This window comes from Lonchura striata, chromosome 24 (assembly GCF_050655825.1).
Source record: "Lonchura striata isolate lonStrDom1 chromosome 24, ASM5065582v1, whole genome shotgun sequence".
NCBI classification, from domain to species: Eukaryota; Metazoa; Chordata; class Aves; order Passeriformes; family Estrildidae; genus Lonchura; species Lonchura striata.
The window spans coordinates 7,424,119-7,708,560 of NC_140726.1; the positions used below are offsets into that span (position 1 = coordinate 7,424,119).

General features: G+C 48.1%; 6 protein-coding genes and 1 long non-coding RNA gene across 15 annotated transcripts; 2 read left to right on the forward strand and 5 right to left on the reverse strand.

Moving 5' to 3' along the window:
* Positions 1–284: 284 nt before the first annotated feature.
* On the reverse strand, positions 285–81,957 carry ARHGEF12 (Rho guanine nucleotide exchange factor 12; the record flags this gene model as incomplete). Its single annotated transcript, XM_085560214.1, has 41 exons — positions 285–1,116; positions 2,271–2,343; positions 3,411–3,724; positions 6,709–7,164; positions 9,210–9,437; positions 9,784–9,860; positions 10,007–10,096; positions 10,827–10,914; positions 11,401–11,568; positions 11,962–12,037; positions 13,235–13,312; positions 13,417–13,517; positions 14,876–14,990; positions 15,988–16,113; positions 16,905–16,990; positions 17,661–17,807; positions 18,365–18,519; positions 19,108–19,143; positions 19,453–19,582; positions 21,074–21,286; positions 21,925–22,030; positions 22,728–22,842; positions 23,648–23,680; positions 24,148–24,285; positions 25,465–25,570; positions 25,681–25,723; positions 26,366–26,464; positions 26,920–27,030; positions 27,397–27,489; positions 28,583–28,654; positions 29,963–30,097; positions 31,076–31,195; positions 31,349–31,426; positions 31,848–32,026; positions 32,595–32,652; positions 33,418–33,467; positions 34,376–34,474; positions 43,448–43,504; positions 44,924–45,012; positions 45,706–45,729; positions 81,929–81,957. Coding segments are annotated over 41 exons (4,602 nt in total), but the record flags the coding sequence as incomplete, so codon positions are not given.
* Positions 81,958–85,279: 3,322 nt separating this feature from the next.
* On the reverse strand, positions 85,280–95,175 carry TLCD5 (TLC domain containing 5). Of its 3 annotated transcripts, none has more exons than XM_085560215.1 (3): positions 95,034–95,175; positions 88,918–89,122; positions 85,280–88,567 (listed from the first exon to the last, which is right to left on the reverse strand). In XM_085560215.1, the coding sequence occupies exons 1-3, from the start codon at positions 95,043–95,045 to the stop codon at positions 88,029–88,031; spliced, it is 756 nt and encodes a 251-aa protein (XP_085416341.1). In that variant the 5' UTR covers positions 95,046–95,175; the 3' UTR covers positions 85,280–88,028. The 3 variants fall into 3 exon arrangements, with proteins under 3 accessions (XP_085416341.1, XP_085416342.1, XP_077644136.1); XM_085560216.1 differs by lacking the exon at positions 95,034–95,175 and adding an exon at positions 92,065–94,018; XM_077788010.2 differs by lacking the exon at positions 95,034–95,175 and adding an exon at positions 90,521–90,652.
* On the reverse strand, positions 94,161–97,262 carry LOC110477540 (TLC domain-containing protein 5). Of its 2 annotated transcripts, none has more exons than XM_021543385.3 (3): positions 97,192–97,262; positions 96,694–96,893; positions 94,161–96,110 (listed from the first exon to the last, which is right to left on the reverse strand). In XM_021543385.3, exons 2-3 carry the CDS (start codon positions 96,887–96,889, stop codon positions 95,608–95,610), a joined length of 699 nt encoding a protein of 232 aa, XP_021399060.2. In that variant the 5' UTR covers positions 96,890–96,893; positions 97,192–97,262; the 3' UTR covers positions 94,161–95,607. The 2 variants fall into 2 exon arrangements, with proteins under 2 accessions (XP_021399060.2, XP_085416343.1); XM_085560217.1 differs by having other exon boundaries at positions 96,694–96,890; positions 97,192–97,242.
* A 540-nt stretch (positions 97,263–97,802) lies between these two features.
* POU2F3 (POU class 2 homeobox 3) lies at positions 97,803–145,079 on the reverse strand. Of its 3 annotated transcripts, none has more exons than XM_077788064.2 (14): positions 144,659–145,079; positions 140,647–140,700; positions 139,990–140,058; positions 126,633–126,667; positions 113,297–113,401; positions 112,045–112,147; positions 109,009–109,091; positions 108,728–108,910; positions 107,813–107,954; positions 106,601–106,737; positions 104,397–104,558; positions 102,690–102,756; positions 101,547–101,679; positions 97,803–101,178 (listed from the first exon to the last, which is right to left on the reverse strand). In XM_077788064.2, exons 1-14 carry the CDS (start codon positions 144,942–144,944, stop codon positions 101,139–101,141), a joined length of 1,599 nt encoding a protein of 532 aa, XP_077644190.1. In that variant the 5' UTR covers positions 144,945–145,079; the 3' UTR covers positions 97,803–101,138. The 3 variants fall into 3 exon arrangements, with proteins under 3 accessions (XP_077644190.1, XP_085416344.1, XP_085416345.1); XM_085560218.1 differs by having other exon boundaries at positions 104,397–104,561; XM_085560219.1 differs by lacking the exons at positions 97,803–101,178; positions 101,547–101,679; positions 102,690–102,756; positions 104,397–104,558 and adding an exon at positions 104,582–105,458.
* A 194-nt stretch (positions 145,080–145,273) lies between these two features.
* LOC146765468 (uncharacterized) lies at positions 145,274–148,877 on the forward strand. The gene is made up of 2 exons (XR_014949990.1): positions 145,274–146,479; positions 147,629–148,877. It is a non-coding gene; the product is annotated as an uncharacterized LOC146765468 (long non-coding RNA).
* On the reverse strand, positions 148,664–159,976 carry OAF (out at first homolog). Its single transcript, XM_031506845.3, has 4 exons — positions 159,726–159,976; positions 153,030–153,164; positions 152,373–152,553; positions 148,664–150,139 (listed from the first exon to the last, which is right to left on the reverse strand). The coding sequence occupies exons 1-4, from the start codon at positions 159,951–159,953 to the stop codon at positions 149,859–149,861; spliced, it is 825 nt and encodes a 274-aa protein (XP_031362705.1). The 5' UTR covers positions 159,954–159,976; the 3' UTR covers positions 148,664–149,858.
* Positions 159,977–199,164: 39,188 nt separating this feature from the next.
* TRIM29 (tripartite motif containing 29) lies at positions 199,165–224,029 on the forward strand. 4 transcript variants are annotated; one of them, XM_031506832.3, is made up of 9 exons: positions 199,165–200,251; positions 208,384–208,479; positions 209,639–209,872; positions 210,674–210,872; positions 213,993–214,076; positions 217,230–217,289; positions 218,847–218,948; positions 220,023–220,102; positions 222,170–224,029. In XM_031506832.3, exons 1-9 carry the CDS (start codon positions 199,397–199,399, stop codon positions 222,230–222,232), a joined length of 1,773 nt encoding a protein of 590 aa, XP_031362692.1. In that variant the 5' UTR covers positions 199,165–199,396; the 3' UTR covers positions 222,233–224,029. The 4 variants fall into 4 exon arrangements, with proteins under 4 accessions (XP_031362692.1, XP_085416346.1, XP_085416348.1 ...); XM_085560220.1 differs by having other exon boundaries at positions 199,247–200,251; positions 218,850–218,948; XM_085560222.1 differs by lacking the exon at positions 218,847–218,948 and having other exon boundaries at positions 199,247–200,251.
* The last annotated feature ends 60,413 nt before the right edge of the window (positions 224,030–284,442 follow it).

Here is a 284,442-nt window from a genome sequence, read left to right on the forward strand (position 1 = left end):
CGGCAAAATTCAACAAAAAACCAAGCCCACCCCAAAAAAACAACCCCAAAGCCCACCCCAAGCCCTCAGCAAGACATACTTCAGGTACTAAAACTTACTGGCCCTATAATCAGCAGTACCTGTGGCTAACTCCATGGCAGCCCTTTTTCATTCAGTAGTGAATCGGGGGCAGAGCTGCCCCACATCTTTGAAACACTTCTGGGTTTGCATTTTTTCCTCTTTTTTTTTCTTTTTTTTTTCTTTTTTTTTTTTTTTTTTGATCCAGAGAAGAGTTACAAAAGTGCTGCAGGTCCAAGTAAATTTTTTTATCACTTTACAAAGGAGACAATGATCAAAGCCAACAAAGTCAAGGAAAAAAAAAACCAAAATGAAACCTCTTTCTCCTCTCCCAGCAGAGGAATGGGAAAGGGGAGAAGGAAAATTTGCCCATCTCAAGTGCCTGGCTGTTTAGTGCATGGAAAATTCCTGCTCCACACGTGGTGACATGAGCAATTCCCATGCAGTTGGTTGGATACAGACAAATTCCAGCCATAAATTCCATCCTAACACCTTCATGAGTAGCTCCTGGTAGTCTGAGTGCCAGCAGGGAGTGCAGAGTCCAGTCCAGTGAGGAAACACCTGCACACAGGTCCCCCCCTGTCCCCTCACCAGGCAGGGTGGGCCACATGCAGGGGGCCAGAACTGTCACTACCCAAAAATAGAACAACAAAAAAAGGCAGATTAAAAAAATTAAAATGTGCTTTTGATACACGGAATGAAGTCAAATAAATACATTGATTTTTTTTTTTTCTTTTAAATGTCTAAATACAATTTTTTTATATCCTACACCCAAAGCTCTGTACATTTGGTTTGGCTTTTTTTTTTTTCTGTTCTGAAAAAAAAAAAATTGAATTTCTGGTAGGAAGGAGAGGAGCAGAATAGAATAGACTCCCTCACTGACAAGATAGTGCAGATGCCCCACAGGAAAAGCACCCCATGCCCACTTTGCTAGAGAATGGTTCCTGTTTGGATGCTCCAAACCCTCATCCCAGAGTCCACAGGGGAGACAGCGGGTGCTGTGTCCTGATTCTCTTCATCCAGTCCTCAGCCACTCCTGGAAACACGACTAGCTTTTGTCTGAAAAGGGGGAAAAAAAAAAGGGAAAAAGGTGGTGAGGGACAGGGATGTGCTGGGAGATTGGCGCCCTGTTCTTTCAAAAGTTGTAAAGTTCTAAAAGTTTTCGGTGCCTTCTGATGTTTACATGTTTCTAGTGGAGTTCTCACCAGTGTTCATGTAAATAATTAATTATTGTTTTGCATTCTTCTTTGTGGGAGGAGAGAATTGATGGGCTGTTGGTTTGACCAGTGTGGTTGGAGAGGTGGAAATTCCATCCTCCAATCCACTGTCACTTTTAGAAATCTATATATTGTGAGGTCAGAAATAAAGCTTCCTCTTTCCCCTCTTTTGTATCTTAAGGGAATGTGTGAGTTATTTTGTGGCAGGAGGTGAGTGTGTGGCACCTCTGACAGTCCCAGGGGCAGAGTTGTGCTCAGTGGCAGCCTCACACCCATCTCACCCTCAAACCTGGCTCAGGAGCTCAGCAATTCCTCCTGGAGGGCCCCAGGGAATTTCAGGAAGCTCCCACCACTCTGGCCTGCCTGGAGGAGAAGCTGCAGCCTGGGATGGAGGCGTGGGGCAGCTGGAACAGAACTTGCCAGAGCAGGAGGAACGAGCTCAGCTGAGCCTCCAGGATGAGCTGACCTTTCCTGCAGGCAGCACTGCCAGAGCTGCTCAGGGAGGTGAAACCTTTCTGGGCATGTGAGAAAGGCCAGTTGGAGCTCTGGTACCTCAGGATTTTATATTTTTCATCTATTTGTAACAATTCTTTAGTGTGTAACTCCAAACTCCACACACAGTGTGAGCTGCTGCTTCCCCATTTGGGCAGACACAACAATTCCTCTCCAGGCCTGGCAATCGAGGACACCTCACTGCCTCAGCCCTGAGAGATGGAAACAAAAGTGAGTCGGGGGAGCAAATTTGGGACAAATGACTTCATTAGCTGAAGCTCTAATTGGCAGATTAACCCCCAAAATGCAAATGGAACAAACTTATAAAAGTGTGAAACCCATGACCCAATCTTCATTTTGGGTGGGTTTTGTCTGCTCTAAATGTACCTGAAGGCCCTTCAATGAATATAAGTGCTTTTTATTCTCTTAATTCTGTCTGGCCTCTGTTTTCAGGTGTCCCAAACACTCGACTTTGTGCTCTGGGTTTGATTCTGGGGCTCCTACCTGAGTGCTCTCCTGTGGAGGCTGAGCCAGCCAGCCCCTGGCGCCGCAGAACGCTGTAATCCTCCTCAACCTCCTGCAAAACAACAACAGCCCCAAAACTCAACTGCCTCTCCATTTACCAAGCATTTACCATCAGGAAAAAGGGAAGTTTCACTGCTGCAAACAGCCAGGTTGGAGTGAACCCCCTCAACTCCTTCATCAGCAGCTTCATTTGCATGCAAAATTCTGATTTCAGGGAAATTAAAGGCTGGCTACTGGATGTTTCACACATCAAACCTTCTGTAGTTACTCTATAAAGAGAATCCCCATCCCATGCAAAAATTATATGGAAAATACAGACCCTGAAAACCTCAATATTGGTGCAACTCAGAGTCTTCATCTGACACCACGAGCAGCAGCACAGGAGAGATTTCACAGAATTACCACGGCTGGAAAAGACCTTTGAGATCTTTGAGTCCAACCTCTGCCCTAAGACCACCCTGTCACCAAGTGCCACATCCAGTGTGTCCTTGAATACCTGCAGGGATGGGGATTCAACACTCCCACCTCTCTGTGGAGAACTTCTCCCTAATCTTCATGCCAGGAATCCCACCTCTCTGTGGAGAACTTTTCCCTAATTTTCATGCCAGCAATCCCACCTGTCTGTGGAGAACTTCTCCCTAATTTTCATGCCATGAATCCCACCTCATTTTGGAGAACTTCTCCCTAATCTTCACGCCATGAATCCCACCTCTCTGTGGAGAACTTTTCCCTAATTTTCATGCCAGGAATCCACATTGCTCAGGCCAAGTGTCCTGTTGAAAACTCCACTTCTGCAGGCTTCCCACCCCTCAGAAATTTCTCCAGATCAAAATCAAAGCAATGAAGAGCCCTCTAGCTCCAGCATAACTACTGGCCTGTCGTGATCCACAACTCAATGCACACAAAACAGCAAAAAAAGCCAAAGATTCTGCTGTAAAGTCTTCCAGGAGTTAGAACCAGAGATGGAGAGAAATGTGGCTGTGCTTTTGCCCATCAGAATTATTTTAAAGCTTTTTTCCAACCCAAAAAAACCTGAACGGGCGTGGAAATGCTCACACACTCAGGCGACCATCCAACTAATATACCACCACCAATAAAAAGAACAAAAAAGCAACGCACCTTCAGCTTCTCCAGGGCATCCTCGATGTTGTGGATGTACTGCATGAGCTGCACTCGGATCTGCAGCGGGAGCTGGGGGCTGCCCAGGAAGGGGCAGGGCTCCTCCAGCCCTGGCCAGCGCAGCTCCTCGGGGAAGGGCGAGCTGCCCCCGTCTGAGCGCGCGTCCCGGGGGGACAGGGGCTGCTGCTGCTGCTGCTGGGGACAGCCCAGGGCGGGCTGCTGGTGGGAGGTGCACTGCAGGACCAGGGCGGACACCTCCTCGTCCGTGGAGCTCTCCTGCACGGCTCCGTAGCCATCGAGGATCAAGTAATTTCCTGCGGAGACAACGGCGTTTGAAGCTTCGGGGCTCAGAGGGGGTGAGAAGATTCTGAGAGGCAGAAGTGGGGGTGTCCCACAGCCCATCTCCTGGGAAAAATGTCCCACAGCCCATCTCCTGGGAAAAATGTCCCACAGCCCATCTCCTGAGAGAAGATGTCTCACAGCCCATCTCCTGAGAGAAGATGTCTCACAGCCCATCTCCTGGGAAAAGATGTCCCACAGCCCATCTCCTGGGAAAAATGTCCCACAGCCCATCTCCTGAAAGAAGAAGTCCCACAGCTCATCTCCTGAGAGAAGAAGTCCCACAGCCCATCTCCTGAGAAAAATAAAATTATTTCCTGCGGAGAAAATGGGGTTTGACTCAAACTATCCCCAAAAAGCTTCAGGACTCAAGAGGGTTTGAGAAGAATCTAAGAGACAGAAGTAGGGGTGTCCCACAGACCATCTCCTGAGAGAAGAAGTCCCACAGCCCATCTCCTGAGAAAAGATGTCCCACAGCTCGTCTCCTGAGAAAAATTAAATTATTTCCTGCACAGACAATTGAGTTTGATTCAACCATACTCAAAAAGCTTCAGGGCTCAGGGGAGTTTGAGCAGATTCTAAGAGACAGAAGTGGGGGTGTCCCACAGCCCATCTCCTGACAAAAATGAAATAGTTTCCTGCAGAGACAATGGGGTTTGACTCAAACGATCCCCAAAAAGCTTCAAGACTCAAGAGGGTTTGAGAAGAATCTAAGAGACAGAAGTAGGGGTGTCCCACAGCCCATCTCCTGAGAAAAGAAGTCCCACAGCCCATCTCCTGAGAAAAATCAAATAATTTCCTGCACAGACAATGAAGCTTGACTTGACCACCCCCAAGAAGCTTCAATACTCAAGAGGGTTTGATCAGATTCTATGAGACAGAAGTGGGGCTGTCCCACAGCCTGAGAAAAGTAAAATGATTTCCTGCAGAGACAATGGGATTTGACTCAACCATCCCCAAAAAGCTTCAGGGCTCAAGGGGATTTGAGAAGATTTTAAGAGACTGAAGTGGGGGTGTCTCACAGCCCATCTTGTGAGAATAATCAAATAATTTCTTGCAGAGACAATGGGGTTTGACTTGACCACTCTGAAGAAGCTTCAGGGCTCAGGGGGGTTTGAGAAGATTCTAAGAGGCAGAAGTGGGGGTGTCCCACAGCCCATCTCCTGAGAGAAGTCCCACGGCCCATCTCCTGACAAAAATCAAATAGTTTCCTGCAGAGACAATGGGGTTTGACTCAAACTATCCCCAAAAGGCTTCAGGACTCAAAGAGGGTTTGAGCAGATTCTAGGAGACAGAAGTGGGGGTGTCCCACAGCCCATCTCCTGAGAAAAGAAGTCCCACAGCCCATCTCCTGAGAAAAATAATTTGTGAACACTCCAAAGATTAGTGGTGCTGTCAGACTCAGCTGGTTCTGAACAGGTTCAGAGATCAGGGATGGTTTTTACACTGTGCATTAAAAAAAGCCCATAATTAAATGGACAGCACTTGGACTCAATGATCCTTCTGGCTCCTCTCCAGCTCAGGATATTCTGTGAGCTCACCACCTCCCTTCCTGCTTGCCCAAAATCTCTGTTTCTATGATAATATCTCAAAATCCTGCTCTTGCACTAATGGCACCTGACAAATGCAGCTGCTGGATTCCCAAACTCCACTCCCCAGCCCTGGCACTTAGGATGCTTTTAGATGGGTGAGGTTTAAAGCAGAGCTTGCTGATATGCTAGAAGATAAAGTAATTACACACAGAAAATGCTTTCACACCCTGCACCCAGAAACAGGAGTCTATTTAATGAATATCTCTAAAACACCACAAGCAAAGCCAGCAGAGGGGACTCAGAATTGACTAAAAACAGATCAGTCTCATTTTGATGTCCCCAGTTAAAAAAGTAAACAGTGGAAGAGGTGACAAATAAATTAGATGCTTCGAGTTGTTGGCTCAGTTTGAATAATTTAAAATGTCTCAGTGAGAAAAATTATTTGCACTATGCAGTTGGAAAGCAGCATTGGGGCAGTCATAAATTGGCTTATCCACGTGGATATAATCCAATTTTTAAATAAGAGCATATTTATGGATAAGAGACTTCTGTGGGGCTGTTAGTGTTGAATCCACCTGGTAGCAGCTGCTTCTACTACAAAATGCACATGAAATAAACCTCAGGTTCTGTGCTAAGTTTGGTGTGCTCAGGTAGCTGTCAAATAGCCCATGTGCAGCAATAACAATAATAAAATAATAAACTTTTCAGGGGTTTGGAGTGTGGCAAGGTTACAGGAGACTATTACAGTGTCAAATTGAAGCCTTGAGTTTCTTTCCCGAAGCTTGATCAGGAAAAGGGCTTTAAAAAGTGCTTTGCCTGCAGGGAAAACCTTTTCCCTACAGATCCCTGAGGCAACAGAGAGATGAAGTGATCCAGGCCAGCCACAGCTGAGCTGTGCTTGGTGCCTGTGCAATTCCTGTCACAGGCTTGTCCTGAGTCCCCAGGCTTCTCCATACAACTTCAGCTTCTCCTCCAGCACATGAAGAATGAGCCAGGAGGCTCAGCTCCATTAAATATCCTGGTGACATCTGGGGGCCGACTGTCCTACCCCAGATAAACAAAATGTGAAATGTTAAATGCCCCTGGCCATGCCATCACCCCATTCAGCTTCTCCAGCACATAAAGAATGAGCCAGGTCCATGAAATGCCTTGGTGAGAGCTGGGGGCTGACTGTCCTACCCCAGATAAACAAAAGATGAAATGTTAAATGCCCCTGGCCATGCCATCACCCCATTCAGCTTCTCCTCCAGCACATGAAGAATGAGCCAGGAGGCTCAACTCCATTAAATGTCTTGGTGACATCTGGGGGCCGACTGTCCTACCCCAGATAAACAAAAGATGAAGTGTTAAATGCCCCTGGCCATGCCATCACCCCCTGAAGCAGGACCTGGCCATCATCACCCCCTGCAGGAGTGCCCCAGGCTCACCTGAGATCCGAATTTGCACCTCCTCCTCCTCCTCCTCCTCATCCTCCTCCTCGTCCTTCCTGCCCAGCAGCTCGCTCTCGCCGGGGTTCTCGTCGCTGTGAGCTTCCCGGGCATCGAAGAAACGCTCCCCGCTCTCCTCAGCCCCCAGCCCCTCCAGCTCGGAGCTGGAGCCCTCCAGGTTCGTGCTGTCCATGGGCAAAGCGCCCCTGGCAGCGGGCTCCGGGCACTCGGCGGCAGCCCGGGCGCCGTGCCCGCCCGCGGCCGCTCCAGTTCTGCCGAGGCTCCCGTCCTCTCCAGGCTGCTGGGATTTGCTCTCTGGAGGCTGCAGCTCGTTGCCACTCTCTGTCTGGGCTTCCTGGGACACGGTCCTGAACCTGGGCAAGCGCTGTCTGTCCTCCAGGGGTCCCTTCTCGGCCAGGCCCAGCTGCTGCACCAGGAGCTGCCTCAGCAGCCCCACTGCAAGGACAGGCAAGGCTCAGGTGAGATGGGCAGGTGACAAAATGACAAAACTACTTCAACTTTCACCCTGCCAAGGAGCTGTGGGATTCCCACCTCAAGGAAACTGGGAATATTCCGCTCAGGTTTGAAATGACAGCAAAAAAATTTTAAGAAGCATTTTCCAAAAAATTCCTTCTGGCTCCTCTCCAGCTCAGGGTATTCTGTGAGCTCATCACCTCCCTTCCTGCTTGCCCAGAAGCATTTTCCCTAAAATTCCTTCTGGCTCCTCTCCAGCTCAGGGTATTCTGTGAGCTCATCACCTCCCTTCCTGCTTGCCCAAAATCTCTGTTTCTATGATAATATCTCAAAATCCTGCTCTTGCACTAATGGCACCTGACAAATGCAGGCAATGCTCACAGAGCACAGAAGGGATTAAAGCAGACACAAAGGTCACCCTCTGACAGAGGTGTGACTCCTTGCTCTTGGTTGGAAAAACAGGGATAAAAATAAATGTATGAAAGGCTCCAGCCTCACTCCCCTGTTTTACCTTATAATATGTCAGGACAAGCTGCATCTCCTTGGAGAAAAGCAAAGAAATTGTCTCCAGAGATTATCCTGAGTGCCTAGGTTTTACCCTTCACAGGAGCTCACAGCTGTGGTTAGAGCAGGGGATTCCCACCTCAAGGAAATTGGGAATATTCTGCTCAGGTTTGAAATGACAGTAAAAAAAAAAGAAAAAAAAATCTAAGAAACATTTTCTCTAAAATTCAATGCAAATTTATGCCTGGTTGAACTTCAACCCACATTCCTTTAGTTCCCAAATTATCCCAACCAAACACTTCATAATAGGGACATATTGTTCCAAACAAAAACGTGCTGCTGTCAAGAGCCTCAGATTGTTCCTCCTCACCACAAAATGCTCTTGCAACACCCAAAAAAAGCTGGGATGTCACACAGCAGAACTGTCACTCAGCTCAGGCTCTTGTCACAATGTTGGAGAGCTGCTCTTTTAACTCTCAACACTCAGGAGATGCTGTAGGGTCACTAAAATTCTCCTTACACACCCCCAGACTAAGATTATTTTAGCTGTGGTCTCTAAAAACAAGTACCAAGAATATCTGTCCAATATTCAAAACTAGAAAAGAACTTTAAATCCTCTGAGAAGGAGAATAAATGGAATTAAAGGTCTGAGATAACTCTGAGACTGCAGAGAACTGTCATTGCTTGGACAGAGAGATGGAAAAGGCAACTGGGGCCAGGGATGTAAAAGTTCTGCATTTTGGTAAAAGCAAATATTCCACAGACTCTTCCCTCCAAGTACAGCTGAGGGACTTTGTGTCCCTTCCAGAGTTGCCAAGGAGAGATCTGTGGATTAATGAATTCATTCAAATTTTAGGGAGTTATATTTAAGAGCTGCACCGCCAGAGCTGACCCAGCATAGCCCTTCATCCCTCCTGTGAAAGGAGAGCAGAGGAAGTGATAAAAAACCTTAAAAGTAATTTCAAACAGTGATTTGTTCATCAGGAAAACTTCTTAAAAACAATTTCAAACAGTGATTTCACCTTCAGGAAAACTTCTCTACACACAAGTGTTGATCTAATTAGACCCAACCACCTCCCAGGTACTCAGGAAAATCTGAGCCTGGGCTTTGGATGTAAGTGAGCTTAAGAGTTTGTAGGATTTTACAGAAAAAAAAAAAATAAAATTGTATTCTGCAACACAAGCAACATCTCCAGTTCTGCTCCAGTGCTAGGGAAATAAGGCCAGGGCTGACTGCCTTGTCTTTAAAAACTGCTGAGCAGCAATGGCACTGGGCACTACGTTCTGCAATGTAATTCTGCCATCAAAGCACTCATGGATGCTAGAATTTCGTTATCACCCTCATTTGATACATAAAACCCCAGAAATGCCTAAAGCCCAGGGAAGGGGCAGTGCACAGATCCAGAACTCTTTGCTGTCACACCCTTCCCATGTGAAAGCCAGCCCAGGGGGATGGATAATGAATGGAAATGGGCTGTTGGACCAAATTGCCCCTGCAAAGCCCAGGCCAGGGTGGTACTCACAGTTCCTCAGGGCATCCCGTGCCCACTGCCCCTCGGGCACCGAGGCTGAGCTGCTGGCTGGGTGCTCATAGCAGGCAGAGGAGTCCTTCAGTGCCAGCTCTGCCTGCTGCACCTTCTCAAACTGTGCCTCAGCCCCCAGCAGCCCTTCCACCTTGGCCTTTTCGGACATGATGGGTGAAGAGGACTGAGGGTTCAGTATCAAGGGAGACTCCAGGCCCAAATCTTTATCTAGAGGACAAAAAACAAAAATTCAGGTGAAACAACAAGGATAAAACTGCAGGAAATTGCACTCTGGAAAACACTAATGTTCTTGAGCGTGGCTTTGCTACAAGGCCAGCTCTTTCCAGGGTTAAAAATAACTCTCTAGCAGTTTATAAATCAGATGGGAAGAGGACAAGGTGCATTTCCAAGAGGTTCAGCATCACTTCTCTGAATTACTTGTAAAGAAATCACCCCTTTCCAGAAAAATCTCAAAGCTGCCTTAGGATCCTCAATCCCCCAGGATTATGGCTGGGCACACCTGTACTCTGTGGAGCAAATCTCCTGCTCCCACTTCCCTGAATCCCTGCTTTACCTGGACTCTGCAGGCTGCTGGCAGGAATGTCATGCTGCTCTTTGAGCTTCTGCTGCTCCTCTTCCTCACGCTCCTCTCTGCAGGGAGGAAAGAACAAACACATCCTTTCAGTCAGCTTCATCTGCAGGGGAATCCATGCTTTGGAGGACAATTTGTAAGCAGGAAAAGGGGTGCTGGAGAAAGAAAAATCAGCTTTTTTTTAATTCCTGCAGGTTTGACTTACTCGCCAGGGCCTGACTGAGGCAGTGGGATCACTCTTCTGCTGCTCCCCATTTTTACAGTTCCTGCCATCTGAGCTATAAGGTCCTGCCAGCTGCAGCAGAAACAGCAAATAAAACCATGCAGCAAGTGAAGCAAAATAAGCATTTCTCTATTTAATCCTCTTAAACACAGTTGATAGAATTACTGCTTCTTTTAACAAAAATAAATGTCTTTTTTTATTAAGTTCTGTTACATTCAGTCCCCCCAGGAACACCCTGAAATCACCACAGCATAAAGCTCAGCTCACCTGGATGCTCTTCAGCAGATAGAAATGACAGACAGGACCTTATCACTTGTCAGACCAACCAGTTAATTGATATATATAAATACATAAAAAAGCATTATTTCACACATCACTGAAGTGTAATACATGCAACATGTATCCCATAAACACATTTATCTCTGTGTAGTCTTTAGGAGAAAAGAGTTTCTCCCAGTAAAGCTTTTAGCCATGGAATCCAATTCCTGCAGTGGGGTGTTTATGATGCCAGAATGCAAATCTGCAAACATCTCTGGTGCTGCATGAAGATGCAGGATTATTTCTGTGTCTGATCAGGCAGTCAGGCCCAAAACATTCAGAATTTTAAGAGTAAATAAAAGCATTTTGGAGGTCAGGAAAGAGTTTGGAGTGAGCCAGCTGGGAGGGATTTTCCATAGATGCTTCCTACAGAGACCACCAGGTTTCCAGCTCAGTTTGGAGAAGGAATCAGGGAATTCATGGGGTAAAAGGTCTCTCAGGTCCAGCAAAGCCAGCAGCAGGGGGAATTGACCCCAGCACTTACACATTCTTCTCTGAGACAGTCTGTGCCACCAGCTCGTAGATGTGAGCCCCCGTCGCCGACATGGAGATGACGAAGAAAGCTTTGTTATCTGCACCAACACAGGGAAGGGGACTGAAACAGCTGCCAGCCCCCACACAGCTTCCCAAAAATTCCTACATAACCCAGCCCAAAGCAAGGGAAAAGTCCATGAGATAACTCTCCAACACTCATACAGAAACACTGACCTTGTCTTAGCAAAGAAATGTGCCCTCAAAGGAAAAAACCCATTTCAACCCATTTTGAAAAAGCTCCATTTCTCCTCTTTTCCCTTCTAATAATTTCCAGAGTGCTTTTCCTCTAACACAATCAAAGTACTTTCATTTAAAGGTCTATTTAAAACTCAAGCAAATGCCTATTACTGATGCAAAGAAGTTAAACAGCTCATCCATACTAAGCACGATGTTGGACAACCAAGAATTAAGCCTACGCAGTTTTCCATGTTCTACTCTGAAAATCTACACAAAATCATCTTCCTCAACTGAGCTAATCTTTATTTTTGGCTTCTCTTCTTGCTTTCTCAGTGGGTTGCACTGACCTGTGGCCACCTGGCGAACCAGCACAGTGTTGAGTTTGATGATGGGGCTGAAGGTGTGTTTGCTGTCAGCTGTGGATGCCAGGATCTTGCTGTGGCACTTCAGCACCAGTTTGTCATCTTGTTTCTGCAGCAGCACCAGGATGTCCTCCAGCAGCAGAGTGTACAGATCTGCCCAGAATGCAAAAAAAGCCCCAGGATGAGTTAAAAGATTCCCATCAGAAAGCAGAAAGCTGCATTTCTGATTACTCATGCAGAGGCAGCAATCAGTGCTGTGCCATTCCAGGCAAAGCTTGCAAATCTTCCTGGTGAAAACTCCAGCAGAAAGCTACAGATGGAACTGGATCAGCTCATGAGTGACTGCTGTGTCCCTGCGTGGCCCTAATGATGCTCCAGCACATCTCAGAATTGACAAGAATAATTTAATCAGCTCAGAGAAGCACACAGGCATTATTAGAGGTGGCAGTAAGAAGCATAATTGGGAGCTGCAGCAGAGCTTTTCCCACCTCTCCTTCCCAGCAAACCCACCTAGAGCCAGGGGATGAGGGGATGGCCCAGACTCACCGATGGTTTTGTCACGATTCACCTTCCAGGTCAGGGGCCCTTCATGGAGCATCTTTCTCTTTGTTAGATCCAGGTTCTGTCACCAGGGAAAAAAAAAAAGTGAAATTTCCATGGAAGCAAGTCATGAGAAAACACAGGAATGCCAGAGGGACTCCAGTTTGGAGCCAAGCAGCTAAACCCAGGCTGGGAAAAGAAAACATGGAGCAGGGAACCCAAAATCGTGTCAGAGATGCTGTTTATCACTTTCCCTCTTCCACTGCTGTTTTCCACATGCCAAGTGCCACAGAGTGAGGAATTCTCCCACCAAGTCAAGCTCCTGGGGCATTAGGATGTCACCCTGTTTCCTAGGAGGGGTTTTTCCAATACCCCATATTCAGCTCCAGCATTGCAACTGATGAATGCTGCAGCACTTGATTTGCAAGTCAAGTGTGCCTACAAATTATTTACAAATCATCCCAATGATCTGACAGGTTTTGTAATGTCAATGGATTCTTCAGGCACTTCAGTGCTTTTGACATTTAGATCTGCAGGCAAGCAGAAGTGACAGTTTTCACAATTCATCCCTTCCAAGTCTCAGAGTCTACAATCAGTGACAGCGAGATTTCGTAGCTGCCAGAAGTTCTTCCTTCCCTTGCTAAATGCTTGCAAGTTTATTTGGGGAAGGATACATGATACAGTTTTATAGAAAAGTTGGGTTTTTTTTTTGATTCACACTGACTTTGGGGGAGATGGGGAAGAAACCAGCAGGTAACCAGCTTCCAACAAAACTGCAGGGATTTATAGGAGCCATGAAACAGAATATTTTGAACACTGGACTTCAGGTTTTATTTAGCTGTGTGGATCTGCCAGGTTTCTGTACAAGCTCTCTTTTTAAAGCCAATTCCACTGTTACACCTCAGGGCTCTCCAAGGCCTCCCCATTTCCAACAGCATCACTAAGACATGCACTCACATGAGATAAATATCCACAAAAATCTAATTATCTGCCAGATATCTCTTCTGGGATACAGTGCTTGAGCTTGCAGGCCATAAAGGCTTGTTGCACAGAGCTGACAAGCTTCATCAGCACCATGATGTGCAGAACTGGGCTGTTAGAGCCACAGAAATCTTCAGGAAGGTGGCAAAACTCACATTTCTGAGACTAACTGTTTTCATTTTCATTCAGAAATATTTATCTCCAAAGACCACTTGACTGTGCATCAGAAGAAGCACAAAGTGAACGACAGGGCTGCAAACTCCATTCACCCAGGGCTGGTTTTGATGCTCTCACTCACCCTGAACTCATCCATCATGGGATCCTCTGACTGCTTCAAGTAGGAGAGGTCGAGTCTCCGCTGATAATCCTCCAAATGCTGCAGGAAATGTAAGGAATTGGTCACTTGGAGCAGCAAAACTGCCCCGAGTGCAGCTTTATTGCTGTCCCAAAAGCCCTGGGTGTTCACTCTGGCCCTCCCACCTGCTTGTTCTCCGACTCTTTGACAGCCTGGTTCACGTGGTTGAGGATCTGGCGACAGTGATCTGCTGCTTTCTTGACTTTCTCCTTCTCCTCAGGCAGCTCTGCAAGAATAAAACTGAGTGGGGCAGTGCTTCCCAGCAAAGGTTTCACCAGCCAGCCCTGCGCTGCAGTTTGCCAGCCTCAAATTGGACAAAGAGGGGTTAAACTCACAGAGAAGTCTATCAACAGAAGCACTGCAGTAGGGATAAAAATGAGATTTGTGATGGGAGAGAACTGATTGAAGAAAAAAATCTGACAGTTAACTATGCTAGGTGTCTATACATATGAAAATATCCTGACCATGAGGCAGCTGCAGGCCCTAGAATATATATTATAATGTTAAAGTATGTCACCTGATTGCTGTTACAGGAGGAAGTTAGGGCTTTGAATGGTATAGTGATGTTTTCAGAAGGAGATTTTGCTTTTTTTTTTCCCCAAAAACCCCATTACTCTCTGTCCATAATATCTAAACCTGAAGCTTCTAAAGGAAAAATGAAGGAGACTAGGAACACTTGTAAATAGAATAAACCATTGGGATTTGAAGAGAAAGGAAAGGTGAGACATTGCCTATTGGAAGGAATTTCCTAATAAGTACTGCAGACATTATTTTTGCCACTTCATAACAGAATTTTAAGATAGTCTTGATAAAAATATTATCCTCATTGAAATATTCATATTCATTGAAAATCTGAAGCTACATTCATCCTCACAAACTACTGGACCATAGCTAAGATTCTGATGGGTTCTGATGCACATCATCAACACATAATGCAATTGTTACTCCCCCTTTTTTTAGGGCCTTGTGACAGTTCTTGACAATAATGTGGGAAACCTAAAATCCTTATTAAAGTCCTAAAATCCTTACTAAGAGTACATGCACAGGTGAACCCATCAATTCTCACCAGCAGCCACACTGAGAATTCACTTAACAGGAACATCAACCAGTACATCAAAGATAATGGAGTATCACATGCTTTCCTAATTAGGATTAGAGGGAACTTGTAGCTGCAGTCTATTTTTATGAGTAATGAAATTACCCAGCAGCAGGTATCAGATAGTAAAGCTGGGAAGGCATTTTGTGCTATTATTTATCACATTTCTACCTGTTGTGCTGGAAGTATCTTTCAGTGTAACAAATCCTAATTAAACCCCACCCTCTGCAAGAGCATGAGGACAGTCTGTGCTGCTTCAGAGGTTTGATAGATTCACTTATTTCACACTGAATTTCCTTTTTATTTTCCTAAGGAGGAACTAACACTGGATTTTTCTCTTTATGATTCTTTTTTACACCTCCTGTGCAGGAGGCAGCAGTGAGGTCGCAATGAAAACAGAGAGACACATAAAATTGAAGTGTTATTTAAAACATTTACCTAAAAAACCTGCTGAGATGGGTGCCCAAAATCCAGTGGAAAGGCTTTACCTGTGTATTTAGCAATGTTATCCAGCAGAAGGGGGTATTTAGTCAACCTCTGCATCTCCGTGGGGATGATATCCTTCAGCTGCAGCCGCCGGCACAGGGGATTGCTCTCAGCATCCTAAATTTCAACAGCACAATATCTGCATTTGTCATTTTTATTAAGGCCATAATTACCTGAATGCACAACATCTATTCATCACTTAAACATCTATTACTTCACTTTCCAGTAATTAAATACAAGACAAGAGATGCCAAGATCTATCACCCAGACAACACATCCCCTCTCCAGCTGCAATTAGGCAGAGGAAAAGCTCATCACAGCAGCAGTGCCTTCCTCCCCTCATTACTCCCCATGGGCACGGGCCCATCCCCAATCCATCTCAGTCAGCAGCACCCAGGGAACACATCAGTTTGGGCTTTCACAGCCAAACACAGGATATTTGTCAAGATAATCTCCCCTTGTACTCCCAGAGCTCCTCCCAGCCCGTGCTAATGGAGATAATGCTCTCCTGCAAATGCCACGTGGAGGCAAAGCCCACTCCTGGCAGGCACAGCAGCTGTGCAGCATCTGTCTCCTGCTCCTGGCACTCTGCCCCACAGAACCTGGCATCCCTGGGCAGCAGCCACCTCCAGGGAGATGGCATCTCCTGCCTGGGACACTGTGCTGGCCTGCATTCCATCAGGACACTCTGTGCTCCCCAGAACTCAGGGCTCCTCCCTCCAGAAACCACCAGGAGAGATAAATACAGGGCTGGAAATGGTCCCCAGCTGAAGGCAGCCTTAGCCATGATGTCACTGATAATTGCCATTAATTATCAGAGCTTTATCTAGGAGGATTCATTGGGCTGTGCTGAAGCAACGCAGAGCTTAGGGGGTTAAACTCAGAGCTTAGGGGAAAGAACTCAAAAGTCTGGTGGAGAAAACTCAAAGCATGGAGGAGAAAACTCAAAGGCTGGTGGAGAAAACTCAAAGCATGGAGGAGAAAACTGAAAGCCTGGTGGAGAAAACTCAAAGCATGGAGGAGAAAACTCAAAGCATGGAGGAGAAAACTCAAAGCATGGAGGAGAAAACTCAAAGCATGGAGGAGAAAACCCAAAGCCCTGTGGCAAGCTCACCTGCACGAAGGTCTGGAAGCGCGAGTCCTTCTTCTGGCGGGACTTGATGACCTCGAGAGCGAAGGGCTGGTTGCTGCAGAAGGTGGCAGTGGCAAGTTTCAGCTTCTCCTCTGCTGCTCCACTAAACTGTGCCAGAAAGCCAAAAAAGTCAAGTTTAGACAGGCTGGAGCTCAGCACGAGCCACCCTCAGCAGGCAGAGGCACACAGGACTGGGATCACGAGGAACAAAGGAATTATTGACAAAAATGAGGAGGTATTTCTGCCCTGGTTTAAGGCTTTGTCTTCCCAGAGGAGACCTTTACATCTCAATTCAGTTCCCCTCAAACCAGCCCTCCAACATCACAGAAACCCAGACTGGTTTGGGTTGAAAGGGATTTTAAAGCTCATCCCCCCATCATGAGCAGGGACACTTTCCACTACCCCAAAACACCCTTGAACCATTCCAGGGATGGGGCAGCCAAATCTCTCCATAAAGATCTCAAAAGTGAAGCCTGCAACAGCACTATAAACTCCAAATTTATACACTCTAAGATTAGAAAACAGTATTTTTAATCATCTTTTCACTGCACCGCAGGCAACACCAGGCTCACATTTCAGTGTTACTAAAATAAATCGTGCCACTGCATTTTTCAAAATCCCACTCTCACCTTTATGTACCCAAAAGTACCTGTCTATTCTACCCACACATCCTAAGGATATTATTCTTGTACCTTAAATGACTCTCATCTCCAGTCAGATGAAAATCCTCTGAGCTCTTCCTCCTTTCCTTCCCCCCTCATCCTCCAGCTCTGTTCTGGCTCCAGAACTCGCAGCCCTTCAGTTCCCATTGCTGGGAATTACCTCCTCCAACCTCTGGCTCTATTGGTCATTCCATGAGACATTATTTTCAAATATAAGAAATATTAAAAGAATTTTACCCAGGAGAGCAAATCTTCCCCAATTTGGCCAATGACAGAAGTCTCGTTCCTTTTTCGGACAGATTTCATCTGATCGTTCAGTGCAACTTAAAAACAATGAAAAAAAGTAAATTTTATTAATAATGATCAAAATGCTGGCTTCATTTTCAGCATTTAACATAAAAGCTATTCTAGGAGAAGATCAGATTCGAAATAATTTTAATTAGCTAACAAACAATATCCTGCAACTTAATAAATTTAGAATATCTAATAAGTATCCTTAGCACTTGTGTCTCACCTGGCTTCAAATGACCCCTAAGAACCATTCCAAACTTATGTTTACTGAGGCTCAGTATCATTTTTCTATAAACAGGAATAATGCAGAAACCAAAAAGCCACACAACTGATTATTCAGTGGCTGAAATTCCTGCTGTGAGCAGTCCTTTCCCTAAACCACCCTTCAGAAACAAAAAGATCAATCTCCATAAATCTCTTTTCTGCTCTCTTCAGGAAGAATCTCAAATCCTGGCTCATAAAGCTCTCTGCTCCTTTCATCAAGCATGAATCAACACAGATAAGGGAAAGGAACACTGGACACACGATTCCTCATCAAAATATCTTTGGGAATCAGAAATGGAACAAGTGTGAGCAAAAGCAAGCCCAGGGCAGTGTCCTGAAGAATTCTGCTCTACATCAAGAATTGGGTGAAACTGTCTCGTGTTTGCTTCAATTTTTCAGCCACTGGATGCCAAAATTGCAGCATGCAGCTGCTCCTACCGTGCAGCCCAAGGATGTCCTCCAGGTTGGAGAAGATTTTCCGCTTGTCACTGGAGCTGAGGATGCCCTCCCTGGTGACCCTCTGGTAGAAGACGTTGTGCAGGACCTTCAGCGTGCGCACGTGGGCTCGCTCGGTGTAGAACAGCTCTGGGGAGACAGCGAGAGCAGCACAGGTCAGCTCAGAGCAGCTCCCTCAGCAGCATTTCCCTCCCTGGTCCCCATTCCAGGCCCTGCTGTAATTCCATGTTTGAATTGTTTGTAAAATTCCATCGTTTACCCCAAACCAACTGATCTGAGCTTGCAAATCCACGCAGAGGTTTCTGCAGGAGCTGCAGCTCAAACCTGCTGAGGGTTTGGGAGGAGCGTTTCCATCACCTGCTTCCCAGAAAAATGAGCTTTTCTTGTTTTTATTTCATAGAACATATTAAAAAACTGGCCTTTCAGCGCCTTAATATTTAATAACCACTTGATATTGTTTATTTCTCCTCTAAGGACTGGATCAATCTCGCCTCAGGTTATTTCCCAGTAACAAGCATGAGTTTCACAGCTAAGAACTCTTCAAAGCAAAAGTTCTACAATTCTCCAGCCACTACTTCACAAAATCACTGAGGAGAAACCTAATTGTAAATTTTTAACAACTTCAAAGCTGCAGGGGAAGGTTTCAACTCCGAGCTTGGCCAGGCAGGACAGAACCTCCATCTCACCATTTATCACTTCCTGACGTTTGATTTCGTAGGGTTTGAGCCCCATCAGCACCTCCCTGCTCACAAGCTGCTGCCAGTTGGGAGGGTCCATGTCCATGTCGAAGTCATAGAGCTCATCCTCACTCTGCACATCAGCAAAGCCAACACTGTCCATCCTGATGGGAGGAGGAAAAAAAGTGAGTTAATTCCCATTTCAGCGAAAAGCTGAGTACATCAATCAGCTTTATGAACACACTGTCCCTGCCAGCTGGAGGCTGTTTGGTGCCTGAACCTCTGGGCACATTCTCTAATTTTGCCCTTTCCAGATTGACTGTTCTGACAGTGTTTTCATAACCCTCCTTTTAATGGCACAGATGAAATCATTTGCAGTCAGATATCGAGGCAGTGAAAAGGGCAGGTTACAGTTTCTTGCCTCTATCTGCAGGTACAGAACCAACAGCAACACAGGTTGAAAAGGAAAATGGGGATCTCTCTACTCCTTAACCCAGCTCCCATCCACTCAAATCAGTGGACACAGCAATCATTCCACCTCACTCTCAGATCAAAGGGGTATTTTTGTATATGACTCGCTCCACCTGCCCTACAAATGGCTGCCAGTGTCTGATTTCATGTGTTCTTAAAGAAAAGGGATCATGCAGACAACTCTGCTGGCTCAGAACAATGAGCACTGCTGCATTCTGCTTCATAACTGCTTGAAATCCAAACAAATTCAGTCGAGTTCAAGCATTTCTAAGCACACTCACTTGCGAAAAGGTTTCGGCGTTCCCATGTCAACCATCCTGCAAGGAAGAAAAGGAATCGTTAGGGAAGCTTGTGCCTGAATTTCTCCTTGCTCACAACGACTTCAGAATGGTGGGCTGAGCTCCAAAGCAGAGTATTTTGTCCCCTCTCCTGACACTTTTCTATCACAGCAGAGACACAAGCCAAAGTTTCCTAATTCTACCAACAACATTTAACACAAACAACATCACTGTCACTTTATGTACTGAATTTCAGCAGCCAGTCACGCTGACAAAGGAATCTCTACCATGATCTTTTCCAACCCGTTCCAACATCTCCTGACCCTCTCTCAAGGCTCCCAGAGTTACCTCTCAGACTCTCCCTCCTCCTCCTGCAGGTTTTCCAGAGGAGATGGGAACTCAAAGGTGTTGTTGGGTGTGCGGGGGGTGCCATCCATGGAGTCACTGGCAGGTGGGGCTTCCCCAGGCTGCTTCACACCTGGGCACAGGATAAATGTGACAGGTGAGGAACCAAGATAGAGCACATCAGAGAACCTCCCAGCCTCTCCAGAGCCTCTTGATTCCAGCTTCAGAGCTGGAGGAACTCGATTCCCAGGCTGCTACCAACAAATCTCAGTGACAAAAGCTTCAGGTGGCACCTGGTGGGTTTTTCCTGTTGGATGATCCAACGGCGCCAGAACCCACTAACAACCACTGCTGCTCGTGGCAAGATTCCCTAATTGAGGACAGCTGATTAAGCTGAGGAAGAGCAGCTCGAATGACATCAAAGCATTGCCTCATTGGCCCAGCTTGTTGCATCAGTGCTCTGCATGCCAGCGTTCAGGAGCACACAGAACCACAGGATATGATTATCTGCAGGTGCTTTTATTGAGAGCTCTGGGAATCAGGAGTACAGACCCAAATCTGACTCTCAAATCTGACAGGGCTCTCGAGCTGAACGTATTTTATATTCTATCGTTATATAACTTACATATTAATTATTAAACTTATATTGTTCTATTGTATACATTGACTTCATTCAAACATGAGTTTCTCGTGATCCTTCTTAGGCCCCTGACCACAGTTTCAACAGTAATTATATTTAATTACTAGACAATCATCACATCTAACAATTATATCATTTATCATGTACCAGCTACACAGGTGCAGTTCTAGCAAGGTACAAGGCCTTCATGTACCCGGGGTATTTTTTTTTCCAGGGCCTACTAAGCTGAATTTTCCTTATAACCCTAAATCCCCATGATTTGAAAACCTTTTTACTATCATGCACATCCTGTCCACAGCACAGTGAAACGTAAATTTTAAGGGATTTAGAGATTTTAGAGGAGCTAAGAATTTAGTTAGAAATAAGCCTTACTAGAGTTAATTAAAATAAATGAGTAGGCCTTGATGAAGTTAAGAGTTAGTAGTTAACTAATAACTGATTGCTTGTCAGCACAACGTTGAGTTAGCTGGGTTTATAATGAAGAATATAAACTGATAAATTGCTTTTAGGAACATCAGACAATTGTGGGGCTCCTCTGTTCTGAAACCAACTGAAGACAAGGAATGGGAGTTCTACCAAGAGTTCATTTGTCATGTTGGCATTGAAAAGGTGGAAAGGTCAGAAGGAGGAAGACTTCATTGACTTCCTCATTTTGGGACCCCTCCCCATGGAAGGGACACCGACCCATTCCAAGGAACAAACCACGCATGCCGAATGGCTTTTGGAGTGATCAGCATGGGAAGTGAGGAATGGGATGTACCAAAATGATGAATATGGATTTGTATTTTGGTTATTCAATAATTGTATGGATAAAAGGGCTCTGTAATCACCTGGAAGCTGCGGTGTGGACTTGGGAGTGATCCCACACACAATAAACACTCACTTTCTAACTTTAAACTGTTGGAGAGTTTCTGTCCGTCACAGCTGGATATCGGTACTAGATCAATATGCATATTTTTAATAAATCACAGCCTTCAACCCTACCTGTGTCACTGTCCTTGCTGCCCTCTGGAGAGGCGAAGGGCCCCGTGGCCAGGGGGGACATGGGGTTGGCAGGGGGGTAAGGGGCATCTGTGCCATCGCTGGAGGAGCCGCTCTGGCGCATCTTGCTGGACTCGGGGGGCTCTGGGCTCACAGAAGAGGCTGTGGGCGAGTGCTTGGGGTGCCTGGGCTTCTGCATCTCCATGGCCCTGCCAACTGGACAGAGAGAATCATCACCCTGCTGCAACGCTGAGAGGAGCGGCACTGCAGGACCAAACCAGGTCCGTGCGCCTCCAAAGCTGGGTGCTCACAACAGGAGGTTTCAAATCACTCAGCTCTACTGACAATCACTCCATCCGGCCCCAAAATGCCTCAGTCACAGCCCAAAATCCCATTCCACACCCCTAAATTCCATTCCACAGCCCAAAATTCCATTCCACAGCCAAAAATCCCATTCCACAGTCCAAAAATCTGATTCCACAGCCCAAAATCCCATTCCACAGCCCAAAATCCCATTCCACACCCCCAAATTCCATTCCACAGCCCAAAATTCCATTCCACAGCCCAAAATTCCATTCCACAGCCAAAAATCCCATTCCACAGCCAAAAATCCCATTCCACAGCCCAAAATCCCATTCCACAGCCCCTCAGGGTGAGAAAGGCTAGGAAGGGAATTGGCAGCAGAGGGATCTAAATTGTGAGGACTGGGATTGGGTGAAGCAGGATGGGTGGGATGAGGTTCAGGAGCAGGGGGGTGGGGGAAATAGGGTTCCTGGCATGCATTTTTGGAGGCAGCAGGGATTTCCTGTGGCCCCCAGGCCAGCAGGGCACAGGGCTTTCCTGGGCTGACATACTTGCACTGCTGTCATGTCGGCTTGGTCTCCTTGGGGGGCCCAGGATGTTGGGGAAGCCTCTCCTCTTCCCTTTCTCCTCTCCTTCTTTCTCTTTCTTGATGCTTTGCTGCAGGTAAAGAAAGGCAAACTCATCGCTCACTGCTTCAAATCCAGCTGTTTACTGAGATTTTAATTAGTTCTTTAAAGCTGCAGAAGGGAGAGGACACAAAGCTCAAAAAGGTTTTGCACTGTTTCACCTTTTTGGTTAGTGCAGAACTGCTGGAAACTCTCTTAATATTTCAAAGGAGGATGAAATGTTGATGAAAATAAGCAGCTACTGTGACCAGATACACCCCCATGCTGTGGGAGACAAGGGATGACACCCACAGGGATGAAGTTTTGGTGGAAATATTCATTATATAAGTGGAAAGGTGGGGGAGTGGAAAGTGGCAGGGAGAAGAGCTCTTCTGCATCACAAACCAAGAGGGTTTGGGTTAAGTTTCTCCAGAAAAAAACTGAAGTAAACAAGGCAACAGCTTTAATGAGACCCTCCTGTGGTTCAAGGTTGTGTCCTCTGAAATATTCCTCACCCAAAGTTTTAATAACTGCCAAAAACAAGATGAAATCTCTGAATTTATTCAGAGAAAAGGAAATAATTCCAATTATTTCCAACAGATGCAGAACCCAAGTTCAGCTCTTAGGTTTGCTGTGCGGCTCAGCAACCCTAGATCCTCTTGAAACATAAAAATCACAGCGATTTTTAATTTTTTTTCCTGCACAAATGGGGTTTGCACACAAATCCTCTGTGGCCACGGCAGCACTACCTTGATTTTTGGCAGGAAACCAATCCGGCCCCGCTTCTGCTCCAGGTTCCGAGGCTCTTTGACTTTCACTCCCAGGTGTTTCATGTAGGTGAGGATCACATATTGCATCGTGGAGCTGCCAAACACAGAAAAAACACTGAGGTTTAAGGGAAAGATATTGGGGAAGATACACTGAGTCAATAAAATTCAGGTCGAGGTTCTGTTGAGAAGTTCATGTTTAAATAAAGGTGATTAAATGAAAGGAAATAAATTCCCACAGATAATGGGAAGGCTCAGCCAACATCAGAATTGATTGATTTGTAAATTATGGAGTAAATAAAGGTGGAATATATGGATGGGGAGGCTCTGGCACATGGTGCCCAGAGAAGCTGTGGCTGCCCCTGGAGCCCTGGAAGTGCCCAAGGCCAGGCTGGAGCACCTGGGACAGTGGAAGGGGTTGGAATTAAATCATCTTTAAGGTCCTTTCCAACCCAAATAATTCCATGATAAAACACCCAGAAGCCCAGGAGGTGAAAATACAATTCTGAGAATTACACAGAAGGTCCTAAAATTCAACACTAAAACCATATTTGATGTCACATTATGGCTTTGAGTTATGGCAAAAATAAGCAGCAGTAAAACGTTACTGCAAAAAGGAGGAAAAGCTGCTCGGATAAAAACTGAACAGGACAGGGCACACAGAGAAAATAAATGTTAGAGCAGATTGAAGCAGTTACAACACAAAACAAAAATAAATACAAACTCGCAGTGACAGTAATTTTTAAGATGTGCAACACAGGCAAAAAACATCAGCAAAGAAGAGGCTGATGCTGTGAATTGCAATGATTTATGCCAGGGGATTCAGGAGTTTGGAGAACAGCCGGGAGAGGGCTGTCTTGTTCCATCAGCACAACGCAGCCCGAGCTCCCAGCTCCCATTACCTCTTGTCTTCTTCCAGAGGCTGAGATGTCATCCTAAAAACAAGAAAGCGTTTCAAAATGAAACTCAAAACTCAATTAACACCCGGTCCCATGCACCCAGAGCATCAGTAGCTGTGTTGAAGTGTCCTTTAGAATGTTTAGCAGTCCCAGCAGGGGGGGGAAAAAAATAAAATCAAGAATCCAAAGTGAAGGTTCAGCTGTGGCAATTGGATTCAGCCCACATTAAAAAGGAGAAAATGGGTTGTGAAGCCGTTGTTTCTACAGGAAAAGGGCTCTGATCTAATAAAGCACAAGTTGACAAAGGCAGCATTCCCTGCACTATTTCACAGCAGTCTCCTGGACAAAACAGCCTTCGCTTCCCTGGCTGAGGGCAGGGCACTCAGGGCAGAAATCTAAACACAGCCATGCCAAATTCCACCCATCCCGCTTTTTCCACATCTGAGGCAGCACCTCCAACGCTTTTTTATTTTCTCCCCCACCTCCCTGTTGGTGTCACTTACAGGACCTCCTCGATTTTGGCCAGGATCTGCTCCGCACAGCTCCTCTCCTTCTCCACGGCGTTGCGGTCGCGGAGCCGCTCCGCGTCCAGCCTGCTCAGCTCCCCCTCGGCCAGGGTCAGCCCCATGCTCCTCTTCTGCCTGCAGAAGGGCACAGGGAGCATCACCTGCACCCTGGGGCACTCAGGGTGTCATCACACAGGAGTTTTTGGGGTGTTGAAAGTGAGGATTTTAAATATGAAATAGTTCGTTGCTTGTGGCAGGTACATTCTTTTCTCTTTTAGGATTTTTTCACAGAGTATAGAAAAAAGAAAGACAAAACAATTTCTGTTCCTGTTCCTTGTTTTTCCCATCTAGAATGTGTTTAGGAAATTGTTTACCTAAGGGAATTGCTTAATTAAATTCTAGTGAGGATTGTTTGAGCCTCATGGCCAATCAGATCCACCCATGTCTAAACACTCCAGAGAGGGTCACGAGTTGTTAGGGAGTTAAATATAATAGTAAGAAAAGTAAGTATGTAGTTTTGGTATCTGCTTTAAATAGTATATTAATGTATTATAGTATAGTTATAATAAAGAAATCATTCAGCCTTCTGAACTGGAGTCAGACATCAGCATTTCTTCCCACCGAGTTCAGCTGCATTTAAAATAATTGCTGAGCTTGGCAAGGAGCTCTTAGTACTCCACAGGAAAAAGCAAATTAATTATCAACTTGTACTGCATGCCTGTGACAGCTCACAGAATTCACAGATTCACCAGGCTGGAAGAGACCTCCAGGATCATCGAGTCCAACCCAGCCCCAACACCTCAACCAAACCCTGGCACCCAGTGTCACATCCAGGCTTGTTTTAAACACACCCAGGGGTGGTGACTGCACCACCTCCCCGGGCAGAACATTCCAGAATTTTATCTCCCTTTCTGTAAAACTTTTTCCTGATATCCAGCCTAAATTTCCCTCGGTGTAGCTTGAGACTGAGCTCTGTAAAGGGGATTATTCCCTGCCCAAAGGGGAGAAGGAAGGAAAATAGGGACAGGAAAAAAAATATATAATCTGATTATAAACACAATCAGTAGGAGAGATTTATACAACAAAACCTAAAAAAATACTGTGGCATTTCCTCACACAGCTTCCAGGAATGAAGAATCCAAGCCCTAGGATTGCAATTGATGATTTGATTTAAGGATTGGCCAGAGGGTATATTCTTGGTATATTCCTATCCAATCCAAGAGGAATTATGTCTCCCTCAGGTTTCCCTGTGCTGGAATGTTGACTGAAATAAAATATGAATTGAAAGGAAGCTCCACAGAGAGCTTTTGGTACCTGAAATCTTCCAGGTTCCTCTGAACCTCTGGACAGACTTTATCCTGCATGGTTTGGATGAACTGGCGGTGCAGCTCTTCAGGGAGGAGCTCTGGCCTTCTCCTGTCTGGGAGGCAGAAAATTCACCAATTATTCCTCTGGGAACAGTCCTCACCTTCAATAAATGACTTAAACAAAATAATTTCCCTGAATTAACCCACCCTTCACCCATCCTACCTAATTCCAAGGAGATTTCCTCTGGAACTGGGACTTTCAGGTTCTGCAAAAGGAAAGAAAGGCTGGGAGAACCCACAGAGAAACAGCACCCCAATAAAACACACAAATCACCCCAGGAAATTCCCTCAAAAGCCAAAATCATCCAATCTGAGCATCCACTGGTTTGAAAAGGGGAGACTCCCATGTATATATTCTATATAAGATGAAAATGTGGTATATAAGCTCTGCTGCAGTTTCTGGGAGTTTAATTCATGACAGCAAAGAATTTTCTCAGCTTTCCAACAGAGACATAAAACTTCCATAAAACTTCCCAATCCTTGGAACAGCCACATCAATACCCACAGCAATTATTAAGTAAAAAAGCAATGTGGAAGAGCCAGAACTTGCTTTCTTACCACAGAATTATTTCTCCTATCAACAACAAATCCCCTGGGATTTACTTTGTTACCAGGCATCTGAGGCCATTCATTCCTTGGTAACATTTCAACAAAAAAAACTTAAACTTTTATTAGATTTTTACATTTTAGGAAGTTATTTATCGAACATTATTCTGATTTTGATTTTTTTAAAACTATTTTTTTTGGAGGGCTTTAACCCTCTCAGTTTTTCTTGGTTCAGGTGAGTGGAGAAAGGTCAAAGTCAGCTTGCTGGATGTGTAAAAATGAGGAAGACAAGAGGAACCTACTGCAGCTCTGTCCAGGAAAAACTGGTAAAACTCCAGGAAAACACGCCGGGTCTCTTTGGAGTTGGTCTGTTTGTACAGGTCTGTGTAAAGGTAGCACAGCTGTGGGCAACAGGAGGGCAAGAAATGAGGTGAAAACCATGAAAACTCCAAGTTTTCTTTCCAGTATTTCAAGGAATTCAGCAGTGCTGGGTGGAAAGCTTTCCCTGCTCCTCGGGGAGGTGCCCTGGCAACAGGGGGTGAGGGAAGGGGCTGGAAGAGGAGCACAGAGAGGTCAAACCTTCTCTGCAGACAACTAATCCCACACCTTGGGGTGGAATGAGAGACTTTCAGGTGATAAATAATTATTTATAAGCAGCCAAACGTAAAGGGAACAGTTCTTTTTGTGTTTCTCCCTTTATCTGAATAAATAACTGAGGATTTATCACCCTCAGGCCTGCATAGAGTCTGCATTTCCCTCCTTGCCAGGTCATGGCAGTGAGTGCTACACAAGGTCAGGTAAATTCTGGTGAACATTCCCAAATGTGAGCCAGGGAAAAAATTCCAGAGCTTCTCACCAGTGCTGCAGGATCAAACTGGGACACCACGTGGTGCAGGAGGACAGCCAGGTGAGCAGGACGGGATTTCAGGAGCTCGATGTTCTGGAAGCAGCTGCACTGCCCATTAATCTGCAAGGACACAGGGAATTACATCTGAATTATTCAGGAATAAAAGAAAGGACAGCTGAAATAATTCAGAGTAAATATGTGGTAGCTGTGCTGCTGTGACAAGAATTCGGGATTTAACAAAAAACTACAGAAAAGGAAATAAATTCATTCCTAGAAAGCTTGAAGTTTGGGGAAAAAGGAAAAATAACAGACTCAAAGATGGATATTGGCATAAATTCCCCAAATATTTCTATTTGGAAAGATCAGCAACAACAGGAATGCCACTCCTAAATTCTTATTTCACCATACAAGAAGTACTCAGCAGTTTAGGAAGAGGGGAAGAGAATTCTGGTGAGTGGGGAAAAAAGGTGAAAAAGTCATTCCCACCTGCTCCTGCTCCGTGTCAAAATCATCATCCTCTGCCCCAATGATCTGAGTCCCCACTCGGGACAGGGGACTGCCAACACTGGACTGGGAGTCCTGGGAAGAGAAGGAAGAAAAGCACAAATCTGGGATTGTCCCTCACAGTAAAACCTGGAGATGTTCTGATCATTTCAACTCTTCAAAACCTCCACCTTGGATCCCCCATCCCGGGATCCAAACATTCCCAAACAGCAAAGCAGGGGGATGGAGGGCAGCTGCATCACCTGCAGCCAGGAGCACACCAAGCACCCCTGCACTTGTCCTCCTGCATCACTTGCAGCCAGGCTTTGGCTTGGCCAGAGGGTTTTGAATTTTATTTTCCCTCTCCATGCCACTTCACATCTGTCTTGCCCTCAGCGTTCTCTCTTCCTCCTTGATTTTCCCCCTGGTTTTGCAGCATCTCTGAGCTTCCTTTTGGCATCTTTTGCCCCTTCCCACTGCAACTCATTTGCTCCCGGACCATTTTCTTGTGCTCACTGCATTTCCAAATTTCCCTTTTTTTTTTTTTCTTCTCAATGGCATTTCACTTGATCATATCACCTTCCCAGAGTCTTTGGGAGCCTTTCTTTTCTGCTTTGCAAGATTTAATTTCTTTTCCCAAAAGGAAACGAAATCCTGAGATTTCAATGGGGACCAAAGTGGGAAAATGGGGCTTTGGGAGGACAAGCAGGGATGCTTTTGGGCACGTGGCTATGGACCAAAACTCCTTGGGAAATGGGGCTTTGGGAGGAGAAGCAGAGGAGGGGGAGGAGAATCCAGGAGTCACCCCAAGGATGATGATGTGCTCACACAGCTCTGCACTTCCTGCTGAGCTCCACTTGTAGCCCTGCTGGAAATGGCAGCTCCCAAATGAGTGAACATCCTAAAAAAAGGGCTGGACTCAAGGAATAAAACATGTGCAACTGCTCTCCTTATTCCAGGCCCAGCTGTTTTACTGCTGATCAGGTATTTCTTGCCTCTAAATGGCCCTGCTCTTAAGCTCCATAAACATTTACTCTGCTAATTAACTTTCCCTGCACCACTTTAATTGCATTTTATTTTCTAAAGCAAAGTTCAGGCATGCTCCATTTAGAAAGTGGGGGAAAGCAGCAAGATTTTAATGGGCCTGTTAGAGGAGGTGCTGTTGTGACACTCGATGTTGTGTACTCACAGTGTCTTGAAGCTCAGCCTTTTCTGGGCTCTCATCTGGATAAATCCTCTCCTTCAGGCCACTGCGAGGGCTCTGGGAAAGAGGGAAGTTCAGTTCTGGTAAGTACCAGCAAATCCAGGGAAGGGAGAACTGCACAGTGCAGTTTGTCAGCCACAACAGCCAAAAAACTTCTCCTTTCTCACAGGAAAAGGAGGTGTGAAAAACCAGAGTAAAATCTGTGTCCTACATGCGCAGTTAAACAAAAAAAAACCCCAAAACTCAAGCGAATGCAGAAGTTTTGGTGAGAAATCTGGTGGCAGTGAGCAACGGCAGAGCTGTAAAATCCCCAGCCCTTGGCTTTTTCCTTGTTCTCTCCACCTTTTCTCACAGTTCAGCTCTCTCCTCCCATCTGCCAGCAATCCCCTTGCTCAGGAAACCCAGCAGAGCCTTATTTGCAAAACCCACGTGCTGCTGGCTCATCTTCAGTGTGTCCAAAGGTTTTCCCAGCCAGGCCACTGCTCAGGCTGCTGCTTTCCAGCCTGGCTTTTTCCCAGCTGCAGAACTCTTTCCACTTCCAAGGGTTTCTTTCACCCCTGCTCCATAAATTCCTCAGAGCTGGATTGAAAAGCTGAAATGCCAATCACCTGCAGTGATAAAATACCATCCCCAGCAGTGACAGCATGATGATTATTAGGAAGATAATGATGAATTTTGTTGTGCATTTATTAAACACAAACGCTGAGTGGGATCTGGTCAGATTTGGAGTTGGAATGTTTCAAAACAGAGTCGTGGATGCTTCCATCTCACCCACCTCCCTTTCACTTCCAACTGCTGGGACAAATTTAGCTCCTTAAGTTAATCAACAAACTTAGGCTAAATCCAAGCAGAGAGTCTCAGCTCCCCTGCACTAATCAGACAGTGGCTTAATTAAGGATTAGGCACCAAAGGAGAGCACAGGAGACACAGATTGATAACTAATGAGTGAACACACCAAGAGCCTTTGCTGGTGGCAGGAACTGAAGCTGATTTGGTGGAGGGAAAGATCTTTCCCACTTTTAGGGCAAGCTGCCTGGATCTGAGTCACGGTGCTGCAGTTGGAATATTCCCCTCAAAGATGCTCTAATTGGCAAAGTGAGTTTTAAGAAACGTGCTGGCATCCATCTTTGCCTGGGTACAGGGATTAATGCCAGGACAATCTAATCCTGGATAAAACCCCCAGAATTTATTCTCTCCCAGTCTCTAACACCAGTCCAGTAGAAGAGGTTTTCACAGGGGAAAGGTTTTGGTGGGCACTGAGGTGCCTGGTGCAGTAATGCACAGGACAACACCCAGACAGAATCTGCCAAGGAAACCCAAAGCAAGAGGGAGAGAAGCAAAGCCCTGGGGCTGCCCCAGACTCACATCAGCAATGTCACTGTTGGGTCTGGAGGGGCTGTCACCACTGAAATCCAGTTTGCTGCCGCTGTCCCCACTCTCTGCCTCCCCCTCGCTGATCTGCAGTGACTCTGACACAGACCTGGAGGACAGGACTCCATCCTGCAAAGATGAAAGCAGAATATTTCAAGAGACCATCCTTAAAAATCAACTCTTTGAAGAGCCAGGCAGCTGACATTACTCATAAAACCTTAATTTATCTAGAAAAGGCTGCAGTGCTTTTCTAAGAGAAAACAACCACACCAAATTTTCAGCACTTTTAACACAAGGGAAAAGGGAAAAATGACACAGCCTAAATTAGTTGTTTTTTTTTTTTCAAAAGTGAAAACAAGATTGTTTAAAGCTTCCAAGAATGACTTCATGGGTGTATTTTAAGTTGTACTGACAGATAATAAACACATCACTGCTTACACTTGTTCTAAAAAGCAGGTTTTAGGAGATGAGAGCCCACTGCTAAATGAATTAAGATTAAGAAGACAGTGCCAAATTCAAATCTCAGCTGCAGAGGGTGCAGCCTGCCAGTGCAAGCAACTGCAGCTTGCTCATGATGCCTTGTGCAGGCTGAGCTAGAGCAGAGCTGGACAGAGTTACAGAATAAAGCAGGGATTTATTAAAGGATCTCCTCAATGGATCCACCTTGGGCAGCACCAGAGCTCAGCCAGGACTGCACCAAAGATGAACCAAAATGGTCCCAAAGTGGTCCCAAAATGGTCCCAAAATGCACGAGCGCTCCCGGGGCTCTCCCTGGGATCAGTTCTGCTCCATTGGCACCTTGGAGTTCATTGTCCCATTCCAGCTCCAGCCCATCAGTCCCATCCTGCTTGTTTTTCTCTCTCCAGCCCACGGTGTTTGTGCTCCTGGGCTGAGGTTTGGATCATTTGTCCTTGGTGCCCAGCTGGAGCAGGAATTGTTTTGTGTCCCTGCTCTGTGCAGAGGGCTCAGCATCCCCTCACGTGAAGCTCAGAATTACACACTGAATCAGCACAGAATGTCAAAAATAGAAAATCTAAACCTGAGGCATCACCCAGCCCCTGGACTGAGCCTGGGAGCACTCCCCAGAGCAGGATGAGCCCGTGTCACCTGAGTGCAGCCCGTGGCCTTGGACAGCTGCTCCTGCAGCTGAGGAATGTGTTTCTTTGCCTCCTGGATCTCCTTGAGCAGGCGGGTGGAGGGGGCTCGGCTGTACTCCTCCTGCAGGACCTGCAAAGGAATTGTGCCTTTTAAATTAACACCTGCACACCCAAGGAGCTGCTACACGAAGTCTGTTTTACACAGCTCTGCTACTAAATTAAATTAACAACCCCTCTTTGCATTGCTTCCCCCAGCTCTCTCCAACCTGCACAACTCCAGTACCTGCAGCCTCTCCTGCTCCTTCTGGAGCATCTTCCTCAGAATCTCCACCTTCTGGTTGTGGACAATGTTATTCTCCTCCTAGGAAGCACAGAGAGATTAGGGTTGGGTTTGTTGGGCAAATAAGGGAAATGGACATGCACATTTTTCACCTACTTCCTCAAAACAGGCTCTGAAAAGCCCTGTCAGAAGCAATTCAAATTTCCAACCCTATCCTGTGTATTCTTTCTTAATTTTGAACAGCTGTAACAGTACAAACAGCTATTATAACAGCTGTAACAGTATAAAAGCAATATTTCTATTGTCTCAGATAGGACTGCATATTTTTACTTGCAAAATGCTCTTTCATAAGTTAATAAATACCCGCAATAATTAAATATAATAAATATTTATTATATAAATACCCCAATGCCCATCTGAAAAATTCAAAAAGTCAAGGAAAATTCAGGCCAAAACCACCCGAGTCCATTTCTCCTTTTGGGAAGAGAGCTCCAAACCTTACCCCCATGAGCACTGGGCTGGTGATCCTTTCTGCATTCCCTGACGTGCCAGGCGAGTGGGGGGATGCCATGATGGGAGACATATGCCCAAAAGCTGCCAGATCCACGTCGGAATCCGCCAAGGGAATCTGGGGCGAGCCTGGAGGGCGCCCCTGGACAGTGAGAGCTACATAGGAACCCGCTGTGGGGACACAAGGACAGGCTCAGGTCACACGCACGGGGACACTGCTGTGCTTCTCTGACTTCACTGCCTGGTGTAAAACCCTGCTGAAATGTCACATATTCCCAAAATTTCCATGAGAACCAGCCTGGATAAAAGCAAGCAGTCCCAACTTCCAGCCCAGCAGGTTGCATTGGCAGTGCACACACACCACACACACAAAATAAACCATCGCCACCTCCTTCCTCACACAAGAAAATCCACCAGGAACGTGTTTCCTGTAGTGCTGTGCAGGCATCACACAGAAATGCACATTAAGTGCCTGCCCAGCTGTGGTATTTAAGGTGGAAATAAAAGATGGGGAAGCACCCAGGCAAGTCTTGGTGGTAATTCAAACATTAAGTTAAGGAGAAGCTACAGGAGAATGTATCAGCTTAAATTCAGGACGTCAAAATAATTTTAATTTCACTTCCCTGTTTCACACACTCTATCTCTCAGCAATGACCTCCCCCTTCTCACTTGGCAGGGCCCTGGAAATGATGCCTGTGACACTTTCAAGGTGACAGAAGAGCCACCTGCCTTTACTTACACTTGATCAGCTTGACCACCTCCAAATGGTTCGAGTGTGTTACCAGAGTCCCGTTCACCTGGCAGGGAGGAGAGAAAATTCTGTGTCTGGCTCCTGATTTCCAAGCAATTCCACACATTCCAGAAGAACAGCAGCATTTTCCTCTCCCCCACCTCCATTACTGCCTCTTTCAAGACATTACCAGATAAATTATTTATCCTTCTAACAGTTTATCTCAGTGAGCAGAGCTCTGTAATAAGAAAACTGTGCACACACCAAAAGAACTCAAGCAGGCAGACAAACAAACAAAAAAAAAAGGCAATCCATCTCTGCCTGGACAGAAAAACAACAGGGTAGCTAATTTAATTCATTAATTTCAATGCCTGGTTGAAATCCAGCTCCATCTGTGTCAGGAGCTGCTGTAGCATTTTGCAGCAATAGTTTACAGAGTCTTTTAAGTTACTGACTTGATTTCTTACTTGCTTGGGACTAAAAAAGAACATGAATGTGGGAGCAGTTAGGGGGAGAACAGTAATTCAGGCAGGCTGTTTATTTACAGATCATTATTAACAACTCTGCTTCCCTTCTCTTCCCTGCCATTTCTGGTTTTATTGTATTTGTGACACTTGAACCTGGCAGGATGCTGAACTTGTCCATAAAATTCTGAAATGAGGATCTGGAGGAGAGTCAGCCCCAGAACACTGAAGCTTAGACCATTCCTAATGCAAACACCACAGCAGACACATCAGTGCCTTTTTTTTTTTTCAGAGAAAGAGCTCATTTAAGACAAAAGAGCTCATTTAAGACAAAGGACCCATTCCTCTCCCAGTTTCAACACCCTTACCTTGATAATTCTATCACCTGTCTGCACTCCAGCCCGCATGGCTGCTCCATCTGGGGAGGCAAGAAATCACTCAGTTCCCATTTCAATACAATCATTTATAGCAAAAGTGGTTTTAAGACTTCTGTAAAATGTGCAAAATACTCCTGCACTCAGCCAAGCTTCCTCTATCAGTACAACTCCTAGGTATCGAGTCTAGAGCAGTTTTGCTTTCACCTGGCACTGGATGCACCAGGACATGATCCACCCACATCCTAAGGAATCATTTCCTCCCCCTGGGATGCAAGAGGTCAGCTCCAAACCCACCAGATCACAGAAAGAACCAGGCTGGAAAAGACCTTTGAGATCACCAAGTCCAACCTGTGACCTGACACCTCCTCATCACCTAAACCACGGCGCTGAGTGCCACATCCAGACTTGTTTTAAACACCTCCAGGGATGGTGACTCCATCCCCTCCCAGGGCAGGGGATTCCAGTGCCCAATCCCTCTTCCAGTGAAGAATTTTTCCCTGATGTCCAACCTAAACTTCCCCTGGCACAGCTTGAGGCTGTGTCCTCATTCTGCCTGGGAGTAGGTACAGAGCAAAAAATTCACTGCTCAACCCTCACCTTGCACATCCCTTCCCAAGCTGCAGCCACCCCACCTGGCATGATTTGGGAGTCTTCTGCTCCAGCTCCCAGATATTTCCAGAATCACAGAATCACAGAATAATGAGGCTGGAAGAAACCTCTGAGATCATCAAGTCCAACCCATGCCCTGACACTTCACTAGACTACAGCACCAAGTGCCAAGTCCAGCCTTTTTTTAAACACATCCAGAGATGGTGATTCTACCACCTCCCTGGGAAGACAATCCCAGTGCTTTATGATTCTTTTGGTGAAAAGCTGATTTCCTAATATCCAACCTGTACCTTCCCTGATGCTGCCCATGGAAAGCTGGCAGTTTGGGGGGTGCTCTCACCTTCCTTGACAGACTGCACGAAGACGGGGTTGTCCCCGCTGACCGTCAGCCCGAAGCCGTTCTCATCCCGCTGGATCACCACACACCTCTGCACCAGGCCTGGGGACACAGGGGCAGCACAGGGAGGGCAACACAAAGAGACACGAGCCAGGCATCAGTCCAAAATCTTATCCTCCCAGATAATCACACAGTACTCAAAGGAACGGGGACAACACGGCACAGGGAAAATATAGAGGAGAGACAGGAACAGGGCAGCAGTCCAGAAATGGAGAGGGATGTCAAGACAGGTCAAGCTTATTGCTCCAGCTACACAAAACAGAGATGCAGACAGCTCTGGCACATCAGACACAACCTGAGGGAAAAGCAGCTTTTAAAGAAGAGCAGCAGTACCCACACCAATGAGCAGGATTTCTTTTGTCTGTATTAATAGTTCAGAGGGCTGTCAGGTGCTGCTGCACCACCAGAAACACCTCACAGCTTCTACAAGCTGCTCTAAAACAGAAGTACAAATCCCTCAGAGTAATATGAGGGGGTTGGGCTAAACCAGATTTATTGATCAGGAAAAGTTCTCCCAATTCTCAGCCAAAATCTCCTCCTGGGGCACCTTCTGCTCCAGGTGAAATACTGCACAGAACCAGAACAGCAGAGGTGAAGAAGTACAAGCCACATTTAACTGTCCTGAACTTTCTGAAATAAAGGCCAGTCTAGGGCCAAAATCCCAGGAGAGGAGTTTGAATGTGGCCCTCCTTTAATTTGCTGTGAGACATCAAAGACAACTTGTTTTGTTTCCTGGTATACTCAGAATAATGTGAACACAAATGCTGCTGCTGAGATAAATTCATTTAGTAGGTGCAGCATTTGGACCAGGTGGAATGCTGGGGATGTCTTTTGTTCACCTGGAAATGGGACAAGAGAAAGAAAAAGCACAAGCAAGCAGCAGCCCTGGCATATTCCTTGCCAAGAACTTTCCTAGGAGCAGCTGCAGAAATCCTCCCACAGCAGAGCCCTCATTCTGAAAAGTGACTTCAGGAACTCTGGAAATGCTTTCCAGGGTGATTTCCATCACCCTTATTTCTAACAGCTTGCTTTGCTTTTCCATTTCCATTTCTAAAGGCACAGCAGGTAAAATTTCTACATTGGCACCTTGAGAAAGATATGAGAGCTGTCCCAAATCGGATTCCAGAACTGCAGCAGATTTGTTTGGTATGGAGGGAACACAGGGAATTGGGAAGATGCTGTCCCAGCCAGACTGGCTTTTCTGGAATGGCCTTTAAGGTACCAGAGCAGGGAGTCTCACACTGCTCCCAAACCACCACGGCTCTGCAGCAACTCCCCATGGAAATGAGCAGCCCCGAGAGCCAACACTGCCTGCCCAGCCAGCCCTGCTCCCCCCAGCGTGGCACAGAGCTGGAAAAAGGCTGGGAGCAGTGGAAAAAGGATTCCAGGACTTCTGCAGCATTTTCACATTGTCAGAATCTGAGCTATTGATGATCCTGAGATTGTAGAAAGTCTCTGTCAGCCCCCTGCCAAAGCAGAAGCCATAATTGTTCTGTGCTGGTTTCCAGGTTGTTTATTCTGTTTATCTCTCACATGTTCTGCTGCCCTGCCCAGCTCTGTCCTGCAGGGCAGCGTGTGGGGCTCTGCCCTCAGTGGGATGTGACAAACATTCAATACCAGAAACTCCCTGGGCTGCATTTACAAGAACGTGCCAATATCTGTCACCCACGTTGGACAGTGTGTCCCCAGCCTGAACCAACAGAAAAATGCCAACACCACAGTGAGACATGGAGGGCATGAAGAAGGAGAAAAAGGACAAGGCACACCCAATTTCCTCCATCTTGTCCCCTTTGGACCCCTCATCTAGAATCCTAAAATTTACTTTTGCACCCGTGCCACACTTAATTATTACTGATATCAAACCCTCAGAGCTGGTAATTGATCCTGTAAGATTGAAAACTCTTTTCCACGGGCAGAGATCACAGCCAGTGTCTCTGGGGGCTCTGTCCAGGGGGGTTCCTGACCCCTGCCAGGGCAGCCAGAGGGAAGCTCTGGACTCCCACATCACATCCCAGGAATTCCCCTCCTGCCAACGAAGCAGGAGCAAAGCACGGGGATTCCTGGCAGCTGCAGGGCTGGGGAGTGGATGGGAAGGAAAATCCCCCCACCTTTCACCCCCTGTGCACAGGGAGAAGTGAGGAAGGTGCCTCTCCCTCCTGCACCTCCCCTGCTTTTCTGTGAGCTTCTGGGAGTCTCACTTCCCAAGAATGCTGCCCGGGGCTGGGGTGTGGGAATTGGGGCTGTTTCAGAGGAACAGCTCCTCTGCAGCTCCCTGCCAGCCCCTCTGCTCCCTGAGTCAGGCACCAAACTCAGCTTTTGACTCACAAGGACTGGCCTGGCTTAAAGACACACGAGAGCCCCGAGTCTGCTCTGCCACTGGGTTTTCCTCCAGAGGTAAATCCTTGGATTCACTGAGAAGCTTCCTCCTGGTGCCAAAGCAGTGCCCACGCAACATAAACTGGCCTGGCAGAGTATAACTGAATTTAATTCAAATTAAATTCTTTCAGTCCACACGCTTCAATATCACCCAAGACCACCTTATAAATTTAGAATGGAGAAACAATTGGAAGCAGGACAACTCGACCTGAAATTAATCCGTTATTGCTTTTTTCCTGTTTTGTTTTCTTCAGATAAGGGACAAGCACTTAACCCCTCACCAAATCCAATATAAAAGGCTATAATGAGGTAGAGGAGATAGTACACCTGACAGGGATACACTTTATAGTGATTTTAATGAAGTTATCTGGAAGTTTTCTGGAGATAACACTGTGACCTGCAGAACTAGATCAGCTCTGATAGCACTCCCTGCCTGAAGCAACTTTCAAGTGCTTTTACTCTGTTCATTTTGAAACATCCCACCATGATATTTCATTTTTTTCCAGCTGAAACTCAGTAAGTATTACAAAGTCAACAGATTTTGTCATTGATAGTACTCAAAATAAAATTATTCATTATCTAATTCCCCTTTTTGCTTTCCTTAAGATTATCTTTACATTATGAAGTGAAGAGACACCACTTAACTATGCTTTAAAATCAGTCTCTGTTTGTGTCTGGAGTGGATTCCTAAAATTCTGGAGGAAAAAAATAATCCATTTTAATGTTTTTTTGTCCTCATGGAGATGAAAATCCCCCCCCCCCCCAAAATTCCTCAAGCCAGGAGGGCAACAAAGCAGCCAAACCCGTGCTGGAGTTAAAGAGGTTAAAATTAAAAGTGAAAGCAGAGAGAGAAACTGCAAGGAAAGCTGAGAGGAGCCTCAGTAGGTGGCACTCGTCCCTCTCCCTTCTCCAGCCCTGCTCCAAGAGCGTCTTTGGGATGGTGGAAGGACAAAGTCTGGACTTCTCAAGGTCACTGACACCCCAGGGCCAAAACAATTTTCTCAAACAGCCTGGCCAGACTCATCTGGGCTGCCCAACAGCTGCTCTGGGAGCTCATTTTTCTTTTTCTCTTCTCTACATCCTATCTGGAAGTTATTTAACAATATAGGAATTTTTTTGGCAACAAACAGAGCAGGGGTTCGCCCTAAAAACCTGACTGAGAGAATGCAGAGATGAGGATGGAGGAGGCTGGAAACGTGTCCCTGCCCATGGAATGGTTGGAACAAAATAATTTTTAAGGATTCTCCCACCCCAAACCAGCCTGGGATTCCATGGGGATGTGAATTCCATCTCCCAAGCCTAGGAGCTGAGATTTGGGAATGAAAACCTCCCCTGGGAGCATGAGGCCACGATAGGAAAATGCAGTTTAATAGAGGGACTTGAAATGAATCATTCCATAAACAAAAAAACCAAAGCCCTTGGGCTTTTGAGAGTGGCCAAACGTTTCACTTCATTTGGGAAGCTTTCTGTCTATAAAATATTGTCAGAAATGCTGCTCCACAAATACAAACAGAACTTTTATACAGGCAAATTTCCATGGAAAAATGGTAGAAAAATAAAGACATCAAGCTGATAAGGACTGCAAAAAAAAAGAATAGTAAGTTTCAATTTCAAAACATCTCAAATGTGGGGTTTCAAAACAAAACCCAAAAACTTATCACAAAGTTGGAGAAAATATGTGAAAGAGTTTGTGTCAAGTCCAGGCTAATATTGAGGCTAGAAATTGATGATTGCTGAATATAAAGGAAGATATTTTTGAAGAGCAACCAAGTTGTGAGGAAAAGGAAAGAGAAACTGATACCTCACCTACCACCCTGAAAGGTAATTTCAGCTTTAAGTTCATTTAAGAGATGAAAATGCTACTTTGAGAAAAAGATATTTAACATCATGGGAGGCCACGGCACTAATTGGCACATTACAGCATAACAAACTACACTCATTCTCTCTCCTGATAATCTGAATTTTGTTGAATATACAAAGGTGAGATGGTTTGGTTTATGAATGAAAATGTGTCACTGAGAGGTATTTCTGTACATTTTATTTTAAATTAATGTTTTGGTTTAGGGTAAATTTGGGAGAGAACCTTTAAAGGGGTTTTTCTAGAAAGTAGATTTAATTGGCCTCTCTTTTTTAACTGGTTTGGGAAAAATACTTTTTTTGGAGAAAAGTAGAAAAAAAACTATCTATTAAACAAGAAAACTCAAACAATATTAAACATTTTGTCATTTTCAAAGCGAGACGAACTTAGAAAATGACATTTTTTACATTTGAAATTGATGCCTGTACATCAGAACAATTTGCCCCCCCGACCACTCTGCCTCTCCACAAGCCACTCACACACTTGATGAAATTCTGGCTCCTGAATGAAAAATTTCAAGAGGTGAGAGCAAACACCCACCAAAGCCACTCCTCCTCTTCCTGCTGTCACTGCAGCCCTCCCTGCAATTCCCTTGGCAGTGGCCAGCCCCCATCCAGTCAGCAGAGAGGAAAATATCAGTACAGCATTTCTACTTGGAGCTTTTGGAATAGTTTGGTCCCTTCCAAAGCAAACAGCCGAGCTCTGCACACATTCCAGAGAAACCTGGGAAAAGCAGAGCAAAGGCAGGGCAAGGCCACTGGGAAGGAAGGATGAGTGGGAGCTGCTCCCAGGGATCCTGGACACGGGCACAGCATCTGCAGGAAGCCTGGGGGGAGTCAGAGCTCACGTTAGGAAATTCTGTTTGTGTCTGGAACACCAGGAAAGCCAGGCTGGGGCACAGACACGGAGATGTCCCAGCAAATGTTTCCTGTCATTAACCCACAGCACCTCCGTGGGGAAGCAGCAGCAGGCAAAAAAAATGAGCACAGGGGTTTGGTTATCCTGACTAACCTGGCTTCAAATTTGTCAGAATCTGTGGTATTGATGATTCTGAGATTGTAGAAAGTCTCTGTCTGTCAGCCCCCTGCCAAAGCAGAAGCCATAATTGGTCTGTGCTGGTTTCCAGGTTGTTTATTCTGTTTATCTCTCACATGTTCTGCTGCCCTGCCCAGCTCTGTCCTGCAGGGCAGCGTGTGGGGCTCTGCCCTCAGTGGGATGTGACAAACATTAAATACCAGAAACTCCCTGGGCTGCATTTACAAGAACGTGCCAATATCTGTCACCTACGTTGGACAGTGTGTCCCCAGCCTGAACCAACAGAAAAATGCCAACACCACAGTGAGACATGGAGGGCATGAAGAAGGAGAAAAAGGACAAGGCACACCCAATTTCCTCCATCTTGTGCCCTTTGGACCCCTCATCTAGAATCCTAAAATTTTACTTTTGCACCCGTGCCACGCTTAATTATTACTGATATCAAACACTCAGAGCTGGTAATTGATCCTGTAAGATTGAAAACTCTTTTCCATGGGCAGAGATCACAGCCAGTGTCTCTGGGGGCTCTGTCCAGGGGGTTCCTGACCCCTGCCAGGGCAGCCAGAGGGAAGCTCTGGATTCCCACACAAACTGAAATGGGAAAAAGGGGGAATGAAACAGAGTAAAAATTTAAGAGAGTAAAAATCCATTTGGATTTAGGTAAAATGTACCACTTTAAGCTTACTAAATATACTATTTAGTCTAGTAACTACAAGCCTAGCAAAACTACCCCAGCTAAAAAAAAAAAAAAAAATTCCACAACTAAAAAAAAAAAAAAAAAACTCCTCAATCCTCAAAACAAACAGGGTTGAGTGACCCAAGAATCCTTTCTATACTTTCTAACAAAAACTAAATACAAGTATAACTAGCTGTAAGTGTAATGTAAAATCAGCAGAATAAATATGCATTAACCTATTGCAAAATTCTATGCATATAGAAATTAATAAGAGTAATAAAAAAACCAAAAGTTCTCAAAAATACGCATCAAAAAGCAGTAAGTCCCACCATGCGCCCACAGCACTATAAATAAACATACCCATTCCCTACAGATCTTTATTCAAATTATAAAGTTGAATTTTTCCTCCACGGTTCAAAGCCCACCAGATCAGCCCCAAACCCCTGCTGCTGTTCCAGCCCTCGCCCTGCTGCTCCCTGGGAGGGTGGCAGGAGCAGTGACAAGCTGCAGCAAGCCAGCTCTCCCCGAGACAGGTTCCCATCAAGGCACCCTCCAAAGGTGTTTACAGCTCCTGAAGGAACACTCTCACACCCTGAGGAACGTGGCTATCATATTACTTTGCTTTTTTTATTGTAAAAAAAAAAAAAAAAAAGACCAAGTGCGTGATTCAAAATTCCAGGGGAAACGAAGAGATCTCACAGAAAGAACAGGACACGCCTCCCCAGACTGCACCAGCTTTTCCTAACATGCCTGTGTTGGCTTAAACTCTTCAGGGTTGGTGTTGTTTGGTTATTTTTTAGTGTTCCTTACTCTGACAGCATCACTTTGTATTCCAGAGGTGGGTTAAGAAGCTGGAGCACAGCCAGGAACACCTGGCAGTCTAATTCCAGTGGAATGATAAAGCTGATGATTCTGGAAGAGTCACTGCACCCAAAATCCCACAGCAGGTTTAGCAGCAGCAATTTTCTGAACAGATTAAAATCAGAAAGTGACACAGACTGCTTTAAACATGAATTTAAAAAAAAAACAGTAAAGGAAAAGAAAGGTAACCCATGGCTGCAGCCAAGACATGCACACTTGTTAATAAACACAGCCAGATTCAGCTCAAGTCCATGGGGCTGAGGATGCTGATAGGATCCAAAAAACAACTTGTGAATACTTGTTGCCTTCTAATTCTAAGGTTTGAATGCAAATATCTCCAGAAACTGGAAGTGGAAAAATCCCTAGAGCAGGGGGAGTGTCACAGCCCCCAGACTGACACAGCTGGCAAAGCTGAGGGGGCACACAGGTGAGGGGACAGCACCAGGATGTGTGGGATATTCCCATCCCAAACTTGTTATTTACTGCAGCCAACAAGCCCAGGAGAGCAGGGTCACTCCCTCTCTCTGGGACAGAGAAGTTCACATCCCTCCACTTATTTAAATTATTCGCAGACGCATTTTTCCATTCTTGTCAGAGAACACCTACAAACAGTGCAGGAAGGTGAACACGAGTGAGAATATGGCAGACACTTTCCTCCAAGCACAAACCCCTTTGGGAGCTGTGTCCTCACTGCCAGCAGCACCCAGTGACACCTCCACAGGTGCCAGATTTAACTGGCATAAATACATTTAAATTTATTACAAATTTAATAAATTTTCCAGCCACTAGCACGCTCCAAGCTGAGAACTGAAGCAGGGTGGAAGGGCAGCTCTGGCTGCTCCTGCTGCTCCTGGGCTGCAGAGCCTTTCCAAAAACCCTGCCTGGCCAGAACTCCTGAATAACTGGCTAATATGATTATCAGAAGCTGTTTATTATTTCCATTAGATACACTTTTATTGATTCTACAAATTCCTGGATTGGTGCCTTTGTGTTGTTTCCTCATTCTCTGCTTCCATTTCTCAGTGTCTGGGATTGATTATTGTGTAGGTGTTCTATAGTTTTCTCTTATCTAGTTCCTGTGATCTTGGTATGTGTTTTCTTAGTTTCTTTGTTCTTATTTTAGTACAGTTTATGTTTTAGTAACCTTCATAAATTCCACAGAGAATTCTGATAAAAAACAGTTGAAAATTCTCTCCAAAACAGTTGAAATTGCTCTCTGAGAAAATTCTGATAGAAACACTTGCAGACAGTATGGCTGGTGCACAATGAGGCTTAACTTGTTCAAATACATTTCAAATACAGTCACTGGGGCTCAGCCCAGCAGTGACACCTCCACAGGTGGAAAATTTAACATTTTCCAGCCACTAGCACGCTCCAAGCTGAGAACTGAAGCAGGGTGGAAGGGCAGCTCTGGCTGCTCCTGCTGCTCCTGGGCTGCAGAACCTTTCCAAAAACCTGCCTGGCTTAGGAGCTGAGTGCCTGAACACCTCAAAAACAGCTCCAAACCCTGTCCCTGCTGGTCCCCAGAGCCCAAGGGCAGCACAGCCACCCTGGCCTGGTGCTCCCACAGCAGGAGCAGCTCAGATGTCACTGGGTGACACAAGGGTGACAGCAGTGACACCTCCACAGGTGCCAGATTTGATAGGCATAAATAAATTTAAATTTATTAAAAATCTAATAAATTTAAATTTATTAAAAATCTAATATATTTTCCAGCCACTAGCATGCCCCAAGCTGAGAACTGAAGCAGGGTGGAAGAGCAGCTCTGGCTGCTCCTGCTGCTCCTGGGCTGCAGAACCTTTCCAAAAACCCTGCCTGGCTTAGGAGCTGAGTGCCTGAACACCTCAAAAACAGCTCCAAAGCTCCAAACCCTGTTCCTGCTTGTCACCCAGAGCCCGGGGGCAGCACAGCCACCCTGGCCTGGTGCTCCCACAGCAGGAGCAGCTCAGATGCCACTGGGTGACACAAGGGTGACAGCAGTGACACCTCCACAGGTGCCAGATTTAACTGGCATAAATAAATTTAAATGTATTACAAATCTAATAAATTTTCCAGCCACTAGCACGCTACAAGCTGAGAACTGAAGCAGGGTGGAAGGGCAGTCCCTGCTGCAGAGCCAACCATGCAGATCAGGGGAGGGGGAAAAGCCTGGGATTCACAGACAGGAAAAGCAGGAGCTGCCCAGGGGGAGGCTGCAGCTTTGGCTTACCATACGTCTCGGATCTACTCTCCTCAGAACTAGACTTTGTCTTCTTGGAGGAGCTATCTGCACGAGAGCAGGAGAAAAGGAGAGAGAGATATAGAAAATATGGAGACCAAACATGAGGAAAAAAAAAAAACTTCATGAAAAAAAAAAAAAAACAACACAGACTTGGATTTATCGGGTTAAGTCGTGCAAAACACAAATAAGATGTGAACAAAACACAGGTGGAGCACTTGGAATAAGGGTGAATAATACAGGGAGACACAGGGAACAGCACACAGAATCTGGTACAGGAGCTGGGACACGACCAGAGGAGTTCTCTGCAGTAACTACAGATAAAAACCAGTCCAAGCACGGAGACTCTGGCAATGTTCCTCCCCAGAGTCAATAATCAGCACAGGCACAGCACTTCAGCATCCTGAATTCACCCCTTCAATAAAAGAAAAGGGTTTTCTCCAGGCTGCAGTGCAGAGCTGCTCTATCAAAGCACAAGCACAGCTCTCAACTCTGGAGTCACTTGCTGCAAATTGAGATTACAGGATTCCTCAAGTTTGTTTCTGGAGAAATTAAATTCCTTCCACAAAATGAGTTCACAGCCTGAGAACTCCCCCAACCTGAAATAATTCCACATTACCTATCCCAAAGGAAGAGAAGACTAGCACTAAACCAGTTTTTTTTTTCCCATTAAATGGCCATTTAAAGTCCATTTTCATTTATTTTGTGCACACTAGAAGGACTCATGCAGCCAGTGGCAGAAACCATTACCAGGGTGGTTTATAAACATCAGCCTTGTGCACAAAAAAACCCACATTGTACAAGTTGTGCCCCCCTTCCATTCACCTTCCCTGTGCTCCCCAAGCCCCAGGGAAAATCCTGAATGCACAGATAGGAAAAATGCACCTTGCATGGGGCCAGGAGGCTCAGCCAGGAGCCCGGCAGGAATTTCATGAGCAGGCACTGGGGAAGTGTTCCAGAGAGACAAAAATCCTGTGTGCACCTTCATTTCCCTAATTTAACTAAAATAAAAGCAGACTAAACAGGAGTAGGACAGCAAATCCTTTAAAATGAGGAGTTGATCTTCAAATGTGTCACCTTGGGAAGCACAAATTCACTTTGCAAGGGGCACTGAGGGATCAAAATCAACTAAATAACAAAACAAATCCCCCAAAATTAAAACCCCAGCCCTGGCTGGGCCAATCAAATGTCCAATTTCAGATTTCACTGCAGAACTCCTCACAGCTAATTACAGCCTTTGCCTCCTGACTTTGCTGAAAGTGGAAGTTGTTATAATTATTTACTGATACACTAATCCAGGTTGATTATGAGGGTGTTTAAAACCAAGCCCACATTCATTTCAGTGCCCACATTGCCTTTGCAGAACAACACAGCGCTGAAAACCACATTCAGATCATTTTTAATCGACTTCCCAGGGCTTTTGTTTGGGTTTGTTGTTTTTTTTCCCCTTGAATTTCAGGACTTTACCTGTGGGATCGAAGTCGTGGGTGCTGCTGCAGCGCTCGACCTTCTGCTTCTTGTCTGCTGGAGACTCTCTGCTCAGAATGCTGCCGTGTCTGGGGCACAGAAAAGCAAAATATCCTCACACCAGAGCCCACAGGAGCTGCCTGAGAGCCCACACAGACCTCACCCAGCTCTGCCTGCTACCCAGAAATTCAGATTAAAGCACAGGCATCGAGTTGCCTTAAAAAATTTATTCCCAGGCTGAATTCAAAGTGGGAAATGATCTCCCTTGCAATCTCTGGGAGTGGATCCAAGGCTCCAGGAACAGTCTTGGAAACCTCCACAATTGGTAACAGCAAGTGCATTCTCTTTATCACTCAGCATCAGCCCATATTTTATCTTAAAAGCCAAATAAATTTAATGGAAAAAAACCCTCCTGAAATCTTAACTCTCCCAGCAAACGTTAAATATTTCAGCAGGGCAAAATTAAAGATTTAGAATCTCGCCAGAAGGGAAGCACCTGTACCAACAGTGTCCCCTGCCTTCCCTGACCATCTCAAATCTCAGGTAAGATGAGCCCCAGCCATGTCATAGAATGAAAATAGTCACCCCATTTATCACCAATAAACCTATTTTTGGCACCTTATCTCCATCTGGATATTGATTTCCTCACATCTGTAATGAGTACTACAAGCTGAGTTTGCATATATATATATGTTTATAAAACTTCTAAAAGCATTGCCCCTACAAAAATGCTGCAGCATAATTGACAATACAGACAAAAAAAGCAGATTTCAGGAACTCACCTCGAAGGTTTTTTGAGAGGAAACCTGAAAAGAAAAAAAAAAGTTTAATGAACTTTTATTAGTGCTTAAGTACAAACAGCTATTTTACACTTCTGTAGTACCTTCACAAAAAACAATCTCTGTTTTCATGGAACTCCAAAAACTTACCATGTTTGAGACAAGTGCAATGAAGTTGAAATTAAATTACCTATTCCAAGTAATACTAAAAGTACAGATAACAAAAGCAACAAATCCAAAGCTGAAGGGAGAACGAAGTATATTTGTATTTTTAACTGAGGAAAACATGGGATTTATGAATTCAGGATTTTTTTTTCCTTTGAAATCCTGACAGAACAAGGTGGGTGCCATCCAGCTCCAAACTTCTCCTCTCATAAAACACAATTATTTCCTTTACTCAGCTCCATTCCTGCTCCGTTTATGTTTTAGATCCTTCAGCAGGAAGGCAAAACACACATTTAGAGCTGTGTGAGGCAAGAACAGGTAACTTAAATCACTTTTTGTTCTAAATAAAGGTTCTACAGATGGATTATAGCTGATAATTTTCCCCTCTATATATAACAGTTATTCTTAATGCATTTTCTCCTATTTATATACATTTTTCAGGAAGTGCTGGGGTGAGGGATTAGAGGGAAGAAATTGAAGCCCACACGACTCGACCACCACAGAGGTGACTGGGGCAGGAAATGACCTTTTATTTTTCAATTTTATTTGATGTTTTTAGTTGAAACACATCCATTTGTTCATGACCAACGGTCCCCAAGTCTGGATTAATAAAAGGACAACAGAAGAGGGACAAGAACAGCAGCTCTACTTAGGGACAGGCAGCACTGACAGAACCAGAGGACACAGCCTCGAGCTACACCAAGGGAAATTTAGGTTGGAAATTAGGAAAAAACTTTTTTTTACAGAAAGGGAGATAAAGTTCTGGAGTGGCTGCCCAGGGAGGTGGTGGAGTCCCCACCCCTGGGTGTGTTTAAAACAAGCCTGGATGTGGCACTGGGTGCCAGGGTTGAGTTGAGGTGCTGGGGCTGGGTTGGACTGGATGACCCTGAAGGTCTCTTCCAACCTGGTGATTCTGTGATTTCTGAATTTTTTGATTTGTGAATTTGTGATTTGTGAATTTGTGAATTCTGTGAACAGCTCCAAAGCCAGGCTCAGGTGAAAGGAGGTTGGAGCCAAGTGGGGGTTTGGAATCTTCTCCCAAATGAGTGAAAGGATGAGAGGGAGCAGCCTCAGGCTGGGCAGCAGCAGGAATTTCTCCATGGAAAAGTTGTTGGACACTGCTGCCCAGTCCCCAATCCCTGGAGGTGGCATTGCTGTGATCCTGAGCTGTGCAAGGCCCTCTCCCACAACCAAACCATTCTCCTGGGGTTTTCCAGACCATTACAACCAAAATTCCTTGGCTGGCAGCACAAAACTGCCCCAAATGCTCCTCCTGTCTCTTCCTCTCCTCTTCTTCCTTCCATAATTCCACCTGGAGTGGCCCAGGCAGGAAATGCCCAGTCCTAAAATTCCAGTAACTCCCTCCTTGAAAAGTTCACCTGAAAACCCTAAGTTTTAGGGTTACCTGAGAAACCTGAGTGGTTTTGCAGCACTTCCCTGAAAACCCTAAGTGGCTGCACAGAGCCTAAGCCCTCTCCTGGAGCAGAGCTGTGCCATCAAGTGTGGATCCACCCAAAACTGGCCAGCTCCCACATGCCAATCCCCTGTGCAAACATGCACTAATATGGAACTCCAGAACGAGCATCTGATGACACATTAGGCAAGGGGAATTAAAATGTTGTCTGCCTGTTCCTGAAAATAATTATCCACAGCAAGACACTTGCCATCTTTCAGATAACAGCATGGAGTTTAGCTGAACTACAACAGCAGCTTCCAAATTAAGGGGGTAGATAGGGCCTGTGATTGCATAAACAGAAAAAAAGTTAATTAACTGAAGGCAAGAAGTGGTAATCCTCCTTCCTCCTGCCCCCAAAAGCTCTATTTTAATCTTTAAAGCTTGGGAAATCCACTCTGATTCGAGTAAGAAACATCCTCTCCTCGTTCTGCTCTACCTGCAAAGCCACATCTCTTTAGCATCCCATCCTCCTATTTACAAATTCAGCCAGGGAAGGAGGACTCGGTGCAGGACAGACAGCCTGAATCCCAAAGGAAAGCCAATAAAAGTCATCTCAGGCCAATCTAACCCTGCCTGAACCCTGAGCAGCCAACAGATGCAGCAGCAATCAAGTGTTTCACTGAAAAGCAGAAAAGAGGAAAAAAAAAAAAAAGGAATCCAGGGAAAGATAGGAAAATATGCTTAAGATGAATGACACCCATTTTTATATCTGATGCATTTGAACTTTTGAGCTGTATAAAAAACCCTAACACCACTGGTAAATATTTTAATGAAGCATTTTAGTGGCAAACTTTATCCTACAGAGGTTCTTACCAGCACCCAGAACTGCAGGTTCTGCTGCTGCAGCACCAGGCAGAGTTTGTGGACAACACAAAGCTGAGTTCACTGCTGGACCTTTTGGGCTGGTTCAGAGCTCTTTATCATCTGTGTAATGTCCTATTTTCCAGCTCTAGAAGTTGTGTAAAACCTTTCTGCTTATTACACTAGGCTGGTGATAAATTATTTAGGAAGGAACTTTAAAGTTTTTGTAAACAAAGCAGCGCTGAAAACACCGGAATTTTTTTTTTCAGTGCTTTGACGTTACCAGTGAATATCAAATTCCTGTGGGGTGGGAGCCAAAACCCCCTGTTCCTAATCCACAGCTGTGCTCACAGCTGGATGGTACAAGGGGTCAGGATCCAGCTGGCTCTGGGGAATCCTTCCTGGGAAGAGATCCCATTCCAGGGCTGTGCCCCCCACCCCAGGCAGCGCTGGAGCCCCTTGGCTCAGCCTCCTGAGGTTCCTGCTTGTCCCAGGCAAGCTGGGATGGAAGCAGGGACAGGATGGGAGCAGGGATGGAGGCAGGGAGAGGTTGGGAGCAGGGATGGAGGCAGGGACAGGATGGGAGCAGGGATGGAGGCAGAGAGAGGTTGGGAGCAGGGATGGAGGCGGGGAGAGGATGGGAGCAGGGATGGAGGCGGGGAGAGGATGGGAGCAGGGATGGAGGCAGGGACAGGATGGGAGCAGGGATGGAGGCAGGGACAGGATGGGAGCAGGGATGGAGGCAGGGAGAGGTTGGGAGCAGGGATGGAGGCAGGGAGAGATTGGGAGCAGGGATTGAGGCAGGGAGAGGCTGGGGAGCAGAGAGGGAGGCAAGAACACGGTGGGAGCAGGGATGGAGACAGGGAGAAGTTGGGAGCAGGGATGGAAGCAGGGACACTGTGGGACCAAGGATGGAGGCAGGGACAGGATGGGAGCAGGGATGGAAGCAGTAAATCATCCCAGCAGAGTCTCTGGGTGCTGCACAACCACCACTCCCCACCCTCTCCTGACTTTCCCTTGCTTCACAGGTATTCCCCAATATCAGTGCAGGAGGAAAAGGATGGGCTTTGTCCAGCCAGGCTGAGGTGAAGCTCCCCACCCCCCAAAAAACCTCCCCTCCTGGATCTGAAATCATTCCTGGGTACCAGCTATGGAATCCCAGAAGTTTTAGGTGGAAGGCTCAGCTGAGCTGAGGCTACACCACCAATCCTTGTACCAGTACCACATTCCTTCCTTCTCCCATTTCCCTGCCTGAACACCACCTGGAAGACATTCCTCATTTCCCAAACACTACAGCAGGAAAAGCAGAGTAAAAATGGATAAAACCCAATCAAAGACCACAGAAGAGCTCCTGGGAGTTTATCTGTTTTTCAGTGCAACTGATCTTCATTTAGAAATTATATTAAATTTGAAAGCAGCCCTGAAAATCCCCTCACCGTGGTACAGCACCCAGCACAACATCATTCAAATTAAAATATATTTCACCTCCTACTGTAAACAGCAGCAAGAAGGCAGAGCAGGGTGTGGTGAACAGCTGGAGCCTTAATTCCAAATGGAGCTGGCAAGTTTAGGCTCCACGATAAAAACCCTGTAGACATTTTGTCTGATAACTGATGAACATCAGCACATTTTCAAACGAGTTGTTCCACTCTCCCAAATACCAGCACCAATTAAAAGCCAAGTCAGATTTTGTTTTTAAAACGCTGGGTCCGAATAATTTGAGTCATTTAAATGCAGCAAATGACTAGAAGTGTGTCTTCTTAGTCATGCTGCATTAGGAAAATCTATTTAAGTGAGGAAAATACACCTGCAAGTAGTAACACCGTGGATTAAACATTGTATTTCAGGTTAGCTCACACTTATGCACCACCAGTGCCTAATAACCACCTTGAAGCCAAGCAGAAAAAGGTGATTTGAAGACTCAATGTGTCAAAAAATAGGAGAGCAGGGAGGATTCCCAGCTTCCAGCAGTACAAAGCATTCCATTCTAGCCCGGGAGGATGAAAATATAGCTGACCATAAATAGCACAGCATCCAGATCACCATGTTGGGTTTTTTTTTTTTCCCTTCCCCTGCTAAAATATTACCAGAATTCAAGTATCTGCTATCTCCAAAGCTGATCAAAGAGAAAAAATATTTAGATTCAGACAAGGGCCTCAACCTTGGAAATATTTATTCATGCGCCTAACTTTAGTTCCAGGACTGCTCACATGCCTGAAGTGAAGTTTGTGTGTGCACTGTGCAAGGAGAAATTACTCCAACTTGTGCCCAGATGAGTAAGAATTGTTGTGAAACCCGTGCAGAAGAGAACAGCCAAAAACTGCTTGCTTGACAGAACTAATCTTTAATTAGGAGATGAACAGTTGCAATAGAAGCTGCTTCAGTGCTTTATTAGTTTCATTTAAATAAGATGTTGCTTGTTGCAGAAAAACCCTCTGAATGAATTTTGTATTTGAAAGAAAAGCAGCCAACACAACTGAACATGCCAAATTTGGGAGGAGAAACAGTCCAGAGGTGATAATTGATCTTTTTTAGGGACATATTTAGAAGGAGAACAGGAAAACCAAAAGTTATCTCAAAGTCCCTCCAATAAAAACCCCAAATTCTGGCTTTTAAAAATCTCATCCTAATTCAGGATAAGTCATGAGTCAATGTGAAGCCTTTGGCCACCATCAGTTCCATGGAATTTGGTGAAAAGTGATTTTAAACTCACTTAGAATCCCAGAATGGTTTGGGTTGGAGGGACCTTAGAGCTCATCCTGCCATGGCAGGGACACCTTCCACTATCCCAGGCTGCTCCAAGCCCCATCCAACTGGCCTTGGACACTGCCAGGGATGGGTGTTGAAGATTTTGGGAATGCTGAGCAGGATTGTTCTCTCCTCTTGTTCATACATTTCCAAACAGATCCTGGAAAAACCAAAGTCTGTTCCTGGGTGACAGGTGTAAATCACTGAACAATTCCAGGACTATTCCTGGTGCATCCAGCTCGTTTAATATCTATTAAACTTAATTTTCAACACCCTGATTGGACCTCACCGACAGCACTCAGAGAAATTGTGCATTTTTTTGTCTAAAACTAGGAGGTTTTAAGTGCCCTGAAAGCACAGTAAGCATTGCCATAAATGCTCTTCTGCAACTAACTCCCAGAATTTCATCTTGGAAGAGACAGAATGAAAGAAAAACAAGGAATCTGTTTTCCAGGGTTGTAGAGGCACAGTTCCATCAGGATTTTAAATACCCTGACAAAGGTTTCAGGGCAGAGTGCAGCACCAAGAGGGCCTTTCTGTGGAGCTGAAGGCAGTTTTGTGTCCCAAGGAGAAGGGCACGGGCAGCGGGAGAGGCAGAGGAGCAGATCCAGGGAAAACAGGGATGCAGCAGGCAGGAGAAAACACAGGAACCACATCAGCCAGCTCTGATCCAGCACATCCACTCCTTTCACCCCAGCAGCAACCCACGGGAACAGCAGCTTTCTGCTGGGTCATCTTTTCCACGGATCAAAGCACAGGAGCTCAGGAAACCACTGAGGTTTTTTTCCTAAATAAATTAAAAAAAAAAAATCCAAAAAACCACTGCATACTGACACAACGGACTGGACACAGGGAGCAGGGAAACAGGGATCCAAGTGGGGGGGATTCCCAGGAGATGTCAGAGCCTAGGGATGGATTTTTGGGACTTGCAAGGAGGCAGAGGGGGAGCACTGAGTTATTTTGGTGGCAGTCCCAGGCAGGCAGCGCAGCTGACGCAGTGACTCATGGAGGAATCCTCCCTGGCATGATTAACCCTGCACTGCTGGCAGCTCATGGACAGCAGTGCTGCCTTCAGAGAAGGAACATGGGAAGTTTAGGGAAGGGACTGGAGAGCCCACAGAGCCAACAACTTTCTGTGTCAAACCCCCCTGAACACCCCCAGCAGCCTCAGTGCTGCACTTGCCTTGATAAAGCATCTGCAAATGCCTCCCACTCAATATTCTATCATTTTTCAGGCCACTAATGTCTAGCCATAACCAGAATATGCCATTCCATTTTCCCTTTAGGAGAGGAAATGCAGAGTAGCCAATAGAGCCCATCAGCATATTTCCTGATGGATCAGGAGATGGATCAATGCGAGGGACTGGTGCTATGGCAACCAGCGTGCTGAGCAAAACACTTAAACTAGGTTAAGATGAATCTGATAAAAAGCAAAGTCTGGAAGGCTGGCAAGTTCCATCTGTAAGATGGGGAGGGTCAGGGCTCCAAGAGGAAAGGAGAATTTTTACCCTTCACAGGATGCTTCCTCTTTGAGCTTTAAAAAATTAAATATCTCTATGCACATTTCTCTTTCATTCTTTTGATTGAGGGGTGAAGAGAAGGTGGCAGCATGAGAAGGAAGCAGGAAAAAAGAAAAAAGAAAGCAGCTTAAAATGATGAAAGAAAAACAGAAGGCAAAGATAAATCTTCTCCATGAAACAAACAGCAAGAATTTGGGAGACTTGCTTCCACACATGGAATTTCCTGATGATACAGGAATGTATCATCATAGCATGTCCTGTAAAATGACAAGCAGGCTACTCTGGGTTTACTACAGCCAGCTGTAGCTCTTTCCTCAGTGTCCTTCCCTGCAAAACCCTGAGATGGGAAAGGTTTCAGTCTCTCAGAAAAGGAAGAAGAAAAGCATCTCCAGAGAAGTTTCATCCACAGTTCAGTCATTCACTCACAGCCCAAGCAAGTGCCTCAGCTATTTTCCATGACACAAGCACTTGGATTTTTCCAAGAGCTGATGTCAGGGCTTTTTCATGGAGAAAGAGCTGCATTTACTGGGCAGGCAAGGAAGGAGGGCTTCCCCAGCAGCCATTCTCAATGTGGCCTTTGTGCAGCTCTGCTGCTCAGGCCAGCACCCTGCAAGAACTCCGAGTCCCTGCAGGAACTCTCCAAAGGGAGGCCACAGGGACATTTCCAGCAGCCAGAGCTGTTCTTCTATTGTAAATGCAGGCGAACCCGATGTCTGACTCAATTCAGAAGGCTGAATTATTTCTTTATTAGAACTATGCTAAAATACATTAATATACTATATAAAAGGAGGATACTCAAACTACATACTGCTTTCTTTAGCTCTAACACAACTCATGGCTCTCTCTAAGAGTTCAGCCCCAGGCAGGTTGGATTGGCCACCAGGCTCAAACAATCCTCACCAGAATCCAACCAAGCATCACCCCAGGGAAACAATTTTCCAAACACATTCCACATGGGAAAAACAAGGAGCAGAAACAGAAATTGTTTTCTCTTTAATTTGTCTCTGTGCACCTCTATGAAAAATCCTGAGAGGGACAGAAACGTGCTTGCCACGTTCTTCCACTCCTGACTGACTTCCAAGGCTCAGCAGCAGCAGCTTTCCCCTGCAGGCCCTGAAGTTGTCACACAAGGCCATTTATTGTTTAATATCCCCACAACAGGCTGGGAGCAGCCAAACGAATGAAAACTGGGGAGGGGGCACTGGAGGAAACATAAATAAACCTGGGGGCTCATGTTTCCTTAATGCTGCCTTTAGATTCAGCCTAAAATGCAAGATTTGAGTAATAGGGATAAGGTTTGGCTACTGAACGTAGCTCAGAGCCAGCACAAAACCCGCTCAGAAATTGGTGGGGAACGGAGGTTGGCAAATCCCAGGTGATTTCCTACTGGTTTCCCAATGTGACTGCTTACAAATTACTGAATTTCTCAGTTTTCACCTCTGGGAAAGAAGAAAAAATCGACAGCTTCGCAACGGAAAAAATTAAACAGCACAAACGGTGAAAGAGGCCAAGTGTGTTTCTAAAAAGGCTTCCAGAAAATGTTATCATCACAAAAATTTACACGAAACGAGCAAAAAAACCATTCAGGATTTGTTCCTTTCCAAGCTTTAACTGCATGACCCATTTACAAGTGACCAGGTACAGGAGAAAGTTCAAGCTTGTGATTTCAGAAGTTATAACCCAGTTTTCTCACTCATTTATTTATTTTGAAGTAGTAGTATTTTGTTTTATTTATTTTAGTAGTAGTAGTATTTATTTTTGAATATTATTTTGACTGTTCCCAGGCCTAGAGAGCTCAAGCTTCCCTGTAGCAAGAAAAAGCTGAAATATGTGGTTTGGCCATACTAGAAAAGCCCCAAAATATCCAATTTTCTCCCCATTTTCATATCATCTTTGCATGCTGAGCTTTTGCTATTTGGAAGAAGGGAAGGAAGAGGGGTAGAACACATTTGTTGTGATTCATTCCTCCAGCTTTCACTTCTGAAAAATCCTTTTAAACCCCTTTGCCCAGAGCCTGAAAGAATCAAATCGAGCATGGGGGTTTCTTGTGCAGACAGGGCGTGGAGTCCAAATTAACCTGCCCTCCCCAAACTGCAGCTAATTACAGGGAAATGAAATGTTTGCTTTGCTTGCCAATAATTGCAATGCAGAGCTGGCTCGGTGGCAGCAGCGCCGCTCCTCCTCCACAGCGTCTGCAACAGCTTCCCAGTGAACTGCCCCAAAAAATCAAAGGAATTAACCAATTTTATTTTCCTAAGCAGACCAGAGAGACACAAAGCTGTGGAGTGCCACGGGATTTGCTTTCACCTGACACACACACACACACACACACACACACACACCCAGGGCTGGGATCACTCGTGCAGTTTTTGCATTTCATTAGGCACCAAGCCTAGTTCCTTATTAATGCCATACCCAGCTTGTGGTTGTTATGAACCAGCAACGAGCCTGGTGTGGAAACAGTCCTTAAAAACAGCAAAAGACAGCAATTAGAAAGGGAGGAGAGGAAAAAAAAAAAAAAAAACAACAAACCATCCCCAACACAAAGTGCACGTAATACAACTGGAAATGTAGCTTTCAAAATAGCCTAATGCTGCCTCCAATTAGGCAGCTTGAAGTTTTGCAAATATATGTACAAGGTTCAGAGCACAGAGGAGTATTTGGCCCAGAGTTCACATTTCTGGGGAGTGAGTGCAGTTGCCTGGCACAGGAACACCACACCTCCATGGCTTGGAACTACTGAGAGTGCACTAAAGAACCTGCAATGTATTATTATTTATTATTCCTCCTATGTGCCTTTCTAAAGATGCTTTAAAGAAGTGACAAGGCCGAGATGTTGTTGTGCTCTTCAGCATCGTCAGCTTTGCCTGGTTTAATGTGTCACTGGCCACCAAGGTGAGCAGAGGAAAGGATGGGAGAATTGGGATTGTCCAGCCTGGAGAAGAATTGGGATTCTTCAAAATTAGAAAAGGCTGGGAGAATTGGGATTGTCCAGGCTGGAGAAGAATTTGGATTCTTCAAAACTGGGAAAGGTTGGGAGAATTTGGATTGTCCAGCCTGGAGAAGAAATGGGATTCTTCAAAACTGGGAAAGGCTGGGAGAATTGGGATTGTCCAGCCTGGCTTTGGGGTGACCTCACTGTGGCCTTCCAGGAGCTGAAGGAAACATGGAGAGAGACTCTTTACAAGGGCTGGGGTGACAGGGCAAGGAGAAATTGCTTCTAACTGACAGAGAGCAAGGTTAGATGGGGTTTTGGGAAGAAATTGTTCCCTGGGAGGGTGGGCAGGCCCTGGCACTGCGTGCCCAGAGAAGCTGTGGTGCATCCCTGGATGCACCAAGGCCAGGCTGGAACACCCTGGGACAGTGGAAGGTGGATAACTTTTAAGGTCCTTTCCAACCCAAACCTCCCTGGGATTCTGTGATTTCCCCTGACACAGATGTAGCTACAACCTGACAACATCAGCAGCACCGTCCCCCATGGATTTACACATTCCAAAGGCATTACCAGTTTGTCTGACCTACTGCAGAACCCCAAAGTTTCATTTACTCCTGTGATAAACGAGGTCAGCAGGCACCTTGTCTCAATTTAAATGTTCCTTCAGCCCTCTTTAGGTTGTTTTAAAGGTTCACGTGCCTTTAGTGCTCTGGAAATGTAAACCAAGACTTGCCTGCTCATCAGAACCAGCAGTTTAGGAGTTCAAAGCTAAGCAGACACTCAACCCAAAAGCATTTCCAGCCCTGCCTTCCCTACTCCCACTCACTGATGAACCTTTGGCCAAATTACACCCATTCTGCATGGGATGTGCAGACAGCAATCACCCCTCTGACCTCTGCAGAGCTTCTAAATATTTCCCAGCTGCCATAAACTAATTTACAGTTAATATGTCTAAAACCACCCAAAGGCAAAGTGCTCCCAGTGGCTTAATTTACACCAAGGGAAAAATTGGATCCACAATTTTAAAAAGGAAAGCTGCAGCACGGAGAGAATCAAGAAATCATTACCACAGTGTTGCTTAACCTGTACAGTGTATTTTTAGCTCTTAGTCCTTCACAGCTAATTCTGCTCAAGTTTTACTCCTGTAGATACAAACACCAAGGGCAACCAAACTATTGGAGCCTAAATTCCAAGTATGCAACTAAATGAGCATTTCACCTTGCTGGCTTCCACACCTCTCAGCAGGGTTTCTGTCCCAGCATTCACTCAAATTTTAGAAGCATCCATGGGAAGTTTCTCCACCATACATTGCAGTTTTCCAAAACCAGAAAATGTGATGGCAGCTGAGCTATAAAGAGATCAGCAGTGCTGTATAGTGGAGTTGAAGCTACCTCAGTTGTTTCAACGGCCCTAAGAAAAAGAAAGAGGCTTCTGGGATATGCAAACCTATTATTTCTGCCATAAATGCAGCTCTGGCCCAGGAAACACAAGAGGAAAGATGCACATAGCACACATTGCATGAGGAGGGGAAAAATGTACACAGGCATTTGTGGCATGCTTTGCTCCTTCCCATTTCATCTCCCCTCCATCTAAACTACAGCACAAATCCAGAAATACCAACTGGGAAGGACTGGAGAACACAGGATTAGGATTTCTCAGCAACATCAAGCCCTGTTTCTTCCACTGTAAAATGGAAGATAAAAATCCAGGAGTGAAGCTCCTTGTAAAATGGCTCAAGATCCTGAGAACAGCCTGTGAGTCAAACCCAGAGCTATTAATAGGCCTCTGGATGTGTTTGTATTAGTATTTGCCTCTTGGGTCTCGTAAAATAAATAAAAATACAAGCAAAAGAGGAAAAAAAAAACCAAACAAATATTTACTCAGGAAAGCTCCCAGCTGCTACAAGGTGACTGCAGCAAATTCCCCAAGATTTGTGGAAGGGGGATGGAGATAACCAAGGTAGCAGAAACAGCAATGCCAGATTGGAGTTGTTTCCCCACTGGGTTCAGTGACACCTTCAGCTCTTGGTGCCTCCCCCTCATCACGCAGGATGATGACAACTGCCAGCCCTCACTGCCTGTATTTATATTTATATTTTTAAAAACCAACAAATTCCCTCAGCATCTCACAGCCCTTCTACATCACAACCTCATATATTAGTACAAAACACTGCATTTTTCCTCAGTGCTGATGGCTGTCACTGTACCAGCACTGCCTCAAATCTGTCCACACCATCACTGCAACTGATACAATTTGTTTACATTTTAGAACACTTTGCAATAAAATAAAATAATAAAAACAAATAAAGCAGTGAAAATGTATTCAGATAAATAAACCCCACCCAAAACACTCAGAGATGGTTGCTCGAGCACCAGCAGCTAATTTAACATCAACATGCATAAAATATCAACTTATCAAAAATCACATTCCCTGTGGCTGGTGAGGAGGGTCTGGTATGGAATTCCTGGGAAATGGAAAGAAGGGAGTGCTGCCAGCATCTACATCTAAAGCATCTTTCCAGGCTGTCAAAACCTTTGTTCCTCAGCTCACACACCAAGACACAGATTTTCACAGCAAACACGTTAAACTGGCCATTTTCACCGTGAAAATATAAAGGAGTAACTCAGGTTCACGTAGTAGCTATTAAAAGATTAAAAGAAAAAAAAAAAAAAATGAGACAAACCTATCCTCCCACCCTTTTTTCCCAGTAGATATTAAAGGAAAAATCCTTTCTCTCTGCTCTGCATGCAAGGAAGGGAACAGGAACAAAGGCTGTGTGTTACCTGTCAGCTGAGCAGGGACATCCCAAAAGCCAGAGCAGGGGAAGCTGATCCCAAATCCTCCCCAGGGACCCTCCTGATGCTGGTGCTTCCAGGCTTCTCCTGGGGTATCCCGGGGAGGCATCTGCGGATCCTGGGCCGGGAGGGAGGAAACTCCACCTCCCCCTCCCACCTCCTCCCAGCCGGGGCTGGGCACGGGCACAGCGGCAGCCACGGCCAGCCCACAGCCACGGGGACACAGCTGGGGGGTCAAATGCACCATTTCCAGCTCTCCTGGCGGCCCAAAAATATATATATTATATATGTTAGAGTCACCATTTCCAGCTCTCCTGGCGGCCCAAAAATATCTATATTATATATGTTATAGTCACCATTTCCAGCTCTCCTTGTGGCCCAAAAATAAATATATTATATATGTTATATTCAGCATTTCCAGCTCTCCTGGCGGCCCAAAAATATATATATTATATATGTTATAGTCACCATTTCCAGCTCTCCTGGCAGCCCAAAAATATATATATTATATATATGATATGAGATACATATATATAAAAATATATAGAATATATGATATATATGATACATATATGAGATCTATAATATATCGTATATGAGATACATATATATAATATATAGACTACATTATATATATTATATATATTATATATCATATAAAATATATATTATATACCTAATAGCAATAGCGATAAAGAATATATATTATAAATTATATATAAAGTATACATTTATATATTTATGTGCATGTGGTGGATGGTTAGGTTTGTTTTGTGTGCATCTATTAGCGTGCATACAAATGTATGTATATATAAAGAAATATTTTATATAAAATATATACTATATATACTACATATACAATATATATTTTATACCTATTATATAAAAATTATATTAAAATATATAAGGTTAGATATAAAGTTATAAATGTAATATACAATATTATAAATATTAATTGTATGTACTATTATAAATATAGAATTATATATGAACTTTTATATAAAAATATATATGCATTTTATATGTAATATAGATAGTGTCTGCTATATATGTTATATATAATATTTATAAAGTATATATTCTATATAGTATATGTAGTATATAGTATATAATATATTCTATATAGTATATATAGTATACATAGTATATATACTACATAGTATATATTATATATAGTATATAGTATCTATTATATATAAAGTATATATTATATACTATATATAAAATATATAATATATATAGTATACATAATATAAAGTATATAGTATATATATAAAGTATCTATAATATATTATATTATATATAAAGTATATAATATATAATATATATTATATATGTAAAGTATATACTATATAGCATATATATTAAAATATATATTAATAAATGACTATATTAAAATAGATATTTAAAATCTATTTTAATATATGAATACACATAAAAGCATATATTTAATCTACAAATACCTATACAAATACAGATTTGTGTGCATTCCCGCCACCAAATCCCAACACTGATCCCAGGAGCTGCATCACGAGGCACAGAACAAAGGCTTGGCAGAGGGCACGGAGATTTCCCCTCCATCCACTCCCAGCCTTGCCAGGGTCAGGCTGTGCCCCGCTGGGCACCGCTGGCTCCCCGGGCCTTCTGCAGCGCCCGGCAGCTGGAGAACAGCTGGAAACCTCTGGATTGCTCCAGGGAGGAGCAGCTCTGCCCCTCTCCGCCACGCACAGAGCCAAACTCAGAGGTCAGACCAGGGGGGCTCGGAGTTTTCAGCGGCGAAGCCCCGGGGAAGGATTGCAGGGTGAAGGGGCTGTTTTCTTTTTCTGCCCCAATAACCTAATGAAGTTTGGGAGCAGTGCTGGCGGGAGAGAAATTTCTTCACGCTACACTGTCTGTTTGTGTTTGATTAATGTAAATCTTCCCAGTGCTGCGAGCACGGCTCTCCATTAACAAGCCAAAGTGCCACGTACAGACAGAGCAGGGCAAAACCAACATCTCTATTTTGGTCCTCGCCATAAACTCAGAGAACTCCACCAAACTCATTTTTTGGTGATTTGACTTGAATTACCCAACTCCTCATTCAATGCCGCTTCTTTTTTCCCCCCTTTCCCAAATCACCAGGCCTATTAAAAAATGGAACTGCAGCAAACAACTTTAATATATTAATGAGAGTTATTATCTTTTTGCATTTCCTCGGTTCTCATGACCAAATCTTTTAGCCTGTCCTACAGTGTCTGTTTGTGTTTGATTAATGTAAATCTTCCCAGTGCTGCAAGCATGCCCTGGGCTCCAGCTCTCCATTAACAAGCCAAAGTGCCACGTACAGACAAACCAAGATCTCTATTTTGGTCCTCGCCATAAACCCCAGAGAACTCCACCAAACTCATTTTTTGGTGATTTGACTTGAATTACCCAACTCCTCATTCAATGCCGCTTCTTTTTTCCCCCCTTTCCCAAATCACCAGGCCTATTAAAAAATGGAACTGCAGCAAACCACTGTAATATATTAATAAGAGTTATCTTTTTGCATTTCCTCGGTTCTCATGACCAAATTTTTAAGCCTGTCCAATGGATGCTGGTAGCAAACATCATCTCCAAGCCACAACTGCAGCAAGGCTGCAATTACCCAGAAGACAGGAAGCCAAAGAAATCAACTCCTACCCCTCCATCTCCCTGCTCCATGCAATAATTTCCCAGGCAGAACTTGTATTTTCCATGCTTCTCCCTTTCCCAGTGGCATGCATTATCATTTTTGAAATAGCAGAGGGCTTGGTCTCATTGGTTCCTATTTTGAAACGTTTGCCCAGCTCCTCAATTTTCTAGGAATTTCACAAATCAGAAAATGTCAGCTGTCCAGAAGAAAATGGTAACCAGAGGGCAGGAGGAAGCCAGGCCAGGATCAGCTCAGATCCTCACAGGAACATTTCTGTCACAATCCTTGGGAAGCACAAGGGGGAAAAATGATCAATATTGGGCTTTTCCACCCATGTGCAATCACAGAGTTAAGGGAGGCAGCGAAAAGGGGCTGCAAATCCCAGAGCAGGGCTGCAGATCCAGTTTATTATTCATGCCTGAGTGAGAATCACATGCACCAAACAGCCTCTGCTGAGGGTGTCAAAACAGAGGTATTTTTAAACTTGGGTTACAGTCTACAATCAAGCATTTCCACATTTTTCTCCCTAATGCTCCTCATCATCAAGTGAAACACAGATGCGACAATCTGACAGACCAATAAACCTTAATTTACTAAAGGATATTTTGGTTAAAACATTGATATTTCCCATTTCCTTCACTGTACAGAGCAAATTCACATTTCCCAGCTGCCTGCCTCAGTTTACCCTTACCACCAATTTAAGTTTGCAGGTTGCTTTACAACCATAAAAATACATAAAACATTATAGAGTATTGTGTATTATTTTATCTATTTATTTATGTATTTTACATATTAATGTCTTTGACATATGTATTTGCAGTTTAGATATATATATATATATATATATATATAAAATATATATATATATATATATAAAATATCCTTGCAAAAAAAAACCCTCAAATTCATCCACTTTAAATTTTCACGCAAACTATTTAACTTGAAGTCATTAAAGTCAGTGAGCAGGAACCAGGAATACAAAAGGAATATGCTTCAAGGCTTTTAACTCAGAAGGGACATTTTCAATTCCCTGAAACATAACAATTCTGTTGCTGGCATGAGCACTTGAGAAAATAAATGCATTTGTACCATAAAACAAGCTTAAAAGGGTCAGAAATGGATATTGCAGCTCCTCTTTACAAAGAAGTTAAACAGACTTTGAAGAATCCAAATGAAATTTCAGTCCATCAGGAAAAACATTCAGTATTAAAAAAAAGGATTTTAGGGCCCCGTCATGGAAGACTTAACTGTTGTCTGCAATTATTTTTTTTTGGTTATGGAAATAATTAACTTTAAAAAATTACAGGATTAATTTTTATTTCTATTTTATCGATAGTTTTTAGGAGAAAGCAACACAATACATCCCTTTCAAGTGCAAAGCAACGCAGCTGCCAGGAAATGGTGTAAAAACAAGAAAGATTCAGGAATGGAAGCTTCTATCTTGCTTCCTACTCTGATTTCCCAGATTTCCTTCCCCCAGCACGCTCAGTCACAGGACACAATAAGAAAACAATTTGGAGGAGGGGAAAAAAAAAAAATGACCATAAAAAGCAAGAAAGTCTGATGCAATCAGGTTTTTAGGAGAAATTAGAGATAGCCAAGAAATGGCCAGGACTGGAAATGGAATATCACTGTTTTAAATCCACAGGGATTTCTACAGTCCTGGACAACAGCAGGAAAGGAAGATCAGGAAAAAGTATGGAAAAAATACATCATTAAAAAAGAAATATCTACTAAGAACATAGGAAAGATGGAGTAGAAATAAGTAGTGAACAACCCTGTTTAGAGAGTTGCCTGCCTATTTAGAGTAAAGAATAGTAAAATGAATGAAAATTAAGTTAAATAAGTGCTTTTAAAACATCACACAAGTTCTAATCAATATCCCAGAATTCCGAAACCTCTGTGCTCCATCCTTCTTTTCAAGGAACAGCAATTCTGGTCCCAAATATTGATTAAGGAATTCTCTTCTTGCAAAGTTCCTCTCCTTGTTCAATCCCAGCTCTGTGCTGGTCAGGCTGGGCTATGGTAACAACTCCATTTAGATAGAGCCTGCCTATTCAGAATGAAAAATAATAACATTTTAAATGAATTAAAATTAAGTGCTTTTAAAACATCACATAAATTCCAAGCCTGAATATCCCAGAATTTTGCAATCTCTGTGCTCCATCCTTTTCAAGGAACAGCAATTGTGGTCCCCAATATTTATTAAGGAATTCTCTCCTCTTTGCAAAGCTCTTCTCCTCATTCAATCCCAGCTCTGTGCTGGTCAGGCTGGGCTTTGGTAAATATTTACACAGAATTTCCAGACCTTTACCCCAGCAAGGAGCAGGCCTGGGAAAAGCAGAACTTCCCAGAGCTGCACAGGGCAGCAGCCCAGCGCTCCCCAAGGAGTCCCCACCCCTGTGGAAAGGATCCAGGAGGATTCAGCATCCCATCCTGCAGGGCTGGGGGAGCCCTGCCAGGAAATCCTCAGCCTTCAACCCCCCAAACTCTCAGGATCCTGTCTGGGATGTGGGAACTGCCCCTGGACACATCCAAGGCCATGCTGGGACAGTGGAAGGTGTCCCTGCCCACGGGACAAAATAATTTCTGAGGTCACTCCAAACCACCCCAGGCTGGGATTCCATGTGGCATTTGCAGCTTAGCTGGAGAGGCCAAACCTTGCTCAGAATTTTTGGGCAGCTCAATCAGATATGGATGAAAAAAATCAATTATTGACAAAGAATTCCATACAGGCATCACCAGGATGAGGGAGAGATGGACATGGGCATTTTTAAGCAGTGAATCCCTAATATTATACCACATCACATCAACAAATAAAAACCTTGCCAACACTTTTTATTAGCCCCATAAGTTACTAGTGAGAGAACAACTGCCCAGTTCCCCCATCAGAATATCCAAATATTCCACAGAACTTTATATCAGCACTGACCTTCATTCTCTCCCTTTTCTTTGGGCTCAGAATGTTCATTTCTCCTGTTTCACATCAAGGAACAAAGTCCATCCCACACCATGCTAAATAAACAGGAACTAGCAGAAGACTGCTATGGGTTTTTTTTGTTTTTTTTTTTTGAGAGAATATGTAAATATAAAAGTACAGACAAGAAGAAATGTAAGAAATCTGAAATATTTCAGCAAGGACTCAGAGTCCACCCAATGACCTACACCTTTTAGACACATCTGAGAAACACCTGAGTCTTTTCAGGCACAAAAATCATGGCCTGCTCCATCAGTACATCCCACAAAAAGCCATAAAGGTGTTAGAGGCACTGAACTGCACTTTAATCAAGCATGGGGAATTTTATATTTTCCTTTCTCCATCAAAAAAGAGTCTGTGTATTGTCTCAAAAGCTTTTATTGCTCTCAGCCACTCACAAGCAGCAAAGGACTCAGATTTTTTTTTTTTTTTTTTTTTTTTTTTGCTGATTCTATACATTTTATGGGAAGCAGGAGACAACCTGATGAACAAATGAGTTAATATTTCATTTGAGTATCCCAGCCATGCTGGGTTACATAAGAGGCAGTGGAAGTTAAAGACACAGCAGCTTCCTCTCAGGAATTTCTGCAAGTCAGAGGAGACAACGAAAGGACAGCTTAGAGCAGATAAAGCAATCATTTTCCAAACCCTTCGTTACTTCAGTTCTTTCAATTATTGGAACTTAGCTGGGAGAACAAACAAACTGTGGTACACAAGCAGGAAATTGTTTTTGCACTAAAAAAGGAGATCAACAATCAAAGTGGGAATGCTGTTCAGATCAGCCATTCTGCCTTCCAGCAGTACCAGAATCCCTCTTTTAAAAAATAAGTGACAGAAGTCTGTGGCACCTCGTGATGTACAGAAAATATCACAGATATTTGGCACATTCAGCTTATTTGGGAAGGCAATGCACAGGCCAGAATTCCTGCAAACTTTCAGTTTTCACAGAATTTTGCTATATAAGAGTTAAGCAAATGTCTTTAGGATGGAGATGAGAACACCTTAAGAAAAAAAAAAACCTCAATTTTTCAAGTATAATCATGGGCTGTAGCAGCCAGAGTGAAACCCAAGGACAGCATCTGCATCATGCCAGGGAAAATTCAAATTAAAGCTGGCACAGAAGAAATAAAAGATTAAATCACATGCAGAAGTACTACCCACAAAGGAAAAAGCAAAGGCGATTTTGACAGGGGAGAAACTGATCGAGTGAGTGGGTGGGAAAACCAACTTTCTTGCTGGAGATACAGCTCAATTTATTATTTAGGATGATTCAGCTCCCAAATGCTGTGCTCTGGACAAAACCCACTCCTGGGCTGCTGAGCAAAAAGCCCGGATCAGCGCAAGTTAGGATTAGACTGACAACCCAGCTTAGTGATTTAAAAATCAGTCCTAAAAAAAAAATAAACCCACGGAATCATTAAAACTTTCAGCACAAAATTTTAACTCTGCCCATTTGCTGCTAATAGATATTACTGGAGTGATCTAAGCCAAGGAGAGAATTACAGAAAATTATCATTTTCTAATGTGTCACACAACAAGCAGCTGAATGGTTTCTACAGACAGTAATTAAAATAAGAAAGTTCTGGTACAAATATGGAAACTGATTAAAAGACAGCTGTGAAGTCTGCTAAATCTGCGATTAAAAAAAAATAAATCTGCAAAAGGAAAACATGAAAGATCCTTTATGAAAGAGAGCCCTCTTTCAGTTTCATTGTCTGGCCTGACTTCTGGCATAGGAAAATGAGTTCTATGGAGCTGCATTTAAAAGGTCACGGAGTTTCCTTCCTTGATCTTTTACCATGAACAATTTTAGAAGGCATTAAACATTTCAGAACAGCCTATCTAAACAAATTTTTGCTTATCCTGTCATTGAATTAAGTTCAACCAATTCCAGTAAGCCTGACAAAAAATAAAAAAAAAAAAGCCCCCCCAAAGCAGCTCTAAAATATAATCTTTATGCCAGCCACTAAATGCAAACTTGAGTCCGTGCCAAAACAGCATAAATTAGAAAAAGTAATTATTCTATAGCTGACAATTTGAAAAGAGAGCAGTGAGAGCTGGGAAACTCCATTTACTAAGACAAAATCTATTTCATTCACAGCAAACTGACCACAGTTGTTAAATCTGTGTCATAATTCAGAGAGATAAAAAACACAGGACCAATTCCATGGATTTAGCACTCAATACCTTGTTCTGGTTCACTCCAGGGCTGGGAATTGTCAGCAATAAATATTTCCAGGCCTATAAAACTCTATGAACTGCTCACTATTTGTCAAGAAGCAGGGAGGGAGGGGCAGAGCTTCATTTATTCTTTCCAAAGAATTTTTCAGGTCCTTTTTAATTCACTATAAACTTCATCCTACCCCAGTTTTATAGTACAAAACATAAACGGACTCAAGGACAGGATCAACACTAAAATGTTGACCCCAGAAGCAAGTCAGGACTGGCTTTATCATTATTCTATTCCCCACCTGCAGTCCCAAATTCAAAAAGCAGGGAAGAAAAAACAGCTAAAAATGCAAGGCAGCAATACCTCTACTCACAGTCCCAGCCTCTGAAAAGGCAGAAATCCATTTTTTTTAAATACATTAAAACACGCTTTCATGTCCCCACTGCTGCAATGCAACAAAGAACACACAAATTTTGAGTTGCCAGTGTTTCCAGGTACTGTAAATGAGCCAAACACCAGTTTATGTCCCCCAGAATTCACTTTATTTCTGACTCTGTCCTCCAGCCCATAACCCACAACCTTTTCCAGGATTCTCCAACTCCCCTTCCCCTAAAGCCCAGCACCAAAGGCACACCCGGGGAGGAAAGGAAGGTTTCAAACCTTGCCAGGAAGTTTTATTGTTTAACTCCAATTTTATTGTTTAACTCCAATTTTATTGTTTAACTCCTGCATTTGCCCCTGCTTTGAGATTCCAAAGCAAGAACATTCACAAAGCTCCTCCGAGAGGCCTGGCAGCTGACTCACCAGAATATTTTATTATTTACTCATCATATATTTGTACTGTGCTGGACATGAGGTGCTTCCTTGTCCCTATCAGACACAAAGTGAGTACACAGCTTGGTGAGTTCAAGAGAGAAAAAGATCCAATTTTATTTCTGATCTCTCAATATATAGAATTTTAAAAGTGACAGTGGATTGGAGGATGGAATTGCCATCTCTCCAACCACACTGGTCAAACCAACAGCCCATCAATTCTCTCCTCCCACAAAGAAGAATGTAAAACAATCATTATTGACATGAACAGTGAGTGAAAACTCCAGTAAAAATATATAAACATTATCAGAAGGCTAAAGAAGCTTTAAAAGAACTTTTAAACTTTCAAAAAAAAAAACTATAAAAAAAAACTTAACACTTAAAAATGAAGGCAACACTTCCTGCTCCTCGGCAGGGCAGAAATCAGGCAAATTTTAACCCAGTGACTGCTTTCAAGGTAATATTTGATCATCAAACAGACAACATGAGGTGTAATAATCTGTTGAAGCAGAGCATGCACAAGGCTCACCTACAGAAAACTGAATTATGCTGGCTGTTATCAGCTAGATCAGAGTCACCCATGCCTGAAAGAAACCACAACTCTCTCCCTGCTCTCCTGGCAAACTCGAAATGCACAAATAACCCTTCCTTTCCAAATTCCTCTATCAACCAGTTGCATTCATCACCCATCAGCTGTCCACATCTCTCTAAAATGTTGTTTTAGCAGCAGAACCAACAGCTGAGCTTAAGGAATGGAGATGGTCCAAGCTACCATATATGCAAAAAAAACCCCATAAGTGTAAAAATTTCCATTTTTACATTACAGAATGTGAGTGCTGAGAGCGTTAAAGCAAAGGGAAATGCAGTTTTCTCTCAGTTCAGGAAGACAACTCCTCCCAAGGTATTTGCTGCAGCAGGGAAAGCACCAGGATGCAGGGATGGGTTTTAATCTAAAGCAAACATCTCCTCGTGATGGAACAGAGGGAGAGGGGGAGAGCCCGGGCAGCTCCTGATCCTACAGAATTAATTTGCTACTGGGCATTTCTTCCTGCACTTTTTCATGGAATTGGCAAACAGATCCAGGAATGCTGCCTCCAGCCTCAGCTCAGCTGAGAGAGAATTCCCTAAAATCCCACAGATATGAGAGGGCTCCTCACTGCCATCCAGCTCCTCCTTGGATTCGATATTCATTCTAATTCTATTTGATATTTATTCTAATTTAATGCCAAGGCAAAGTGATCCAAATAGAACTCAGAGGAGAAGATGAAGAGATTTCACATTGAAATTTACAATTTAAATAAACAAATCATAGTCCTTGTTTGAAGTGTCCAGAGTCCCTCTGTGCTCATCCTCACAACCAATTACAAACTACCTTTTTTATTTAGCAAAAAGAAAAAAAAAAAAAAAAGAACAACAAACCCCACCTCATTATTTGCATGTTCTTTGTTATTTTTCTCTGTCTTTGAAAAGCTCTTTTGGGGCGAGCTTTTTGATCTAAAAGGCATTTAATTAAACAAAAAAAAAAAAAAAGGAAAACCTTAAATCCCTGTATACACTCTACAGCAATATTTATTTGAGGGGAATATATTTGGGGGGAATTATAAGTATATTCCCAGGGATTGTGCCTGATTACTAGAACACACCCAGAGTCCCCAGTTAAAAAAAAAAAAAAACCACAAAAAAACCCAAACAAACAAAAAACCCACAAAACAACAGAGAAACCAATTTATTTCAACTGTAAACTTTAAGTTTTGGAGACCTTTGCTGCTCAAATCCCATCAGTATTCCAAGAATCAATCTGGAGATGTGAAGGAGCCATTTTCTCTGGATATAGAGAGCGACAGATGGAGCAAAAATTTTCAGCAGATTCTCAGGTGCTGAGCTACCTCCAGGAGCTGCAGGGCCAGGATGATTATAAAAATCAGGTATAAATTTTAAAAAATTATTAAAAAAAAAAAAATTAAAACAAAAAAAGGAAGTGGGAAGGGACAGGATTTTTTCATCTGGATGAATTCCAGCAAGAGGATTTAGAGTTTTCCAGGCAGCCCAAAACTGCTGCAAAGCTGTTTTTTCTCCCCCTCCCAGCTAAGTTTAATTCTGTGCTTGTGGGAGAGAGGGAAGAGCCTCCTCCAGAATGCCTGGGCAGCACCCAGGGGCTGTGCCCTCCTCCTGAGCCCCCAGCCAGGCAATGCCACCCACCCTGCCAGGAAAAAAGGGATTTTCTGCCCTAACCCTGGGTTTTCTGCCCTAACCCTGGGATGTGCCTGGGTTTTCTGCCCTAACCCTGGGTTGTGCCTGGATTTTCCTGCCCTAACTCTGGGTTTTCTGCCCTAACCCTGGGATGTGCCTGGGTTTTCCTGCCCTAACTCTGGGTTTTCTGCCCTAACCCTGGGATGTGCCTGGGTTTTCCTGCCCTGACCCTGGGATGTGCCTGGGTTTTCCTGCCCTAACCCTTGGTTTTCTGCCCTAACCCTGGGTTGTGCCTGGATTTTCCTGCCCTAACCCTTGGTTTTCTGCCCTAACCCTAGGTTGTGCCTGGGTTTTCTGCCCTAACCCTGGGATGTGCCTGGGTTTTCTGCCCTGACCCTGGGATGTGCCTGGGTTTTCCTGCCCTAACCCTGGGTTTTCTGCCCTAACCCTGGGTTCTGCCTGTGTTACCAGGTGCCCCAGTGACAAAAGGGAAACCAAGGCAGGGGGTGAGCAGGTGCAGACACCAAAAAACCACTGCTGGAGTGTCACTGATGAGTGTGAGAGCTGATAATGAGCCTGCTAGAAGGGAAAGGGAGAGGAGGTCAGGCTTGCTGTGCCATACATTCGGCTGAAGTTGCACTGGTTAACAGCCAAAGTAAACACCACTGCAGCATTTACAGCCAGCACCAACATTCCTACATCGTTCCAGACTGCAAGAAACATGTGCTGGCCTTTTATTTTTCTCCCTTTTTCCTTCACTATTTCATCCTCACAGCAATTACCATAATGTGAGTGGCCTGAGTGTAAAACTTGGGGCTTTCAGCTGTACTCAAAGGGGCTGCTGTGCCTGGCAAACAATATTTACCAACTCCCAGCATTATAACCCAGCACTGAGATATCTAAATCAGATGTCTAGATAGATAATCTAGATATCACCAGGGAGCAATGATCTAGAGGGCTCTGCTCTTTTAGATAGTTTCCAAATTATTGCAAAGATATTTGCCTTTACTGCTGGCGGTTCAGGGCAGAGCAGCACCTGCGCAGGTGCTCGTTTGGGCACCCTCCAGCCTTCAACACATCCTCCCACCAAAGCAAAGCCCACGAGAAGTGCAGAGGGCTCTGCAGGATGCCCAGAGCACCTTCCCCAGGCGGTGCCACCGTGGGTGTTGGGTTTGCCCAGATCAGATCTGTGCCCGCAGGAACCGCTTCCGCTGCCCAGACCGCAGGGCCTGCGCAGGGCAAACCACAAGCCAGCCTCTGCTGCCTCCCGACAGGCTGCAGGAACAAACTGCCAGCTGCAGAGCTGCACTTCAGCACCACGAGATCGCCTTCATCCTTGGCACACGAGGATTCCCCCCATCCTTGCATTTAGGAAGTCCACGGGATATAAATTCGCGCTCCTCTGCTGCAGTTCCCCCTGGATATTTGCCAGAGCTGGTGCTGCTGCCTTGGCAGGATGGAGTCTGCAGCAGCAGGGAAAATCCCTCTTTTAAATCCCCAGGACAGCAGCTCGCTTTTGGCTGAGGTCACTGCCTCATTTAGGACACCACTGCCTCATTCAGGACACCACCATAATTATAATTTTTCAAAAGCGGGGGGAAAAGAATCCTATCAACAGAGAGCAGACAACAGCAAGACAACACTGTGAGCACCAGCTTTGAAAGGCACTTCCCAGAGGAACAGGAATTATCAGGATACAGCTCAAACACTACCACATGCTGTCACCCAGAGCAGCCTCCTCAAGAGGCAGACAGGCACCCCCGGAATGTGAAGGTGCTGCTCCTGTGCTGCCCAGCACAGGAGCTGCAGCCCTGCCTGCAGCTCTGCCCAGCACAGTGAGCTGCAGCTCTGCCTCCTGTCCTGCAGCCCTGACTCCTGTCCTGCCCAGCACAGAGTTGCAGCCCTGCCTTCTGTCCTGCCCAGCACACTCAGCTGCAGCCCTGCCTTCTGTCCTGCCCAGCACAGTGAGTTGCAGCCCTGCCCAGCACACAGAGCTGCATCCCTGCCTCCTCAAGCCTTCCTGCCCCCCAGCAGCAGCTCCTGGCCCTGGGAGCTGCCATGAGCACGGGGCAGGCAGGAAAGCTCTCTCCTATCTGGCAGCCACCACCAGCTCTCCCATTTCTCTCCCTCTCACTCACTTCCTATTGATTTCTCCTGTCTTGCACTGCAGCTTTTTCCTATTTCCTTTCTCTGCTGGCTCGTTGTGGCTTCCCTCCTTTAATTCTCTGCCTTTCCACGTTCTCCATCACTTTTCTGGCAGCTTTGATCTGGGCAGAGCCCTCTTTTGTATCTGGGCACAGCAGAAAGGCAGCAGTGCCTCTGTGGCACGGAGCACTGAGAGGAGACGCCTTGTCTGAAGTGCTGCCAAGAAGCTGCACCAACAGCCACTATCATAACAGGCTAAAAAAGACTTTCAAGCAGCCATCAGATGCTTCAGGTGAGCCTGCAGGTCGAAGCTTGTATGTTTGTGGGAGTGGTGGACTCCCAGTCCTTCCCCCTGTCTCACATCAGTCTGCTGCTTTATTAAACACATAGGGCTTTTCCTCCACACTGGGAAATGCTTGCTCAGGTCAATCCAGGTCCCACCTAAGTTTTCCAGCCCCTCTCCAGCACTGCAGCTCCCTCTAGAAAAGAGTGTTGAACTCTTCTTAGGTTACTGATTCCACTTGGGAAGTCACCCAGGACTGCACGTGGTGCCACAAACCAGGATTCACCGCCTGCAAATAAATTCAGGAGCAGCTTCTCACACACAGCAAGAGTCAAATTGTGCTGCTACTCAACAGATTCAATAAGGAATTCCCACCAATATCCCTGAAAATTTCCAAAACACATCTCAAGAGCTGAGGAGTAAAACCAGTTTGAGTTTTGCCCTTGCAGCCACAGTTCTTGTGCCAACTGAGAGCAACCAAGAGGTGCCAGAACATGGAGATTCTCTCTTAGGTTTTGAACATTTCAACTTCTCTGTAGCACCAAGAGAAGCCCTGCTGCTTAATTCACACAGTTTAACTTTTACCCCACTCTGCTCCCTGCCATAAAAGGTTGATTTTTTTTTTTAAGAACCTAGCCCCAGTGCCACTTGTGACCATGCCCCTCCTGCCAGGACAGCTGCCAGCATCCCAGGGACTGACAGGACAATGAACCACATCACACCAGAATTATTCCAAGTACACAAACCTGTGCTGTGATCTTTCCCACCTCTCATCTGCTTTCCCAGTGCCACAGCAATTCCATGAAATGCTTTTGCCACCGAACATCCCAGGCCAGACCTTTCAGCGTTGTCAAAACACAGCTTAAAATAGCCCCACAGGAACACATTGAAGTGTTTGCCAACAAATGTAAACAGCAATGTTTCTTATTTACCATCAGCCTGCAAGAAAGGGTTCCTGCCCATGGGCCTCAGAAGTCAAACAGACACAACACTGAAAATCCTCAAGGAAAGGATGCAGGGTGATAACAAAACATCCAGACGATTTGTGAATGTCACAGGCTGAACACTGTTTGTTTGGCTTTTACTATTTATACTTATGCTTACATTTGAAACATAAGGACGCTGTTTTTTCCTGTCGTTTTAATGTATTTATTTTTACATGTTTTCTTTTCAAAGAAAAATGAGTAAACGTTGCTTCTTCCTGTCTTTTTCTAAGTGTGCCGTTACTATTTTGTATGTATCCTGTCTTGTATTTTATCCCTTTTGCATTCTTAATCAAACACTGCACGTTTAACATCCCTTTTCATTTTACTAATTCCCTTGCTGCTGCTTCTCCTGTCCTTATTTTAAGCCCTCTCTTCTGATGTCGAGATACTACCAACATCCAGGCTCCTGACCTTTAGTTTAATCAAGCTGAGACATGAACTAAGACTTCTATTCTTTAAACCTAATAATTACCCAGAGCAGGGCCACAAGAACACAGCATCACCTACATGAAAATATGCATTTAAATCTATTTTCTCTTAGTGCTATTGATATCTCTTAAACAGGAAAATCTGCTTATCTCAAAGCAGATAAAATATCAGGGGGAGTGCTTAGGCAGAGGAATATCTGGAATGCTACAAGAAGCACTTTTACAGCAATTCAACCACTAGAAACTCAAGGATAATACAAATGGGATTCATTAATAAATCTCCAAATGCTAATTTTCAGAGGGAAGGAAGAGGAATTCAGGGAGAAACCTGGAGGATAAAGGCTCAAGGCAAGAGGCTGAGCTTATCTTTCAAGCAGCACAGCCAAGGAATCTCCCTGGTGACCCCAAGGACCACCTCGAGGAGGAGTGGAGAATTCAGTCTCCAGACCAAAGCAAACACTGCTCTGCACAACTGCAAACTACAGCACAGGGCTGCCCAGGTGGGGGGGGAGAATTTTAACCAAGAGAGGTAAAGGAGACTGCTCAAAATACTACAGGAAAAATGGGAAAGCAACAGTTAATGTCAAAATTCCTGCTGGTTATACTCCAAAAGCTTCTTGGGAAAACAGAAGCTGTCACTGAAGCTATTCAAATTGTTTAGACACAAATTCACTGGGAGACCCCGCTGCAGGAAATAACCAAATAATCCTGGTGTCTAGCCATGAGATATGGAAAATAACTGGTGCAGGTGTGTGTACCCTCTTCCCCAGGCAAATTCATCACTGCTCTCTGCAGCCTCAGGATGAACTGCCGAAATCTCCAGTGCCTAAATCACTACTTCTACAATGAAACACCACTTCTACACGAACCACTGCTTCTGCCAAGTCAACACTTGCACAACAAGGTCCAGAGCAGTTGTGAGAGTGAACAGAGGACTCTTTGATTTCCAGCAGGACGACTGTGCCCACTGCTGTCACCCTCCAGGACCAAGAACTCTCCTCCCACACAGGTCATGGAAGTCAAAGGACACCAGTGAACACCCACAAATCCCACCAGTGACCTCAGCAAACTCCTGCTCCAGGGGCAAGCTGCACTTTCCTTCTCAAGCTAGGACAGCACTGAGTAATTTTTTTTTTTTTTTTTTTTTTTTTTTGCTGTTTAATTCCTGTAGATGTTGACCAGAATTTTCAAAATCTAAAACAGAAGGAGCCAACATCTCGGTACCTTCCCTAATCCATCCATTTGAAATATTAAAATGCCACTAACAGAGTTCTGTGCACAGGGAGAATTATACAATTGGGCTCACAGATGAAATATCATTCCTGCCTCCACCCAAATAATCACAACGCCCACAGCTCTACTCAAAACTAGAAAATCAAGCTCACCTCAGCTCCTGTCTCCAGTAAAAGCTGTAATAAACTATGCAACATGAAGTGGTAGCATTTGTGTCCCAGGCAGCAGTGAACACGCCAGACAGTCCTCTCTTCTGCCAGCCTCAAGAACAGCAGAATAAAACATGAATTTATGCACAGACTCTGTCCACTGCTAATTTCCAAACATTGCGAAGGCACAATGATGAAAAGCCCCACTCAAAGACTATTATTCTTTTTAATCCTCAGATGCCATGCTGCAGCCCATTTTCCATAAATACTGGATTTTACTGACTCTACTAATTTAAAAAATGCATGATAATGACACCAAACTAGTCAGTAACACTAAGGTGTGACTTACTGTGCAGTTCTTACCCTGCTGCAAGAAATAAAACCCTGTTTTCCCCATACAGTCAAAGAATTCCCAATTACCACCATACATTCAAAGAATTCCCAATTACCACAGGGACTTCCAAAGAGCCAGAGACAGGGAAAGTGCATCTAAAGCAGATAAGAAACAATTAGAGTCTATTTTAATACCAAGTCAGGAGCAAATCACCAATTAAAACTTCTCAAGGGTAATTATGTGTAAATTCTACCTCTGCTGTTTTCCAATCATAGCAACAGAAACTACAGCAGGGTTATAAATAAAACTCATTTGCAAGCAACTGCAGAGAAGAGTCACCAGTTCCTCAGCGAGGTCCTGCAAAAGCAAGAGCCTCCTTTCTTTTATTGGCCTTTAATAAACAGAAAGAAACATAAAGCAAGTCCTGCAGCCGTGCAATTGCTCAACCCTGAAGTGTGTTTGGAACGGTGACAGGAAGAAAAATACAGTTAACTCCGGGAGTGAAAAAAAATTAATGGCACACAAATGTTTCTTTAGTGTCATAACAGGATACAGCCGAGCTCGGGCCGGCCTTTGGTGGCCAAGCAGAGGCTGGAAATGGCCGAAATTCAACTTTTCAGGCTGGCCCCAGCGTGGCCTTGGGAAGAATAAAGGCCTTATCTCAGCCAGCCATGTGTGGCCGGCCATGCACAGCTCACAGCAACGCCCAGAGCTGGCCAGTGTCCGGCCAGCAGAGCTCCAGAGGCAGGGAATGTGGGCACACTCCAGCAGGAACAGGAAACCTCCTCCAAAAAACCAAAAAACCCTGCCCAGCTGCCTGCCACCCCTCAGCTGGATCTCAAATCTACTACCCCCCACCCACCCCCGCCCAAAAACAGCATCCAGCAACAAAAATCCAACCCAGCACCAATGAGGAGCCAAAAATATATTTTTTTTTTTTTTGTCAGGTTAAAAGATATGGGAAACCTCACCTAAATGCAGAGCTGGATGAAGCTCAGTCACCTGACTGATTTTAGATACCTTTAGGATAAGAAAGGTCCCCTGGATGTGCAGATTTCCTTCCACTAACGATCGAGTCGAGCCAGATGAGCAGCTCAGGGATGTCTACCTCAAAGACTTACTAAGCTCAGCAAGATAAATGCCACCTTAGGAGGCCTCTGAAAACACAGCATAGCTAAGGGAGGATTAAATTAGGAGGGTGTAAATGTTTACAAACATAAAGGAGCAGAGCAATAAGGCTGGAGATGAAGAGTGTGATATGGTCCAATGGGCACCAGGACTATGGGGAAAAAAAGCAGCTGACAAAGTGAAAGAACATCCTGAGAGGAAGAAGGGGAAGTTAAATCAGTGTTTAACTCTCTCAAATCATCAGCAGCCGTGCAAGGCACCACGGCTACCCCGGAGAATGTGTGTTTTTAAGCCTCAAGTGCTCTTTAGGAGATAATTTTTTGTCTGCCTTCACCCTTTAGGTGCTCCCCCAAATGCTGAGGGGGAGCAGTGTCAGGAGCTCCTCCACCAACTCAGAAGAGACATTACACTCTCAGGAGCCTTAACATCTGCTCTGCCCTTTTTGTTTAATGCCTGATGTTCCCCCACTCCCCAGGCACTCACTTCCCTCCAGACTGAAGGCACTTGAAGAAAAAGACACCAGAAATCGATGCTGCTTTGGGAATTCTGGTAACAGAATCTGAGCATAACCACCACCAAAACTAACTGGGTTAAGGTTTAATGCACAGAGAGAATGAGCCCAGACACACTCAGATATGAATTGGCCTGACTGTGTTTCAGCAGTGCCAGACACTAAAATCCATTCAACTTTCCTGGGAAAGAGAACAAAAATAAAAGAAGGGAAAAAAAAATAAAGAAAAAAAGTAAGGGACTTAATAAAAACATCATTTATCATCCTGGCTCCAGAACAGCATTAGAAATGGCCATTCATACACTCCTAATTTCTATATTTAATGGTGATCATTTATATCAAGAGATATAAAATATGTCAAGGATGAGACAAGTGCAACCTGCACAAGGGAAATGTGACAGCTGTCAAATCATTACTGCCTTAAATTGCAGGGATAGCAAAGGAAATATCTGCTGTCTGTAATGTGGATTTAGGCAGCTCTATATATGCAAAATGCAAATATGTAAAGCTAATATGGAGAAAAATCCAGGTCCAAGCTACCCTATTATATTCCTAATACCATCTGGCACGGATGCAAACTGGGTTTTCTTGGTTTAAGGCAATTCCCATCTCAATCCCACCAAGGAAGGTGATTGACAAACACAAAGAGAATTGAACATGTCAGATGATTTATGGATCTAATGACAGTGGAAGCATCATTATTTATATTGCACCTGCTTTACATTCTAAGCTCTAGAGGCAGATTGAAAAAGGCAACACAGAAAGTCCCTGGGCCTGAAGGGAAAGGGGAATGTTCTGCAGGGACAAGAGTGATCAAATCCTGCACAATGCTGGGGATGAAAAGGAACGGCAGAGATCGGGACAAACACGACCACCACATCTAGGGTTCTGCTGAAAGGTTCAGCCAGGGAATAAATCAGAAATCATCAGAGAATCCCAGAATGTTTTGGGCTGGGAGGGACCTTAAATCCCATCTCTTTCCCATCCCCCTGCCATGGGCAGGGACACCTTCCACTGCCCCAGGGTGCTCCAGCCTTGGACACTTCCAGGGATCCAGGGGCACCCTGTCACCATCCTCACCATCAATCTAACCCTCCTCTGAGTTTGCCACCGTTCCCCCTTGTCCTGTCACTCCAGGCCTTTTAAAATAGTCTCTCTCCATCTTCCCTGTAGGCTCCTTCAGGTCCTGGCAGGCCACAATGAGGTCACCCCAAAGCTTCTCTTCTCCTGGCAGAACCACGACCATGACTTTGTACCCCAGAGCTGGGGCTGCTTCAGGCCAGAGGTGGAAAATAGTGACAAGAAGAGATCCAGTTTCTCCACATTCCCCCAGCCATCCCAGAAATCCAAGGGTTGTGGACACAGCTCCTCACCTGACATTAAAAGCCTTTTGATCCAAAACCTTAATGGAACACCAAACAGAAACATCCTCCTGACATGACTGAGAGCAAAAGGAAATGAGACATTTTTTATTTGGCTGCTCCAATTCAATAATGGAAAGTATTTTGTTTTACTAACAAGTAAATTAAATTCCCTGTTCTCGTGTTTTTCCTTTCCGTGCATCACTCAGCTGCTCCTCGGGATGAAAATCCTGTCGTTCTTTTTGATATCATGCAACTGCCACAAGACATATGGCCTGAAGTACGTAACAAAATCCTCACAAATCCACTGAAATGCCTTTTTACTGTCATTGCCTCGCCTGCTACAGAGAAAAACATCCTGCAACCCAAGAATCATTCATGCACTGCAAAAGAGAAAACTCCACTCGTACAAACTACAGAATTAATTGCCAAGATTGAATACTCTGTGAACAGTTGTAAACACAGATTGTACACAAGTCTGAGCTGTCCCAGAGCCCTTTGGACTGGGCTGTCTGACTTGTGGAGTCACGAAAAGGCCGGGTTTAAGTGAGAACCACACTCAGACTCTCTCCTGCCCGCACCTGGAGCCTAAAATTGGTGAGCTCAAGCCCCCAAAAGCATCACTGCTCCATCCCAGCCCCAGCTTCGCTGCTGTGCCAGAACTGCTTGGTCATGAAAGGCCAAAGCGAGGCCTTTGCCACACTCATTCACACCTTAACCACCAGCCAGACACTATACAGATACAAAAAAACACATTAAATGGTTCTTACAGCATACTGTGTCAAAAAAGGTATCTTTCCTTCCCATCCAAAAAAAATCTGAAGGCACTCATTCGCCCCAAAAGCACGTTAAAATGTTTCCTTCTTGACTTTTTTTTTTTTTTGTCACATTTTTTATCCCTTCCTCTGAAACACATTAGTGCAAACGAGAGAACTGCAGAGGTAATGAAAGGCACCTGCAGAGCAGCCCAGAGGCTCAAGCAGGTATCTGAAGGCAGGTTCCTGCTAAGGTAGACACCAGCAGACATTCCTGCTTGTCAACTCTCCCTCCTGCCCTCACCTGGAGTGACCTCTCCGCAGTACTTGACCCAAGGAGACCCAAGTGCATCCTCAACACGCTCTCCCAGCTCAGGCTTGAGCTGGATACTAAATTCTGGTGGCTTCTGCTGCTCCAGCTCCGTGCAGGAACCCTTGCTTTCGGTGTTCCCCGCAGCACCAGCCCATCCTGGGAGCTGAGTTAGCACCCCTGGCTCCTACAAAGTCAGCCTGGCAGGCCTGAAAGCTGTTGGACTTGAAATACTCCGCTTTCAAAGTCAACCCAGTCGCTTTGACAGTCAAGACACCCTTGGCTCCCAGAGCCTCTGATTTAATCCTGCTTTTCTGATCCCGTCTGTCACTGAAGCCAGAACACGAAGTACGTGAGCTCTGCGGGTAGTCACACTTCAAAAAAAGGAAAAAAAAAAAAAAATCAAGGAATCTCATTTTATACTGACCTGTCCGTGATTGTGGACTGTGTGCCACTCATTGGAGCCTTTGGCAAGAAGTCGTATTATCCAATTTACATTTTACTCTTCTTGCAGGAATATGAACGAGGCTTTGCCCCTTACATGCACCGAGGTTCAGGATCCAGCCTTGCTCCAGAAGAGGCATGCACAGAGGACAAACTCAGTTCAAGGGCAGGAGAAGGGAACAAAAAAAAAAAAAAAAAAAAAAAGAACCAACAAAAACCAAACCCAATCCAAAACAACTCCAAAACTCTTCTTTGCAGTCACCCAGAATATCCAAACCACGGAAGTGGGGCGCGGGGGGGATAAAGCAAAAACTCCAGCAAGGAAAAAAACTCCAACAACAACAACAACAAAAATAATCAACAAAACAACCTCGGCGGACGCGGGCGGGGGGTGGAAAAAAGAAGAAACCCTCGTGAAGAGGCGGGCGATGCTCCGAGCGCGGGGGCCCGTGCGGGCTCAGGGGCTGCGCTCGGGGGGCGGGCGGCGCTCCCCGCCCGCGGCCGGGCCCATCCCCGCTGCCCGCCCGGCCTCGCCCGCGGGGCTCGGGCAGGGCGGCCGCCTCTAGGCCCGGGGCTCCATGCCCCGCCGCTCGGCCTCTCGCTGCGGCCCTGCGCCGCTCTGCGCCGCGCTGCTCTCCCGGCCCGCTGGCGGCCCCGGCGCTGCGCGGCTGGGCGAGGCGGGAGCGGCGCGTCCCGGGAGCCTGCGCCGAGCCGGGCCGGGCCGGGCTCGCCCCTCCCCGGCGCCTCCGGGGGGCTCGTACCTCCGGCCGCTCCGCCCCGCCGCCGGATCCCTCCGCCGCCCGCCCTCCTCTTCCTCCTCTTCCTCCTCCCTCTCTCTTCCTTCTCCTGTTTCTCCTCCTTCTCCTCCTTCTCCTTCTTCCCCTCCTCCTTCCCCTCCTTCCCCTCCTCCTTCCCCTCCTTCTCCTCCTTCCCCTCCTTGACCTCTTTCTCCTCCTCCTCCTTCTCCTCCTTCCCCTCCTTCCCCTTCTCCTCCTTCCCCTCCTTCCCCTCCTTCTCCTCCTCCTCCTTCCCCTCCTTCTTCTCCTTCTCCTCCTTGCCCTCCTTCTCCTCCTTCCCCTCCTTCTCCTCTTTCTCCTCCTCCTCCTTCTCCTCCTTCCCCTCCTTCCCCTCCTTCTCCTTCTCCTCCTTCCCCTCCTTCCCCTCCTTCTCCTCCTTCTCCTCCTTCTCCTTCTCCTCCTCCTTCCCCTCCTTCTCCTCCTCCTTCCCTTCCTTCTCCTCCTTCTCTGCCTCCTCCTCCTCCTCTCTCGCAGCCCTTTCCTGGTCCCTGCCCAGGCCTTTTCCCTTCGGGAAGCGTTTTCCAGACCCGCGGGCTGTTTCCTTTCGTCTCCGCTCGGTGGCGGCCGCTTCTCCCTCTCCCTGTGTCCCAGCTTTCCATCCCCCTGCGTCCCTAGCCCGAGGAAGTTTCCCTTTTCCTTCTACCCCTTTTTCCCTTTTATCCCTTTTTTTCCCCATCCCGTGCCCAATAGCTTTTCATCCCCCTGCGTCCCTAACCCGAGGAGGTTTCCCTTTTCCTTCTACCCCTTTTTCCCTTTTTCCATTTTCCCCCATCCCCCTGCATCCCTAACCCGAGGAGGTTTCCCTTTTCCCTCTATCCCTTTTTCCATTTTTCCATATTTCCCCATCCCCTGCCCAACAGTATTCCATCCCCCTGCATCCCTAACCCGAGGAGGTTTCCCTTTTCCCTCTACCCCTTTTTCCCTTTTTCCGTTTTCCCCCATCCCCCTGCATCCCTAGCCCGAGGAGGTTTCCCTTTTCCTTCTATCCCTTTTTCCCTTTTTTCCCTATTTTTTTTCCCCATCCCCTGCTATCCGACACTTTGCCGTGTCACCAGCGCTCAGGGCAGGGAGCGCCCGCGCCTCCATCTCCATGGAAAATATGACACCGGCGAAACTTGGAGCAGAAAGAAAATAAATAAGCAGCAAATTAAAAGAGTAGAAGTGCCAGGAGCTGTGCAGCGCGGAGCCTTGGGCTGTGCTGCTCACTCCCAGGCCTTTCGTTGTCCCATCCCGCGTTCCCCGCATTTCCCACGCAAGTTTCAAAGGGAATTTTTTCTTGGAGGTTAAGGGCAGCATAAATCCAAGAACTGATCCCTCCCTGCACGTACATTCCAGAAACACTGCGGCCAAGGGCCTGTTCCTGCTCCCCTTCAAAACTTCCAGTGCCAAAAGATGAGCCACGCGGGGTGTTGGGGCATTTAAATTTTAGCAGGTGAGGATTTCCTTCTCTCGGCCACAGGCTGAACACAAACATGTCCTTGCTGTAACTCCCTGCTGTTCATGTACACGGTCTGAGAGAGAAATTCCTGTTTCAAGTCTGCACAGAATCCCAGAATGGTTTGGACTGGAAGGGATCTTAAAGATTATTTTGTTCCAACCCCCTGCCACGGTTCTTCTTCCACTATCCCAGGTTCCTCCAATCTGGCTTCGAACACTTCCAAGGATCCACCACAGCTTCTCTGGGCAAACTCACCACCCCTACAAGGAATTATTTTTTCCTCATATCCCACCTAAAGCTACTCTCCGTCAGTGTGAAGCCGTTCCCCCTTGTGTCCTGGCACTACAAGCCACTTGTTCTCAAACACCTGGAAATAACATCTACACCTGAGGACTTCAGGAAACTTCCACGCTACTCCTCCAGAAATGAAAGCTCGTGAGCAGCACAGATGTGGAATGAAAAGCAGGATATCTCCCATGCCAGTAATTCCTGCCCCTCTGCACAAAGGAACTTACAGAACATCAGCCTCCTCCAGCAAAATGCCAGCAGACTAAAATAACCTTATTAGCTAATCCCAATCATCTAGGACACCACGCTTCTTCCCTTTAATTACTCTTGCCGGGATAGACTTCAAAGCTGGGACACTGGACTTGGAAAGAGGCTGGAAAAGAAAGGTTTTGGCTGGGCACACGGGACCGTACCTCTGGAACACGGAGCTGTGTCCTGCTCGCCGCGCGCATCAGGAAGCCGGCAGCCCGAAGTCTGAGCGCCCGAAGAATTTGTTGTTTTGATGGAGTTCAGAGCAAAGAGGGGAAGCGTGGGATGAAATCATTTTCTACATGATACTTCACATATATGCACAGGACATTTATACTTCCTTTTTTGGTTTCCTTTTGGGGAAAACGGAGGCTTGGGGGGGGGAAAATAAATAAATAAAGTGTGGGAGTGTGAGACAAGCGGCCACGTCTGCCTCTCCTTCTGCAGCTGTGTGCAATAGAGTCATCAGTGCTGATGAAGTGACTGAATGCCTCCATATATCTATATTTATTTATTATATATCTCTTTATTGCATCTCCTCTGCAATAAATCCCTCCCTGCTTTTAACTTTGGGAACATCGAGTACTGTGCCTGGAGAGGGGAAAGATCCTGGGAGATCTGATTCCTGGCAGGCCCAGCATTTGCATATTAGGCCTCAATGCTTTTTTATTACTTTAATTATATTTTATTGTGCATGACAACATAACGAGAACAATTAGCTGGAGGAAATCCTAAGACATAGATTTTCTACTTCTCTTCTCTGCAAATGCTGATTTTTTTTTTTTTTTTGGAGGGAGTTGGTTACATATTTAGATTAAGATAGATGTCCATTTATGATAATTCTGTTTTACAGCCTGAAATATGGGGTAGGGAAATCAATAAGCAATTACAGTGTGCCCATTACATTTTTTTTTTTTTTTTGGCGCTCTGAAGCTGTCACTTGATCTGAATTTACACACAGAACCATCCCATGGCAGGAGGGTTGGAGCAAGATGACCTTTGAGGTCTCTTCCAACACAAAACCATTTTGTGATTCTCTAATTAACCTCCTCAATCTGTTTTTTTAGTCCATAGCAGAGCTAAGCAGGACCCTAAAATTGAGGAGTTTCATTCCTAAGGAGTACAATTCCATTCTTATTTTGCCTTAAAATAACGGTTAGATCCTTGGAGGTGCTTTAGAGGGGCTCCTGTAAAAATAAATTTATAAAGTGTGAGGATTCTTTGGCCAAATCCCCTTTCCCAGGCTCGCACCGAGGAGCTGTTGCCATCTGCTGGGAAAGCCTCGAATGGCTCCTCTAACCTGAGCTGCCGGGCAGGTAAAAACTCAGGAATTTGGGAAAAAAAAAAAGCATTTCCAAGCGCTTTGGGATCGTGGAGCTCCGAGGGGGGTTTGCACCGCTGTCAGCTCAGCATAAACAGCGAGGAAAATCAGCAAAAAGTGATGCTTTAAGGTTTTAAGTGTGGATAAACAGTGCCTGGATGCATTTTTCTTTCAGAAAAAAAATTCAATTTGTGTTTGAGATGGGATAATCGGCTGAGTTTCGCTGAGCTCCACCACAAAAATAAAGATTCTTTTGCTCCTTACAAATCATCAATTTCAAGCCAGTGAGAGAATGTTCAGGTATTTTGAACAGTTCTTTACACTCAGTACAAATTGCTCAGCCAGCTCCTGTTTTTCTGCTGCTTTTGGAAGCCAGCTGCCAAACCTTTACACCTTGGAGGGGAAAAGCACAGGGGAAATGATTCCCAAGTTCATTTCCCAAATGTGCCTATGGAGCAGAGGACTTAACCCCAGAAAACACAATTACATTGGTGCTGTGCTCCACATTTCTGTACTATTTCCAAACCTTTTTTCATCTCCCACCTTAAAACAGGCACCAGATTTTCTCCCTGCAGCTTGTCCTGCAGTTTTGGAAATGCTGAAAATTCCCCAGAGTTGGTATTGGGACACAGGGTTTTGCTGATTTTGAGACACAGATCCTAATCTAGCAGAGCTTCTACAGTGACAGCTTATTACAGTTCCTAAACCTGGATAATCCACGGGCAGTCAGCATTTTTAGAGCCCTGAGCTTTTGTTCCACATCAGCTTCATGAAAGCAGCAAGGGCAGATGAATCTGCTGGACATCGTGCCCTGAGTTTCCTTCTCTTTCTCCATCCTCTGGCAGGACGGGGGATTAAAAAGAAAGAGGTAACATCTAAAGAAATGGAGAATATAATTTCTTTTCACGTTTGAGGATTGTGGCACTAGAGAGATCTCAATCTCCTGACACAAAGCACAATTCAAACAGCACAACTCTGCTGAAAATCTGTGGTTTGTAACATTTGAGAAGCTGCAGAAGCTGAAACTTCCTTCTTCCCATACAAAATTATCTACCTGTAAACCTTTATTACTTTACAGACACTTTTCCATGTACCTTGATCTGTTAGATTCCTTCCTTTAGTATTTTTCTAAGGATCTTTTACATTGTTGACTTATCAGCTGCCAAAGTGCCCCTGGAATTTGAGGCAAATAGGGCATTGATTTTTTTGGATATAGCAAAACCCATGGAATTAATGTAATAGCAGATTTCAAAGACTTAAAATGCTGCTTTTACATCAGCGCCTGGACTACTGCTGCAAGGGAATAAAGTTGTGAATTTCAACATATTGCAATTTTTCTCTAGTACAAATAAGTTTAGCTAGAAAGGGCAGAGGATGGAAAGAAGAGGTTAATTTTACAAAGCTCAACTGCAGGGCCAGCAGGAGAAGCAAAAGGCAGGCAACAGGGTTGCCTGTAAAGGAATAATAGGATGATAAAAAATGAAATTAATTTGGTGTAGAGGGGCAGATTTCACTTCCCACAGACAAAGCACTTCAAAGCAATGCCCAATTTTGTTACTTCTGAAGACACAAGACCTGGGAGACACTTGCAGCTCTAAAGCAAAGCTCCAGAACTCTGCTGTCCTTTCTTCTCTGCTTCTGGAACTACCTCCGAGGTTCAGCAAAGTCCCAGCACAAATTCTTGCAGGCTCCGAGACCCCTGCACCCCCAGGCTGGGCTCTGTAAACACAAAAAAACACCTCCAGAGGGCTCAGTGCTGCTCCCCAGGGCTGGAGGGTTTTAAGCTGGACTTAAGGGTTACATGCAAACAACTAAATTGGCTTAACTATTTATAGAAGCCAAGACTTTTGGCGTGCTGGATCTCTGGCTGTGGCCATCAGCAAGCAGAGTGGCTGCTTACCAACACAGGCCTTTCCTAGGCAATAATACTGATTCATGATAGGCAATAATATTGATTTTTGATAGGCAATAATATTGATTTTTGATAGGTAATAATGTTGATTTATGGTTGAGAAGAGCTCACGGAGTGGAAACACAGGAGAGCCTTCTCCCGTGGCATCCAGGGCATGGAAAACAAAGGGAACATTTTTGCTCCATCCTACTGAACCACTGAATCTTTGAGGTTGGAAAAGCCCTCCAGAACCATCAAGTGCAACCTGTGACTTAAGAGCAGCACCCAAACAGAGAAACCTAATTCCTCATATAATTAAATAATCTTTATTTTTATAAAACTTCATACAAAGCATCTACACCATTCACTGGTGGAACATTAGTTGCTATTACACAGTAATTCAGACACAAGTTATTATTTCACACTAGTTCTGCAGTTTCCTCTCAGAGTTTGCTCTAGCCACTATGGACTAGCCTGAGGACAGGTCCCACCCTGTGCTCCACAGCTTGGAATTTGTACTTTTGAGTCTGTGGTTCTATGCTGGAGCCCACTAAATGGGCCACGAGGCCTTGCTCTGCCTCATAAAGCCATTTCTAAATGCCCTTTTGTTTTCTTTACTTTCTAGAGCCTCAGAGATGAGCAGTGCTCTCCTTCTTCCAACCAATTTTCCCCCCTGTTCAGAAAATGGGACCACTCAAACCATCGTATTCCAAAATATCTCCAAACAGGTGATTCACAGATACTGCAGTCACTGCCAGCCTCATCCACCTGGGCAGGTAAGGGCTGGAACCCCATGAAGCTGCACCCCAACCCTCAGCAAAGGTCAGGGCTGCTGACCTTTCCAAACCACCAGGGCTGCTCTGGAAACTCTTCGTGGTGGGCAGCTCAGCAGCTCACCAGGAAGGACCAGCCTCTTGTCACCTCCAGGACTCATCTTCACCATTTCTGCAGGAGCTGCTGCTGAAATCCCTAATTCCCTGCTCAGGCCAGTGCCTGAAACCCTTTTTTGGCTGAGATTCCTGCAACGCTGACCAGGGAAAACCCAGCAGACATCTTTTCCTCAGCTTGGGGCTCCCTGTGAGGAGGCAGCAGCACAGCTGACCTTTCTGTGCATGTCCAGCTCACTCCCTGTGACTCCTGCTGTTCAGCAAAACACCTCACTCCTGTTTTTGGGACACTGGGAAGTGCCCAGCTCAGGTGACAAAGCACTGCTGATGGCTCATAGCAGAAGTGCTTCACTCAAAGCAAGTTTTTTTACAGCACAGCCTGACACAAACCACTGAGAATCCATCAAATGTGGCTTGGTGCTAAATGGAAACAGCCTATGAGGTAGGTAAGCCTGGACCCACTTCCCAAAGTGGGTTAGGGTGAGGCAAAAAGGCTCCTGGATGTGCTCAACAGAGCAGCAGAGCTGGGAAAAAGAACCAGCAAGCCCCAACCAGCCCTTCTGGTCTCCTTTCAAAGCTTGGTAGTTCTGGATGAGTCAAGTCTCCTCTCCAGGACCAGCTCATCAGTTGGCTCTGCTCATCTGAAGGGGTTTTCTGGGGCTTCTTCAGGTCTTTGGCTGCAGCAGGCAAGGTTCAAGCAAAAGGGGGCACCTGAGCTGCACTGGAGGCTCAAAGGAAATGCTCAAAATTGCAGCAACAGCAAAGGAACAGCTTAAGGACATGCAATGAAATAAACTCCAGAAGCTCCCAACTGGGCATGGCTTTTCCCTACAAATGGGACTGGATAAGTAATGCTTACTTTTCTCCCAGTCAGGTTTATTTTTGCTTTAAAAAGACCAGATTCTGGGCCTCTCAGTTCTTTACTTACTAAGCTGTAAAATAAATCTCTCTGACCCTCTAAATGCTCACTTTTATAAAGTGACTCAGAGCCAGTCAGAGGGAAATCAAAGCCCAGGGGTCAAGGCATCAGTTCAGATGAAGGAGAGCCAAGGTCAGCCTGTGGCTTCCACAGGGCTGATTCCACAGGGCAGATTCCAAAATCCCAGTTTGGATTTTGGGCACGACAGAAGGAATTTTGATGTTCTGGAGACAAAATCAGAGCTTAGCTCATCAGCAAGAAAACCCCTGAGTGGCAAATCCTGATGGGGCTTCTCAAAGTGGAATGTGCTGGTTACCCAAGGAGATAAAAGCAGTGTTTGTAGGGGATTTTTAACAGTCAGGGAAGAAGAGGGAAAAATCAGGAAAAATTTTCCCTTCTGGGTCTGTTTTGGGTGTATTCACAGAGCACCTAGTCCTGTATGGCGCCAGTGCTGATTAGAGCTTCTGGACACTACAGAAAATAAGTTATCAATATGGTACTGAATAAGTTATTAAAAGGAGTTAGAAAGGGTAGGAAACAACAACCTACCTAAAATACTGATTTTTTCTAGAGTCTCGCTCTAGCTCGACCACCAAAGTTGTTTCTCCCAAGGGAAACACAGGGGTGATGAACCAAGTGCAGATAACAACCATCACCTTGCATTTACATAGCACCTCTCAAGTAAAAATCTGAAAGTGCGTAACAGATGGAGCAGCTCCACCTCCCCCAAGTCACAGAGGGGGAATTAGGCACAGAGTTTGAGTCGTGTGACTTGCCCAAGGTCACACAACGAGGTGGTGGAAGAGCCAGGAATCCCAGCTCGGATGCAACACTAGGACACTTCTTCCTACCAGCATGAAGAGTCGCCCTAGCTGCCTAGGCTGCACAGGACACTGGACACGGAGACCTAGTGTTACCTCCTCCTCTCTTCTGAGATCCTGAAGGAGTTGGCTACAGACATCACTATTTACACCTGCACTGCTGGACTAGTCATGCTTAGTCTATAAAATTAGCCCTTCTTTCCCTCCTCGTTCAGGCTGTGCTGCGCCAGCTCTGCCAGGCCGAGCTCTGCAGACCCAGGCAATCCATGGCATAGCTCCATGGATTTCAGTGGAGTTAGGCCAGGGATAAATTTGGCTCCAGAGCTGCTAACGTGCGTTGGCTCCTCTCCCGACAGTGGCATTTCAGGCACCATCCCCCTCCTCGCCAGCCCGCGAACTCGAGGAACTCTTTGCTCGCCATCCTCTCAGTGGCTTTTGAGGTGCCCGTTGGTTTTCAAGCCCAGCTCGCGGCTCCTGCGGCTCCTCCAGGCCTGGTACTTCCTCATGCTCTTCCTGCGGGCGAAGCGGCAGATGCTGACCATGAACACCCAGGACACCACGTACATGACCACCCCTCCCAGCTTGATGTACCAGCGGGGCCTGGGCGAGGCCAGCTCGCAGTACATCAGCCAGGCCCCCACGCCGATGCGCACGCCGGTGAAGAGCACCACGAAGAGGAAATCCACCACGTCGCCCGTGAAGGTGTGGTAGCGGCCCAGCTCCTTGAGGAACCAGCGGGCCTGCAGCAGCGGGTTGGTGATCTCGCTGCCGAAGATGACGGCGTTGACGTCGGCGGCCGACTCGCCCAGGGCCAAGGAGGCGGCGATGCCCACGATGCTCACCAGGTGGTGGGCCAGCATCAGGGCACCCTCCGTCTGGAAGTACACGCACCAACACAGGTCGAAGATGAAGTAGCCCAAGCTAAGGCACAGCCCGTGCACCTGAAGGGTCGTGTTGGGTGTCCCTGAAAGGTAAAAACAGAGCTTTAAAGCGTGGAGGCAACAGGATGTGAGACAGGGCAGGGGTGTTCACCCTGGCTCATACTGGTGACAGCCTGGCCACGGAAGTCCCCCCGAGTCACGATGCCACAGCTGTTGGTCCGTAATGGACAGCTGCACACACAGGGTCACACGCTCTGCCAAACTGCAGCTGGGGAGGGGCATTCCAGCAGCAAAACACAGTACCAGGCTCTCCGTTCCTCTGGGGCTTTCCACCACAAAGCGGCCGAGATATCACTGCGGGCATCATCCCTCAGTGGGGCTGGGGACTGCGAGGAGCCCTGGGGGAGGTGGGAGCACGGATTTCCCCACTGACCTGGGTGGCTCAGGGGCCAGGGGCCGTCGATGAAGCCGATGTAAGCAGACAGGCAGGTGGCCAGGATGCCGTGGGTCAGCGTGACCAGCCTGCAGCTCCACTCGAGGCTCCGGTGCCGGTAGCGGTGGCAGAACCATTTGTAGAGGCAGAACCAGGCCAGCAGGCTGCAGGCTGCGCGCAGGGGCAGCGGGAACAGCATCCTGTCCTGGGAAGAGCAGGACACAGGACAGAAGGACACAGTGAGCAGGAGATGGAGCCTGTGCCAGTGTCAGCACAACCCACCACAGCTTTGCTCCGTAACTGAGTGTGCAGAGCAGCTTCTTGATGGGGCTGCTTGCTCCTGGCACATTTTCTCTGTGTGAAAACCACTTTATTCTCCTCACTGCAGGCTTCATTTCATCCTTACTGGCACCAAAACCCCCACACCTTTTGGATGCAAAAGAAAAAGAATATATGTCCAAAAAGATTTCTTTTTTCAGCAGTATTTCCTTTACACATCTTCCCTCACATACACTGTCCAACAATCTCTCAAACAAGCAAAAGACAAATTGCCAGGACAAAATTACAGCACATAAACACTTGTGGATGTTGCTAAAACCCTCCAAATACACATTACTCTATTCTACACCTCATTCATCTAATGCCTTCCCAAGAAATGTGTGTCTCACTGCTCCCGAGCAGTCAGGGCAGCAGAAGCTGAGTCAGGCTTTGGGATGCAGGAGTTTCCAGTTGTGGAACAGCCAAAGCAGCTGGTACCTGCTGCCCAGCTCTGGCCTCACTCCCAGGCCTGGGAGCACCAGGGGGACTTCACAGGATGAGGAGTCAGAGCTGCAAAGCCCAACCTTCCTGTTTGGCCTGTTGGAGCATTCCCAGGCATGACTGGAGGCTGGGTAAACAAAACCATTATGTTTTAATGGGCTTTGGGAACATGGAGAGATGAAATAGGGATGGGATTAACTGCTCTGAGCAGATATTTCCATTCACAGCTCTGCTGCTACAGGTCCAGATTCAGAGCAGATAAAGAAGGGAGAATTCTGATGTGACAAAAGGGATTGACACTAGAAAGGCCAGTATAACTTAAAAAGCAGCAGTAATTACAGAACAATAAATAACAAATAAATAACAAAAAACCTCTATTAAATAAACAGCAAATAATTATATGTAATATACATATAAACAATAAATTAACAAATAGCATGTAATCATATATAAAATTATATTGTGTTATTGCATATATTATTATATATCTATTATACATAATAGATATGATAATTTGTATCACCAGTAGCAAGGAGGCCCCGAATGAAAGCAGCCTCTACAATAAACACACGCGCCTAAAAAACCCGGTGCAGAAAACGATTAAAACCCATATGAGCACCTCCAGCAAAGCACCGTTATCCCGTTATCCCCATTTTTTTTTAGCCCAAGCGGGAAGATGGAGGAGCTCACGGACCAAGCCAGCAGCACGAACCGCATCCCCGGGCACCGCCTGCGCACAGAGCCCGCATCCCGCGGGATGCAGCGGCCCCGCGCCCATCCCTGCCGCTCCCCGGGGACCGGGACCGGGACAGGGACACGGACAGGACCCTTCCCCAGCACCCACCTGCCGGGCCGCGCTGCCGGAGCCGCCCCCGATCACCGAGCGAGCGGCGGCGACCGAGGGGCGCCTGGCGGCCGGGAGGAGAGACGGCAGGGATGGGGATGGGGAGGAGGAGGAGGGACGGCAGGGATGGGGATGGGGAGGAGGAGGAGGGACGGGAGGGATGGGGATGGGGAGGAGGAGGAGGAGGGACGGGAGGGATGGGGATGGGGAGGAGGAGGAGGGACGGGAGGGATGGGGATGAGGAGGAGGGACGGCAGGGATGGGGATGGGGAGGAGGAATGGCAGGGATGGGGATGGGGAGGAGGAGGAGGGACGGCAGGGATGGGGATGGGGAGGAGGAGGAATGGCAGGGATGGGGATGGGGATGGGGAGGAGGGACGGCAGGGATGGGGATGGGGAGGAACGGGAGGAGGGAATAGGGGCGGTAGGGCGGCAGGAAAGGCGAGCCGCGGTCCTGCAGCGCATCCTTGGGAAAGCACATCCCTGTTGCGCCATGCCCTGAGCTGGAAGGGATCCACCAGGATTGTGAGCCCAGCTCCTGCTCCCACAGCCCGACAATCCCACCCTGTGCTCCACAGTGGTGCCCCAAATCTCCTGGAGATCTTTAGGGCCGTGCCCATTCCCTGGGGAGCCCGGGCAGCGCCCAGCATCCTCTTTTCCCGATATCCAACCTAAATCTCCGCTGGCACAGCTCCAGCCCGTCCTGATCACAAAGATCAGCAGCACCTATTCCCTGTGAGGAAGCTGCAGAGCCCAAACTGTGTCCCCGAGCCAAGTGCCCTCTCCAAACCCTTCAGCCGTTCAGCCCCGCTGCCGGAGCAGGTCGTGTCCCCTGTATGGGGCCGTGCTCCGTCGGTAGCCCGGGGACACAGAAATCAGTCCCACACCCACCCCGCCCGCTGCAATCGCCCCAGAGATACGGGACAAAGCACACCCAGAGTTTGCCCTCCTCGTTCTGGTGTCAGCAGAACTGCTGCAGAGCTCCGGAGCTCTGCCCAGGGATGTGGCTGGATGTCTGTGCATCCTCCGGTCACAGCCCTGCTGCTCCAGGGCCACACTCGGAGCAGGTCAGGAAGGGAGAATCCTGATGTGACAAAAGGGATTGACCAGCTGGAGAAGGCTGGTGGAAAGAAGAGCAACGAGTTGCAAAAATACCGAGGCCTTTTCCACACCCACTCATGAAAAAAGATGCACACCCGGGGAATTTTTGAATCCAGGAGAAGCAGGGATTTTTTTGGAATAAAATGAGATGATCTTTAAGGTCCCTTCCAACCCAAACCATTCTGGGATTCTATGAGCAGCCAGGAAAAAAAAAAAAAAAAAAAAAAGATGTTCACAGAGGAGCACTCAGAGCAGCATCACGCCCAAGGTGACATCCCCCGAGGGGATTTGTCACCCAGAACGGAGCAGTGCAGCTGCAGCGGGCTGGGAGAGCTCACCCCCTGCCCTGGAGATCCCCTCCATCCCCTGCTTATGCAGCAGTTACAAAACCCAGAAATTTCTTCTCACTGCAGGCATTCAGCGCTGCCCATTCTCTCTCCTACCTTCCACATCCCAAATTCAGCAGCTACAAAAGTTCCTCCACCTTTCCTAAGCTACAGTCAAAACAACCTCTCACGCCCAAAAAACGTGGGGTTGGTTTTTTCCTTCATCCCGTCAAGTTTTACCTTTTGAAATGCAGATGGTGGGAGTGGCTTGACCTGCCTCTTACTCATCGTTAGTGCTTTCAGCTGGGTGTTCAACAAGATACAGATCTTACTTTTCCAGTTCAGGCCAGGTACAGGTTCCTACTGCTAAAAAATGCTCATCCTCCTGCTCTTTCAGCACATCCTAGTGAGCATTAATAGCGCGTTTGCCTCTAAGGTCTCATCTTGCTTCCCTCCACCTTTGCTGGCCCTCCAGTAGCCTCAGTAACACCTGAGATGGAGCTGCTTTAACATTTAGGACAAAGGAAAGCATGGACAGACAGAAGGTTATAGGGCTGATGTTATCACATTAGGAGCATGGTTAGGTGGAATATTAAGAGAAAAAAAAAATTCTTGGCTCTGAGGGTGATGAGGAGCTGGGATGGAATTCCCAGAGAAGCTCTGCCTGCCCTGGAAGTGTCCAAGGCCAGGTTGGATGGGGCTTGGAGCAACCTGGGATAGAAGCAGGGGATTTTTGGGATAAGATGAGATGATCTTTAAGGTCCCTTCCAACCCAAACCACTCTGGGATTCTATGAGCAGCCAGGAAGAAAAACAGAGATGTTCACAGAAGAGCACTCGGAGCCTTAACAAGGCATTTCATGCAGGAGGTGGGACACACAGAAGCTGTGCGTTGTTTTTATGTTTCTAGCACAAACTTTGCACGGTGAGGCGCAAGGTAGCGAGTGAAATCATCTCCCTGTGGATTATACCAGAAGTGAGGTGCAGCTTTATACACCAATTTTCCTGTTTGCTTTGTGCAGAGTCAGCCCTTTCAATGGGCTGCGTTGCTCTGCCTCGTTTGGCCTGCAGATGAACAGAGTTCAGCAAAACAGCTCAGGGCAGGAACCTCTGCACACAGTTGTTTGCACACTGCTGCCAAGTTTAGTACAGCTCCAGCCTTCCCTCTGCTCTCCTGGACCTGTTCTAACCAGAGCTCACAGCAATAAAAAGCATCACAGAATGTATTTATTATCTTACCCGCACTGGGAAACTCCTTGTCCACAGTTGAACTGGGAATAAACAAGAGCTGGAGACCTGGGAGCGACGGGACGTTATTAAAACTCAGCTTTTGTGGCTGTAAAAGCCCTCAGGGATATTTGACAGATAAAAAGCAGACACCTCCATGAAAAATCACATTCTTTGCAATAAGAAATACAGTGGGCTAGTGGAGCTGGGTGATTTTCTAGCATCACATTAGAGGGTTCAGCACTAAAATTATCCTTGGGTGAGATTTAGCAGATGAAAACCTGAGGGTACTTATTTTATACCAAACCTCCCCAGGTAACTCTGGTGGCCCACAAGCAGTCTGGGTGCACTGGGATACCTTCCCAATTCTGTCCCTCAGCTGAAGGAAGAGGTTTTTCTAATTGGAAACCAATCCAGGCTCTCCTCAACTCCAGCAGGAGCAGAAACAACCAGAACCAGGCACTCAGTGGTGATTAGGACATCTCATACCCCTCATGATGTTCTCATGCTTTTGATTGCTTCTCCAGAGAAACCACAGACAAGTTACCCTGCAACTCTTCAGAACTGGGCATGGCCCCAGTGAAACCAGAGAGGCAGAGGAAAATAAAAGCACCCTGTCATGGAGGAGGCCAGAATTGAAATTATTTTTGTGTTCAGCAAGAGCCAACCCCTCAGTCTGGGGGCTCTTCATCCCTCTGCAGCACAGATTGATTGGCAAAGCAAATTGTGGGTGCACTGCTCCCAAACCTGAGCTGCAGCTGAGCCTCACCTGCCCTTCACAGCTCCAGCCCGACCTGCAGAGCTCCTGCTTCAAGCTCCTGGCTCAGCCTGGGCTCATTTCCTCACCACCTCTCTGCTTCCTGAGCTGCACAAAGGGAATGGACCAGCCACTTTGGCATCCCCAGCCTCCCCTCAAGCCCCTTGGCCTCAGCCCTCACTCCAGCTGCCTCCTCAAGACCCAAAACAAAGGAACATCACAGCAATCGGTTCTTTTTCACAAGAGAACGTGGCTTTATTAGAAGTCCCATCACTCAGAGGAGTTTTGGAAGAACACAGCGAGCCTGGCAGGTGCCCACACCTCAGCAGTGCCACTCCAGCTCCTGCTTTCCCAAAAATATTGGCCCAGGAACCTGCCCAGGTTCACAGCTGCAGTGCCTTCAGTGGATGTGTCCAAAGTGAGGTTATTTCAGGTTATTTTTTAATCTCTCCAGACACCTTGAGAAGCCCCAGCCAAAGGCTGGTATCTGCCCTGAACAGAGCCAAATTCAGGGAGATAAAGGCAGTGGAGGAGCTGCATCCCCGCTGCTCCCCTCCCTCACCTCTGCATTTGCTCCTCAGCTCAGTGAGGCTTTTGGAGGAGACTGAACTGTGGCCTTGAGCAGAGGGAAATTCACATTAAAACCCCAGGGAAAATGTCAGAACACGATTCTGAGAGGTAAAGAAAACGAGAGAACTGCTCCATGCTCTGAGGCCTGCTGGTGTGGAGCAGATGCCACACTGAGATCTGCCTAAACATTTCTGTCAGCCCTGGAAAGAGCCACATTTTTGACTTATTAACCATGAATTCAGCTTAAGTGGCTTGCAAATGAGCCAACCCCAGAACAGCAAGAACGTCCAGGGAGGCTCTTCACTATCCTCCCTCTCCCACAAAAAAGCCTGATTATTCTTTTTAAGCAATCCCAGCCTAGGCCAACACCTGCTCCTAGAGTTTATTGGCACAAATCTAATTCCTGACTCTTGTTTTTTGAGTCAGTCCCAGAGAAATCGCTCTGCTCTGAGATCAGCACCTGCTCCAGTGGAAGTGTTAAAAAAGGAGTGAAGGAAATGTGTCATTAGAAACGAGGTAAAACATTGCCTCACCTTGAGTACCATCACTTCACACTCTCCAAGGACAACTCCACTACACCCCTGCAAGCACTTCAGTCTTGTTCAGAGTCTTTCACTCGAGTATTTAGCCAAGCACATTGGATTAATAATCCAGGATTATTAAGGAAGGTGAGGCTCAGGAAATCTTTGCCAGGTCACGCCCCTTACCCAGTCCAACTGGCAGGAAAATGGGATTTTTCATATTCGATTTTCTCTACGCTCTCATAGAACTCTGCACTGGAAATGAGGACAGAACATAAAGATTGTGCAAATATTGGTTGCAGACTGATCATCTCTGGCATTGCCACCCTCCTCGGGACTGCACCAATTGCTGGAGAACTCAGGGAATCAGTGCCAGGCTCCTCAGCTTCCACTCAAATCCCTCTTCTCTCTGCTTTTCCATGTTCCTAGCACCGATCCATCTCCTCCAGGGGCAGCACAAAGTCTATTCCATGTCATTTTAAGAGTTTTTTCACAGGAACAAGCTCCAGCAGCCAGGCCCCAAACCCAGGGGATCATCCTCTACAACCCATTAACGAGCAGCCAAGACGTTTCCACAGGTGCACCCCTACTCCTGAAGAGATTGCGTGTCCAGGGAAGGGTTTGTTTCCCACATTTTCCTCCTTACAAAGCGGCAAATTTCCACCATGAACCCCAAGGACACCACGTACATGGCCAGGCCCCCAGCCTTGAGGAGCCAGTTGGGTTCAGGGGACGTCACCATCCCATACATGATGCAGGCTCCCGCCCCGATCCGCAGCACCAGGAAGAGGAGCACGAAGAGGAAATCCACCAGTTTTCCCAGGGAAGTGTGGTAGGAGCCCGTTTCCCGCAGGAACCAGCGGGTCTGGAGCAGGGGGTTGGTGATTTCACTGACAAACACCACGGCGTTCACTTCCGTGGCGGATTTGCCCAGCCCCAGCACCAGGATCATGCCACAGATGCTCAGGGTGTGGTGGAGCAGCATCAGGTCCCCCTCCGTCTGGAAGTACAGGCACCAGCCCAGGTCAAAGATGAAGTAGCCCAAAGTCAGGGACAGCACGTGGATCTGGAGAGGGGTGTTTGGTGAACCTGGAATGGAAGATGTTCACAAATCATATTTAAGATGTTTTTCTACTTTACAGATCGCTACAGGTGCTTCTCTCCTCCTAAATTTCCAGCCTTATCCCAATAGGAGTATTTGGTTCTGCTTCCCTGTCACATCCCAGCCTGCCCAGCAGACCCTTCCCCATCTTGCCCCACTGCTGCTTCCCTTCTCCTTCCAGCCTTTTAGAAAAGCCAGACCTCCATCAGCAGCACTATCTGAGATTTAACGACAGAAACCAGCCAGCAGAACCCTGCAGCTGAGTTTCAGGAGTTATTACACCCTTCAAGATGTGAAAGCGCTTTGTTCTCCACGCCTTGCTACACCTCATGCTGCAATAAACTCAAGCTGCCAACCTGGAGACTTCCAATTTGTACATGGACAAGGAAAAAAAAAAAAAAAAAAAATTAAAATAACAAAAGGATGAGCAGTGAGAAGTGGTGGAAAAAGAAGCAGCAAAATTAAATAAACTTTAGCCCCAAACACACTGCTGTAAAAGGAGAGGAAATCAGCCCCTACCTCTACCTGTGACAGAGCCACAGGTGAGCACAGGTGAGACTGCAAACCTACCTGCATGGGTCAGAGGCCAGGGGCCGTCCAGGAACATGACATAGCCAGAGAGGCAGGTGACAAGGAGCCCGTGCAGGAGGGTGACCAGGCGGCAGCTCCACTTGCAGGAACGCCGCCTGTTCCAGCGGCAGAAGCAGCTGTAGAGACACAGCCAGGTGACAAAGCTGCAGCTCACCTCCAGGACGATGGCAACCATCCTGCTGCACACGGAGGGACAGCGTCAGGAGGGGCAGCAAGCCGCGCTCATCCCCACCATCCTCTGCATCCACCCCAGCACATCCATGGAAATCCCGGGCAGGATGGAGGAAAACCCCACAAACAACCCAAAGGAGCAGAACAAACCTTGTCCCGACCCCCCTTAGCACCGTTTCCAAATTTCCCCAGCAGGAAAACCATATTCCCCACCCCTCCCGCTGCCCTCGGGCTCTAGGGAGGACCTGAGCCCATCCTAGCACGGGGCTGGGGGTACCCGAGAGCCCGAGACCCCCAAATCCTCACCCGCTCCGGCTCTGCGCGCCCGGGACCGCGCCCGGCTGGGCTGCCCGGGCGGGGAGGCGGTGCCGGGGCTGCCGGAGCCTTTTATCGTCCCTGCCCTGCCCTGCCCTGCCCGGCCCGGCCCGGCCCGGCCCGGCCCCCGCTGCATCCCCCGAGGATGCTCGGCCGCGCTCCCGCTGGCTCAGCCCCGCTTTCCCTGCCCCGCAGGCGGGCGGGGATGCGCGGAGCCCCGGGGCGGGGAACGGGGAACGGGGAACGGGGAACGGGGAACGGAGAATGGGGAACGGGGAACGGGGAATAGGGAACGGGGAACGGGGAATGGGGAACGGGGAATGGGGAACGGAGAATGGGGAATGGGGAATGGGGAACAGGGAACGGGGAACGGGGAACGGAGAATGGGGAACGGGGAACGGGGAATGGGTAACGGAGAATGGGGAACGGGGAACGGGGAACGGGGAATGGGGAACGGGGAACGGGGAACGGGGAATGGAGAATGGGGAACGGGGAATGGGGAACGGGGAACGGGGAATGGGGAACGGGGAACAGGGAACGGGGAACGGGGAACAGGGAACGGGGAACGGGGAACGGAGAATGGGGAACGGGGAACGGGGAACGGAGAATGGGGAACGGGGAACGGGGAACGGGGACAGGCGCTCGGTACCTCCGCCCAGCCTCGGCTCGCCCGGCTGGAGCCGTCCCGGAGGCGCCCGGAGTTTATTCTGGCGTTTTCCTCTCTGGTGATGGAGAATAAAGCTGGATCAGGCAAGATGGGAGGTGCTGGTATTCTTTATCTTCTTTTCTTCCTTTTTGTTATTTTTTCTTTTCTGTTTGGCCGAGTGTCCTGGAGTCTTGTTCCGATGTCTCTCCCAGCTAGGGGTGCAGGGAGCACCTTTGTGCGGGTTGCGAGGAGGGGAAACTGAGGCAGGAGTCAGAGGCTTCGCGCCGGGCTGGGAGTGGTGCCGGCCACTCGGTGCTCAGGGAGATGTGACACAGAACGTGCAGAACAGGACGAGTGAGCCAGGAGCTGAGCTGGGGCCAAGCTCATGGCTAGGAGTGAGTAACCAGGACAGGGCTGTGCTTTTCCAAGCCCTGCCAGCCAGCTCGCTGCCAGCACTGTGTCATTCCTGACTCAGTTTACTTTAAAATCCGATACTGCGTCCCCCAAACAACCCAAATTCTTCCCTGCAGCCAGAGCTCTACACTGGGAGTGAAACAACTGAGAGCACAAGAGCCCTTCCCAGTGAGATCTGCACTCCACAGGATGCTCCTGGGAGTTAGACATTCAAATATCCCTTTCATTGGCTCCTAGATTATAGGTTGTTCTCATATTTGAGCTAAAACTTGCTGATTTTTATCTCCTTTTCTGGCATTTTAAAGTAGGACCCCCAGCACAGAGAAATGGGGTCCCACTGCAGTTTTGAGTATTAATCCCTGCTGGCATCTGTAAAGCTGAGCCTGAATTTCAGCTAAAATATTTTATTGGACTGTTAGGATCCACGCCAAGTCTACCAGAGCTGGAAATCCCGAGGCTGTGAGCATCAGGAATGATGAGGGAACTTGGTGGCACCATTTGGGCACTGGGAAATGCTCAAAATGTCACTTCAGGCCACAGGGGAAAGCTGGGAAGGACTAAAGAAATATAAGGAAAATATATATAAGGAAAATATAATGTAAGGAAAATTCCCTTAGCTTGCACTCCCTCTCCTCACGGGTGGAAATTAGAGGAGGAAAAAATGAATGAGTGAATAAAAAAAAAAAAATTAAAATAATTAAAACTTAAATACCAACAACAATTTGTCAATTTTTCAGCCCTCCCCAGGCCTTACTTGAACTTGGGCACTGCTAAATATCAATTTATGAGGTGGCCCTGGTTGGAGCTGGATCTCCTTGGAGAGGGGCAAGCACAGGAGCTGCTCAGCTCTGGGGAGTCAGCGAGTTCTCCGTGGAAAGCTGCAATTCCCTGCTGTGTTTATTTTCAACCCCTAGGATGCTCTCCTGCCAGGCTGGAAGCGTTCCTGGGTGGCAGGGGAAGGAAATTTTTCCCTTCCAGCTGGAGCTTTTTGTGGAGCAAACAAACTGCTGGTGTTTGTTTTCCCACTCAGGGCCGGTTTATCAATAAATCCCGGGGATTTGTCGTTGTGTTTATAAACTTTGTGGAGGAGATGAAGCCTCAGGATGTTTTTGCACAACGCCTGGCACATCTTGATCTCAGCAGAAATATTCACGTGCAGGTGCTGTTATTCAGCTTTTAATACATTGGTGGTTTTCCCTCCCAGTTTTCTGAAGCATTATTCCAAAATTCGTGCAGGTGGGGAGCAAATTACTTAGAGGGATTCCTTAGAACTAAATTCAATGGTTTGGAATAGAAGCCGGATTTGGATTTTAATGTATCTTCTCAAGGCTCTAAGAGCATATTGATGTACAGTAAATTGTAAATAGATTATTGGAAATAGCTGATTTAACTTTGTTTTTGATCCCTTTTGACTAAAGGTCTCACAAACCTCTGCAAGTCTGGACCAAGTCACTTAACTCTGAAGGCAAAATACAAATTGCAGCTCAGGTCCCAGGAGTTAATTCAGGAATTCCTGGGTAAAATATGCAGGCCGAGGTTCTGAAGACAACCAGTGCTCACTGTTGGAATAATTGCTGATAATCTATGAATTAATTTGAGATTTTCACAGTTGAAACAAGCTGGAAACTACAGCTGTGCTGAGGTTTGGGTTAATAAATGTCCTCGGTGATGGGTGGCAGGAGAATCAGCTGTGATGTTCATCCTCCCCTAAATTCTGCTCTTTGACACAAATTGAGCACTGGGAGAAGGAAATTGGATTTTCATCACCATTGCCTATCAGGGATCAACTCCTTTCTCCAAGGTCATGCAGGAAGCAAAATAAGACAGAGTGGCCCAAAGGTTCAGACTGATGTTTAAATTTGTCCTTATCTGCTAATCTTTAAATATAAATATCTGTATCAGCCAAAATTAATTAAAAATACAGGAAAAATAAGAGTGGATTTGTAACCATAATTTTCCTGGTGATAGGCTGTGAAAATTGACTTTTCCTTTGGAATCTCATGGAATTCCCAAGCACTAGCACACACCAACCTCAAGCAATACTACGTGAACACAACAACAGAGAACAGAAAATTAATTCCTTACAGCTCAAAGACCAGAAGGCATCTCAATAATAGCTTGTTATTATTTGGTATAAGATAAAACGCAAAAGGAGAGGAAAAGAAGTAAAAAAGTCCCACTAAATCAACACAAATCACAATTTCCCCCAAGGTTTCCAGCAATAACAAGACCTGGACACAAGTTTTGCAAAAGACAATTTTTTTTTTTGGTTGTTTGGTTGTTTTTTTTTTAAAGGAAAAAATAAGAAGGCTCTAAAATACTTAATTAAAAAAAAAAAAAAGGCAGGAAAAATAAAACAAAAAGCACCTTTAGAAAGGGAGCAGGAGGCGCAAAGCAAGTGGGTGGGGAGCCTGGGGGAAACCAAGGCTCCCACCCAGCCACGGGGCTGCGGTGAAATGAACTCAAACCTCGGCTCAGTTTGGGGGCTGTGCGTGACAGGAACAGCAGGAGGGACCCTCCTTCCTTTTGGGGGGCTCGGGGACGGGATGGGGACAGAGGAAAGAGGGGGACACAGAGGGAGAGAGAGAAAGGAGAGCCCTGACACAGGAGCTGCAAGCGGAGGAGCCATGCGAGGACAGCGAAGCCGGGGCTCGCCCTGGAGGGACAGTGGCACTGTGGGGGCTTGGGGAAGGGGACAGTGGCACTGTGGGGCTGGGGGAAGAGGGAAAATGTCACTGCAGGGGCTGGGCTGCAGTTTGAGTCCCTGCACAGCCCCGCTGGCGGGGTTCCTGGCGGTGGAAGGCACTGGAGGCCCCGGGCGCGGTGGGTGACGCACGGCCGGGAGGCAGAGCTGCTCTGGCCCTCGCTGCACGAGGTCTCAGTGGAGGTAGGTGGGTTGGTTCCATCGGTACCAGGAGCTGTGGGCAGCATGGAACAACGAGAAGTTTCGCCTCGGAGTAAAAATCATTTTGATTTCCCGCGCTGCCCGGCTTCAGGTCGGCACGTCCCACGGGTTGTTCAGCAGGAATCGCATCCTGCCACTCCCGAGAATCCCAGAATATCCTGAGCTGGAAGGGGCCCACCAGGGTCACCAAACCCAACTTCTGTCCCTGCACAGGACACCACAACAATCCCACCCTGTCCCTGAGAGGTCACGCATGAAGCCTGACACTCCACACTGCTGGAATCCCTAAGGATTTCCCTGTTCTTCCTGGAGATCCCGGTGTTCTCCTCCAGCCCCCGACACCCTGGGTTGGTCTGGGGCTTTTTGAGGGCTGTGCCTTACCCTGAAGAGTTGAAGCCAGAGGAGTTCATGGCAGCTTTGGAGTTGCTCTGGGCTGTGCCGGGGCTGCTGGCATGGAGGGCACTGCCAGGGGACGAGGGCCTGCTGGAGTTCCCTGGGGAGCACGAGGATGTCACTGTGTGGGACAGAGCACAGTGAGCCTGGCATCTCTTCCTGCCCAAACATTCCCAGCCCATCCCCGTGCCCACCCCGTGGCTCCTCTGCTTCCCTGCCCTGGGGGAGGTGGGGGCACCCCAGGAATGTCCCCTGTTCCTGTATTTGGGGATTTCTGATCTTCAGGGAGATGTGACACTGACCCACCCTTTATCTGGCACCTCTGATTCCCAGCCCTGGTTAAGGTGGGGGCACCCCAGAAATGTCCCGTGTTCCTATATCTTGGAATTTCTCATCTTCAGGGAGATGTGACACTGATCCACCTCTGATTCCCTGCCCTGGGGAAAGTGGGGGCACCCCAGGAATGTCCCATGTTCCTATATTTGGGAATCTCTGGTCTTCACAGAGATCTGACTCTAACCCACCCTTTATCTGCCTCCTCTGATTCTCTGTTCCCTGGGGAAAGTGGGGGGACTCCAGGAATGTCCCATGTTCCTGTATCTGGGAATCTGAGTTCTCCAAGGAGATGTGACACTGGTCTACCCTTTATCTGCCTCCTCTGATTCCCAGCCCTGGGGAAGGTGGGGGCATCCCCGGAATGTCCCATGTTCCTATATTTGGGGATTTCTGGTCTTCAGGGATCTGACTCTAACCCACCCTTTATCTGCCTCCTCTGCTTCCCTGTTCCTGCCCTGGGGAAAGTGGGGGCACCCCAGGAATGTCCCTATATTTGGGAATCTCTGGTCTCCAAGGAGATCTGACTCTAAGCCACCCTTTTATTTAGCTCCCAGTTGTGCCTGGCTCCCAAAACTAAACTCCCCAGGCCAGGATAGTGCTGGAAATGTTCTTTTCCCCGTGTTTTCCATGGTTCTACCCCACCCAACAGCACGGCTGGGCTGTTCTCATCCCAGCTGCGTGGGGACACTTTCCCTGGCCAAAGCCAAGGCTCTGCTGAGGATTATCCTGCAAATGTGGCCCAGAAACGGAGGAGCCAGGGATGGAAGGAGGGGAGGGAGGTTCCCCAAGGCTCACCAGTCCCAGGCATGGTGCTGTGCACGGGATTGACAGAGAGGGGCCCCAAGGAGCCTGAGGTAGAGACCTGGGCAGGAACAGAGGCAGGCGGTGAGCATTTGGCAGCGCAGGAATCGCACCCTGCCACTCCTTTCACAGCCCCTGCGGAGGCAGCTGGCTCCCAGGGACACAGCACCCACAGCTGGGGCTCCCATGGCTATTTCCAGTCCTTTTCCAGGGGAAAAACACCATTCCCATCTATATCTATATCATCTATATCTATATATATATATCACTGTATTAGTATTATTATATAGAATATATATCCCTCTATATATCTATATCATATCACTGTATTATTATTATTATAAAATATATAACATATAAAATATATCTTTATATATATCTATATCACTGTATTATTCTTATTCATTACATTACATCACATTATATGATATGGTATATGTTATATGTTATATGATATATGATATATTATATAATAAAATATAATAATATAATATATAAAATATATTATATTATATTATATTATATTATATTATATTATATTATAGTATAGTATAGTATATTATAGTATATTATAGTATAGTATAGTATATTATTGTCTATATATTATAATAGTATATTATACACAATAATATATGATCATAATATCTAATATATTATTAGATATAATAATTATTTTAATATAGACATATCTCTATATCATTATATATAGATATTGTTTTGTGTATGTATTATATTATATATAAATATTATATATCATTATGTATTTTTTATGTATGCATTGTTATATTTTTATATCTATTATATCTCTATATCATTACATATATTATCATATATATGCACGCACGCGTGTGTGTGTGTGTGTATATATTGAAGGCCATGGGAAGAAATCAGAATTAGTGTTGCATGTGCCTGACACTCTCCACATCCATCTAAATGTATGGATCAGCTGTGGAAAAGCCTGAAACCATCACATTTTCTGGAAGTCTCCAGGTAAAACTTGTAGGAGCCAGTGCCCTTCGGATGTCTCAGGCTGAAACTTCCCAGCTCCCTCTGCTTTTGGGCACAAAAAAAATCCCAATTTCCTTCAGGGAGCTCAATTCTCAGGTGCCAATTGGCAACCTGGAGCTGCCATCTAAATCAGGATTTATTCCTGAGGACAGCACAGTCACAGAGGAATCATTCACCCAAGCTCCTGCTGTGGGAATCCAAATGGGTTTTTTTTTTGGGAACCAAACTTCCCATGATGTTTCCCTGCCTTCTGATGGAGGATTCCAAAAGCCAGGAGATTTTAAGATAAAATTCAGGTTCTGCCTCCCATTCCTGTGGGAGCGGCAGCACTGAGGAGGTTCCTGCCACTTTTAAATGGCAAAGGCACCAAGCAACTCTTAAATGAAGCAGCAGAAATGCAGTTAATTGATATAAATTTATGTAATCCTCATCCCCCATTAATTTCTGAAAGATTTTCTTCATCAATCTCAAGGGGAAAAGCTTTAGGACAGCATCATGATTTGACTAAATTATCCTACGATTAAACTAATCAATTCCTCCCAGGAAACTTGACTTTTCTTCCCACTGTTTTCAATAAATAGAATTCTCGCTTAATTAATTGTTATCATTGAGCTGATTGTTTTCAGTGGATGGAATAATAATAAATGTTCTGGATCAGATTCCACTCAGGAGGTTGAACCTGAAGTCCCTCACCAGTCTGGAGTTGTAGATGGGTGATTTGATGGGGGATGGCATCGGGCAGCTGATCCGCTTTTCCTTCTGGCGCCGGTTGCAGAACCAGACCCGAACCACTTCCTTTTCCATGGAGAGCTGCTCTGCTATCAAGGAGATCTCCTCTGAGCTGGGCTTGGGGTTCTGCTGAGAGAGGCAGCAGGTTAAAAAAGCCCCAAAGAACACAAGAAATCTGCTCTGGACTGGGATCTCTGGGCTTGGGGTTCTGCTGAGAGAGGCAACAGGTTAAAAAAGCCCCAAAGCATAAGAAATCTGCTCTGAACTGGGCTTGGGGTTCTACTGAGAGAGGCAGCAGGTTAAAAAAGCCCCAAAAGCACAAGGAAATCTCTGAACTGGGCTTGGAGTCCTGCTGAGAGAGGCAGGAGGTTAAAAAAGCCCCAAAGCATAAGAAATCTGTTCTGAACTGGGATATCTGGGCTTGGGGTTCTGCTGAGAGAGGCAGCAGGTTAAAAATGTCCCAAAAAACAGAAGAAATCTGCTCTGAACCAGGATCACTGGGCTTGGGGTTCTGCTGAGAGAGGCAAAAGGTTTAAAAGCCTCAAAAAGCACAAAGAAAATAATGACCTGGGCTTGGGGTTCTGCTGAGAGAGGCAAAAGGTTTAAAAGACTCAAAAAGCTCAAGGAAATCTCTGAACTGGGCTTGGGGTTCTGCTAAGAGAGGCAGCAGGTTAAAAAAGCCCCAAAGAGCACAAGGAAATATCTGAACTGGGCTTGGAGTCCTGCTGAGAGAGGCAGGAGGTTAAAAAAGCCCCAAAGAACACAAGAAATCTGCTCTGGACTGGGATATCTGGGCTTGGGGTTCTGCTGAGAGAGGCAGCAGGTTAAAAAAGCCCCAAAAACCAGAAGAAATCTGCTCTGGACTGGGATCTCTGGGCTTGGGTTTCTGCTGAGAGAGGCAAAAGGTTTAAAAGACTCAAAAAGCAAAAGGAAATCTCTGAAGTGGATTTGGGGTTCTGCTGAGAGAGGCAAAAGGTTCAAAAGACTCAAAAAGCACAAGGAAATCTCTGAACTGGGCTTGGGGTTCTGCTGAGAGAGGCAGGAGGTTCAAAAGCCCCAAAGAGCATCAGGGGCTGCTGGGAGGACAAGGGTGGGGTTCCTTCGAGCTGGGGAGGGGACAAAAGCTCCCAGGGTAAATATTTGGGTGAGGGATTAGGTTCTGTGAACCACAAAGTGCCTCTGGTTGCACATCAGCTCAGGGGGAGATGAGTCACAGCTCCTGCCCTGTTATAAATCACTTCCCTCTTCGACCTTATCAGCTCCAAAATCAGTGCTGGGCTCACCTCAACTTGGTGGCCTTGCCACTGTCCAAGCTCAGAAAAGTCACTGCCCCTCTCTTCCCTTTCTCACTTAGAAATGGAATTAACGGAGCCCACCCTGCCCCCCGAGTCATTTATTTTCATTCCTTTTAGCTCTGTGGGGTCTGCTCAGAGTTGAAGCTCAGAAATGTCAAAGACACCTGGCACAGAGGTGCCAAGATAATATTCCCATTGCAGAAAATGCTTTCTACCAGCTCAAAATGAGCTGCTAAAATGATCTGATGAAGACTGAGCAAGTTTTGATATGAGGCAGAAGACAAGAAAAAAACAGCACAGGAACAGTTCTGATTGAGAGATTTCCAAGGCACAGTTTAGTCCTATTGATTAAAATTCTATTTGATGTCTGCAGTGATTTTTCTTGAAATTCTTGGAAAGGGCTCCACTTCTGAACGGGTTCAGGAAAAATATTTGCAGCAACAAGTTCTGGGGACTCACAAGAGCTGCTCAATGGGGCATTGTGGCCACAGAGCTCCTGTGACACATCTGCAACTCCCAAAGAAAAGAGTTGGGTGCAGAGATCAGCTTTGGCCCAGTGGGTGAAAATGGGGAAACGTGGTGCTAAGATCATAATTCCCTTAGAATAACATTCAACAAGGAAATAATTGGGAATTTCTTTGGGTCTAACTCTTTTCCTGTTAACTCCTTCAAGCATTTTTAACCTACTGTCAAATAATAGGGAATTCCTTTGGGATTCACACTTTTCCTGTTGCTTCTTCAAGCGTTTTCTAGCCTGCTATCAAATAAATACCCCCTAAAAAACCCTCTTTTCTTGAGAGGACTCAGTGCCACAGGCTTGCAAATGCCAGGCTCGGGGAGAGCTGCCAGCAGACAGAAAGATTTTCCCCTCACATCTTGGAATCTCTTCTCCAGGGTGGAGCGGATGTTGGTCTCGATGCTGGTCCTCTTCTTCCTTTTCCGTCCAAACATCTCGTTCACTGAGGGGTAGGAATTGGGGGTGCTCATGGAGGAATCCAAAGGAGCAGATTCTGGGGGAAGAGGGAGGGGGAAAAAGAGATATTCAAGAAGATAACGAGTTATTTTCATTCCCAGATACTTCCTGTGAAACAAGTGTTTCTTCTAAAATAGATTAATTGTTCCTACACTGTGGATCCTCCCTCTGATAATGATTAAAATTGCTCTGAATCAATCAATGAACTTGTCCAAATCAAAGCAGTAAAATGTTTTAATCCACACATTGTTTTTCCTTTGTGAGCCTGATTTCCAGCCTGCTCTGCTAGGGACCAGGAGTGTTCCAATAATTTCATTTCACACAGAAAAGGATGTGACCAAACCATTTGGCTGGGGGTGGCTGAGATGACCAATGGCTCAGACATCCTGAAGGGTTGGGTGAAGCACGAGGCAGACGTGAGGTCAGCACAGGACCCACTCCAAATCCTGCTGCCCCTGGGAATTCCCCTCTCAGGGAAATCCTTTTCCAGCTGCACCTCCTGGGCTGATCCCTCAGCATCTCAGCAGTTCCTCCCCTTCTTCTCCAGCTTGCACAGGGAGGGGCTGAAGGGATTTGAGGTTCCTGGATGGATCCTCTCCTGATGGTGGTGATGCCTCAGGTTTGGCTTTTCTATTTTTCACACTCTGTGCTGCTTCAGTGGGTCTGGGCTTCACATGAGGGGATGCTGAGCTCTGTGCACAGAGCAGGGACACAAAACAATTCCTGCTCCAGCTGGGCACCAAGGACAAATGATCCAAACCTCAGCCCAGGAGCACAAACACCGTGGGCTGGAGAGAGAAAAACAAGCAGGATGGGACTGATGGGCTGGAGCTGGAATGGGACAATGAACTCCAAGGTGCCAATGGAGCAGAACTGATCCCAGGGAGAGCCCCGGGAGCGCTCGTGCATTTTGGGACCATTTTGGTTCATCTTGGGTTCATTTTGGACCATTTTGGTTCATCTTGGGTGCAGTCCTGGTGCTGCTCTGGTGCTGCCCAAGGTGGATCCATTGAGGAGATCCTTTGAATAAATCCCTGCTTTATTCTGTCCAGCTCTGTTCTAGGCCAGCCTGCACAAGGCATTGGTGGCATTTCTGCCTTGATGTCACCTACCTGCATCACTGAGCCACTTCTCCAGCAGGGGTTTCAGCTTGCACATGTTCTTGAAGCTCAGGTTGAGAGCCTCGAAGCGGGAGATCGTGGTCTGGCTGAAGTCATTGCCGTAGAGCTTCCCCATGGCCAGGCCAACGTCCCCCTGCCAGGGGACACCCAAATCCCAGCGTGAGCACGGGGAAACCCATCCCAGCTGCCCCAGCCCCACGCAGAACCACAGAGTCACAGAATTAATCAGCCTGGAAAGGACCTCTCAAGCTGTGCCAAGGGAAATTTAGGCTGGATATTAGGAAAATTATCACAGAAAGGGTGATAAAGTTCTGCAATGGCTGCCCGGGGACGTGGTGGAGTCACGACCCCTGGGTGTGTTTAAAACAAGCCTGGATGTGGCACTGGGTGCCAGGGTTGAGGTGTTGGGGCTGGGTTGGACTTGATGATGCTGAAGGTCTCTTCCAACCTGTAAATCTGTGATTCTGTGACCTTTGAGATCATCAAGTCCAACCTATGACCCAACACCTCCTCATCAAATAAATCATGGCACTGAGTGCCACGTCCAGGCTTTTTTTAAACAGTGACTCCACCACCTCCTTGGGCAGATGAGTCCAGATCGTTCTTTCAGTGAAGGATTTATTCCTCTTGTAGCCTAAACATCCCCTCAGACTTCTTCCAGGATAGCTTCAGTCTTCTTTCCATGACCTGCCTGCCAGGGAAAGGGGATTTATTGCCCCCAGGAATCTGCCCCCACCCCTGAATGCTGGGAGGGTGCAGATACTGAGGTTATGGTGGTAAGGTGCTAGGGAGGGTTTGTCTCTTTGTGTATTTGGAAGGCAATGCTGCAAAATAACCCAAATTTAACCCAGCCTTTCCTTCATCCACAGCTCTGCCCCAAACTCCCCCACATCCCCTCCCTCTCACCTGTGTGAACCCCAGCTTGATCCTCCTTTGTTTGAAAGTCTTTGCAAACTTCTCCAGCTCCTCCAGGTCGCTGGGCTCCTCGGAAGCTCCTGCTGGGGTCAGGTGCTTTGCCACTTGCAAGTGCTGGGGGACGTCCAGGTGGGGTTCAACCGAGGAGCCAGGGAGGCCAGAGCGACCCACAGCCTGTCCAAACCACCCCAAAAAAGGTGCTCAGAGTCACAAAAATAACAAAAACCACAGTGTTTCCCGTGCCATTGCCACGCCCTCGGGTGTGCTCTTACCTGGGAGGCCAGGCTGGGTCCGGGCTGGGAGAGGAGGAGGCTGCCCTGTTGCTGAGGGAAGGAGAGGAGGTTTGGCTGCAAAGCTGAGGAGATCAAAAAGAGACACACTGGTCAGTGAGCACCCCCAGGAAAGCTCGGAGTGGGAAGCTCCGTTTGTTATTTCTTGCCCAAAATACAAGAATTTTGGCCGTTAGGAACGAGTCTGGCTCTGAGCTGGGCCATGAAAAAGAAAAGGTTTTTCCTGTGGCTTTTTAGCCTGCAGGGATTATTACAATAATGGCAGAAGTGAAATATCTCATTTGCTGATCCCTGCGTGTCGCTCGTCACGCTCAGGCATTTTAGAGACCTCTAATCTTGATTTTAGGTGCCAAGCAGCAGAGAATTTCCTACATCCTTCCTGGGGATTTCTCTCAGTGCTTAATTATTGTAGCTCTTAGAAAAATGGACCTCTTATTTCCAATATAAGCCCTTGTGACTCCAACTTTCAGCCACTTCATCTTGTTAAGAAAACCCTGATCCTCCAGTTAATCTCGTGAGCCCTCCCACTCTGCTCTCAATTCTACATTTCATTTTCAAATGTCATTTGGAAGCCATCTGACCCTTCCTTTCCTACCCTACTCTATTTCAAATAAATTGAATTTCTTTCAGAACGTCGGAGCTGACATGGAATGATGAAAGGAAGAAAGAAGGGAAATCCATAAACCCAACAAAAACTGGGATTTATGGAGAGTGTGTAATTGTTTCGTTGACAAACTGCCAAGTACAAGCCTATATCTCTTAGAGGGAATGTCCTACAGGATTAGGTTGTGTAGTTCCCTAGAAATTTAGTTGGTATCAAGTCCATTGTGAGTGAAAGCTACAGAATTTAGTGAGGATTTATAACCTTGCTCAGAGCAGTCAATATATTTAATTGATTATAACTGACAATTACAGGGAAATCCATAGAAATGTATGGACTTCTGCTAATAAAAGGGAAAACATAATCTCCAGAATCAATCACTCCCCCCCCCCCCTCTGCCTTTTCTTATTTAATTTAGATCTGATGTGCACAATCCCATTTATTTACTTAGGTTGGGGTTGGAATAAACCTTCCCTAACACTGGAACAACTTCAAATTTCAAATCCAGGCTGGTAATGAGGTGCACATTTTTAGCAGTGCAGGTAATTAATCACTGCAATGGCTTTGCCTTGGGACATGGCAGATGCTCTGTCATTTGGAGTCTTTAAAATCATGATTGAACACCTCAGCTCCAGCTCGGAGGGAAATGAAGGGCTGGGTTCAGGAATCACCGGTCTGACAGCTGAGATGAAGATTTCAGCAGCAATATTTAGACTGACAGGATTCCCAAAATCTCTTCACTCCCACCTTTACAGAGCTCTCCCACCCATGACTCGGGGTTTGGGTTTTACTGGGAATGAAGACTAAGACCTGGGAATTTATCTGATAGCTTCAAAACAAAAGCAAACTAAAATTTATATCCCTGTTGGAAAGGTTCAGCTCCCAGCCAAGCCTCTTTATCCAGGAAATCCATTTATGGACCCACAGTCCAAAATCAGGAGACACTCGGGGCATTCCCTGATGGCCCCAGGGATAATTCCAGAATATTTTTCTGCCTTTCTTCAGGAGGAAGAAAACTGCACTTGAACCGAATTCCACTTTATTTTCACTCCCCACTGGCTGTGTATGCATGTGGCAAAAGGATCATTAAAACCTGGCAGTCAGCCATGCAAATGGAAATGTCCTGCACAAAACTCCAGAATATCCACTCCTGGTCAAGCCTGGAACTGGAAGGGGTGACAAGCAAACACAGCTGCCAAAAAAAGTCACAGAACAGATAAATTCTAATCTATCAAAGGCAGCAAGTTCTGCTTTGCAGTAAAAGATGTTTATTATTCATGAATAAAATCAGGCAGCAAGGAATAGATTGTCCTGACTGTATTTCAAACTAATAAATTCAAAATTATTTGTAAATATACATCAAGTATCTTTATCCATCACTCAGTGTCATTTGGCAGAGAGGAGAATTTATATCCTGTCAGGAAGAAATAAATTCCCCTCTTGCTTTTGGAGTGCGTGAACCAGTGGGTTCAAGCTGCAGAGATTTAATGTTATAATCCTGAATTTTAGTTCATGTGGAGGGAGCTTGTGCTGGGATAAATCAAAGCACAGGCAAAGGATCCAAATCCCCATGGATCTGCCAGGTTATGAATTAAAGCCTAAAACATCCTCCATCCACATCCCCAGGGTGGGAGAAACGCTGGAAAAATATTGGGGGCAAAACCAGAATTACAGGGACTTTCTGAAGCATGGAGCGAGTCCTCAGCGCTTTCCTGGAGCTGATTTGGGGAGCAGGGAGAACTTTCCTGCCCTATGGAATATCCAAACCTCTCGCTCTCTCCCGGAGCTGCTCCCGGACCTGAAAATCCCGGGATTTTCCCAGCCTGGGATCCCTGCCTGGCCCCAAGGTGGCACTCGAGGAGCGCACAAGGCTCCGGTGCCAGCAGCATCTCCCCATGGATCCGGGAGCATCCCCGGGCAGCATCACCCTGGGAAAACCCCACATCCAGAAGGGAGGTTTTTCAGTCTTTATCCATCTCTGCCGCCTTAGGATTTGATATTTTTCATCTATTTGTCATCCTGCAATTCTTTAGTGTGTAACTCCAAACTCCACACACAGTGTGAGCTGCTGCTTCCCCATTTTGGGCAGACACAATTCCTCTCCAGGCCTGGAAATCAAGGACACCTCACTGCCTCAGGCCAGAGAGATGGAAACAAAAGTGCGTCGGGGGAGCAAATTTGGGACAAATGACTTCATTAGCTGAAGCTCTAATTGGAAGATTCACTCCCAAAATGCAAATGGACCAAACTTATAAAAGTGTGAAACTAAATCTCCATTTTGGGTGGGTTTTGTCTGCTCTAAATGTACCTGAAGGCCCTTCAATGAATAGAACTGCTTTTTATTCTCTTAGTTTTGTCTTGCCTCTGTTTTTAGGTAAGCCCCAAAAAAGCATCATCTCAGCTTTTCCTTCTCTTACCTTGTTGTCCTGCCTGAGACTGGGACAGGAGGAACTGGGGGACTGACTGCATGTGCCCAGGAAGCAACACCAGCTGCTGCAGGGTGTGGAGAGAGCTCATGTCCTACAGAAAAAAAATCAAAGGGAACAATAAAACTCAAGGATTTACGCTCCTCACACAGCATCTCCTCACAAATCCAGGCTAAATTTCTGAAATTTCAGGGCTGGAGGACTGCAGGATCCAAAGTTTCAGGTGTAAGAGAGGATTCTGTGCATACAGAGAGCTCCATGTGGAGAATTGTCTGCTTTTCCCTGGAAAAATTAATTGTTGGTGACATTTTTGAGCTGCAGACCCAAAGGTTGCAAGTGTAGGAGAAGAATTCTCACTGAATTTGGGGAATTTGGGGGCTGGAGGGCTGCAGGTATAAAAGTTTCAAGTATGGGAGAAGAATTAATTGCGTACAGAGACATCCGTGTGGAGAAGTGTCTGCTTTTCCCTGGAAAAGTTAACTCTTGATAAAGACATTTTCAAGGCAATCAAACTCTGATTGTTAGAACAGTGAAACCTCTCGGATTTCAGTTTCTTCAGATAAAGTATTTCCAGAGTGAACTGCCTAAAATCACACAGCAAATTACAGCAGCTCACCAACAGTGCTTCCCACAGGACTGCTCTGAAGACTGGGGAAATTGAAGAATCCCTAAATTGTATAATGGATCTGAATACCCCGTGAAAGAACGAGGGAAGGGATTCCTCAGCATCTGTGTGCCCGCCTGGCATCCAACTCCCACTAGAATTTAACAAGAATTAAGTGCTGAACTCCACATTTCCCACCTTAGGGAAAAAAAAATTCCCTCGAGGAATTAATTTCTTCCCTGGTGTAAATCAATTTGAGGCAACAACAGGCTGAGATTAGGAGTTAATCTGGTCTAGAACCCGATCTCCAACAATGGCATTAATCAGACACTCATGAATGAGGAAGAGCAGGGCAAACATTATCAGACATTTCCCCACGGTGCTGTCTCAGCCTCCAATTATTTCCAGTCCAAGGGATTTCCTGACCATGGGGTGGTTTCCCTGCTCAGCAAACCTCTGAGGAAATCTCACCCAGCACGAGTGAAAAGCCAAGGAGGAAGATGAGGATTCACTTTTCCAGCTCTGTGTCCCTCACCATCTCAGGCTCCTTTTGCCACTGGCCAAAGGAATTTGGGGAGGGGGTCGGGAGCAGCTTTTTCCCTCTTTTCCTGGAATTCCAGGGGCAGCCAGGTCACTCACCCCTGCGATTTGGCTGCCTGGCATCATGGATGATCCCTGCACGAGGTGACCCGACCGAGGGGGGATGGCAGGTTGCAAGGAGTCGCTGAGGTCCTCGGTTTTAATCTGCAAAAAAGAGCAAAGGAATTGTCGAATGAAGGAGCAGGGAGGAGGGATGAGCAGGAGCAGTGGGGAGCTGGGAGAGGCTCCTCACAGGGATTTTTCTGCTGTTTCCATCACTGAAAATCAGGGTTATTCCACACTCCTGCTCTCCACTCTATCCATGGATAGTTTTCCTGCTCTGCCAAGCCCCCTGGCACTTTGCTCAATTAAAACACTTCAGGAAACAACCAATTTCAAGCAGCTTTTCAAAGTTGAAAGCCTTCTGTGGAGTTTTAATGAAGACAATAAGTGATTGCCCTTTCCAGATCACAACTCAAGCCCTGATAGGAGAGCTGGACATGGAAAACCTCTCATTTTTCCCTGCACGAAGCAGAGGATGGTACAAGGGGATGGTAAAGGATAAGTCGTGGAGGAAAAGACCTCAAAAAAACAGAGTAATCTCCCAGTCTTGAAAATGCAGCACTCCAGGCACCAAATTAATTTGTTCAATTTCTACCAAAAAGCAACAAGAAATTGCAAGGAAAATCTCCTTCCTCAGTTACAAGCTGTGGAAAAATAACTGGAAAACTTCACAGGTGTCCAGTGGTCTTTTTGAGCTATTTTAATGTTCTTGCAAAGTTTTTGTCCACAAGAAAATAATGATTTTAAAATACACATTCTTAGAAAAAAAATGCACCCAGGGATCAGAACTGAATCCTTGTTTCTGGTTTATTCCACAATCTCCACTTTCATTTCTAACTTTGCTAATACATTTTAAAAATTGATTTATTAAGAAATAATAATAATAATTATTATTGTAGTAGCTGAAGTCTTTTGGTAGTGCTGACCAGGACAGGAGGGAGGGGAGGATTTTGGAAGTTTTTAGGTTAATTCCTGGAAGGTGAGTGAGGACTGTCCATGCACAGGGGACAGGTGAAAGATACAGAACTCTCCTCCAAGAAATGATTCACCCAAACCTTTTCTCAGCACGAGAACACCCTGATCAAGGATTACTGCTCATCACAGCCTCTAATTCCCAAAACCAGGAAAAACTAGGAGAACTCTACAAAGGACACAGCTTGAAACTCTTGAAGATTCACCCTGACTCCTAGGAGTGAACTTCCCCAGATCCCTTCCAAACCCCACATCCCCCAAAGGTGAGCAGGGTCTTTGTCCCACCGACGGGGCCTTGAGGCCCTGCAACCTCCTGCCAGAAAAGGGAACAAGAAATCCGGCTCTCCAAACCCATCCCGAGCGAATGTTTTGGGCTTGAAGGAGCTTTTCTGCCCATTTGAGCAAAGCAAAAAATACAGTTTTGCTTTGGAATAATTTTGGTTGGGAAAGACCTCTACAACCATCAAGTCCAAGCTTTGATGGATCTCCACCAAAGAGGAGAAAAGGAGGAAAAATGGGATCACAAGAAGCTCAACAGCTCCAGAGCAGGGAGTTGCAACGTTCCCCTCTGCATTTTGGAAGGTGCTGCTCGGAGGGAAGGTGATTACAACACCCCTTTCATTACAACTCGAGCTCTGGACACCGCCGAAACTCGTTTTGCAATACTCCCAGCTCCTTGCAGCAAGAGGTAGACATGCTATGAATTCCAGCTCTTTCCTACCTTTCAGGTTGGCATGATCATCCCTCTTAGCTTGGCAGGGCAAGAAAAAAAAAAAATCAGGTGGAAAGATCTTCTCGATCGCTATCGACAGCGATAAGTCGCTGAATGTCAGGCAAAAAGGCTCAGGAGGACACCCCGTTACTCCTGAGCCATCCAGGCACGTGGATTTATGGATGTTCTTTGCATTAAAAAGAATCCATCGGAGGCAAATAAGTAAAAAATAAAAAAATTAAAAAAATAAAAAAAAAAAAGTTAATGTTTGTCTGGTTCATCCAAGGCTGAGCAGTCCCAAGACATTACAGTTTTTGGCGCCTCAGAGCCAGGCTCTGGCTGCCGCCTGAGCTGCGATCCCGATGGCAGTGGGGTGTTGAAGAGGCACGAGCCATTTCCAAACTGAAATCAATTTTTCCAGCTGCCAAGCGGACGAGCTGGCGGCGCTCCAGGGAGAAAGGGGTGTGTAGCCGCATCCCGGCACGGCTCCATGGGAGAACGGGAGGTGGGTTTGGCAAAGCACCGGCTCCCGATTTAAAAACAACAACATCTCCCTCTGCTCCTTCCCCCGGCCCTGGAATTCTCCCTCCTGCGCAGTGGGCGGGAACCTGGGGTTTGTTCTTGACAAATCCTTCTCCCCCTTGCACCTATTTCCATTGGGTTTAGGCTCCATTTTACCTCGCCCTCCTCTTCCTCTCCCCGACAGGCCTGCAGCTGGCTAATTGTTCATTAGGAGTTCGGGATCTATCCAAAAACTTTGGGGATGGTTTATGCAAATCCCGCTCTTTCTTTTTCTTCCCTGGCTAAACCGGCAATATTGCCAAGTGTACATTAAAAAAGAAAAAAACCTCAAACCCAAAAAAACCCCAAAAAACCACACACATTGTGGGCGAGGCCACTCAATATCATGAGACTCCCTTAAAATAATGTTAATTTCGGATTAATAAAACGAGGGGAGGAGCTGCCTCCTCCTTTCCCAGTGCATCTGCCTCGGATTTGCAGAAAATGCCTGCAAATATGGGAAGAGTTTTCCTTGAGGAACCAAAAGAAAAAAAAAGAAAAAAAAACCAAAAAAGGTTGAAATGATGAAATCCTCAGAGAATTTGATGGGAGCTCTGCTGAAATATTGCAAGTGAGAAACAGTGATTTGGGTAAAACCAAGAGGGGATCCCACTGGGATTGCTCAGGATCCTGGTTTTATAGGATGATCATGGATGGGGAAAAGGGAATGGGAAGTCATGGAGAGACTTTGTTCCCACTGGGTTTTATAGGATAAGGAAAAGGGGACGAGAAGTAATGGAGAGACTTTGTTCCCACTGGGTTTTATAGGATGAGGAAAAGGGAATGAGAAGTAATGGAGAGACTTTGTTCCCACTGGGTTTTATAGGATGAGGAAAAGGGAATGAGAAGCAATGGAGAGACTTTGTTCCCACTGAATTCTACTCAGAAAAATAACAGTATTTAAGGAAAGCAACCTGGTCTGGTGGAAGCTTCATTGCCCATGGCAAGGGGTTGCAACGGGATGATCTTCCAAGCCAAACCATTCCATGGAGAAAAAGAGCAGGGCAAAGAGCAGGAGCTGCAGATCCCCACGGCTGAGGTGAGGCGTGGGGGCTCTTGGCTGTGAATCTGCAGCACCTTCCTCCCTTGGGGCCCGAGGGGAGCCCCAGGGCAGGGCTGGGAGCGGGTAACGGCAGCTGGAGGCACCGGAGCTCCTCTGGGCCAGGGCAGGAATCACACTTGCAAATCTCAAGTGGATGTTTGGATGTTTTCACAGCCTTGAAACAGGGTCAGCCCCCGAGCAAAAAAAAACACGAGAAGGGTGACTGGCTGGAAAAGAGAGAGTCCCTTCCGTGGCTGGCTTGAACAGCTGCAAGGATGGATGGTTTCTTACCTATCTCTGGCCTAAACACGAAAACAAAAAGCAAAACAAACTAAGAAACACATTGAGGGTGATGGAAAATGATCAAAGCTCCGGAGCCTGCTTGCGTAACTGATTTGTGGAAGGTGTTTCATAAACATTTCATAAGAAGGAGAATTATGAAGAAAACATCTCCCAACCTGCCTGCAATTACTGCACAAACTCTTCCTTACCAGTAGGAAGAAGGGGAGAGGAAAAAAAAAATGAAAAGAAAAAAAGGTACATCTGTTTTGTAACTGATCTGTGAACTTCTGGCAAACGCTCGGCTCTGAAAACATCCTGCAGACATCTTGGAGAGCAGTGGAAAAACTGGGAAATTGGGAAGATTCTCCTGAGCAGCTCTGCTTGCTGCTGTTCCCTTCAGATTGACCAGCGTTGGATTCTGTGGGCTGCTGGTTGGATCCCACTGGTTGGGCTGGAGCCCTCCATGGGTAATCCCAGTTTGGGCAGAATCTCAACATCTTCCCCATGTGTCAGAGCCCGGAGTCCTCCTTGGGATGAGCTCCTGGTGTGACACACGCAGAGCTCCATCGTCCTCCTGGCTCAGCCACCAATGCAGAGCCTCCAATCCTCTCCCAAACCCAGCGCTGGATCTGTCCTATCCAAGCCCTGCACCAGCCATCAGGCAGGAACCACATCAGTAGGAGATGGAAGACAACCCCATTTGTTGTGAAGCTCCTATTTAGCCAGTGACCTCTTTGAAACACATTTATCTGCCTCCACATCTGCCTTATCTCACGCTCAGAACCGTGCTGAAGAGTTTGACTCACTCCCAGCCCTCCAGAGCAGAGGGGAGAGGAGGATCAGGTGCACACAGAGGATCTGGAGCACCTGGCCCTCGCTGAAAACAACTGAATCACCCCAAAATGCTTTGAGTCACCCCAAAACGCTCTTCAGCACCGCAGGGCTGCCTCAAGCTGTGCCAAAACCCTTTGCCTCGAGCCCAGGGAGGAGGATTTAAGCTGGAAAAAGGCATTTAGCTGGATCCAAGGCTCTTGCAGCTCCCTGAGCCTTCCCACCTTGCGATGGCGTAAGTGCTCCGCCGTGAATTACCCGCACACGTGGGCCCCATAAAATAAAAAACACACTAATGGTAAATTATGGCAATAATAATAATAATAATAGTAATGGGGTTGCAATTACTATTTCCACATGTACTATCCTGCACATTCAGCAGCGCTTAACAGACACCTGGAAAGAAGGCAAAAAACCTTCACGGCAACACCACGATATTCACCCTGTAATGTTAATATCCCACTGAAGGCTGGGAATTTTTGGAAGCTGTCAGCATGACAGAAAGGAATTCAGGGTGGGATTAACTCCCAAACAAGCTCTGTCCTAAAGCTCAGCCATGGCAGCACGCTGGAAAATTCAAATGCAATCCCAAACCTCAGCACACCTGCATCACCCTCCACGAGGCCTTTGAGTTTATTCATTGAGGTCTGATCTGATAGGGTTTATCCTCAGCTTCAGCTTGGGATGTAAATGCTTGTGCTGGAGTCAAAGCAGGGGTGGGAAGTCAAAACTTTAGGAGCAACCAAGCTGCACGCTCGACAGAAAAAAACAAACAGAACCACAGCAGCTCTTGTGGGCTCTATGATAGAGCTTTTCCCTGGAATTTTTGCTTCCAAACAAACAGGGAAGAGAGAGAAGTTTCCCCTTGCTCTGCTGAACCTCAAATGATCGCCTGTGGCACAGGAGCTGGGCAAGGGAGAGGAGAAGCAAAGCAGAGGTGGGAAGAGCACCTGCCCTGCCCGGCCACACTGACACCTGCTCAGGTGGGAGTGTCCTGGCCAGGGCTGTGCCTGCTGAGCGCTCTCAGGGGCACAGAACTGCTGAAAAGATACTGAAAAAACAACTTTCAGCACCTTCCCTCTTCGCAGCGCTCTTCAAGCACATGGGACCTTCCCTGTGGGCATCCCAAACTGGGAGCAGTTCAACAGGAGATGCCATTTTCTTGGTCAGAGTGGCCAGGACCTCCACTCAAAGCTTTGGGCAATAATTTTCTCACCATCAAAGCTGGGGTTTCTGCCCTGCCTCCCTCCCAGGACTCCCCCAGCCTTCCCGTGGGTTGCAGCACTGCTCCCCGCACCTCTGTCTCTCCCCATTTCACTTGCCCAACTCCCAAAGCTCTCCAGAACTCCACCTCTGCCCACACCTCCGTGCTTATCTGCTCTGCTCCCACCCTGGGCTGCATCCCTGCCCCTTTCCTTATCACCCTGATTTCACACACACCACTCCATGGCTTCTCCCCTGCCCTCCTGCAAGCTCACACAGGTCCCTGGAGCCTGAGCACGTTCCCGTTCCACTCCAAAGTTGCCTTATTGGGATTTTCTGAGCTGAGAATCTGCCCTGCATGAAAAATGTTCCTTTTTAAAAATTTTTTATTATATTTTTTTTATTCCCCGTGCAGCCCTTGCCTATGGGGAGGAATCTCTGTTTGTTCAGGACTCTCTGTGCCTTCTGGCAGTGACAAATGCAAACACCTGGCACTGTGTGGATATGCCTGGATTAGTCATCCACGAGGAGAGTGCCCACACAGCCCAGGTAGCCCTTGGTAGGGACACACTTCCCACCACATTTTAGGAAGAATTAACCAAGAATCAGGCTGGGGCTGGCTCCATCCCAGCTCCACGGGCCTCTCCCGTTGGTCCCTGGAATTTTTGGCAGGGGCTGCCACGCCCTGGAGAGCTGGGACAGAAGAAGAGCAGCTGGAGGGATTGCATTCACCACAGCAAGAAGTGCAATTAAAAGAGAAAGGGAGAGTGGGGATGATGGGAGGGGGAGGAAGATGATGGCAGAGGGAGGAAGATGGCAGAGGGAGGAAGATGGCAGAGGGAGGAAGATGATGGCAGAGCATCACACAGGGTTTCATTTTGGCTGGAGGGATGAAGCCCAAGGGCTGGGGCAGCTCAGAACCAGCTCTCTGCTCCCAACCCAGGCGAATTCCATGGGCTGGGGAAGCAGGCAGGAGGGTTCCCTGCTGGATAAACCCACTGATCCCACACCAAGCACCTCTGGGGAGGGAGAAATTGCCCTCTGATGTCCAAAATTAGAGCCTTGCTGGAAAGCCATGGCCTTCCCCTCCGTGTGCTGGGAGCTGCCCTCGTGCAGGACGGGCGCAGGGCCCCACCCTGGCTGGGTGGTGCAGGTTTGGGGTGAATTCTTGGAGCTCGGCAGATGAAAGCCCTTGAAGGACTCCAAGTCCTCCCCTCATTAGTGGTGACTCCCTGAGAATCACAGCAGGCACAGCAGTTGGTGCCACTCAGCCCTCACAAAAAGATGCTGGCCCACCTGGATTGCGGCTGGCCAGCGACAGCCGTGCCTTGGGCTGAGTTTCTGTTGTGGCAAACAAGTTCTGTGACCCTTCAGACAGATCCACGAAACTGGGGCTTGTCCCCTGTGAGCACAGAAAGCGTTTCCCGAAGGATGAGCAGGGAATTTGCACAAAGATCTCTGTCCCTCCCTCCCAGACACATCTGAAAGAGCTGCACCAGGTTATTTTGCCAAGTAAACAGGTGTAGGAAGCACCTTGTAAATGAAGTTTGCCCTTTCAAAGCAGGAGAGCAGGAGTTTGGGAACGGACTGCAGCTGGATGTTAAGGAACAGATAAAGTGCAGCCAGCTCTGGGCTGCTGTCAACAAATTAATTCCGTGGTTTCAGTCCACCTCTTGAGAAAAACAATTAAAAAGGCCAAATCCTAATTGCATCCCCCTTTCCCTCACAAGTTCCCCTGGCCTGTTTTGGAGTTCATTCCCAGCGAGCTCATCTGAGGTGCCAGAACAAACCCAGCCTGAAGAAGGGGTTCCTCTGCATATCTGTCCTAAGCAAAGCAGGGCCAGATTTAGGCACAGAGGGCTTTCCCTGGAGCCAGGGCTTTCTCTGATGCTTTCCCAAAGGGCTGCATTGCAATGAGCAGCCTGCACACAAACAAATTTATGCAATCAGCCTGTCCCTAGGACAGAGCAGGGAGACTTCAAAAGGGAAAGGCCAGGGCAGAGCTGAGCTTAGATCCAGTGTCAGGTGAGGCAGACACAAGGCCAGCCCTGATTTCCAGCCAGGGGAGGCTCAAGAGATGAAAAGCAGATGCAAGACTTAGGCTGATCCCCTGGGGCAATGGGGAGAAGAGAGAGTGAAATCTGAATTGATCCCCAGAGGGGAGAAGGAAGCAGGATGTGAACCTCCCCTTGAGAGGAGGGCAAAACAGGACTGGGATGGAAATCTGGAGGGCAGACTGAAACCTGAGCTACCCACGGGGAAAAGCCAAGCAGGAACGGCAATGACATCCAGGGAGCACATGAGATTAGGAGGAGGTGGGAACACGGAGCAGAATGAAAAACTATGAGAGAAATCCCCGGGGGGAGGGAAGCCCTGGTGCAGCGAAATTAAATGTGCAGGGAGTTTTGCATCCCAGATATTAATAACAAACTACCCAGCGAGCTAGGCCCTTCTCTGCACCTTCAAAAGGATGGAGGGGAGGAAGAACTTGTCTGTGGTTGAGCACAAGACGATGAATCAGAGGATGGGAGTCCATAACCCAGCTCGGGCAGGGAGCAGGCCCCTGGATTCCAGCACACCCCAATGTCCACGGGCAAATGGCCCGTGAAGCATCCCCTGATCCCAGCTGCAATCACAGAGCTCAGCATCTTTGGGAAAAGCCAGGCTGTGTGTGCAGGACAGCTCCCCACCTTGCAGAGGCACCAAGGGATGCTGAACCCATTAGCAAAGAGCCCTCAGACGTGTGGGTGGAAGGTACCAAACGAGGTCAGGGTGTTTATTAAGGGCACTGAAAAGGAGCCACCAGGGGTTTCACATCTCAGGTGCAGCTTGCCCACTTTGAATTTCTCACATCGTGCGCCTGCAGGACATCAGCTGTGGAGCCCTGAGATAACTCACCTCAAAGCAACTGCTGGAAATCCCACACAAACCTCCAAAATTAAAGTTTCTCTGGGCAAGGAGTGTCAGATATAAAAAGAGCAGGGAGAGGAGCTAGACAAGGAGGTCCTGAGGGAAGGGAACCCCTTCAGCATCTCTTGTGAGAGAGCAGGGCAGAAACACAAAGGAGGCTTGACCTGGTTTTAGAAAGGAGGAATTTTTCAACAGACCCAGCTGGAAAGGCTTTCTAGGAAGCCTGTTGGAAATCCATATCCTCACTACACCCCCTGACTGGGGTGAACCAAAGACAGCAAAGAACAGGAATAAAGAACCAGCAGCGAAACTGAAGCTGGGCCTTGCTCAGCACCTCAGTGCCTGCCTGTCTGCCCTAAACTCTGTCAAATCTCCCAGCCAGATCAGCTTCAGATTGATGTGACTGATGATAATGACAGGTTTGATAAACAAATGACAGCCTGTCCTGCAAGGTCAGCCTTTTGCTGGCATGAAGAGTGCCTGGCACATTTGGGTAGGGAGAAGAGGCAGATCCTGCCCAGCTCTGCTGACACAAAAACCTCTCAGCTTCATTTCAAGGGGGACATCTCTCAGCTTCATTTCATGAGGGACAAAACCCTCTCAGCTTGATTTCAAGAGGGACAAAAACCCCTCAGCTTGATTTCAAGGGGGACAAAAACCTCTCAGTTTCATTTCAAGAGGGACAAAAACCTCTCAGCTTGATTTCAAGGGGGACAGAAACCTCTCAGCTTCATTTCAAGAGGGACAAAAACCTCTCAGCTTCATTTCAAGGGGGACAAAAACCTCTCAGCTTCATTTCAAGGGGGACAAAAACCTCTCAGCTTCATTTCAAGGGGGACATCTCTCAGCTTCATTTCAAGAGGGACAAAAACCTCTCAGCTTGATTTCAAGGGGGACAGAAACCTCTCAGCTTCATTTCAAGAGGGACAAAAACCAGTCAGCTTCATTTCAAGAGGAACATCTCCTCTCCCAGCTCTGGGGAGCAGGGCAGGCTTGCAGAGGAGCCCTGATTCCCTCCTCTGGAAGGAGGAGAGCTGATCCTGCATTCCTCCCTGGACCAACCATCACTTCCCTGCTGGAAAAGCACTGCTGGCTTCAGCAGCTGTGCACTCTGCTCCTGCAGCTGCGGATGGATGCACATCACCGTGAGCTGGGCTCAGCCCTCACACGGCTCACACAAGCCCTGGCACCTCCCAAAACCATCAGCCCTCCATCCGTGTGTGCGCTGCAGCAGGCAGCAGGATCCCAGGGCTGAGCTCCAGACACCTGGCTCTCCAGAGCAGCTACAAAAACAAACAATCCAGCGTTTCCTAAAGGGGAATTCAACCCCGGCAGACCTGGGCAGACCGCAGCACCTGGGCAGGAGCAGCTCCCACTGCAGCAATCCCAGCCCTCATCCTGCTCCCATTGGAGGCAAATTTTGCCAGAGTCACTCAGATCCGTCCCTGGCCACCATCCCAACCCATCAGGAGGCAGATGTCCCTGTGCAGGCTGCCAGCAGCGAAGGTGAAAGTTTATTGCTGTGCTTTTGCATTTCCCTGGCCATAAACAGGAAACAACCAGCATCAGACTCACTGAATAAAAAAGCCAAACCAGATAGGCAAGGCTGAAGATGCTGCTTTTTCCATCCACACCCTTTTCCCTCTCATTCACATACAAATTACTGCTGCATCCAGGTGGGAGGAGAGTTTGAAGAGAGGAGGGGAAGGGGGGGGAGAGCAGAAATGTTTGCCAAATAGGCTGAGGGATCAGAGGGAGCTTTCTCATAAAGCACAGGGCTGACCCACAAACTGCTAGAAAACCTCAAACTCCGCAGGAGCTTCCCTCCCTCGCCGTTTGCAGGGTGCGAGCAGCCCCAGCAGGGAGTTGGGAGGCAGGGAAGGGGTCTAACCAGGTCACTCCACCCTTCCCATCCCGCCTGGAGCACAGCAGGGAGGGAGGCAGGGAAGCAGACCTGAAATGTAGGCCATCTACAAAGGCTGGGGGAGAGGCTTAAACGAGGTGAGATTTATGATCTTCAAAGTGATTAGAGCCCAGCACTCCAAATAAAGGCAAAGAGAGCTCCTGCAGTCAGTTTGGAGTTGGGTTTCAAACCATCCTGCCCTGGCTTCGGTTTGAAAACTTGAATTGCAAGTTAACGAATAAAAAAAAAAAAAAAAACCCATCCAAAACCGACCTCAAACCCCAAATCAAATTAAAAAACCCACCAACCTCCATCCCTAATGAAAGAGCACAGCACCTGATTTTACATGAAAACACTTTGATATTTCCAGCTCTCCTCTCTTCCTTTTTTCCCCCCGTCATTTGAAATCTATTTGCTGAATTGAGGATGAATTCACCAACAGCTGAGGTCAACCCTAAATGTGAGTGTGGAGCCCGTGTGCGTTCGGGCTCCTGCTTATTTAAGAGAATAATTTAAAATAGTAATTATTATTTTAAATAACAATACTTCCAAATAGTAATTATTATTTTAAATAATAACGATTTGAAATCACTCCACCCATGGCTTTGGGAGGGCCAAGAGAGGGAGACAAAGAGCCACTTGCACAGGGCTGTGTCCACTCAGGGACTGTTACACCCCATCCCTGGCATCACTGCAAACCCCTCCGGTGGACTCTGGGGATTCAGAGCAGATTAGAAATAAAATAAAACAACAGAACGAGCCTAGTTTGCTTTTTAAACCTCGCTAAATCCCAGCTATGTTGGCTATTCAGTTACACGGCCAAGCTGGAATAAATTAATTGGATTTTGTGGTGCCGTTTTGGTGGAGGGAGGAAAATAAAAGTGGAAACGCTGCAAAAAAAAAAAAAAAAAAAAAAAAGCAACCAAAAACCCAAAAAGCAAACGTAAAGCCAGGATATTTCTGGTTGCCCCCACAACTTGTCCAGCATCACTCAGAGGAGCACAGAGGATGGTGGGTCAGATCAGTAGTGGGTGGAAATCAGCACAGCTCTCCTGGATGAACCCCAGCCCAGCTCCCAGCTCCAGCACCTCTGTGGTGTTTGAGAAGTTTGCAGTGGGCAAGGATCTTGTGCTCATTTCTCATTTTTATCTGCAAGGAATTTCCTTTTATCAGCCCTGGTGAGCAGATTGGATTCTTCTCCGTGCTCTGGGCTGGAGACGCACACAGGGCTTTCTGTTTGCAGCTGGGGATTCCAAAATGCTGGAAGATGGCTGAGCGTGTTAAAACACCTTTGGGAGGAAAGGGAGACCCACCCAAAGCCGGAGCAGCCAAAGCAAACAAACAAACAAACAGCGGCGTGGCTGACGTTTGTCACTGCACAGCCACCGAGGGAAGCCCCAAAAAAGGACAAAAAGGGACAAAAAGGCACGTGGGGAACGTGGAGCTGCCCAGTGCTGCTCCCAGGGAGCTTTTGGGAAGGGCTGGGATTTGGGGAATGCACATGGGAAGTGCATGGGGTGCTGTGCCTCGAGTCCGTGCGTGGAGTTGCAGCCCCTCGTGCATTTTCCTGGCTGCAGCCCCATCCTGCAGCAGGGCAGTGCTTGGCTCTCCTGACTCCTCTTTTCCTTGCCAGGCTCACTCCAGCTCTGCTGGCCACAGGAGGCCTCAGCTCTGGGCTCTGAGAGCATTTTCCTGAAATCTCCGAATGGTTTGGGCCTTAAAGCTCATCCCATGCTGTTTCCCCTGATTTTTAAAAGTGTTTTCTTTTATATCTTTTGAAAGTTTTAAAGTTCTCACCAATTTAGCCTTCTGATAACGTTTACATGTTTCTACTGGAGTTCTCACGCACTGTCCATGTCAATAATGATTGTTTTGTATTATTCTTTGTGAGAAGAGAATTGATGGGCTGTTGGTTTGACCAGTGTGGTTGCAGAGGTGGCAATTCCATCCTCCCACCCACTGTCACTTTTGGAATTCTATATATTGCCAAGTCAGAAATGAAACTGGCTGTTTTTTTCTCTTGAACTCACCAAGCTTTGTGTCATTATTGGACACGAAATGAGTACACGCTCATTTTGTGTCCAACAGTGACACCATCCCACCCCTGCCATGGCAGGGACACCTTGCCCAGGCTGCTCCAAGCCCCAGTGTCCAACCTGTCCTTGGGCATTTCCAGGGATCCAGGGGCAGCCAGAGCTGCTCTGGGCACCCTGTGCCTCCCCACCCTGCCAGCAGAGCTGTGTCTGCACAGCTCCAAGGGCTCCAGAGGGTTTGCAGAGGTGTCACACCTCCTGCTGTGACACTCAGGGACTTTCAGAGCCACCCATGAAGGTCTGCAGGCACTCACGGAGCCAGGGAATGCTTCCAGCTGGACAAAGCAGGGGGAGAAGAGCACACAGAGCAGGGACACGGCCCCTCAGCTGCTCTTTTTGCAGTTGGGGTTTGCTTGCACCATATTTTTACCTGCTGCCTGGCAGACAGGAATTGGAGCTGTGCACTCCAAGAGCTCCAACCAGCTCATTTTTGGTGCTGGCTGACACTCCTGGGTCAGCCCCGTGCCTTTGTCCCTGCACACCACAGTGCTGCCAGTGTCACAGCACTGGGGCTTTGGGGAGGGATTTGTACCTTTGCCACCATAGCTTAGGTGCTTTTTTGTTTCTAAATGATGATCCAAAAAATTGTCAAAGCCAGAAAACCCCAGAAGCAAATGGTCATTTAAATGAACCCCCTAAATAGCTGAACTTCTATGGATTAGGGAGGGGGAAAGCAGAGGTGTAATCTGTCTTTGTATCCCATGAGGGGAACTGGGAAGAAGGAATTCTGTGGTCTGCTTTATCTCTTTGCAGCATGATGAGCAGGTAAAAAACAGCCATTCCAGAAAGGAGGAGAACACCTGGGCAGCCAGGGAGCATCTTACCTGCCTGTTAAAGTCCAGCCCATTCTGTTCATTCCCTACAACGAAACAAAGAGAAAAACATCTCAGCATTTATGACAGTCAGCACTGGTGGGAGCTTTCCAGAACTTGGGACACACATAACCAAAAAAACTGGCCCTGGGAGAGGAGGGAGAGGAGGAGGAAGGTGCAGAAATGGAAGGACAAAGGCTTCTGCAGCATTGAGGTGGTGCCAGCCTTTTGCTGAGGGATAATAAAAGTGTTCCTGCCTGGGAGATACCTGGCCAAGGGTGTGGGAAAGCACGAGGGAGATTCCAGCAGAGGTGAGCTGGAGGACATCACAAACGTGCAGGGAAGTGCAGGGCTGGCTGTGGGAAGGGCCAGCAAAGGGGTGGCCAGGGCTGCTCAGCCGGGACCTCCAGGAACCCGCGTGGCACCCGCTGATTCCAGCACCTCTGGAGGAGCACAGGGTGCCGTGGGGTTGTGCTCCAGAGGCGTCTCCTTGATTCCAAAAGAGATTGGCAGGCACAGGGGGAAAAAAATCAGACAGGTTCCAGCCTGAAGGTACCGCACAGGCCCTCACTCATTCCCCTTTGATGATAAACATCCCCCCCCTCCCCACATCACACCTGCCAAATTCATCAAGAACATCACAGAGCAAAGGTTGTGCTCTCCACAGATCTGAATGCTTTAAGGGATTCCACGAAGCTCTCGAGCTGCAGAGGCAACCCCAAGACACCTCTTCCCTTTGCTGCACATTCCCCAGGCCTTTCCCTGCCAGTCCAGCCCGAATTTGTGATAAAGAACCTGGAACTGTTCACATCCCACCAGCACAACCCCCAGACCTCCTGCTCCTGCTGTTTTTTCCAGGATAACGTTCCCCATGAAGCAGAGCCTGTGCCCTGTGATCTGATCAAGCTCCAACACATTTTCCAGTGTTTTCCAGCAGCTCAGGGCTCCTGCAAAGAGCCTGGGAGAGGCTGTGCAGGCAGGAGGGCAAATCCAGCCCTCCCATGGACTTTCCTCAACTGAACAAGCCTTTATCCTTTCCCAGCTCATATTTTTCCATGCACAGAGTGATTCCCAGGTGAATCAGCGTGGATGCTGAGGGGGAGTGTGCTTGGTACAATTATCCACGGATGGCAAAACATTGGAGAGTCGGGGATAACAGAGCTCCGTGGCTGCTCTCTGCTGTCTAGAAACAGCCCTGGAGATTTAATCTGTGCCATTTAAAAAGCACTGACTGTGGAAACAGAGCTGAGGGACTGTGCAATGGAGCAGGGCCACGGCAGAACGAGCTGCTGCCCCCTCAGCTTGACATCTCCTCACCCTCTGCACCGCAGGCAGCTCTGAGCTTCCCCCCGGTTTGAGATCTCCATCTCCTCATCATCTGCATCCCAATCTCTGAGCTGAGCTTCCCCCCGATTTGAGATCTCCATCTCCTCACCCTCTGTACCTCAACGAGTTCTGAGCTGCCCTCTCAGTTTGAAATCTCCATCTTCTCACCCTCTGCACCCCAACCAGCTCTGAGGTGCCTCCTCAATGCTAAAATTTCCTCACCTTCTGCACCCCAACCAGCTCTGAGCTTCCCCCTCAGTCTGAGATCTCCATCTCCTCTCCATCCACACCCTAGCCAGCTCTGAGCTTTCCCCCATTTGAGATCTCCATCTCCTCACCTTCTGCACCCCAGCCAGCTCTGAGCTTTCCCCCATTTGAGATCTCCATCTCCTCTCCATCCACACCCCAGCCAGCTCTGAGCCCTCTCCCCCAGCCTGGCTGCATTTCTGTCCTGCTCTTCCTGCCTTTCCCCCATCCTGCTGTCTCCCAGCATTTCCCCTCCCCAATCTCAGTCCTTCATCTCTTTTCCCCCTGTAATTCCCTTGCTCCAGCCCCCTCTGCTCCCTGTCCAGCTCTCTCCAGCTGCTCCCTCCCCAGGAATGGGCTCATTCATTGCGTTCCAGCCCCAAAAAGCCAAGGAGCCAAGCGCATCCAGCGATGGGAATGCTGATAGCGCTAATGGGCGATCACAATCAGCATCCACACACCTGAGCAGGACCGCGGAGCATCTCCAAGGCTGCAGCTTCTACCTTTGAAACCCCCACGGGGGGTGCTTGATGCGATCTGGAGGCAGCAGCTGAAGGGAAGCAAAGCCAGGAGGGAAGGAGGAAATAAAAGTTCCCAGCCGCTAAAATAGAACAGGAAGGAAAAGCTAATCTCCTGGTTCCTTGGAGACAGGAGTCTCACTCACGTTCGGTGGTGATGAGGCAAGATTCAAAGAGCTGCAGGGGAATCCCTGGTCCCAGTGACGATGGCTGAGTCACCACCATTCACCCCAAAACTTGGAACCCGAGAGGTGCAGCTGGAACGGAGCTTCCCTGCACAGCCCCACAGCCTCCAGCACAGCCTTTCCCCCCTGCCCATCTCCTCCTTTGCCCTCCTTCCACAAGCTCCTGCAGCTGACACACTCAGACCTTTTCTTTCTCCTACAAAGTCACGCACAGCATCCCAGCACCCCATTCAGGAATTCTGTGCCAGCTGAGCAAATATTCCTGAGCCTGGCACTAACAGGGGTGCCTAAGCCTGAGGGAGCTGCCTGGGCAGACAGAAGGAGCATTAGGCACCTCCAGAGGCCATTCCTGCCCCTATCTGAGCCACCCATCTTCCTGGAGATGACAATTCCTCCTGCCTGACTCCAGGGGCAACCAGTTCCTGGCCTTGGGTGTCCAAGAGGGAGAGATTTAAAACTGGGAGGGGTGATTTCTGCTGCCCGTGGTTATGTAAATGGGAGCTGGATACACAAATCTCTGCAGGACCGACGAGTGTTTGGGCACAGATTTATTTGCAAACAAATCTGGCCCTTTTTTTTTTTTTTTTCTTTTTCAGTAAGTGTAAGAGTCAAGTGATTGCAGCTGCAAGCCAAGGTTTGGGTGTGATAGGGATAACAACTCTCCTCTTTCAGTTGAAGTGTAACTTTCCTCCAAATGCTTTATAAAAATAGCCTCCGTTTCCTCCTGGTTTTTGTCAACATCAGGACTCACACTGCAGTAGTCATTTCTCTCCTTAAAGGAACGAGCTGTTCAAACACTCTGCACTTAAGATTTAATCTTTTCTAGCTCCAGGAGATAAAAAGGAAGAAAAGTGTAAGTGGCAGCAGATTCTCTCTCCTGCTGCAAACTGCCAGAACTCCACTCATTTTAATGGAGCTTCAGCCCGGCTAACATCTTGATTTTTATTTTTTTGCTGCACGAGCCAGACACAATGGCATCCAGAACCTCCAGAATCTGCTGGATCAGTCCTCCCCTTCCTGAAATTCCACGAGGCTGGGGAAGCCCTGGGATTTCAACAGGGAAAGGCAGCTCGGAGCCCCTACAATTCCCAGCAGCTCGCCCATCACCAGGGCTTCACCCTGCTGCTCTGGGTGCTTGGAAAAGCAGCGATAAGCCGAGGTGGCTCCCCGGGGTTGTGCTGCTCTCCTTGGTTCACCTGGCAGCTGTTTTGCATAGCCCTGGCATCAGATCTGGTGCGAGTTTGCCTGGGGAGGTTTCTCTGGGGATGGGAGCAGCGCAGCAGTCCCGGGCAGTTCCCCCCACCCGCTTGCCATTCCCTGGAAAACGCGGGGAGAGGGATCCACGGGGAGCAGCAGAGCCAGTCCGACCCTGCAGGATAAAAGCACCCTCATGGGGGAGAAGGAAAATCAGGGTGGCCTTCATCTTCACACGGGCAGGTGGCACCTGCAGGGAGTGACACCAGCAGGGCTCATCCCTCTCCTCCCAGGTGCACACTGAGCTCCCAGGGGGATGGGGAGGTGATCCCAGCCTTCAGCAGGTGTCATTCCTGCAGGGAATCAGCTTGGCTGCACATCTGGGAGGGAAATGGGGGGAGCAGTGCCAGGCAGACACCAGGCAGGGGGTTCGGCCGCCTGGGCTGAGATGCTGAAACTTTTTCGGAGCCGGTTGCTCCAGGTTCCCTTCGCAGCCATGCAGGGGAAGCAGGAGCTTCCAGAGGGCAATTCCTCTCGCCCCAGAGATAGATGGCACAGGCATGAATCACCCTGGGGTGAGCAGGTCAGGCTGCAGCCTCAGAGGATCGAATATCTAAAATTAAGATTAATCTCGCCTATCCTGGAGATTTTAGCGCCCCGTGTGAGGCAGCACAATGCCACAGGAGATCGGCAGAGCGGGCTGGGTGCCTCTCAAGGGGCATTTCTGATAAATTCACCGGTTCAAATCTCTCACCTCAAACAAGGTGTGAAGTTAAGAGATTGCCCAAGTGCTGGTCGAGAAAGGAATGGCAATTACTGCAGCTATAACCAGTACTTGTCCCACAAGCTATAAATGAAACCAAATGCTCACCTGCACTGAAGGAATAAGCAAAATAAGATATTCAGCATGAAATACTCCTCAGGATTTCCACTGATTTTGGGAATTCAGGCAGAAACCAAGGCACAGCCTTTGTGCTCCTGTTCCCAGCAGCCACGCCAGCGTTTCCCACAGCCAGCAAGAGGCCCTGAACACTGGGAGCTCCCTTAAATCACCTTTTCCCCAGGGACTGGCCACCCCTGATCACTTCCAGCTGCTCCCACCAGCACTGGGGGAGCAGGAGCTACAGCTGAGCAGGCACCAGGCAATTCCCTGGATTCCCACATGCCCTGCTGGGATGGTTGATGCTCCCAAGGCATTTAAAAAGTGCTTTTTTAAAGTGTGAGCAGGATGGGGAGTTTCTGAGGCAGCCAAGTAGAGCTGCAGTTTTCATCTGAACTCTTTGCTCCCAAGACACAAGAGCCCCAAACCATCAGAGCATCTCCATGGGAAAGCCAAGGCTGGTGAGCAAAAGTGAATCTGGTGCTGACTCAGACAGCTCCAGACTCCAGGGGAAGCTTTCAGTGAACACCCGAGTGCTTCATTTGGCTGGAAACCCCTGGGTTATAAAAATGCCTTCCCTCTGTGAGGAGGGCCTCGGAGAAACCCCCGGTCCCTCTGCAGCCCCTTCGTGTGGGGCAGGGCGAGGGGGAGAGCAGGACAGCCAGTGTGGGAGACTTGGGCACCTTCCAGGAGCAAACCCGAGGGCAGCAGTTGTTCCCACGGAAAACATTTCACCTGCAGGTGCTGGGAGAGGGCAAGTCTCTTCTCCTAGACCAGAGGCAAGAGGCAGATCAGACCAGCTCTTCCTTTGCCCCTCTAATTCAAGTCAAACCAGCCTTTTGTTCCCCTTTCCCCTCCCCATCCTTTTTTATCCTCTTCCATAATGGGATGTTCAAGAAAAAAAAAAAAATAAAATAACCCAACCTCAAACCCTAATCACCTTCATTTGAATTTCAAATATCCCCCTCCTGGCCTCCCCCACGCCCCAACTGACTCGGAGCTGGGAATATGGAAATTTCTCCTGCTTGCCTTAAATGTGGCTGTGCTATGAAAATCATCAGCCTTATGCAAATCCCGAGCAGCCCCAATTGCCATAGCAACCAGCTGTTTCCAGCCCAACTGCTGCAGCTTTCATTTACCCGGCACTTGTCCTGGGGCTGTGCATGGCTGCAGGGGGAAGAGACCAGAGAAATCCTGGAGGCTTTGAGGAAAGTTTCACGAGGGAGAGCCAGCCTTGGGGAGCAAAGGCGTAGCCCAGCACCGCGCTCAGCGTGGGGCCAGGAGAGGCCAAGTTTCCTCAAAAGACTTTGGCCTGGCAAGCCGCTTCCAGCCCGAGCTGAGGAGGGAACTACAAAAGGCAGAAGGAAAAAAAGATCCAAGAAAAAAAAAAAAAAAGAAACAACAAAAAAAACCAGCCAAGCTGGGAGACAGCACGGGCTGAGCAACCCCCAGCCCAATCTGCCATCCCTTACCTGGGCTGGATCCTTTCACCTGAGCGAGGGGCTGACACAGAGGCCAGAGCCTCCGAACCTCATCCCAGCGTGGTCCATCCTTTGGAAGGATCCATCCTTTGGAAGGATCCATCCTTTGGAAGGATCCATCCTTTGCAAGGACCATACTTTGAAAGGATCCATCTTTGGAAGGATCCATCTTTGGAAGGATCCATCCTTTGGAAGGATCCATGCTTTGGAAGGATCCATCCTTTGGAAGGATCCATCCTTTGGAAGGACCATACTTTGAAAGGATCCATCTTTAGAAGGATCCATCCTTTGGAAGGATCCATGCTTTGGAAGGATCCATCCTTTGGAACGATCCATGCTTTGGACCTATCCATTCTTTGGAAGGATCCATGCTTTGGCAGGATCCACCTCCCAAAGAGGCTCTAGCCCTTGGCAATGCCACAAAGCTCCCCAGAGCCCAGCAGAGGTCAGGGCCCAGCACCTGCAGGCAGCTCCCAGCCTGCAGAGAGGTCGGAGGGGGGAGCAGGACTCTCACCTGGGACCTGAATTCACTTTGGGGCAGAGGCAGACCGAGGCAGTCTCTGATTTTCCATCTGGCCTGGCATGGATTGAGTGCAAACTGCGCTGGCACTGGGAGGGGATTTGGCTGGGCTGGGCGCTCTGGTGTCCAGTCTCAGAGCTGCCCTGGCTCTGTCCCCACTGCCGGGGACCCGAGGTGTCCTGTGGCAGCAGCAGAGCGAGGATGGAGGTGGGGAGGAAGGGTGGCATCCGCAGGGATGGATGTCACAGCAGGGTCTCCTCAGCAGGGTCACTGAGAGCAGATGCACCACAGCACCTCAGTGCTTGATTTCCTTGGGGTTCAAAGGGGTCTCTCTCAGTCCCAAAGATACCTGCACTAGTGCTCTGGGGGAGGCTGAGGGCAGAACTCACAGCTGGCTGAGGGGCAGCTCCCATCTCTGCTCTCTGTGGCCCAGGGCACGGCTGGAGCTGTACCAGGGCAATTTGGGATAGACCTCAAGGAAAGGTTCTCCTCCCAGAGGGTGCTGAGCACTGCCCAGGCTCCCCAGGGAATGGGCACAGCCCTGAGGCTGCCAGAGCTCCAGTAGTGCTTGGACAGCGCTGCCAGGGATTTTGGGGTGTCTGAGCAGGGCCAGGAGCTGGACTGGTTGATCCTGTGGGTCACTCCCAGCTCAGGACATTCTGTGATCTTAAATCACTCAGGAAATTTACCCCAGCTGCCATGGCCACCAAGAGGCCAGAGCTCCACCAACCCACCCAGCCACTCTTCTGTCCTTGTCCCCTTCCCCTTCAGTTCCTAGGCTCAGCCACAGAGTCAAAAAATCACCAGGCTTGAAGAGACCTTCAAGATCATCGAGTCCAATCCAGCCCCAGCACCTCAACCAAACCCTGGCACCCAGTGCCACATCCAGGCTTGTTTTAAGCACACCCAGGGGTGGGGACTCCACCACGTCCCCAGGCAGCCATTCCAGAACTTTATCTCCCTTTCTGTAAAAAAAGTTTTTCTTAAATTCCAACCTGTATTTCCCTTGGTGCAGCCAATCCCCCCATCCCACATGATGCCTCAGGTTTAGATTTTCTATTTTTCAGGTTCTGTGCTGCTTCAGTGTGTGGGTCTGAGCTTCACGTGAGGTGATGCTGAGCTCTGTGCACAGAGCAGGGACACAAAACAATTCCTGCTCCAGCTGGGCACCAAGGACAAATGATCCAAACCTCAGCCCAGGAGCACAAACACCGTGGGCTGGAGAGAGAAAAACAAGCAGGATGGGACTGATGGGCTGGAGCTGGAATGGGACAATGAACTCCAAGGTGCCAATGGAGCAGAACTGATCCCAGGGAGAGCCCCGGGAGCGCTCGTGCATTTTGGGACCATTTTGGGACCATTTTGGGACCACTTTGGTTCGTTTTGTGGCCATTTGGGTTCATCTTGGGTTCACTTTGGGACCAATTTTATTCATCTTGGGTTCATTTTGGGATCAATTTGGTTCATCTTGGGTTCATTTTGGGACCATTTTTTGTTCCTCTTGGGTTCATTTTGAGACCATTTTGGTTCATCTTGGGCTCATTTTGGGACCATTTTTTGTTCCTCTTGGGTTCATTTTGAGACCATTTTGGTTCATCTTGGGTTCATTTGGGACCATTTTTGTTCATCTTAGGTTTATTTTGGGACAATTTTTATTCATCTTGGGTTCATTTTGGGACCAATTTGGTTCATCTTGGGCTCATTTTGGGACCATTTTTATTCATCTTGGTCTCATCTTGGGACCATTTTGGTTCATCTTGGTCTCATTTTGGGATCAATTTGTTTCATCTTGGGTTCATTTTGGGACCATTTGGGTTCATCTTGGGTTCATTTTGGGACCATTTTGGTTCATCTTGGGTGCAGCCCTGGCTGGGCTCTGGTGCTGCCCAAGGTGGATCCATGGAGGAGATCCTTTGAATAAATCCCTGCTTTGTCCTTCAGCTCTGTCCAGCTCTGCTCTAGCTCAGCCTGCTCAAGGCATCCCAAAGCTTCCCCATGGGGCTGCAGGGCTGTCCCATGGGGCGCCCCACATCCCCCCAAGAGCTGGGGTGCCCAGCACATCCAGCCCTGCTGGCAGGGCCCAGCTCCCTGGGTTGGAGGGTGGGGAGGGAAGATGCTGGGGCCGCCTGCAGCTATTCCCTTCCCCGTGGTTGTGTTTGAAGCGCTTCCCTATCGGCCTTTTTTTCCAAAAGCTTTGGCTTCCCCCCCATAGCCTCAACAGATGAAATCAAAGGGAAGTAGCTCGGCTTGGTGTAACCTGTTTTGATGGAGGAGATAAGCGGGGAACAAGTGTCTGACACAAACAAACAGACAGACAGGGGCAAGTCCCACCTCAGTTCTGTTCCATCAGATACCGAGGCCTTAGATAAACCACAAGAAGGGGGAGATCTCTGCCCCTGGGGCTGCAGGACCAGGGGCGACACTCTGGCACTGCCAAGCCCCCACAGTTCCCATCAAAAAAAAAAAAAAAAAAGAAAAAAAGAATAAAAAAACCAGCGTGGAGCTCGCTGGCATGGCTTTCATCAGTTTGAAAAAAAGATGAAAAGAGCTCCGAGCCAAGCAGAAAACTCGCTGCTCTTCCTTACCCCCCATGGAGGCTCGCCTGGGAGCCCAGCCCCGCTGCCAAGGCTTGGGATCACGCAGGGAAAAGGGGAAATGGACCCTCAAAAAAGGAGGGATAATCCCCACTCAGCCTGCCCCGCATCCCTGCGGTGATGGGGAAGGCAAACCGACCCTCGTGGGGGCAACTGGTGTTCGTTCCCCCCCTCGCGCACACAATTAAAAAATTCAGATATTAATTAGAGTATTAATGTTCGCAGCGCTGGGCAGGGAGAACCTTTAGAAATTATACTTTTTTAAATGATAGTTTGTCAAATGGCATCACCTCGCTCTAACCGGTAGATGTGGGATCAAAACACCACAAGTTTCTGGAGAATATATATTTTTAAAAGGCCTGAAACATTTTCTGTGGAATTGGTGTAGGTGAAAAGAAAAAAAAAAAAAACAAAAGCACTGAGCTCTCCAAACCTCCTACGAAAGGCGAACGATTTTAACAATTTTCTCAAAAAAGAACCCCCCACAATTATTTCAAACATTTTCAAAGTAGAACAATGCCCCAAATTACCCTTTTTTTTTTTTTTTCCCCCTTCTAAGCCTGGAATTGGCGGGGATATGAAAGGATGAGATTATGCCTTTGCTACTGACACTTCCCATCAGATCTTTAGGCATCAGTTTTAGATCAAGAGCTTGTTTTACAAAAGCATTTTGGTACTTAATTCCCTCATTTTTTCCTTTTTATTTTTTTTTTCCAAGCTCTTAGAGCCAGCCCACATCTTTTGGTGATGAAAAACCTTGGGATGCCTGCACCTGGGAGGATTTCTAGGTGAAATATTGTTAATTTGGTAAGAGACCTCTCCTTTGGGAGGGGGGAATGAGGTTCCCGAGGAACCTAATCCAGTAGGAAACGGGAAATTCAATTAATGAGTCATCAGAAAACACGCGGAGCCTTTTCCCACATGAAGCAGCTAACCAAAACACGCCGCTATTAGGAGCTGCAGTAAATATTCCTCGAACAATGCACAAAAAACTTCCCGGGAAGCTCGGCACAAAGAGAGCTTTGTTGTTTATAAACAGAAAGGGCTGAAAGGAGACAGAAACCAGCGGGGAAGGTTTGGGAGAAATCCCAGAGCTGCACCTTGGGCAGGTGGGTGATGCCACCCCCTGAGCTGTCCCCACGGGTGGCACCTCAACAGGGGCTGGGATTCCCCCAAAGGGCATCCCAGCGTTCTGCAGTTCTCTTGTTCCAAAAGAATCAAAAAATCAGCGGGGCAGCAGCAGAAAAAAAAAATAAAAATAAAAAAAAAATCAATGTGACAGCCTCAGGAAAAAAATAATAATAAAAAAATGATTGGGATAGCCTCAGGAAAAAAAAATTAAAAAGTAAAAAAATTACCTCAGAAAAAAAAAAATCAAAAAATCAAAAAAAAATCAACTCAGAAAAAAAAAACACACTGACAGCCTCAGAAAAAAAAAAAAATCTAAAAAATCACCATGACAGCCTCAGAAAAAAAATTGAAAATAAAAACATCACTGTGACAGCCTCAGAAAAAAAATAATTTAAAAAATGATCGGGATAGCCTCAGAAAAAAAATCTAAAAAGTAAAAAAAAAATCAACTCAGAAAAAAAAATCAAAAAATCAAAAAAATCACCTCAGGGAAAAAAAAAATCACTGGGACAGCCTCAGAAAAAAAAAATTAAAATCGAAAAAATCACTGGGACAGACTCAGAAAAAAAAGCAAAATATGATTGGGATAGCCTCAGGAAATAAAAGCAAAAAAATCAAAAAAATCACCTCAGGAAAAAAAAATCAAAATGTCAGTGGGACAGCCTCAGGAAAAAAAAATTTAAAAAGCAAAAAATCACAGGGACAGCCTCTGGAAAAAAAATCAAAAAATCTCCATGACAGCCTCAGAAAAAAAAAAAAAGATCAAAAAATCATCACCAAAATAGACTCAGGAGAAAATATAAAAAATAAAAAAAAATCACCGGGACAGCCTCAGCAAAAAAAAAGCGATTTAAACAGGTTCTTTGTGCCGCTCTTTGCAAATGAAGGAGATTTACTCGTCCTGATTTCCCTGCTTGATTTGAAGGCTCGGAGAGCGCAAAGCTGCCGTGAATATTTGTTGTTATTTTCAAACAAATTGATTTCGCTGCTCTGCTTTCTTTTCTCAATTACCACTAAAAAGACGCGCTGCAGCTCGCAGCTAGTGACTGTCTGGGATGCTTAAGCTGAAAAAAACCCATATTTTATCCAACTAAAAAAAAAACTTATTTTATCCAACCAAAAAAAACCTCTGTATTTTATCCAACCAAAAAAAAAAAAAATCCGTATTTTATCCAACCAAAAAAAAAAAAACGTATTTTATCCAACCAAAAAACCCCATATTTTATCCAACCAGAAAACCCATATTTTATCCAACCAAATGTGCTGCCAGCACCAGCCAGAGCCTCCCACTGCATTTACTAACAGCCAATACCAGAATTAAATCCTCATTTTCCTTCATCTTGATTAATCCTGCCACCCATCAATGAGTGCCAAATATTCCAGTTCTCAGTTTAAGGCCCTGTAAAGCTCTCGGGGTTTTTTGGAGGAGTTTGGGGATTTGGGGATGTGTTCGGTGCTCGTTTATCCCAAATCCCAATTTTGGGATGATTTGAGAGCAGGAGCTGAGCTGGCCAAAGTCAATCGGAGTCCATGGATGTGAATAGAACCAGATTTTATCTCTATTTTAGATTTTGTCAAATATCCCAGTTAACAGGCAAGGGGTGGGGTTAGTCCCTTTAAAACCTGGAGTTCTCTTGCTTACCCAAAATCTCTTTTTTTCCCCCATAAATGATCTCAAATTTTATAAGAGGAAAACCATCCCATGCGAGGTTTTCACCTGCTCTTGCACATCCCCTTGGCTCAAGCTTAGGGCTCTTCATTTCTCAGAGAATATTTGATTCCTCTACGTTTTCTCCACCAGTTTTTGTTTCGAAAGGTGTTGATTTCTGAGCTGCAGCACAGCTTTTAACAATCTCAATTTGCTGTACCTAGTGGGTGCTAAAATGATTTCTTGTTGTTGCTCATTTGCCTAAAAAGGGATGTGACCACGGCCCTTTGGGAAATTACAGGGCTCGGGCTTCGTATTCAAATCTCACTTCAGGCAGCCCGAAAGCACAAACCTGATTTTTCGGGTGCCTGTTCCACCTGGTGGTGGGCAAACCTGGCAGAAATCAGCGCTCACGCCGCCACTGGCATCTTCAAAGGATCACCCTGTGCCTCAGTTTCCCACATCCCGGGAATCTGGGGGCTCCGTGGAGGAGCTGGAGCCTGCACAAAGTCAGGTGTGAGGTGAGAAACCCGATCACACCTCTCCGTCTGCTTTTTCTGGAAGTTCTGAGCTGGATTTCATTATTCCCATTTTTCCCTCACCACACAGAAAGAGCCCCCAAAAAAAGCTGTTTTCCCTAAGGAAAAGCTCCTTGCACAAGGCCTGTGGATACAGAGCTAAGCTGGGTGCACCAGGACTGTTCCAAAGCCATTACTGGTGTGGCAGAGGCGGGAGCAAATTTCCACATCAGACCCACTGAGGACACTGGGGAGGCACTCTGTGAGAGAATTTCTGTATCAAATCCACTGAGGGACACTGGGGAGACACTCTGTGAGAAAATTCCACATCAAACCCACTGAGGATATTGGGGAGGCACTCTGTGAGCAAATTTCCATGTCAAACCCACTGAGGACATAGGGCTGAGGACATTGGGGAGGTACTCTGTGAGAGAATTTCTGTATCAAACCCACTGAGGGACACTGGGGAGACACTCTGTGAGAAAATTCCACATCAAACCCACTGAGGACACTGGGGAGACACTCTGTGAGTGAATTTCCACGTCAGACCCACTGAGGACACTGGGGAGGCACTCTGAGTGAATTTCTATATCAAACCCACTGAGGATATTGGGGAGGCACTCTGTGAGCAAATTTCCATGTCAAACCCACTGAGGACATTGGCTGAGGACACTGGGGAGGCACTCTGTGAGCAAATTTCCACGTCAAACCCACTGAGGAAACTGGGGAGGCACTCTTTGAATTAATTTCTATATCAAACCCACTGAGGAAACTGGGGAGGCACTCTGTGAGAGAATTTCTATGTCAGAGCCACTGAGGAGATTAGGGAGGCACTCTGTGAGCGAATTTCCATGTCAGACCTGCTGAGGACACTGGGGAGGCACTCTGGGATTTGCTGCAGTCACACAGGAGGGATCTTGCATCGCTGATCGAGATACCAACGCAATCCTAGCCCAGAGCACATTCCTGATCAACTCCCAGGCTGCAAGAGCAGCAACAGGAGCCCAGAAAAAGCACGGGGAGAAACTTCCAGCGCCCACATTCCCTCTTTTTTTCTATTTTTTTTTTTTCCCTTTTTCTTTTCTTTCCCCTCTGTCTCCTGCCCCTGCCACCCCAGACCCTCCTTACCTGGCTCCACCTGGTCAGGTTCGTGCCGGGTGTCTGTGGAATCTGCCGCATCCCCGCTCATCTTGATCTCTGGGAAAGGAGGCACAACTGATTTTAATAACAGGTCACAGTCCCAGGCAACAGGCACATGTGGCTTCCACTAAACAGCACAAATGAATGTGTGTAATTATAATAAACCATCAGACTTTCAAATTTCTGATTCCTCAACATCCAGGCGCTGGAATATTCATCAGCTCTGAGGATGCACTTTCCCTCCTGTTGCTCTTTGCAGCCCCCCCTCACTCCTGTCCCCCCTCCCCAGTTTGCTGTGGGGTTTTCACCCTTCTCATCCCTCCTCACCCACGGGATAAAGGGGTGGATTCAGCTCCCCAGCCCTGCTCAGGCTTCCCAAACCTGCTGTGGTGGTCTGGCTGTGACACACACCTGCAGAGATGGGGATCCCTCCAGCTTCCTCCCAAACCCTTCCCTTGGCCTTCAAGATGGCTCAAACCCAGCTTGTTTTCCCCACTGCCTCCCTCTGCACTTTATTTCTCCTCTTTTCTGTCACTCGCAGGTGTCCACCGCCCTCAAAAGCCACCCAAGATCTGCCTTGCCCCAAAATCTTGTCCCCTGCATTCCCCCCACAACCTCACCCAGGCCAAGAAATTTGTCATTTACCCTTGAAGTGATGACTGCCACCACAGCCGGGGCCACTTTCTCCTTCGGGGACAGCTGCAAGAAAAGGTGGGAATGGTCAACTCCACACCTGGCTGCTCATCCCCTCCTTAAAAGAGGCCAAGAACACAGAGGTGGGAGAAGGGGAGATATCCATCCAAATTCAGATGGACACCCCTCAGCTTTTCCTTTTCCACGGGAATTTTAACTGTTTCTCGACTCGTTTTGCGGGAGAGGAGTGGGGGGGGGGGGGCAAAACCGAAAAAGGTAAAAAAGGAGATAATTTTTTATTATTTGAGTGATTTGCATGTGCTGCCTGCAGCCAATCCCGGCCACAGACTCTTCCCATTTGCATCGGGGAATAACAACAGCGGGGAAGCTGGGCCAGTGTTTGCTGTGGTTTTGCCGGGGTAGGGAAGGCAGGTGGAAGCCACCTAAAAGCATCATGCAAACCCTTTTCCTCTTCCCCATATGCACCTTTTGTTATTCCCAAACGGATGAGAGCAGCCCCGTTGGATTTTTATTTGATTTCCCTCTTTTGCTCACACCAAAACAGGCAGGGCTTTTGTGCGTGTGCAGGTTTTCTTCCCCCATATTCAAAGTCGACCTCGTGTGCAAGCGGCAGATAATCTGCTTTTTTTTGGCCAAGATTTCATAGCTTTGATCAAGTTGAAAGTCTGAAACTTTCTCCAGCAAATGAATAAAGGTAGAAAAAAAAAAATCAGAATTTTATACCAGAGCACAGAAACTTTCACATACTTCAGAAACTTCCTTTCCTTAAATTATATTAAGGAGTGAGGGGTGGGGGGAAAGGAGGGAGAAAAGAGTTGTGGGATTTTTTTCCCCCCTTCAAATAAACCCTGTGCAATTAAGACATGAACGTTTAGTGGGGCTTCTAAGCATTTGTACTGCAGGAAGAGTAATTACCATCAGCTATAAACATCTTCTTGTCTTGTACCACTGCCAAGGGACCCTAACTTAGGCAATCTACAAAGCACAAAGTTTTGCTGGCTGCCAAAAAAGTATTAAAAAAAAAAAAAAAGAAAAAAAGGCACGTTCTCATAAAGTAGAGGAAGAAAAAAAAAAAAAAAAAACAACTAAAAGCCTGCAGAAATTTGGTGCTTTCTTTGGTGAGAAAGCTTGGAAAAAAAATAAAATTATGGAAAGCAAATATCTAATTCCCAAGAGAGCAGTTCAGACAAGGCTGAGGAAGGAGAGACAGAGAAGCAGAGCAAGAAAAGCTCTGTCCCTTCTGCAGGAGTGACCCCACATCCCTCTGCTCTTAAAAACTGGGCTGGGTGGGGAGGGAAGGAGCAATTGCTGCTGCACCTTGATTGCATGTCACAATTTATCCACCAGCTAAATGCCCTCCTCCTGCAGTCCGGAGATAAGGAGATGCCCTGGGATTCCCATGCACAGGAATTTTATTTGCAGCAAAATTCAGATCCCCCTTATGAATCTGCACAAGTTATTGCAGTTTGAATATCTTGAATTTTATTTTCAGCGAGATTCAGATCCCCCCTATAAATGTGCACAAGTTATCACAGTTTGCTTATTCTGTCGGGAAAAGAAAAATAAAATTAAGGAGGGAGCAGAGGAAAGCTCTCTCTGCTGATCTGAGAGGTTTAAGGTTTAGGACAGATTTTGTATTCCTATGGACAACAGTGCAGCAGCCTCCAAGGGATTCTTGGGAACAAGGAGAGCAATTATTTTTTAATCTAATTGCAGCCAACACCTTTTTATGGACACTCAAAACCCTCCCACTACAACCAGAGCGATGCAAACCCAGCTTTGACCCCTGCTCCATCCTCAAAAACACCTTCAGACAGAGCCAAGCTCCTTCCACACCGCTTTGCCAGCTTTGCAATACACACAGGATAATCAGGCTTGGGGAAAAAAAAATAAATAAAATAAAGAAATCAAACCTCTCTGGGAAAAATAACCCAGTTAGGACAGCCTAACTCTTAACCACAGCCCTATTAGGAGCCGCCACTGCGGCCTGGGCCATATTAAAAATGTGCTCCCAAGCAGAGCTGGGGCAGGGGCAGGCTGGGTGGTTCAGCCAGACCAAAGGAGCTCTGCCGGTGCAGACACTTCTCCGGGGATGCATCTGCATCTCTATTTTTGCCGAAACAAACGGTGTCAGCAAATAAAACCTTTCCCAAGCCCTCATTCCCCGTAGCTGTTCGGGCATGGGCGAAGGGTGAGCCGGCCCCGTGCCTTTCAAAGTGGAATCCGATGGTGGAGGAGGGCTGGGCTGGGAGCATCACCCGGAGTTTTTTGGGCTTGAGGTGCCTGAGCCCCTCTGGAGGCTGCAGGGAGGTGAAATCTCCCAAAAATGCCCCGGGATGGGGTGGTGGCAGCCTCCAGGGAAGTGTCTCAGCAGAGAGGAGGGTGTGAGGAGCCTGGGCAGCCCCCCTGTGGGCTGTGTCTTCTCCTAAAATCATTAAAGCTGGAAAAAGACTCCAAGATAAGAACTGGGGTGAAAGCTGAGCACAGCTCTGCAAGCAGCTTGTTACAGAGGGGCCTCAGAGCTGCTCAGGGACCCCAAAACTGAACTGCTTTTGTACAGGGGGGTGCAAAAACCCCGTCACAGCTGCGCTGGGCTCCTGTCCCTGCAGAGGACTCCTTAAAGCTCCGGACTTTGTGATGATTTGGGGGAGTAGAAGCTGCAAACCCAGCCTGGGAGCGATGCCAGCGGCCCTGGCAGAGGGCACAGATCAATGTGGGGAATCTCCCGTGAAGAAAGAGTCGCCCACGAGCCCGGTGGGTTGGACACCACCACCAGCACACCCAGAGCAGGTGCTCCCACCAGCCGGGCCCCGACCACGAGCTTCCCTCCTTGGCAGCTTCTCCTCGTGGCCAAGGCTCCCCAGCCCACTCAGGCTGGCCCCTGAGGCGTCCCAGAGGAGCGAAGGCTTTGGCCACCTCTGTCACACCGTGACACCTCTGTCATCTCTGTGGCATTGCTGCAGCTGCCCTGTCTGCGAGCCCACGGGCACGCAGGGCTTGTGGAGGGCTGCCAGCCCTGGGCACAGCCCCCCAGGTGTCCCCTGAGGAGCAGGACTCCTACAGGGGTACCCCAGGGAATGAGCCTGGCACAAACTGATGGATGCATCCTCCCCTCCCCTCCAGCAGAGCGTTTTGTGCTGCGCAAAGCCCAGGACAAAAGCCACGAACAGGGCACGTGGCTCCTGAATCCCAAAATCCCACTGCCTGCCCAGAATCCCAAAATCCCACCGCCTGCCCAGGCAGGACGGGGCTGTGGGGGTCTGGCTGTGCCCACGCTGCTCCAGTTCCAGCGTCACCCTCGCTCCTGTGCCCAGGGATGTGCTCCTGCCCCTGGCACGGAGCCCTGGCAGGGTGAGCCGGGGCTCAGCGCAGCTCCGGGGGATTTGGTGGGGATGGCTCTGGCTGCAGCTCGCTGCAGGGCAGGGGCTGCTCAGAGGGGATGTGAGAGAGCCTCTGGATCAGACCCCTGGAAGCAGCTCCTGAGTATCGCTGTTCATTCATTCCTGACTCGAGCCAGCTTCCCTCCTCATTCATTTCTCCCTCCTTTTCCCTCTTTGTCATGAACTTTTCTCCTTCAGCCCGTGTCCCATCTCTCTCTCGCACACCTCCCTCCACCCTTGCCGCATCCCTCCGCGGGTTTATCCCTTCTCCCTCCTCCCAGCTCTATCCCTATGACAGGACACCCAGGTCAGGCACTAAATTCTCATTTTCCAGGCACCAAATTCCCATTTTCCAGGCACCCAAGAACCCTGAGCGCTGCTCCCTGACCCCGCTGGGGCTGGCAGCGGCAGCGCTGCTCCCACGTTGTGGGCACGGCTTGGCAGCCCCCTAAACAGATCAGGGCAGCATCCATCCCCCGGCAGCAAGGCGGGCACTTCACCAGGCGCCCCAGCGGGAGAAGAGAGGAGGGAAAGGAGCGAGGAAAGGTCACGGCAATCAGAGCAAGCCCATTTCCTGGCCGAGCCCACGGCCGCGGCTCCGCGCTGCGCTCCGTGCCCTTTACCTGCGTGCACGGACTCCAGGTTCACCATCCTGCCGGCGGGGGGAAATCCGCGGTGTGCCCAGCCTCCTGCCGTCAGCCCCAGGTTGCCAGGGGCTGCCAGTTTGCCCTCCCTCCTCTGCCACCCGCTGCCTCTCGAACCGGGCGTGGGTCCGCAGCCCAAGGGACCTAGAGCTCCATTGCCTGTTGCCATGCAGGGCCAGGTGAGCATGCGGCGCGGTGCCACGCCTCGCCCCACCTCCGGCTCCCTCGGGTGCCCTGACACCCAGCAGCCTGGCGTCAGGCCCATGCAAACGCTGCCATTTGCATATTAGTAACTCGGGAATGGATGAGTCCCTGCAGCGCTGCCAGGCTGCGGGGTGGGGTGGGAAGGAGGGCAGGAAGGAAGGGCTGCGCTCCGCCCGCCCTCGGCCGCGCTCGGGCAGCGCCCCGGAGCACCTGCCCCAGAGCCCTGCTGCCCCAGAGCCCTGCTATCCCAAATCCCTGCTATCCCAGAGCCCTGCTGCCCCAGAGCCCTGCTATCCCAAATCCCTGCTATCCCAAAGCCCTGCTGCCCCAGAGTCCTGCTATCCCAAATCCCTGCTATCCCAAAGCCCTGCTGCCCCAGAGCCCTGCTGCCCCAGAGCCCTGCTGCCCCAGAGCCCTGCTATCCTAAATCCCTGCTATCCCAGAGCCCTGCTATCCCAAAACCCTGTTGACCCAAAGCTCTGCTGCTCCAGAGCCCTGCTATCCCAAATCCCTGCTATCCCAGAGCCCTGCTATCCCAGAGCCCTGCTGCCCCAGAGCCCTGCTATCCCAAATCCCTGCTATCCCAAATCCCTGCTATCCCAAAACCCTGTTGACCCAAAGCTCTGCTGCCCCAGAGCCCTGCTATCCTAAATCCTTACTACCCCAAATCCCTGCTATCCCAAATCCCTGCTATCCCAAAGTCCTGCTACCCCAGAGCCTTGCTGCCCCAGAGCCCTGCTATCCTAAATCCTTGCTACCCCAAATCCCTGCTATCCCAAATCCCTGCTGCCCCAAAGCCCTGCTGTCCCAAATCGCTGTTACCCCAAATCCCTGTTACCCCAAATCCCTGCTGTCCCAAATCCTTGCTGTCCCAAATCCCTGCTACCCCAAATCCCTGTTACCCCAAACCCCTGCTGCCCCAAATCGCTGTTACCCCAAATCCCTGCTACCCCAAATCCCTGCTGTCCCAAATCCCTGTTACCCCAAACCCCTGCTGCCCCAAATCCTGCTGTCCTCCCTTTCAGCCCTAAGCACCCCCAGCTGGGCAGCGCCCCGGGGCAGGTGTGCGAGTGAAGGAACAGAGATTTTGGGTCTCTCTGGTAATCCTGTGGCGTTGTGTCCTCTCGGGCTGGGCTGGACCTCGGTGCTGAGCGGAGCAGCAGGAAAAAGGAAAGTGAAAACCATCAAAGAAGATGACACATGAGGGAAGGCTGACGCACGGAGACCCTGCTCTCCTGACATGTGCTCCATCTCTGTCCCCTAAGGAGAGGAGAGAAGCGGCAGCCAGCCTCTTCCTCCTCATCCCTGCTGCTTCCAGCTGCAGGATTTACCAACTTCCAGGGAAGCCAGGCCAGAAAAAATCCCCTAACGTTGGCTTCTTCTGCAGAAAGCAGCCAGGGGCCAGAGCCGCAGCCCACGCTCCGTGCTGGGACAGGCACCGAGCCACCCCGACGGAGCCAGGCAGCTGCTCGCTGTCCCTGCCATGTGCCACCCGGGTGACCCCAGCACCCCTGGGGACACCCGTGGGACAGGGCCGAGCTCCAGCGGCGCTGCGAGCCCTGCTGAAAGCGTTAACGCTCAATTAGTAGCTGCCAGGTACGAGCTATCGCGCATTCATCTCTCGCTGGGTAATTGGCGTTCCAGGGCTCTCGGCTTTCCCACATGCCGCTCTCCCTCCCTGGAAAGACAGGTTTTCCCAAGGGATGGGTGGGCGGGCAGCATCTCCAGCCTCACCCCCAGCCCGGTCCGGAGCGCCGGGGCTGCAGCTCAGGGAGGACATCCCCGGGAGAGCGCGGGGGAGCCCGGCCAAACTCTAACGAGGACAAAGTGGAGGGAAAGCTGGGGGTTCCCGGGTCACACTGACATTTATTGCCAGGGCAGGGGAGGTTTCAGCCGCCGGGAAGCAGCGAGGTGGCACCGGCAGCGGGTGCTTGGCACAGGAGGCTGCGGTGGAGCTCCTGGAGGGGCTGGACTCCTGCCACCCGTCCAGCCACTCGGGCCCCGAGCCCTGGGGCGTTCCTGGGCAGCTGCCGCCCTCCTTTCGAGTGTTTTTCTCTGGGTTTTCCCCATCCTGAAACCTGACGTGATCGGGTGTCTTCACTGCGTCAAACAGGAATTTATTTGCCGGTGGCTCCCAGCCAGCTTGAAAGGCTGGCGACCACGGGAGCTCTCCTTCCCCCACATCAGAGCAATTTTGTTCACCAAGCAGGAGTTTCTCATCTCTCCCTGCTCTTCCTGGCGCTTTTCCCGTACTCCAGAGCCGACCAGGAGGGCGGCTGTGCCGGTGGCAGCTCCAGCCGGACAGGAATCCCGGGCATCCTCTGGGCAGGGATGCTGTCCCTGGGCAGGGATGCTGTCCCTGGGCAGGGCACCAGTGCCCTCTCCTGGCCTCAGACACGGCTGGGAATGACTTTTCCTGGCTGTTATTTTGTTCTCAATGAAACAGCGGGGAACAAATTTGAATATTTAGGTGGTTTTCTCCCCAGATGGCTGCGGCAGCCAAGCCCATCCCCTTGGGTGCCCAGAGCTTTGGTGAAGTGCGGGAGAGAACACACCCTCATTATGAAAATTAGGGGATGGATCACAGCATCACCACTTCTTTCTTCTGTGGAAATGAGATTATCAGGCACGGCGGGATTGGTTTTACTCTAATCGCTGCTAAAATCATTCCCAGACACGCTGGTCTTTTATTTTTTCTTTTTTTCCGTATGGTCATCAATGCCCTATCCACAATCCTCACTGCAGGCACCGTGCTCTTCCTCTCCTGCTGTTCGAGGTATCTCTTGGAGGGAGATAAGCTCTGCAGGTAGCACCTGATTTATGGGATGCAGCCTTGGGACGGGCCCTGGAAGCACAAACTGCAGGGAGACGCCACAAAAATCCCCAGTGCTCTCTTCCGGGAGGGCTGGGGACATCCTGCGATGCTGCAGGGACCGTCTGGACCACGAGCATCCCTGTCCCGACATCCCGACATCCCGGCCCCGGCCGGGCACAGCCGCGCTCCGCCAGCACCCACTGCTGGAGGCCGGGGAACTGCAGCGGCTCTGAGCTCCAGAGCCTCGCAATTCCAAAATAAAACTCGCTGGGATGGGTCCCGGCGCTCCCAGAGGGAGCCCGTGTCCGTCGCAACATCCCTGCGCAGGCGGAACGCAGCAGTGGGAATGGACAGCAATCCCGGGAATGCAACCCCAGCCTGCTCACAGCAGGGCTGAACCCCAACACCAGGGACAAACCCCCACAGAGAGCAGAGAGCAAAGCCCTGCTGCCCCTGGCTCGGAAAAGGGGGAAATGTTGGTGGGCGAAGCGGGGAAATGCTGGAAGCGCCGGTCCCATCCCTGCATTCCCACACTAGAGGGAATCAGAGCTCCACAATTCTCCCTCCAGCAGCCACCGGCAGCTCCGGGCTGGCCCCAAAGTGCCGCTCTCATCAGCTGGAGAATTCTCCAGGAATATTTTCCACACCCGGAGAAGCCTCGTGGGACCACTGGGCGAGAGGAGCAGCCCCCAGCCCGCAGGACCTGCTTCTGCTGATGGTTTTATCCAGCAGAGCTCGAGCTCAGAGCCCCCAAAAACTGCTTGGGACGAGCCAAACCTCTCCCTCCGAGCCTCAAACCTGACACGATGGGTGTTTGAGGTGCAGTGCCACGCTGCTGATTCAAAAATTCCTGCACGTTCTCCCCATGGCTCTTCACCAGGTGCGGGTTTGAGACTTACCCAGAAAGGAACAAATCTGAATTCATACACAGAGTATCATGCACAGAAAAACTTCAAGGCCAAGGATGCTTTAAAAAATCAGTTTATTTTACCTTACAAATGATAAATAATTTGTCTTTTTTTAAAAAAAAAAATCATTTCAAGTGTGTTTTACTTCATGTTCCAATATTAAAATACCTTTCCCTTCTCCCCCCACCCCCTTAAGTGATCGATACAAAAATAATTGTGACCGAATTTTTTTTTTCTTCTTTGCAAAAATTCCTGTATTTTAGGCAAAAAGGCACGTTGTGAAGGCTTTTCACCAGGAGGCACAGAGGTTCCTAAAGACCCCAAGAGCTTCTCTCCCCTCTGTGCTCGTCCTAATTTGAGTGGAAGAGGACACAGACCCAAGCAGCACTTCCAGTGCTTTTTGTCTGGTCCCTCCAGGAATATTCCAGGGTCAAGGACAACTCCAGTGTCATCCTTGTTTTAACATATAGGGGAAACCAAGGCACAGCAAAGCAGTACAGTTATTTAAGAGCTTCTTGTGAATAGCTGGCAGAGCAGGACGTGAAAGTGGACGTGGATGTAGAATCCTGCCTTCTTCCAAACCCACCTGGGATCCTCTTCTCCCCTTCCAACCACGGGGTTATGGGGGTAGTCACAAGTCTCCAAATGTTTTCTTTCTTAGTGGAGCAGTCACAAAACCAACACAAAAAGTTGGGCCTTCACTAGTCTAGACAGGGATTAATTAAAGCCCTCATTACCAGCCCTTTAGGGGCACAAGTTCCTGGGCTATATCCCCCCAGTGTATCTTGCATCCACAGGGGGATATAACAGCCAGTCAGGCACTAGGAAAAGCTACAGGCAGGCTCCTGCTTTGGGTGGGCTTCAAAGCCTCCTTGTCCAGGGGCTGTGGTCCCAAAAATCAGCTGTTTCACCACCAGGAGGTGGTGAAGGCAGCAATCTTCAGAGGCAGAGATATTTGGCAACCCAGGTCAGCCAGATCCTTGCCCTGCCCGCTCAGCTGGAGGCTGGGAAGTGCCCCTTGGAGCTCCAGAGCAGGGCAGGACACCCCTTTCCCTGCGCTTCACCCCAAAACCTGCATCTCCCGCTGCAGGGAGCCAGAGCATCACCAGCCAGCCAGCTGAGCCCGCTCGGCACGTGGGGAGGGAGGCGCAGAGGCCGCAAGGAAAGGCACGGAGCACGAGGCACGGCCGGGAGCAGCATTCCTCCTTCGGAGCAGCCAGCTCCTCGGCAGCCCCGGGCAGCCAGCCTGGCCCTACGTCTCCTCATCCCAGAGGCAGAGCTGCTTTTGAGGCACGTAGTAGTCGAAGGTGTAGCCCTTCTGGCAGCTGCGGATGCCGCACTTGTAGGAGGACACCCTGCCCGCGGCGTCGCGGCTCTTGCAGTACTTGAGCATGCAGGGGTACCACTCGATGCTCAGCGAGTAGCTGCAGATGCAGGGCTTCCAGCGCTCCGGGCACAGCCTGCAGCGCTGCAGCTGCAGCTGCGGCAGCTCCGAGCCCTGCGGCAGCACCTCGAACATGGAGCCGTCCACCCCTGCGGGAGCAAGCGCACACAGATCAGCACGGAGGGGCTGCAAAGCCAACCCCACACAGCCACCAGGCTCAGGAGGAGGATGGACAATGTTTCCAGGGGGTTTTGGGACTTAAATCTGAATGGGAATCACAGGAGGAATAAAAGACCCCAAGGAAAGCAAGGTCCAGCAGGTCCTCAAATGTGGAGCCATCCACCCCTGTGGGAGCAAGCACACACAGCTCAGCACAGAGGGGCTGCAAATTCAACCCCACACAGCCCCCAGGCTGGACAATGTTTCCAGGGGTTTTTGGGATTTAAATCCTAATGGGAACCACAGGAGGGATAAAAAACCCCAAGGAAAGCAAGGTCCAGCAGGTCCTCAAATGTGGAGCCGTCCACCCCTGTGGGAGCAAGCACACACACGGCTCAGCACGGAGGGAAGAGCCACCCAAACCAGCCCTATGCAGTCCCCAGGCTGGACAATGTTTTCAGAAGCTGTAGGGACTTAAATCTGACTAGGAATCACAGGAGGAATAAAAGATCCCAAGGAAAGCAAGGTCTGGCAGGTTTGAGCTCTGCAGCAGCACCTCGAACATGGAGCCGTCGACCCCTGCGGGAGCAAGCGCACACAGATCAGCACAGAGGGGCTGCAAATCCAACCCCACACAGCCACCAGGCTGAGGAGGAGGATGGACAATGTTTCCAGGGGGTTTTGGGACTTAAATCTGAATGGGAACCACAGGAGGAATAAAAGACCCCAAGGAAAGCAAGGTCCAGCAGGTCCTCAAATGTGGAGCCATCCACCCCTGCGGGAGCAAGCGCACACAGATCAGCACGGAGGGGCTGCAAAGCCAACCCCACACAGCCACCAGGCTGAGGAGGAGGCTGGACAGAGCGTTTTCAGAAGCTTTTGGGACTTAAATCTGAATGGGAACCACAGGAGGAATAAAAGACCCCAAGGAAAGCAAGGTCCAGCAGGTCCTCAAATGTGGAGCCGTCCACCCCTGTGGGAGCAAGCACACACAGCTCAGCACGGAGGGGCTGCAAATTCAACCCCACACAGCCCCCAGGCTGGACAATGTTTCCAGGGGTTTTTGGGATTTAAATCCTAATGGGAACCACAGGAGGGATAAAAAACCCCAAGGAAAGCAAGGTCCAGCAGGTCCTCAAATGTGGAGCCATCCACCCCTGCAGGAGCAAGCGCACACACAGCTCAGCACGGAGGGACACCAAAGGCAACCCCACGCAGTCCCCAGGCTGGACAATGTTTTCAGAAGCTTTTGGGACTTAAATCTGAATGGGAATCACAGGACGAATAAAAGACCCCAAGGAAAGCAAGGTCTGGCAGCACCTTGAACAGACATCCCTCAGGGTGCTGCCAGGAGATAAAGCCAAAGGAAGCAGCCACCAAAACCAGCAGTGGTCTCTCTGCACAGTCCTCAGGCTGAGGAGGAGTTTGGACAGAGTGTTTGCAAGGATTTAAATCTGAATTGGAACCACAATTGTTCTCCCAATTGTTTTGGGAGAACAAAAATGTTCTGTGGAAAGCAAGGTGCAGGTCTGAGCCCTACAGCAGCACTTCAGCAGACATCCCTCAGGGTGATCAGACAACATCCCTCAGGGTGATCAGACAACATCCCTCAGGGTGAACAGACATCCCTCAGGGTGATCAAACATCCCTCAGGGTGAGCAGACATCCCTCAGGGTGATCAGACATCCCTCAGGGTGATCAAACATCCCTCAGGGTGATCAGACAACATCCCTCAGGGTGAACAGACATCCCTCAGGGTGAACAAACATCCCTCAGGGTGATCAGACATCCCTCAGGGTGATCAGACATCCCTCAGGGTGCTGCCATGAGGTACAGCCAAAGGAGACAGCCACAAAGCCAGCCCTGGTGTCTCTGCACAGTCCCCAGGTCAAGGAGGAGGTTGGACAGAGCATCTCCAGGGACTTCAATCTGAATAGGAACCACAGCAGGACAAAAGGCCCTGGGGACAGGAAGCCAAAGGAGACAAAACCCATGTGTTTCCCCTGGGTGGTGGAGCAGGCGAAAGGCTGCCTTAAAATCCCAAATTGGGTTCACTTGGGGAGCGCCAGCAGGAGGAGTGAGACGTGCTCACACACAGGCAGGGTGACACACGTGCCCCAGAGCCAAACTCGGTGCTGATCCCCAGAAACCTGGCAGGAGCCACCAGAGCACCGTGCCAGCCCCCTGACGGGAGCAGCTGCAGGGAAACCCTCGGGAAATCACCTTTCTCCAGCCAGAACTTGACATCTTCCTCCCGGGTGTAGATGGCCTCCCTGGCCTCTGCGCAGACGTTGTGGATGTGGGAGCTCAGCTGGGCGGCCTTGCTGAAGTTCACGGCCACGTCCATGCTCAGGTGCTCCAGACCTCGCACCTCCTCTGCCTGCCTCACTGTCCGGGGGTTTTTCTGCAGGGGAAATCATCACAGCTTCAATCCCGGGTGCATCTGACTCCTCACAGATGCGGTGCCAACAGCAGATGTGAGAGCAGATGTGCACCTGCATCCTACCTGGGGGAGAGGCACCTTCAAATAACCTGTTGATACTGAAACCACGATGCTTTACCATTGCCTGTGGTGGTTTCTCCATGTTTTGTCCTGATAAATGGTCCCAGATCAGTACTGGCTTCACTGGGGCAGAGATTTTCACACCCCTGACACAAATTAGGCTCAACTAAATCATGACACAAACGAAGCTCAACTAAAGCTTTACTAGAACAGGATCAACAGCACTGATAAACTCAGTTTAACACCCAATCCCTCAGGCAGGAGGGGTGGTCAGAGGTGGCTGGAAGAGCTGAGCAGCCTGGCAGCTGCCTGGGGAGGGCATCCAGGCAGGAAAACTCTGAGGATTCCTGGCTGGAAGGGAGGAGGGAGCCCCGAACCTGCCGCAGCTTTGCCATGGACTCGCTGGGGATGATCTCGTTGCGGTGCAGCCGGGTCACAAAGCACAGGGCCTGGAACTGGCTCTGGCCCCTCTCCAGCTCCCCGAGGATTAAGGCACGGAAAATCTTCACCTCCTGACAGGGAGAGAAATAACAAGAGTGTGAGATGTGAATCTTTGGCATCGGTGAGGTGAACTGAGTGGTCGGGGTCAAAGAGCCCTAAAACAAAGCCAAAGGTCTCCTGCTTGTGCTACCTGAGCACAGGGGTGTGGTCCCAGCTCCAATCCCACCCCAAAGCCTGCAGCAGAATCCCTGGTGTCTGCAGAAAATGAAGGGTTTTCACAATCCCAAGGACAAATTGCTGCCAGCTCACATCCCACACCCAGCAGCTGAGGGGTTCTGTGCTTTCCCAAGAAGGGAAGCAAAGCCCCAAGGAGACTCATTTCTCGTTTGGTTTTGTTGAGCAAATATCACACAGCCATTCTCTTCATGCCCTACTGACTGAGCAGCCCCAGATTTCCTCTGCTGCCTTCCCTCGCTTGCTTCTTGACAAGTGGCATAGTGGAGAAAAAGTTACTCATGCCTGAGCGTGTGGAACAGAAGTGAAAATGAAATTGTTAAGGGCAGAACGAGCCAGAATGATCAGCTGCAGCTGACTTCCTTTTCTGTCCAGGTCACTAATTTTGTCATTTTATATAAAATGAATCGCAGTCCTTTCCAGAACCAGCTTGGAATCACTCACAGCTACTTCATGCAGAGTCACAGAATTCCTTGGTCAACAGCAAAGCCTCCCTGTGTCCTGCTCTGGCACCAAATCCTGATTTCTTTGCAGGGATCAATCCCTGCCTCTGGCTCCAGGGGCATCTGTGCCCTCTGTGGGGATGTGCCATCCCTTGGTGCCAGAGGGATGGCAAATTGGGATTTGCCATCCCACTCCAAGCGCTAAGCAGGACTGGAACAGGGAGCTCAATCCCTGCCTTTGGCACCTCCTGCAGCCAAACCTCTGCCCTGGAGGCTGGAGAGCAGGGGCAGAGCTGTGCCAGCTGCTCAGATCCCTCCTCCTGAGCTGTTCCTGCTGCATGGCTCACTGCCTCGGCCACTCCCAGCCCCTCTCTGCCCCAGAAGGGAGCATTCCTCTCTTCCAGCCGAGCTTTGCTGCTCACTGAGCCCACTGTTTATTTCCTGCCTTCTCTCCCATGCCCAGAAGAGAAGCGGGAATGCCATTCAGTGCACATCTGGACAGCTGCAAGAACAGCATTTCCACCCCCAGGATGGGAGAAATCATCTTGCTGGTGCAACTGTTGACTGCACCACGAGGAGCAGGGCACTGGAGGAGGCTCGAGAAGAAAGGGATTCCAAAAATTCTTGTGAAATGGCTGCGGAATTTTTACTTTTTTCTGAGATTTCACGGGGAGATGTCCCACTGAGGCACTGGCACAGCCCACATTCCCCATCCACATTTGGAGCAGCTGCCTTCCAGCTTCCAGCTGGGAGCTCCCACAGCATGCAGGGCCCATGGATGAGTGGACTAAAACCAGAAGCTGACTCTGGCATATTCCTCAGCTGTGGATTTCATTCTAATTCCCTTTGAACAGTCTGGGAAAAGCAAGCAGGGATAGCCACGTTTTGCATTCAGACCGAAAACCTCCACAGGCAGGAGATTAAAAACAGTGCAGCACTTCCCAGGTTGGAGGCAATTTTTGTAAAATGAGAACGTGCTGAGCAGCTGATTAATCCTCCTGATCCATCCATTTAAGAATTAGCCTTCAGCCAGCCAGCTCTTTCCTCCTCAGGGCCGAGGCAGATGAAGAATTCCCAACTCCCTCTGCCCAAACTCCAGGTGCCAGGGATTTCCAGAGCATTTCTTGACACCAAGGGAGATGCTCTGGGACAGGCAGGAATGGGCTGGCTTGCCAGCAGTGAAACAGCTTTAAAAAAAGCTGTTTTTTCAAGGATCTGGCTCCTGTAGCATGAGTTGTTCTGAGAGAGAAATCCCACCTTCACCTGGCTCCGAGCAAAGCCAAAGTGAACCTTGCAGTGACCACTCTGGTCTGAGCAAAACCACCTCTCCTTTTTCCTGCTCTGTCCCAAATCCTTGCTTGGCTTTGACCCCTCTCTCCCTGCAGCCCCAGGTGGAGCAAGAACCAAACCATGCTGCTTAAAAAAAATTCCACTGGAAAAAGAGCTTTAATAAGCAGACAGGACTCAGTTCCTTCACGCACAAAAGCCCCTTCTTGAGTCACAGAGCCCATATTTAGAGGAAAAATCCCACTGTTGTGCTATGGAAATCAGTGCTCCCAAAATCCCATTTTTACAGCACAGAAATCAGCACTCCCACTCCTAAAATCCTATTGTTACAGCACAGAAATCAGTGCTCCCACTCCCAAAATCCCACTGTTGCACTATGTAAATCAGTGCTCCCAAAATCCCATTGTTACAGCACAGAAATCAGTGCTCCCACTCCAAAATTCTGCTGTTTCAGCACAGAAATCAGTGCCCCAACTCCCAAAATCCCACTGTTACAGCAATCAGTGCTCCCAAAATTCCCCTGTGGCAGCAGGGAAATCAGTGCTCCCACTCCCAAAATCCCACTGTTGCACTGTGTAAATCAGTGCCCCCAAAATCCCACTGTTTCAACACGGAAATCAGTGCTCCCACTCCCAAATCTGTCCCTACCCGAGGCACTTCCAAGGAAATCATCCAACTTCTCCCCTCCCCAGCCTGTCCTCAGCCTGAGGCTGTCATTTGGGGGGGTGAGAGCAGCTCAGCCCCCCCTGCTTGGGGCTTTTTTTTCCAGCAGGGATTTACAAGCCTGTGTGGTCCAGCTCCCAGCCCAGCAACCATTGCACATGGAGTGGAGCAAACCAGTTCCCAGGGAAATCAATCATTTCAGTGCCTTCCTCCCTGCAGCCCATTGCAGCTCTCCTGCCAAATTTCTCTCCCCTAAGGACATCAGTGCTGCTGTGGGGACCCAGTTTTGTCTTTGCAGTGGCACAGGCAAAGGGGAATGTGCTGCTGGGGGCAGGGGGTGACACCAGCACTGCTGGGCCCAATTCTGCTCGCTGTCAGCAGCCTTTGCCCCAGGGATGGAGCACAGCTGGCTGGAATTCTGGGAGTTTGCACTGCTGGTGCTGCATCCACACCCAGGGTCCAGCCAGCTGAGCTGCCCTGAATGGGTGGGGATTATGGTTTTTAACCCCTCTGTCTCTGGAAATGGCTGGAATGTTGATTTTGGGTGTGCTGCCTCTTATATTCAGGTAGCTAGAAAGGCAAATTAAGGATGTGCTGGGAGAGGGGGAAATAAAAAGCACATTTTCTGAGTAATAAATGTGATTCTACACAGTAACAAACACCAGGGGGGTTTACTGAGCCCTCCCAAAGACTGAATGTTCCTCATGTCGTACTTTTGGTATGTGTTCAGAGAGGAATCTACTTTCCAAACCACACAGATAAAATCTGTAGTCAGGTGCTTTCCTGTGCCACCTGGTGATTTGTCACCTAACACGTGGCCAGAGGAAATTCTGTCACCACCACCCCAAAAACATCACACAACAGCTTTATCCACACTGCAAGGACTGGCAGTGCATGGGTTAAAACACACTCCAGCCTTCCTCCCTTGTGTTTCCAAGCCCAACTTTTCCAGCAATGGAAAGAGAAGAAAAACTTCTCTCTATCTTTGTGCTGACCTTGAAATAAACCCACCCACTTTGTTCTGTGTTTAACAACTGGCAACGTCACTTGGCTCCAATCAGACACAGCACTCAGGGTTGCTGAGTCCCCTCATTATTATTTTTTTTTTTTTTGCAATACATTTTATGGCTGACCACAGAAAAAGAAGCGTTTTCATTCCCTTCTTTCAAACAGCAAGAAAAGAAAGGGTCACCCCTGCTCTGCCCAGAAAACATCGAGTCCCAGTTTGAACTCACACTGCCCAGTTTGTGATGCACTAAATAGAAAACAACCTGGAGTTATTTTCTCTGAGGACACAGCTCCTCCAGGTCCAGCTCTGGAGGCAGGCAGGGATGGAAGAGCAAGGAAAACCCCAGCCCTGTGGAAGCCCCAGGCACTGCTCAAGTCCCACCAGTGTCAGAGCAAAGCAACGAACAATGATCTCATTTAGCTCCTTTCTTCTCCAGCCCCTGGTCTGGCAACCACAAACTGCCAGCAGAGGAAAAAAAATAAAAAATAAAAAAATAGTAAATAAGCCCCTGACTTTGGATGAACCCCCTGCAGTTGAAGCCAGAGGAATGGAAAAATCATTTGTGGAAAAACCCCAGCATCCTGGCCACATCATCAGCCTCAAGGGCAGCAGACAGCAGCCCCAGCTGCTTTTGGGAACACTCAGAACCCCACGACCTCCAGTGCAGGGAGAAGTTGTGTAATTTTGGGGCAGAACAGGGAACTGTCTGGGTGCAGCTGGAGCAGGGCAGAGGGGGAAGCCCGGCCAGGCTGCTGCCTGCTCACACATTACTCACCTCACCACAAAGCCAGCTCCCTGCTCCTTTATGTTTCCCTGCCTTTTCTCAGCTTTTTTTCCAGCAAATCCACGGAGCAGACAGAGTCAGGCCCCAGCTGCCCTAAAACTGAGGATTAGGAATTCATTTCTGCAAGTCGGATGCTTGCAAAGCCCTCCAGGGACCATCACTTCCACAGGGGCTGTGGAGCTCAGGATTTAACCTATGGACTCAAAACACCCCCAGAGAACTCCAACCCAGAAGAAACTCAGCTCTAATAAGGATGGGAGGGAGAGAAGATGTAACACGTGCTCAGTCGGGTTTGTGGGTGAGCTCTGAGCTCTCAGGAAGAGCTGAAACAAGTGAAAAATGCTGAAAAAAATCACCAGCTCAGCACAGGTCACATCCCAGGTTCCCAAAAGACCTGCCTCTAGAGGATCTGTAATGAGTTTGGATTTCCCTCACCTGGGAATGTTCAAGTTTGCAATCTACGGCTTCAGAGCCCTTCCTAACCTCCCTGTCGTGCCATGGCTTGCAATTATTTAATATTTTCTTTAACAGGGCTGCCTCCCTGCACATGTGCAGGAGCATTTGAAACATGCCACCACTTCCAAAATCCCCACGGCTTCTGCTGGCACCTCGGGGAGGAAAAGGGACACCTCAGGGACTTGCAGGGAGACTGAGACTGAACGGGGAAGAGGCACCAGAACAATTCCTGGTGAAAAGGCTCCAAGGTCCACAGCAGGCTGGGACACAGCACCTTCCTAGCTCGTGGGTCTGGGCTTCCTCCTGCTGCAAAGCAAAGTCCACCTGAGCAAAGAGCCAGGACGGGGGGTTGGGATGAGATAACACAGCCGTGCCACCCCGGGCAAACTGCAGCGGGAAGCTCCCTGCACCCAGCCAGGCTTGGCAGCTCCATGAGACATGTGGGATTTGGGATTTCAGCTCAGCAGCATCGGCTCGCTGGGCTGGGAGCAGAGGGTGCTGTACAGCAGGGCTGCGGCCAGAACTGACAGCTGCCACTCAAACACACGAGCCCCCAAAAACTGCAGGAGCCCCCCTGAGGAATTAACTGCACCCCAGGGCATCGTGGAGAGGTATTCCAGAGCTGCAGCAGAGCATGGACACCCCCACACCGGAGCCAGGAACCCGACATCTCCCCAGCCCAGCCTCTCCTGCCCTGCCCCTGCTCCCTGCCTGGCTGTGCTGAGCCTGCCACGCAAAACTCTGAGGAATTGTGCAAAAGTGCTGCTCACAGCTCAGGCAGGAGCATCAGAGCTGCCGGACTCCGCTGGGAAACTGGGATGCCAGCGTGCGGGCAGCCCCGGGCACAGCTGTGACACCGCTGGGGACAGCGAGCCTGCATCGCTGTGCTGGAGCTGCGCCGGAGAGCTCAAACAAAGCCCCCGACGGTGCGAGAGGATGGATGGGCTTTTCCCTCTGCATTCCGAGGGTCCTTCCATGCCTCTGGAACAGCTCTGGCCCCTGGACAGGCAGTCAAGATTCTCCAGCTTCCGAGCTGGGATGGACTCGGATCTGGAAGGAGGACGGGAAGGATCGCCATCCCCAGCGCTCATTTCGCAAAAACCACTCACAGAGTGCACAAAAACCCTGACCAGACCCTCCCGGGAGGTGCCAGGGGCCAGCGCCGCCATCCCGCAGCCTTTACCCTCCTCCAGCCCCGCCGGGAATCACCGCGGGACCCCGCGGCACCCGGGGATGCTCCGCCGGTTCCGTCCTAATCCGAAACCCCGGGGATGCTCTCCCGGTTCCGTACTAACTCGAAACCCCGGGGATGCTCTCCCGGTTCTGTTCTTACCCGAAACCCCGGGGATGCTCTCCCGGTTCCGTCCTAATCCAAAACCCCGGGGATGCTCTCCCGGTTCTGTTCTTACCCGAAACCCGGGGATGCTCTCCCGGTTCTGTTCTTACCCAAAACCACCGGGGATGCTCTCCCGGTTCTGTTCTTACCCGAAACCCCGGGGATGCTCTCCCGGTTCTGTTCTTACCCGAAACTCCAGGGGATATTCTCCCCCCTCCACATCGGTCTGAACTCTCCGGGGATGCTCTCCACAACTCGCTCCCTCCCCGAAACCCCCGGGGGTGTTCTCCCCGCTCCACATCACTCTGAACTTGTTGGGGATGCTCTCCCCAGCTCGCTCCCTGCCCGAAACTCCCGGGAATGTCCTCCCCGCTCCGTATCGCTCTGAACTCTCGGGGGATGCTCTCCCCGGCCGCGTACCTGTCTGAAATCCGCCGTGAGCGTGACGAGCGCTCCGTCGGCCGCGCGGAGCTCCAGGCTGACGCAGTCCGCCCCGCTGTCGGCCTGCAGGCTCTCCTCGGTCACCTGCCCGCCGGGCAGCCGCACCCGCACCCGCAGCTCTGCCCGCGCCGCGGGGCCGGGCAGCGGGGCCAGCGCCAGCCAGAGCAGCGCGGGCAGCGCGGGCAGCCGCGGCCGCGGGCCGCGCATCCCCCCGCGGGCCGGGCTCAGCGCGGGGCGCGCATGGGGCGGGGGGCGCGGGCGGAGCGCGGAACGCGGCGGGGGAAGGCGGCCCCGCCGCGCCCCCGGCCCCGCGGCGGCGGCTCGCCCGCCCGGCTCATTCAGCGCCCGCCCGGCCCGCCGTGCCTGCTTCCCTGCTTCCCTGCTTCCCTGCTCCCCTGCTTCCCTGCTCCCCTCCTTCCCCGCGCCGGCTCTGCCCGCGCCCCCCGCCCGTCACTTCCCCCCTGGACCCGGGACGGCCCCGCCGAGCAGCGCCCGCCCCGTCGTTAAAGGAACAGCGCAGGGCCGGGCAGGGGAGCGGCGAGCGGCGGCCGAGCCCTGGATGGGCGCAGGGATCCGTCAAACAGAGCCCTGGATGGGCGCAGGGATCCGTCAGACACAGCTCTGGATGGGCACAGGGATCCGTCAAAAACAGTCCTGAATGGGCACAGGGATCCGCCAGACACAGCTCTGGATGGGCACAGGGATCCGTCAAAAACAGTCCTGAATGGGCGCAGGGATCCGTCAGACACAGCCCTGGATGGGCGCAGGGATCCGTCAGACACAGCTCTGGATGGGCACAGGGACCCGTCAGACACAGCCCTGGATGGGCGCAGGGATCCGTCAAAAACAGTCCTGAATGGGCACAGGGATCCGCCAGACACAGCCCTGGATGGGCGCAGGGATCCGCCAGACACAGCCCTGGATGGGCGCAGGGATCCGTCAGACACAGCTCTGGGTGTGCACAAGCACAGGGATCCATTAAACAAAGTCCTGGATGGGCACAGAGATCCGTCAAACACAGCCCAGGATAAGCACAGAGATCCGTCAGACACAGCCCTGGATGCGCACAGGGATCCGTCAGAGCCCTGGATGGCCACAGGGATCCGTCAAACACAGCCCTGGATGGCCACAGGGATCCGTCAAACACAGCCCAGGATAAACACAGGGATCCATCAGACACAGCACTGGATGGGCACAGGGATCCGTCAAACACAGCCCTGGATGATCACATGGATCCATCAAATACAGCCCAGGAGGGGCACAGAGATCCGTCAAATAAGCCCAGGCTGGGCACAAGCACAGGGATCCGTTAAATACAGCTCTGGATGGGCACAGGGATCCGTCAAACACAGCCCTGGATGAACACATGGATCCATGAAACACAGCCCTGGAGGGGCACAGGAATCCATCACCCATGACCCCACCCCACACATGGACCCATCAAACACAGCCCTGGATGTGCACATGGATCAGGACCCCACCCCACACGGATCCATCACCCAGGACCCCATCAGGCACACGGATCTATCTCCCACAGCCCCAGCCCGGAGGGAGGCTCTGTTCCTGCCCTTCCCTGCTGCTCTCCCTCATTCCTGCTGTGATTTCCACCTGCAAAGTGCAGCTGGAAAGGAGAACGGAGGGCAGCGTTCGGGCAAAGCCCAGCTCCAGGCATGGAATCACGGAATGGTTTGGGTTGGAAGGGGCCTTAGAGGTCACCTCAAGCTCCACCTCCATCTTAGGGACACCTTCCACTAGCCCAGGTTGCTCAGAGCTCCGTCCAAGCCAGCCTTGAACACCTCCAGGGATGGGGCAGCCGCAGTGAAATGCACTCAGAGTTTTCTGAACGTGTTCTTACTGCAATTCAAACGATACTGATGTGATTCCTCAGGCTCCCAGTGCCACGGGCCTGGTGTGAGCCACGCTGGAGACATCTGCACCCCTGAGATTGTGCCGGGCACACCTTCAGAGTCTCTCTCCAGAAATGAGGGACCTGTGTTACTTCAGAGCCTGCAGCTCACTCTCCAAACGCCCCCAGTCTGCCCTTCACCTTCCCGCTTCTGTGATCATTTCCAGATGGGCAGATGCTGCTGAAGGGCCCCTTTGATTTCAAAAGGTCTCTCTGCAAACACAAAGGTCACTGTGGCAGCAGGATCAGGGCCTTGGAGAAAGAGCTTTGTGAGGAGGAGCACAGAAATAAATGGAAACAACCATTTAAAGCCACGCTTCAAGGCAGGGAAATCACTCTTGTCCAAACAGTGCTTTTTGTGTGGCCTCACACAAGCTTTAACCCCAAATTTTCACAGCTCCCCTCACGCAAAATTGGCTCCTTGAAACGTTTTTCAGGACAATAGCAGTGCTAAAAATAAGAGAAGGAAAAGTTAAGAGCTGCAAAGGAGGGAGGAAAGCAATGGCTCAGCTCTGATACAAAAAAGTAGGAAGGCACAGAAAGATCCTCATGACAAAAGCTGCAAAAGGAGAAGGCCCCACTCACACAGCGAATTTATTCAGAGGAGATTATGCAAAAAACCAGGAGGATCCCAGCAGGGGCTGGGGGGACGAGCCATAAGGTCAGTGGGCACAAACAACCCTTAGAGGTCCTCCAGTCCAGAGCGTTCCTCTCATCCCAAATCTGGAATCCACCTCCCTGTGGCACTGGGTTTAATTCAGGTTTTCCCTGAGCCCTGGATCCAGGGGTGTGAGAGGTGGTTCAGGACCCAGCTGCCTGGGAGAACGTGGTGTTATTTTCCTCCTGGGAGCTCCTCGAGCAGAGGAAATCAGCAGTTTGGCTCAGGGAGCTCTTCCCGAGGCTCAGCAGCTTGCCAGGGATGCTGGAGTGCTCCTGCAGATTGCAGTTCTGACCTGGGAACGGTGGGTTTGGTCCCAGTCCCAGAAATGAATGGGCACACAGATAAGAAATACGGAGAGGGGATTAAAAATAGTGTCAGGAAACAATTAAAGAGCAAGGAGCTGCTTGGGAGGTAGCAGGGAGCAGAAAAAGAATCAGGGAGCACAGGAGGGACAGCTTTGCTGAGATTTGAAAGGGACTGGAAGCTGCCAAGGGACACAGTGGTCAGCAGGTGACAGTGAAGAGAATTCCTGAAGAGCAAGTGCAGCTCCAGGACTTTGGGCCAGGACTGAGTGGCCAAAGCAAGGCTTTGCTGCCTTTCTACCTTCGCTGTTTGCTGCTGTGTGGATGGAATGTTTCCTGCAGCCCAGGGAAGGTGAAACATTCCCCACAGCTCAGTGTACCCCTTGCAGGAGCAGTCTGACTGAATGGCAACGATCTGGGCCAAGATTTTCTGGTATGCGAGCACATTGCAGCTTTTTACTGGGAGAAAACTTCCATTAAAACGCCTCAGCCACGAGGTTAAGGGAGAAAAAAAAGTGCTGCTGAAATCGCAGCTCTGAAGTTCCAGCGCGTGGGAGCAGGGAAATGCAATCTGACCCAGGGCTTGCCTTGGTGCCTCATCATCCCCGGGGAAAACCAGGTGGATTTGGCCAAGCTACAAATCCTCATCGCTCTTCCTCACCTCAGAGCTTGGCTGCAGCTCTGGGTCACGCTGGCACCTTGGAAAACCACAAAGGTGTTATGTGTAGTAAATATAATTTGTGCTATTCCTTGTATAAAATATGTAATATTGGATACTTGTTAGATTATGCCCGTTTGTATTAGTTCCTCCCCCTTGCAGGTGAGACTGGGTGTGTATTGGAAACTGAGTCACAAGTAAAAGGATGGGGCTCGGCCAGGAGATGGGGATGGGCCATGGCTGGACTCCAGGTGTTGACCATCAGGACTCCAGGTGTTGACCATTGGGACTCCAGGTGTTGGTCATCAGGACTCCAGGTATTGATCATCGGGACTCCAGGTGTTGATCATTGGGACTCCAGGTGCTGACAATCAGGACTCCAGGTGTTGACCATCGGGTGCTGATCATCCCATAAACGTCCCAAGATGGATCTCATGGAAATCCTCAGACAGATCCATGTGAATGCAGCCTTCCCGTAAATCCCATCAGGGATTCACCTACTCCTGACACAGAATTATTTCTCCTCATCACCAAAAAAGAAAATCTTATTAACCTATGGACTCTGAATAGAAGAAAAGACTGATTGCTGAAATCTTGGCCTCAGGTGGAATTTTCCCTATAAAACCCGCTTGTGCCAGGATGGAGGTGTGTGGTCATTGGGAAAACCTCTCCTGAGGCTGACTCCTTGTTGCACACCCAGGGCCGACCCCGGGCTCGGCTCTGTCTTTTTCCGTAGCTGGCTAGATACCGCTAATAAAATTATTTTTTATTTTAAATCTGGCTGAATAAATTCTCGTTTCTAACAAGGGGATCGATGCCCACTAAGTCTGGGTTGCTCAGAGTGGCCTGGCAAGCGAGGGAAGGACAGAGCAGGGGTGGGAGAGGTGCTGCAGCACCCACACCGAGCTCTGCCTGCAGGGCCTTCCCTGCCTGCAGCTTTTCCAGGCAAACCAAAATGTTTGCAGCCACCTCGTCCTCACACCTGCTGTTGTGTGCCTGCTGCCAGGGGTGATGCAGAAACACCTGCAGCGTCTTCTCTCTTCACCCCTTCCAGGAATGCCTCTCACCTGTGTGGTGGTGTATCTCTCCACCCAATAAAAGAAAATAAAATAAGTAAAATCATCAAAATAATAATAAAAAAGCAATTAAAAATAAAAATTAATAAAAGAAATTAAAATAAAATAATAAAATAAATAAAATAAAATAATCAAAATAAAATAAAATTAATATAAAATAAAATAAAATAAAATAAAATAAAATAAAATAAAATAAATCATCCCTCTAAATCCAAATCTGTTTTTTGCAGTCAGGATGCCCAGCATCCTGAGCACAGCAGCTTTTCAGAGCAGAGAAAGTGCAGGGCCTTTCCCTTTGCTGTTTCACCCCGAAGTGAGTAATCTGCCTATACTCCAGAGGCCATTAACATCCCGAGTTTCCCCTCCCATGGAGGAGAGAGCAATAATTACTGCCACTTTCTCAGCAGCTTACAGTAAAGCTCCGTGGCCGGTTTGCTTTATTATGAGCACGAAACCAAAGCATCCCAGCCACCACAACAACACATCAAAGAGGGAGGATGTTTGCTGGGAGCCAGCTGCTTATTCTGAGAAACAATCTGGGCTGGGGGAGGCTGAAAACTGGGGAAGAAAAAGGCAAAAAATTCCCTCCCATCCCCTGCCCTGCCTGTTTGGGGGGGCTGTTACTATAGGACGTAAGAAAGCATGATGTGAGTTGTTGTTATAGTAAAGGTAAAAAAGAGAAAGTTTATTTTTTAACTCTAGCATTTATAGTTTTCTAAAGGTGACAGTGGATTGGAGGGTGAAAGTGCCACCTCTCCAATGACACTGGGCAAGCTGCCAGTCTATCAAATTTCTCTGGGGAAGGGACACAGCCAGCACAGCTCTAGGAGCTCAACAAGTATTAAACATCCATCCTAAACCCTCCTCCTGCGAGCTGATTAATTAGGCTGTGTCTAATGAGCTGTGCACAGCACCCTGGCTTGGGCAGGGCATGGAGGAGAGGGATGGGGCAGCACCAGAGCTGCTGCAGCCCCTGGTTTGTCCCTGCCAGATGTCCAGCAGCTGGTTCTGCTGGCTCAGAACACACCAGGAGCGCCCACAAACTCGGCAAGCAGCAAAATCCTGGCCCTGCTGGAGCTGGGGAGCAGGATGGGGCTGAGTGGAGGGGTTTTGTCTGGGTCACCAGGGTTTGCTGTGCCCTGCCCTGGCCCCAGCAGGTTTATTTACCTGCCTGCACTGAGGAGAGCTCGGAGCTCCTTCCAGCACTGGTCACTGCTTGCACAGATGGAGTTCAGGGCAGGAATGGGAAGTCAAGGAGGAGGAAACCCAGACTTTTGGTTGTGCTCTGCAAACCCCACTCGGATCTGAAGTCTTCCAAATTAAAATCCACCTGGAACAAGCTTTTGCTGCCTGCTCAGTGCCCGAGTCCCTCATTTTGTTTACTCTGGTGTTAATCCCAACTCCAGTTGGTGTAACTGAGGTCAGGGGTCTGACCCAAACCTTCTGCCTTGAGCTCTTTAATCTCCCATCCTTCATTTTTCGTGCCAAACCACTTTTAAAGCTACACGAAAGAACCATCGGTGCTTTTTGAAGGATTCAATCAGGGAAAGTATTTTGGGGAGCTGAACACACAAAACCCAGCTATTTGCCATTGTTCCCAGTACTACAGAACTGAAAGAGCTCAGGGAGCGTTAATTGTATTTTTTTTCACTCTCCTGGTCCCCCAACTTGTAGACTAAATCCTAGCTATTATCAGGAATATTACTATCAAGGACCTATGGCTTGATCTGAAGCCCTGGGAAAGGATTTGTGTTGTGGTGTTCAGTGGAGATCTTACTGTTGCAGAAAGGAATCAGGCTTGGAGTCATTTCTCATTAATTAAAAGCGATTCCTCATCCCTTGGGAGCGTTCCCTGCTGCCCCTCCTGAATGCCCTCCTTTCCTTGGCAATTACATAAACCAAGCTTGTGAATGGGGGTGAAAAACAGCTTTAGTGGCTTAGAACAATGCCCAGCATCTCCTGGCTCTGACCTGCTTACCACCCTATTCTCTGTCCTGGGCAATTAAGGGGTTGAGCAGTGCAGCAGCCTGGGTGTAATTAAATCAGCAGGCCCCGGTGGCAGAGCACTGGGAAGTTGATTGAGTGCTTTAAAGCTGCTGCAGATGCTTGTCCAGAGATGTTGTCCTGATTAGACGTGCCTTAATTGGGATTCCACACTTGGATGCAGCTGCAGGAGGGGAAGGGCAGCAGTGGGGGAGGCTCCTGGGGTGTGCAGGAGGGGTTCTGCCCCTTTTCTCCTGGATCAGGTAATGAGAAGGGGCTCAAAAGCACAAACCTGGTGTTGGGTGGAAGAGGGGAACGCCACAAAATAATCCTTTTGGAGCCACACCACACAATCCAGGTGAGGATCCATAAAAGAGAAACCCTGAGCAGTGGGAGCTGGTGGAGATCAGCCAGCCAAAACTGAGGAAGGCCAAGAGAGCTGGAAGGGTCTGGTCTGCCAGGAGACACCTCAGATTCTCAGTGATGGTGTGGATTTGGGAAGTACAGGGAAATTATTGGAAATCTCTCCATTTACACGACTAAAAGCTCCTCTGTGGATGCCTCCTGGGAGATTTGGGCAGTGCCCCTTTTGCTCTGTTGTACCTGAAGGGTCGAATTCCCATTCCCTTTGTGTTTAAGTCAGGCTTGGTGTTCCTAATTTCCCTGCTCCAGCCTTTCTCTGTCCTGCTCCCACAGCCCTGCTCCTTCCCTAAACATCTGGATCCAAGCACCTGCAGCAGGATCTCTGCAGCACATTCCTCCCCTCCCTCCTGCCCCTGTCCTGCTCACAGAGGGAATAAACACAAAGAGGGAGAGGTCAGAGAGAGGAAAAGGAGAACAGGACATGATGAAGATGTTGGAAGATGAAATATCTTTTTTCTTTTCCTTCCCTGGACTCAGCTCTTGGCCTGTGTGGCTCTCAAATGCTGCAGGAATACAGGAATCCCATTAAACCTCACTGAAAAAAGTCTTCTGAAGCTGCTCCCGTGCCTGGAAGTGTTCAAAGCCAGGGTTTGGAGCAGCTTGGTTTAGTGGAAATGTCCCTGCTCGTGGCACAAAATGAGTTTTAACCGTTCTGGGATCCTGTGAAAGCTGCCCTCAGCGGGCAGAGGGAAAACCTTCCAGCCATTTCCAGGGATGGAAAGGTTGGGGAAGGGTTTGGAAAGGTGGAAAGCTCTGCAGGTATCTGCCATAGCCCAGCCCCAGTGCCACAGCTGGGGGAGTGGAAGCCCCTGGGCACACAGAGAGCTCCGTGCTGATTTTTGGGAATGAAGCAATCCAGGAAGTCAAAGTTCATTAAAGTCCATCAGCTGGTGCCCTCAGCGTGTTTGGAGATAAAAAGAGGCAAGGTTGTCGCCCTGATTCTTAAGATTTTCTAAAACCTTCTGAGTTTACATTCTGTTTGAAAACTTTCTCACACAATTTTTTATAAACAAGATATTGTTTTGCATTCCTTCATAGGGGTGGAGAAACTTGATGTACTGGTGGTTTGTCCAATGTCTTTGGAGACGTGGCACATTCACTCTCCAATCCACTGTCACTTTTGGAAAAGTTAAATTTGGAGTCCGAAAATAAACTTTCTCTCTTTACCTTGCAAATAGCAGTGGCTCACGATGTGCTGTCACTATAGTGACACAAGATCTGGGAGCAGCAACTGCTCTGAGCCCTGGATCACATGTTCCCATGAAAACAACCAAATCTCCTGCTGGGAACATCTGAAATAACAGCCCCCAGGGCCGGCCTGCATGGGGGGAAGAAGGAGCTTTCATGTCTCTTCCAGCCTGTGGGAACCCAGATCATCCCTCTGGCTGCCCTGGCAGGGGTCAGGAACCCCCTGGACAGAGCCCCCAGAGACACTGGCTGTGATCTCTGCCCATGGAAAAGAGTTTTCAATCTTACAGGATCAATTACCAGCTCTGAGTGTTTGATATCAGTAATAATTAAGTGTGGCACGGGTGCAAAAGTAAAATTTTAGGATTCTAGATGAGGGGTCCAATGGGGACAAGATTGTCGCTGTCGAGGCAGGACGGGAATGAAGAGACTCTGACTCAGAAGGCTGTGAGAGTAAAACTCTGATTTATTCAAAATGCACTGCTCTTTTATACAGAGCTTCACAAGGATCAAATCCATTGGTTCTGAAGTGAAAACAACTCACCACCATTGGTGCAGAGTGCTTGATGCACAGTGATAGAACTTAAATATAAACAATGTGAAAAACAAGAGAGATAAAGGATTATTTACATTCTTCTCCAGCTCTTTCCCAGGTTTCTTGCCTGGCTAGAAACTCTCAGTTTCTTTCTTTGACTGAATCTGAGACCCACACAAGATGGAGAAAATTGGATGTGCCTTGTCCTTTTTCTCCTTCTTCATGCCCTCCATGTGTCACTGTGGTGTTGGCATTTTTCTGTTGGTTCAGGCTGGGGACACACTGTCCAACGTAGGTGACAGATATTGGCACGTTCTTGTAAATGCAGCCCAGGGAGTTTCTGGTATTGAATGTTTGTCACATCCCACTGAGGGCAGAGCCCCACACGCTGCCCTGCAGGACAGAGCTGGGCAGGGCAGCAGAACATGTGAGAGATAAACAGAATAAACAACCTGGAAACAGCACAGACCAATTATGGCTTCTGCTTTGGCAGGGGGCTGACAGACAGAGACTTTCTACAATCCCAGAATCATCAATACCTCGGATTCCGACACCAACCCAAACCATTCCAGGAATCAAAGTGCTGCCCCTCTCCTGAGGAATCCAGGCAGGGAGATGCTCCGAGCTGCTGGCTCAGGAGAGGTTCCCTGAAACCAGCACAGCTGAGGCTGGAATGATTCCTGTGGAAATTAAAACAATCTCCAAGTGGAGAATTCTTAACTGGGAGGCTGACCAAAGAGCAGATAAAGCAATGCTGCTGTGGCGTTAATATCCTTTAAAAAATAAAAAGGATGTGAATTTTCCTTGCGAGGCAAGCCTGGTGTGAGAGTTATTATAAATCTCAGTGAAGCCCTCAAATTCTAAAAGGATATAAATCTAATTAAAGTGATATAAATCTAACAGGAGAAATACACTGTAAATCCAGCCAAAATGATACCCATCTAAGGAAAGCAATGCAAATGCACCAGAAACACCATAAATAAAATCAAAGCAATATAGAAGATGTAATGGCAGCAATCTGAACCCTAAATCAAGTGCTATAAATACAGCAGGATGATCTAAAACTAATTAAAGTGATTTATAAAATGGACATTTCCAGAAGAATCACAGCCCACAGAAGAGGAGAGGAACTAGACAAGGGGACCAGAGAGGGTTTATGAGCAATAAAAAAATACCAAGAATCAACCAAGTTTAATGAGTTGCAAAAAGGGTCGGGGAAGCTTCTCTTCCCCCCAGCTCTGAATCCCATTTTATTCTGAGCCACGTTTCAGGGCAAGGCAGGGAAACGGGGATGGTTTCGTGGGGTAAATGGTGACAAGAATTCCAGGGGAACACAGAATCCTCAGCCAAGCAGGAATTTGTGGGAGCTCAGGAGAACTCAGCCAACACAGCTCTGACATTTCCCCCCTACCCATTCCCAAATGTTCCTGGGTACAGTGAAACAACAAAAATAAAATGAAGGATTTGGGGATTTTCTCCAGCCTCCTTCACCTCCTGTGGTTAAAGGCAGAACTGTCCCAAATCTGCTGTCGGAGACAAGCAGACACACTGGGGACTACTTTTGCCTTAAACTGGAAAAATCTCATTTGTAGTTTCCATTTTCCTCCCCTTGCACATAAAATAAGTTCCTAAAGGTCTCTCTTTTTTTTTTTTTTTTTCCACTGAAGTGATGCAATAATTGACCTAATCCAGCCACAATCCAAATAATCACAATCAATAATGCTGTTTGTCTTTGGGGGAGAAAAAAAATCAATTCCAGAAAATAACCAGGTCTGCTTGAAATTCTGGCTGCCTTTAGCAAAAAGAAAGTATTTTTATTCTGAATAATAAAACACCCTCAGAACAGCTTTACAATTGTGCTTTTCCCTTCCAATCTTCCTCCAAAGTGCCATATGTTTTATTCTTGCAATTCCAACATTTTCTCATGCTTGAAAGTCATTTGGCATTTGAGCATCTGCAGTGGCCTGAATTTCCTTTTTTTTTCTATTTTTCCAGAGCAAAAGAAAATATCAATTTTGTGGAAACTCACTGGGAAGCAGCAACCCCCTCCCCAAACTCCCAACCCCAACAATTTATGTTCAAAAATCAGCCTAGAGGAAAATGCAAATATTTTTCTGGCAGATTTAGTGGGAAATATTTCCTGGGCTTTCCTGGAGTGTTAAGGAAGGATTCAGCAGCCACTGAGTCAAACAGCTTAAAAAACAAAAACAAAACCAAAACAAAACCAAAAAACAATCCAAGTTAACCAAAATGTCAGTTTAGTTTTTTTATGGACAGATGGACACCTGGAGACAACATTTGTGTCAATGGGGTCTTAAAATTTATGGAAAATAGTTTTGTAAGTTATGTTTGTTATGTTATGTTATGTTTGCTATGTTATGTGCTGATATATTAATTATATTATATTGTATTGTATTACATTGTATTACATTACATTATTATATTATATTATATTATATTATATTATATTATATTATATTACATTACATTACATTACATTATATTATATTATATTATATTATATTATATTATATTATATTATATTAATTTTTTTTTCTTCTCATCAAATCATTGGGATCAGCTTGAAACAAACATCTGGAGATGACCAGGACAGAGTCACCACTTTTGCCATCCCACCTCTGATTTAACTTCCTCCAGCCAAACCTCCCAGAACCCATTTCCTGGAATGGAGGATGTGGGCAGAGATCAGCATCCCCTCAATCCCAGCCTGATTCAAGCTGGAAGGAATGAGATGGGACTCTTGGAATGAATGGGCTAGAAATTGGGAAATAGCTGGAAATTGGGAAATAGTTTGAAATTGGACAGTAGGGATGAGCCTGCAGATAGAATCTGACTGACATTTCCCAAATGCTCTGTTTTGCAGAGACATTTTGGGTAAGTAAACCATCGCTGATACTTTTATCTTTACACTGTGGTTTCCATCCCTGGGAAGCATTTTCCATGGTACAAGATTTCCATCTGTATCATATTTGGAACAACACTGATTTGCACAGCGTTCCCCTTTTTGTGCATCTCGGGCGATGACTCGGTGCTGCTGCATTTTCTGTGGAGTTGCATTTTGAGAAACTGCACAAAACACTGAGTTTTTGGAAGTTTTTCATCCTGTGCTTGAAGGAGTTTCCTGAGGTGTTCTCTGCTGAGAATTGTCGCTGTCGAGGCAGGACAGGAATGATGAAGACTGATTCAGAAGGCTGTGAGAGTAAACTCCAGTTTATTCAAAATACCCTGCTCTTTTATACAGATCTCCACAAGGACCCAATCTATTGGTTCTGAAGTGAAAACAACCCGCAGCATTGGTGCAGAGTGCTTGACACACAGTGATAGAACTTAACTATAAACAATGGGAAAAACAAGAGAGATAAAGAATTATTTACATTCTTTCTTAACTCTTTCCCAGGCTTCTGCCTGGCTAGAAACTCTCAGTTTCTTTCTTTGACTGAATCTGAGTCCCACAGAGAATTGCTGCTGTTCTGTGCTGGGTGCCTGCGGACAGACGGACAGACCGACAGACTGACGGACAGACAGACGGACAGACAGACGGACAGACGTGTCCTGCAGGCACGGAACGCTGCTCCGTGCTGTCCCTGCAGCCTCGCAGGAGGGGACAGGGACACAGGGACAGCACCTGGGGGCCAGGGCCAGCGCAGCTGCTCCTGAGGAACAGCTCGGGACTGAGCCTGCCTGGAAATCCCTGCTGGCAGCTCTCAGACTGGAGGTGCTGGAATAAAACCCCTCCCGTGCCTGTTCCTGAAGTCCCTGCTGCAGCTCCCAAATCCTGCTCCTGTTCCCAAATGCTCCTGCACCTCACAAAGCCTGCTCCTGTTCCCAAACCCTGCTCCTGTTCCCAAACCCTGCTCCTGTTCCCAAACCCTGCTCCTGTTCCCAAACCCTGCTCCTGTTCCCAAACCCTGCTCCTGTTCCCAAACCCTGCTCCTGTTCCCAAATCCTGCTCCTTCCCCCAAACCCTGCTCCTGTTCCCAAATCCTGCTCCTGTTCCCAAATCCTGCTCCTGTTCCCAAACCCTGCTCCTGTTCCCAAATCCTGCTCCTTCCCCCAAACCCTGCTCCTGTTCCCAAATCCTGCTCCTGTTCCCAAACCCTGCTCCTGTTCCCAAACCCTGCTCCTGTTCGCAAATTCTGCTCCTGTTCCCAAACCCTGCTGTGATTCCCAAACCCTGATTCTGTTCCCAAACCCTGCTGTGATTCCCAAATCCTGCTCCTTTTCCTAAGCACCTCACAAATCCTGCTCCTTCTCCCAAACCCTGCTTTTGTTCCCAAATCCTGCTCCTGATTCTAAACCCTGCTGTGATTCCCAAATCCTGCTCCTGTTCCCAAACCCTCCTGCACCTCACAAATCCTGCTCCTTCTCCCAAATTGTGCTCCTGTTCCCGAACCCTTTTCCAGCTCCCCAACCCTGCTGTAATCCCAAACCCTTTTCCAGCTCCCCAACCCTGCTGTAATCCCAAACCCTTTTCCAGCTCCCCAACCCTGCTGTAATCCCAAACCCTTTTCCAGCTCCCAAACCCTTCTGTAATCCCAAACCCTTTTCCAGCTCCCAAACCCTGCTGTAATCCCAAACCCTTTTCCAGCTCCCAAACCCTGCTGTAATCCCAAACCCTTTTCCAGCTCCCAAACCCTTCTGTAATCCCAAACCCTTTTCCAGCTCCCAAACCCTGCTGTAATGCCAAACCCTTTTCCAGTTCCCAAACCCTGCTGTAATCCCAAACCCTTTTCCAGCTCCCAAACCCTTCTGTAATCCCAAACCCTTTTCCAGCTCCCCGCTGACGTTATCCCGACGCGTGGCTCCTGGACCCAGTCCAGCCTCCCTCATCTCTCTCTCCCCAGCTCAAGGCTGATGTCCCCACAGGCAGCGAGATGGAGGCAGGCCAGGGGACAATCTGTTCCTCATTGAGGTCATCCTGCAGTGTGCTGCTGATGTGGCGTTTGGGGGATGGAGCAAAGCAGAATCAAATCAAGAATTCCTTCCTCGCCTGGCCTCGGCTCCTCAGGCAGAGCAGGAGAAGCACGAGGCCAGCCAAGGAAACCAAACTCTTCCAGGTGACCCTTTCCCCTGCTCCCACACCAGGGAGGGGAAAACCACAGCAGCTCCAGATGGGGACTGGATCAGACTTTACAGGAATATTTTTCATATCTCCAGACAGGCTTTCCAGAGGATTTTTTTTTTGTTGTTGTTGTTTGGGGGGGTTTTGTTTGATTTTTTTTTGGGTTTTTTTTTTGTTTATATTTGTCTTTCTCCCAGTCCTTTCAGAGCAGGGGCTTCCCCCCAGCCCTGCTCTCCAAACTCTCCCTGCAGCCCAGCTAAGCTGCTGTGTCATTTTAATGACCCACCTCAAAGTGCAGCTGCCGAGCTCAGGCATTTTGTCAGGTTCTGGTGAAAAATCACAGCTGTCTGAGAGTTTCCTGTTCCCCTCACTCACCCTCCTCCTTTAAGGAGGTGAGAGAAGCAGGAATGCAAAGTCTGAGAAGCCTCCAGAGCTGGGAATATTTTTCTTCCCTTTCTGTGGCTGAGAGAAATCAGCAGCACCTTTTGAGAAGCCACCCCGAATAATGGAGACTCAAATCCCAGAGCTCCCAACCCTCCCTCGTGAAGGGCCTAAACTCTGAATTCCAGATGCTCCAGAGGCTGGAGATATTTGGCTCGAGCTGTGACTCTGCAGTTTGGGATGTGTCTTCCTGCAGAGTAAAACCAGTGGGCTCCACTGTCAGCTGGGGACTCAGGGAAGCAGGAAAAGCATGAAAGGAGACAGCAAGGGGGCTCAAGAGCTGGAATCAGACCAAGCTGCCAGTGGGAAGCCTCCTTTGCTTGCCCAAAACACGTGGCAGGAGCTCGGGGATGGAGTAAGGACAAGGCAGGATGCTCCTGCTCGTGGCTGCCCTGCCAACTTCTTCCAGGCCAGGCAGACTCAGAGCTGAAAATTCCAGGCTGGAGAGAGAGAATCCCTCCTGCTGCTGCTGGGTGAGGAATTTCCTCCTGGCTCTGAGGAATTCTGCAGCCCAGGATTAATGGAGCGGCGGCGCCTGGAGCTGCAGGAGAAATCACATCAAATTCCCTTCAGGAGAAATCACATCAAATTCCCTTCACAGCTCAGGGCCAGGAGTGCCAGAGAACAGGAATTCCTGGCTGGGATGGAGCCACGAAGGGTCAGGGCACTGCTGTCAAGGGAAGAGAGACCTTTTTGCTGGAGATAAGAGGAATTAAGCACAGCAGGAGGGAGGCAGAGCCGGGCACTGGGCTTTGCTTGCTCAGAGCAGAGGCAGGAGGGAAAATGCTCCCGAGGCTCATGGAAGTGAAATCTCCCCTTCCCTGCTTCCCACCACACTCCTGAATCTGCTTTTGGGACCACCTGGGATTCCCTGGCCCTGCCCAGAAGCTGCTCCCCGCCAGGTCCAGCCCTCCCAGGAGCTGAGGAAGGGCTGACCCCATTGTCCAGCTGCAGGACACCACCCCAGCCACCCCTGGGGCAGGATTTTGGCAGTGTGGGGGCTGCTCCACGCCAGCTGTGCCCATCGCAGCCAGGATGGGGCTGGGGGAGGTGGGAAGGGGATGGATTCCCATTCCCTGGCACCATCCAGGCTCTGATTCCCCCAGCTCAGCCCCGGAACCACGTGTAGGACAGGAGCCACTCCATCCCTGCTCCCTTCACCCCAGGCAGAGCCCTTCCCCAGCAGCACGTGGGGAACGTGGCTCTGTTTCAAGGGACAAAGTGCAGGAGTTTCTCATTAACAGGGAATGAAAAGTGCCTGCTGGGATCCAGCTGCGCCAGCTCCCTCGGAGGAGGGAGGGAGGGAGGGAGGGAAGGCAGGCACCGAGGGGGAAGAAAGAGGTGGAGAAGGAAATCAAAGCAGCACAACTGCACCCAGAGCTCTGAGCCTCACAGCGTTGTCCCTGCACTCCTTTCCCTGTGCACCCACACTGACCCCAGCGTGTCCTGCTCCCCAAAGCTTTTTGGGGATCACAGCTGGAACAGCCTCGACCTCAGTGTAACCCCCAGGAAAACCCTCTGTGCACATCAAGCATCCACCAGAGACAGCCCGGGATGCTGGGAGGGGGAGCAGGAGGGGCACAGCCTGCCCAGGGTGTTTAGGAGCAGAGGACAGGATGAAGAGGAGCAGCCCTGCGCTGTTTACATCCCCTCCAAAAAGAAGAAGCCGAACTGTGATTTCCCCCAAGGCAGCTCCCAGAGAATTTACCCGACATTCCAAGAAAAAGGCCTCATTTTTTCGTTTTTGGCTTTTTTTTTTTTTTTTTAACCCCACCTACGGAGTTGGCTGCAAAAGCAGCCTCTCACTGCACAAGAGGGGGAAAAAACCCATATTGTTGGGGAGAGCCCACTCGTGCCAAACAGCCAGCCCACGTGGGCCAGGGCTGGGAGCAGGAGTGGGACAGGGAGGGAATAAAGTGGCTCTTTATGTGGTGGCCAGGCTGGCTGGGGCTGGGGTGATGCACAGGCAGCAGAACTGGAAAGGTCAAGTTGCTTAACAGCCCAAAGAGAGGGGAGGAATAAGGAGCAGAATATGAGCAGCCAACAGGCAGATGGAGCACGGGAGAACCTTCCTGGGCAGCAGCACATTCCCAAGCCATGGAGGAAGCCACATTCCCTTCATGGGGGTGAAGGAGCAGACATGGGGATGGCTGTGGGAGAGAGACGAGGGGAAAGAAGGGAAAAAGCTGAGTTTGGATGCAGCAGGAGCACTGCCTTTCCTTTCCTTTCCTTTCCTTTCCTTTCCTTTCCTTTCCTTTCCTTTCCTTTCCTTTCCTTTCCTTTCCTTTCCTTTCCTTTCCTTTCCTTTCCTTTCCTTTCCTTTCCTTTCCTTTCCTTTCCTTCCCTTCCCTTCCCTTCCCTTCCCTTCCCTTCCCTTCCCTTCCCTTCCCTTCCCTTCCCTTCCCTTCCCTTCCCTTCCCTTCCCTTCCCTTCCCTTCCCTTCCCTTCCCTTCCCTTCCCTTCCCTTCCCTTCCCTTCCCTTCCCTTCCCTTCCCTCCTCCTTTTTTCTCCACCAGCTAAACCCAACTCCAGGAAAACTGCTTGGGATTATTGATGGCGGTGGGGAATCATCTTTGCTTTCCCCCCAGCGCACATCCAGCAGCGCAGCCCTCTCTCCTGAGCCGGGAGCTGCCGCATCCGCAGCCCCAGCCCTGCCGGGCTCTCCCCGGGCTCTGCCCTGCCCAGCCCTGCCCAGCTCCGGTGCCAGGGGTGAAGGGCAGGTTGCAAAGGGACAAAGCCGCGGTGCCATTGCCATGGAGATGTTCATTCAAGCCGAGCTCAAAGGAAAGCGTTCCAGCGAGGCTGGCAGGAAGGCCTGGCTGGCAGCTGGAAGGGGCCAGCTCCTCGGGAAAGGGGGAAGGAGGTGGGCTCACAAAGAGGGGCCCTGCTCCAGCAGCAGCCCCGAGCGCTGACCCGCAGCTGAGCCTGCCCTGGCAGCACTCCCGGCACGGCTCCGGCCACGCTGCCGGCTGGGCACCGGGAACTGGGAACCAGCACCGGGCACTGGGAACCGGGAACTGGGAACTGGGCACCGGGAACCGGCACCGGGCACCGGGAACTGGGAACCGGCACCAGGAACCGGGCACCGGGCACCAGGAACCGGGAACTGGGCACCGGGAACTGGGAACCGGCACCGGGCACCAGGAACCGGGAACTGGGCACGGGGAACTGGGAACTGGGAACCGGCACTGGGCACCGGCACCGGGAACCGGGCACCAGGAACTGGGAACTGGGAACCGGCACTGGGCACCGGCACCGGGAACCAGGCACCAGGAACTGGGAACTGGGAACCGGCACCGGGCACCAGGAACCGGGAACTGGGCACCGGGAACTGGGAACTGGCACTGGGCACCAGGAACCGGGAACTGGGAACTAGGAACCGGCACCGGGCACCAGGAACCGGGAACTGGGCACGGGGAACTGGGAACTGGGAACCGGCACCAGGAACCGGGAACTGGCACCGGGCACCGGCACCGGGCACCGGGAACCGGGAACTGGGCACTGGGAACCGGCACCGGGCACCAGGAACTGGGAACCGGGCACCAGGAACCGGGCACCGGGAACCAGGAACTGGCACCAGGAACCGGGAACCGGGCACCAGCACCGGGAACTGGGAACCGGGCACCGCAGCGGGGCAGGACAGAGGGAAAAGCAGGAGAGAGCAAAAGGCAGGACAGAGTGGGGCAGGACACAGGGAAAGGCAGGACACAGAGCTGGGCAGGACAGAGGGAAAGGTAGGACAGAGAGAAGGGCAGGACAGAGGGAAAAGCAGGAGAGAGAGAAGGGCAGGACAGAGCTGGGCAGGACGGAGAGAAATGCAGGACACAGGAAAAGGCAGGACACTGAGAAAGGCAGGACAGAGAGAAAAGCAGGACAGAGCAGGGTAAGACAGAGAATGGCAGGACAGAGCAGGGCAGGACAGGGAGAAGAGCAGGGCAGAGCAGGACACAACACAGAGAAAGTCAGGACACAGAGAAGGGAAGGACACAGGGAAGGGCAGGACGCAGGGAAGGGCAGGACAGCCCTCCCTTGGCACGGCAGCCACCCGGGGCTCCATGGAAGTGTTGCATTTTGTGTAATGATTAATCCTGGCAGGGCAGGCTGCTCTAAAAGGTTGGTTCTCTCGTGCTCTTTCAGGACTGCTTGGTCTCTCAAGCATTGCCAGCCCCTCAGAGGATGGGTGGCACTGCCCTGAGCTCACCTGGCATTGCTGGAGGGTGGAAAGGTCTGTTTGGAGCACCTGGAGAGAAGGCAGGGGTGCTCTGCCCCGAGGAGGGGTGCGGGGAAGGCAGAGCCCACGGCGTGGGGCAGACAGGAGAGTGCAGAGCTGCAGGGTCAGACAACAGCTCTGAAAGGGAAGATGAAGCAACCAGCTGCCAAGCCCTTCCCCTGCCCCACAGGAGCGCTCTGAACCCCTGCCCTGAGCAGAGCAGGAGCAGACAAGGCTTGGGGAGCTGCGAGCAGCACAGCTCAGTGCTGGAGATGGGAACCGTGGCTGTAAATAAAAGAAAAAACAAAAACCCCAGAGTCAGGACAGGCTCTTCCCACTGAGACAGGAGCCGTGGCTGTAAATAAAAGAAAAAACAAAAACCCCAGAGTCAGGACAGGCTCTTCCCACTGAGACAGGAGATCTTCTTATCTGCTCCTGCAGTGCCAAGAGGAGAATTGGGCTGGAGGGGAACAGGGCAGTGAGAGGAGCTTGAATCTGCAGCAGGCAGTGCTGGAAGTCCTGGCTGGCAAAGAGTGACCCCGAGGGAGTCCTGGGCAGTCTCTGGACACTGAGGTGCCTGTGGGCAGCATGGTGCAGGCTCTGAAGTGCTGCCAGGGCAGTGCTGGGGAGCAGCAGCAACAGCCCGGGTGATGCTGCAGCTCCCAAATCCCACATCCCAAATCCTCTCCCACCTCTTCCTTTGCTTTCATCCTCCCCAGCTTCCAGGCTGTAGCTCCAGGCTGCAGCTGCTGCAGAAAAAAAAAAAAGGAGATTTTTGCTCCTGCACAGCGGGGAGGTTGCTCGCTAATTGGAGGAAAAGTTTTCTCTGCCCTTAACTTTTTTCTCCCCTCTTTCCCCTTTTCCTGCCACCTCTCCCAGGCATTCCCTTGCCAGCTGGCTCCTGTCCCCCTGTGTCACTCCAGGGGCTCCCTCCTGCAGCAGCCCTGACTTTTGGCCTCCTCAGCGACGTGCCCGAGCAGGAGCAGAGGAAAGTAAGGAAAAGGGGAAGGACAGGCTCGGGTTTCTCCTCGCTGCCTGTGCAGGGAAGCAGAGCAGACCTGGATTTGGGAATAGCAGCAGGACGCTGGGATCTCCGTGGCCCTGTGATCTCAGGGTTGGGGTCACAGCTCACTCACGGCCACGTGGGAGGAGGACACAGCACCAGGACTCGGATCTGCTGCAGTAATCTCAGGATAAATCATATCACAGCTGCTTTCCTCAAAACAAAGAGGGTTTTCCTTAAATTCTTTTAGAAAACAAAAACAACCGGTCAGAAAAACAACCTAGGCGGCCACAGTTAAGTTTGTTTTCCATTTATTTGTAATCTCAGCTCTTCTCCCCTGAAAAATTTGCTCTGATGGTGAGGGTGGGGAGCCTTGGCACAGAGCAGCTGTGCCTGCCCCATCCCTGGAAGTGTCCAAGGCTGGGTTGGAACAACCTGAGACAGTGGGAGGTGTTCCTGCCCATGGCAGGGGGTGGAATGAGATGATTTTTAAAGTCCTTTCCAACCCAAACCACGCCAGGATTCTGTGACATCCTGCTGGGGAGTGAAGCATCATTTCTGTATAAATCTACAATAATTTCTCCCAGCTCCATCCCCTTTTCAGTTGCAGATCCTGAATCGGGTGCTCTGACCCTGTGTATGCTGAGATGTTGAGAACCCTGCTCCTCAGCACCAGAGGGAAGAAGGTTTTCCCCCAAATCCTGCTCCCTAGGGAGCCAGCTCTGAGCTTTGCCTCTACCAGGAACTTGGCAATTCCCCTTTGGGACCTCTGCCTGCACTTGCCCCACACTCAGCCCTTTTCCCACTGATGCTTAAACCCTTCTGAGGCAATCCCGAGACTCATCCCTACCCCTTTCCGATTGCAAAATATCAGCCCTCCTCTTGCCCTGTGTGTTCTGCACCCGAGGAACTCCAGGCTGGTTATTTTAGCGCCTCTTTCAAGGTTGCTCCGCCTGGCTTTTGACAGCTGATCCCTCCACACTCGACCTCGGTGCTCCCTGCGGATCCGGCCTGTTTCTCCATCCCTTGCAGGCATTCTGATGACTCTTAGCATCCTTCAGAGGTGGTTATTCATCCGGCTGGGACTGGAAAACTCCTTTGGAAGGTGTCCTCTCAAAAACGGTTTGAACTCTGCTCAGTTTTTTCTTCTTTTTTCTGTTTTTCTTTTTTTTTTTTTTAAAGAAAAATTGCAATTGCTCCTCTGGGCTCCCGAGTCCAATATTCATTCCTGTGGATTTCTCTCCACCAAGGAGGATTTGCCTCTTTGAAATCGAGGATCTCGTTTGCAGGCTTTGTTTGCTTTTCCATTTCATTTTCATTGAATCAGCAGCTAATCTCTGAATCTGAGGTTGCTTTCTTAGCGTGGTGCCCCCGTTGCTGATCAAACCCCAGGACAGGGCAATGCCTTTCCTCACTGGTTCAGTGAACACTGCTGAGGAAATTCATCTCCATCCTATGTCAGAATAGATTCCCCGCTGTTATTATTGTAATTGATTTCCAAGATATGTAAGAGCCCCTGTTCCTAAGAACACATTTTCTCAGGCTGTTTCAGGTGAATAATTTTGCAGAATTCTCTTCCACGTCCCAGTTTGACCCTGGGAATGCACAGAACCCCCCCTGACAGTGCCAGGACCAGCCCAGCTTTCTTCCCCCACTGATCTTAAGCCTCATACATTCATTTTACAGCATGTCAGGACTTGGAGGATTCTCACTCCACAGCTCTGTATTGCCCCTTTTACTGTACATCCCTTAGGGGAATTGTAATTATTTCAGATCTGGCCTCAGAGTGCTCCTGCACTTCATCAGAGACGTGTAACCCATCCTCTGAGAGCAGGGCAGGCTGCAAATGGAGAGGAGATGCAGTTGCCTGCCCTAGGGAGCTGCTGAAACCAGATTCAGCCCAGGATGGACAAGGCTTTACCTTTTCTCTCACTTCTAATCTCTCCAGCTTCAAAAAAAAAAAAAAAAAAACAAAAAAACAAAAAAAAAAAAAAAAACAGAGTTAAACCCCAAGAATGCATTTAAATTTTCCTCTCAGTCACCATTCAGCAGCTGCTGGATGAATGCAAAGAGCTGGTGTGGACACAGGGCAAGGGTGAAAAGCATCCTGTGCCCCAGCACTTCATTTTAATGTGTGCCAGGGCTTGTGGAGTGATACAGAAATCACAGAATAACAGAATCACAGAATCACAGAATTACAGAATCACAGAATCACAGAATCACAGAATAATGAGGTTGGAAGATCCTCTAAGATCATCAAGTCCAACCTGTGCCCTAACACTTCAACTAGACTACAGCACCAAGTGCCAAGTCCAGTCTTTTTTTAAACATAACCAGATATGGTGATTCCACCACCTCCCTAGGAAGACAATTCCAGTATTTTATTATTCTTTCAGTGAATTTTTTTTTTCCTAATATCCAACCTGTACCTTCCCTGATGTAGCTGAGGCTGTGTCCTCCTGTTCTGTCAGTGCTGCCCGGGGGCAGAGACTGACCCCACCTGTCTGAACCTCCCTTCAGCACCATCACATCCCTGCAAGAAACCAAAGCAATCGATGCACAACACCCAGGGGGATTTTCTCCCACGTTATACTTGAGTTCCTGCCTAAAACTCTTCCCTTTCTCCTGCTGATGCTTCCCCCTGAGCTGCAGAGCTTTGCCCAGCCTGCCCAGGCCAGGCTGCTGGGGGATGCTGTTTGCCTGGCTCAGCTCTGGCACACACGGCTTGGGGCCAAACATGGTGTTATTTACATGGGAAAAGAGAGGGAAAATGGATCTTTGTGAAATAGGAGCTGAGAGGGAAGGGGGAGCGGGGTGGGAGCTGAGCAGATACCCCAGCCCATGGGAGGAGTTAGCACAGAGCTGGGGCAGGAGGTGAGGCTGCAGCACAGCCTGGCGCTGGAGGAGGACTTGGACAGGCTCCTGGAATCGCTGCTACCAGCTGGGAGACTAATTTAGTTTCTGTTCTTTGCCCCTTTCTCCCCATGCTGGCTCTTCCTCTGTCTCAGTGAGGGAGGAAGGCGGCCAAGGGCTCTGCTCCAGCCAGGCTGGGTCGTTCAGAGGAGGAGGAAACACCAGGGAAAGCTGGAAGGGCTTCCTCAGGCTGAGCTGAGGAAGAAGAGCACTTGGAATCCCTGCCAGGTCCTGGCTGGCTGTCCTGGTTTGAAAGCAAAAGCAGTGAGAGACTCCAAGTCAGAAATACAATTTATTAGGAAAATGTCAGAATCTGAGGTATTGGTGATTCTGAGATTGTAGAAAATCTCTGTCTGTCAGCCCCCTGCCAAAGCAGAAGCCATAATTGGTCTGTGCTGGTTTCCAGGTTGTTTATTCTGTTTATCTCTCACATGTTCTGCTGCCCTGCCCAGCTCTGTCCTGCAGGGCAGCGTGTGGGGCTCTGCCCTCAGTGGGATGTTACAAACATTAAATACCAGAAACTCCCTGGGCTGCATTTACAAGAACGTGCCAATATCTGTCACCTACGTTGGACAGTGTGTCCCCAGCCTGAACCAACAGAAAAATGCCAACACCACAGTGAGACATGGAGGGCATGAAGAAGGAGAAAAAGGACAAGGCACACCCAATTTCCTCCATCTTGTCCCCTTTGGACCCCTCATCTAGAATCCTAAAATTTTACTTTTGCACCTGTCCCACACTTAATTATTACTGATATCAAACACTCAGAGCTGATAATTGATCCTGTAAGATTGAAAACTCTTTTCCATGGCCAGAGATCACAGCCAGTGTCTCTGGGGGCTCTGTCCAGGGGGGTTCCTGACCCCCGCCAGGGGCCCAGGGCAGCCAGAGGGAAGCCCTGGATTCCCACAGGAAAAGGGAAAAGAAACAAAATCCATGCAATAATACAATAGGAAAAACCACTGACAGAGTCAGAATACAACCTGACACCCTGTAGCAGTCCAAATTGGAGTGGCTGCAAGCCCTCCTGGAGTGGCGGATGTGGTTCTGTCAGAGTGGTGATCCTGCAGAAGTGTGGAGTCCTCCTCAGAAGGTCCAGTGGAAAGTCCAGTGGAAAAGCTGCCTCTGGTGTCCCCAAAACCCAGATTATATCCAGGTAGGAATGCTTGGCTCCAACCTCTGGGCGGAGCATCTCCCAGTGGGATGTTCTAGTTCTTATCAGCCAGGCAGTGACATTCAGTAGCCCGTTATCAGCAGATGTCTGCCCTGAGGGAGGATTGGGTGTGGAAGAGATAAGGAAAAACTGCCCACTTAACACAAGACAACTGTGATACAGATGGGAAATGGAATTCGTCTCGCCTCTCAACCTGGGACACTGTCTCCAGCTTTACCTGGGGTGGAGTGGAGCAGCCCAGGGACTGCTCTAAATCCCACAGCGGTGGCAAGGAATGAACGACAGAAGAAAGAAGCAGAGGCTGAGGACGTTGAGTGTTCTGTCACCTCCTCCTCGGCTCCCTGGCTGCTGTGATCCCAGCAGAAGCAGCCCCTTCCCCACCCAGCCCTGCCACCCCTGATGAGAGCTGCTGTGCCACTGGAGGTGCCATCCTCTGGAATAAGACATCAGCCTGGCAGCCTGGAGTGTAAAAAATCCCTCCCTTGGCAGCTCCTGCCGGCCTTATCTTCCCTCCCTCAGCCAAATTCCAGGTTAGGAGCTGCACAAAGCACCGTGAGGAGCTGCCAGGATTTTAATGAGCAGTTCCCACAGACACCTTCCTGCGATGAAACTCCGAGCAGGTGCACGGAGAGCTCCCAGACAAAAAAAAAAAGGAGCTCTATTTGCTCCTGGCTTGTTCAAACAGCAGCAGGTACAGAAATCCTCCCTCTCAAGCATCACTCCGGCCGGGAAGTGGCTTTGTTCGGCGAGGGGATTCTCGTGGAGAGCGGTTTGCTGCGGGATGTTTACACGGTGCTTCACAGGGGATAAGGAGTGCGCTGATAAGATAAGGCAGCAGCCGGGGATTTCAGCCGGGAGGGACTCGGGGATGGGAACTGCCGGGTGTGCTCCGCGGGCTGTTTGGGAAATACCCTCCTGCACCCTGCAGAGAGCACCGCTCCCTCCCCACCCTTCTCCCAGGCCCTTCGGGGAGAAGGTCTTTGCAGGACAGAAAAACAGGACTCGGAGGGTTGAGATTCCCAGGATTTCCCCCTCCCGGGATGGGATCCGGGGTGTTTTACCTGCTGTAAAGCCAACGGATCCTTTCCCAGCATGCGGGGCATTCCTCTGGAGGAGGAGATGAAAGGGGATTGTCGCTGTCGAGGCAGGATGGGAATGAGGAGACTGACTCAGAAGGTTGATGAGAGTAAAACTCTGATTTATTCAACATACCCTGCTCTTTTATACAGAGCTCTGTGAGGACCAAATCCATTGGTTCTGAAGTGAAAACAATCTACCGCATTGGTGCAGAGTGCTTGACGCACAGTGATAGAACAACTATAAACAATGTGAAAAACAAGAGAGATAAAGAATTAGTTACATTCTTCTCCAGCTCTTTTCCAGGCTTCTGCCTGGCTAGAAACTCCCGTTTCTCTCTTTGACTGAATCCGAGACCCACAGGGATCATCCAAGCAGCCCTGGATGGGCACGGGGCAGGGAGCAGCACATGGAGAGCCTGGTCCAGCACGGGCGACCCCCAGGCTGGCTGCACTGCATTCCCAGCGGATCTTCCCCTTTCCCAAAGCACGGAAAAGCCTGGAGGATTACACCCAGCCCAACACACCAGGGATGGACCCATCCCTGCAGATCCGGGCATCCACCTTCCCACAAAACCGTGGAATTGTGATAGCACCGCCTGCCCTGCTGAGCTCCAGGCACCCGCCGCGATCCCAGGGTGGAGAGGGGCTCATCTGCCGTGTTCTGGAGGGGTTTTCCAGCACGCCCGGATTTTTGGGGCCCCTGACACCCGTGTGTGGGCCACGGAGGACATCTAGTGGCTGGCAGCCCGTGCGGGGTGTCCTGCCCCACAGCACCGCCTCTGCTGGCACAGCTCTCCAGCCTCTCCCCTCTGCATCCTCTCCACCCGCATCTCCTCTCTCCGTGTCCTTTTCTATTCTCCATCTCCCCTTTCCATCCTCATCTTCCCTCTCCGTGCTCTTCCTCCATCTCCATTTCCCCTCTCCATCCTCATCTCCCCATTATTTCTCCATCTCCATCTCCCCCTTCATCCTCACCTCCCCTCTCTCCATCCCATCATCTTCATGTCCATCTCCCTTTTCATCCTCATCTTCCCTCTCCATGTCATTTCTCTATCTCCCCTCTCTGTGCCCTTCCTCCACCTTCATTTCTCCATCTCCATCTCCCCTCTCCCATCTCCATCTCCCTTCTCCCATTTCCATTTCCCCTCTCCCATCTCCATTTCCATCTCCTCCTCCATCTCCCCTTTCCCCTTTCCATCTCTACATCCCAACTCCCCTCTCCATCTCTCCTCTCCCATTTCCTTCTTCCCTCTCCCATCTCCATCTCCCCTCTCCCGTCTCCATCTCCACGTCCCCTCTCCATCCCCCAAGCTCACACAGATCCCCCAGATCCCGGGATATCACCAGGCAGGGATGATGGCTGTCCCTGTTCCATTCCTGAAAGGGGAAGGGGACGGGCTCAGCCCCTGTGGCACCCTCCCAGCCACAGCCTGGCCCCAGCAGGACATGTGGGGGACCCCTGGGACGCTCTGTGGGGTGGGAACAGGGATGCAAGGAGGGGTGAGCACCTCCTGTGTGCTCCCAAGCTGGTGCAGGGCACGGGGATGTCAGGATAAGGGCAGCTGGGATGGGCCTTGTCACCCTGGCACCAAGAGTGACACAAGAACAGACGAGGATGCAGCGTGAAAAGGAAGAAAAGAAGATTTTAATGGAAAAGAAGAAAAGGAGTTTTTAATGGAAAGGAAACTTCAGCTTAAATAGACTGACACGACACATTAGACTTGATTGGTTAATTAATAAAAACAACTTCCTCACACACCGTTCTTGAGAGGAACAGAAAAGCAAGGTGGAAAAACACCACCTGCAGATGGTTTGGACTAACAAGTGATCACATTTCTACAGCTCCCTGAAAATTCTCACAAGGCACTGTGAGAAACGATTGCTGTTTCCCTCTGCCTGACCAGGCTGCATCCACAGGGCCTGGCAGAGGTGGCCCGGGGAAGGAGGGATTTGGGAGGCCAGCAGGGCTGCACAGCCTGGGGGGCCCAGGAGGATGCTCAGAGGCTCCTGCTCTAATAAAAAAGCGACTAAAAGTGCCCTGGGAGGGACATCTCCACTTGTGGCTCACTTTCCCTCGCTGGACAGGCAGGATGTGAGCACTGAGGGCAGGAGAATCAGAGCACCAAAGCCTCGGGAGAGAGATGTGAGACCCAGCGTGTCCCCAACGTGTCCCCAGCGTGTCCCCCTGCCAGGGCAGTGCCCCAGGGAGCCTGGAATGCAGGAAAGGCCATTCCCTGCTCCAGCAGGGAGCTGCAGCTTCCTCTCCACCCCTTGGCTGCCCTCCCTGGGTGCCAGCCAGCCCCGGGACGCCGCGCAAGGCTGAGCTGGGACTTGATGGAGCCTCCAGCTGGAGTGCAATTAGTGTAATGAAGGGCAGGCAGGAGAGCAGGCTGGGCTCCCTGCCTTGCCCAAGCTCCAGGTGCTCCCTGCCCTGCACAGCAAGCAGCATCCCTTCTTCCCAGCCTGCTGGAACCCAGGAATGTTTCTCTGCCTGCCCTGAGATGTCCTGACCCCCAGGAGAACGCTGCTTCATCCACAGGGAGAGCTTCCAAGACTTTGGGATGAATTGTAATCTATGTGTGGGAAATAGACAGTAGTACTGCTTATCACAGGGTGAAAAACTTGGAGTTTTGGGTTTTTAGTTTGGAGGTGGATCAAAGACAAAATGAAGGCTTTTGGGCATTGTCTGATCTCCTTCTTGTTCTTCATCTGCTCCATTTTCTGCAGTGTTGGGGGCACGGGGAAAGAGCTGCAATACAGATGTTAAAACAGAAAAATAGTTATTGGTAGAAAGGTAGAAATAAAGCACGTTCTGAGAGTTAATTGGACAAAACGTCTTTAAAAGACCTTGAACCTGAGTGTCTGGTGACTTTTGCTGCCTTCGCTTTGCACGCTAAGTCTGAGATGTAGACGGCGTGCAGAACTTCTGAAAAGAGAAAAATAAAGCCTAAAGATGGAAAAACCAAGAGTCCTGCCTGTCTCTCATTCCTGGCACATAACTTTTTGGGGGTCTCCCCTAAAAGAAGACCCACGAGGGAGATTTCTACACCTGCCCCACTCCCTGGTGTTCCTGCCCTGCTCCCTGGGAATCTGCCCCATGATTTTCCCCTCTTTCACAACCATCCCACCCACGAGGAGCTGGGATCCTGCTGGAGGAGCTGGGATCCTTCTGGAGGAGCTGGGATCCTGCTGGAGGAGCTGGGATCCTGCTGGAGGAGCTGGGATCCTGCTGGGGGTGCTGGGATCCTGCTGGAGGAGTTGGGATCCTGCTGGAGGATCTGGGATCCTGCTGGGGGGGCTGGGATCCTGCTGGAGGAGCTGGGATCCTGCTGGAGGATCTGGGATCCTGCTGGGGGGGCTGGGATCCTGCTGGAGGAGCTGGGATCCTGCTGGAGGAGTTGGGATCCTGCTGCTTCCCTCGGGTGCCAAATTCCCCTCCCATTCCTGCAGAGAGAGAGATGCCACCGAGTCCAGAGAGAGCTGGCACACAGCAAATCCTGCCCTGGAGGGCTCGGGGAGAGACTGGCAGAGATGGACAGGAGGGATGGACAGGGATGGACAGGAGGGATGGACAGCAGGGATGGACAGGGATGCTGTGCCACCCACAGCCTCACTTTCTGCCCTGACATCGAGTCAGGTCCTGTGGGGGGGTTCCTGGAGCTGGAGAACGTTCAGAGGTTTTTCTGCTGGGTGGGAAGAGCTTTTTCTGCCACCACAGCAGGCAGGAGTGAGGCAAGAGGCCTCAGAGTGTTGCCAGGGTGCTGGAGCCTGGTGGGGGGACTTTGGGCTGCAGGGAACTGCCCAGGATGGAGGCCCTGGAGCTGGCTGAAGGTGAGGGCCCTGCCATCCCCCGGTGGGGCTGCAAGAGGCACAAACAGGTGCTGAAGGAAGGCCCATGAGCTCAGTGCCACTGACGTCAGTGCTCAGCTCCTTTCCAAGGCAAACATCAGACATTTTCCATCCAACGCCGCTTCCCTGGGATGCCAAATTTCCCTCCCATTCCTGCAAGCCAGGGCTGGTGTCCACATGCTCCTGCTGGGTTACAGATCCCTTCCCAAGCCTCCACCACGGAGCAGCCCTGGCAGGGCAGATAAGGGAGCTGGGAAGAGGAGCTGTGTCATTTCCACCTAAATCCCATTCCCATCTAAATTCCAGCCACCAAAACCCCCGCTCTGCACTGCTGCCTGGAGAAAGGCAGCCTGGCTGGGCTGGCCTGCAGCCTGCTGATCCTGCTGGTTTTCCCTGGAAAAGGGGACGGCATGGCACGCACACACACACACACACACACACGGAGCTGTTTCCCAGGCAGCTGCCACCACCCTAAAGCCAGAGGGTGGGATTGGGCTGCAGAGGGATAATGCTGACCCAGGACTGCAAGCCCAGACAAGGCAGCTCAGTGCTGCTGCTGCTGAGTAAGAGTGCTGGATGCAAAACCCTCCCCGAGGTCTGGTCCTGACCCTCCACCTGCCTCAGCTCCTGTCACGTTATCCTGAATTTATTGCCATGGGTAAGGCAGCTTCAAACCCCACTTCATGCTCTTATCTAGATTTTGTATTTATATTTGTATTTATGTCCCAGAATTGCTCTGATTTTTTTTTTCACTCCTTTTCCCAGGGTTTTCCCTCTTCCTGCTCTCTCCCCCCTCACCCCTGCCTCGTATTTCTCTTGCTGCCCAATTTTTTCATTCTGTATTTAAGGTGGGGAGGGAGAGGGGGGTAAATCAGGAGCCACACGTGCAGGCACACACACGGGCTGGATATTTGTCTTGCTCAGTCACAGGGTGAATAAGTGTCCTTGTTCCAACACGTTTTCCCATTTCTCTTCCCAGGGGCTTTTCAGAGCGAGAATTCCTCAGCACCAGGGCTGAGCTCACTCTCCTTTGCTGGTGCCTCGCTCCTCAGGGTTTCCCCCCTCCTTTTCCTGATTTCCAGGCACACAAAGCCCACCCAAAGCCTCCCTGTGGGGCAGCTGGAGCTCCCCAGGTGCTGAGCTGGCTCCAAAGCAGGGCCAGAGCACTGCTGGAGGTTTCTGTGCAGGGCAGGGCCGGGGGAGCAGGAATTTCTCTGCTGGGCTTCTCCCACGTCCATGGGATAGCTCAGCCCTGCCTCCCACCCCTCTGAGCCTTCTCAGGAGGCTTTCCCAAGAGGTGAAGGAACATTTGGGGGACACCCCGGCCAAAACCCCAGAGCTGAGCCCAAAATCCACGGCTTTGCCAACATCCAACATCCCAGCTCCTCACCAGCACGGGGAGGGGAGGAGGCACATCCCTTCCTCATCCTCAGCTCTCCTCTCCCTGCCACCGTGCCAGGCTGCCCAGTGACCTGGGTGGCTCGGGAGGTTCTGTCACAGGTTCTGTCCCAGGGCAGCTCCTGCCAGCCCACGGCCTGCAGGGATGCTTGGCTTGGCATTGCCAAACCCAGAGGATTTCACAGGATTTCACAGGAGACTCCACTAACATCTGCCTGCCCTTTTCCCTCTTTCCCTGCCCGGCCTTGCTCTGCTGCTCTTCCTGCTGATGATTGCCCATTTTGTCTCCAGGCTGGGCTCTGAGTCACAAATCACAGAATCACAGAATCACAGAATCACAGAATCACAGAATCACAGAATCACAGAATCACAGAATAATGAGGTTGGAAGAGACCTCTGAGATCATCAAGTCCAACTTAACACTTCACTAGACTACAGCACCAAGTGCCAAGTCCAGTCTTTTTTTAAACATATCCAGATATGCTGATTCCACCACCTCCATAGGAAGACAATTCCAGTATTTTATTATTCTTTCAGTGATTATTTTTTTCCTAATATCCAACCTAAACCTTTCCTGACGTAGCTGAGGCTGTGTCCTCCTGTTCTGTCACTGCTGCCCGGGGGAAGAGACCGACCCCACCTGTCTGAACCTCCCTTCAGGAGCTGTGGAGAGCAACGAGGGCACCTCTGAGCCTCCTCTTCTCCAGGCTGAACAACCCCAACTCCCTTAAATGTTCCTCACAGGGCTGAACAAGCTAAACAACCCAGGCTAAACAACCCAGGCTGAACAACACCAACTCCCTCAAAAAATCCCTTCGGCTCCGCTGGCTGGACCTCACCAGGGAGCTGGGCTGGGCTTTTAGGGACTTGTGGAGCAGCAGAGATGCTTGGAGAGGCACACAGAGAGCCATGGAGGGAAGGGAGAACCTTTAGAAAGAGACTAAGGAGGAGCAAGTGGTGATGTTCCTTCCCTCTTATCACCCAGAGCTCTTCCCAGCTCCATCATCACACAGCTTCTGGAAATCCATCACAAAGAGGTGCCTCAACCCTTTCCCGGCCTGGGCTCCATCCCAGCCCCTCTGTCCCAGTCTAGGACCCCAGCAGGACGAGCTGAAGCAGCAGAGCTCCTTGGAGGGAGCAAAGCTGTCCCTGCTCCAGATGTGCCCTGGGCCCTGCTCCAGATGTGCCCTGGGAGCCTTTCCCGTCCTCTGGCACTGCTGCAGAACTTCAGAGTATCTCCCAGAGCAGGCAAAGAAGCTCCAGGGGGAAAATCAAGTTTTTAAGCAGAGGGACAGAGACAAAAAGGTTTCTGTTTGGGGATTTCCAGTCTCTGGATTTCTGGGAAGCCAAAGTTTCCCAGCTTTGGCAGGCTGCACTTTCCTGAGGCACACGATGGAGATGGAATTCCCTGGCTTTGCACGCAGGGAATTTCTTGCTGGGATGCAAATCCAGAGAGAACAAAACTAACAAAGGGATTCCTGCTGCTGGGGGCAACAGCAAATTATGCTGAAAGCTATAATTTCAGATTAAAAAGAGCATTCTCAGAGGAGATCCTGGGGGCCACAGACCCTTGATAGCAGCTACAGCTCAGGACCAAAACTTTTTGTGGAAATAAAACCTCTTGCAGCCACACAGATCTCAATAGAGTAAGTTCTGCCAGCTGCAGGATAAAGAAAGGATAAATAAACAATTAAAAGAGCAGAATGTTTTGTAAGACTTCTACAACCCCCCTGAAAGCATGAGAGTCTATAAACTATCAATTTCACATAAATAATCTCTCTCTCTTGCAGTGTGCTTTGTTCCCAGAGCACTTCAGAGAGCCTGGAGCAGAGCAGAGTCTCCATCTCCCAAATTCGAGTGGGGAACCATCCATGAAATCCCAGCTCCAGGGTCAGAGCCTGAAAACTGCCAGCGACCACCGTCCCAAGAAGCCAAAGCAGATGGCAAGAAATCTCCTTTTCCATCCCAGCTGAGGAATGTCCCCTCTGGTCCCAGCTTTGGGGCTGGTGTTTTAGGGCTGAGAGGTGCAGCCAGCCCCACCCAGCCTCCCCCTCCAGTGAAAAGGAGGTGGGAAAGAAAACAAAAACTCCAAACTCAACGGCACGGAAACCAAGTTAATCATCAAAGTGTGTGTGTGGGGGATCCTTCCTGGCCTCAGCAGGCAGCCAGCAGAAGTCTTGAAACGCAGCTTTAATTAATTAATTATAAACAACGTGAACGTGGTGCAACAAGCCCCGCGAGCACGTTGAAGGCATGCAGGATCCTCTGCACAGTTATGCAACGTGTTGATGGCTGCAGAATCCTGGATTCTGGGGTCCAAGGCTGCTCCAAATCTGCTCCCCTATTTCCCAGATGTTATTTTTAATGAGTAAATTCACCCTTTTGGATCTGGCATTGGTCTTTAACTCAGGCTCCCCTCTGTCTGTCTGTCGGAGTCCAGCACATCCCTCTGGCTGTCCCCAGACCCTGGCAGGGGCTCAGAGACCCTGGCATGAAGTCAAAAACCCCTGTGGTTTTTCTTTTAGCCTGTGGAAAAAGCTGCCAACTCTGTATGAGGAATTACAAGCCACAAGGCTTTCAGCAGTGTGATATTTGGACTAACACCAGGTGGAAAAGGAGAATTTTGGGATTTTTACAATATAATTCAGGGAGTCAAGATGGAGGAATGTGGGCATGCCCAAGCCTTTTTCTCCTTTGTCTTGCCCTCCATGCCTTGGTGTGATGGTGACACTTTTCTGTTGGTTTAAGGTAGAGATTCACAGCCTAACATAGGTGATAGGTATTGGTAAAGAAATTGTAAACATGGACATAGTTTTGAGCATATAATGTGGGAGCTGCTTGAGGCTCGAGGGCAGACTTCCTTTCTGGACAGAGCTTGGCAGGTCAGAAAAAGAATTTTATTGATAAGAAGAAATAAACAACCTTGAAAATGCAATTGGAAGCATTCCAGGCTCCTTTGGCTACAGGGCTGGGGAAGCAAAAACTCCTTACAATCTCTTGGGGTCACCCTGACCTTCAGGACTGCGACAGAAATCCACATCCATCTTCTGATTAAATGCTGAGCTGGGGATTTGCCCTTTTCCAGACTCAGCACAAGCCCTGGGAAGGGGTTGTCCCCCAGGCTGCACAAATCCTCCGCGCTGTCACACCCCTGTCACTGCCTCACCCAGTATCGCTCTTACACAACAGGGCACTCGTGTCCTGCCTGCAACTTCTGCCAATAATTAAGATTCCCCATGGTCCTGCTCATAGCCTGCAGGCCTGGTTCGAGCCCTGCAAGGGTGTTTGGCCTGTGTGGTACCCTGGAGGAGCTCCTTGGATGCTCACAGCGCCCTAAAAGTCCAAATCTTGGTGTGGGAAGCCAAATCCTGAGCAGGACTTGACCAGAACAGAACCAAATTCATCCCCCAGATTACTGAAATCTGTTGGTTCAGCTTTGCTTCCCTTCCTACCCCAATCTAAGACATAAAAGTGGTGGTCAAATCATCACAAACATCTGAGCTTCACTTCATGAATATAAATTGAGTCTGTCTGCTGTAAACTGAGTCCATCTCCTCTAAACTGAGCCCATCTCCTCTAAACTGAGTCCATCTCCTCTAAACTGAGCCCATCTCCTCTAAACTGAGCCCATCTCCTCTAAACTGAGCCCATCTCCTCTAAACTGAGCCCATCTCCTCTAAACTGAGCCCATCTCCTCTAAACTGAGCCCATCTCCTCTAAACTGAGCCCATCTCCTCTAAACTGAGCCCATCTCCTCTAAACTGAGCCCATCTCCTCTAAACTGAGCCCATCTCCTCTAAACTGAGCCCATCTCCTCTAAACTGAGTCCATCTCCTCTAAACTGAATCCATCTCACACAAAGTCTGCAGGGGAAGGGAAGGCTCCAGGGACACCTCATGTGGATTTCTCTCTCTCTCTCGGGGTTCCTGAAGGTCAGGGTGACCCCAAGAGAGATCTGAAAAGAGTCTTTGCTTCCCTAGCCCCAGCGTAGTTAAATTAGGAGTCTTGGAATGCTTCCAGTTGTGTTTTCAAGGTTGTTTATTTCTTCTTATCTATAATATTTTCTCCCTGACCTGCTGAGCTCTGGCTAGCGAGGAGGCCATAACATTCTGCGTGCCCTCTCGGGTGCTGCTTACTTTTTATATCAAAAATTACATATACTATGTTTACAATTTATTACAAATACCTAACATTTATGTTGGACAGTGTGTCCCTACCTTAAACCAACAGAAAAGTGTCACCAGCACAGCAAGGCATGGAGGGCAAGGAGAAGGAGAAGAAGGCTAGGGCACACTCAAATTCCTCCATCTTGTACCCCCTTGAACCCCATTCTAAAGATCCCCAAATTCTATCTTTTCCACCCTGTGTTAGTTCAAATATCACACTACTCAAACCCGTGTGGCTTGTAACTCCTCATACAGACTTGGCAGCCTTTTCCACAGGCTAAAATCGAAGCCACAGGTGTTTTTGACTTTGTGACAGAGTCTGGGGACAGCCAGGGCAGCCAGAGGGATGTGCTGGGCTCTGACAACCTCCCTGTGGCTTTCCAGTGTTAAAGAGATTTATGAAAAGTGGCAAGAGGGACTTTTTGGCTGGGTAGATAACAACAGGACAGTGGTTTTACACTCAAGGAGGGCAGGGCTGGAACAGATGTTCGGAAGAAATTCTTTACTTGGAGATTGGTGAGGCCCTGACACACAGCAGCTGTGGCTGCCCCATCTCTGGAAATGTGCAAGGCCAGGTTGGAAAAACCTGGGATAGTGGAAGGTGTCCCTGACCATTCCAGGGGTGGAATGAGAGGGGATTTACGGTCTTTTCTGCCCCAAGCCACAAAATCACAGCCCAGAGTCTCTGCAGAGCTTCCCTCTGTTCCAGGAGAACCCACTGACCCCCGGCATGTGCTGCTGTGTGAATGTGATCCCCGTGGGAGCACAGGGAGCCCTGAACTCGTTCTGCCAGCTCTGCTGCCACCCTGGGAGCTGCTTTCCTGCCCTGCCATTGCCCAACGCTCCCCACACGGCAGCTGGGATCATCCCCGAGCTCCCCAGCAGCAGGAACAGCCCGGCTGCTCCTCGGCGTCGTTTGCTGGGCCGGGTGTCGGAGCCGGGTTCAGGGGCTCCGTGTGGTGGAAAAGTCTCTCCTCCAGCCCGAGCTTCCAAAGAAAACTCTGCAGTCTCTGTTGTTCGGTCTCAAGGCAGTTTATTGCAAGTTGTCTAAAAGATTTTCTCCTTGGGCTGCTGTGGTTTGCTCACAGCTCAGGCAGAGGCACACACACACCCTGACATCCTCTCTGACCCCGACTGCTTCTTCTCTCCCACCCAGGGCTGCTGCTGTCTTTTATATGGTACATTACGTGTGACATGGTTACAGTTTTTCCCCAATGCCCATTACCTATATTAAATGGTGATTTTCTATCTTTTATATGGTACATTACATGTTACATGTTTACAGTTTTTCCCCAATGCCTATTACCTATATTAAATGGTGATTTTCTACTCTAAACCAATCTGTGAGTGCCAACATCACCAAGAACATGGAGGTGAGGAAGGAGAGAGAGGGAGGACAGGGCAGGCCCAAATCCCAAATCCATCTTAAAATCTCTGACCCCCATGTACAAAACCAAAACCCCCCTGTACAGCACTCAAAAATTCTTCCCTTTAGTGACTACTTCTACTCTAATATCTAAACTTTTGTGACTTCTTGTTCTTCCTGCAAGGTTGGTAACTCATTCCATGGTTCAAACCCAAAATCACAGCTGTTTGCAGCTGCCTGCCAGGGTCTCAAATGCTTCTGACCTGGGCCCGGAACCTCCAAAAATGTCTGAGGGACATTTTGAGTTCCCACAGCCGGGGACTTATTTCATGTAAAGGTGGAAGAAATGAGAAGGGGCTGGAAAAATGTGAGAAGTGCAAGGCGCTGTGGATTAGTGGGCAGAGCACGGAGCAGGCGATTACCAGGCAGGTTCCCTGCTCCTGCTTGGCTCGGAGTTGTTGTGAGAAGCTGGGCCAGTGAATCATGGGCTGGTTGAGCTCATTCTCTGACTCCCCATGACTTCATCACTCGCTGCTGTTTGAAAACCTGCTCTGGAGCCTGTCTAAAGGAGTGCCCCGGGGTTGGTTTAACTGTTTCTGCTCTATTTAGTTGGAAGTGGACCCAGTTTCTTTCACTTTTTCATCCTGGGGAGATTGGTTTTCCAGCACCGACCATGTGCAGTGATGTTGCAGAGTGGAAATGTTTTAATAGAACACCCAAAACTTTCTGGTACACTGACAGCACAATGAAATTCTAAACAACCAACGGCAGCATCATGAGGTATTCATAAAAAACAGCAAGGGTTTAGAGGAGCCACAACCATGAAAAATAAGAAGATGAAAAAGATGAAAAATAAGAAATTGTGAAAGAGAAAAAATAAGAGAAAGCCAAAAGGCTACACAGCGATTTCAGGGGGAGAAAACTTTCATTTTACTGAAAAATTTGCCAGCTCCCCAGTGCATGCCTCAGTTTCCCTAATTGCTACGTGGGGTTACCAGCCCAGACCTATTTTGCAAAGGTGTTGTCAGGTTTAATTTGCGAACCTTTGAAAAGCTCTGCCGAGTCCCGGAGATGAAAGGCCCTGCAGATGCCACCCGTGGGTGTGTGCTCTGAGTCACAGGCACAGCCAGGGACCTGTGTGCTGGGACAGCACCCGCCAGGGGACACTTGTCCTGTGCAGGCACCACAGCAAAAATCCCAAGGGATGCTCCTACAGACATGAACTCACGCTGGAGGCAGCAGGAGCCACCTCTGGGAGGGGCAGAGATAAGGAGATGTCCAGGCTGGGCTGGGTTTTGGTTCCTAAATTGCCTGGAAAATGTGTGCGTGCACCAATTGGCAGCTGGAATACGAGGTCCACAACACAAGGAGGACATGGGAGAGCTGGAGCAGGTCCAGAAGAGGCCACGAGGTCCATAGAGGGGCTGGAGACAGGCTGAGAGTTGGGAATGTTGAGGCTGGGGAAGAGAAGGTTGAGTGGAGACCTCAGAGCACTTCCCAAGATCTGAAGGAGAAGCTGCAGAGGGACTCTGGATCAGGAACTGGAAAAGGGGAAATGGATTCAAACTGCAAGAGGGGAAGTTTGGGTTGGATGTTGGGAAGGAATTTCTCCTGTTAGGTGGGCAGGCCCTGGCACAGGTGCCCAGAGCAGCTGTGGCTGCCCCTGGGTCCCTGGCAGTGTCCAAGGCCAGGCTGGGCAGGGCTGGAGCAGCCTGGGGCAGTGGGAGCTGTCCCAGCCCATGGAACTGGATGAGTTTAAGGTCCCTTCCCACCCCAACCATCCCATGACTCTGTCATAACCTGACAAAGGCACCAAAAAAGGGATGTTTTGGATATTTTCTTATGCCTAAAACGCCCTTTAGCTTTTTCTTTTTTTTTTATCTTTCACATTTTCTTATTTTTCACCTTTTGCATCCTTGTGTTTTTCATGGTTGTGACCTCTCTAAATCCTTGCTGTTTTTTATGAATACCTCGTGATGCTGCTGTTGTTGTTTAGAATTTCATTGTGCTGTCAGTGTACCAGAAAGTTTTGGGTGTTCTATTAAAACATTTCCACTCTGCAACACCACTGCACATGGCTGCTGCTGGAAAAGGGGTGGCACTGGATGGGCTTCAACATCCCTTCCAACCCATCCCGTGATCCTGTGATTTATCTGCATTTGCATCAGTAAAATCACGTTCTAAAACCTCAATCCTTAACCTTTTATCTGCCTTACCCACACCAAAATCTTATCAAAGCAGCAGGAAAACAAACCAAGACCACCTTTGTCCAAGCCAGACCTCTTCCTTGGGATGTTTTTTGCTCCACAAGGATTCACCTTGGCTGGAACAGCTCTGCTGAGTCTCCACGTACACGTGAGAACTGGAGCCTCCACCCTGCAGTATTTTTAATTACTTGGAGACTTGCAGGACTGTTGATGTTCTAAAAAACAGCTCAGCCCAGCAAGCCAGGGGGAAAGAAATGCATTGATGTCAGTCAAATTTTTCCTTTATGAAATCGGGTCTTAAAAAACAGCATTGCCCTTTCCTGTGACGGGGAATGAATTCTGACTCATGAAAGGCTGTGGGTCTATTAATAAAAAAATATTAATGAAAGAAATGCTCTTTCCCAACAACTACTATCCAAAAAAAAAATGCAGAATGCCAAGGCATTTTTCATAAAGAGAGAGTTGTAAAGGCATGCAGGCAGGGAGAGGGGCTGGATCTATGAGCCAGGGGCCCAGGAAAAGAATTTAACTTCCTTTTTCTCTCATTTTGCACAGACAAGACCTTTAGAAACTGCATTTGTAAGACAGGTTCTTTCCTTCTCCTATCAGCTCCAGAATTTTGGCTGTGCCTGCTTTGCCTCTGTTTCCTCCACATCTCAAAAAAAAAAAAAAAAAGCTGGAAAATGCAGAGATGGATTTTTACTCAAATCCCTTCCAACAGGGGGTTCCTGGTGGATGTTTCAGGAGATTTTTTACAGGTAAAAATCACCTTCTCCAGCAGCGCCACCAGGGCGTTCTGAGACATCTCAATTAAGCACAAATCTCTGGCGTGGTTAATTTGCATCCTGGGCATTCATCTCAGAGAAATCTCACTGAAATTCTGAGTGTAATCTGAAGAGATGTGAGAGGAAGATCGACCTCATCCTTTGGAATCCACCAGTGCTCATAAAGAGCTTTTTTCCTCCCGAAATCGTCTGTGATCCCAACATTTCCCAGGAATTCAGCTGCTGGAGATAGTTTTTAAAACTTTTTCACTTCTTTTCTCAGGCAAGAGATATTTTGACCATTTAAGCTGCACAATGGTTCCTCTTCCAGGTGTGTTCCAGTTCTGAGGGCACTTATGGGAAGAGCTACAGAGGATATCCACCCGAACTTTTCTCTCAGAGCACACAGTGGGGGTTTTATTCACCACTCATCTTTTGGAGATTGCGTGGCCTGTGGGAAAAGCAAGGCCAGGCAATTTTTACCTGTTCTGATCCGTGACTGGGTTATTTCCAGTTCTAGATGGACAGACCTTGCACAAACTCAAAATAAAATCAAAATAATGATAGTAGGGCTGTTTAAACCCAGTATTAACCATGAATTTCTCCTCCCTCCTGAATGCAGCAAGCCCTGGGGGGGAGCCTGCTTGAAGAATGCTTTATTCTAGGCGTTCATTTTAATTACAACCCTAATTATTTTGGTACATGGCTATGACCCAGTTAACAAACCCACCTTGGGCATCTCGTGGTCTCCCCGACCCTGCCCATCTCTGCAAGGAGGGAACCTCAGCTGCCGGCCAAATTATTTTTGAAACAAGCGGTGGAACTGGTTGCTACATCTTAATGAAAATGATTTTTTTCCTTCTTTTTTTTTTTCTTTTTTTTCTTTTTTTTTTTTTTTTTGTTAAGGAGACATTTCTATGTATATAAACAGCCCTTCCTCCCCAACCTGGTTAGACAAGAATGTTCCTGGGTGTGGACTGCCTTGTATAATTAACTGCACAGCTGGAGCTTCTGATCCCTCCACGTCTGCTCCTTCCTTTCCTCCTTTCTTTCCCCCTGCATCCACCTGGGCGCGATCCGGGCGCGCTGCTCCTCCTCGGGAGCTCGGGGTGCGTCACCGGGGCAGGAAGGTTTCCTCAATTCTGCATTCCAGAGCCATTCCTCGCTGAGACCGGGACCGGGCAGAGCCTGCCTGCCTTGGAGGGGCTGAGAGACAGGAGCTGGGGCAGAGAGCGAGCAGAGGAAGCACCGACCCTGCTTAGGCCATGGAAACGGGGAGCGCAGCCAGGACGAACGGCACCGGCGGCAAGCCCGAGGACGTGAAGAGCCCAACTGCCCCCAAAAAAGAAGAGGAAGCCAAGAAGGCCACGAGCCCTGGCGGAGGTGAGAAAGAAGCTATAAAAGGCACGGGCGGTGCTGCGTTGGAGACAGGGCAAATCAAGAGCTCCCTCTTCTCTGGGAGTGACTGGAAGAGGCCCATCATCCAGTTTGTGGAGTCATCTGATGAGAAGAGGTCAACCTACTTCAGCATGGACTCGGCAGACTCCAAGAAGATGCAGTTCAGCAGCGGCCAGATCGGAGACATGAGGAGACCAGCCCTGAACTTCCCGGAGAAGGGCGACCTCAGGAAGTCCCTGTTCTCCTTGGATTCCAAAAAGAGCTTCCTGCCCGCTGACGGGGAAGGGAGGAAGTCCCTGTTCTCCGCGGGGCAGATGGGGGACCTGAAGAAATCTTCCCTGCCTCTGGTGGAGACGGGGGATCTGAGGAGACCCTTCAACAAGGCCGACAGAGCCGCGGGCTCGCGGCCCCGCGTGAAGCTCGAGGACGTTCTCTGCGACTCCTGCATCGACAACAAGCAGAAGGCTGTCAAGTCCTGCCTGGTGTGCCAGGCTTCCTTCTGCGAGCTGCACCTCAAGCCCCACCTGGAGGGAGCGGCGTTCCGGGACCACCAGCTCCTGGACCCCATCAGGGACTTCGAGGCCAGAAAATGCCCAGTGCATGGCAAGACCATGGAGCTGTTCTGCCAGACAGACCAGATGTGCATCTGCTACCTCTGCATGTTCCAGGAGCACAAGAACCACAGCACGGTGACAGTGGAGATCGAGAAGGCGGGCAAAGAGGTAATTTTATCCTCTTTTTATTCCTCCTCTCATTCCTTCTGTCCCCAGCAGCCTGCAGATGCCCATGTCACACCACAGCTTTTGCTCCTCAGCCTGCAACCCCTCCCCAGGTCGTGGCTGGGGTGGAATTCCGGGATGCAGTGCTGGTGGTGGGAAGTATTTAGTGGAGAATTGGTATTGCCTGGCTGCTGTTTCCATGGGATTGGCGTTCTCCTGATCCTGGCTGCAGTTAGGCTGCATTTAGGGATGGAGAACCTGGCTGCCAGCACACCTGACTTCCAGCAGAAGCTGAGTCAAAGCCCGAAACGCCAAGTTTTAAAAAATATTCTTGAGTTTTGACAGTGTTTGTGTGGTGTTGCCCACAGAAAGGTGGGCACTGCTCAGGGTCAGCACCTCCAGAATACAAATTGTCAAATCAGTTGCTGCTAAAGTTACGCATGGGTACTAATAACTATTGAAAATTGCTATCTCGGCTCTTGAGAGTGATATTAGGTTTTGGTTTTGTTTTTCTTTTCTGTTGAGCCACACCTATGGAAAAAGCTTTTTGAAGTTTAGATGGAAAAACCCCAAACCCTGGTGCACGCACAAAACCTGATCACTTCCCCTGAAGTGTTACTACAACGTGTTCAGAGCATGGATACCCAGGGAGATTTCACTAATGAAATGTCTTTCACCTTTGTTTGCTCAAATTCTCCTGTTGTTTGTTTTCTGGGTGGATGAGGAGGATTTCACTTGTTCTAGCAAAAAATCAGGGTCTCAACACGATTGTTGCTGCACATCCCCGTGGTAAAAGCAAGAAACTTTCTAAGCAGACAAGACAGGAGGGATGCCAATAAAGAGACCTGTAAAATAATAATTACATAAAACAACGTGCCTGGAGTCACACAGTCAGAACCTGGAAGGGCACTAAGATCTCCTAAACCCCAAACCAGTGCTGTGATGTGGTGACCAGGCAGACACAGGCACCTGCTGTGAGAAATTCTTGAGCTCCCTTAATGGGAAGAACAATTTTAATCTTTCCAAGGAGCTGGGAAGATTTATCTCATCAGGCTGAAAGAGCATCTTGTGTAGAGCTTATCTCTGGCTTCTCTGGTCTTTTCTCCTGCCGTGTCATCTCCAGCTTGCAGCCTCACTGAAACCAGACAAAGCCTTTTCCAGGTCTCAGACAGCCTTTCCCAAATTCCTGCAGGGCTTGCCAGCCTGCTGTTTGTTCCATAATTGCCTGAGCTCATGGTTTTGATGTCAGCCCTGCACTCTGCAGAGCCCTAACACAAAGCTGTGCCTGGCGTCTGCCAAGGTGTCCCATTCCTGCCTGGAATGAGGTGAACATCTGCTTCCTGAGGAAGCAAAGCTGCTCAGATCCTTCCTCCTGTGGCTGGAGACACACCAGCACCTCGATTTTAAAGACACAACCATGGATGAGCAGAGGACTGGGATTTAAATGCTGTTTGAGTTCTGTCTCTGAGTCCTTGTGCCACCTTTAGCTCCTGCACTGTCTCTGCTGCTACTCAGCCTAAAGGATGTAGGATTTATCAGCATGAATCATGCCCATGTGCAGAGTTTCTCCTGACAGAGTTTGATCATGTTGTAACTCGAGCAAGCATTCACTCAGACAAAAACAATTAGCAGGAAAGCTGTTGCCTACAAATGTTTGTTCCCACCCCTGATTTATTCACCAGAGGTGGAGCCTCAGCAGGAGCCACAAAGAGCAATGAGTATTTCCAAGCCCTTGGTGTTAACACATCTCCTTATCAAATCAGCCCAGCTGGAATTTCTGGCCACAAATTGGGAGGGTGGCTGGTGCTGCTGCCTTTTTGGAAGGGATCAGCAACGACCTCACACCAGGTCATCCCTATCCCTGTTCTCCCAGCTTGGCACCCCAGCAGCTCCAGAGCAGCTTTAAATTAAAGCTCCACATCCATTCTACCACTGGAGTGCTGAAATAATAAAGAAAGTTGTGTCCAGACAGAGCCTGAACACCGTGCTGGATGTTCAGGATTTATCTGCAAGGATTTCCTCATCCCTGGTTGTTGTGTGAGAGGCTTCCAGAGCTGGGGTTTGTTTTGCTGCACTGCCAGCCTGGGAGCTCAGCGGTTTGGTGGCACAGAAGTGTCACAGAACAAGCTTGGTTTAGGTGCACCTGCCCTTCAGGTCTGCAGAATGAATGCAGATTTCAGCCTGTCTTTGCTGTGGGTTGTAGGGAGGACTGGGGCTGTGCTCTAGAGCTGGCGAAGCTCCTTCTGAGGAATTAGGAAGCCCTGCTTGTCTCACTGAGCAGACAGAGAAGAGGAATGCAAACAAGCCAGAACACAGACACCTATAGTTAGAGCAGTGCAAAGGCTGATATCTCTGTCTCAGACAGAGAGCTCAGCAGCATCTTCCACTTTTCAGGAGCCTGGGGTGAGAATCACTCACCCCCTGTTCCTGCTGAGCAGACACAAGTGAAAGGCACAGGGACTCAGACAGAGACATTTCTCCCGACTTCCCACCCAGTGCTATTTGCGTATTTTACCCAGCAAACCTTTAATGCTCTCCCCAGATCCACTTTGCATTCATTTCCTGCTGCAGGTTTAAAGGAAAAGTAACAGTTTGCACCAGAACCAGTACAAAAAAACAGCCAGGAAAAGGTCGGTGAGGCTGGGGAATAACAACTCACACTTGAAAAGTGAGAATGCTCCACAGCAGCCTGTGCAGCCCAATAAAACCCTTGATTTATCAGCAGAGCCCCCCTTGGAGCCAGCATCCTTCATTCTGAAAGGGATCCTTCATCCCAAACCTGTTTTACAGGGCTGCTCTCTAAAAGAGACAACTTCACCCCTGCCTGCCAGTCCCAGAGCTGGAAATAAATAACCTGGTGTTACCTTCCAGCACCAGCCTTGGTGCTCAGCAAGCCAGGTCAGCTCTGCTGAAAAACACTTTGATCTGATTTTTTTTTTTCCTGAAATTCTTTATCTTTTAAAGCAAACTTCACTGTGAGCACAGGAAGGGGAGCTGTGTGCTCCTCCTTCCCACAGAGCTGCTCTGAAAAGAAAAGCTTTTACAAAGGCTGAGCCAGGCTTTGAAGAAAACCATCCACAGAGGTGGATCCAGAGGGGTTCCCATCCCTGCATCACTTTCACTGAGCAGAGAGCAAACAAAATTAAACCTTGGAAAAGCTTGGGGGCTCTTTTCACTGCTGCAGCGTGGCTGTGAGATTTTACCTACACCAGCTGTGGCTTCTCTGTGGGCACAGCTCAAAAAGAGATGTTTTCCTCAGAGTTCCCTGCAGGAACGACACTCTCCCCAGCTGGAAATTGGAGTAAATTTGACTGTTTGCCAGAATTCTGCATTAATCTACACTGAGGACAGAAAACAGGGAAAATCCACTTGTTTGCAAGCAAGGAATTCTCTCCAAGCTGTGCAGACTCAGCTTCTCCAGTGGCATTTTTTTTTTAGGATGCTGGCAGGGTTTCCAGAAAAACTCAGAAAAACTGAGATGGGAAAATTTCTGCACCCAGCAGAAATCACGTCTCAAACAACCCCCTGAGTTCCCAGCCACGGCATCCTGGCCCTGCACTGGGACAATGGGATGGAGCAGCACTTGTGCAGCTCCCTGATTTCTTTTGGGAGAAATGAGAAAAAATCAGGAAAATCAGGGAAAAATCAGGATAGATTCAGGAAAAATCTGGGAAAATCAGGAAAATTGTGAAAAATCAAGAAAAATCAGGGGGAAGTCAGGGGGAAATCCAGAAAAAAAAATTAGGAAAAACAGAAAAAAAAATCAGGAAAAATCAGGGGGAAATCAGAAAAAAAATCAGGAAGGAATCATGAAAAATCAGGTTAAAAGCAAGAAAAATCAGAAAAAATCAGGATAAATCAGGAAAAATCAGGGAAAACATCAGGATAAAATCTGGGAAAATCTGGGAAAATCAGGAAAAATCAGAAAACATCTAGAAAAAAAATCAGGGAAAAAGCCAAGGAAATATCAGGAAAAAAATTCAGTAAGAATCAGGAAAATATTATGAAAAAAATCAGGAAAAATCAGGAAAAAATCAGGAAAAATTAGGGGAAAATCAGAGAAAAATCAGGAAAAAGAGAAAAAAATCAGGAAAAAATAGTGAAAATCAGAGGAAAATCAGGAAAAATCAGGAAAAAATCAGGAAAAAAATCCGGAAAACAGGAGAAAACCTGGCAGGTTAATTAGCAGAGCTCTCCCAGCTGGGGACACAGGGCTGTTCCCAGAGCGTTCAGGGCATGATGCTGCTTGTGCTGCTGCTGCCTCCTTGCACAAAGCACTTGCATCATCGTGCAGGGCTCAGCACCTCCCACCTGCCTGTCCTCCACTGCCGGAGCAATCCCTGGTTTGGGGGATCCGTGTGGTGGAAAAGTCTCTCCTCCAGCCCGAGCTCCCAAAGAAAGGCTCAGCAGTCTCTGTTGTTGGTCTCAAGGCAGTTTATTGCAAGTTATCTGAAAGATTTTCTTCTGGGGCTGCTGTGGTTTGCTCACAGCTCAGGCAGAGGCACACACACACCCTGACATCCTCTCTGACCCCGACTGCTTCTTCTCTCCCACCCAGGGCTGCTGCTGTCTTTTATATGGGACATTACGTGTGACATGGTTACAGTTTTTCCCAATGCCTATTACCTATATTAAATAGTGATTTTCTATCTTTTATATGGTACATTATGTGTTACATGTTTATAGTTTTCCCCAATGCCTATTACCTATATTAAATGGTGATTTTCTACTCTAAACCAATCTGTGAGTGCCAACATCACCAAGAACATGGAAGTGAGGGGGAAGAAAGAGGGAGGACAGGGCAGGCCCAAATCCCAAATCCATCTTAAAACCTCTGACCCCCATGTACAAAACCAAAACCCCCCTGTACAGCACTCAAAAATTCTTCCCTCTACTTTGTGACTACTTCTACTGTAATATCTAAACTTTTGTGACTTCTTGTTCTTCCTGCAAGGCTGGTAAATCATTCCATGGCTCAAACCCCAAATCACAGCTGTTTCCAGCTGTTCCAGGGTCTCAAATGCTTCTGACCTGGGGTCTGGAACCTCCAAAAATGTCTGAGGGACATTTTGAGTTTCGACACTCCACAGCACCAGGGCTTTGTTCAGCTGTGCAGGTTTGGATGTACGCTCCGAACTTTCACTGAAGCCTCTTAACTGCCCTAATTACCTGAGGCTCTAATTGGGGATCCAATCTTAGCTTGAAGGTTCTCTGTGCCTTCAGTTCCCAGCCTGCTGTGCTCAAAAAAATTTGTCTAAATCTGGATTTCCTGTTTTTTTTTTCCTCACTTTTCCTGCTATTTCTGCTCTGGAGGGATCCCCACGATGAGGGTGTTGCTGTATTATTTCTCATTAGGATCTTTGAACCCCAAATCCTCCAATGGATTTGTTCTAGATGGTCCATCAAGGATTTCTGAGCCCGGAAAATCTGAGAAATATGAAGACAGATGGGAGTTTTCTCTTAGGGAGTGAACCTGAGGCACTGCCTGCCCCTAACCGCTGTGGCCCCCATACTGTGGCTGTTCATCTGTCATACACATGGGCAGCCCCTTTCCAGACCAAAAAAAAGCCTTAAAACCATCAGGAAATCACCTCCTGAACCCTTGATGTTGTTCTCCACCTCCAGAGAACCCTTCTTGAACCCTTCTGCCCATGCCACCAGTTTTTCCACTATTCCAGGGTCTCCCTGCACCTCTCTTTAACATTTTTTCCTATGTTTAGTGTGTTTTTTTGGTAGTATTTATTTAATTTCTTGCAGTTCCCCACAACCACACCTCCCTTCACGTCCCCTGCAGTCTGTGCTGGTGTTTCCCAAATCTGGCTGAGTGTGGGATTTGCATCCTGGCTATTGGGAGCATCTCTGTAATTTCCATTTGCAGCTCATAAACCTCGCTGCAAATTGTTGTGTGCCTCTGCTCTTAAATGGTTCTTACATCCCACACCACCTTTCTGAGGGATGTTGGAAGTGCTGAGAGTCAGGATCACTTTTACAAATAATAGTTCCCAAAATTCCTTGGAGACCTATCTTAATTAAAAAGGACTACAAAAGCATAATATCATTATCACCACCTTCCAGCCATCACTTGGTATTTTTTTTCCTGTCATTTTCTCTGCAAATCCCTTGAGTTTGGGAGTGTCCATGTGGCTATGAAAGTTCTGCTCTTCCCCAAAAATTCCTTCCAGTGCTTCTCTGTAGGATTTCACTCCCATTCTTAAAAGGATGCCCTGATTTTTGGGGAAGAGGAGAGAAAGAATTGCTTTGGAAATGATCTTTTTTACTTCACAAACAAGCAATGCCACCTGGATGCAGCTCTGTAGCCCAAGGAAACAACTGGAATTTGGGTGCAATTTCTCACATTGTTTAATGCAGTGGATAAATGGATCTGAAATATTTTCATCTCATTGCATTTCCCTGCTGTGCAGAGTCTTGATGCACAGGACATCTCCCACTGCACATGGGAATAGAAACCAGCAGGAATTCCTCCAAGTCGCTGCCTTGAAAATGTGAAAATTACGGGATCAAACTCCTGCCTTTGTTCTTTTGATCAGTAGCAGAGCAGATTTTCTCATCTGGAAGCCAGTGTGGGTTCCCTGGTGAAGCTGTGCCACAAAATCCCTCCCTGTGTGCCCTGAACCCCTGGGGAGGGGGAGAATCAGCTCGTGGCAGCGTTCAGGCCACTGCTGAGGGTGTGTGGATAATATTTGGAAAGCCAGTGCTCTCCCAGCTCCTAAAAGCAATGTGAGGATGCAGCTTTTGTGGCACTGAGACACCTCTGAGCACACTTCCCTTTTTTCTGCCCACTTTTCTTGTGTTTTATAAGGCAACGAAACCACCATGCAAGCAATGTCCCTGCAAAAACAGATTTTCTGAATTGGAACAGCTGGGGTTGTTGGCTCTCAGAGCAGCTGTGCTGGATTCCAGCTCCAGAGGGTTTTCAGACACTCGATTGGCATCAGGACAAGAGCTCCTGTCTGGGCTGGTTCACAGCTTCTTCCCTGCTCTTCATTTCCAGTGAAGAACTGAAAACTTTTAATAAAGACCCAGATTTTCACGTTCCATTTCATTCCTGGATGGACAGCTGGAGTGTGAGAGTGGATTTATCCATCCATGCCTCTAATTGTTGGCCTGAATTTCAGTGGTCTGGGTTAATCTTATGATTTTGCAGAAGATCCCACAGGAACAGCAGGTTCTCATGTTCTCCTAACATGACAGAACACAGGGAATTTCTGCCAACTCTGAAATTCCTCAACAGCTCTGGGCTGGGTGTCCCACAGCCAGATTGCCTCCAGCCGTGGCTGAAACCAACCTGCACAAACATGAAATGCAGAAATGCCCCAACAAAGGCAGGGGCAGCATCTGTGGAGGGATGGAGAATGGGAACGACCCAGGGAGGGATTGCTGGAGTTAACGGGGCGAGGCTTTGCTAACATCCAGGTCCAGGGCTGATCCAGGGAAAAAATAATGATCCAGGGAAACAGAGCATGGTCTCCACTGCCACAAATTCCTGTGCAAGTCTCAGCTCTGAGCTTCTCTGGGAAGCCACTCCACAACAAAATGCAAATTAATCCCAGCAAAGTTGCTGATCTCAGCCAAGCAGGTTGGCTACACCTCTTCCCTCCTCCTTTTGTGGCTTTTTTTTTTTCTTTGCAATTTTTTTTTTCCAAGCATTCCCCAGCTCCATCGCTACATGAAAGCTCTCAATTCAGAGCAAATTAATCCACAATCCTGTCTAAACAGAATTCCTGCCGGAGGCATCATCCTCTTGTTGCAACACTCGTCAAACGTCATTCCGTAATTACATGAAAACTGTTATTGCTGCACAGGCACACCCTGGGCTGGGCCCTGCTCTGCACACACAGCTGAATTTTGAAACAGCTCCCTTCCCCTGAAGCTCATGACTCCCATGTGATTAAAAGCAGCACCCTGACAGCCTGGGAGGTGGGTGCTGCTGCTTTGCTGAGGGAGCTGAATCTGCTGGGACGATGCCCGCTGGCACAGGTGATGATGCCCAGCGCAGCCTGGACCTCCCCGCTGCCGTGCTCAGCGTGGCAGGGCAGGCTCGGGGCTGCTTGGAGGGGCCACCCTCAGCCCCACTCACCAGGTTCCCTCCCCTCTCTCTCCTCTCCTCCCCACAGACCGAGCTGTCGCTGCAGAAGGAGCAGCTGCAGCTGAAGATCATCGAGGTGGAAGATGAGGTGGACAAGTGGCAGAAGGAGAGGGACCGCATCAAGGTGCGTTTGTTCACCTCTTCCTGCTCTAACCACTAATTCCTTCTCCCTTCCTCTCCCACATCCTTCCAGCTCTTCCTCACTCCATCCCTTCCCCAGCCTTTATCTCATCGCTATCCCAAACTCCAGGCCAAATCTTGGAGACAACAACTCCCACTGAAGTCATTGCGACATTCCCTGCGGGGAGATCCAGCCCTGATACAAAACCAAGGCACCTCCCTGCTCTGGCTCCTTTTTTAGGTCCTTTATGGCCCTTCCATCACCAGTAGCCGGGCAGATTTAGAAACAAAATCCACAAATAACCTGCAGAAGGGCTCTGGGTTGCCCAAATTGAGATAAGACAGCAGGAGCAGATGAATTTACCCCAACAAATATCTTATTCATGGTGGAACAGCTTATTTCCATGCTGAGAGAAGGCTCCTTTATAATTCTTGCACAGTGGTAAGGGTTGGAATAGAGTCATGGTATTATTTTTTTCATTTATAGCCTAACTGAATAAAGCAGTGAAAGCACAAGTTGGAGATACCCCAGAAAATTTGCATAATATTAACAGGCAAAGCCATTCTTCTCCCTTTTATGTGGTGCAAGCACATTGGCTCACCAGCTCTGCTTTTCATCTGCTTTATTATTACTATCATTATTATTATTATTATTATTATTATTATTATTATTATTATTATTACTGGAAACCTGACCTAGAAATTTTGACTCTCAATATAGTTACATTCCCAGTCCTTCTGAAGAATATTTCAGAGGCACCTCGAGGTCAGGCTTGTAAAAAGTGTTTCAGCATCCTTTGAAATGGTGGGAATTTGGTCCTCAGATTGTCCAGGAGCCAGAATCCTGATTTAGAATGTCACAGAGTGTTCTAAAGTGCCACCTGTGAGTGCATGAATTGAAATTGGAGATATGCTCTTACCGCTGGGAAGGCAGTGGCCTTTTTGGATTGCATCCATGTGATTATTGCAGGAGCAGGTATTGCTTCTCTTGGCACGGCTTTCCTGCAGCTGAGACTTGCATAGCTGGAGTTCCCATACCCTAAATGCTGAATCCTTGGATTTATCTCCCTCTGTCTTTCTGTCAGCAAAGAACTCAGTGAAATTTTAGTATTTTCTTGCTCCTCTTTCCTGCTGCCTCCTCTCCCTGCCCCTTCCCCATCCAGAATTACACCACCAACGAGAAAGCCACGGTGGACCAGCACTTCAAGGAGCTGATCCGTGACCTGGAGAGGCAGAGGGATGAGGTGAAGGCTGCCCTGGATCAGAGGGAGAAGATCGCCTCGGAGAACGTGAAGGAAATCGTGGATGAGCTGGAGGAGAGGGCGAAGCTGCTGAGGGAGGACAAGGAGAACAGGGAGCAGATCCACCAGATCAGCGACTCCGTGCTCTTCCTGCAGGTGACAGAGACCGCATTTCCCTTTTCTTTGTCCCTGTCAGGACTTTGGGATTTGTCCCAAAGACAATCCCAAAGAGGCAAAGCCATTATTCTCTTGGGATTTGTCCCAAAGACAATCCTGAAGAGACTTTGGGACAAATCCCAAAGACAATCCCAAAGAGGCAAAGCCATTCTTCTCTTCTTGGGATTTGTCCCAAAGACAATCCCAAAGAGGTGTGAACTCTCACGGTGAGATGGGGAGACTGAGTGGTGGTCAGAATCAAAATTTATTGTGGACTACATGTGCTTATAAACTTTTCTAGGAAGGCTAGTAATGTTTTATTACAATGATCGGGTTAATCATCACATAAACAAACTTACATGTTTCGCAGCAGCTCTTGCTTGCAGAAGTTGATTTTTCGTTTCCTGTCAGCCGGTTTTGATTCAACCTTCAGCTGGTCTTGATTCAATCCTCAAAGCTCTGCTTGTTCTTGCCAAGGCATCCTAATTAGCAGATCTCTTATGCTAATCAGGTCCAAAGTAGGCTGTGTCTTGTGTGCCAGTGTGAGCCTTCCCCAGTTCCCTGCACATCCTTGGCAGGGGTTCACGAGACATTTGGAGCTGTCCCTGCTCTGGTGGCTGAGGAATGGACTTGGACATGCCTTTGGTCTTTTATGGATGGCTGCAAACCATGGATAGAACATTTCCCTGCCCATCCTCCTTGCTTTCCTTGCACTATTGGAATCTAACATCAACTACTTCCCTCCGATTCAGCCTCCACATTTTCATGCTCCTCATGAACTGCCATCCCTTCCTTCGGCAGGAATTTGGGGCTCTGATGAGGAATTACGTGCCCCCTCCATCCCTGCCAACCTACAGCGTGCTGCTGGAAGGGGAGAGCATGAGCCCGTCCATGGGGCTGCTCAGGGACGACCTCCTCAACGTCTGCATGAGGCACGTGGAGAAGATCTGCAAGGCAGACCTGGGCCGCAACTTCATCGAGAGGAACCACATGGAGAATGGTAAAATAACCCAAATATTCCCCTCCCTGCTTCCCTGGAGTGCAGGGTCAGGGGGGGTGAGGATGATGAGCACTCCTGGTGAAGAAGAAAGTAAGCAAAGAGCTGGGGGGAAGTGGGAGTAGGGACTCCTGTAGCTGGAATTAATTCTGGAATATGAGAGTTATTGGAACGTGAATTCTGGAATATCAGAGTTATTCTACCTCTCCTATGTGGGGATGGAATCGTTGAGCTGCCAGGGATTTAGGGTATCTCATACAGGACAGCAAATTGGCCCCACTTCCCTGGATTTTGGTTCATTTTAGGGTTTCATGTTTAGGATTTAATGGGTTCAGCCAATTCCTGTGTGGAGTCAATATTCTTGCCCTGTGCCAGGCTCCAGCAAGCCCCTGGAAGTTTAGCAGGACATTTTCCAGGAGGGAAAACTCCACAGATCTGCTAAGGCAGCTCAGTGAAGGGTGAAGGCAGCAGCACAAAGGTGAATGTGTGATGGCAAGTTTGAAATCCTATTTGTACACTCAGTTAGCACATGCAGGGTGCTGGTGTGACATCAAATATTGGAAGTGCAGGGTTTGGAACTTAATATACCCTGCAAGCACTTGTCAGGGAGAAGGAAATATCTGAAAATCTCATTTTCCAAGTAAAAAGGGCTCAGTTTGGGTGTTCAGCTACAACTGGAGTGACTCTGGTTGTACTCCCTGTTCCACTTGGGACAGCTTTCCTGCCTGATTAATCCAGGGTGCTCCCCACACTTCAGTGATGCTTAAGGTGATCTTAAAGGTGAACAGAGAGGTCCCGGCCAACACCACAGCAGCAAAATTAATCTTTTACATTTATTATTATTATTATTTAATTGCTTCCTGATAATTACCTGTGGCTAAAGGACTTGTCTTGCATCAGGCTCACAGCTGAGATAAGGACAGGGCTCCACAATGGGGCTGTGCTGTCTGCACTCCCCAGGCTGCCTGTGGGAGAGCAAAATCCAAAAAACCCTGGGCACGTTGCCTAATCCCAGGGAATGACCTCTTGCCCCAGGAATAGCAGGGATGGCAAGGAGTGCTTATCTCACCTGGATTAATCTCTCAGCCATTGAGGAAGCCCAATACCAGGACAGCAGCGGGTGGTGTGAGGATAAATGGCACCCTGCTCTTCCAGGAGGATGTGGGAGTCCAAAAAATGCAGGGATAACCTCAAGGACAGCTTGTGCAGCACAGGGGCTGAGGAACTCTGCTGCAAATCTGCAAAATCACTGATAATTCACTCAAATTCACTCAAAATTGCTGATAATTCATTCAAATTCAATAAAAGAAATCTGCTGGAAATCTGCAAAATCGCTGATAATTCACTCAAATCCACTCAAAATCACTGATAATTCATTCAAATTCAATCAAAAAAATCTGCAAAAATCTGCAAAATCGCTGATAATTCACTCAAATATTTACTGGAGACCCCTCCTATATTAATAATTCCACTGTCCAGAGCCATCATTCTCCATCAGACATGAATTAAATGGACCAGATCCTTCTGGACCAACCTTCCAGGAAGGTCAGGGGTCCCAGAGCGCTCCGGATGCACAGCGAAATGCAGGATTTAAAATTCTCCCTGCCTTTAAAGTAGCACCAGAAATTGAACATTACTTACTTCCATCACTGCAACATTCCTATTGAAATTCTCAACACTCCACATGCTCCAGAATTACCGAGAAATTTGACAATAACTCAATATCAAGAGAGGACAAACAGATCCAACAATCACTTGTGTGAGTTTTTCTTTCTTTCTTCACCTGAAGCTGTGCACAATTTCCATCTGCTGGGCTGGGTTTTGCCAGTCTTGGAGCATTTTTCTTGGGCATTTTTAAAACCCAACAAGGTTCTGCAGTTCTGGTAGCTCAGGATAAAGCCTGATTACTTGTGGATTATTTTAATTGGGGTCTCCTCCATGTTACTGATGCTAGAAGTCACCGTTTTTTATTTGAAATCCATGGAATCCAAGTGCCATCACCATTTTTTAACTCCTGCCAGAAACCTGGGCGCTTCCAGGAGCTTTCCCAGGGACTCAGCTTGGATTCTGCCCATTTAATGAAAAGTTGGGAACAGGTGGGAAATGTTATTTATGGCGAGTCCCAGGAGCTTCAGAGCTCTCCTTTCTCCAAGCCATGGTTACAGATGAAAGAGGGCAGCACTCTGCATCCAGTGGCTGCGAGGGAATTAAATCCATTAAGGAACTGTGGAGTTATTAACTCGGACTCCCCCTGAGTCACTGCAACAAATTCATTTGCAGCTGGCTTGATCTTCTACTGTAAAAACCTTCCCAGGAAGAAATATTATATTAATGGAATGAAAGCTGCTTAATAGCAGACTCCAAAGGGAATCCATGTCCTTTTAGTTGTCATAACAGGTACCTGTGTGGTGAGGAGACAAATAATCAGGGAGCTTAAATAGCACCGAAATAAATGGGAAAAATAAAAGAAAAGTTTGTTCAGTGACTTGAGAATCAAAGAATGGAGCTATTTAAACATAAAACGTGAATTTACTTCCTTGCAGAGAACAATAGGTTTATAGAGGGCTTCAAAGAATGTTTTTATGGGTGAGTTTAGTGATAAAGGCTCATTTCCTGTGAATCAGTGTCAGAAATCCAAAGCCAGGCTGTGTAGGAGTAAGTCTGATCCATGAAACCTGAGCCAGCCACCCTTGTCCAAGAATTTAGAGCTGTTTGCAGCTCAGCTTTAGCATCTCTCTCTAAAAACTGGAGAAGCCAACCCATTGAACCCTCCCAGAAATGATTTCTGGAGCTTTAAAGAGTGGCAGTCCTCCATCAGCCAGGCTGTGCTCAGGCTGAGCACACAAAAGGAGCCAAACTCAAACTTTTGCAGTCATTTTTAGCCACACAAGATCATTCTGGTAGGAAAATGCCTCAACCCTCAGGTGTCCCTATGGATTTTAGAAGATCCTGTGGCTGCTGCGAGGTTGAATGCTTCAACTGGGCTCTGCCTCAGAAGGAACCTCATATTTTAGACCCTGGGCAGCTCCAGAACTGCTTTAGCTCCCAGACAAAGATCCCACAGGGGGATTTAAAGACCCCCAAAGTTCATCCCCGAGCTCATGCCCTGCTCTGCCTCTCCAGGGGACCACCGGTTCATGATGAACAACTACGAGTGGAACCAGCCCGACAACCTGAAGAGATTTTCCATGTTCCTGTCTCCCAAAGGTAAGGATGGCATCCCACAGCTGGGCAGGCTCCCTTCCAGCTCAGGAAAGGAGCTTCACTGATGATCTAGGCCAAAATTTCCTCTCCCTCACATCTCAGATCCATCCCTCGGCGTGTTTTGTGTCCAGCTTACAGAGCTTTGACAAGGTTTTGCCTCAAAGCAGGCAGAAAAGGTTCTCAGTTTTATGGGGAAGAGCTGGAGTGGCTGAACTCTATCCAAGAGTGAATATAGGGGAGTTTTAACATGGGTTTCCAGGATAAAATCAGTGTTTTTCTCCACCCAAAGCTTATCTCTCTGTGCTATTAAGAAAGCTTCACTGAGCATTAAGATTTTACTTTCAGTACCAAACATAATTTTTCCTTACAGGGAAAGGACAGAAGAAGTGAGGAACATGTCCCAAAACAAAACAAAACAAAACAAAACAAAACAAAACAAACAAAAAGCAGGAGTCTGGAGCTCCCCTGTGAGCCCTGACATGAGCCCTGGTGATTTGCTTGTCCCACTTGTGTGGCCACTGCAGGATGAATTTTTGGAGTGAACCAATGTTTCCAACACATCCAGCTCTAAAACCACAGTTGGCATTCCTAAATTGGCACCCAGAGCAAGGAGCTGAGAGTGCTGAAAGCCCAGGCAAGGCGAGGGACCGAGGAACAGGAAGGGTGGCACAAAACAAGTAACCAAATTTCAGCCCTGGCCGGGTTTTCCAGGTGTTCCCAGCTGCTGCTCTGCAGACAGAGGGTGGGCAGGGACAGGGACATGGCAGCAGGGACAGAGACACTCATCGAGGGCACATTCCTGCCCTGTTTTGGAATTTCCTGAGGATAACCCAGACCCCAGCGCTGAGCCCTTTGTCTGTATTGCCACTTTGCCCTTCTCCTCTGCCCTCAGCCCACAGCTCCGTGGCAGTCCTGAGGATGTTTGGAGCAGGGCTGGCATTCCCATTTCAGTGCCAGCAGGACTTGAGCAGGTCTCTTCCCAAGTTCAGGGGCAGAGGGGTGTTTTTGTAGGGTTGGGTTTGTTTTTCTGCTCTCCTGCCTCGAGGTTTGCAGGGAAGTTCTGCTGAGACCACAGACTCAGCTCTGCACCTGAAACTTTCCAACCCTGAGGGAAGTTTGAAAACCAATTTTAACATAGCACAAGCTGAGCTTATCTCTACCCAAAATCTGGAGCTTTCAGGTGGAAACAGCCCCAGAGGCATTAAAGGGGTGTGGCAGGGAGGAACACTGGGCAGTCATCCCTTGGGATGGGGATACTGCCCAGCCTGGCAAAAAGGAAGGGCCAAAAAGAAGCAAAAAGCCATTTTGGCAGTGGCACAGCATGGTCAGTGCTGTCAGGAGTGCCTGAGCTTCCCACAGCTGGGAGAAGAGGCTCCAGCTGGGATCCAGCATTCCAACTTGCTGGAGATCCAGGAGGGATCCCCAGGCACTGCCAGATCCACGTGGTGATTTGTGTCCAGAGAGCTGCACAGCCATCCCCCTCCTCCTGCTGCCTGCCCAAATGCTGGGGGATGCTTTATCCCACCTCCACATCCCGGGGGATGCTTTATCCCACCTCCACATCCGTGTTTTCCTGGAAACACAGACAGTGCTGCCTTCCCAGTTACTCACTCTGTGTTTTCCACCAACAAAGTGACTGTGGCCAAAATAAACAAGCCCACGACTGCACACAGAGCTTGTGCTGCATGGGGATTGAGCAGAGCCCAGCAGGGCCAGGCTCAGGAGGGATCCAGCTGCTGGAATTTGGGGAGCAGGATGAATCAGTAGGCAAAGCAGGAGGTGACCCACTTGGCTTGCAGGCTGGCTAGCCAAGGATCACCCCATGAATAATGCAACATCCCCATCATGGTTTAATTCTCCGGAGCTCTCTGTGCCCTGTCACTGTGGCATCAAAGCCCAGCAGTGCAGTTGATTTCATCTTTGTTAAAGAATCCCAAAAAATGGGAGGGGAAAAACGAGGACCACCCTTGGCATTGTGTAACAACCTTGGAATCCCTCAATATCTCATGGATGCAGCTTTGACACACACCCTGTTTCTGGCTAGGCTGGGTCCCTGCAGATTCTGCCCCAGGCCGCAGTGGAAAGTCTGTTTGTTGGACTGAGGAATGCTCTGTGCTAATTACAGCAGCCCAAACTGGGGAGCTGCTTCGATTCCAGCTGAACCTAGTGGTTTTAAGCCCTGCTTTAAGTCAAGACTTCCACTGCTCTTGAGTGTCATAATAAACTGCTTCAAACTGAAAGAGAGGAGGTTGAGAATGGGATATTAGGAAGAAATTATTCCTGTGATGGTGGTGAGGCCCTGGCACAGAGAAGCTGTGGCTGCCCCTGGATCCCTGGCAGTGTCCAAGGCCAGGTTGGATGGGGCTTGGAGCAACCAGGTATCCCTGCCCATGGCAGGGGCTGGAATGGGATGATTTTTAAGGTCCCTTCCAACCCAAACCATTCTATGATCCCGTACTTGCTTGCAGGGATGACAAGATGAGGCAGAGTGGCATAAAACATTTCAAACACTGCCTCAAAGACAAATGGACAATCTGTTCAACTGCTCCACGCTCCTTTCTGTCCTCTCCCACTAAGCTTTCTTCTCCTGATGTGTCAAACAGTTTGGCCAAAGCCAGGAGGAGGTTGGAAAAATCATCTTTGAACGAAGAGTGGAAGGGACCCAGGCACACAGATAGAGAATTGTGTAAAGAGAAACACATCTAAACCAGAGAAGCAGCCCACAGGATGGCAGCAGAGCAGCTCCAAGAATCCATCTTCTTTTTGCTTTCCTGGGAGCCCAGTGCCTCCCCAAAGGGCTGCAGCAGCAGCAGTCAGTGGAAGCCTGGGGCACGCACTGGCACAGGGCTGGGAAATGTTCCTGTCCTGGTGTCTTTGGAGCTCTGAACCCACAGCTCTGCCTGAGTGCCCAAAGCTGAGCTGGCAATTTCCTGCAGCTCCGTGGCCTGAGAGCTCTGCTCACTGCAGGAGAAGCCTGCTCCCCATTCCCTACCACCCAGGGATAAACCCAGGTTCTCCTCTGCTGCCTGGGCCCAGATTTCTGTTTTGGGGCTGCTCCCAGCTTGGTGGGGACCTTTCCTAGAGCAGTGCCAGGCACAGGCCTCTGAGGCAGCTCGTCAGGAGCCGACTGCTGAACTGGATGCTCTTGTTTTGCAGCCAATTTCAACCCACGGTCATGGGAATTTTCCTCCTTCCAAGCGACCGAGGAAACACTTGGTACGGGTAATTCTGCCTTCAGTTTGAGAGGATCTAACCCCCCGTGCCACAGCTTTCTGCCTGACTAACCCATCTTTCCTGCTGCCCCTCTCGGCTGCCCTGGCGCCTGAAAACCCCAGAGCCAGCTCCTGCTGGGCTGGCAGCACTGTCTGCAGTGCTCTCAGTGCTCAGAGGAGGGAAAGGCACCCCTGCTTCTCCCTGATCACAGAGAAACGAGGTGCAAAACACACCAGGCAGCTGGCAAAGATCCCCAGGCCCTGAACATTCAGAGCCTCTGAGGAGGTTGTGGCAGAAGAAGGAGGAGACTCCAAACACTCCCAGCCACTCTCAGAAGCACAAGGTGCTTCTTTCTATCACACCTTTTATGAATAATTTCTCAAAGACACAGCCTGGCCCACGTTCATGCCTTTTCTTCCCAGATCCCCCATCTTCCTTTTCCAACATTTTCCTCCTCTGCTTCGTTCCTACGAGGTCCAGCTCCAGCCTTTCCCTCCGTGCTGGAAGCAGCCAGGCAGAGCCAGCTGGGGAGTTCTGGTGACCCCAGCCACACCTCAGCCCCTCCTGCCTTCCCCAGGCAGGGCCGTGTCCCTCTCATCTGACCCTGAGGAGGCCAGGAGGGGAAACTTTGATGGTCTGAGTGAAGCCTGCCATCGCCCTGTCCTCAGATTCCTTCTGGCAGCCAGGGTCTGACCCTGAAGAAGGCCAGGAGGAGAAGTTTGAGTGGTCTGAGTGAAGCCTGACATCTCCCTGCCCTCAGATTATTCTGGCAGCCAGGACCTGACCCTGAGGAGGCCAGGAGGAGAAACTTTAATGGTTTGAATGAAGCCTGCCATCTCCCTGCCCTCAGTTTCCTTCTGGCAGCCAGGGTCTGACCCTGAAGAAGCCAGGAGGAGAAGCTTTAATGGTTTTAGTGAAGCCTGCCATCTCCCTGCCCTCAGTTTCCTTCTGGCAGCCAGGGTCTGACCCTGAAGAAGCCAGGAGGAGAAACTTTAATGGTTTGAGTGAAGTCTGTCATCTTCCTGCCCTCAGATTCCTTCTGGCAGCCAGGATCTGACCCTGAAGAAGCCAGGAGGGGAAACTTTGATGGTTTGAGTGAAGCCTGCCATCTCCCTGCCCTCAGTTTCCTTCTGGCAGCCAGGGTCTGACACTGAAGAAGCCAGGAGGGGAAACTTTGATGGTTTGAGTGAAGCCTGCCATCTCCCTGCCCTCAGTTTCCTTCTGGCAGCCAGGGCCTGACCCTGAGAAGGCCAGGAAGAGAAACTTTGATGGTTTGAGTGAAGCCTCCACTGCTGGGAGGAAGGGCAGTGCTGGAGCCATCCCTCCTGCCCCGGGAGGTGCAGGAGCTGCTGCTCTCCAGCCACACCTGAGCTCTGGGGCTCTCGGGAGAAAGGCTGGTCCCACACACAGCCGCCTGCCCTCGCCTGCCTCGTGTCCCTGGGAGAGCAGGGACAGGGCTGTCCCCGCCGTGCCCCCAGCCAGGTGAAGGCAGTGTCACAGGTGTGTTTGGAAATGCCCCCCTGCAGCCCCGTGGAATAACGCCGCCTCTTTATCTTCCAGTAGGCAATGGCACTAAGCTGCCTTTTCAGTTCTCCTCGGTGGGACAGAATCCGCCCGGTGACTTCAGCAAACAGTCTGATGGGAGCCTCTTCACTAAGACCGGTACTAGGAACTGAGTGTTCCCCTTCCTCCTGCCCCTCTTGAGGTGACAAACCCCCCTAATCCTGCTCTGTCTTCCTGGAGCAGTCCTGCGCCTTGGTCTGCCTGCCAGTCCCTCAGGCACCTGCGCAGGAGCAATTCTGCTGAAACAGGGCAACAAGGAGTGTTCAGAAATATTAAAGTTTTGTCTAGGGAACAGGTGGAGGGATTTTAAATTTCATTTCTAATGGGTAGGGATACATTTCAGATGATTTTTGAGGAAGGCACCATGGCCGTTTGCCCCTCTAGTTTCATCACTGAAAAAATAACACGAAGAGCACAACCTTATAAAAGAAATGGGAATAAGAGCCCTCAGATGGTGAAAACCAAGACCTAACAGCTCCTTTTCGTGCTTTGCTCTATTCAAGCAGTTTTGGAATGGCTTCCCCCTACTTTACCTGCTTGTAGGAGCTGCCTCACAAGAACTAAACCCCCATTCACCATCTCATCACCCTGCTTCCCACCAGAGTTGGGATTCAAGAGCACCAGAACCTGCCCAGCAGAGTCAGGTTTAGCTGGAGTTGGAGGAGCAGGGCCATGGTGTGATGATGCCCTGACATTGGCTGTGGCACTTCAGGGCTGCTGCACCCCCGGGGCAGAGCAGGGCTGGGGTGCTGGATGGGGGTCAGGGCTTATCAAGCTGCCAGAGGAACAGCAGGAACCCCAGGCTCAGCTCTTTGCACTAATTAAACAGCCTGCAGTGCTCTCTGCAAGAGCCAGAATGCTGACTTTGGGACTCGGCCTGAATTTAATTGGTCTGATTGCATTCCACCTCTCTGCATTCCTCAGACGTTTTAATTAGCCAGACCTTCTTTCCTGCCTTTTCCTGCCTGGTGGGGTGGTGGAAGAAGCATCTGTCTGTCTGTCCCACCCTGGGGATGGCTGCATTTCCATGTTGAGCAATGCAATACTAACGAGGTGGCACTTCCAGTCCTGCTGCTGGTCCTGGGGACACGGACACGAGGGTGGCAGTGGCAGGGGCTGATCTGTGACTGGCTGTGTTTTGTGTTTTGTGTTTTGTGTTTTGTGTTGGCACAGCCTACCCCTCCATAGTGAGGCACCAGTCTGCAAAGGTGACGCCACAGACGTGGAAATCCTCCTCCAAGCAGTCTGTATTGGTAAGAAAAAGAGCAATTTTTTTTCTTGGGAGAGCTTCAGCCTGTTCCAGGGGGGCTTCAGGAATAAGGATGGGTCCTTTGGGAGTGTGGAAAGAAAAGCTTCAACCCCACCGCTGCTGTTCAGGATGCAGATTAACCCCCCAGTTTTCACAGCCCTAATCAATGCCACAAAAATGATGTTTTGATAAGGTTTTGGGCTAAAATTTGATGCAGAAGATAGGGACTGTGCAAATCCTGTAAAATGATACCGATAGCACTTTTCCTTGTCACCCACTCTGTGACATCCACACTGTGTCAGTGACACCAGAGACAACCACATGGAAGTGCCTTGCTGGTGGTGTCCCGCAGTGGGCAAATGCAGGATCCAAGATGAGGGTCAGGCTGTGATCAGAAATCACCACAGCATCTCCAAGCCACGGGTTTCACACTGATCATGATAAGAGGCACGGGGCAGTGATGTTTTAGGGCTTGTAGTCCCAAATACACAACCAGTTAATGCACTGCCTCAGGAGCACCGAGTTAATCAGCTTTTATTCACACCATGCTGCATTAAGGCCTTGCATGATCTGAATTAAGATTGTCAAGCTTTTGCCACCACAAATGGAACGTTTTTAAATTTTTTTTTGTCATTTCTGATTGCATATTTGTGAGATTTGCTGTTCTGTGGAAGTGAGACCTGTAAGGAGCAGAGGGTCAGGAACTCAGAGCATTCCCACTCTGAGGGAAACACACAACAGGTAGAAATTGCAGCTGCATCTGCTCCATTTTCAAGGCTCCCCAGCAGGTGAATTCCTGTGGAAGGGATGTTCTTGGCAGATTCTCCCAGGAAATCCAGCCTCGAGCCTTTGAAGTTATTGCAGCAAGCTGGCAAAATTCTGCCATCCCTTCTGCCTTGGGTTTGACCCTCTAAAACATCATCACCCAACATCCATTGTGTTCCCAGGGATTTTTCTTTAATCCCCACAGAGAAAATCTGGGTAACTTCTCCCACCAACCCTTCCCTGCGCCCCTTCCTCTCCTGTTGCACACATTTGTAATGACCATTTCCTTTTTATAGCAAATATTCACCACACAGCCTCAAACCCAACAACTGAGCTGATAAATATAAGCATTTAAAAGCACCAAAATAGAAATACATATTGCTGCAGTATCTCTGCAGGAGCTTTTATGGTCTATTGGGCCAATAATCTGGCTTTTAAAACAGCCTTAAATGTGTATTTAAGTAATATACATTCTAAAAGGTCTGTAAATATGAATTTTCACAAAGGACTGTGCTGTTTAAGGAGGAAGGTCTTTTTCACGCCCAGAGAGCTCTTTTTAATGAAGCCCCCCTCTTTCATATCTTAATTCTGTTGGAAATTAAAGCCATAAAATGAAAAGAATCTCGACAAAAGGGAACATTGAGCAGGGAGATGGGCTGGGGTTGCTCTGCCCGTGTTTCCTGCTGTTCCTGCTATTCAATAGGGCTGCTGTGCAAAGAGTTTCTTGATTATCTTATCCCCTTTCTTCAGCTAGTAAAAAAAATATCTTACATGGCAGAGTTTCTATTTTAACATTGTGTTATAACCTAAAAATATATTTAACACGCTACTTAAGAGAATAAATACAGCATCACTTTCTAACATTACACATATAATAGTCACGGTAATATTTGCAAGAAGCTGATCATAAAATCGGAGTTTTTCATCCATCACGGATGGACGGGGGCGGGGTGTGGGGAAGGAAAAGGAGGGTGATGTTCCCCCCCCCTGAATATCAGCTAGCCCAGAGATCCGAGGCTGTGAGGGGAGGAATATCAGGAGATGGCAAAGATTCCCAAAAGAGGCTCTTACCCCGAAATACGTTGATTCAGCTCTCTTTATTCTGTGGTGTCCAAGGGGAGAGAGGGGCAAAAGAGAACAGGAATTGTCAGGGGTCTGTACAGACTTTGGACAGGGTGGGCATCCCTGGTTCTCCTGTTGGGGCAGGAAGGAGGGTCCAGGGTCCTGGGGAAGGGGAAATAGAGTGCCATGAGCTCAGTGTAACAGGAGGGGCTGGAACTGATGTGCCCCAAATTCTCCCTTGCAGTCCCACTACCGCCCCTTCTACGTCAACAAAGGCAACGGAGCCACCTCCAACGAGGCGCCCTGAGCTGCTGAAGGACGCGGGGAGAGCCGAGCGGATTTCCACGGATGCAGCTGCTCCCCTGGCACCCCCCTGCTGCAGGGGAGGCATGTCCTGTCCCCTCCTTGTCCCCCTCCCCGTGCCCAGCCGCTCTGCCCCTCCTGGGAGTTGTGGATGATGCTTGGGTGGCACCCCCTGCTCGGCAGCTGTCCCCTTGTCCCCAGAGCTGTGGAACCCCAGTGGAGGCCCCGAGCTGGATGTTCCCAGAGCTCTTCCCAAGCTCCAGCTTCTCCCGTGCCTCCCCACCCTGGGGACATCCCCCAGGGTCCTCCATCCGCTCAGCGCTGCTCCTCGCCTGCCAAAAACTCCCCAAAAATCTGGATTTTCCCAGAGCTGCTGGAGGAGGACAGAGAGGCTTTCCAGCCCATTCAAGTGCCCCTCCAGCCACCTTTTCAAATTAAGAAATAAAAAGCAAATCCATCCTAGTAATACAAGATTGATTAGATGCCATAGGTGCTGGGTGCTTTTCTAGTTTGTGGTGGTTTTTCTTAATTCCCTTAAACCAAAATTGATTTATATACTGTAGTTCATGTATTTTATATTTTTTTTTTCCCCCTGCAGTGAGCAATGAGAATTACCGCCACAGCTTTTTTGCTCAGGATAATAATTTTGTATTTGTGCCCTGGACAGATGAATCACATCCAGGGCTGGAGAACCATTCCATGATCTCCCTGAGGTGATTTTCCCCCTCCATGGACAAGCTGGAGGGTTTGGTCCATGCTGTGCAAGGGGAGAAAAGGGAATAAGAGCCCTCAAATAGTGAAAACCAAGACCTAACAGCTCCTTTTCATGATTTGCTCTATTCAACCAGTTTTGGAATGGCTTCTCCCCACTTTTTCCTGCTTGCAGCACCTTGCTGAGGGAGGTCCTACCTGAAAATTCCTTCCTGGCTCAACCCTTTGCAAAAACACTCATGGCTTTTTAACCCAACACCTCACCCAAAACTCCTGGGACTGAATGTTGGTTGCTCCAGAGCACTTGAAATGTCACTTTATGATGATTTTTAATTTTTTTTCCCCTATAAAGACCAGAGGGGGAAGGGGCTGGCGTGGTAGGGAAGGATGTGACAAAAGGGATGTGAAAAAAGGGATGGAATTGCTGGGAAAAGCACTGAGGGGTTTGAGGATGTGTATGAAAGGATAAAATCAGCCCCCTCCAGGTCTCACTGTTTTCTTCTTGAGCAGGTCCACTAAAACCTTCCACCGCCTCCTTTTTATGCTCCAAAACATGTAAATGTTTATTTCTCCTCTTCCTCCTCCTCAGCTTGGATGTTAAAATCCCCCCATCCCTGAGCAAGGCTGTGTGGTGCCAGCTGGAACCTGCCTGAGGCCACCACTGTCCCTTTCCTCCCGCTGTCCCCTCCGTGCCCCCACAGCCTCTCTGCTCCCTTTCCCCTCCCCAGGGCCCTCCCCTGCCCTTGCACACCCAAATTCCCACAAGGAATGGAGCTGCTCCCTGTTTGCCTCAGCCCTGGAGACGCCAGGACCCCGCTGGGGTCCCCCTTTTGCCCCCGGGATGGGGCACGCCCCAGCCCTGTGGCACCTCTGCTTCCCGGGGGGTTTTGGGGTGTGCAGGAACTGCTTGGATCCTGTCTTGGTCAGCAAAGCCAGAGGGATGATGATGATGATGATGATGATGATGATGATGATGATGATGGTGATTCCTCCTCAGACAGGACACAGCTGTGCTGGTGATGTAAACGAGGCCCCTCCCGTGGGCACCACACTGCAGAAATAAAGGAGAAAGCTCCATGTTTGACCAAAACCAACGGGGTGAGCTCTGTCTTTGGTGTTCCTGTGCTCTCAGCGAGGTTGAGTCTCTCCAAATTACCCTTGGTGTGAGCAGCAGGCTTGGAGAGCCTTTTGCCAGCTCTCTGAGGCTGTTTCGCTGCTTTTTGGATATTTAAGGTCAGAGGAAATTCCCACATCCTTGAGGGTCAAAAGCTGATGTACATTTCTGGTACAACACCCCAAAAATACCCAGTTAGGTCAGTTCCCAAGCACTGGTGCCACAAAAGTCCTTCCCTGCAAGGGCATTTCTGAAAGACCCCTCAGCCTGTGCCAGAGTTAAACCTCCCCAGTTTCCTCTAGAGGAAAACACTTGTTCCTGTGTTCACTGGCCAAAATAAGATTATTTTGCCCCAGCCTGGACCTGGGTCTCCCCAGGAGGTTGGTTCTGGGACCCTCCACCTACTCAAGGCCTTCTGGGGACCTCTGGTTCTGCTCAGCTCAAAGCTCTTGTGTCCATCACAGCTTCTCCTTCCCCTGAGGGAGAGATAAAACCCCAGTGGGGTGCTGAAGATGTAGATTCAAGGCCAGAAACAAGTAGATGTAGCACTGATAGCTGCTTAAAGGAGCAATTGTACATCCCTCGGTGTGGACAAGGGTTTTTCACAGATTTCCAGAAGATTCCTGGCATATTTCTACTGCCAGGCATTAAATACCAGCTGTTTATCCCCATACATCACCAGCGCTCATCCTGAAGAGCGAGGATCCCACCAATTCACTGGAGGAGCTGGCAAGTCCTTTTTGTTTACCCCACAAGGGAGCCAGCAGAGGAGAGAGCTCAGCTCTTTCCCATCAATTCCACTCATTGCCTCCGTTACTGTTATTACTGTGATTAAAAAGCAATCAAAGAGAAATCTTCTTCCTGTCCTGGAACTGCTGCAGAACATCTCAGTTCCACCACTGGAGCAGCAGAAGGGAGAATTTCGAACACCCTCTGAGCTCCTGGACTCAGTGACAGCAGGAAATGATGATGGAGCTCCTGGCCTGAGCAGGGAGCAGGGATGGGAGGAGTAATTAACATTTTTAATGCAGGGAGTTGGATGAAATGAGCTTTTTTGGGGTCCTTTCTCACCCAAACTATTCCATGATCCCCTATGGAATAGGGGTGATGGGTTTCCCTGGCCCAGCCAGCAGCTGTGGGGGTGCAGGGGACACTTGGGCACCAAAGGGGCTGTCAGAGCAGGGCTCAGTGACACCCACAGGGTGATTTGGGGTGAAACCAGCAGCTGTGACAGCTTTCTGGGGGCCTGGATCACAAAATCACAGCATGGTTTGGGCTGGAATGGACCTTAAAGGTCACCCCATTCCAAACCCTGGAGCAGGAGGTGGCTCCAGGGCTGGTCCTGGGGCAGGAGGTGGCTCCGTGGACAATTCCTGAGGCAGGTGGCAACTCTGGGGTCATTCCTGGGTCCAATCTGGAGGAGGAGGTGGCCCCATGGACAGTCCCAAGATGGACCCCAGGGGCAGGAGGTGGCTCAGGGCCTGTCCATGGGTCAGTCCTGGGGACAGGAGGGTCTTGGGGCTGATCCCAGGGTGGATCCCAGGGGAAGAAAGTGTCTCCATGGACAATCCTGGGGACAGGAGGTGGCTCAGGGCCGGTCCATGGGTCAGTCCTGGGGACAGGAGGTGGCTCAGGGCCGGTCCATGGGTCAATCCCAAGGACAGGAGGTGGCTCAGGGCCTGTCCATGGGTCAGTCCTGGGGACAGGAGGGTCTTGGGGCTGATCCCAGGGTGGATCCCAGGGGAAGAAAGTGTCTCCATGGACAATCCCAGGGACAGGTGGTGGCTCAAAGCCAACCCATGGGTCAGTCCTGGGGATAGGAAGGTCTTGGGGCTGGTCCGTGGGTCAGTCTGGGGACAGGAGGTGGCTCAGGGCCGGTCCGTGGGTCAGTCCCGGGGACAGGAGGTGGCTCAGGGCCAGTCCATGGGTCAGTCCTGGGGACAGGAGGTGGCTCAGGGCCGGTCCATGGGTCAGTCCTGGGGACAGGAGGGTCTTGGGGCTGATCCCAGGGTGGATCCCAGGGGAAGAAGGTGTCTCCATGGACAATCCTGGGGACAGGAGGTGGCTCATAGCTGGTCCATGGGTCAGTCCCAAGGACAGGAGGTGGCTCAGGGCCGGTCCATGGGTCAGTCCTGGGGACAGGAAGATCTTAGGGCTGATCCCAGGGTGGATCCCAGGGGAAGAAGGTGTCTCCATGGACAATCCTGGGGACAGGAGGTGGCTCAGGGCCGGTCCATGGGTCAGTCCTGGGAACAGGAGGTGGCTCAGGGCCGGTCTGTGGGTCAGTCCTGGGGACAGGAGGTGGCTCAAGGTCAGTCCATGGGTCAATCCCAAGGACAGGAGGTGGCTCAGGGCCGGTCCGTGGGTCAGTCTGGGGACAGGAGGTGGCTCAAGGTCAGTCCATGGGTCAATCCCAAGGACAGGAGGTGGCTCAGGGCCGGTCCGTGGGTCAATCCCAAGGACAGGAGGTGGCTGAGGGCCGGTCCATGAGACAATCCCGGGGTCAGGAGGGTCTCGGGGCTAATCCCAGGGTGGACCCCAGACCAGGAGGCAGCTCAGCACCGGTGGCAGGGACAATCCCGGCAGGATGTGCTGTATCCCAGGACAATCGCAGGGACAATCCCGGGTCAGGAGGTGGCAGCTCCCGGGGCCGGTGCCAGGTCGCTGCTGCCGGCAGGTGTCAGCGCTCCGCCGCGCTGCATCCATCGCTTTTTACCCTCAAAACCAACAACCCCTGACTGTGACACTCATCCCCTGTGCCCCATCCTGCTCCCGCATCCATCGCCCCAGGCTTCCTGATGGGGACCATGCCAAGGAAAATGGCACTAACGGGGCACGGACCCTCTGCTCGGTGTAAATTCCCTGGAATATCCAGCTGAGGATCAAGACAGCCACTTCCAAAACATTTTTCCCTCCTAATCCCTTCAGCTCTCTCAACCACTTGATTTCAGTCACCAGAGCAATGCAGGCCACTGTTTTATCTTTGTACATATTAACCATAAAGTTTTAAAATGAACAATCCTTCAGAGGCATAAACAAGAATTACAAAATCTAATTGCCTGCGAACCTTTAAATTCTCGCAATATTTTATAATGCCATAAATTTGCCACTCTCTTGCACAAAGATAACACGGAGATAAAGTGTTTGAATTTGCTAATTAGCAAACATTAAATGCAGGGATGAGGTCTTAATGAAACTATTGGGATGTTCAATCAAAGGCTATGATAGCTCCTGAATTTTCATTGCCAGGACTCAGATCTTTGGGCTTTTAGCTCTTCAGGCTAAAGACCTGGAGAGAGCTTCTTACAGGTTAATATTTCCCTTAACCTGGGAAAATACAGCCCAGCATTTAAGCCAGCTAAAGCACGCATGGATAGTTATGGTAATTAATTTGCACATTTTAGTGCTTTTAAAGGAATAATCTTACACTCTGCCTTCAGCCACGTAGCTAGACCTGGAGTAGTAAAGCTTCTTATATATGAGAGCAATGAAGGATGAATATTTTGTTCTTTCTGTTTATTATTACCGGGTCTTCAGTATTTTGTAAATAAGAGTTTTAATGTTGTCGTGAATGTGAGTTTTCAATGCTTTCCCCCTGAGAAGCCAGGCAGCATCAGGACAGAGATGGACCAAGAGGAGCAGCTTCCCTGACACTGCTGATCCTCAACCCCGTGCTCTGGGATGTGTTTTGGGGAGGATTTACAGCAAATCCTGTCAAACTCTGCCTCAGAGTGTTTGTTTACCCTGATAGAACCCAATCCCAGTCAGTCTTTCCATGGCTGGCACCCCAAACCTGGTTCAGTCAGGAAGAACTTGGCAAGCCCTAGGTGCCCCCCAAACCCTGCTGAAGCTGGGCTCAGTGGGCCAACACATCCCAAGGCTTGCTTGGGTTGGCTTTGCTGCCATCAGGAGCTGCTCATCACCCCCTGCATCAGCTCAGCATCAGCTCAGGGTGATTTTATTCAATATTTCAGGGCCTGAGTTGGTTGCAGGGTCTGTGCAACTCAGGCACCACAGCACGGCTGGCTGGCTTTGCAGGGACACTCCCAGAAGGGTTTTTGTGGGATCCTTGGCCCCAAACTCCATCAGAAGGGACCCAACCCTGCCTCTTCTTCCTCCAGCATTCTGACAAAGCCCATCACCTTTTCCCTGCCATTTGGCCTCTGTCAAGAGCAGGAAATCTCCTTAACAGGGGGACCTTTAAAGGCCACAGCCTGCCCATGTGTGCTCTTTACATGGAGCTTCCTACAAAGGCAGGATTTACTTCCCATTTTCCTACAAAGGCAAGATTTGCTTTCCATTTTCTCCTCCTGCTCGGCTCCTCCAGGGGACGACAGTTCCACAGCCGTGCTCTCCTCCCTGCTTATGGATTCTGTGAGTACTTTGCCATTGCAAATCCTGGAGGATTTAATATCCACTCTGTAATCTACTGGCACCAACAGGCATTATCTAACTAAACCTTAAATTGAAAATGCTCGTCTGTTCATTGTCCCCAAGCCACGCTGAGCAGGACGGGCTCGCTGAGCCCCACGTCATTTAGTCTCACTCTAATTAAAATCCAGCAGGCAGCTCTGCCCGCTGTGGCACGGAGCTGCCTGGTGCCACGAGTGTCACAGGCGTGCCAGGAGCTCTGTGGAGCTGGGACAGCAATGCCAGGCCCCCAGCCTGGCTCTGCTTTACCAGACCTGTCCCATCTCCCACGCAGCATGTGCTGAATTCTGTTCTTTATTTTGCTCTGGTCAGTCAATTTTGGTTCTATTTAGGCCATAGTTTATTACTGAGGGTGTTCAATTCCTTGTCCCAAGCCATTACCTGAGTTTAGGGATCGGCAAGGAAATTTTTCAGAGATCTGTCTGGGTCCATAAGGAATGGGAATTGAGCAGCATCCTGAGAACCTCCCTCCAGCCTCAGAACCTCCTCCTCAGGTACCAACGACACAGCTTTGAACTCCTACCTGGCTGGTTCAGGGTGGAAAATCTCGGTTTTTCCTGCAGGCTGAGGAGTTTGATCCTGAGATTTACCTTGGGGTAACCCAGAATTGCTGTCCTGGCTCAGATCAGTGAGAAACTTCCCCAAACCAGGTCTGTACTGGCCTTGGACACCTCCAGCTCTCCAGCTTTGTTCTTCTATTTCCAGCTTTGTTCTTCTATTTCATCAGCCTCTGCCCTTTATTTAATTCTGTGTGTTCCAGTCCAACTCAGAAGTGATGGAACTGGGGCATGTGGAGAGGTTCAAACAAGGATTGATAATTTCTCTGGGTGATGAAAATACAAAGTTATTGTGCTCGTTGTGAAGGGCAGGAGTCCCTCATGCCCACTGAACATGAGAGGATGCCGGGATGAGATTTTTGTTCTTGATTATTTCCCTCTCCTTCCAGTGCAGCTGTTCTTTTAGCAGAAACAAATGGATTTGGGAATATTCAGTCATTACTTCTCCCTGAAATTATTTTTCTTCTAAGTATATCAAATAATAAGTGTTTCAGCAGGGGAAATTTTCATTTTCTCATACTTTTTTTTTTCTTTCAGAAAATGCATTATTCTGTTTAGCTTCCTCTTCTTCTTTCATCATGTCTGTTATTCCATCTCCTTGCTGAAGCATCCACACATAAAATATTAGAATGATTAACTATATTTTACATAGGCCAAGGTTGCCAGAATAGGGAGAGAGTTAGATATTAGAAAAAAAGAAATCTTTACTGTGAGGGTGATGAGGCCTGACACAGGTTACTCAGAGAAGCTGTGGCTGCCCCATCCCTGGGAAATATTCCTCTCCTCATGGTCCTGCCCTGCTCCAAACTCCTTTTCCTTAAGAAAAACTCACTTTCTCTGTGATTCTGTGTTTGGTAGCAAAATGGAGATTCACATTTGGTGGGAAAATCAGTCCAATAGAGATGCTGTTCTGCTGCTGGGCAGCCACCTCGGGTATGTGGTCAAGACGATTTAAAAGTGCTAAAAGTGGCATTAATTAGTGCCATAAGCCAAGTGCTCACGGATGGGACCCTCCCCAAAGGCAGTGCCCCCACATCTGGGCTGTTCAGGAGCAGCTGCTCCTGCCAGATGTGCTCCTCAAGCAGCTGGCTTTGCTCTGCCTTCCCCCTGGCCCTCTTCCTGCACCTCCTGCCTGATTTTTATCCCCAGAATTTTCCCCTTTTCCATTTGCAGGGTGTTATTGTAAATGCAGGTGAACCTGGAGGGAAGAAATGCTGATGTTCAGAAGGCTGAATGATTTATTATAACTATACTATAACACATTAATATACTATTTAAAGGAGATACTAACACTACAAACTTTACTCAAAGGCCAGGCTCTCCTCCAGGCTTTTCCATGGGTTGTTCTGCAGATCTGGGATGCCAGTTGCATTTCCAGCAGGCCCAGCTGCCTTTCTTTTGTCACTCAGGGCATCACAAACTCTGTTTCGTGCCACAGAACCCCAATTCCTGCCTGGGGCTGTGCTTTCAGCAGCTTTCAAAGTCCCACACAAACCTGATGTAAAATCCAAATCTCCACACAGAAAGGACATTTACCCCTCGTGCCCCATCCCTTGCTCCATTTTCTGCAGGCAGCACTCATTGAACTCTCCTTGCCAGGCATTTCTTGTTCTACTTATTAAAAATACACCCAAAAAATTGCAGCTTGTCCCACTGCTTCTTTCCTTCAGCATGGATTCTTGGTGGATCTATGCACATTTCACACCTCTCAGACATTTCCCAGTCACTCCATGCTGATACCCAGGTGCTCAGAGCATCTCTGACACCTTTTTGTCATTCCCCCCTCACATTCCTCGTAATTCAGTGATGCTCACCTGCCCTCCCCCTTTCCAGCACATTTAAAAAACAAATCCACTGCTTTGATTTGCTTGGCAATTTTTTCCCCCCCTTTCCTAAGAGATGAGGGAGATAAACCTCTCAGTCCCTGCAGCAAATCAAGAAATCCTGCAGTACAAATAACTGGAAACATTTTTTTTGCAATAGTCATCCTGGTATTTACATATTTGCTCCCAGTCTCCCTGTCTAATTAGGCTCTGAATCCCATATTCACTTTTGCTGGCAGAGAGCTCCATTGTTTCCCTGTTTTGGGGCTGTGGCTGACTGGAAAGCTGTGGAAAAATCCCCTTTATGCCTTTGGTGGCGGATGAGGCAAAAAACGGAATGCTCCAGTGAGTTTTTTTGCAAAAACAGAAGATGGCCCAGGTGATTTTAATTCACTTTATACCACAGAGCAGCCATGGGTTCACACAGGGGCAAAGACCAAGCTCCCAGATGAAATAATTCTGAATTTGAGATTTAAGATCTTTGTTTGAAGATCTTTTGCAAAAGAGCCAGGAAATAACAACGGTACACTGATGCTGTTGAGGCAGGGTGGGAATGAATAGACTTTGTTCAGAAGGCCAAGAGTAGAATCCTGATTTATTTCAAAATGCATCGCTCTTTTATACAGAGCTTTGTGCAGACCAACTCCATTGGTCCTGAAGTGAAAACATCTCAAGCTCTTGGTGTGCAGTGAATGATGTACAGTAGCAAAACTTAACTATAAACAATGTGAATAATAAGAGAGATAAAGAACTTATTTACATTCTTTCTCATCATTTTCTCAGGCTTCTTCCTGGTTAGAAGTTTTCCATTTTCTCTTTGAATCTGAGACCTACAGTACACCACGAGAAAATCTTGTGCACAGAAATCAAACCCACCACTGGCAAAAATCTGCATATGCAGGGGGAAAACATCAGGAAAATGACAACAACAGAGGCAGGAGGAGCTTTTCCAGCAGGTTCTCAGGGACCTGGATCATCCCCCAGTGGGAGCTGGAGTTTGCTGCTCCCCACGTGTGGGACAGAGCCGAGGGGAGGGGGCTCAGCCCCTCCAGGACATCTCTCCCGAATTTGTGCAGCTTTGGAGCAAACGTGGCTGCCTGGGATAAAGGATGGGCTGGCACAGGAGCCAGACCTGGCCAGGAGGAGCAGCCATGGAAGAGCCATCCCAGAATTGCTGTGGCACCTCATCAGGGAAAGGAATTTGAACCCCTTTTTTTCATTTAAATGACCTGGGTTTGACTAAGGGCAAAGGGGAAGGGGAGAAGCTGCGAGAAGACAGCAGGAAAAGGAAACCATCTGAAAAGATGAGGATTGGGGATTTTATCCTCATTGCCTCTGTTTCCCTGGCAGGTGGAAGGAGGATAACATCTCCTGGTTCAGCAGGGTGTGCAAAATCCCTCTGTCATTCTTACACTGAGATTAACCGAGCCTTTATCAGGTACTCTGCCACCTTCTGAGATTCTCTTTTTCACCCACAGCAGGGTGAAGAGCCACCAGTGGGGCTGAGATTTGTGCTCCTGACACAGAGATCCCATCCTGGCATTTTGCTGTTCCAGCAATAAACTTCAGTTTAGGATTTATCTGCTCTTGGTTAATGCCTCAGAAAAGCAGCCAAGAAAGAGCCCTGATGTGCTGTGGACTGATGTGCTGTGGACTGGCCCAAGGGGAGCTGATAGCTAAAGACATCTAAAAGCCAGAGAAATTCTGGCTCCTGAGCCCTGCCCTATTTGTTTTGTGAAATTTGGAACCCAAACCACTCTGATTTTTGAGCCAAGAGATGCCCCAGGGATGGGCATTGGCTCAAGAGACCACAAAGCATTTCCACCTTGGAATCACCACTGGCACGTGAAGTTTGGGCTGCACTGACCCAAACCTGGAATTTGGTGATCTCTGCCAAACGAAATGCTCAGAAAGCTCTCAGCACTGGGGAGATTGTGGTGGGCAGAGAAATCCTCTCTGTTCCTGCTTTTCCTACCAATTTAAAGTTCATTTTCTGCCCCACCAGTCTTCCTGAGTTATTATTCTCCCTGACCAGGGAGGGATGGGATGATCCTTGCTCAATCTTTTCTACCTTTTCTCTGTGCTGGGAATTCTCTTCCCAATTATCCACCTTGTCCTCATAAACTGGGATCTTGCTGACCCCTAAACAAGGGGAAAAAAGTTTCATAATACAGGAATCCTTGTGTATTTTGGGATTTTGAGGGCTTCAAGGAGCACAAAGCAGCGAAATCCTGACCTCCTCTCCCACCAAGGGGGATTGCAAAGGAGACAGCAGCATTAATTATTTATCCCAAATGGAATTAATAAAGAAAGAACATTTCCTACAGCTGATAAAATGTTCTGTGCCAGATCCCCAGAAACAAGACAGCAGTGACAAACAAGATGTGAATCCTTATTTTTCCCAGAGGAGAAAAAAATCCGGGAGCTGCTGAGGACACAGAGTGAGTTTCCGTGGGGAAATCAAAGTTTGGGATCAGGAAAGGCTCTGCAGGCCCTGTTACTGCCGGGACAATCATCCCCAAATCCTGTGGGAATTTGGGATTTTGGGGTGTGCTTTGCTGAGCTCCCAGGAGGAGCTGCCTCTCCTCTCCCCTTGGAATTTGAACAGCAGAAACCTCTTGGAATATTACCACAATTCAAGGCTTCCCTGACTTTCTCCCTGTTGAGGTTAAGATACTTCCTCATGTCCAGAATTATGGAATTTAGCCTCTGCAAAGTCTCCCCTCACTCTGGACATCTCTGACAATGGCACAATTTCCCCCCTTATTCCTGATGTGCACTCACATAAACACTGCCAGGGTGCATAAATCTGCATCAATTAACACCCCCAACATTAGATATTAGTAAAGCTCTAATCAGCAGAAAGAAAAAACAGATTAAAGATAAAGGACCTGCAGCAAGTCTGTGCAATCCCTGGAATTTTGTTACACCTGATGGGAGAACACAAAAGCAGAGGATGGCCCAGGTAATTTTAATTCAGCTTATACCACAGTCAGGATGTTTTATGACCTACTTGCATTTATTTGCAGCCCCAAACTTCACCTGCATCACGAATTATTGGCAAAGGGAGGGGGCATTTTTCTCCTTCTCCATCAAAGTTGATTGTGATCCCGTAAATAATCAGGGATAGTGCTGAGATGCAGAAGAAATCCACCCAAATTATGCTACCAAGCAGGATTTGGAGAAAGTTTAACCCAAGTTGTGATAGGGAGTCACAATCAGCAAAAAAATGCTGGATTTAAAACAAAAAAGCTGGATTCTGTCATCAGAAACCCCCTAAAATAGGGAGAAGTGGGAGGTTCAAAGGTTCAGTGTTGGAAATTAAGGCAGGGTACTTTTCTCCTCTAAATATTCTGAATTTACATTGCCACAAGCAGCATCAGAGCAGTAAAATGTGATTTTAATCAGGCCTTTTGGGAGGAGGGAGTTCAGGGATAGGATAAAAGTTTGGATCTGTGGTTTATAACAAGAATGGCACAGCCAGGTGCAGCAGCAGTTCTTTCTTTGGGCTTTCCCCCTTTAGTCTGGAGCCCCAAAAATCAGCTCAGTCCCAACCCATCCCTCCCAAAAACAGCTTCTCCCTATGTCTGTCCCCCAAAAAACACAGGAAATTCTCCGTGTTCCACAGCGCTCTCAAGGAAAACATTCCCTTCATGGGGGTCTGTCTTGGTTTGAAAAGCCAGGAGTCTGTGAAGGAAGGCAAAAGCCTCCTGTGAGATGGAAAATGTAAACCCCTTCCCTCCCAATTACCACAATTTCAAAATTAAAAGGCAAAGATATGGGAATAACAGTTCTTTACTAGGAGAAAAACTAAAAAAAAAAAAAATTAAAAATGTAATTAGTATAAACAAAACTAGTGATGGAGTCAGAACCCTGACCCCCTGAGGAGTCAGGGTGTTGGGAACAGTCCAGTTCAATGGTGGCTGCTCCTCTGGAGGGACAGATGGAATGCTGCTGGAGCGGGGATCTGGAGAAGGGTGGAGTTTTCTCTGAAGGTCTGGGGACGGAGGAGATGGACCTGGTCTTCCTCTGGGGATCCAGCAGGGAAGAAGCTGCTCCTCTGGGAATCCAGCAAAGGGCTGCCCAGTGTCTCAAAAATGCTGATTTTCTGCAGGTAGGAATGCTTGGCTCCTCCCCCTGGGTGGAGCATCTCCCCATGGGCTGATGGAACTTTACCAGCAGTGAGTCATTCAATGTCCATTAACAGAAGATCTCTCCCAGAGGGAGACATTGTTCTTTGGAGAGATAAGAAACCTGCCCAGCCTCCAAGAGATGGCAATAGAATCCATGCTGATCTTACAAAGACAGGGTCCCGTGACAGCTCCCAACTTTCTGAATCCCATTCCAGGTAATTCCTGGCCCACTTATTCCTGATCCCATCAAATCTCCCAAAAACTGCCCACCCTACCTGTCCTTACTTCACTTTTCTTCTGGAGCTGCTCTTCCCACCCTTCTCTAGCACAGAGCACCACTGGAGGGCCCACAAGTTGTTTGAAGGAGTCTCTCCTATATTTGCCACCCCCTGGAGTTAAAATATAACGAGGTCCAGAAATAATAAATAAATCAGCAATTCTTTTTCATGTCTTTGGAAAGGCTATTCTCTAAGGCTACACAGCTTTTAGAATTCTTAATGGCACTGCAAGGTTGGGGGAGCCAGAGAGTTTTTCTTTTTGATTTTAAAGATAAACACATGATTCATGGAGGTGAAGCTTTAAGAAAAGCCCCAAAAAGAAAAAAAAAAAATCAAGGAAATCTGATGAAATCATCTTTTTTCAGTTCAGTGGAAAGACAGTCGGGAAAAGTGGACTAAGTTTTGCTTGGAACCTCCAAAGATAAAACATTTCCTCCCACCAGACAAACAGATCAAGCTTTTTTAATGCATCTACACATGGTATTTTGAACAACTCCTCTACATTAACACAGTGCTTGAAAGGATGAGCTCAGTGTCTGACACATCCCCAAAAAGGGAGACACTAAATGGGGAAGAGGAGATTGAGCTGTGCTTATTTATTTGTGATTTTTTTTTTTTTTTTTGGTGTAGGGACAGAGTTCAGATTATATTTAGGGTATTAATAATAGAAATCCCCCAAACCTGGGGGATTTGTATATTAGGAAAATCCAACCCAAACATCCTTGGTGAAAACTACTACAACTGAGTTGAGGAAGAGAAAAAAAAAAAATCCAATATCACTCCCCTTAGGTCCTGTCTCAGCAAAGCCTTCCCCGCCTGCTTCCTTCCTAATGAGGCATTTTCCAGCGCTGAGGAGAGAATTCCCTGTGGAATGGGAGCACCAGAATGAGGATGTGCTGGAATTTACACCCAGCAGGGCTGCAGGAAATGGGCCAGAGGGATAGGAATCAAAATAACTCACACAGACCTTGAGATTTCCACTGTCTCTGCTTCCATCTCTGCCCCGGAGAAAATCCAAAAATCCAAAATCTTGGGGGGGATTCTGGGGGAAAACATCCCCAGACTCTTCAGCTCCCCCTGGTCCAGCAGGGTTTTATTTTGCTCCTGTTTTCCCAAGAATCAGAGCAATCTCCAGAACAATATCAATGTAATCAATATGAATAAATGCCCAAGGGAAGAAGTCAGCACGGCCAAAGGGAGCCAGTGATGGAACAAAAGCAAAGGCAGGGGATTATTTTGGGATTTGTTTTGCTCTTCTGTCATTCCCTATCCATTTCCCCCCAAAGAAAATAGAAGTGGAACAGAATTCTTGGGCATTGCCAAGAAAAAACTGGCTTTAGTTGAGCCTAAATAGTAGAGAGATACCCTGGGTAAAATCTCTTTTCTTGAGGCAGTGGGAAATACATCCCACAGTTACGACCCTGGGAAGGGGTGCCCCAGTTTCCTGTCAGTCAGAGTTTGGCTGCTTAATTATCTGTCTAATTACCTGTCTAATTACCTGTCTAATTACCTGTACCACTCTGGCAAGAGAGCTGCTGCTGGGCTGGATGTGTGGGCAGCAATTTTGCTGTCCCAGGAAAAGCTTTTCCACATGGAAATCACAGAGCAGAGGCTTCACCTGCACTTGAAGAGGCTCAAAACCAACCCAAGGCAAGCAGAGCACCTGAGACCTCCCAAACACTTCCCACAAAACCCTAATTAAGGCAGTTTTTTTTTTTTTTTTAGTTCTTTCTCATACCTGGATGAGAAGTTGAACATTTCCGAGTCTATATTTGTGGGATGAGTCATTTCCTGCCAATTTGGGAAAACCTGGGGTTTGCTTTGAAGGCGGGGAGGTTTTCTTTCTGCAGAGCTGGGAGCTGACCGGGGGGGATTTGTCTCAAATCGAGCTGTGTGTGCATTTTGGGTTGCCAGGCAGGTTCTTCCAGAGTTATTGCAGCTGCAGAGCTGAGCAAAATTTGGGGAAAGTCCTGTTTTTTTGGGGGTCAGCATCTCCTACTCTGCACCAGCAGCCTCCTTGTCCCACTTTAGATCTCCCATTATTGTTCTAAAAGCTCTGAGGTGGTCCCCAGAGGCCAGAGGAGAAAATGGGAATTGAAGGAAGGTTAAAATGCTGATCTAGAGCTGCTAATGGCCCTCGGGAATTACACAAACATCCACTTGGAATGGGGCCCATCTGGATAACAGCAAGAGCTGTTCAGGAGCAAAATCTGGAGGTTAGTGAACACACCAGCCTCCTGCAGATCTCGGATTTTCTTTACTTTCACCCATTCCCTGGCCTGGAGACCACTTCAGATCTCTGGCAGTGGTCACAGGCCTTCAGGCAGGGGAGAGGAACTCGGATTTGGGGATTTTATGAGCCACTGATGGGGTGGGAGAGCTCTGGATGCCCTTGGTGCAGTCCCTCACCTCCCTGAATCTGCCAGTGAAGGATGAAGTGAGGAATTCAGGGCCATTTTTAGGAAGGGTTGGACCAAAACTGTTCAGAAACAGGGAGAGCTCATCAGGAGAACGGGAGAATTTGGCTTTCACCTTAAAAAGCACCAAAAATGAAGGCCAAGGTTCAGCTGGGATTTATTTATCCTGGCTGGGTCGTGCTCCCCAGCCTCTTGCTGGCCCTGCATTCATTGTTTCTGTTTCTTCAGCCTCCCTTTCAAGGAAGGGAGGGCTGGGAGCTGAAGAAAGCCTCAGATGCCTTGGCAACCTGTTTTATCTCCCCTTTGATCCCTCCCGGCCTGTTGCAGCATCAATACTCACTTTGATCTCAGCATTTCTCCCTCTCCCCATTGTCTGTGCTTCCCTCTGCAGGAACTCGCTGATTTCCCACTAATTCCACCTCCCCACATCCCCCTGGATTTTCCCAATTTCCCAGTCACATTTCCCTCTCTTCCCAACTGGCTGAGGTACTTGAGAGGTTCAGACTTCCCAGAACACCTGATACCAAAGATTTCCTCTAATGTATAACCCTGCCTTTTAATTTTTAATTCTTATGGAATTTAGGGGTTTCCCCCATTGTTTCTTTCATCTTTCAACACCCTATTTCATTTATCAGCAACCCTACAGTTTATTTGTAAAGGCAAATATCTTTTTCCATTCATCAATGGGATCCTTCCCTTTGTTTCTTTTATGTCTCAGTGCTGGTTTTATCTACCAGCAGACCCACAGTTAGTTTGTAGAGACAAATCCCTCATCCCTCTCACCTGCAGGATCCACCCAGCTCCCAGGAGCTCTGTTTTCCCTGCAGTTCTAATTAATTCCAGATGAAAATGGAAGTGTTGGTGTGAAGCTGCTCCTCCAGCCAAGCCGACAGGAGCTGGTTTGGTTCATTCATTTCTTACTCTCCCTTCACCTCTTGGCTGCTGAGTTATTGATGTCTCTTGGTGCTGCCAAGCCCTCAGATGCTTTATTTTGTCATTTGTGTGGCATTTTGGAGCTTTCTTAGCATCCAGAGAGTCCTGCAGACGTGCACGAAGCCAAATCCTTGTTCCCCTTCACGGCTCTCCTGAAAAATTTTTGTAGAGGAAAGCAGTGGAGCAGCAGCTTTTCCTGGGGCTGCATCTGTGCCCATCATGATAAACTCCCCCTGCTCCTCGCCTCATTTCTGTCTCTGCTCACTCTCTGTCTCCTGGCACATTTCATTTCAGCTGTCGGAGGGAAGGACCATCCTTCTACAAAGTCCTTATTCCTCTCAGCACCGCAGGGATTAACCACAGCCGAAGCTCCTAAACAAAAAAAATGAAATTATTATCTCATTTACAGCAGCAGCCCCATTGTAAAACATCATCAGCTCCAGCGGTGCTGGGCTGTAAATGGCTCCCAAATCTCTGAATTTGGATTTCTCCCCGCTCTTCTTTCTCTTTTTTTTTTTTTTTCTTGTTTTTTTCTTTAATTCCCTGCCTCATCAGAGCTGGAAGTGCACTTTGGGGGCTACTCTACGTTTCAAGGCTGCTTTAGCACTTTACCTGCTTGTGACAAAGGGAGAGGAAAGGACATGTGAACGAGTAAGGACGAAGTTCCTGGTGATTATGGGATGCTCACACATCCCTCCTGTGAATAACTGAGGAATCTGAGAGGATTTCCTGAGCAGGGAACCAGGAACAGCTGATTTCACACCAAGCTGTAAAGATGGATGGAGCAGAAGGGGATCTGGGGCATCCCCAGGAATTAAGGAAAACGTTCCTATTGACTATGGGATGCTTACATGTCCTTCAAGTGAATAAGTGAGAAATCTGAGAGGATTTCCTGGGCAGGGAAGGAGAAACGGCTGATTTCACACTGAGCTGTCAGGACTGAGGGGAACAGAAGGGGATCTGGGGCATCCCCAGAAATTAAGGAAGACATTCCTATTGACTATGGGATGCTTACATGTCCTTCAAGTGAATAAGTGAGAAATCTGAGAGGATTTCCTGGGCAGGGAAGCAGGAACAGCTGATTTCACCCAGGCTGAGGGGAGCAGAAGGGGCTGTGGGTCCTCCTCGGTGATTGAGAAGACCTCTCCACCTCCAGGTGACAGGAGGGCAGCTGGTGCCTCTAAATCTCTTTCCTCTGGGGTGATAAAGGAGGGGCGGGCTGTGGCACAGGGAATTTCCTGGGGTTCAGCACAGGAAGTGCTGGAGACCTCTCTGCTGTGCCAGGGCAGGCTGGCAGGTGCCCAGTGAGCTCCAGCAGGGCACAGGCGGGTGGGGAAGCATCAAAGGAGGCTCCTGCAGAGCCCTGCCACCTCCAGAGGAACCTGTCACATCCCACCGGGATTGCCAGGGGCACTTTTCACCTCGATTAGATTTGCTTTTTAAATATTTTAATGCTGCTGTTAAATATGAATACAAATACTCTCAATATTTCTAATTATTTCTCGAGATGCGAAGGTGGTGCCACCCTCCCTGCCATGCCCAGCCCTGCATCCGAATTTTCCTGCATCATCCCGTTCCCCCTTCCCTCCCTCTGGATCTCGTGGTGCTGCTCAGAAAAACAACACACAAGGAGAGAAGTCAAGGTCAAGGCAGCCAGAGCTGCAGGAATCCCTAAATTCCTTCTACATTCCTTAATAACCACAGACATCCAAGTGCTGCTGGTGGAATTGGTGGAAAGAGACATTGCAGGGCTGTGGAATCACTGATGGAACAGGCACAGGAGCCACCAAATCCCAGAGAAATATTGAAATATTTCCCTTTTCTTTCACCCCTTCTCCATAAGTGTAAATCCCAAACACTGAAATATTTCCCCTTTTCTTCCCCCCTTTTCTATGAGTGCCAATCCCAGTGAAATACTGAAATATTTCCCTTTTCTTCCCCCCTTTTCTATGAGTGCAAATCCCAGTGAAATATTGAAATATTTCCCTTTTCTCCCCCCACCGCCTTTTCTATGAGTGCCAATCCCAGTGAAATATTGAAATATTTCCCTTTTTTCCCCTTTCTCTATGAGTGCCAATCCCATTGAAATACTGAAATATTTCCCTTTTTTCCCCTTCTCTGTGAGTGCCAATCCCAGTGAAATACTGAAATATTTCCCTTTTTCCCCCCTTCTCTGTGAGTTCAAATCCCAGTGATATATTGAAATATTTCCCTTTTCTTCCCCTCTTCTTGATGATCCCCCACACCTTCTCTATAAGTGCCAATCCCAATGAAATATTGAAATATTTCCCTTTTCTTTCTCCCCTTCTCCATAAGTGTAAATCCCAAACGCTGAAACATTTCCCTTTTCTTCCCCCTTTCTTCACAAGTGCCAATCCCAGGGAAATATTGAAATATTTCCCTTTTCTTCTCCACGCTGAGAGCTCAGCTGGGCGCACTGGGAGCTGATTGATGCAATCAGTGAATGTGTAATTAGTGCCCAAAGCTGCTGCTGCCGGCCCTTGGGACCTAATAACCACCCAGGGATCAAATCCAGGATTTTCCCACCCTGGATTTATGGTGAAGAGCTGGGAATGATCCTCCAGGCTCCGTTTTGCTGCTCTCTGGGTTCTTTCGAGGGCACAATTTCTCTCTGCCCTGTTTAGGTCACAAAGGCCACACAAAAATGAACCAACTCTTCAAATCCACCCTGCAATTCCCATTCTTTTCATTTATCCCACTTGGCTTTATTTTACTTTTTTTTTTTTTCATGAGGTGGACAAGAGTTTCATTTGCTGGTGCCATGGGAATCAATAGATAATGATAAATTCTCTGTGGCTCAGCAGCCGATTCCCAATCTTTTATCTGAATTACTGCATCGATCCTTGGGAAAAATGAATTGCAAATAAAAATACAAGACAATTAAATGTTGGGCAATTAGCATTAAAGCCACAAGGTAAAAATGACTTAAATATAAAGGGGAAAGCTCAGTAATCTGCTTTTATTCCTATTTTTTGGGTTTTTTTGGAGGATATCAATCCTGTTGTTAGGGAGAATAAATGTTTTTCTCAGGAGATGTTTTCCCCAGGAGGAAACACTTCCAGTTATCCACTGGTGACCTCCTCTCCATCATCTGGAGCCATTTATTTTGGGATTAAATACACTGTTGTGGTAAAACAGTGGCTGAATTCTCTGTGGTTGTTTCTCTGGGAACATCCCCAGGCTTGAACACCAATTATCTCATCAAATATCTGGAATAACCCCACTGATTTCAACGGGAAGGGTGAAATTTGGGATGAATTCCTGCAGGGAGTTGTTCCAGCCTGGGATGTGCATCCAGAAGGGGATGTTTTAATCTAAATTAAAAGGATCTCTAAAATAAAACCCCACTGGGAGCAGCACAAGAGAACAGGGAGCACTGGGAATTCTGTTTGGAGTTAGAGTCACAAGAACACCCTGGCCAAAAAAAAAACCCAAACCGGTTCAAATTAGTTCCATAAATCTCTTATCATTATGGATTTATGGATGTGGACAGGGAAGAGAAAGGCAAGAGAAGGGAAAATTGGATTTAATACTCAGAAAGAAGAGCAAGGCATCCACCAGAGGTAGAGATGGTTTGGGATAGGCGAGGATTAACCCTTAGGCTGTGCCGTGGGAACACACTGAGCTGGTGCAATCCATGGAAAACCTGGAGCAGAGCTGCTTCCAGGGATCTCTTCCCCATCTCTGAGCCCCTGTGAGGGTGGCAGCGACCCTAAAAATCCCCATTGGAGAGGGGAACCCAACTCATCAGGGATCCCAGTGTGGGAGATGCTCATTAACTGGATTTACTGGACCACAGCGAGTCCAGCCCCACCGCCAGAGCCACCCAAAAAGCTGAAACCTCTCATCCCATCACCCCTTAAATGTTCTGCTAATAAATAACTCTGGAGAAATTGGATTTAGGAGGGATATTGGGAAGAAATATTCCAGTGTAAAAGTGGGGTGGGACAGGGTGCCCAGAGAATCCTGGAAGTGTCCAAAGCCAGGTTGGAGCAACCTGGGAGAGTGGAAGGGTTGGAACTGGATGAACTTTAAGGTTTCTTCCACCTCAGACCATTCTGGGACTTTATGAAATTATATTGCCCATTTTTGTAGGGGATGTGCTGGGGAAGGCTCACCTGACACCCCAAACTGAGGCTGGATCTTGCTGCTCCGGAACTTGAAGGTAAAAATGCTTTAAATGGTCTTGAATGGTTTTTAATGGTCTTTAATTTATTTGTGGGGTGAGTTTTTTTGGGTTTTTTTTTTTTTTTTTTTTTTTTTGTTTTGTTTGTTTTGTTTGTTTTGTTTGTTTGTTTTGGTTTTTGTTTTCTTTTTTATTTTTTTCCTGGCAGGGGTTCTCTTAGCTGTCAGGCTGGATCTTTTCATTCTAGAGCAGAGCTGAGGACATTTTTCCCTCTGTTACTGTCACCACATTGCCACTGATGGGTGCCACAAGCCAGGGCTGCAGCCCCGAGGATGGGAACAACGTGGACATTGCAAAGGCTTCCGTGTTAGCAGAGATTAAAAGTATTTAGAGTGGATTAGTTCAGGGAGGAGAGGAAGAAAAGGTGGTGGCGGAGGGGTGTGAGGTGAAAAATGGCACCGGGAAGGTCAGCTGGGGGCTCCTGGGTTTGCTTTCCATAATAAAGGGATGCAATTACATTAAAAGAGGATTCATTTGGAGCTGATAAAAGGAAATACTCTTTTCACACGCAGAGCAATTAGGCAGTGGCAATCCAGCACAGACATAGAGAATTGTCCCAAAAAAGGAACATTCCCAGAGGCAGAACATCTGCAGCTCTTTGGGATAAAGGATTTGAAGGGGATACAGACTCCTGCATTGGAGAGGGGAGCTCAGGAAAGTTGCCCTGAAGACTCACTTTCATTCCAGAGGGACTTTTCCTGTCCACAGCAGCTTTTTGATGCAAGGGAATGACCTGGAATAATTTCTTGCCTGGCCACAGTGGCACTGACACCCTCAAACTGCAGCCCTGGCACCCATCAGTGGAAATGTGGTGACAGTAACAGAGGGAAAAATGTCCTCAACTCTGCTCTAGAATGAAAAGATCCAGCCTTACAGCTAAGAAAACCCCTGACAGGAAAAAAAAAAAAAAAAAAAAAAAAAATTAAAGACCATTTAAAGCCATTCAAGACCATTTAAAGCATTTTTACCTTCAAGTTCCGGAGCAACAAGAGCCAGCCTCAGTTTGGGGTGTCAGGTGAGCCTTCCCCAGCACATCCCCGACAAAAATGGGCAATATTATTTCATAAAGTCCCAGAATGGTCTGAGGTGGAAGAAACCTTAAAGTTCATCCAGTTCCAACCCTTCCACTCTCCCAGGTTGCTCCGACCTGGCTTTGGACACTTCCAGGATTCTCTGGGCACCCTGTCCCACCCCACTTTTATACTGAAATATTTCTTCCCAATATCCCACCTAAATCCAATTTCTCCAGAGTTATTTATTAGCAGAACAGGCTCCTTTTATGCTGGAAATTTTGTGTTCACATGGGGAGATAAATGCTGCTGAAAAGTCTCTGTGATCTCAACCAGAATTAAGCACGATTGGGATAAATAACAAACAAATGTGGGCAATGAAAGAAAATGGATGAAAGCTCTCGAGATAAGAAGTGTCCAGAGGCTCTTCATGTTGGTTTGGGTTGTTTTGTAAAGAATCAAAGTAAATTGATTGCTTAAAAAAAAAAGTGTCTTTGACACCATTTTAAGCAGAAAACTTAATCTGAGCTTGAAAATCACAAAAGTTTATACAGGAAATGATTTATGCTCATCCAGTCGAGGATTTAAAACATGCCACAGACAAGAATCAAAGCTGCTCCAAATACTCTTCCCAGACACCCAGAAGTGACAAGATTTAGGCCAAGATTTATCAGGAGAAACTCTTTTTTGGAATCTGTTGTTGCCAACACACACACGTCTGAGCAAGTTGCAATCACAGAGTATTCACAGCAAGCAAAGTGTGTGAAACTGCCACTAAAAAATTCATTTCCAATCAAGTGAATGAGCAGCTGAATGGGGCCTGTTTTCCATTTGAAAATGTCATTCATCCCCAAGCAAATTATGTTGTGAAATTGTGCTAATTTTGACCAGAGGGGGATAAAAGAATATTGACAATGATGAGGTGTTCTGCTTTGGCAGTTTTGGAATAATTTCGCTGCTGCGGCTTTGGGAGATGATTTAAATTGCAATTTATCATCTGAGAGGTTACAAACACCAACACTGAAGCAAACCTGTTCCCTTTTGAAAGCTGACCAAGTTCCACCTAAAAACAGCCGAGGGTTTGTTTTTTATTTTTAATCTGCTCCTGTTAAATCAGTGGTTATAAAAACCTCCTCGTGTCTGAGCTAAATGCATGCATGAACCCATCTGCTGGGTCCTTTTTTAGCTGAAAGGAGCTGCCATGGGCTGGGACCTGCAAAAGTCATCTGCAGGATGAGCAGCACCTCAGCAGAGCTGGTTCAGGAGGGAATCCATCCTGGGAGAGGTTCTCAAAGGGATTTTTACTTCAAAAATCCAAATATTCCGGGACACATCTCCCTTGCTGCACTTTGAAACAGTGAGTCGAAGTTCAAGGGATGCTTTGTGTGTTTGCTTTGCTTGTGCTGGGCTGTTCCTGCTTTCCACAGCATTTAACCTACAAAATGTGATATTTACACTAAAAAATGTGATATTTTTCCTGACCTAAATAGCCAGTGTGGCCAAATGCTTCAGGAAAATGGGAAGAGACTGACTTGGCTCGGTCTTTAGCATTAAATAACTGCAGTTTGGGAATTTCACTCACCCATTTTTCCCTTTTTTCCCCCCTTATTTCTGAGCTTCTCCTTCCCCTCCTCCTACCCTGAGGATCCACAGCCCCTTCAGAGGTACAGAGGGAAGTTTTGACAGACATCTCTGCAGAAATAACCCCTTGAAAAGTGCCAAAAATGCTGAGTTAATGGGAAGAAAAGGGCAGAGCTGGGGCAGAAGCAGCTCAGAACAGATTCCCCCAGCAGAGATTGGGGCTGGTCCCTCCCAGCTCTCTGAATTCATCCCCTGGGGGAGGGAGAAGGGAAAAATCCGTGCCTGGTGACGTTTCCTGGCTCTGGTGGCCACCCAAAGTTCCTGTTGTCAGTCTGGGAGGTGTCACAGTGCCAGGAAATATTCCCAGGGGGGTTTGCCAGGCCATAAACCCCAAAAGGAAAAGCTCTGCTGCCCTGAGCATCCAAATTAAAAAGTGGAGGTGTGCAGAGATGTGTCCTGGGTGTCCCTCCCTGTTGGGGAAAGTGAAACAGGAAAGCCTTATACATATGATTGCTTAGCAAAAGATTTTGAAAATATGGAAACTATGAGTGAAATTGAAATGAAAGCAAGCTTGGAGATACCAAGCCTTAGTTACTAAAGAATTAGAAAACAATAGTATAACCAGCTAAAATTAATCCCCTTTTAATTAAACTATACCCTCTACTTACAGACAAGTCCAAGGGTTGAAGCAGACTCTACTAGCTTAGCAAAAAGAGTCCAAAAAGTAGTTTTTAAGGTTTAAAATATAAGACAGTATAGTAATGCAATAATTCTTATAGGCTGTATGTAAATAATATAAAATGTTATACCAAATTAGTGAAAATTAGAATATTCAATGTCACACTGTGACACAAAATACAGAAGCAGGTTAGATGTAAAAGGAAAGAAAAAGAACTCAAAAAAACAAACTTTATTTTCTGACTCCACCATATATACAATAGCAAAAATGACAGTGGATTGGAGGGTGAAATTGCCACTTCTCAACCACACTGGTCAAACCAACAGCCCATCAATTCTCTACACCCACAAAGAAGAATGCAAAACAATTATTTACATGGACAATGTGTGAGAAAACTCAGTCAAAATATGTAAATATCAGAAGGTATAGGAACTTGAATAAGTTTAAAAATCTCAAAAGAACAGGGCGACAATTCAACACAGAGAAAGATTTATTATATTGCAACAAAAACTTCTTTTTCTTATTACTCTCTTCCTCTCTTACCCTTCCAGCTCTCTCTTTCAGGCCTGCTTGGAGCTGCAGTGGCAGCTCCAAACATGGTCCCTGCACCCTTTACAATAAACTACAAGTTCCAAAACCAAAACCTAACTGTGGTAGCCACGTTCTTCTCTCCCTCAGGATTTTTCATAGAGGAGCACAGAGGAAAGAAAGAGAAAACAATTTCTATTTCTGCTCCTTGTTTTTCCCATGTGGAATGTGTGTGGAGAATTGTTTCCCTGGGGTGATGCTTGGTTGGGTTCTGGTGAGGATTGTTTGAGCTGGTGGCCAATCCAACCCACGTGGGGCTGGGCTCTCAGAGAGGGGCACGAGTTAGGAGTGAGTTAAATTTAGTAGTTAGAAAAAGTAGGTTTGTAGTTTTGGTATCTCCTTTAAATAGTATATTAATGTGTTATAGTATAGTTATAATAAAGAAATCATTCAGCCTTCTGAACTGGAGTCAGACATCAGCATTTCTTCTCAGCAGTTTCACCTGCATTTACAAAACCTAAATTTAAAAATCTCTCATCTCCGTCCATCCCAACCCTCCTACCCACCATCACTCCTACACCTCCCCGTGTGACAACACCTTCAATTGCAGAGATAAGGGAACAGGATCATTTTTAGGAAATGGAATGGAAAATCTCAGTTCTGCAGCACGGTGGGATTGGGAAAACGAGGAAACAAAAAAAAAAAAAAAAAAAGGAGCTGGATTTTGTAGAAGTAAGGCAAAACTTTGGTATTTATCAAGCAAATTATGTGCTGGGAGGATGCTGAGTGCCTGAATGTGTGTGAGGGATCCTGGAGAGGGATTGGGATGGTTGGGATGAGTGGCAGCACCGCTCCAAGGCACAGCAAAGGGATGGGAAGAAGGAGCCACACAAAGGTGTGAATTCAGCCCACACAGCCCAGCCCTGCTCCTTCCCTCCCAAAATAGGCTCCAAACGCTGTGAATCACCCAATTCCCAATTTAATTCACAAAGTTATTCAAGGGAGGGAGAACAACACAGGAACGTCTGTGCTGGTGAGATACACCGGGCCCCAGATACTGAACATGGGTTTAGAGCAAATTAAACTTTTTTCCCTTTCCTCACTGACAACGATCTCCAGATAACCGAGTGGCAGGAAATAAAAGCATTTAGCAACACCTCAGTGGTTGTTTTTTCCCAGCCAGCTGCTCGAGAAGGGTTTTGATCTGCCCAGAGGTTACAGCTGACTGGTTGTGCTAATGTCATCTCGAAAAAAAAAAAGAAAATAAAAGTCAAAGTAGCTCTTCTGGAAAACACAAACATCCATTTATCCCCCTCCTGGTGTCAGGGAATGGGCTGGCTTGAAAAGGACTTCAGAGATTTCATTGTTCCTTGCTGAAAATGTGGGAAGCCAGGGAATCCTCTGGCTGCCCTGTCAGGGGTCAGGAACCCCCTGGACAGAGCCCCCAGAGACACTGGCTGTGATCTCTGCCCATGGAAAAGAGTTTTCAACCTTACAGGATCAATTACCAGCTCTGAGGGTTTGATATGTGTAATAATTAAGTGTGGCACGGGTGCAAAAGTAAAATTTTAGGATTCTAGATGAGGGGTCCAAAGGGGACAAGCTGGAGGAAATTGGGTGTGCCTTGTCCTTTTTCTCCTTCTTCACGCCCTCCATGTCTCACTGTGGTGTTGGCATTTTTCTGTGGGTTCAGGCTGGGGACACACTGTCCAACGTAGGTGACAGATATTGGCACGTTCTTGTAAATGCAGCCCAGGGAGTTTCTGGTATTTAATGTTTGTAACATCCCACTGAGGGCAGAGCCCCACACGCTGCCCTGCAGGACAGAGCTGGGCAGGGCAGCAGAACATGTGAGAGATCAACAGAATAAACAACCTGGAAACCAGCACAGACCAATTCTGGCTTCTGCTTTGGCAGGGGCTGACAGACAGAGACTTTCTACAATCTCAGAACCATCAATACCTCAGATTGTGACAGAAAGGACACCTTCCACTACCCCAGGTTGCTCCAAACCCTGTCCAACCTGACCTTGGACACTTCCAGGGATGATGGAAATCCACTCTGGGGCCTCTCCACGCTCACAGGGAAGGATTCCTGCCCGACATCCCACCTAAAACCCTCCAGTATGGACGGTGGTGAACAGAGGATGGATGAGGGAATTCCTCTCTCCATGAGGGAATGCTGGCTGCAGCTTCAGGATTCTCCTGGATCCCAATCCCCCCTGGCAGCTCCTCAGGACGGGGACAAGGCCCTGCCTCGCCGCCAGCACAGCACAGGAGGATCCCCGTGCTAAAAAATGACTTTGTGGCAACCACGCCTCGACAAACTCCCCGACAAAAGGCAGGAATTGACATCCAGCAGCTGGATTTCCACAGGATTCCCCGGGATTCGCCTCAAAGTGCTGCGGAGGCCGCATGGAGTTGCTGCTTCTCTGCATGGGCTCATTAATTAAGGGCTCATCTGAAAGCATCCCACGGCTCTCTCCTGTGGTGCCCGGGCTGCTCAGAGCTGCTGCTGCTCTTCCAGGGCTTTTCCTGAACTCCCAGAGCCAGGAGCAGCTGCTCCAAACGGAGCTGGGGCTGTGGGAGAGCAGCTCCAGCACATCCCGGCTGGCGGTGCTGCGGCAAATCCGCTTTTTTCCCTGCCATCCCTCCCCTCCCATTGATCAAACAGCAGCAGCTCTGAGCACTGCGGGGTTTTTTTTGGGAATGTTTGGTTCATTCAGCGGCTGAGTCACGCCAGGGAGAGGCAGCTCTGCTACTGGGGATGAAGGAGGTGGGGAGGAATAAGGGGGAGGCAGAAATATCCCCTTAAAAAGAGCATTTCAGGCCAAAAAAGCGTATTTTTCCATGCTCTTGTTCCATTTAAGATTATATACTGAGGTAAAAATAAGTCCCTAAATACCAGGCTGGGGCATTTACAGCCAGGGTTTGGAGATGTAGATCCCTAGAGCAAGGCAAATCTTCATCTGCCACAATTCCAAGCATAAAATCTGCACGCTCCTAGATTTTCCTCTCAGCGCTGCTCTTTTTTTTCCAAGCCCTCTCACAAAAATCAGACCTTTTGATGCAATTTTGGGGTAGGCAGAGATCTCTCCCTTCCCTCCTACAGCAAGGATGCATTTTTTTTTTGCTGCTTTCACCCCCTTTTCTGCAGTAAAATTGGCTGCACCCCCAAAATCAGCCATGGTGGGACTTTCAGAGTGCCAATCCCAGGGGTAAAAATATTGAAATATTCAGGCATCAGGGGCTTGGACATTCCTGCTGTCAAACTTCCTTCCCTCCTGTCCTTAGCAAGAAATTTCCATTTATCCAGCATTTCCCACCTCTCTCCCCTCCAAACCTATCAGATGCTGCTGGGAGTGAATTCCTAAAAAAAAAAAAAAAAAAACCAAAAAAACAAATACAAAAGCAACCCAGCTCCTTCATTTTTGGACGTTTTGAGCTTAATTAGACTCATTCTGCACCTGTCTTGATGACACGTGAGGGAAATTAATGGGACCAGCAGCCATTCCAGACTTCCCTGTGGCCTGTGGGAGCTTCCAATTACTTCCAGGATTGGGCTATGTCAGGGAGAAGAAGAAAGGACTTTAATTATTGACCCTGCTGTGCTGGGGGGTGGCAGGAAAATGGAGATTTGGCTGCAGCACATGATCAGCACTTGGAGAAGGACACGACAAAAGCTGTCAGGAGCAGAAAAGTTCCCAGTGTGGAGCCTTCCAAAAAATCACAGCTGGAAAATGAGCCAAAGCAGAGCTGCAGAAGTTCAGGGGACAGCTGGTGATGTAAAACCCAGCCCTAAAATAGAGCAGCTGAGCAGCCACAGCCACACCTGTCCAGGTAAAACTCCTGAATTCCCTCCCCTTGCCCCTTATCTCACACAGCTCCACTGACTGTGGTGGATGCACAACCTTGAGGGTGAGAGAGAAGAGGGATGATGTGCAAGAAAGAGCACAGAAGTCGATATTTTCTTCATCAAAGATGCTTTCCTCCAGTAAAACCCTTTTTCATCAACACAAGAAAAGAATGAGATGAAAACTAAAAGCAAGAGGTTTGCTACTCTGGATTTTTATGGGTATCAGGGGAAGTTTTATGGGAAGTGCTTGGCTGCTGATGCAGCAAGGCCAGAGAAGGGGGATTTGTCAGATCTCCATGCAGGCAGGTCTGTGTTGCCAGCACACTGGTCCCTGTGTGTCTTGGTTTGAAAAGACAGGAGTCTGTGAAGGAAGGCAAAAGCCTCCTGTGAAATGGAAAAGTTAAACCCTCTCCCTCTGAATTACCACAGTTTTAAAAAAGGCTCTCAGGCAAAGATATGGGAATGGGAATAACAGTTCTTTACTAGGAGAAAAACTAAATAAAAATAATAATAATTAAAAAATGTAATTAGTATAAACAAAACTAGTGCTGGAGTCAGAACCCTGACCCCCTGAGGAGTCAGGGTGTTGGGAACAGTCCAGTGAAATGGTGGCTGCTCCTCCTGGAGGGGCAGATGGAATGCTGCTGGAGCGGGGATCTGGAGAAGGGTGGAGTTTTCTCTGAAGTCTGGGGATGGAGTTGATGGGCCTGGTCTTCCTCTGGGGATGCAGCGGGGAAGAAGATTCTCCTCTGGGAATCCAGCAAAGGGCTGCTCTGGTGTCCCAAAAATGCTGATTTTCTGCAGGTAGGAATGCTTGGCTCCTCCCTCTGGGCGGAGCATCTCACCGTGGGCTGATGGAACTTTACCAGCCATGCAGTGAGTCATTAATGGCCATGAACAGAAGATCTCTCCACAGAGGGAGACATTGTTCTTGGGAGAGATAAGAAAACTGCCCAGCCTCCAAGAGATGGCAATAGAATCCATGCTGATCCTACAAGGCAGGTCCCTGGAGCTGTTCCCCTGCAGGGCAGGGCTCGGGAGGGTCCCTGGCTCCCAGCCCTGCCTCTGTCGTGCCTCACGTCGCCAGGGCTGTCACAGCTCCAGGCAGGCTGCGTGGGCTGGGCCATATGGAGCCATCCAGGGAGGAACCAACACCCACCCGGGGCTGCATTTAGCAGGACTCAGCCTTTCCCTTCCCCAGCCACTTCCCTGGGTCACCCCGTGATGTCTCAGCCAGCTTTCCCCACGCTCTGGGAGCACGGCAGAGTTAACACCAAGACCAGGACTAAAGCTTTGTGGTCACGAGCCACCTGCACCAGGAAGGCAACTTCATCCTGCACAGCCAGAGCTCCACAGATCCGAACCTTGTACCTTTAATTATCCTTATTGTCTCCAAACGTGGCCACCACCTTCTCTCAAAGCTCCGAGATCAAACCATTTCCCATTTCCCAAATCCCAGAATGGTCTGGGTTGGAAGGAATCTGGAAGTTTATCTCATTCCAAGCCCTCTGCCATGATCAGGGACACCCAAACCAGGATTCCCCACATCTGTCCATGGACACTTCCATGGATGGGGCAGATTCCTCATTGCAATAACAGATCCCACTCCTGCGTACCTCAGTTCCCAGGTTCTCTCTTCCCTCCTGGGACAGATAGACAATATCTCCATTTTTTTGTGCTGGTTTTGGCTGGAAAGGGGTGGATTTTCTCTCAGCACTTGGAACTTGGAGGAGGAAGAAGAAGCAGAAGCAGAAGAAGACACAGGGGACGTTCAGAGCCCATCCTGGGGATGGCTGAACACCTGACGATGGAAGGTGCAAAATTAATTCAGTGTTTTCCTTTGCTTTCCTGGCTTTTGCTTTACCTATTAAACCATCTTCAACTCATCCCACGAGTTTTCTCACCTCTCCTCCTCCACTTCTCTCCCCCATCCCACCCCGGGGGCCGAGCCGAGTTTCTGCCTGGGGTTAAACCACGACGTGATTTTTGGAGCCACGCAAAAACAATGAAGGCTGGGAGGGTTTGTAGGTGGATGTGACATGTGAAGGACAATTTCACTCAATCCTCCAGCTGACTGCTGGCTCTTTGGGTAATTAGCAGCAGATATTTTTAAACAGATTGGTCCCTCTGGCTGAGGGCAACTCTGAGGTTGAAATCAATCCTGTGCAAGCGTTATATTAATTTCAGAGATCTTTGTCTCTGTGGACAAAAGCCCCACTGTCTTCCTGTGAGCGTTGTGATGATGAGACCATTAATATTAGATAATTATGGCTTTGAAAGATTAAATGAAAAACGGTGGTGAGGAGGAAAAGGCATCATGTTAAATAAAACTGCTGCCCGTGTAGGCTGCTAACACCCCTCTGTTGACAGATTCAGACTGAAACAATCAAGGCAAGGCGAAGGGAGAGGTGGCTTCTGCATCTGTCCAAAGAGACAGAGGTGCAGCTCTGAGGCAAGGAAAACAGAGTTAATCACACAGAAGAGGTATTTCATTGATCCCCAGCAGAAATTCAGCCCCTTTTTCCACTGCTGCTCATCCTCAGAGCTTTCATCTTCGCAGGGCATGCTCAGGGTTTTGATTTTTATGAGGTACAGAATCAATCCCTGAAGGATCTCGGGGAATATCACAAATATTCCATCTCCCTGAGATGGGAGGGACCCTCAGGGATCCTCAATCCATCTCCAAAATCCCGCCCTGTGCCTGGGGGTGGTGTCCTGTCACCCTGTTCTTTTGAAAGGTTTAAAGTTCTTTTAAAATTTTTTTATGCCTTCTGATGTTTACATATTTCTACTTTTCTAAAAGTGACAGTGGATTGGAAGATGAAATTGCCACCTCTCCAACCACACTGGTTAAACCAACAGCCCATCAATTCTCTCCTCCCACAAAGAAGAATGTAAAACAATCATTATTTACATGAATATGTGTGAATATGTAAACATCAGAAGGCATAGAAAACTTTTAAAAGAACTTGAAAACTTTGAAAAGGACAGGGCGACAGTGTCCAAACCCTCCTGGAGCTCTGGCAGCCCTGAGGTTGTGACCATGCTCTGGGGAAAGAAACTTTTCCTGATGTCCAGCCTAATCCTCCCTCCAGCCCTGTCCCTGGTCAAGCCTTGGAACCAGAGCCCAGCACTGAATTTGGGATAAAGCACCCGAAACTCCAAATAAACGAGAACCAGAACAATCCCCAGAGCTGTGGGGATGAAGGAAGGATGAGGAGGTGGCGCTGGATGAGGCTGAGGGGGAGGAAGGAGAATTTTCACAGCAAGGAGCAGGAGCACAGCCCTGCCCACAGCTCCTCTCCACACCCAGAGCTTGGCAAAGGGAGAGCAGAGCTTTAAAAATAAATAAATAAAAAAAAAAACAAACCCAGGAGGCAAATCCCAGACCATCCCAGGAGTGTCCCCCTTGCTTTAAGTGTCCTACAGCCCCTTTCTCTCCTGACCAAACTGGCACCGCTGCCTTGGACAGCTCCAAACCCCACAAGGAGGCCCCAGCACCCCAAATATCCCTGACATGGCCACGTTCCTGCCCTACAATTTCAGATTTGTTCAAGATTGTTGCCTGGCTCCCCCTGAATATGCCCAAACTCGGTGGAAACATCATTTCAAAGAGGCCCAGGCCAACCTGTCCACACCTGTGCCTTTTGCCAGCACAGGGCAGGATTTTAATTGCCAGCCCAGCCCCATTCCAGAGACAGGTTTTCCTTTTCCTCCCTCTTTTATTTTGGCTCTCTCTGATGGAATTTTATGAATATAAAAACCTTACCGGTGTTTAATAAGCAGAATCCTCTCAGAGCAAATCTGACAGGCACTGAAGGTGCCTTAATGGATGTATTATTTCAAATGCTGCCTTCTGTTTGAGGGCTGGCAAGCAGAGGGAAGCACAATTACAGGGTGCTGGGGGCATTGTGCAGCTGCCCTTCCTTCCCACCTCTCCTATCCAGATTATTTCCCCTCTGTGACCTTTCTAATCATGCTCTGATCTGGATCTGAGCAAAAATTTGTGACCCTTTGATGAGCAAGCTAAAAGCGTTTGTGTGTGCTAAATTCATTTTCTACTCCTTTAAAAAAAAAAAAAAGTTCTTAAACAAGGCTCAACCAAATCCTTTAAGCCAGTTGCTTTTATCTATTTTTATATGGAATTTAAGGATTTGTGTCCTTTTTTCCCCCACCTCCCTCTCGGTTTCTTTTTGATTGAATTACAGCAGGAGCTGGGAGTTGCAGCATTCACTGGTGCTGTAGTAAAACTCCAAAATCACAGAAGCTGTGACCATTTCAGTGGGTGAGGATGCAAAATTCTCCTCCACCCTCCTCACCATTAATATTTCAGTGCACCTTTGCCTTCCAGGCTGCATTTTTCCAGGCAGGAATGCCCAGCCTATCCATGGTCAGTCCTTCCTCCAACCCTGGATGGAGAAAATTCTGTTTGAAACAGATTTTGGAGCTTCGTGGCTCGGGCAAAGCTCCTCCCTTGAGGAACCCTAATTATAATAATTAGAGCAGCATGATCTGGAGTTAACAAGCACGGTGCTGGAGGAGGCACCTCCTTCTCTTCATCCCCAGGCAGATGGTATCCTTCCCAAGGGCAGAGGGATTCCCAAATTATCCCAGCTCCCCATGGGAATGCAGGTGAAGCTGCTGGGAAGAAATGCTGATGTTTGACTCCAGCTCAGAAGGCTGAATTATTTTTTTGTTATAACTATACTATAATACATTAATAAATTATTTAAAGGAGATACTAAAACTACAAACCTACTTTTTCTAACTCCCATATCCAACTCACTCCCAACTTGTGCCCCTCTCTGAGAGCCCAGCCCCAGGTGGGTTGGATTGGCCACCAGGCTCAAACAATCCTCACCAGAACCCAACCAAGCATCACCCCAGGGAAACAATTCTCCAAACACATTCCACATGGGAAAAACAAGGAGCAGAAATAAGAAATTGTTTTATCTTTCTTTCCTCTGTGCTCCTCTATGAAAAATCCTGAGAGAAAAAAGAACGTGCCTGCGACAGGAATCAGTCAGGGGCTGCCAGAGAAAAATCAGGAAAAATCTCCAAGCTAAAAAAAAAAAAAAAAAAAAAAAATAAAGCACTCTTTCTCCATTTCTCCATTAAGCTTATTGATGGTCTCACAGAGCAGAGTGAGATCAAAGAGAGAGAGGAAAAAGCTGCAGCTCATTAAAGAAAGGACTGAAGATGAGACAAATATCAGGAAAGAAGACAAAAGCCTGACAGAAATGGGGACAAAGCCAACCCCAGATCACAGAGGGCAAAGCCTTCAGCATCCAGGAGGCTGCGGGGAGCAAACACTGGGGTGAGCGGCCTAAAGCCTGTCCTAGGGCCAAGCTGAACCCCAGATCCTAAATCCTGCTCCAGGAAAAACCTGGATCTGGCAGGGAATTCCTTAATCCTGCTCCAGGAAAAGCCTGGATCTAGCAGGGAATTCCTTAATCCTGCCCCAGAAAAAGCCTGGATCTGTCAGGGAATTCCTTAATCCTGCTCCAGGAAAAGCCTGGATCTGTCAGGGAATTCCTTAATCCTGCTCCAGGAAAAGCCCGGATCTGTCAGGGAATTCCTTAATCCTGCTCCAGGAAAAGCCCGGATCTGGCAGGGAATTCCTTAATCCTGCTCCAGGAAAAGCCTGGATCTGGCAGGGAATTCCTTAATCCTGCTCCAGGAAAAGCCCGGATCTGGCAGGGAATTCCTTAATCCTCCTCCAGGAAAAGCCTGGATCTAGCAGGGAATTCCTTAATCCTGCTCCAGGAAAAGCCTGGATCTGGCAGGGAATTCCTTAATCCTGCTCCAGAAAAAGCCTGGATCTGGCAGGGAACATGAAAATTCCTAAATCCTGCTCCAGAAAAAGCCTGGATTTAGCAGGGAATTCCTTAATCCTGCACCATTTGTAGCATGGATCTGGCAGGGAACGTGACAATTCCTAAATCCTGCACTGGGAAAATCCTGGATCTGGCAGGGAATGTGACAATTCCTAAATCCTGCACAGAAAAAGCCTGGACCTGGCAGGGAATTCCTTAATCCTGCACCAGTTGTAGCATCTGGATCTGGCAGGGAATGTGACAATTCCAGATCCAAAGGCTGCTCCGGTGCTCTCCAATAATCACAGGTTCAGCCTCCCCTGCTCTCAGAGCTGCTTCATCCATCACAATTTGGGGTCACACATTTCCAGGGAGGTTTGGGATGTGCCAGGAGGACGCCACTGCAGGGGAATTGTGCTTTTAGGGCCATTTGTTGAAGGTTTTGTCCTTTCAGAGGTGCCAAACAGCTCCTGTCATGTCAGAAAAGAGCAGGAGAAGGAACATCGTGTCCCTGCAGTGTTCTGGGGGCTGTCTGAGGATCACCAGAACAAGATGAGGATGAGGACACGGCTGTTCCAAGGTGTTTGTAACTCCTGGCTATTGGCAAACACTGGCACATCCCTCTTGAAATAAATCCATCTCACACGCAGCTGCTCTCACACATGGATAAACCTGCACAAATGCTCAGATAAATTCAAATTAGGGGAAAGGCTTTATTGACATGACAGGCACTACAAGCACTGCCAAAACACGAGAGGAGAAACCTGTCAGGGGGAGATAGGATTCAGCAGCCAGGCTGAACGTGCAGCCCTTCACCTGCCTCGGGAATGGGGGGGAAATGGCAGAAAAGAGGGGGGGAAATGGCAAAAAAGGGGGGAAAAACAGCAGAAAAAGTCAGAGAAGCAGGGTGGGTTATTTAGGGATGAAAAGAAGGCTTAAAGGACTCACAGCTTGACCCAATGCAGAATTTTCATGTTGATGTGGAGCTGGAGGGCTCAGCAAGGGCACCCTCAGGGTTCCTCTGCTCACCATGTTAGGAATGGAGCTGGGCAGAGTCCAGCAGCTCAGGAGAGAATCACTCGGGAATGGGATGGAATTTGCCCCCCCACCCCGGGCTCTGAGGGTGCAGCTCAAGGAATCCTCCCCCAGGGGCCTTGGCAAGGGAAAGGAGGACAAAACCAGGAATTCAGAGAATGTGCTACTGCTCACCTTCATGGAAACCTTCCCCCAGAACAGTGCTCAAGTCCCTCTTGGCCTCCTGAAGCTCCTCCAGGAGATTCAGCTCCATTCCTAACATGGTGAGCAGAGGAACCCTGAGGGTGCCCTTGCTGAGCCCTCCAGCTCCACATCAACATTAAAATTTCTGCATTGGGTCAAGCTGTGAGTCCTTTAAGCCTTATTTTCATCCCTAAATGCCATCAAATACCGTGGAACTCAATATGTAAACAATTATTCCATGGGTTGTGGAGAGCAGGGAGCGAAGCGAAGCCAAGAGATTTCATTTTCTGCATCCCCAGCGAAAAACCAAAGTGTAGGAGATCAAAGTGCACCTTGCTGCCTGTGCACACGCTGACCTGCTGTTCTGCACCACCAGGATCTTGGTGCTTACAGGGGAATGCAAGTTGGGGAAAAATAAATCTTTTAAAAAGCTTTAGATAAAGTATTAAAATCACTTTCCATCCCAAAGGTCCCCAGGAGCTGCCTCCACAGGTGACTGCCAAGGAGACAAGGCTTGGTTTACATAAAACCATCAGCTCTGCAAATAAAACTGGATATTTATGAGTTAGATTTCCCCTCCTCCCCAAATTAGCTGTGAATGTCCCTCAGTTCTGAAGCCAGTGGTGATACGACATTCACATTCTCTGGACAGACAGACAGAATTCTGTCTCTCAGGAGAAGCACAGGGAGAAGAAGAGGAAACAATCTTTGTCTCTGCTCCTTGGTTTTCCCCATGTGGAATGTGGTGTGGAGATTGTTCACCTGGGTTGGATTCTGGTGAAGTTGTTTGGGGTCAGTGACCAGTGGGATCCAGCTGTGGCTCGGGCTCTCAGCAGAGTCATGAGTTTGCAGTTAGATAGGTAAGAAATAAATATATAGAATAAAATAATATCACTTAAAATAGTATAGTACTGTAATATAGTATAGATTTAATAAACTATCCTTCAGCCTTCTGATCTGGAGCCAGACATCAGCATTTCTTCCATCAGGGGTCACCTGATTTCCGATATGGTGACTCCAGGCTCATCCCTGGGTTGGAAATGTCCCTCCCAGGGCTTCCTGCTCCTTTATCCCCAGACACTGAGTGGCTCTGTGACAGGCAGGTCACAGCAGGCTCTGTGCAGGCAGAAACATCCCAGAGAGCTGAGGTGGCCAAGGGATGGGTGTAGGGCTGGCAGGACTGCAGGAAACCCCGCTGGGGAGAGCTGTGGGATGTCCCAGCAGGAATGGACCCCGTTCTTCCACAGGAACCACCCAGTTTTAGCATCCATCCTCCCAAACTCCTCTCCAGCTGCTGCCCAAGGGCAGTGGGGGTGTTCCTCAGCACTCCCTCCTCTCTCCAGGCTGTTGTTGAACACACCTCACTCCCATTCTCCCTGCACCTCCCGGGGGGAGCGTGGCAGCTTGGAGCGGAACCCAAGGACAGATAAAAGGTGGGGCTGGGAGGGAAGGAGGACACAGCTTCTCTGAAAGCACTGAGAGATGTTAATGAGGTGGAGAGATGCAATTACTCATCCTGGAGCTCTGCCAGCCAATATCCCAGCAGAAGGGCTTGGGTCTGCGTGGGCAAAAGGGCTGGGGACCTTTGGTTGGATCCGTGAGGACGCTCAGCTGTCCTGGGCAAAGACAAAGGGACACCTGCAGGGTGGGCAGGGGACATCTACCCTGCAGAACAGCACCAGCTCATCCTGGAGCACCAGCAGAACAGCACCCTGCGGAGCATCCACTCTGCAGAACATCCACCCTGCAGAACAACACCAGCTCATCTTGGAGCACCAGCAGAGCATCCTCCCTGCAGAACATCCACTCTACAGAACATCCACCCTGCAGAACATCCACCCTGCAGAACATCCTCCCTGCAGAACATCACCTGCAGAACATCACCTGCAGAACATCCACTCTACAGAACATCCTCCCTGCAGAACATCCACCCTGCAGAACATCCACTCTACAGAACATCCACCCTGCAGAACATCCACCCTGCAGAACATCCTCCCTGCAGAACATCCACCCTGCAGAACATCCATTCTGCAGAGCATCCACCCTGCAGAACATCCACCCTGCAGAACATCCTCCCTGCAGAACATCCACCCTGCAGAACATCCACCCTGCAGAACATCACCTGCAGAACATCCTCCCTGCAGAACATCCACTCTACAGAACATCTACCCTGCAGAACATCCACCCTGCAGAACATCCTCCCTGCAGAACATCCACTCTACAGAACATCTACCCTGCAGAACATCCACCCTGCAGAACATCCACCCTGCAGAACATCCTCCCTGCAGAACAGCACCTGCACAAAGGGAAGGACAGCTCTGATGAGGCAGCACAGGAATCCACTGATTTGTGCCCAGCACTGTAGGGAGAATCAAAGGAGGGGATGCAAAGCTCATTCACTCCCCAAACACAAAATTCTAAAGTATTTTGGGTTAAGTGTTGAACTTGATATCCTGATTCTCCCAAAAAAATCTTCCAGCTGCCTTTGCACCCTGACTCCCTGAACAATGGCAGGTTCCTGTCAGCTCTTGCACTGCACTTCTACAGAGCAGCAGAATATTGGGACAGCTCTCCTTAATCCAACAGAGAGAGTTCCACACCTTGGAAATGTCCAAGGCCAGGCTGGACAGGGCTTGGAGCAGTCTGGTGGAGTGGAAGGTGTCTTGCCATGGTCCTTAAGGTCCCTTCCAACCCCAACCAGTCTGGAATGTGATTCTATCCCAATTCCAGCTCAACACGGCAGCACAAGGGGAGCGTTTGACGTTGCAAGGAACAACATCCACTGCTGCCTGCTCTGCTAAGAGAGAACTGAAATGAAATGCTGGATAAAACCCCCAGCATCCAGCCAGGCAGCCCACCTCCATTCCCATGGGAAGGTTTGAGTTAGAGGAGCTTGTGCTGCCTTGGCTGATTGCAATTACACCATGCACTGGCTGGCTGGAAATAAAATGAAATTGCAACAGAGTTCCAGCTTTAATTGAAATTTCCTGGGATCTGTTATTACACGGCAGTGATTGTTCTGCGGCACTAATGAGCCTTTGCTCAGATGATTATCCAAGTGTCTCTCCAGTCGCTATTTCATTATTGTATTATTAATGATCAGATAGGATTGTCACAGCTGAGACGAAACCTGAACATCAGACAGCAGCCAGAGCACACAGACACTGCCTCCACACATCCCCTGCACTGCTGCTGCACCAGCACAACGTGAATACCAATTTTTTGGGGGGTGGGACAAAGATTGGATGTTTATTGGTACTTTGCTCTGTTTTTCTGTAGGAATTCTGCCAGCCTGATATTTTGGGTCCAGTTGGGAAGACTGGGGCTCTCCAGATTTTGTCTTTCAAAGACAAATCTTTGGTTATTTCTTGGTTTGGTCATTGCAGGCTGAAGATTTTTATTTGGTCACTCAGTGGAACAAGGGCTGTCACCTTCCTATTTCCTTATGGATACCAAGAGCCTCCAGGATTCACCCTGATTGTATGAGTTTCCTGGCCTGGATTAATCACTGAAAGAACTTTAATATTTAGGAGCTGCTTCCCCAGCCCACCTTCTGCTGCTTGGCAGGAATTCAGACCCCTCGCTCCTTCCCCAGGCTGCCCCGTATGGGGTCAGGCAGGGTCCTGGGAGCTCTGGCTCGGGATGGGGCTGGAGCTGCTTATTTTGGGGAGATTCTCAGGATTTGGCAGGGCAGAGAAAGACCTGGCTGGGTGCAGCCCCAGATGCTTTGGGCAGCAGCTTTCCCCTGCCTCCAGGAATGGCTTTTGGAGGGAGAGATGCTGCTGGAAGGACACGGTGACATCTGGGCCGTGTCACCACTTTGAGGTGCAGCCAGCTTCCCCCTCTCCCGCTGCTGGATCTCCGATGGGCGCCACGCAAAGGAGTGACCCAAGAGCTCTGTAGGGTCTCCCCAACCCAGAACTCCACAAAACAAAACGCCATCATTCCCAAAAAAACCCTTTAAGAGGGTAGGAGAAACCCTGGAAGTGTCCAAGGCCAGGCTGGGCAGGGCAGGAGCAGCCTGGGGCAGTGGGAGCTGTCCCAGCCCATGGAACTGGATGAGTTTAAGGTTCCTCCCCAGCCCAACCATCCCATGACTCTGTGATAACCTGACAAAGGCACCAAAAAAGGGATATTTGGGGTATTTTCCAATGCCTGAAATGCCTGTTTCACTTTCCAAGAGGGATAAACCCCATCCAGCCCTCCATGCTCCTCATCCTTCACCGAGCAGCCAAAACATCTCCAAGAGGAGGCACCTCCAAACAGCCCCACCAGCCCTGCCTGGGCTGCTGCAAACCCCAAAAATACTCAGTTATTTCCACTTTTGGCCACAGTCCAAGAGCTCTGCTTTTGCTGGGTTGTATTGTTTTGGATTTTTTTTTCCTCCCTAATTTCACAGGCTGCTTTTTCTGCTGGCCAGAATCGCTTCTCTATTCCAGCAATGTAAAAAAGGGAGCAAAAGTTCAAGGCTGGAGCTGGGTGACATTTCAGTTTCCTTGTGAGATGTATCCAGAACCAGAAAAGGAACAGTTTTAAAACCAGCAGGAAGCAACTACAAAAATCAGGGTGAGCTGAGGGAACGTTTGCAGTCAGCAGAAGGATCTGTAAAAAATTCAGAACTGCTGAATCTTTATTTATTTTTTATTTTTGTCACTGCAATAACATTTAATTTATTTTCTTAATTTTTTTTTCTTTTTATCCTGCTGCTCCAACTTAAGCCAAATGTGATGTTAACCCATGAGTGAAAGATAACAGCTCCCTTGGGGCTGCCTGAGTGCTGCAGCCTCTATTAATTTTTTACTGGGGCTTTGCTGCCCAAAATCCTGAGCGTGCGTTGGTAATTGGACCAAAAAAAAAGCTGATCTCTATAATATTTGGATTTATTTGAAATAAATATTCCAATATTTGGATAACCTCCTCCACCCAGCATTGCAGGAAGTTTTGCTGTCTTTACGGAGGAAAATCCACTGGGTAAGTGCTTGCTGTTTTTCTTAGTGTTGGGAAAAGACAATCTAAATGTCCAGGAATAATTTCCATAAAATTCTACCAGAGACTCCTGCTCTTCTTCCCCTCCTTTCTCACAATCACACCACACACCATTAGATCATTACGGTCTATCAATTTGTCAGATTTCAGCAATTTCTTCCTTTAAGGCTTCGGGATGAGAAGCCACTAAAAAGACCTAAAACTGGAGAAAAATCGTTTTGCAAAAACAATTGCTCCATTTGGATGTCAAAACACACAATATTCTCCTCCTTGGAAAGAACATTTTCTAAAAAATCACATCCCTCTCAGCAGCAATCATTTCTCCCTGTGATTCTGGCACTTTGTGGTCATGGATATCTTCCCTGGGAGTGATAACAGTGCTTTCATTTCTATTGTTTAATGGTTTTTTTTAGAGGATCCACCCTAAATCCTCACTCATTTCAGAGCATTCCTGCAAATTTATTTAATCTGTATGCATTATTATAACTTCTAAATTTTTTAACTTATTTTATCCTATTATATTACTATGCTAGAATTTAAAAATAGTTTTATTTTTATAGTTTTTAATTTATTTTATACATTAATGATGATGTAATGACATATTGGCAGTGTATTTTATTTAATGTATACACACACATTGCTGGGAGCTGGCTGAGATTGGACAGGGAGATTTCAGCAGCTCCTGCTTTCCCAACTTCCCACAAAATCCACACCTTGGGTTGCATCAAAAGAAGAGTGGCCAAAAAGAGGGCGATTCTCCCCATTTTCTCTGCTCCAATAAAGACACGGCTCTGTTGGGATGAGTCCAGAGGATGCCACGAGGTTGACTGTCACAATCCGAGCTATTGATGATTCTGAGATTGTAGAAAGTCTCTGTCTGTCAGCCCCCTGCCAAAGCAGAAGACAGAATTGGTCTGTGCTGGTTTCCAGGTTGTTTATTCTGTTTATCTCTCACATGTTCTGCTGCCCTGCCCAGCTCTGTCCTGCAGGGCAGCGTGTGGGGCTCTGCCCTCAGTGGGATGTGACAAACATTAAATACCAGAAACTCCCTGGGCTGGATTTACAAGAACGTGCCAATATCTGTCACCTACGTTGGACAGTGTGTCCCCAGCCTGAACCAACAGAAAAATGCCAACACCACAGTGAGACATGGAGGGCATGAAGAAGGAGAAAAAGGACAAGGCACACCCAATTTCCTCCAGCTTGTCCCCTTTGGACCCCTCATCTAGAATCCTAAAATTTTACTTTTGCACCCATGCCACACTTAATTATTACTGATATCAAACACTCAGAGCTGGTAATTGATCCTGTAAGATTGAAAACTCTTTTCCATGGGCAGAGATCACAGCCAGTGTCTCTGGGGGCTCTGTCCAGGGGGGTTCCTGACCCCTGCCAGGGTCCCAGGGCAGCCAGAGGGAAGCTCTGGATTCCCACAGTCGACCGCAAGGCTGGAGAAACTTTCTCATGGGGAGGAAAAAGACTCCAAGGAGAGCTCAGAGCCTGAAGGACGCTGTTGAGGAGGGTGGGAATGAATAGACTTTGTTCAGAAGGCTGAGAGTGTAATTCTGATTTATTTTAAAATACACTGCTCTTTTATACAGAGCTTCGTGCAGACCAACTCCATTGGTCCTGAAGTGAAAACATCTCAGACTACTGGTGTGCAATGAATGACACACAGCAGCAAAACCCAACTATAAAAAATGTGAATAATAAGAGAGATAAAGAACTTATTTACATTCTTTCTTAGCACTTTCTCAGGCTTCTGCCTGGCTGGAAATTTTCTGTTTTCTCTTGGACTGAATCTGAGACCTACACCTGAAGGGGCTCCAAGAGAGCTGGAGAGGGACAAGGGGTGGAGTGGCAGAACAAGGGGATTGGCCCTAAAATGAAGGAGAATTTGTTCAGATTAGAAATTAGGAAGAAATTCTTTGAGGATGGGCAGGCCAGGGTGCCCAGAGAAGCTCTGGTTGCCCATGGAAGTGTCCAAAGCCAGGCTGGAGCACCCTGGGATGGTGGGAAGTGTCCCTGGCCATGGATGGGGTGGGACTGGATGAGTTTTGAGGTCCCTTCCACCCCAAACCACCCTGGGGTGGTGGGAAGTGTCCCTGGCCATGGATGGGGTGGGACTGGATGAGTTTTGAGGTTCTTTTCCACCCCAAACCACCCTGGGATGGTGGGAATTTCCCTGGCCATGGATGGGGTGGGACTGGATGAGTTTTGAGGTTCTTTTCCACCCCAAACCACCCTGGGATGGTGGGAAGTGTCCCTGGCCATGGATGGGGTGGGACTGGATGAGTTTTGAGGTTCTTTTCCACCCCAAACCACCCTGGGGTGGTGGGAAGTGTCCCTGGCCATGGATGGGGTGGGACTGGATGAGTTTTGAGGTCCCTTCCACCCCAAACCACCCTGGGATGGTGGGAATTTCCCTGGCCATGGATGGGGTGGGACTGGATGAGTTTTGAGGTTCCTTTCCACCCCAAACCACCCTAGGGTTGTGGGATTCCAAGCCTGGGTGCTGCCAGCAGCTCCTGAGCTGTCCCCAGGGCCGGGTTTGGGCTCCCAAACCTCTCCTCTGAGCTGCAGGGCAGTGCCTGCCGTGCCCATGGGCCGTGGGATTCTCTCAGCACCAAATGAAGACGTGATGAGGAGACAACACTGCATTAAATCCTGGCCCAGGCTGACTCCCAGGGGAGGAGAGCAGCCCTGATCCATGACTGGAGCTAAATGTGCTTTCTCCACCTTCTGCAGGCTATTCCCTGCATCCCCAGGCCATTAGCAAGCCCTGCTGGCAGGTCAGGGAAGACAAAAAGGTCTCTGTAGCTCCCATCTGCCCCAGCAGAAAGGATGAGCTGATTATGTTCTACATTCAATCACCAGAAAGAATCAATCTGTAATTAAGAGACTCCTCTCCCACCCCTCTGACAGGTTTTTGCCTCTTCTCCCCTTCCACCCCCACCAAACCTTCCAGCACAAAGTCAATTTAATGAGATTTCTCAGTAACAAATGACCAGTTTGTAATAATTATATTTTCTTCTGCAATTGCCGTAGAAATGATTTAAAGCAGAGAAGGCTCCAATTTATTAAGCATCAAATTTTCTGCAGTGAACTTTTAACTACGAGAAGAGCCTGGAGACTGAGGGACCTCTCCTCCCCCACTCTGGGCTCTGCCTTGGCCCTGAAATATTGATGGTTTGGAGATTGAGATTTGACTCCACGATGAAAAGAAATGAATCCTGTGTCAGGCAGAGCCCAGCTGCATTTTCTACCCTTTCTTCAAGGCTTGTGGCGAGGGGAGTGGGGTAAGAAGTGGTGCAGGGAACAACAAACCTGTCCTTAAGCTGCTCCATCTTTTCCTAATTCACATCTGCAGGCGAAGGTTTAATTGCTGCACCCCTCACAGGTTCAGGGAAAAATCCAAACCAAAGGAGCTCAGCTGGGGAAGTCCTGACAGGGATGCTGAGAACACAACATTCACCCTGCAAAGCATCAAATCACGGCTCCTAAACCTTGGAGAACCAAAATCCTGCTTCAGCTGTGCTCCCAAGTGTTTGCAGCTCATTTGAATGAATTTGGGGAGGAAGGGGAGGGTTTGTTTCTCTCAGGACACAGCTCTGCTCTGCAGGAACCTCCACACTGACAACATTCCCTGTCCCCTGGTGTTACAATCTTGGCTTTCCACCCTGCCATTCCAATTAAACTCTTCCATGTCCAAAACCTCCTCAAATTATTTCATTTTTTCACCAGCCTGCCACCTGGACTTGAGGGAGAACATCAGGGGGAGGCTTGGAACAACATCCCAGCTTCAATCCTTCATTGGAAACTCGCTTGATTGGCTGGGATAAACCACAGCTCTCAGGCTCTGCAATCATTTCTGCTCTAGAAAGAATCACAGCTTTAAATAAATGAGTTATTTAAAGCTCAGGAAGAAGTGAGAGTTCAAACTTTTTTCAACTATTGCACTGCCTCAGCAGCTCCCTAATTAGTGGAAGTTTCATCCCATTTTGTACCTGGAGAGCAGCAAAAACAGAGCAGGAAGGATTTTGCCTGCAATTTTTTTCTGGTTAGACAGGAAAGTCCCCAGGGCCAGGTTTTATTTGGAGCTCCTCCAAATTTCCTGTGCAGTCAGGGCCCTCGTGGGACTGCTGCAATCCATAATTAATAAAGGGAGAAGAGGATACAGGGAGCTGAATTTGAGATCCCGGTGGGAAAGAAGCATAAAAACAGGAAGGTGATGATGGAGAGAAGCGAGAACGTGAGGATGAAACCTGGAGAGGTGCACCTTTCTCCTTGATTTAAATTGCACTGATTTGCTGGGTGGGGGGGGATAAAAAACATCTTTAAAAAACCCCAAAACCAAACACCTCCAAAAAAAAAAAAAAAAAAACAAAAAAAACCAAACTAAATCCAAAGGCTGCAGCATCCTGAGACCTCCTTCTATTGATACATGAAATTGTGGGGGAACTCTGGCTCTCAAAAATACAAATATTATCAGAAGGCTAAAGAACTTTGATGAGAACTTTAAAACTTTCAAAATAACTATAAAAGAAAATGTAACACTTGTAAAAATCAGGGCAACATATATAGAATATATCTAGCAATATATATAATATATAATATATAATATATAATATATAATATATAATATATAATATATAATATATAATATATGATATATGATATATGATATATGATATATGATATATGATATATGATATATGATATATGATATATGATATATGATATATGATATATGATATATAATATATTATATATAACATATAACATATAACATATAACATATAACATATAACATATAACATATCATCTATCATCTATCATCTATCATCTATCATATACTATGTAGATATATAATTTATAATATACTATATATACTATATACAATATATAATACATAAATTAGAATATATAATATAATATTTACTATATAATATATAATACACTATATATTATATATTATATATTATATATTATATATTATATATTATATATTATATATTATATATTATATATTATATATTATATATTATATTTATAGAACATTATATAATTATATACTAATTATACTTAAACTTATGAAGAAGAAGGATTAATTTCTTTTTTAAAACTTTTACCTTGGTTTATAGATATTATTATATTATAAAACTTTTAACTTTAAGTTTATTACTATGTGATATTACATATTTTTAGTTAAACCACACACTTATAATCTTAGTTTTAGTACCCAATTTTGGAACTTTTCTCTATGGCTTCAGGTTAAACGCATTAGATTTTTGAGTGGTTAATGTTTGTTAGCATAGAAAGTTTGAAATTCTCAGTAACCATGGTTCCAACAGGCATAATTTGATTTTTTATTATTTTTTGAATGAATACCAGTGAAATTCACAGCCAGGATTTTTAACCCGCACCTTGTTTCCGCAGGGCTGTGAAAATCCAGCTTTTCCTTTCAAAGCACACTTGTTACACCAACCTCCAGCCAGCCTAAAAAGCCTGTTAATTTAATTAATTATCCCTGCTAAATGGGCCCTGAGTGCTCCCAGAGGTAAAATGCATCTTGGCAAGGAAACAAGGAGAATCTGCCTGGCCGAGAATTCCAGTGCCCACCTCGAGGGTTCCAGGTGCTCGCTGGAGCAGCAGCACGTGTCCCTGCTCCTCCCTGAGCGCTTCCCGTGGCAAAAATACCGAAAATTCCATTTTTTCCGCATTTTTTGTGTGCTCACATCCACTCAGCACTCCTTCCTGAGTGTTTCCCATGGCAAAAATACTGAAAATTCAATTTTTTTCGCATTTTTTGTGTGCTCACGTCCACTCAGCACTCCTTCCTGAGTGATTCCCGTGGCAAAAATACTGAAAATTCCATTTTTTCCACATTTTTTGTGTGCTCACGTCCACTCAGCACTCCTTCCCAGAGTGATTCCCATGGCAAAAATACTAATTTATTGCTTTTCTTCACACCTCATCCCCACTTCGCTTATTTTCATTTCATTTCATTTCATTTCATTTCATTTCATTTCATTTCATTTCATTTCATTTCATTTCTATTTTAAATTTATTTTTAGTTTTTATTTATTTAATATTTTAACATTTAATATTTAAAATTTTCATTCCTTGAAATCATGTTTTTATTTCACCTCTGACAAAAGAACGCGCAAAATTGCCCAAACAACACAAACATTTTGACAACTCCTGGCTCCCGGTTATCCTATAAAGCCCTAAAAAGAAACTTCCTCTGACCCCAGCCTTGCTGTCATTTGAGGTTTCCTCAAATTTATAATTTATAAATTATATAGATTATAATTTGTAAATTATATAATTCCTCACATTTATAATTTATGAAATTTATAATTTTGTCTTTTTTAGCAGCACCACCTCCATGGCTGCAGTGGAAGTTCCACTTTAGCATCCCAAATGACTGATTATCCCCAGCTTAGCAAGAATAGGACAAACAATACAAGAGCAAGGATAACTCATCATGAAATGTACTTTGTTCATTTATTTGACAACTGCAGTTTAGTTGTAATTAATTATGCTAATACTTCATGGCACGCCAGTTCATGTTCTGGACTGCAATTTGTTCAAGCCTCAGGAACACCAGGCCTGCCCTCCAGCCTTGTGCTGCTAAATTTGGACTGTGTAAGGAGAAATAAATCTGATATTTTGGGGGTGAGCACAGAGGGTCCTGTGGAAGGAGGGCAAAAATTAAAAATTAAAAATTTAAATTTGCCCTGGGGGATCTGGCAGGGTTACAAGGACAGGGGGGTTGGCAGCTCTGTGCTGGATATTTGAATTAAATGTGAGACTTTGCACAACTCTGGCAATGGAAAGCCAACATGAAGGCACTGCTGCTGCCACTGCCATGCTGTGAATTTATAATTCAGGAGATGTCATTAATTACTGCCCAAATCTGAATTCTCTTTGTTCTCTATCCCAGAATCTTCAGTTTGGAGGTGATTTTTGGGATCATTCCAAGCCGGAGCTCCGCCATCACCCCGAGCCACATCCCCAGCACCTCCCTGGTGTTTTCCCAGTGCCTGGGCATTTTTTCCGTGGCTGTTTCCATTTGTTCTTGGATTTTATCCCTGCACCACTCATGGAAATGGAAACAAAGGCATTGTCCAAAAGAAAGAAAAAAAAAAAAATCCGAGGCAGAGCTGCCTTTAGGAAATGTGAATTAACTGCAGGTCAAAGAGAAATGGGAGGGATTTGCTGAGCAATCAGTTCAGGATCCTTCTGTTTAATTATCACATTCTTTAATGACCTTTTTTAATAAGCTGCAGGAGTGGGGGTGTATCCTTCAGAAAGTCACCATGGGTTACACTGAAATCCTCTCCTCACAAAGCTGCAGGACACCCAGGACAGCGCCACAGGACCTACAAAAATCCAACCACAACTCCGTGGTGCCTGGAATGAAGCACCAGCTGGAATTTTTAGGATTTCTGCAGGAAGCAGGGCCCTGTCTCAGGGTCTGCTGGGATTTTGGAGTGACCTTGACCAGCCCCTGATTTTCCTTCCCCCTCAGCACAATTCCTTCGCTTCACTTCTCTTGCCCAAATTTTCTAAAGGTCCCTTTTTCCTTTATGGTGGACCTGGGGAGCCTTAAGCTGTTCCCAAACCACAATTAATAATAAATAAACGCAGATTTTGGTAGAGCAGAATGATCAGGCTTCCGCAGGGTTAACAATATCCAAATTATCAGGTGAAAGCCTTCTGGAAAAGCAATTAGATAATAACAAACCTGTGCCAGAGTCATCAAAGACTTTTCATGCTGGGCTAGAAAATCAGGACCCAAGAATGAATGGGATTGGATTGGATTAAATAAAAGAAATGTTCCAACCTCCTCACCAGCTCCTACATGGAACTGGAGCTTTACAGAGCTTTGAAAAAGCAATCACAGCGTTTTGTTTCAAAATTTCCTTCATTGCTCACAGATTTTGGAATAAAAGCATGAAATAGAAGTTGCCTCAGTCCACCTTCTACCCCCCAAGACTTTCTGCTTTGTTGCATTTTCCAGGAATTTATCCGAAGAAAAATCAGAAAGGTAGAGGAGGCTGCCAGAGGATTTTCCTATGAAAAGCACTGGAAAAATCTAAGAAAAAGCATGGAAAAGTGTCAATCAGAGGTTGTGCAGGCTGGGGATCCAGATGAGAGAGCAGAGGATAAATCCTACAGGGGCTGGAAGGAAAAGCCACCAACACTCAGTGCCTGCCCAGAGGTCCTGAAATTACTGCAAATATTTAAAGGAAAACCAGAAAAAGAGAGACAAAACCATTCCCTCCCTTCCTGTGCCACCTGGAGATGCTCTGATCCCTCCTCTGCCTGCCTCCCCTCGCAGCAGCCGAGCCTAAGGATTGATTTGGGGTTAAAAACCAAGGGTTTGGGTGGTTTGGAGCTGTGCAAAGAGCTGGGCTGGTCTGTGAGGGAGCCCTGCTCGGACTGGGAGCAGAGTTAATCCTTCCTGCTGGATCCAGGAGAGGATTCCTGCGCTGAGGAGAGCAGCACCAGCCCCAAAGGGCTTTTTTACAACACAATTGGTGCAGAACTTTGAATTTTTAACAGGGCACAATTTGATTTTGCTTCATCCAGAATGAACCAAATGACTCCAGCACGGCTTTCCCCATTTCCAGTGAAATTCTCTGACATCTCTTAGTGCAGCCTAAAGAAAATCCAAATAAACACGCCAGGCCATCCCAAAACCCCCCAAGAATGAAATGAGGACACGAGCAGGGCAGTGCTGGAGCTTAGACCCAACCACCTAAGCCAAGCCCAAAATGTGAGCTCAGCTTAATTTTTCATTTGGCTCTGCCGCCGTCTCTCTTTTGATTTCCCTGTGATGATTAATATCGGAGTTATTGCACTGCTGACATTCAAACCAAGCAATTTCAGTGGCTGGAATAAGCCTGGATAAAAAAAAGGAGGTGCTGGGGTCAGCTCTCTGCCAGGTCCAGGCTCTTTTGCTGTTTACACTCATCCAGAGCAGAGCTGAACGTGCAGAGAACACACAGGAAATATCAGCTCTGCTCACAGGCATTTGGATTAAAGATAAAAACAGAATATTTATCTTCCCTTCCAGGCTCTGAACTCCACAGGTCCATTAGCTCAGGTCAGGGAATAAGGAATGCCGTGGATTTAGGATGCCAATCCTTTTGGGTGCATCTCCCTTCCTTAAATAAACATTCTGCAGATCTGAGAATCAAGAGAAGAATCAATGTTTTTCTTTTTCTTCAAGCTTGAAAGGGACAAAAAAAAAAAAAACACCAAAAAAACAAACCCATATAATTCAGCAAATATTACTTAAAATGAGGGTTTCATAAAAAGAGCTGTGCTCTGCCTTTCTTCTTTTAAATTGTTTCTTCTCCTCTCTCCCCCTTCTTCCCTTCCCTGACTGACAGCTCCCTGATAACAGATTCCCTCAGTTGCAGGCATTTTTTATCATGTTTCATTCATGGCACTGCAAGCTCCAGGCTCCCTCTGTAGCCCCTGAACTTCCTCCCCCTTTCCAATTGTTCCAGGAGGAAAAATTGTCCCTTCCTGGGAATGCCCCTCCACACCCCCTTGTGCTGGGGCTTCCTAACCCCACAAACCCTCCAGTGACAGCAGGAACGGAGAGAAAATCAGATCAGTGCAGGGGATAAATCACTTTTTTTTTGCTCTGAGATGTTTTCTCGACCCAGCTGGGGTCACTCTGCTCGTACTGGGCACCTCCAGAATCACCAGAATTCCTGAGGAGCCCTCCAGGATCACCAAAAGCCACCATGGACCTGCAGAGCCAGGACAGCAGCAGCTCCAGAGCTCCACAGCAGATCAATCTCCTGGTTTGAAGCTCAGTGTGTCCCTGCCTGGGCAGCCCAAGGGATCTGAGCACTCCAGTGCAGATTAATTCCAACCAAACCCGATCTGAGATGAGGAGATAACCACACATTGACTTTGTTGGCAAACAGAGGTTCCTTTTCAGCCCTGATCTCCAAAAAACCTTTCCCTTTGTTGTGCAAGCACAACACAAATTGAAGAGAGGCTCCAAATGCATCTGTATTTTCTCCAGGAGCAGCTTGCACAAACTGTGCTGTTCACTTTTTCTACCAGAATTCGGAGTGAAAGCTGGAGCAGCAGGATGGGAGACACCCCCCAGGTGGGAATTCCATCCCTTTCCTTGGGGTTCCTTCCTGCTAGGAAAAATTCAGGGGCTGGTAACACATTAAAAACCACCAATCTCACACAGCTTCGCTGGTCAGTCTCCCTGTTTCTGTGCCTTCATTGTGGCAACAATTTAAATCTGAGCAGGAGGGGGAAAATCTATTTTAGAGGGGATGCTGCTCCCTGGCTGGGCTGGGTTTGCCTCCAGTTTCTCTGAAAAGAAAGAAGAAATAATTCTAAATTACTTCAAGTCCACCATCAGGCTTGGCATTTTGGGCTAGAAATGCTGATTAATTGATTCAGGGAGATCTCCAGTAATCAAAAGAGAGAGGGAGGCTTGGGTTTAGCTGCTAATCCTGACTTCCAGGCTCGGCTCCCAGAACCCACTGAGATATTTCAGGCAGAAACTTTGAACCACCCCTTTGAATGGATTAAGCTTCTCAGGAGGAATGAGGCACTTTAAATGTTTCTAAAAATCCCTGGCAGTGTCCAAAGCAGGTTGGAGCACCCTGGGGTAGTGGAAGGTGTCCCTGCCCGTGGCATGGGGGTGGAACAGGATGGGATTTAAAGTCCCTTTCAATCCAAAGCATTCCTGGATTCTGCTTTCAAGGGTCAGAATCTACAGCCAGGGGAGGTTTGCAGAGGTTTTGGTTCCTCAGCTGCTGACAGTGTGATCAGACAGCACAAAAAATGCCCAAAGCCACCTGGCATTCCTGCTCCCTTCAGAAAATCGGGATAACAGAACCCTCCTGCCTCACTGGGGTGGAGGGAGAAGAAAAGCTTTAAATATTCACTGATTCTCCCCTAAATACACCCACAGGAAGCAGAGAAAGGGGATTTTCCTCAGCTGGGAAGAGCTCTCCTGACTCCAGTGGCAAACTGGAGCCAATTTGTAGAGCCCAAGAATGGAGCTTTTGATGCTCATCTGTGGCAAGCACATTTCTCTCCCTCAAAGGATTTTTCATAGAGGTGCACAGAGAGAAATGAAAGAGAAAACAATTTCTATTTCTGCTCCTTGTTTTTCCCACGTGGGATGTGTGTGGAGAATTGTTTCCCTGGGGTGATGCTTGGTTGGATTCTGGTGAGGATTGTTTGAGCCTGGTGGCCAATCCAACCCACCTGGGGCTGGGCACGAGTTGTGTGAGAGTAGAGAAAGTAGTATGGAGTTTTAGTATTCTCCTTTTATATAGTATATTAATGTATTTTAGCATAGTTATAATAAAGAAATCATTCAGCCTGCTGAATTGAGTCAGACATCAGCATTTCTGCCCATTGGGTTTGCCTGTGTTTACAATACTCATCCAAAGCTTCCAGGAGAACAAAGGAGGGCTGCAGGAAACTGAGGCAGGTCCTGCTGCTGGGGGCTCAGCTCCACCTGCACCCTGCTGGCAGTGGGGACACCAGGAGCAAGGGTCCCTCTGCTCCTGCTCCTGCAGGGAACTGCAAAATGCCAGTTCTGGGGTTAGGGTCAAATCCAGCCTCACTCCTGTGGTGGGGCCGATTTCCCCCTCAGGATCCCCTTGGAGGTCACAGGGCCACCAGATCTGTGCAGGACCCTGGAGTTCCCAAATGAACTCAGATCCCAGCCTTGCCCTTCTGTCACAACTGCACCCTCTCCATGGCCCCCAGTCACGGGAAATGTTCAATTTTCAGTGTTTCACCCCAGGCTGAGCTGTTCTTCATCACCTTCCCCTTGCACAAAGCCCAGAGTTGCTGTTTCCAGGAGTCAGGATTCCCCCATCCCTGTATTTCCCTTTATCTCCCTATCCTGAGCCCAGTCTGCTCTGCTTCTCCCCATTCCTACTTCCACAGGGGCCTCCAAAGCTCCACTGAAGTTGTGGCACCTCCGAGAGATTTGTTCCTGAGGGCAACAGAAGTGCCAGAGAAATCACCCCTCATTCCCAGCTCATTCCCAGCTCATTCCCAGCTCATTCCCAACTCATTCCCAGCCTCATTCCCAACTCATTCCCATCCTCATTCTCAGCTCATTCCCAGTTCCATTCCCAGCTCATTCCCAGCTCATTCCCAGCTCATTCCCATCCTCATTCCCAGCTCCATTCCCAGCTCATTCCCAGCCCATTCCCAGCCTCATTCCCAACTCATTCCCAGCTCATTCCCAGCCTCATTCCCAATCTCATTCCCTGCCTCATTCCCTGCCTCATTCCCAGCTCATTCCCAGCTCATTCCCAGCTCATTCCCATCCTCATTCCCAGCTCCATTCCCAGCTCATTCCCAGCCCATTCCCAGCTCATTCCCAGCTCATTCCCAGCTCATTCCCAGCCTCATTCCCAATCTCATTCCCTGCCTCATTCCCTGCCTCATTCCCAGCTCATTCCCAGCTCCATTCCCAGCTCATTCCCAGCTCATTCCCAGCTTTGCCTCTTCACCACCTCTCCTGGCAATTTCCAGGAATGCTTTTCCTGCCCCCCAAACCCTTCCACAATCAGCAATCAGGGATTTCTTTTGATCATTTTGGGTGTAGTTGAATATTCCAGAGGCCAAAGCCAGAACTCTCTGGTCTTACAGGTGGAATGGAACAGGGAAAATTTGACTTCCAGCTTTTTCCACATCCAGGAAGGTTGGACACTTGTTACAGTGAAAAAAAAAAACAACTTAATTCCTGCACAAAGGAGAAGGGAAGTCAGGGAGATCAAAAGGGGATGAAACGCTGGACTTCACGTGTGGACTGAACACAGCATTTCTGCAAAAAAACAAAGTTCCTGCCTGGCCAGCTGTGGGGTGTTAAATCAATGCCTGATTCAGGACTGAGGAGAAAGGGAATAACATTCCAAGCTGGGCCAGCAGGGAACACATTCTGCAGGCTGGAAAGAGCAGCTTGCTCCGGCTAATTAATGGGCAATCAGGGCTAGAGCAGTAATTTTCTGAGTGGAGACCAATTTGCCCTGCACAGGTTTCTCTTGGGGTATCTCCTACTCCCTTTGGATGGTCCCTGATTTGAGGTTTTTTCACTTTAGCAAAGTAAAAGCTTCAACTTGGAAAAATTATCTGAAATAGCATCAAGGGCCCAGTGTGTGGCTGGTTGGCTGCAGAGGGAAAGGAAAATAAAATGAAGTCCATTCAGGCTCAAATCCAGCTTGGAATGGGCTTCAGAGGAATCATTGGAAGCTGCACTACCTAAAACCCACCCTTGTCCCCTTCCTGGCAGAGCCCGTGGTGACAGCTGCAGCTCCTGAGCAGCCCAGGGAGGTATGGCCTGGAATAATCCATAATTTAGGTGAAAAAAAAAAAAATTTAAATGATGCAGATGAAATAAACCAGTGTGAAAGTGTTGGCTGGGGAAGAAGAAAAAAAAAAGAAAATAAAACAACCCAGAAAAAAACCAAACCTCAAAAAAAAAAAAAAAAAAAACAAAAAAACCAAAAAAAACCAACCCCCCCCCCAAAAAAAAACCCAAAACCACTGCAGACAATTTTGAAAAAGTTCCAGAAAGTTGTTCCCCATTCAGAGGAATTTCAGTGCCTGAATAGGATATGGAAGCAAGGCTGGAGAAAAGCTTCCTGAGAGCTGCCCAGCTGTGTGTTCCAGCTGAAATGCTCCTCTCAGAGGAGGTTTGCAGAGGTTTTGGTTCCTCAGCTGCTGACAGTGTGTGCAGACAGCACAAAAAATTGCCCAAAGCCAGGCTGGCATTCCTGCTCCCTTCAGGAAAATCGGGATAACAGAACCCTCCTGCCTCACTGGGTGCAGGGAGGAAAAGGCTTTAAAGATTCAGAGATTCTCCCCTGAATATTCACCTCGGGGCTCCTGAAGAGGCATTTTTAGCCTCCTGCTGATGCTCAGAGGTGCTGGGGCAGGTGGTCACCCTCCAGAGCATCCCTGGAGGGGCAGGAGGGAGCTGAACCCCAGGGGTTTCTCTGGAAACAGGGGGAGATGGGGAATAGCTGGAGAAGAAGCAGGACCAGCTCCACCTTCACTCCAAAAGCGCCCTGAGTTTGGCAGGAGAGAGGGATTTGCTTTGAGCACTGTGTAAATCTCAAGTTCAGCAGACAAGCAGAATGAATTCAGCCAATAAACATTGTCAGAATCTGAGGTATTGGTGATTCTGAGATTGTAGAAAGTCTCTGTCTGTCACCCCCTGCCAAAGCAGAAGCCATAATTGGTCTGTGCTGGTTTCCAGGTTGTTTATTCTGTTTATCTCTCACATGTTCTGCTGCCCTGCCCAGCTCTGTCCTGCAGGGCAGCGTGTGGGGCTCTGCCCTCAGTGGGATGTGACAAACATTAAATACCAGAAACTCCCTGGGCTGCATTTACAAGAACGTGCCAATATCTGTCACCTACGTTGGACAGTGTGTCCCCAGCCTGAACCAACAGAAAAATGCCAACACCACAGTGACACATGGAGGGCATGAAGAAGGAGAAAAAGGACAAGACACACCCGATTTCTCCAGCTTGTCCCCTTTGGACCCCTCATCTAGAATCCTAAAATTTACTTTTGCACCCTTGCCACACTTAATTATTACTGATATCAAACCCTCAGAGCTGGTAATTGATCCTGTAAGATTGAAAACTCTTTTTCATGGACAGAGATCACAGCCAGTGTCTCTGGGGGCTCTGTCCAGGGGGTTCCTGACCCCTGCCAGGGTCCCAGGGCAGCCAGAGGGAAGCCCTGGACTCCCACAAAACACAGGAGCTAATGGTCAGGAGCAGTTGGCCCTTGTGCTGTTTTCTGTCACTGTTGAGGCAGGACAGGAATGAGAAGACTGACCAGAAGGCTGCTGAGAGTAAAACTCCGATTTATTCAAAATACATCGCTCTTTTATACAGAGCTTTGTGAGGCAATTCCAATTCCATTGGTTCTGAAGTGAAAACAACTGACAGCATTGGTGCAGAGTGCTTGACGTGCAGTGATAGAACTTAACTATAAACAATGTGAAAAACAAGAGAGATAAAGAATTATTTACATTCTTCTCCAGCTCTTTCCCAGGCTACTGCCTGGCTAGAAACTCTCCGTTTCTTTCTTTGTCTGAATCTGAGTCCCACAGTTTTCCACCACGTGCCTGCCATAAACCTCTTTGCACTCACCAACCCTCCAGCGCCCCATCCCAAACTCAGCCTCGTCTCCAGCCGTCAGATCTGGTCCTGTAGAGCATCTGAGGGGCACAGCACGAGGCTCAGCAGTGTTTTGTCTCTGCAGCAGCCTGGAGCTGCCCCTAATCACAGCCAAACTCCGAGCACATCAAGTGGCTCTGCTCCAAGCTGGCACGGCACGAGACGCCAGGATTTCTCAGACAAGCACACGAGGGCTGGGGAATTTTAATATCTTCTTCCCCTTACAAGTCATTTCCAGTGTTTATGCTCTGCGGAGCTCCTTAGGAGTGTCAGAGCAGAACAAATGTCATTTTTAATGGACTTGCTAAATCATAAAAACCATTTGGAAAATTGCATCTGATTAAAACATGAAAACGTTCCATTATTCACAGGGCGATCGCAGCAGCTCCCGACAGTGGCAGGAGTGGGCTGCAGAGAAATCTTGGCCCACAGGACTTTCCACCCCAGGAACTAAAAACAATCTTCTGATCTGCTCCTGCCAAGCCTGGAGAGAGGCAACAAAGCTCAGCATCTGTCACTTACATCCTTATTTCTTGTAGGGACCCAGGGAAACGCACGACAACGGGAATTACAAAGCACAGCTCCTGCTCTGTCACTGGAAATATTCAAATCCTCCCCAGATGGGGATCACAGCTCCCTCTGGGAGAAGGCCAGGCCAGAATCTCTCATTTCGAGGGTGGTTGTCACTAAGAATTTTCAATTATCTGTCCCAATTCACCCAAAGAAATGCCTCTTGCTGCATGGAAGGGGAGTAAAAATGGAAAGTTCCCTTCCGTACAACAAAGCAGATGTGGCAACAGAGCACAAATTAGAGAGAGGGGCCGCTCTGGAGAGCAAACAGCACTAAAGCAGAAAGGATCCACATCAAAATGATGATTTCTCTGCCTGTGCTCTCTAGATGGTGATGCAGAGTAATTAAGCTCTGGTTTAGTGAGCATGTAACCTTTGGTGAGTGGATATTCTGAGAAGTGACAGCAGATGATTTAGCCAGACATGCCACAGCAAGGTAGCTGCCAACACCCCGCACGTCAACCAAAGCATCCATCAAACCTGCACTGCTTAGCTGCTAATTCATTTTCAGGGGACTTGGGGAGTGTGTTCCTTCCTAAAGGCTTCTTCAAAATTATCATTATTGTTATTATTTCTTGGTTTTAATTGAACTAAATCATGCAGCTTCACACAAGGTGTAAGTAGGGAAGCAATGTTATTTTTGGAGAAGTAAATGCAGGCCATTTAAACCATTGCACTTGAAAAGGATCCGAACTTTGCCTGGCTCCAGAGAGTCCTGGTTTTAGTGGGATTTCCATGGCCGAGCTGAGGTCTGCACTGAGCCTGAGGTTCCCAGAGCTGATGATTTCCCTGCTGGGGCTGTTCCACCCTGCCCTGGCCAGGCTGTGACAGGAAATTCAGCACCACTGCACCGATTGATGCTCAGGATAAGGCAGAGAGAAGATGTTTCAGTGCCTCCAATCCCAAACATTCAGTAGGAAACAAGCCCTGACACAGCAGCATTTCCACAGTGCAAATCTCTCCTACAGAGACATTCACCCACAGCACCTCAGCTGGTGAGGATTTACCCAGGGCCAAGCGCTGTTGCACGGATAAATTCATTCAGGCAAAGGTGCTTTGACATCCTTGCATGGAACTGGGGAGTGAAAATCAGACTCTCAGCGCTGCTGCAGCACTTTCAAACAGCTTCAGAGAGATGCTGAAGTTCAGCCCAGACCAATTTCCTCCCCCTGTGCAGCACGGTTCTCATGCAGAGGTTAATAACTCCTGATATGTTCTGTGAACTCAGCATTTCTCCGGAATTTCAGCTTGATGTAGTGCCCTTTACACCAGGAACACATTTCTCCCTGCCTGCCTTCCCTCCTGCTAATCAGTTTTATCAACACAGCCCCAGGTGAGGAATGGCTTTCAAGATGTGGAGACTGGGAGCTGGAAATTCCTGCTTCATGCAAATGATGCCAGTCAACAGAGCTTATTAATAAGCTCCAAAAAACCCAAAATCACAGCGGAGGCAGACCCAAATAGCACTGTCAATTCACACCACAACACAGCCCAGCCTTGCAAGCTGATGAATCTCAGTGCTCTTTAAAAAACAAAGCATTAAATCATTTAGCCTGGGAGATGAGAATATCAATTATCTTGCTCTCTATCCTTCCCCCTCAAGCGTTGATTTGTGCTTCCCCTATTTCATCCCAGGGTTTGTTGAGCGTGGGGAGAAAATTTACAGAGGGAAACGGGGAAAGCTGCGGAGGTGCTGGGGGAATCCAGATTGCTGTGCTCATCCCAGCAGAGTCCAAATGCCTCTCAGCATCCCAAAAAACCCATCCCTGGCAGCCTGGGAGCTCCCTCAGCAGTGCTGAAGGTGCTCATTTTCACAGCCAAGCTGCCTGCCAGTGGCTCAGCAAGGCTGGGAGGAGATCCCTGCATGCCAGGAAAACATCCAGTCCTTTGGATTCCCCGCGAGGAACAGCTCCAAGGGAATAAAAATCTTGGTTGTTATCATGCAGGTCTGCAGGCAGCACACTTAATCCTGTGCTCCTGCCCAACCAACAGTTTGGTTTGAATTTAGAGTTGGTTTTGGGTTTAAAAAAAAGGAAAATAAAAGAAGCAACCCAAGCTCATTTTGAGATATTTCTCCTGCTGGATTAGGACCAAATGATCTCAAACTTGTTCACCAAAAGATCCCTGAGGAGTTTTGGCTTTGTGGCAGACAAATGTTGTTTTGTAGGGATTAATGAGTCTAGTTCTAGGTCTGCACCTGATTCCAGGCATTCCAGCACTAATTTATTTGTATTTCCCTCTTCCAAGCAGCTTTTGGCTCCTTGTCACCCTGGAGAAGCTGAGCTGAGGGTGCTGGAACAGCTTCCTTCCCAAAGAACCCTGGAAAAAGGGATGCTCTGCTCCTAGAAAGGTTTGCAGCAGAGCACCCCTGGCTGGGGGTGACTAAAATATTTGATATTAATGCTCCTTTCTCCCACGTAACATTCCCCATGCTGGGACCTGGAGCGATCAACACCATCAAATCTCATTTAGAGCATGCAGGAGTGACTGGCTGAAGGCCAGGCTCAGGCTGAGGGGAGCAGCAGCTGAAAAGAGCTCTGAAACCTGCCCTGCTTCCTTCCTGCTTTTTTATCCCCCTTCCCTGGACCTGCAGTTGGAAGGGCAGCTTTTCTGTGCAATCAAACGAGTGATGAAACAGATAAAATAAATGATAAAAGTGATATAATACCTTGCTGGAGCTTTCTTTCTGCTTCAAGAGGGGCAGACACCCCCAGGTGAGTGACAGGGACAGACAATTCTCCCAATCCAAGCCTGCCATGAACAACTTCAAGTGGGATAAGTTCCTTCTGTGCAGAAAAATTACTCAAAACAATCAATATAAAAAAGTAATGATGTCCTATAATCAAAAAGGAGCTCATTTTCATCAAATTTCTCCAGGTTTTAATTAAGCATGGGGGCACTCGAGTGCTTCTTTACAACAACATTCCCAAGGGATGAGGGGCAGTCAGCAGTCCCTCTTCAAGAACTATTATTATTATTATCATTATTATTATCATTATCATCATCATTATTACTATTATTATGTTTTTATTAATATTTTATTATTATTATCATTATTATTGTTGTTGTTGTTGATGATGTTGTTGTTGTTGTTGTTGTTGTTGACATTCCTTTCTCTGATAGGACACCCCCACCCGAGCCCTGCCAATTCCCAACAAACTTTTAGCCAAAGAAATGAAGGAACCTCCATAAAATCCCCAAAATAACACTCAGCCAAGGCCAGAGCTTCTGCAGCCACAGGTGACAGCACAACTTACAGGAAAATCATAATTTTCCTCTCCTATTTTCATTCCATAGGATTTACAAGCCAATGGCAGCTCATTATTGGAGATCAACTTTGACCAAGCTGGAAAAAAAAATCAAACTGGGAAAAAAAAAAAAAAAAAAAAAATCAAGGGTTTCTAGAGAAGCAAGAAATTAATTACACAACAAACTGCACAGGAGAAGGCATCAGCAGTTTTCCTTTTAACTTCCTGCCCTTTCTTCCCCACAAGTCTGGTTAATTTTGAGGCAGAGCCTTTCAGAGCTCCATTCTCCTGCAGGAAAGCCTGATGGAAGCTAATTGATGTGAGAGAAATTGGAGCACGAAGGGGAAAGTGCCCTTCTCCCCGTCTATTATTCACACTTCGTGGTGAGAGAACCTCAAAACGTGGCCACGAACTTCCCCTTCATCCCGTGAGCACAAACTTGCCAAATTCTTGCTCTGGAGACACGTTTTGTTTTTCCCTGAATAGCGTGAAGGCATGGGGAAATTAAAAAATAAAAAAATAAATTAAAAAAAAGGGACATGGGAAGTGTCGAAGGTTTCTTCAGGCTGGCAAAGTTGGGGCTGCTGAGGGTGGAGAGGGGAATTTTAGTGGAGAACTCAGAGCTAACTGAGCTAATTTTAGTGTGGAGAACTCAAACATTAAATACCAGAGCATCCTCCACGATGCAGAGGGATTCTGGATCAGGAGCTGGACAAGGGGAACGGCTCAAACTGGCAGAAAGCAGGTTTGGATTGGATTTGGGGAAGAAATTCTTTAATCTGAGGGTGCTGAGAAATTCTTTAATCTGATCCCAGCACAGGGTGCCCAGAGAAGCTGTGGTGGATCCCTGGAAGTGCCCAAGGAGCACCCTGGGATGGTGGGAGGTGCCCATGGCAGAGGTTGAAATGGGATCTTTAAAGTCACTTTCAGCCCAAATAGGAACCAGCTAAAAGGAATAAATCTCATTTTTTTTGTTTCCCAAAGGCTCAGGCTCCAACTCAGCACTTGTCATCTCAGCTCCTCAGTGGATAAATGCTCTCCCTGCCACTCTGAGCTGTCACAAGGATTTGTATCTGCCTTCCTTACATCCCTCCCAGTCACGGGGTAATTAAATCCGATGTTGCTGTAAGTCTCACTGAGCGAAGGAAAATTCACCAGATTAATCAGAATATCTTTCAGAAAGGGTTCTAAAAATATTCTAAATAGACCAGAAAAGCAGATGAGTGGCACTCTCATTTATCACTGAGCCGGGCTCTGGATACAACAATCAATTGGGGTGATAGATAACACAGCATCTTCTGCCTCCCCTCTTTCATTCTGGAATCTCTCATTCAGAAGCAGATCAAGACACAATTCTCTCTATTATTGTCTCTCTCACCCTCTGGAGCTTATTCTGGGCTGTGTGCTCAGCGTTCTCTCCAGGGGCGTGCTGTTGTCATGACTCTCAATTCGCTTTTTCCCTCCTCATTGTCCCCATCCTGCAATAATGGGTTTTTTTGGAGCACATGTGCCCCTCAGACACTGCTCAGTGCCAGCAGCTCGGGAGCATTTTGCTGCTGCCTTCATCGTGATGTCATTGCAAACATGAAATTGGAAATTCCCAGATTGTTCTCAAGGCCTGATTTTTTTTTTTGTCTTTTTTTGTTTGTTTGTTTTTGTTTGGTTTTGGAGTTTTTTTCGGGTTTTTTTCTTTTTTTTTTTTTTGTTGGGTTTTTTGTGTTTTTTTTTTTTTTTTTTTTTTTTTGTTGTTTTTTTGTTTGTTTGTGGTTTTTTGGGGTTTTTGTTTGTTTTTTTTTCCACAAGTCTGGGCTGGTTTTCCATGATTCATAATTTGGTATTTGCCAAGCAGTTTTTAAACGTCCTCAGCTTTGCTGCTGGCCCTGATAGAACTGATGGCCTTTCTCCATCAGCTGAAATTCATCCAGGGCATTTTTAAGGATCAATTCCCAAGTTTTTTTTTTGGTTTTTTTTTGTTTTTTTTTGGCCAGCTGATGTTCTGACTGTATTGTTTCCTGCCTGTCACAGTGGCACAAGTCTGACTGGGCAAAACTCACAGCTCATTTACGTCAAGAACAGGAGCAGCCGCTCGTCGTGTGCAGCTGGGCCAAGTGAGCTGTGACAGAGGGGATGGAAAAATTCCCACTGGAGCAGCCAGAGAGCTCAGATCCAGGGAAATGTCCCTGCTGAGAGCAGTGCCACTTGAGCTGCTACTGAAAACATTTATTATAAATATCTCATGCAAGAAAATGAGGCTTTGCTTCTCTGGTGGAAGTGACCTTGTGTAGGACATGTGAAAGCACGATGTGAGCCACCTGCTATTTGTAAGGTAAAGAAGAAAGTTTATTTTCTAACTCCAACTTTTATACTTTTCCAAAAGTGACAGTAGAGATTAGAGAGTAAATGAGCGACCTCTCCAAAGATATTGGACAAACCACTGGTACATCAAGTTTCTCCACCCCCATGAAGGAATGCAAAACAATATGTTGTTTATAGAAATTGTATGAGAAAAAAAAGTTTTCTAACAGAATGCAAACTCAGAAGGCTTTAGAAAATCTCAAGAATCAGGGCGACAACCTTGCAAAGGCAGGAGGGGATGATGGAACTCTCTGTGCTGTGAATTCCTGCTCCAAGTCAGAAACATCAGCTCCTGAGGAAATCCAGAAGCTGTTTGTTGTGTTTGGGGCACTTCTGCAAAGCTGGTGCCACCTCTGCACCTTCTCCAGAACTGCTCCTGCATTCCCCCTCCACGGAAAATCCTGGTCAGCACCAACAGCAGCCAGATGACACCTGGAGAGGAATTCAGAGCTCCTGACTGTTCCTGTGGCTGCCACACGACCTCTGCCAGGGCACATCTTCCCAAAATTAATAAACAAATGGGTTTGTGTGCAGGTGCAGAGTGAGCA

Coding starts and splice junctions, on each gene's coding strand:
- POU2F3 (XM_085560218.1), bottom strand. CDS start 144,944: ATGGGCCTGACGCCAGGCTGCTGGGTGTCAGGGCACCCGAGGGAGCCG. Junction 126,668..139,989: donor ACCTGACCAGGTGGAGCCAG/GTAAGGAGGGTC, acceptor GTTTCGTTGTAG/GGAATGAACAGAATGGGCTG. Junction 102,757..104,396: donor CCATCTACAACTCCAGACTG/GTGAGGGACTTC, acceptor GTTCCTGCCCAG/GTCTCTACCTCAGGCTCCTT.
- TRIM29 (XM_031506832.3), top strand. CDS start 199,397: ATGGAAACGGGGAGCGCAGCCAGGACGAACGGCACCGGCGGCAAGCCC. Junction 200,252..208,383: donor TCGAGAAGGCGGGCAAAGAG/GTAATTTTATCC, acceptor TCCTCCCCACAG/ACCGAGCTGTCGCTGCAGAA. Junction 214,077..217,229: donor CATGTTCCTGTCTCCCAAAG/GTAAGGATGGCA, acceptor CTTGTTTTGCAG/CCAATTTCAACCCACGGTCA.
- LOC110477540 (XM_021543385.3), bottom strand. CDS start 96,889: ATGGTTGCCATCGTCCTGGAGGTGAGCTGCAGCTTTGTCACCTGGCTG. Junction 96,111..96,693: donor CTGGCCTCTGACCCATGCAG/GTAGGTTTGCAG, acceptor CTTCCATTCCAG/GTTCACCAAACACCCCTCTC.
- OAF (XM_031506845.3), bottom strand. CDS start 159,953: ATGCGCGGCCCGCGGCCGCGGCTGCCCGCGCTGCCCGCGCTGCTCTGG. Junction 153,165..159,725: donor TCACGGCGGATTTCAGACAG/GTACGCGGCCGG, acceptor TCTCCCTGTCAG/GAGGTGAAGATTTTCCGTGC. Junction 150,140..152,372: donor CAAGTTCTGGCTGGAGAAAG/GTGATTTCCCGA, acceptor TTGCTCCCGCAG/GGGTGGACGGCTCCATGTTC.
- TLCD5 (XM_085560215.1), bottom strand. Junction 88,568..88,917: donor CTGGCCCCTGAGCCACCCAG/GTCAGTGGGGAA, acceptor TTTACCTTTCAG/GGACACCCAACACGACCCTT.